Source organism: Dipodomys merriami, unplaced genomic scaffold (assembly GCF_024711535.1).
Source record: "Dipodomys merriami isolate MVZ:Mamm:240054 unplaced genomic scaffold, mDipMer1.0.p SCAF_18, whole genome shotgun sequence".
Taxonomy (NCBI): domain Eukaryota; kingdom Metazoa; phylum Chordata; class Mammalia; order Rodentia; family Heteromyidae; genus Dipodomys; species Dipodomys merriami.
The window spans coordinates 34,275,635-34,563,992 of NW_027203159.1; the positions used below are offsets into that span (position 1 = coordinate 34,275,635).

Sequence of the window (288,358 nt, forward strand, 5' to 3'; positions counted from 1 at the left end):
ATTAAAAATGAAAAAAAAAAGTACCAAGGAAGAGTTCTTTGATTTTTGGGGGGGAATGTGGGGGTGAATGGTAAGAACCTGTATCTCCCTTTTGTTCATAACCAGGCTTTTGGTGGAGTCTCTGATCTGTTGTGGTGTTTGTTTTTCCTGTGGCTTGATTGGTTTCTTAAGTCAGTTTGTTTCGGCAGGCAGAAAATGCTCTGCTTTAACCAAGATTGTGTGATCCTCCTCCTAGGCTGGTTCAGTGGGAGGCAGATCTGCTTTGTTTATCACAAAAGAGGGAGATGGCTGTTTCCTCTATTTGGAGATGCTGTGATGAGGCTAGGTTCATGGTAGAGTTGAGTCTTTTCAGCAAACAGTAGCTTTTCCCTGAGGTGCTAGCTTCTAAGACACTCACAGAACCCAGCCTGTAGTCATTCTCAGAGTTTATCTTTACTGAATTTCAATTGATTGTGTAGGCGGCTGAAGGGAGGGGCAGCCCCTAGCTCTGTTAATGCAGTGAAGAAAGCCCCTCCTCCTGGGTGGAGCTTTCTCTGCCTGGGCTGGGTGACTTTTCCCTGGGTGGAGCTGAGTCTGGCAGGTCAGGTCAGGTTCTTGTGTCCTGCTAAATGACTTTTTTGTTTTTCTCCAAGGCCTGAGTAGAAGCTTGCTGCTCAGGTTAGCCTTTGTCAGTATCAAAGATGGAGATCTCTGGGTGTGTGTGGGAGGGGTGGCCTTTCCTCCTCTGCTCCATGAGAAGGAGTGAGGATGTCAGGGTCATACTCACGCCACCGGAGTGCTGGTTCCTGAGTAGTCTCTGGTCTGTGATCTATATGAAGATATTTGCTCCTTGTCAATTCTTGTTGGTGTTGAGTAGAATCTGCTTGCCTGCTGCATCTGGTGCCTTTGTCCTGGACTCTCTGTGTTGTAGGTATGATGGCTATGGCCTCCACCACAGCTGCAGCCTCGGCTGCTGGCAAGTGCTCAGATCTGTCTCCTTGCCTAGATTTTCCCTCTCTGGCCAAACTCTCTGTACTGTGATGGCACACTTAGTGTGATTCTCTGGCCTAGGACTGTTCACTGGAACAATAAAACTGCTTTTTATGCGAAATCTTGTTTAGCCTCCAGCTTTTCCTCCGTCATCTTCCAGGAACCCCAGGTTCTTATTAGAGATTATGTGCCTGGGACTTATGGCCTAGAAAAAAACGTTCCACTTGCTGAATAAAAGCAGCCCTTGAAAAGAAAGTTACCTGTAAATAGGTACTTTGTTCTAAATATTTAGTACCAAGCAGTGTTACTTTAGTATTTTAGCTTTTCCCAGACACTGGTTATTAGATATTTAAAGTTCAAGTGTTCCGCAGTCCAATTCATACCTATTTTATCTCAGCTGATGTCACTGTTTTGTTCCTGTAGGCCTGAAGACAACTTTACATTTGCTGTATTTGTTCAAGTTTTTTCTTTTCCTACTCTCCTATGAAAAGGGAATCTTAGAAACAGTTGGGTATATAATGAACTAATGCAAAAATGATACCCATTAAAAATAAGGTTGGAATGAACTTTACAATTTGTGAGAGAAGGGAATGGGGAAGGTTATGCAAGAGAAAAAGATAGAGGGGGTAATAGTAAAAAAAGAAAGAAAAGAAATGTACTCCTTACTTTCTTATGTAACTGTCACCCCCATTAATCATCCTTACAGTATTTTTTGAAATCCAATCTCAATTTTTCTATTATTTATATTTATTATATCCATGAACAGTATAATTCCCAAATCTATGTATCCATTGTTCATTTTAGGTGTATAACTTCTCTTAAAGAAGCCACAGTATAATTCTTAGATTCTTTTTCTTCACATTCCCCACATCTTCACTAACTTTCTGTTTTGATCACATGAAGATTGTGTAGGATATTGGCCTCCAACTAAGCAGCTAAATATCTAGAAAAATTAATCTGATCTCTGTTGAGTTAGTACAACACAAGCTAATCGTTGCTCCATTTTCCTATGAACTCATACAAGTACGTTTATCTGTACACATCAGGATCACTGAAGAAACTGAATAGTTTCTAGCTAATAAAGAATGTAAGACCGGTACCAGTGGATCACAACACTAGTTATAGATACTTTTGAGGATGATAGCTGAGCATCATGTATCAAATCCAGTTTAAGCAGACACATGAGAAGAACTTAGAAAAGAGAACTAAAGAGAGAAAGAAAGAAAGAAAGAAAGAAAGAAAGAAAGAAAGAAAGAAAGAAAGAAAGAAAGAAAGGAAGGAAGGAAGGAAGGAAGGAAGGAAGGAAGGAAGGAAGGAAGAAAGAAAGAAAGAAAGAAAGAAAGAAAGAAAGAAAGAAAGAAAGAAAGAAAGAAAGAGAAGCAAAGGAAAAAGAGATTAAAAGAAAGAGAGAGAGAAAGGGAGGGAGGGAGGGAAGGAAGGCAGGCGAAAGGAAGGAAAGAAGGAAGGAAGGAAGGAAGGAAGGAAGGAAGGAAGGAAGGAAGGAAGGAAGGAAGGAAGGAAGGAAAGACAGTAAATGTGGTTAAAGTGGAAGAATGACAACTTGGAGCAACAAAAAGCTCAGCAACTATGAGGTCTTGAGTTCAAACCTCAGTATAGTCATCTAAAACAACCACAACCAAAAAGAACGTAAAAATTGAGTAAAATTAGATGAAGATATTAAATTGAACTATGATAAGTATCCATTGAAACTCAGTGTTGTACAATAATCCTCCTTCATGTTAAATCCATGTAATCAAATTTAGCTGTTGCTAGTATTTAAAAGTTTCTATGCTTGTGGGCTGCATATTTTCAAACATTCATTTATAATTTGATACAGCTATGCCACATGTTCCTCAAATGTAATTTCTGGAAAGACAGAATTATTTTTTCCAAAAACCTGCTATTTTATCAGTGTGTGAATTGTGTGCTATTTTTTTCTTTTTTCTTTGTAATATGTCAGGGCATGGACTCAGGGCCCCTGGGTCTTACAGCTGGAACTATACCTCCAATCTTACATTTTGTTAGATAATTTGAAAGGAAATCTCACAGAATTGTTTTGCCGCAACTAGCTTTGAAACAAGAACCTCCAGCTCTCTGGCTCCTGAAGACGTAGGTTTACAGGCAACTGGCTCGCTTTGTGTGTTGACTTGAATTTTCAGCTTATAATGCCTTCAGATACAAGCCAGAAATATGCAGTCAGCTTTCTTAGGTTGCCACTACTTCCTTTTACTTCTACACGTAAATTATGTCAGATCTACATTCAGAGTGTTTTTGCTATTTTCCAATTAATTTCTACAAATTTCTTCACATCTTTGCATTATTAGTTAATATATCTATAATGCTAATGATATCAGACAACATTCCTCTGCTGCCTTTTATTTATTGATTTACTGATGGTTTGATGACTTGTTCTAGTGCTTGCATTCTTGATGGGTCTTCGTCCGTCCAGCAGAAGATGGATGGGGTCCGAGGAAAGGTAAGTGCACCACTCACCCATTCCCCAGCCTCCTTTAGCTTCAGACACAGTCAGATGCAGCGGAGAGTCAAATCAAGCAGGAATTCATTTATTACCACACAGCAAGCACTTTTTAAGCAAAAAACTGTGTGGCATGGAAGGGGAAGAAAAGGAAACAACCCATCACTGTAGAGGTCACCCTATCATGTGCCTAAGCTTTCTTATTTTCCCTGCTGTCCACAAGCTGTTCATGCACTGATGTCATTTCGCCTAGTTGTGTTATCCAGCCAGATTTTAACATTAATAAGTCTGGCTCAGCCCACTCAACTCCCTCTCAGTGCCATCTTTGCTGTCCATGTGTCCTACAGATTCCCCCTTTTTGTTTTAATGGCAGACCCAACTCTTTGCTGAGGTTTGGATCAATTGGCACCTCCTCTTTCCGAGGTTCACCTAAGGTAAGGAGGGGTAATTGTTGGCACTGAGCTTATCAAAATGGACATGGAGAGCCATGAGTTGGATCTCTTGAGCTCTATCCTTTTTTATATAACCACAACCCGCATATCTTGCTCACCTCCCAGTTAGTTATCCTTTTTCCATCCTCTGTAAGGTTTAATAAATGTCAGCCCCACCACAGTTAGAAATGTCTGAAGCAGTTTCCAAGATAAAAGTCACTATCTCATAAGTTTGCCCTCTTTAAAGCATGAGAGCAATATGAGTATTTGGGTCCCACACATGAGGCATTTGAATTTCCTCTCTAATCTCGTTCATGACCCACTCCTGATTCAGCAGTGTATTGTTCAGCCTCAGAGAATAGTTTTGATTCTATTTGGAAGTGTGAAAAATGCAAAGGTTTGCAAAGAAATAACAGTTGCACTATTATTAGGTTGAGATTGAGAATGGTGTCGAATAGTTAGCTATATTTTCATAAATATATAAATGTTAGATATTTGTGTGAATATTTCAATTCTAGAAGTCAATCTTAGGAGTTTCTAAAGACTGACTCCTGTTACAAATTGTCTTATATCTGTATCTTGAGAAATCTAGTGAAGTGGGACATACCTATATGTGAAAAGGGCTGATAGAGCACCTAGTTGTTATCCAAGGGAGGGGATAGTAAGGGAATAATGTAGGAGAAAATCAGGTAAAAAAATAATTCATTTTAAATATTACTGCAAGGTTTCATATTGGGCTTATCTGTGTTTGGGTTCATCCCATTAAAATAATGGGACCATCCATGATTCCCTAATTAATCTAAGAAAATTTTTGTTTTTGCAAGTGAGGAAGTATAAGTTGAAACAAATATTTCAGACACACACATAAGAGAGACTAACACAAATAAATTGAGATGAACAAATAAAGGCTGAAATAAGCACACATTAACTGTGTTCATCACTAAGAAGGAAAACAATAAGCAGTATTTGGAAACAAAACAGGAAGTATTCATTTGACCTCTCTGTTTTCAAATGTTCTCTCAAGACAAATCTCTAGAATATTGTAATTATAATTTGAACAGCAAATCATATGAGGTTTAAAGTTTTGAGTTATCATGGAATTATTAATGACTAATTAACCAGTGTTGCCTGTTTATAACTTGGAACTATCCTAAGCAGACATGAAGAAATTTTCAATATTATCTCAGGATATAGTACATGAGTATTACTACTCAATTTATTTGAAGTCAGTTTTTAGATATGAAGAATTTTCACAATATAATTTTTTGGGGGGGTCTGGTCATGGGGCCTGAACTGTGGGCCTGGGCGTTGTCCCTCAGCTCCAGCTCAAGGCTAGTGCTCTACTACTTGAACCACAGTGCCACTTCTGGCTTTTTTCTTTTTGCTTATGTGGTGCTGAGGAATCAAACCCAGGGCCTCAGGCATGCAAGGCAAGTGCTCTACCACTGAGCCACGCATGCAAGGCAAGTGCTCTACCACTGAGCCACTTTCCCAGCCCCTGACTAACAGTGTTTATATATGTTTATATGTAATGTAATTCTAAGCAGACAAATCCACAGAAATATTCAAATGGGTTTTACAACCAACTTTTTATTAAAAGGAAGTGGAAACAAAGGAGAAGGCTACAATGCTTGATAAGAAATCTACTCATAGTCTTGCCATGTAATTGTAACCACTCTGTACAGTATTTTCACAATAAAAAATATTTCAATATATATTGTTTACTTAATATCATAGAGCTTTTGTACAATGTGCATCACAGTTACATATTCATCTGACCGATGTCATTTTTCCAAAGCATAGTATTATACTTACCTGTTTTCTATTAATAACTGCTGGAAAATACTGCTGAAGAGCTTCCTAGCAAAGTTTACAGCATAAATTTGGGAAACTTATGTAATATTAGGACAGAAATTTAGTGATTGGTTCTATCATTCCACGATAGAAACAATGCTTCAGAATGTAGTGTCCTAGAATTTCAAATAAACGTAGAAAACTCGACAGGACAAAGAACTTGTAGGAAGACAACAGCTCTGAATATGAATAATGTTTAGATCTAAGAATAAAAGGAATAACATAAACCGGTAGAGTCAGGAAGAATAAAAAGTAATGTGTGCACATTAAGGTATGTGCTAAAGATAAGTAAGTCCACCAAAACCAACATGAAGTCCTTCCATCTAAGAGACATTCCAAATTCTTCTCCGTTTGCGACCATACTTAATGTAACAATAGCATACTCATTTCACATTGAGGATCTCAAATCCTTGACCACCACACCATTTTGTCAATTGAAATGCTCCGTGCTGGCCCAAAAACCGAAGGGAAGATTCCATTTCTGATTTTTGTCATAAAATGCTCTGTAATTGAGATAGGCTTTGGTAAATGTGTGCTGCTGGTGTCTTCTTATTCCCGTTGAAATGAATTGTAATTCATTTAATCATAAGAAGTTGGATAATATCCTAGAGTCTGATTCCAATGACAGAAGCACAAATTAGCCTAACATTTTTAAAATTGTGATTCTTATGTGAGTACTATTTTTTATATCCTAAGCGTTATGAACATACACTTAATAGACCTTACAAAACATGATCATTACGTTTAAGAAGCCTTCTGATGTGAATGTTTCTATTGCAGAGAGGGTTTTGGTTAAAGATCTATTTTGCTGTGTCTGATTAACTTCATGAGATATCAAGCCATACCATCCTTTGATTTATCCATATCTCTGTCCATATTTTATTGCACTTAGGGATGTGTCTAGATTCTCCATTTAAAGACAAATCATGGCCTTCATTTCTTCTTTCCCATGTCAGTTTGTGATTATTTCATGGGGTGTATCCTATCAAATGATATATGATGTATGGTAGGCAAGTAAAATATGAAGGGATACTATGCAAATACCTTCAGTTAAAATGTTCCATGGCTCAAACAAATAAATTGCTTTTCCATTTTTATGTGTGGAAAAAAAATGCCCTTTTGAAGTGACAACCACATTGTGTAGTGGTATCAGGTATATATATTCAGCAGTCTGGAAAATTAACTAACCTTTAAGAAATATACACCTGACACCTGTCAGGGCACCATTGTCAAATACTGTGAAGAGAGTTTATACAGTGGGGAAAGAACATTCAAAAGAATCAAAAAAATCACACAGTACATTTTAGATACTTTGTAAACAATAGCAAGAAAGAAAAGAGTAGTTGTGTGTGAAGACTCAGGGTCTATGTTGAAGGGGAAGAATGATGCAGACTCCGGCCTCAGGATTATCTGAGGACTGTGTTTACGCATGAGGAAAGCTCTTAGCATGCCAGGCTACAGAGGGAAAATGTTCTCTCTCCCTATCTCAAAACACATGTCACAGACTCCTGGGAACTGAGGAAGTAGCTCTTCTGCTTCCTTAAACATAGATGAGCAGTTAATCAAGCATTTTCCTGAGATTGGAGAAGTGGTTTGAGCTTGTTCTAAAATAGTTTAGATAATAATATACTAAGACATTGTCTCATAGGTGAAGTAAAAATGTGTCTGTTGAAATTTTTGCATCAATGTTTTCTCACCAAATATTGGAAAAGATTATGCTTGCTTGTCTTTAAATACCCACTAAGAATAAAGCACAGCATGCAGTGGCAATTGCTGTTTGCACTATGAATCCCCTGTGTCCTGGTGATTTCGTGACCTTTACCTAGGGAGCCCAACGCACTAGACATTGACAGTTGTGTCCTAGTCTTGGGGTTCGTTTCACTTAACATCTTTTTATATGGTTATATGTGCATTGCTTTTGATCTTTTCTGTTTGTCCTTGACTTATATTAGTCATTGCAAATGTTTCTATGGGCCTGGCTTACTTCACTTAATATAATTTTTGCAATTCTTTCAATTTTCTAACAAATGGGGGCAATGTAATCCTTTCTGATGCAGGCATAGAATTCATATATCTATATATTATATCTACATCTATCTATCTATCTATCTATATCTCACATGAATCGATCAGGAATTTGTGGTATATATATTTACATATATACATTTATATGCAATGGAATATGTTATCTTTTTGAAATTTTATATGACCCATATTTCTTTAATTCTATTGTTAAAGGTATTGGTCAGAGAAAACACAAAATGTTTCTACAAGTGCTTCTGTATTCACATTCCATCTTGAGCATGAATTGAATGAGTACATTTTAACACTGTTGAAGATTTTAAAATGCAGGAATATGTCAATATCCCCTCTTGAAAATAGAAATTGTTCAAACAAGAACGTCAAGAATATTAGATCTACTTTTATGTTAAAAACTTCTGGTTATAAATAATGATTGTCATCCCATATATACTGTTTTTCTTCAATTTTAGAGTCCAAATTGAATCCAATATATTGCATGTAGTTAGGAAGGAAGAAGTTTATTTTGAATAGTACACTATATGATCATTGTATATGGTTTGCTTATTTTTTGTTCACATACTTCTGAAAACTTGCTCATATTTGAATGTTTAACCAGTATAATACCATTTATCCAAATCTTAGTATGCTCTTCCACCTGGCCTAAGAGGAATTACATTAGAGTTTCTTAAGAACGATTAGAAGGATAAATGTGGAGATAATGAGGAATACTGAATGTTTAAAAAAATAGTAATTTTTTACAGCCTGGAGTAAAAGTAATTGCTTACATAAGAAATTCTCTTCAAAAAGGAAATACTACTGGGAATTATGTTTCATTAGATATAAAATTGTGTGCAGAATATTTCTCTAGCCTTTTAACAAAGAGGTAAATTATAGCCCAATTTTACAGTTAAATTTGTTCTTGTAATGCATTGGTGACAAATGGAAAACACTGGCTTTAAAAATAATCTTACTTCTATAAAAGAATACATTTCAATTCAAAAAAATTTCCTACATTATCTTCAACAATTTTGTGAACATGGCTATTGGTTTTAGCTCTACATATGTCTGAAAATTTCCATTTCCCTGAATCATTGATATCTGGGTTTCCTCTTCAGGAGGAAGCAACATGAAATTTGCATGAAAGTCTCTAATGCAAATCTCTTTGGAAATGATGTGAAATTTCTTCAGTGTTGTTGCAATATTAGACAGTGCCTCCCCCACCATTTTATACTTGACTTTCATTCTTGGGCCACAACATTCCTACTTCTAAATGTAATAGCCTTTGAAGCATATTTTAAGAAGATATACCTTGCCAAAGTATTTATTAGTGGTTAGAATTCTTATTACTGAGTTGAAGTATTTGACTACAGAAGAGGAATTTTGACATGTGAGAATCTAGCTCACATTTTTGATAGGTGTGGAAATATGAGAGTTTCTGATTATGGGAATATTTGATCAACAGGATTTCTCCTGATTTGTAATTTCCAATTTGGATTGCTACAGAAATATTTGGAAAAATGATTTCAACATTAATTTGTAAATGATTGCTTGAAATCTGGAAACATAGAGTACACTGTCATTTCTATTCATGTTGGGTTATAAAGAGAAAAGAACTATTTCCACATGTCTGTATATGGACTGCAAACCTAACGACATGAGATTCTACACGTAAATTTATGAGAGTTGAGAGGAGTGTATGTATCAATACTCTTCTTTTAAAATCAATCTTATTTTCAAGGTGATGTATAGAGGGATCAGACTTTCATATGTAAGGCAGTAAGTACTTTTCTGGTCGTATGTTCACACCCACTCCTTATTTTCTCACATTTTTCTTGTGTTTCAATGCATCCTCTCCCACCAGGTATAAAGTTTTCTCCCAATAATTTTTCTGAAAGTTGCAGGAAAATGGCAGAGGAGAAGCTGGAGGCTAAACAAGCTCTAGCATAGAAAGCAGTTTTAGTGTTCCAGTGAACAGTCCTAAGCCAGAGAATCACACCAAACGTGCCATCACAGGACAGAGAGTTAGGCCAGAGAAGGAAAATCCAGGCAAGGAGACAGATCTGAGCACTTGCCAGCAGCCTTGTCTGCTGTAGCCACCATACCTGCAACACAGAGAGTCCAGGATGAAGGCGCCAGACATGCAGGTGAGTGGATTCTACTCAACACCAGCAAGAACTAACAAGGAGCAAACATCTTCATCCTGCAGTTCGCAGACTAGAGATGACCCAGGAACCAACAAGTTTTCTGTTGGATTTGTTCTCCCTTTCTCATTTGTCTCAGTTTTTGTTGTTCCTCTTTCCTTTCCTAATTTGGATTATTGTACATGTATTTCACAGGGTAATAAAATCAAATACAAATGACAACATTGGATAAAACATAGAAAATTAATGTATACAGCAAGTTAAAAAATAGTTTCATATAGTACGTTTAGAAAAATAGCAACAAATTTCAGGGGAAGATGAGGGAGGAGAAGCTGGGGGCTCAGATTTGCATTGAAACCAATTTTCTTGTTCCTGTGAAAAGTCCAAGACTAGATAAACATACCTAGGGGTGCCATCATAGTACAGAGTTTAGACAGAGAGGAAAAATTCAGGAATCTTAGTGAATGAGAAAGATTCAAGAATTTGCAGGTGTATATAGCCGCAGCTGCCATATCAACAGAGTCTGGGACAAAAATCCAAAGACCATGTGCAAGCAGATTCTATTCACCCATCAGCATGAACTGGCCACAGACTGTAGCACACTCTGGAGGGCCCAGATACCAAGAGAAGGGTGTGAGTATGACACAAGACATTCTAATTTCTCATAGAGCCGTGGTGGGAAGGTAGCCCTTTGTTAACCACTGGAGTAGATATTAACAAAGACCTGGCCAGAGTAGCTAGCACATAATTCAGGATGTGGAAAAAACCATTCAAACGTCAAAGGAACCTGTTCTGTGGGGCTCAGCTCCCTTCAGTTGCCCTTCCCAGGCAGAGGCCTCACAAAGAAGTAAGTCCCAAGAAAACCATAAGAGAAATCATCCAATACAGATCTTTTTGCTTTACCTGTTTTCCCTGCAAATCCTATTCTTGTTATCAAGAAGCAAGAAAACCGAGATTCTGAGCTAGTTTTACAGATTCAACTCAATCTGCTACCTTCAATGCTAAACAAGGAGAATGGAAGGTACAATACAAGATATGGATGACAATGGATGTAGGGATTTTTTTGTTTTTTGTTTTTTTTTTTTTTGGTGATCTACCATACTGGGCTAATCAGCACTTGATTCAAATTCAGTTTAATATATGAAGCCAGGAGTACTATTCTTATTATTTTCTTAGCAATAGTTGAATTTCTACATCAAGAAAAATTACTGACTTCTAAAGAGAAAAAAAAACACCTCAAGCTATATATGTATCTATATTTGCCATCTAAACTGGGTATATTTTGATGCATTGTTGAGAAAATTTGCAAAACAAACTGACATGAGATTTCCTGATTCTACTGATGCACTTTTTTTACATTTGGAAGTAGAACGATATTTAGATTTTCAGGTTCATTTTATTTTGTCCCCAAAGAATTTCCTTTAAAATTAATCTTCAATTTTGCATTATGTTCCAGTTGTGTCATGTTACATTTCCAAGAAGTGTGAGAGTAAATCTAATCCAGTCAAAATCATGCAGCTGTATCCCTTCAACTGAAAGGGCAAGTTTAGGGGATATATTTGATATTCCAAGAACAGTCTGGAAATACTTGGTTTTGATGGTTATGATTCAGAAATGATCCTGGTTGATTTATAAAGTTGTTTCAATGTGCATTAAATGAGAGATGAACCAATATAATTGTTATTGTATATATATCTATTTCTCATATATATATATGTATGTATATATATATATGAGAAAGAGAGAGAGGAAAAAAGGGAGGAGGGAGGGAAGGTGGGGTTACATGTACATGAGCATCTGCTATCAAGCATTGTTATCCCTCCTTGCTTATTCCCTACCATCCCTACCATCCCCCCCCTAGCAATTTCTCCCTCCTCCTCCAACCCGTAAATTTATAAAGTTCATTTTTAACCTTCCATCTTGTAAATCTCACTGTTACATTGGGTCATCCCATATCCTCATTTCAGCGTTTCTTTATTTTTCTTCCCCTCCCCAACTTAGAAAAATGTATATACAAGATGGACCACACCAGAATAAATACAGTGACAAAAGGGGTGGTACCATGGGGGAAGAACATACAAAGAAACAAAAAATATTACTAAGTACATTAAAAAAGAACTACAAGAAAGATAAAATAAAATTTCTATACCTGTCTTGGGGTTCATTTCGCTTATCTTCAGGTCAAATGATAATATGTACATAAATTTTGACCTCTTCTACTTTGCATAGACTTATACTACTTATGGCAGATAAGTAGTATAAGGTTTCATTGGGTCTGCATTACTTAATATTTTTTCCAACTCTTTCCATTTCCTAACAAATGGGGCATGTCATTCATTCTGATGGAGACATAGAATTCCATATATATGTATATATATGTATGTGTATATATACATATATGTGTATATGTATGCAATATATACAGTATATGTGCATTTACATACACATATATGCAATAAATATATGCATATATATGTATATGTGTGATATATATGTATATAAACATAAATACACAGATATATATATACAGATATATCTGTATATATATATATATATATCTGTACATATATATCACATTCTCTTGATTGATTCATCTAGATGTATGTAGACTGGTTCGATATCTTAGCTATAGTGAATAACACTGATATATTATGTGCTGGTGGCTTTAGTATGGCGTTATATGTGATCATTTGTGTTAATGAGTGAAAATGGGATTGCTGGGTCACAGGGAAGCTCTATGTGTAGTCTTTTCAGGAATCTCCGATTGCTTTCTAAAGTGGGTCAAAAATTTTACACTGCCACCAGCAAAGCTGCCACCAGCAAAGCAGTGGGGTTTCCTTTTGGCCCACCCCTCCAACACCTGTTGTTATTAGATTTCTTGATTATAGACATTCTAGCTGGAGGTGGAATCTCAGTATTCCTTTGATTTGCATTGCCTTCACAACTACAGAAGTTGAACATTTCTTGTTTTCTACTGGTAATTCTTATTTCCACTTCAGAGGAGGCCCTCTTTATGTCTTGAGCTCACTATTAATTGGGCAGTTGTTTCTTTGAGGATCTAGTATTGGGGGATTTAATTTTTTGAGTTCTAAGTACACTTTAGGTATGAGACCATTTTCTATTGTATGACTAGGAAGATCTTTTCCCAATCCAGGAGCTTTCTATTGATCTTGCTAGTTATGGCATTTGCCATGCATGAGCTCTGCCGGTTCCTGTAATTCCTTTTGTCCAAACTTCTTTTGATGTGTTGGGTTTCTGTGTTTTTGTTTTTGTTTTTTTAAGAAAATTTTGGGTCTTGCCAAGTTTTTCCTATTTCTTCCTGTAATGTTTTCAAGCTGTCTGTTTTGACTTCAAGATCTTTGATCCATTTGGAGTTGAATGTGGCATAGGGTGATATATAAGGATCTAACTTTATTTTTCTACAGGTGATTAACCAATTTTGCCAGCACCAATTACTGAAGAGGCTGACTTTCTTCCCTGCTTTTTCTTTAACTTCTCTATCAAAGACTAGGTGGCTATTGGCCTGTGGAATCCTTTCTGAGCTTCATTTCTACTCCATTGGTATTCAGGTTTGTTCTTGTGTCAGCACCATGCTGTTTTGATTCCTATGTCTTTGTAGTACAGTTTGAAGTTTGGTATTGATATTCATTCAGTACTGTTCTTTCTTTTAAGCCTTGTTCCATATGTATTTTTGGATTATGAATTTTATTTCCTTGAAGAATGAGGTTGGGAAATTTATAGGAATCACAGTGAATTTATAGGTAGCCTTTGGCAGTATTGCCATTTTCAAAAGGTTAATCTTCCCAATCCAGGAATAGAAGGCTTTGCCACTTCTTTATTTCTGCTTTAATTTCCTTTTTCAAGTTCTTAAAGTTTTCATCCTAGACATCCTTCACATTTTTAGTTAACTCCTAGGTATTTCATTTTTTTGTGGGGCTATTAGTAAAGTAGTTGTTTTCCTAATTTCACCCATGATTTCTCCTTATTGGCATATATGAAAGGAATTTGTATTTGAGGGTAATTTTGTATCTTGGTATTGTACTAAAGTTTTGAACCGATCAAATAACTTGGGAGTGGAGTCCATGCAGTTCTTTAAATACAAGCTCATGCAATCTGCAAAGAGGGAGAGTTTAATTTCATCGTTCCTTATTTGGATCCCTTTTATATTTGCATTTTGTCTTAGTGTTGCAGTCTAATACTAAACTGAAGAGAAATGGAGAGAATGAACATCTTTCTTTCATTCTTGAATTTAGATGAAATGGCTTTAGATATACATCTTATCAAGAGTCTTCCATGAATGACTTACTGCCAGTAGGTATTTATATAGCACAAAGAAACCTTTGTGAATATTGAGACTCCAAGATGGAGCATGACATCTCTCCCTTCTGAAAATAACAAGTGCCCATTAATTAGCGTACGCAGGCTGTTCTTTGAAGAAAGAAAACTGAGAAAAAGACTATTTCCTATGCTCTTTTTTATAATGAAAATACCGTACAGAGGAGTTACAATTATATGGGCATTATAATGAGTGCATTTCTTATCAAGCATTGCTGCTTCCTCCTTTGTTTCCCCTTCCTATCACTTCCCATATCTCACCCCTCCCAACCACCACCTCCCTCGGCCAAAGTTGTTTTTCGACATAATGACTCGTACATCTTATTGTTGCAATGGGTCTACCTGTAAATAATTTCCTGTGTTCTAATTGTAAGTGGACCCATCAAAATAGGTACTTTTGCCTGGGAATAATATGTTCCTTTTCATTTATTATTGCTGTAGAACATAATAAAATATGAGAAAAGTATAGTGGTATTTGATCCCTCATACAAATTTCCCATCAACTTCTGTGTTCCAAACAGAAGAATAGGTAGGAGTATTTTATGGGTTTTGTAAATCAAATAATTTTGCAACATATTTTTCAAGATAGAAGATTCTAATGTATCTCAACATTTCGCATGTGTTATCTATTCTGCAGAAGGGTTCTATGGCTTCTTTGCAATGCCTATGGCATGGCAAAACAGATTCTTTCAAGTGTACATAAAATATCAGCCAGTATTTATTAGTTTTATGGTAAATGTACACATCAGGAAGATACCATACTTTTGTATAGAGAATCTGACAGTTATGTGGCAAGAATACATGCATCATTTGAGAATTTCCCATTGTATGTTCAAAGAGGATGAAGCTGTACTTTTGACTATAATTCACGCCGCTTTTATGAAACCGTATCCAATGAATCTAAATTTATTTTTCAACTTTTATGTAATTTGCCTGACATATTTAAGACACCAACCGTCATTTTATAGCTGATTTCATATTCCTTGTCCACAACGTTCCAATTAATAAATAAAGTAGCTCTTGCACGATATTTTATGAAGGTATACCTTGCAAAAACTACATTAGAGGTTTGGATTCCTACTTAACCAATAGAGTTGAAGTATTTGACCACAGAAGAGGAAGTTTCACAAGTGAGAATCTTGCAAATATTTATGATATGTAAGCTGAGGGTTTATGATTATGGACATATTTGGGCACGAATATTTCACCTATTTTATAATTTCAATAATTGTCAGGAAATAAACAGAAATAAATGAAAAAAATGATTTCAACATTGATATAGAAATAATTATTTGGAACCTGAAGACTGAGGGAATCCTGTGTCTTTTGATTGTATAGGGATGTACAGAAAAGAGAACAATATCCCTATGTCTGTATATGTACTACAAACCCATCAACATAATTATCACTGTGTAACATAACAGTTGTGGAGTGTATTCATGAATAGTCTTCTTATTAATTGAATCTTATTGTCAAGGTGATGCATTGAGGTATTCGTTACATATGTGAGGTCGTGAGTGAGTACTTTTCTGGTCTTATGTCTTCCTAACTTCCTCACAATTTTTCTTCTGGCTCAAATATCCATCTTCTCCCACAAGGTATAAAGTTTATTGGAAGATGTTATTTTGTGAGGATTGCCATTGCATTGGTTGAATCTTTGTCCTTTGCCTCAGATTTTGTTATTCCCTTCCCTTCTCTAATTCATATTGATGTACATGTAACACACTGGATAAGAAAATCAAGTAGAGTGACAACACTGGATAGGAGAATAAGGAAAAACACAAGAAAGAGCTTCACATAGCACATTTTAAAAAGAAGCAACAAAAAACCTATTGTTTCTGTATCTTTGAGTTATTTTGCTTAGGTAATTTTCTATGATTATATGTATATTGAGTTATTATGATCCTTTCCTAGGACTAAAAGGGACATATTCCCAGTTTTACAAATAAAGGAAACCATGGAGCCTATATTTGTTTGGGTCTGGCCCACTTTATTTCACATGATTTTTTTCCAAGTCTTTTCATTTCCTTACCATTCAGATGATGCCATTTTTTCCTATGGAAACATAGAATTTCATTGTGCATTTACTCCACATTTTCTTAATCCATTAATCTACCTTCAGGCATCTGGGTGTTTCCATATTGTCCTGTGGTAAATAATGCTGCAATGAGCGTTCCTCTGCATTCTAATCAGAAACATTCCTTTGCATTCTAATGGATTGTGGAGTAATCTCAATGTTGACTTGATATGCGTTGATTTTCTTGTCAGAGATGTTAAACATTTCTTCATATGTCCTTTCGCCCTTCTCAATTCTGCATCAATAAAGTCTCTGTTTAAATATTTAATCTTCTTATTATAGGGTGGTATATCGTTTGGAATTTTTTGGAGGGTATTTAACATTTTTTAATTTTCTTTGTATTTCAGCTCTATGACACTTCTCTGTTTCATGGTTAATGAGGATCTTTCTCCATTCTGTTGGCTGTCGATTTACCTTCTTCACTATGTCCTTCATCATGCAGAAACTCTGCAGATCCACAAAACTCCATTTGTCCAACCTTTATTTGACTTGATGCATTTATATATCCGTAATAAGAAAGTATCAAACTCTTCCAAGGAACCCTAATATTCACCCTATTTTTTCCACTAATAATCTCAGCATATATTCCTTTACCCTGCGGTCTTTGTTTTATTTGGAATTGATTCAAGTACAAGTTACTATATAATTATCTAACTTTAATTTTTATTGATGTTTAACCAATTTTGCCAACACTGTTTATTGAATATTGCTTCTTCGCATTTTTTTGCATTTTTTTCTGCTTAATTTCTGATGATGTAGGTATGTCATTTAATTTTATTTCACTTAAAATGTAGGTACCATGGTTTTCCTTATTGTAATAACTGATATATATCCAGTTTCACCCTGGAAGAGGATAGCAATAACCTAGTAGCTATGGACATATGTGCATAGAAGATTAGGTTAAGCAAAATGATCTCCAAGATATGGAAAGAAAAGCAGTATCAATGGATTTTTTCCTTAAAATACTATAAAATACTATTGTTTTCTTGCTTTTTATATTTATTTTCCTATGGTATCTCCCTTTATGTCAATGTATTTGATTTTGTTAGCCTGTGGATTGTATACACACTAATCTGAATTATGACAGGGAACAGGAACAACAAAATCTTGAGACAGGGGACATAGAATAAACCAATCCCCCAAGAGTGAACCAATGACCCAACATTCCTCACAAGACAACATGTAGGAAATAAAATTGACATCCGAACAATGTTTTGAGGCAGAATTATGCATAAGAAAAATGAGGAATAATATAACGTGACAAAAAATTCAGCTCACTGAATTATCTACATAATTATTATCATTTGGTACATCACCTTGAAAATAAAATTCAGCTAAAAAGGAGAGTATTGATACTTAGACTTAGCCTATGTTTCATAAATTTACACATGGATATATATGTCGATTGATTTGTAGTCCTTATACAGACATGTGGAGATAGCTGTTTCCCTTACATCCCTACACGAATAGAAATAGGGTTTCTCAGAGTCTACAAGATCACAAACATCCTTCACAATTAATATTGATTTCAATCCTGCAGGAAATCCAAAAGTATTTAAAATTACAAACTAGCAGAAACCTGCTACTCTAATATGCCCATAATCAGAAACTCTGCTATTGTAAAACATTCTCACAGCTTTAACTTCCTCATCTGTACCCAAATAATTCAAATCTATTGATTGCATAGGAATCTTACCAACAATTTTTGATATGTTTGATTTACCTAAAATATACTTCAAACACTATTCCATTTTACATTAGGATTATTGTGGACCACAGTGCCAAATCAACTATATGTGGGGGCATTTATATGTGGGGTAAATTACACACAAGTATAATCGAATATAGAATCATCAAATATGGTTTCCTGAAAGTGTCTTGTGTTACACTAGACAGTTACAGTCCACTCTTCTCTCAGCATTATAGAATATATATAGGGAAGATATAAGAAGATGTATATCCTCTTGTTCTATAAATATCAGATTTGCAGCAGAAAAATATGCTGTCTTCACAAAGTGCATGTTTTCAAAAAAAGTTTTTGATATTTTGTGTCTCCATAAAAAACCTGGATTTTCCCTGCCAGTGGTATAGCAAAAAAGTCACTGTGTCCTTCTGCAGATGAAATTACACATGGAAATTATTGAGATGGGTGAGACTCTTGCATAGTATGAAATTTATTTCAGAATTTTTGGTTGAAAAAAGCCATCAGAATTTCATGGCCATTCTTTATGGAAAAGAACTTGATGTAAAGTTTGTATTTGGGATCAAATTTCATTGCTACACATTTTACTACACATTTATTAAGCTCTACAAGTATAAGAAGAAATGAAATGAAAGATCATATTAACAGGAAAAATAGTACAATAAAATATGAAATGTGGTTTGTTCTCTATAAGGAAACATATGTACATTTCGATTTGATGATTGAGGCTTCCATACTCCAAACTTACTATGTGTATATGGAAATGGTCATGGTGAATTCCAATAAGAATATAAAACATGAGTTTATTTCTGGATTCACAGAAAACAATGTATATCTAATAAAATTAGATAAGTCATTTGGCAGTAGAAATCAAAATGAATTCATTTGGTTGAGTGAAGGTGACAATATATTTCTTAATGTAAGATATAATTAAAATAATGACAAATGCTTTGAACTCATGTTATGTCCCTTGAATGGTTCCTTTAAAGAAATGAGAAAAAATATTATTTTAATTTTTGTGGAAAAGATCGGGACCTAAATTTCTGAATTCTGCCTATAATCAACAAGAAACTTTACTGTTTGTCCAAGAGATAAACAAAAATTAATAAGAGATATTGCAATTTATTTTGAAGAAATTTTATTCCTGCTTCGACTTCCTCCTCCATTGAACCTTGTTAATTGTGTACACGCCTTCTCACAAATTATGCAAGGACACTGTCTCACGACTTTCCAAGTTCATTGAACATTTGAAATGATAAACTAGTCACTCTATTAATTTAAGGATTATGGCCCAGTTCTTCAAACTTTTTCTTACACAATAATCATGGATGTATTATGTATCCAGGAAAATAGAGAGAGATTTTTCACGTGGTTATAAAGCAAAGAAAAATGGATTTACTACATAATGCTATTCCTATGAACTTAAAACAACATTATAATTTTTATCTCCATTTCTGTTTGTGAAAAGATATGTGACAACAAGGCACAATAATTGATTATGTCACAAAAGGTATCCTACTGAAGGATACATGCACAATGTAATGCATGCAAAAAGCATGAAGGGATAGGTAAAATTAAGAGGAATGTGCCCTGGCCTGATATGTACATAAGCTCCAACAAACAAACTGCTTATCCATTCTTATGTGTGGACAAAACTAATGTCATAATGAAGTATCTATCACATTGTGAAATGATATCTAGTCAATATGTTCAGAGATCAGGAAATACAATTAACTTTCAAGAGACATGCATGTCAATCTCAGTATAGACATTGAAATATTGGATTTTAATCTGAACATTGAAAAGATGGCCATTAACTTAGGTTAGCATTTCTTTGTTAATACTACTTTCTCAAATATATGTGTCTTTGAGAATTCTACTCAAAAGGCATGACAACATAAGGAATACATGGCTGGGATCAAGCCCAGTGTAAGGGGCTTGGATATCAATGGCACAATCATGGTTTCAATCCTCCTGACCAAGGAAGAAATCCAGAACAACCTGACATTAAAATTTATCAAAATTAAATAAAATCAAGAATTTAAGCAAGGCAAAAAATCACCTCAGTTTTAAATTGCAAAACATAATAATGTGCCCTGATGCACTTTGTGGATGTTGAAACAGAGTAGGGAAAAATTGTAACATAATTTCAGATTGTTCACACACACACAAACGAATTGCATCTACAAATGGACAGATAACAGAAATACATGATTACACATACAAATCTGTTCACATGGGTATAAAGATAAAGATAGGCTTTGCAAAATCTTAGCCTAATATAAGAGACATCATGAAATAATAGTCTGATCTCCTGAATTGTCACAAATTGTCTAATTCCCAGGTTCTCTAGTACCATCCAATTCTTAGAAGTCAGAAGAATACTATGATTCTATAAGTAAGACATATTAACATAATGGAACATGAGTAGTGGCTCATGCCTGTAATCCTAACTACTAAGGAGGCTGAGATATGAGGATCACAGTTCAAAGCCAGCCTGGGCAGGAAAGTCTGTGAGATTCTTTTCTCCAGTAAATCACTAGAAAACCAGAAGTGGCACTGTGGCTCAAGCGATAGAGTGCTCACCTTGAGCTGAAGAGCTGAGGAATAGTGCCCAAGCCCAGAGTTCTAGTCACATTTATTAATAGAGATCTTCAAGGATTTATTTCATCAAATATTTTGCTTTTGTCAGTTGTGGGGCTTAAACTCTGGGATCGGGTGCTGTCCCTGGGCTCTTTATGTCAAGGAGAACACTGTGTCCTTTGAGCCATAACACCACTTATGTTTTCTAGTGGTAATTGGAGATCAGAATCTCACAGACATTCCTGTCCAAGCTGGCTTTGAACTGTGATCCTCAGTTCTCAGATTCCTTAGTAGCTAGGATTACATGAGCCAACAGCACCCGGCTTCATAAAATATTTTTATAAAAATACTGTGAGAGAATTCAGCCAACTAGTTATATAGGCAATATTTCATTAATCACTTTGAGAATGAGGATATTGTATCCACTGCAAGTGTATGTATTGATCAATTACCAGGTGAACATCCTTCAATTCACATTTAACTATTTATGAGATGAGTGAACCTAAAATGATTAAATGGGCATAAAACCTTTTTATCCAACATAACAGTGTCATTTACTCCTTCCCAGGATTGAACTTGAGAATAAGAGAATGAGAAGAACATTCAGATAAGATAATTATGATTTGATGTACTTTGGGTGATGACATTTCTTATTGGTCTTAGTGAATCCACACCAATTACAGTGTCCCTAGGTCAGAAACTAATCCTATAGTTCCTTTGTAGTGAGGAAACTATAGGGTTATGTAGGACAGAAAGTTTATTGTTCACTGATCCTATTTGTTTACTTTCAATTTTGAAAGACAATAGTGTGTCATGGGAAAACAGCGTTTCTTTGTGTGTTGTTGCCAGATGATTTGATTGTGCCCCACACAAAACTTGGGATAGGATGGTCCAACAATTTTGACAAAGGGAGAAATACATAATATGTTGCAGTGCTAAATTAGAGTCGCACTAATTATACATGGATTTAAAAAACACAGGAAGATTGACCAATGTAAGAGCCATTCAGTGGTTTGTGTTCAGTGCTTGTGCATCGTTTTGCTGTGGGCTACCCTTCTAAGAATTTGGCCATAACATCTCTTCTGCCTTTTTCATTTGAAAATAGATAATATTCTCTATGACTCTTAAGCCTTGGCTGGTGTCAAAAACTGTTATACAGATCTCAAACCCCTGCATTGATAAATTTCTTGCATGAAGAATGAGTGGTAGGCTGTGTAAGAGTATTTTATCAAAATTTAGAAACTTACATGTATTCAAAAATTTGGCCTCCGTTTACTGAAATATTGATTTCTCATGCATAATTGATGAATGTATACAAAGGATATTTGAAAGGATATTTGAATCATACAATATGATGCATCATCCTATGTGTTTTCTTCACAAATACAGTAGCAGAGCTGTCTCTCCTACAGCACTAAAACTTACAGAGAGTTAAACCACAATTCTGTCAACCTTCAAGTATTCTGAAGTTTTCCATCAAACTAAGAGGAACAACTTTGTTATCAATACCTGTGATGGACCAACTCGGCCAGAGCACTGGGACCGACGGAACAGGGATCTCGGGATAGGTGGGCCAGGAGTCGGCAGAGTGACAGACAGACACAGACTCAAAAGAGTTGCATCTGAGTGTACCTTTATTGAGGAGAATTAACATTTTTATAGTGTGTGCTTGTGACATAGATTCTTTATTTAAGCATGTAATCAATTTTTAAGAAAAGCAAAGCATTAATTACATGAAAATTGGTGACAATCCCACCAACTGTTTAAGCTAAGTGGTGCAAAACAAGTCTAGCAAATTGTTTAATACAATTCATCATCAATTCAGCTTTTTTATGTTTAATAATTAACAAACTTAATATAAGGCTGTACTTATATTGTACTCTTTTTATTTTTTTAATGTATTTTCAAGTCTCTTTGAAATCATCCTAAAAACCACTCCCAGGTTGAGTCAGACATTCTCCGTTTCCTATGATTTTAATCCCTATATTTGTTCTCATAAAATTCTAATTGTTATTTTAAACTATCTTGTTATTTTGATAATAAACACCATAATGGTCTAGAGCTACCTAATCTTTGCATAAAATCTAATGAGTACCAAGATAATCTTTTCCCTTTTATATTCATCCATTTCCATCTTTATAAACTCCTGTATAAGCCAGTGGTTCATCGGTCAGCTGAGGAAATGTGATGTCACTAATTTTGTGTTTTGTGGGAAACCACCATCTATTCCCTATAACGTAAGCTGGACCAAACTTAGTCATAACTGTTGGGGGAATCTTTCTTTTCCATTTATTGTCAGGGGTCCCTTTTTCTATAACTCTCTGTGCTTTGGGGATAACTCCCTCTGGTTTAGTTTAATTCATTAATTCTTCCTGTTGTAACATATATGGAAATTTTACGTTTCTATATTTACTATGAGTGAGCCGCAAAACTGCTTGTGATGTTGCAGGAGCTTCTGGAGGCAGTATCACATCAGATGATGTATTCAGTGGGGCATTGTCCACATCTAATCTTTGGTCCTAGTCTTTATTATTCAGAGAAGCCATCTCTATTGGACTAGAAAGAAACAGCATGCTCTGTTTGCAGATCAAAAGAAAAATAGCCAAACGAGAATAAAGGCAATGAATGTACAGCCAAGAAGAATGTAGTAATAAAGGTAGAGGCAATCAAAGTGCAGCCAAGTGTATCAGAAGCCCTGAAGCAACACCCGCTTCCTTAGGCATGTTTCCTTGAAGCTTATGCTTTGCCTGGCGCAATCTCTTATGCAGACTCTGCAGGATGTGGAGAGGCAAATACCCTACATATAGAAAAGGAACATATTGAATCTCTTCATGTTATCAGTTTATTACCACGGCAGGAAAGTTAAGTAATTCAAACTGAATTCCAGGTGATATAATAATGCAGTCAATGTCTTAATATATTAATTTAATGTTAAAGAATACAAGTAATTTACATTTTGACATTAGGCAATAGTGAGTCAGAGGAAACCATCTCTAGTGTTTGGGAAATATGGCACACACAGTGTGACATCATTGCCCACACAAAACATCGTGCCTATGTTCTGCTTGGAATAGAGCTCTAGAAATACAACTCTAGAAATACACAAATTGGAATTCCACTGTCATAGTTTCCATTACATGCTGCTGAGATTCCAAAAGAAATACAAGAATCTGTCCAACCTGCACGATATTATCTTGTAATTTGTGTCATAGGTACACTGCAATAATCACTCAAGATCCACAGAATTCTGAAAAAGAAATATATTGGGGAATATATAAATCTTAGCTGTTCTTCCTTACCTTATGAATACCTCTTGGGAAAATGAAGACACAAAATATGACAGTATTACTGTGGAAATTACCTTCTGAAATACTCCCACTTCCCATTAAATAGTTCCTGTTTTTTAGTATTAAGAAAAGTGTTGATTCTAGTTAAATAATTTCTTTTTTGGGTCCATTGGAAGTGTTAGCTTCTGTTATCTTCTGAGATGATATATCCACTAAAGGTCCATGATTTATCTACATGCTTACATTTCAATCTAGAAAGGGTCCATAATTTACTTGCTTTCTTACATCTCAATCTAATATATCTAAATTCAGGGGCTGGGAAGGTAGCTCAGTAAAAGAGTGATTAACAAAATGTTGGAAGTGGCGCTGGGTGTTAAGTTGTACAACAGTAGCCATGAGCTGTCTAGGAGAGGAAGAGTGCCCAATCCCAGATTTCAGGACCCAAGAACAAATACCACCACCACCACAGCAACAACAAAATGTTTTCATCATGTCTAAAATTTCGGACTCCATCAGGAGAAATCCTATGTTGTTCTAAGTGGTCCTGTCAATAGAAAATAAGGTAAACTAGACCAGTTGAAATAATTTCTCAATACAAAGGTGTAAACATGTGTACATCCTTTCATTGTGACAGGCAGGTATATGCCAACATTCCTGTTTGGAGAAAAAATTTCTTAGAGAAAAAAATGATTAAATATTTCAAAATTAGACACCTTAAATGTGATTTCTTCAATGAAAGGAAAAACAACCATGCAAAACATATTAATCTCCAAATCTTTTTGTATCTAGACACAATTGAATTGAAATACATTGACTTCTCTGTCTAATTCACATGTTAGGGTAAGTTATAGAAACTTACAGAAGCATCTTTGGGTATATTGAGACTTCAGTATTGATATTGGATTTGTGTAATATTCAGTGGCAAGCTCCTTTGTTGAAATATTTAATGAAATGAAAGTAGTTGGTATCACATTAATAAGGAGAGGATATTGTGGGTTGTCAAATTTCCCTTATTGGAATTACTGAGTAGTTGAAGCATTTCAATAATTCCCTGAGTAGTACAAAAGGACATGTTTTGAGACAATTTTAACAAGACCAACATGGGAGAAAAGAATTAGAATGCCACGATTTGTTTCTACGTGGAAAAATCTGACATCTCAGTGATACAAAGAACTTGTACACTGAGATACTGATAAAAAGAGAGGATGCTATGGGAGTGTTCGATGTCTCACGAAGTTAATCAACACAATAAAGCAGAGCAGGAAACCTCTCTGAAGTAGATAGAAATAATGGACATCATAAGGCTTCTGAGAAGCAATGGTCAAGTTTTGTCACTTTCCTCTGTTGGAGTGATCATCATTTCTTTGATATGACAAATACAGCTCATGTAACAATCATGATCTTAGGACTTTCAGCCCAACTTTTGCTTATCTCAATTGAGTCAAACCGAAGGACAATATCCAACTCCAATAATTAAATGAAATACATTTCATTTCAATTGTACTAAAATTCAGTACATTTGATCGCTAGATTAGATTCTCCCTGTTACTGAACAGCATACAACCTCATCCTTTTTCTCATCCTTGCTGTTAAGCCACCAGTGTTTTCTATTTCTTGCATTTTTTTCCAGTAAGCTAAGACACACAAATTACTTTTGTTAACATTTTTCAGTGCAACTAATAGAGATAAGTATAGATACCCGGTTTGGAAAAATTAAGCACATTGTCCAGATGAAGAATACTATGACTTCTTTTATTCATAGTTGTTGCCTAATGATATTGACAACTACAAACAGTGCACATTGTATGTTTGGGGAAATTAGAACTTGATATGGCAGTATGAGTCATGAAGAAATAGGGGAAAAATCACTGAAGCTCTGTTCTAGACAGTGACCTTCAAAGATTTATGAAGATTTGCAATTTGTACTAAGAAAATTCGGGCACAATGTGCACACAGGCTTAGTGACAAGATAAATGATTTAATGAACCGTTGTTTTTAGGGAAATACTAGAGTCAGAATGACAGGAACCTAGCTGAGTCTGTGTCTCAAAATAGATTCTCACCAATAACAGTTTTCTGAAGGAAATGTCGATAAGGCAATTGGCGATAGAAAATTTATAATTTCTCAAAAATCTAGTAGTACAAATATTTCTCAGCAGTTATACTCTCTTTCTTGTCCATTAGCTTGTGCCTGGACAACAGCCTAGCACAGTCAGAAAATGTTATTCAAAATTGCTCTACTCACCACATACAAGATTCTATTTTCCAGGCATGAACACTTATGGAAAAATCTATAAATTGAAAACAAAGGGTATGTTCCTTTATTTGTGTTGGTCACTGTCTGGAAGGGCAGAAATAATCAACCTCTATATTGACACATATTTCCATTTTCATATGCCATTTTAATATGTGATAGATTTTTCCTTGCATTGATTCCTTGAGGCTTTTATAAACTCTACATAATCTAGCAGGTATAGAAAATGGTTAGGTTTACCCCTAGACTCTTCAGGTCCAGGATTTCATATAAGTATACTGATTTAATCTCAAGAATTGCACTCATGTTCAAGTGTTTCTGCAAAATTGCACCCAGTATTTTATATAATTCAACAGGAAAAATGCCACTGTCTTAATATGCACATCATCATAAACAACCTGATTTCAAAACGACCATATCTAGTGATGACCTTCTGAATTCACATGTCTAACTTATATTCTAATTATTCACATGTCTAACTTATATTCCAATTATAGTTTCCAATTTTCTTTCACAAGTATGATCTTTATACATTATACTTAAACCAGTATCAATAGCAGCCAGAATGTGTACAGTGGATTATTCCTTCAAGTGTAATATAGGATAAAAATGAATTACATTTTCAAAAAAAGATATACATAACACTAATTTCTATGAACAATGACAGATTTTATGGGAAAAACAAATATTAATTAATGATTGCCATCTTTTGTAAAATTGATTGCTTGGGGAACGAGTGGGAAGTGCTATTGGCACATCAGTAATTTCAAAATATACAAGTAATAGAGTTCTTAGTGTTTATCCTAACTGTATATTAGAAGATTTTAATTTTTCTTTGACACAGGTAGAAAGAATTATCAAAAACTTAATTCTAAAATTATCATGAAGAAGCATTTTTAAAAACCTATCACTTCACTGATCTTGAACTGATGTCAAATATTTATGGTTCCCATTTCTTTGTGAAAGAAATAGAAAGTTAGAGATGCTTCCTTCATGCTTTCTTCATATGTACTTTTGGTGACAATTTCCATTCCTTCTACATTCTATCATTAATATGGTAGTGGAAATGTCAAAGTATTGGCTATGATAACTCTCACCTGAAATTAAGCATAACAAAAAATATTTGAAAGAAAAATTTGAACTATTAATAGAGGTCTTTCAATTCAAATTCATGCCTGTTTTCCCAATGTAGAATTCATTTTCCCAAACTACTATCAATCAGTCAAACAATATTTGTGTCTGTTTAGTCAACTAGTTTTGAACCAAACATAATTGAATGAAATTTCATGTCTTCAATATTATTCAACCAAGGAAAGAAATTATAAAAAAAATAAATGAAAATAGATCAAAAATGAATGATCTTACAATCTTCAAGAAAATTGCATGACTATTGTATTTGTCAAGTAGTAATTTCTATGTGCTAACTATGCCTCAGCAGTATCTACTGAATATGTTTCTTGAAGCAAGTTTTAATCCTTCAAGTTTAGCTCATGAAGTAAGTTCCAAATCATGTTCCCGTCTCCTCTGTTAAAACTTATGCCATTGTTCCTTTCAAATAAATGATCAACACAAAACTATTGCGCACAAATATCTGATAACTCTGTATATAGTTAAATTAGCTTTATCACATATAATAATTTTTGCATTGCAAGTTGTTTGCTCCCTTAAAGTACTCAAATAAGAATATATATATACTGAAAATTTAAGCAGGATGTAAGAGTCAATATATAGACTGTCATTGGACATAGCCTGTGGTAATCCTAAATACTAAATCAAACACACTGTGTTAAAGAACTATCACCTTTTTCTTGTATGAGGCTGGAATTGCACTGATTCATGCAGAAAAGTGAAGAACAATCAAATTGAAATAAAAATTTAATGTTTCCTTCATGTTTATTGACATTTACAATGAATTAATAGTGCCAGAAAAAAATACTTGTCAAATACATTCTGGTTTGAAAAGAGAGGACAAAAATAATGAAAGTAGAGGTCTGGAGGAAGATGGTGGATGATCAACTGGGGATTAACAAGCTCTTGCATATAAGCCAATTTTAGGTTTCAAGTGAAAAGTCCAAGTCTAGAGAGTCACACCAAGTGTGCCATCATAACACACAGAGTTTGGCCAGAAATGAAATAAATATCTTAGTGCTCATATCCAGATTTGAGCACTTTCTTGTGGCAGTGGTAGCTGCTCCCACAGCCAAGATATCAACAGAGAGCCCAGGAAAAAACTGCCAGAAACACTCTAGGACTGGATTCTACTCACTGCCATCAAGAACCGATAAGGAGTAGAAATCTTAATCCTACTGACCAAAGAGAGTAGCAGATTGAGGTCAGATGTGAAACTAATGGAAAGATTTGTGTACCATCACGACATCCTAATTCCTACTCATGGAGCAGTCATAGGAGGCTAGCCCTTCACCCATCAGTGGAGAAGATACTGACAAAGATCTGGCCAGAGAAGCCAGCACATAACTCAGCCTTTGGAAGAAGACAATAGGAGCCATTCAACAGGTCAAAGTAACTTGAACTACATGGCTCAGCTTGCCTCAGGGGAAAGTTCCACTTTCCAGGTAAAAAAAGCTCAACCCATGGAGGAGTGAATTTCTTTACTGGCTAAACAAAGCCAGAGGTTTCCACTCTTCCCTGCAGCATAGGCAGCAGACCCGGTGGCAGAAGGAGTAAAAGAAAGGCAATTGAAACTAAGTAAACATAAATCCTGAGAATGGTTCCAACCTGTGCTATGTGAGTTTCTCAGGAGCTAAACCCTGAGGGAAAAGCTACTGATTGCTGAAAGCTCTCAACCCTGCCCACAATCTAGTCTCACCACAGCAACTACAAGATAGAGGTAACAGGTATCTCCCTCTTTTGGGATAATCAAAGTAGATTTCCCTCCCACTGAATTACCACGAAGGAGGGTCATAAAGTCTCTGGGAAGGCAGAGCTTCTTTGTGCCTGCTCAAGCTGATCGAAGAAACCAGTCAATCCATGGGACATTGAAACAGAACAGGAAACCAGAGACTCCACAAAGAGACTGGATACAAACACAGGGGAGACACATATATACTCTCCCCCCACTAAAAAATTCGAGGAACTCTTTTCTAATTTTTTCAAATTTCTAATTTTTTTAATATTCCTTTTATCATTTTTAATTTAGGTGTGTGTGTGTGTGTGTGTGTGTGTGCTTAATTGTGAAAATACCATACAGGGGGGTTACAATTACATGGGCAAGATAATGAGTACATTTCTTATCAAGCATTGTTGCCTCCTCCTTTGTTTCGCTTTACATTCCTTCCCATGCCCCCAAACGCCCCCACGCCAAATTGTAAAGTTCATTTTTTGACATAATGTCTTATACATCTCATTGTTGCAACAGGTCCACCTGTATCCCTATTTAAGCAAGTAGTTTTTTTTTTTTCTCTTCCCCTCCACAAATTATACCAACATCAAATACAGTGAAAATAGGGTTATACCGTGGGGGAGGTACATACAAAGCAATAAATAAATATATTATAAATAGGTTAGAAACAATAGAAAGAAGAAAAAAATTGAGTCCTTGTCTTGGGGTTCATTTTGCCTAACATCAACTTATCTGACCATTTCTGCTGTGTTTTTAAAATTATTTTTATACTTTTTTTCTTTTGGTCTTTCTGTGGTATTTTTTACATGACTTAATTGCTTTTGTACTCATCCACAGCTATATATGCAACTTCGATTATTAGCCATTATCCTTTATTGTGTTCATACTTAATTCAGATATCTATCACTCAATTCACAAAATCTCTGATTTAACTCTTTTAATTGTATTATTACTTCTTTATAATTATAAAATTTTTACCTGTTTCATTTTTAAATTTTGTAATTTTCATGTTTCCCTTTCTTTTTCTTTCCTACTTTCCTTATATACTTTCTGTTCTCAGAATCCCTCACTCCTTTTCCCTCCCATGTGAAGACTCAGGGTCTGAGTTGGAGGGGTAGAATGATGCAGGCTCAGGCCTCAGGATTATCTGAGGACTGTGTTTACGCATTAGGAAAGCTCTTGGCATGTCGGACTAGAGAGGGAACATGTTCTCTCTTCCTATCTCAAAGCACATGTCACAGACTCCTGGGAGCTGAGAAAGTAGCTCTTCTGCTTACTTAAGCATAGATGAACAGATACTCAAGCATTTTCCTGAGTAAGGGGAAGTGGATTGAGCTTGCTCTAAAATAGTTTATATAAAAATATACAAAGACATTGTCTCATAGTTTAAGTAAAATTGTATCTGTTGAAATTCTTTGTGTGAAAGTCTCCTGGCTAAATCTTGGCAAAGCTAATGCTTGCTTGTCTTTAAATACCCACTAGCAATAAAGCACAGAATGCAGTGGCAATTGCTGTTTGCACTCTTCATCCCCTGTGTCCTGGTGATTTCATGACCCTTATGAAGGGACCCCAACGCCTTGGATACTGACACTCCCACATTCATCTAATCTTATTTTCTCACCACAATTCCCCCTACACCTATTAACTTCTGGTCTGCTGACTCCTTTGACTCTCTTAGCTCCTTGATCCATTGTTGTTTGTTGGTGAACTAGATTGTATCTCTTTAACTACATTGTATCTGTACTCATTTTCACTGCATCAAAAAAAAATCTGTGCAACTACAGGGCTATGGTTGATACTTGCCTTAAATTAGTGTACTAGCACTGAATTAATTTTACTTTCATACCCACAGGTGAAGAATGAGTCAGAGGAACACAAGAAAAATATCAAGTCCAGGAATCTCAATCCCCTCATGATAATCAGCATGAATGAAAAGATTGAAAGCTTGGAAAGGGCGTGAGCATAATAAGCCTAACCAAAGATTATTAAAGGAATTATGGGAGCATGATGAGGCTACGTAAATACTAATAAGAGTATTTTGTGAGCATGAGGAAGCCTATCACAGTAAAATACAGGTATTGCATGAGAAGGATGAGAATAAGTAAAGATTAATAGAGGCATTCATGGAATCCACAAAGAGAAGCCTGGGGAAATCCATAGATGCCACAAAGGGAATGCTGAATGAAGCTCAACAGAAGGAAAGAGAGTCCAATGAAACTATAAGAACTGAACTAAGGAATTGGAGAATGAACCCTAAAAACCAAATCAAGGAATAAAGGAGTTGATACAAGATCTTAAAAAAATCTCCATCAAAGAATTTGAAGTGATCAAATCTGAACATTTAGAAGGAAATAAAAGAAAAAGAAAAAAGCCTTGACAGTAGGTTAGTTCATGCAGTAGATCAAATTTCTGGGATTGAAAACAGCATAGACATTACAAAGAACAGATAAGTATTCAAGACAATCCAAGAAAATTAATATATCCATTTAATATTGAGAAGACACCACAACAAGGCCTAATTTATGGCTAATGGGTGTAGAGGAAGGATTATAGAAAGAAGTTAAAGGTCTATGAAGTTTATTTCACAGGAGCCTAGCAGTGAACTTCCCAAATATGCAAAAAGCCCCATGACTGACCAATAAATAAATACATAAATAAGAGAAATATATTAGAATTCAAAAATTAAACCCCAACAAAAGATGCTCAAAGAAACAATTGTCAATAAATAAATGGGGTAAAGTCTGAATGAGAATTATCTCTGATGCAGAAGTAAGAATGGCCAATAGACACTGGAATAAATGCTCAACTTCTCTAATTACCAAATTAATCAAAATCAAGACAACATTCAGATTCCACCTCATCCCAGTTAGAAATTCTATAATCAAGAAATCTAATAACAACAGATTCTAGAGGGATGTGGCCAAAAGCATCCCTACTGCTTTGTTGTTGTGAGTAAGCTTGTACAACCACTTTGGAAACATTATGGAGATCCTCTATGATCCTCTATGACTCTGTAATCCCACTGTTGGGCATTTAACCAAATAAGCAAAAACAAAGATATACTAAAGCTACCAGCAACCTATGTTATTGCAGCATTATTTACCATACCTCAGATATGGAACCAACCCAGATGCCCCTTAGTAAATGTATCGATCAAAAAAGATGACATCTATATCTATAATTATATGATATCTATATCTATTATTATCTATATTATATATTATTATCTATTTACATTTTCTTGATTTATAGATATAGATATACACAATGTAATTCTGCCTCAATTAGAAAGTATGAAATCATTTCATTTGTTAGAAAATGGAAAGTCTTGGAAATAAATTATATTAAGTGAAAAAAAACAGGAACAAAGAAACATAGGTCCCATGGTATCCTTTCTTTTCAATAACTAGTAAATGTCTAGGACAAGCAGAAAATCTCAAAAGCCTAGTACATATGACCATATAGGATGATGTTAAGAAATGAACCCCAAGAGAGTGTCACAAATGCTTTTACCTTTTTGCTATTGTTTTTAATAGATTTATAATATACCCTGTCATTTTTTGTTTCTTTTTATATTCTTCCCTCCAGCCTATAAGTCCAGTTTTCAGAATGATTATGTCACAACAGTGGATAACAGTTTATTCATGTCTAAAACTTGTCTTGAAAGTGCTCAATCAGTTATCACTGTGAATCTCACACAGGAGCATATAGACCTATATGAAAATTCTGTAGGAGATCAAATTTTGCAATGAGTTATTTGTCATTAAACATTATATGTAAAATGAAACATATCACTGGTAAATTTAATCTAGTGAGGACGCTATGATGATTTTTACTGTACAGCAAAGCATACATATATTGCAGTAATTTTATTGAAGATTTGTTACCCTTACATTACAATTTCTTATTGTGAGTAAAAAAAGAAATGATTTTTCCTTTGAAGCAATTATGAAGAACCAATGTCTGGCTCCCTGCAAATGAGAAGCATGCCCTTTCAAAAAAATGTTCAGATTGAATGGGAGGGGAAAATAAAATTCTTCTGATCTTAGATATCACCTATTTATTTACTAAAACTCAGTTTTGGAAATTAGAAATGTTTCAAATGGACTAGAGGTGTTTATGTAAAGGAATATGACAAAATCCTATTTATATATTTCCTAAACAAAAGGCCTTAACATACATCCTATATTATGGAAATAACTAACAAGCATACTCAGGATTAATCTAGATATCAGAATTTTTAAGATAGCTTTGGCTAATTAGCCTAATATTCTTTGGATCTCTGTCTTGTATATCCAACAAGGAGCTAATTGCACCAGTAGTATTCAAAGAATGACTAATAGATATTATCATTGTCATGTTTCAAAGGGACTTGAATATGGGGTATGTACCACTAGTCATTTCATCTTTTATAGGATGTAGGTCTACCTTTTCTTTTTTATTGTCATGGTGAGGTAGAGAGGAGGTATAGTTAAGTAAGAAAGATAATGAGCACAATTCTTGGTGAACATGTTACCCATTTCCTCATTTATCTCTCTTTTCTAATCCATAATCCACTCCACAAGTTTTACAGGTCATATTTTCTTGTTAGTATTTCCAGTGTCATTTCTTACCATTTTCTTTCTTTTTTTCTTTTTTTTTGGGGGGGGGTGTCCGGTCGTGGGGCCTGAACTCTGTGTCTGGGCACTGTCCCTCAGCTCTTCAGCTCAAGGCTAGTGCTCTACCACTTGAGCCACAGCGCCACTTCTGGCTTTTTTTCTTTTTGCTTATGTGGTGCTGAGGAATCGAACCCAGGGCCTCAGGCATGCAAGGCAAGCTCTCTACCACTGAGCCACCTTTCCAGCCCCTCTTACCATTTTCTTGTTGTGTGAATCATTGCAAAAGTTCTATAGTTTCAGTTTACTTTTTCCAATTTAATGTTATGTTGAATGCACAGTCTCCACAAATTTTTGTAACATTTTTTGGAAAAACATCTCATTTATTAACCGAGTGTACTATGGGCAATTACAGATATTCAAAAATTACCACAGAATGTGATGCAAAAATACTATAAAATTTACTAACTTTGTTAGTAGTTTATTCATGATTTTATATGAATTCATTACCTAGTCTGTTCTCTGTTGCTGTTTTCCTAAACTGTTGCATCATACAGTGTGATGCTGTATGTCTTGTTCTATTGTGAAGACTAACATGGATTGACTCAAAAATTATAGCCACATATGCAAAATATCATAGAGAAGTAATAAATAATCTTCAATACAATTACAAAAGAAGTGTCATAGCTAAAACTTCCCCCATGTTCAAACAGAATAGTTTTGATTCCATTAGGAAGTGTGAAAAATGCAATTTTTTGGAACATAATAACAGTCACAGAATGTAGTGTTCTTAGGACAGATTCAGAATGATGTGGAATAATTAGCAATCTTTTCATAACTATATGAATGATTCATGTCTGTGTGAATAGTTCAATTCTACACAATTGTACGAGATTCTAAAGACTGACTCCTGTTAATTATTGTTTTATCATATCTATATCTTGAGAACTCTGGTTTTGGGGGACATCAATATTTGCCATTCGTGCAGACGATAGAGCACTTAGTGGTTATCCAAATTAGGTGATAGGAAGGTAATAGTGTAGGATGGAGTTCGGTAAATATAATGTATTTTAAATAGTATTGCAAGGTGACATATTGCACTCATTTGGGTTTGGGTTAATCCCGTTAAAATAATGGGACCATCAATGATTCCCTAACTAATATAAGAAAATTTTTGTTTTTGCAAGTGTGGAGGTATAAGATGAAATAAGATTGCAGCTTGTCAAAACAAATATTTCAGACACATGCACATGAGAGACAAATAAATTGGCATCAACATAGAAAGGCTTTAGCATACATATGTTAACACAATTCATCACTAAGGAACAAAACAATGATTTAAGCAGTATATGGACACAAAATGGAAAATATTGATTTGACCTCTATGTTTTTAAATGTTCTCTCAAGACACATCTCTAGAATATTGTAATTCTTCCCTCCCAGAATAATTATAATTTATATATATTTAAACATATTCAATGTGAGGTTTAAATCTTTGCATTATCATGGAGTAATTAAACGGTGCTGCCTAAGTTTATAACTTGGAAATATCCTATATTGATGTGAAGAAAATTGCAATATTATCTCAAGATATAGTACATGAGTATAACTACTAAATTTATTTGAAGTCCTATTTTAGACAAGAAGAATTCACAGAATTTCCTCAATATATATTTTGACCTTAAAAGTGAGGATTGTTTTCAGAATTAATCCAGTGGTATTAATTGTGTATATGCAGGACAAGCCGACAAATTCACAGAAATATTCAGCTGGCATATACAACCAACATTTTGTATAAAAATTTATTTCAATATATACATTTGGTTTATTAAATTTCATAGCACTTTTATACATTGTGGATCACAGTACAAATTATGCCAGAAAAAATCTTTGGAAGCTGTTGAAAATATATTTTCATCAGACTGGATAATGTCATTTTTCCAATGTATACTTTAATACGTACCTTCCTTCTATGAAAAACTGCTAGTAAATATTGCTGAAGAGCATTCTAGCAAAGACTACAGAGTAAATTTGGAGATTTGATAGAATATTCGGAGAGAAATTTAGTGATTGGTCTTATCATTCCATGATATAAAAAATGCTTCAGAGAGTAGTTTCCTGGCATTTCGATATGTCAAAGAACTTGTAGGAAGACAACAGTTGATATTCAGAAAAGCTCTGAATATGAGTGATGTTTAGAACTAAGAATAAAAGGAATAACATAAATGGGAAAAGTGAAAAGTAAGGTGTTCACATTAAGGTATCTGCAAAAGATAAGGAGATTCACCAAAACAACAGGAAGCCCTTTCATCAAATAAACATATCACTCCAATGTCTCTCTGTTTGGGACCATACCTAATGTAACAATGATGTAATCATTTCACGTTCAGGATCTCAGAACCTTCATGATTATGCCAGCTGTCTCAATTGAAATGGGCCCTTTTGGCCCAAAGACCGAAGGGAAGATTCCATTTCTGGGTGCTATGATTTTCATCATAGAATTCTCTGGAATTGTGCTAGGCTTTGATAGAAGTGTGCTGCTGTGTCTTTTTAGGATCTAACTCACTAGAACTACGATTGTACTTTTTATATCTACATACAAGGTACTTGTTTCAATGTACTTGTATCACTCTTGTTTCTAGGTCTGCCTGTTTGATCTAGGGAAGTATATATCCCTGCACTAAAAATATTCCCAGAAAAATAACTATTTTATTTCAGCCACTGAAATAGTGCTAATGGAGGGAAGTGTACTTTTCTCCTCAATGAAGATGATCCAACAAGGAATGAAGTAACTTATTGCAAATATAAATATGTTAAAGTTACCTTTACCTAGAAAATATGTTACACCGGTAATGTGTTAAAGAAATAGTGAAACCTGTGTCTTATGATATGAGGAAAAAAACCAAGACCTGTGGATGTCAAACTGTTCTGAAACAACACTAAGTCATCTGTGATTTTCTCAGAGCTACTACCAAATAAGCATATTTAAAAACAGTAAGGAAGAGTGAAGCACTCAATATAGGTTTTATAGTATAGTAAATCAAACAAAAAAAAAAGATATGAAGTGGCCATTACTTTGTATGTATTTCCAGGATTTGAATGTGCTAACCATATTTTTCCTGCTTATCTTGGTAAATTATGACAGGAAGGTAAAACTAACAAATGTATTTTAAATGGTTGGAAACACTTTGTGAAATATTGGCTAATATTTAATATCTGTTAGTAGTTAATGTCATCTCTTATTATTCCCTTTTTTGCAACTGGTATCTTCTGATGAATACCAGAAAGTCTTTGAATAGGTTATTTTGATTGAATTGAGGGCCCTTCCTATATCTCTAAGGTCTTTTTGTTTAAGGCCAGAGCTGTATTAGTTTGAACCATTGCGATGCTTCTGGTGTTCTAAAATACTGAGTTCCACTTCAGTGGATCTGAACCACTAAGTGAAAGTCTCAATCACCTAGGTTTAGAGGTGTGAGCCAACAAAAATCAGCTACGGAATTTTGCAGAAGAATACCCTAATCAAAAATGTTAAAGAAATAAAAAGAAAAATTTGGGAAAAAAAAACTCTAAAAACTGTTCTTAGAAATCTGTTTTAAATAGAAATGAAACTCCTAATACACATGTGCAGTGATTCTGAGCCACAAAAGAGAAGAAATATAAATGTTTTCAGTTGTTCAAAACTATAACACGAATATCATAACTTTTGCATTTGTACTTGGTTGATAATGTAATTTTCTAAACTGATAGGAATGAAGAAGTTTAATGCTGTTGCAGCTTTGATGAAATTTTGAGAAAATACAATGAAAACAGACATGGAAAAGTGGAGATAGAATGGTTCATTATTGCATAATCTAGAAACATCCAAGAGCCAAACCTAGAAAAAGTGCTTGGAAGGTGGAAAAAAGTGGTATATCTTAGTATATATATATATATATATATATATATATATATATATATATATATATATATATGTATGTATGTATGTATATATTAGTATATATATTAATTTTTATTTATTTTTATTGTGAAAATACTGTATAGAGGGAGGGGTTATAATTGCATGGGCAAGATAATGAGTACATTTCTTATCAAGCATTGTAGCTTCCTCCTTTGTTTCCCCTTCCCATCCCTTCCCATCCTCCTCCTGCCCCCCTATCCTCCCCTCCCCCCCCACCAAAGTTGTAAAATTCGTTTTTGACATAACAACTTGTACATCTCATTGTTGCAATGTAAATCAGAGTCAGTAAAATAAAGCAGGATCCCTCCCATACAAAGGAAGAAATCATCCCCACTAGTTGATTTTTTAACCAATTTTCACGTTTCAGAATGTATCCCTTGATATAGGTCTCTGTTAATGTGGAATGCTCAATTTCAGTTCCAGACACTAGTATTGTCATATCAACTTTTTCTTGTGTCAACTGAAACAGATAACAATGACACACACTACCCAGCAGGTTTGACATCCTTCTCCTATTCTTTTATATAATAAATTTTATGAAAAGCATTTTAGTTTTAGAAGATATGTGCCTTGGTCTAATTTTCTGTATTCTGAAAATTTCTCCAAATGGATATTATGTCTTTCTTCTTCTTCTTTTTTGCTTATGCATATTTAACACTGTTTACTCTCTTCCATTTTATGTATAGTAAAATCAGAGTAATTGTACAGTATGTTAGTTGCATTTCTCAGAGCAAGAACTACAAAATAATTTTGAACATAGTTTAGAGTTCAAAAGAATGTATGGATATAGATATTCCATAGAGAGTTCTTTTATGAGAATTGTCAAATGACAGCATTAAAACATAATAGGGCCTAAAGTTTTGTTTACTCTGGATGCTACCTGAAGTCATGAAATTCTCTAATGTGGGCTCAAATATGTTTGTTTCAGAAGAAATTGATAAAAAGGCACAAATCTTGTTTGACTGATAGTAGTATGAAATAATGAATTTGACAATGTAATAATAGGAACGAATTTGAATCTAAGCATCTATATTAATAATGCAAAATTTCCTTTCAGATATTATCTATGCTTCATATGAGGTGACAGTCATCAGTGCAAATACACTGAGATTTGTGCTGCCCTAGTAATAAAACTATAAATGACAAATGGAAGTTGCTTATTGAATATCAACAAAGCACACCAACACAAACAAATGGCATGAAATAGGAAGGAGAAAAGGAGTCAAGGAAGGCTATCAGTCTATATGTTTCAGAATGTGACCAAACATATGAATATATGATTTTATTTTGCTTCATGTAAATGCAAGGATGCATTTTCAAAAATGCTTCTTCCTGATAGTATTTTTTGTTGGTTTTGGATATTGAACTGTATCCTTGCATGCTTAGGCTGAAGGGGATCATTTCACTACTTGAGGCATAGGGCAACTTCAGTTTTCTAGTAGGTAATTGGAGTTGAGTCACATGGGTTTTCCTGCAGTGGATGGCTTTGGATTGCAATCCTCAGATCTCATCCTCTAGAATAGCTAGGATTACAGTTGTGAGACCCTGGCACCTGAATTTCATGAGAATTTTAGAACAATTGATATGATCACTTTTCTTATGAGTCAAAGATAAATTATAATGTTCTTTATAATGTTCTAATATAACATTCAGATCTATGCTAAGCAATCTATTAACTTCACCTTTTGTAAATACTCATGTGCCATAAGCACACAATACAAAAGTTCTTGCCAAATTTAGCAATCAGTTTTACACAATAGAGTAATGATCAATTATATTTGTTTTTCCCAGAAATTCTTTCGTTGTTCATATAAACCGTTATTATTTATCTCTTTCTTTCTGAAAATACAATTTATTTTCAGACAGTATTGCACATGAATAAATAATACACTAAAACATTCCTGTTGCAAATTGGGCTAGTGGTTCAGGCACATTTTATGAGGATTAACCTTTGGAAAGAAAATTGGGACAATGTAGTTAGGATGTAGGATAGATATGTGAATTCAATATATGATCACCAGATATGGAGGTTTTGAAACCAGGTTGTATCTGGTGATATTTAGACAGCAGTATTTTTTGGTATTGAATGATATAAAATATTATGTGCAATCTTTTCAGAAATATTTGAATGAAAGTACAATTCTTGGGATTGATTCAGCAATAATATTTACCTGAAATCCTGATAAAGAGAGTGTACCTGTGACACTCAGCATTTTCTATTCATATTGGATTTTGTAGACTGTAGAAGTCTCAAGGAATCAACGTAGGAATGACCAATCTATCACACGGCATATTATAGTGGAAATATCTGACAATATATAGAGATTATGTCTTCCCTTCCAAAAAGTGACAAATGAAAATAAGAAAACATATCATTGCTTTTAAGTTTCTACATTTTCAAAAGGGTTCATGGGAGGAAAATGTGAGCCTATGTTTATTATATTTTGTTACTCTGTGCTATCCTGTTGTGCAGGCACAAAACTACAAGAAACTGAATGTCAGTATAGTAACTGAGAACTATTAGCATGCCTATATTTTAAAGGGCCCATAATTACTCTAACATCAATCAATTCATGGATGTTTACCTCAGAAAGTGTGATTGGTGAGAATCTTGGAGTCAAAACAGACACTCTGAGAACATTACAGGGTGGAATAGAAAAAACCCTAGGTCTCCTTGGCACAGGCCAAAATTTTTTAATACAGACCCAGAAACACAACAAATCAAAGAAAGTATGGACAAATAGGATTGCATGAAATTGCAGAGCTTCTGCATGGAAAAGGACATAGCTAACAAGATCGATAGAAAGCCCACAGATTGGGAGAATGTCTTCACTATCTAATGAGACTCAATGATTCCTTTGCTTTGTTATGCATATCTTCTGTAAGAAGTAGTTACCTGAATAATAGTCCATACTGATTTTATATTCTGAATAGGAATCACGATATGAAAATAGCAAATCCTCCTTCAGATAAATGCATATTTCACTAGATATTGGATATTTGTTAAATGGAATTCAGAATTTGTTAATCCATACATCCATAATTTAGCAAACCTTTTCCAAATTCGCTTAAAAGTTGTTATGATGCATCATCCTCTATTTGGTAATATGAAAGTTTTTGAGTTCAAAAGTTAATTTCTATAGGTTGTTATAAGTGACCCTAATCTGTGAAGCAGACAGAGATATCAATATTTTTCAATTCATGTGTGTCTAGCAACAAATATTATTAGATTTGAATTGGTTCTACCCAGTTTTTCATATCATTGTGGAAATCACAACATTTAAGTGGTGTGGCTTTGAAGTATTTAGCCATGTTTTCTCTCAGAGAATTTTTTTATCCATAGGACTTGCTGATATTTATATGTCTGTCACAATGGAAAAAGGTAAACATGTTTATGCATTTGTTTTGGGAAATTATTTTAAATAGTCTAGTTCAAGCATTTTTTTCTTTTTTTGAATGACAGAAAGTATATTGACAGGAGCTGAGAGAATAGGATAGTAGGTAATCTCCTGATTAAATCTGAAACTTTGACATTTTGATAATTATAACTTTGACTTTAATGTGCTAGATTGAAAGATGAAAAAGTATAAATTGATTGAAATGTAAGAAAGCAATTAAATCAGGGGCACTCAATGGATGTATGCTCTCAGAAGATAAGCTAACAGTTCCATTTGACTCAAATCAATAATTGTTAACTAGAATAAATATTTTTCATAATACGAAGAAGTAATAACTCCTACTAGGAACTGAGAGTACATCAGAAATTAAATTCCAGAGTAACACTCTTTGTCATATTTTTAATCTACATTCTCCAATAGGCATTCCTGAGTTAAGGTATAGCTCATAAGAGAAATAACATTGAAGGCTTGAATGTTGCCCAATATATTGATTTTCCCAAGGTATTTTTCTCTTTCAAAGGAATCTGTGGATCCTGAGAGGTTACTGCAGTGTTCCTATGATAAAAACCACAAAATCAGATCATGCAGGCTCCCATACATCTTGTAAAATGTAGAAAGGTAATGTTTCATTGGAACAGGTTGATATTACATAATTTCTTTAGTTGATGGGTTAGTTTGAGTATTGTTTTTATAATGAATTTTGTGAAAATGTGAGAGAGACTGTGGGCAGAAATGTCTTAGTGAGATTTTTTGTATTTTGAAATCTCTGCAGCATATAATGGAAAATAAGACAATGTAAGTCCAACTTGTGTATTTCTAGAGCTATATTTTAGATCTCTAATGCAGAACAAAGGTAAGATATTTTATGTGAGCAGTTATGCAAACTGTGTGTGCCATATTTCACAAAACTTAGAGGTGGTTTCCTTTTCCTCTCCCTTGCCTAATGGACAAAATGTAAATTAATGATATTATTAAATGTTAAATTATTTTGTGTAAACACCCACTGTATTATCATATGGCCTAGAATTCAGTTTGGATACTTTAGTTTTCATGCCATGGATATAAACTGATAACATGGGAGATGCATTGTGTCTCTTTTCTGTATTTAGGGTATTGATTACAAAATTGTGCTTAGTTTCATCCAAAATTTCACAATATTTGAAGATTAACAGAACTCGGGGTAGAAAATTATTTTTTTCTTCATGTAACACTGCTACAATAAGTTCCAGAGCTGTATGAGGAAGCACAGTTTCTTCTCTTGTGTTTTGTAAAGAAGACACACCTGATGACCCTCCATTTTTGATATTTTCAAATATATTTTCAATCACCTTATCTATGCTTTTGAAAATTGTATATAAGTAACCCACATTTGAGTAAACATATGCCCAAATTCAGTATACATGTACGTATCCAAAGTTTCACATACAATTTATGGATCCTGGCACTGTTTACTCATGAAAGAAAAAAATATCAACCCGAGAGTTTAAGATCACTGTATCACACTTAAAGGCCAACCCAGGCAGGAGAGTCATAGACATTCTTTTTTTTTAATTTAATTTAATTTTATTTGTGAACATACTGTACAGAGGAGTTACAATTACATGGGCAGGATAATGCGTACATTTCTTACCAAGCATTGCAGCCTCCTCCTTTGTTTACCCTTCACATCACTTCCCAGCCTCCCCCCTCTCCCCCAATCCCAATCCTTCTCCTTCCCTCCCTTACCCCCCGCCCCCGCACCGACATTGTAAAGCTTGTTTTGGACATGACAACTTGTACTTCTCATTATTGCAACAGGTCCTTATCCTTAAACAACTGTATCCTTAAACAACTGGTTTTTCCCCATCTCCTCCAAAAGTTATACTGACATCAAATATAGTGAAAGCAGGGATTATACTGTGGGGGAGAGACATACAAAGCAACAAAGAGATAATCTTATAAATGCATTAGAAACACATGCAAGAAAGAAAAAAAAACATTAAAATACATATCTAAGAATTCATTTTCCAAAGATGACATTATCTGACCTTTTCCGCTTGACTCATACATATACTAGATATTGCAAATAAGGGAAACCATGGGACCTATGTTTCTTTGGGCCTGGGTTACTTCACTTAATAGAATTTTTTCAAAGTTTTTCCATTTCCTAACAAATGGGCAATGTCATTCTTTCTGATGGAGGCATAGAATTCCATTGTGTATATATACCACATTTTCTTGATCCATTCCTCTACTGAGGGGCATCTGGGCTGGTTCCATATCTTAGCTATGATAAATAATGTTGCATTAAACATAGTTGTGCTGGTAGGTTTAGTGTGGTCTTGTTTGTAAACATTTGGGTAAATGCCCAAAACTGGGTGTGCTGGGTCATAGGGGAGGTCTATGTGAAGTCTTTTGAGGAACCTCCATACTGCTTTACAAATGGGTTTGAACAAGTTTACATTCCCACCAACAATGAAGTAAGGTTCCCTTCTGTCCACATCTGCTCCAGCATCTGTTGTTGTTAGAGTTCTTGATGATAGCCATTCTAACTGGGATGAGGTGGTATCTCAATGTTATTTTGATTTGCATTTCTTTTATGGCTAGGGAGGTTGAGCATTTCTTCATGTGTCTATTGGCCTTCCTTCTTTCTTCTTCAGAGAAGTTTCTCTTCAAGTCTTTAGCCCACTTATTTATTGGGCAGTTGTTTCTTTGACGATTTGTTGTTGGGGGATTTAATTTTTTGAGTTCCATGTATATATTAGATATGAGACCCTTGTCTGTTGTATGGCTAATGAAGATCTTCTCCCAATCTGTGGGCTTTCTATTGATCTTGCTAGCTATGTCCTTTGTCATGCAGAAGCTCTGCAACCGTATGCAATCCCATTTGTCCAACCTTTCTTTGATTATTTGTGTTTCCAGGTCTCTATTCAAAAAACTTCGGACTCAGCCAAGGAGACCTAGGGTTTCTCTTATTCCATCCTGTAATGTTTTCAGAATGTCTGCTTTCACCTCGAGGTCTTTGATCCATTTGGAGTTGATTCTGGTGCAGGGTGATATATAAGGATCTAGCTTTAGTTTTCTACATGTAGTTAACCAATTTTGCCAGCACCATTTACTGGAGAGGCTGTCTTTCTTCCATTCTATTGTTTTAGCTCCCTTATCGAAGATGAGATGGCTATAGGTCTGTAGGTTCATTTCTGGGTTTTCAATTCTATTTTATTGGTCCTGAGGTCTGTTCTTATGCCAGTACCAAGCTATTTTGCTTACTAGGGCCTTATAGTAGAGTTTGAAATTTGGTACTGATATTCCTCCAGCAGTGTTCTTTCCGTTGAGGAGCGTTTTTGCTATTCGGGGTCTTTTATTGTTCCATATGAATTTTTGGATTGCCTCTTCTATTTCCTTGAAGAATGAGGTGGGAATTTTGATAGGTGTTGCGTTGAATTTGTAGATAGCCTTGGGAAGTATTGCCATTTTCATGATGCTAATCTTTCTAATCCAGGAGCATGGGAGGTTTTGCCATTTTCTAAATTCTGTTTTAATTTCCTTTTTCAAGATTTTAAAGTTTTCATCGAAGCGGTCCTTCACTACTTTGGTTAAGTTAATTCCTAGGTATTTTATTCTCTGTGGGGCTATTGCAAATTGATTTGCTTTCCTAAATTCAGCCACACTTTACTCTTTGTTGGCATACAGAAAAGCCATTGATTTTGGGGGGTTAATTTTATAACCTGCTACTTTGCCAAAGTTTTGAATCAGCTTGAGTAATTTGGGAGTGGAGTTTATGGGATTCTTTAAATACAAGATCATGTCATCTGCAAAGAGGGAGAGTTTTATTTCTTCTTTCCCTATTGGGATCCCCTTTATTTCTGCATCTTGTCTTATTGCTGTAGCTAGGCATTCTAATACTAGATTGAAGAGAAGTGGAGAGAGTGGATATCCTTGTCTTGTTCCTGAGTTAAGAGGAAATGGCTTTAGATTTTCACCATTAAGTATAATGCTAGCTGTATGTTTGCCATATACAGGCTTTATTGTATGGAGGAATGTTACATGGATTCTTAATTTTTCCAAAACCTTCATCATGAAGGGGTGTTGGATCTTGTTGAATGCTTTTTATGCATCTATTGAGATAACCATGTGGTTCTTATTCTTGCTCCTGTTGATGTGATGAATAACATTAATTGATTTGCATATTTTGAACCAGCTTTGCATCCCTGAAATGAACCCTGTTTGATCATGGTGTATGATTTTTTGGATGAATTGTTGAAGTCGATTGGCCAAAATTTTGTTGAGAAGTTTTACATCAATGTTCATCAAAGAAATGGGTCTCTTTCTTTGATGAGTCCCTGCCTGCTTTTGGGATGAGAGTTATGATGGCTTCATAGAATGTGTTCGGTAATGAACTTTCTCTTTCAATTTCATTGAAGAGTTGGAGGAGTATTGGTGTGAGCTCTGCTTTGAAGGACTTGTGGAATTCCGCTGTAAAAGCATCTCGTCCTTGACTTTTCTTAGCTGGAAGTCTCTTATTGCTGTTTCTATTTCAATGCTTGATATGGCCTGTTAACCTGGTTTAATTCATCTTGGTTTAGTTTTGGCATGTCAATATTTGCTAGGAAAAGGTCCATTTGTGTCAAGTTCTCAAACTTATTACCATAAAGTTTTGAGAAGTATCCCCTTATAATATTCTGAATCTTGATTGTTTCCGTGGTGATGTTTCCATTCTCATCTCTGAGTTTATTTACTTTGGGTGTTTTCTTTTCTTTTTCTGATAAAATTTTCTGTCAATTTTGTTAATTTTTTCGAATAACCAACTCTTTGTTTTGTTGATTCTTTCTATAGTATTTTTTGGATTCGAATTCATTTAATTTTAATTTTAATTTTAATTATTTTAATTTTAATTATTTCTTTCCGTCTACTGGATTGGGGTTTATCTTGCTGCTCTTTTTCAAGGGGGTTTAGATGTGACATTAAATTGTTGGTTTCAGATCTCTCCAATTTGTTGATGTAGGAGCTCAGAGCTATAAACTTACCTCTGAGTACTGCCCTTTTCTGTGTTCCAGAGGAGCTGGTAATTTGTGTGTTCATTTTTGTTGAATAACATGAACATTTGAATTTCCTTTCTAATCTCTTCCATGACCCACTCGTGATTCAGCAGTGTATTGTTCAGCCTCCATGAGATAGCAGACTTTCTTTGGTGGGTTTTGGTGTTGAGTTCTAATTTTATTTCCTTGTGCTCAGACAAAATGCAAGGTATAACTTCTATGTTTCTGAATTTAGAAAAGTTTGCTTTGTGGCCTAAAATGTGGTCTATTTTAGAAAATGTTCCATGTGAAAATCGTGTATTGTGATGCTGCTGGATGAAATGTTCGGTAGATATCTGTTAAATCTAGTTGATCTATGCAGCTGTTTAGATCTGTGGTTTCTTGTTGAGTTTTTGCCGACTTGTTCTATCTAGTGGGGAGAGTGATGTGTTAAAATCCCCAACAATTAATGTCTTTGTATCTATATGGGATTTGAGGTAAAGTAGTGTTTCTTGGATAAATTTGGGTGCTCCATTGTTTGGCGAGTATATATTTAGAATTGTAATATCCTCCTGAAGGAGAGATCCCTTAATTAGTATACATTGACCTTCTTTATCTCTTCTAACGAATTTTAATTTGAAGTCTATTTTGTCTACTATTAGGATTGCAACTCCCGTCTGTTTATGGGGGCTGTTTGCTTGGTAGATTTTGTTCCAGCCTTTAACATTGAAAATGTGTTTGTTTTTATGGGCAAGATGTGACTCCTGAAGGCAGCAGATAGAAGGGTCTTGTTTTTTAATCCAACTAGACAGTCTATGTCGCTTAATTGGAGAGTTCAGTCCGTTAACGTTAAGAGATAGGACTAAGAGATATTGCCATTTTCACCATGTTCATCCTTTCAAGAGCTTGGGAGGTGTTTCCACTTTCTAAGTTCTGTTTTGATTTCCCCTTTCAGATTTTTAAAGTTTTCATCAGAGAGTTCCTTCACTTCTTTAGTTAATTCCTATGTATTTTTTTTTGTTGGGCTATAATGAATGGAGTTGCTTTCCTGACTTCAGCTGCACTCTTCTCATTGTTGGCATACAGAAACGTTATTGATTTTTGAAGGTTAATTTTATAACCTGCTACTTTGCAAAGTTTTGAATCAGCTTGAGTAATGAGAGAGTGGATTCTGTGGGAATTTTTAAATACAAGACCATTTCCCCTGCAAAGAGGGAGAGTTTTACTTCATCTTATTGTATTTAAATCTGCTTTAGGTTTCCATCTTGCCTTATTACTGTAGCTAGGCATTTTAGCATTAAATTGAAAAGAAGTGGAGAGAGTGAACATCCTTGTCTCATTCCTGATTTTAGAGGAAATGGCTTTAATTTTTCACCATTGAGATCAATTCTGGCTGTAGCTTTGTCATAAAGACGCTTTATTGGGTTGGGGAATGTTCCATGGATTCCTAGTTCTTCCTGAGCCTTCAACATAAAGGAGTGTTAGTACTTGTCAAGTGCTATTTCTGCATCTATTGAGATAACCATGTGGTTCTTATCCTTACTCCTGTTGATGTGATGAATTATGTTAATTGATTTGTGTATATTGAACCAGCTTTGCATCCCTGAAATGAATCCTGTTTGATTTTTTGGATGAATTAGTAAAGTTGATTGGCCAAAATTTTGTTGAGAAATTTTGCATCAATGTTCATCAAAGAAATGAGTCTATAGTTCTTTTTCTTTGATGAGACCATGCCTGTTTTTGGATGAGGGTTATGATGGCTTTCAGAAAGAGTTTGATAGTGAACTTTCTCTTTCAATTTTATTGAAAAGTTGGAGTAGTATTGGTTTGAGCTTTGAGGCCTTATAGAATTCCACTGTAAATCCATTCCGTCCTTGGCTTTACTTAGTTGGGAGGTCTCTTATTGCTCTTCTATTTCCATACTTGATATAGGCCTGTTAATTTGGTTTAACTTACCTTGGTTTAGTTTGGGCATGTTAACATTTGCTAGGAAATGGTCCATTACTTCGAAATTCTCAAACTTATTAGCATGAAGTTTTAAGAAGTATTCTCTTATAATGTTCTAATTCTTGTTGTTTTTTTCCCCCTGTGGTGATATTTCCATTCTCATCTCTGAGTTTATTTGGGTGTGTTCTCTTCTTTTTCTGATAAGATTTGCTAAGGGTTTGTCAATGCTGTTAATTTTTTCGAAGAACCAACTGTTTTGTTGATTCTATGTTTTTTTAGAGATTCTAATTTGTTTAATTCTAATTTAAATTAATCATTGTTTTCTATCTATGGATTGGGATTTATCTTGCTGCTCTTTTACAAGGAGGTTCAGATTCTCATTAAATTATCGGTTTCAGGTCTCCCCAAATTGTTGATGCAGGAAATCAGAGCTATAAACTTGCCTCTAATGTATCCCTGAGGAGCTGGTAATTTGTGTCCTCATTTTTGTTGAATTTCATGATATTTGAATTTCCTTTTAAGGTCGTCACCATGACCCACTGGTGATTCAACAGTGTGTTGTTCAGCCTCCATGTGTTTTAGGACTTTGTTTAGTGGCTTTTGTGTTGAGTTCTATTTTTATACTCGTGGTGTGAGAGAATCAGAGTATAAATTTAATGTTACTGAATTTGGACGTCTGTGACCTAAAATATGGTCTATTTTGGACAATGTTCCATGTGCTGCTGAGAAAAACATGCATTCTGATGTTGCTGGGGGAAATATTCAGTAGATGTCTTTTAAATATAGTTGATCTATGCAGTTCTTTGGATTGGTGGTTTTTCTGTTGAGCTTTTGCTGAGTTGATCTATCTAGTGAGGATAGTGGTGTGTTAAATTCCTCAGCAATTAATGTCTTTAGATGTATGTGAGATTTGAGGGAAAGTAGTGTTTCTTGGATAAATTTGAGTGCACTGTTGTTTGGTGAATAGATATTTAGAATTCTATTATCCTCCTGAAGGAGAGATCCCTTAATTAGTATGTAGCAACCTTCTCTCTCTCTTCTCACTAATTTTAATTTGAAGTCTATTTTATCTGTTATTAGGATTGCAACTCCTGCCTGTTTATGGGGGCTCTTTGCCTGGTACATTTTATTCAATCCTTTCACTTTTATGGGCATGGTGTGAGTCTTGAAAGCAGCAGATATAAAATTCTTGCTTTTTAATCCAACCAGACAGTTTCTGTCACTCATTTGGAGAGTTAAGTCCCTTAATATTGAGAGTTAGGACTGAGAGATATTTGGTAGTTCCTCCTGTCCTGTTGTCCACCTTCTTGGGGCCTGTAACAACTTAGTTCTTCCTAAAGTTCTTGAATTCTCAATTTGGGTGCAGTTTCTTGGCCCTCATGTGGTCTTGTTGGTTTTTTATGAGTAGGACAATTTTAAGTATCTTTTGTAGGGCTCTTTTGGTTGAGATTTTTTTTTTCATTTTTTCTTTGCTATGGAAGGTTTTTATTTGATCTTCGGTTATGAAGGAGAGTTTAGCTGGGTTCAGTATTCTTGGTTGATAGTTGTTTGTCTTTAGGGCATGGCATACATCATTCCAGGCTTTTCTTGTTTTGATTGTCTCTGCTGAGATATCTGAGGTTATTCTGATTGGTTTCTCTTTACAGGTGATTGATATTTCTCCTCTACTGCTTTAAAGATCCTGTCCTTGGTCCGAATTGGTCCTGCCCAGATTGTAATGTGATGATGGGATTTCCTGTTTTGGTCTGGACTATTTGGGGTTCTAACAGCTTCTTGTATCTAAACAGGCCTATCTTTATGCATGTTAGGGAAGTTCCTTGCTAAATTCCTGTTAAATAAATTTCCTAGAGCAGTAACTTCTGTCTCTAGGTGTTCCTCTAAACCCATTATCCTCAGATTAGGCCTTCTGATGGTGTCTTCCAAATGTGGAATAAATCTATCATATTTCTTGGATTTGTTTTCGATAGTTGTATATATGTTCTATTTTCTAGGCTGTCTTCAATCCCTGATATTCGATCTTTTGCATGGTTTAACCTACTGTCAATACTTTCTACACTTTTATTGCCTTTCCTTCTAGTTGGTCGGCTGTGATAGCTTCAGATTCTTTTTTGCAGTTTTGTTTTAGATCTTTATTTTAATTGTGAAAATACCATACAGAGGGGTTACAATTACATGGGCAAGCTAATGAATACATTTCTTATGAAGCATTGTTGCCTCCTCCTTTGTTTCCCCTTCCCATGCCTTCCCATACTCCTCTGCTCCTGTACCCGATCCTCCCCTCCCCACAAAAGTTGTAAAGTTCGTTTTTGACATAACGACTTGCACATCTCATTGTTGCAATAGGTCCACCTGTATCCCTATTTAAACGATTTGTTTTTTCCCTTCTACTCCACAAATTATAAAAACATCAAATACAGTGAAGCAGGGATTATACCATAGGGGAGAGACATACAAAGAAACAAGGAAATCATCATATAATTATGTTAGAAACAATTGCATGAAAGAAAAAAAAAACATTTGAGTACTTACGTTGGGGCTCATTTCCCTAACATCAACTTATTTGACCTTTTCTGCTTGACTCAGATATATATTGGTTATTACAAATAAGGGAAACCATGGGACCTATGTTTATTTGACCAAGGCTTACTTCACTTAATGTGATTTTTTCCAAGTCTTTCTATTTCCTAACAAATGGGGCAATGTCATTCTTTCTGATGGAGGCATAGAATTCCATTGTGTATATATACCATATTTTCTTGTTTCCTTCATCTACTGAGTGGCATCTAGGTTGGTTCCATATCTTAGCTATGGTAAATAATGCTGCAATAAACATAGTTGTGCTGGTAGCTTTAGTGTGGTCTTGTTTATGATCATTTGGGTAAATGCCCAAAAGAGGGATTTCTCAGTCATAGGGGAGCTCTATGTGGAGTCTTTTGATGCACTTCCATACTGCTTTCCGAAGTGGTTGAACACCTTTACACTCCCAACAACAATGTATTAAGGTTCCTGTCTGTCCACATTCCCTCCAGTATCTGTTGTTATTAGAGATCTTGATTATAGCCATTATAACTGGGATGAGGTGGTATCTCAATATTGTCTTGATTTGCATTTCTTCATGTGTCTATTGGCCATCCTTCTTTCCTCATCAGAGAAGTTTCTCTTTAAGCCTTTAGCCCACTTATCTATTGGGCAGTTGTTTCTTTGACGATTTGTTGTTGGGGATTTAATTTTTTGAGTTCTAGGTATAACTTCTTTACTGCTTTAATTTGGTGTTCAGTGTTTGTTCTCAAATCACTCAGTTGATTGGTTATGGTTTCCTTGGACTCACTTGTCTTCTGAAGGATTCATTCAACATTCTGTTTGTGATCTCCCTGGATTCCTTCAGCTCTCTGTTTTTGGATTCTATGAATACCTCTATTGATCTTTGTCTATTCTCATCCCACTCATGTTATTCCTATTTTATTCTTTGATTATCTTCCTCACACTCACAAAATTACTGTTTCCCTTTGACTCTTCTCAACCTGCTCACGCAATTTCTGTATTAATATTTGAATACCCTCCTAATGCTCTTGAGATTCCTGTATTAATCTTTGGTTCACCTCTTCTTGCTTCCTATCAATCTCACGCTGAGTCCTTTGCAGGTTTTCAATCTTTTCATTCACCATGTTTACCAGTAGTGTTTGTAGAGCTTTTTTGGGAACTTTCCTCTGGATTATTCATTAACTTCTGTCACCTTATTATCATGAGTGGAAGTTGAGATACCCAGACTTGCCATTTTTCTTGTGTTTCTCTGGCTCATTCTGCCCACTTGGTTTAAAAGTAACATGAATTTTGTACTAGAATACTATTTTAAGGCAAGCATCAACCACAATCCTGTAGTTGCACAGTCAAAATGGCTGCAGATACCATCTAGTTCAACAGATACAATCTATTCAACATCAAACAAGTATGGATTAATGGGCTAAGAACATCAAAAAGGGAGTCAGCAATCCAGAAACTATTAGGTTTAGGGTGAATTGTGGGGCAAAATAGGATTAGAGGGAAATGGAGAGGTAAAAGGAGAGTGAAGTTGATCAAGTCCTAATTTCAGAGAGGGAAATGGATTGAACAGAATGATAAGAGAGGAATAAAAAACAATACAAATAGAAAAACAAAAATTTAAATTTAAAAAGGGAGACACTTTAAAATTATGTAAGTATACAGAAATTATATTATAGAAGAAAAGTATAGGATGAGAGGAGGAGAGAAATAAAAAGGAAGATGAAAAACTAAAATATAAAAATCATTAAAATTGGAATAGTTGAAAATCATATAGGTATAAAGTGATAATACTACTATTAAAAAGTTAAGCCTAAGAGGTTGTGAATTGAGTAATACATATCTGGATTAACTATGTTAATCCAGAATTAACAATGGGGGATAAGGTCTAATAATCAACGATGGTTATATATCTGAGGAAAATAAATAAAAAGAACCAAAATGTTAAAAGATTTTTTTAAAAAGCACACACATATATACATATACACTTAAAATTAAAATTATGAGTGAAAAAAATAATAGAAAATATTTTAAGGGAAATAAAAAATTAAAGAGTTCTTGATTTGGGGGGTTGGGGGGAAAGGGCAAGGGCAACTTCTTGTATGTCTGTAACCAGCCACTGTTGGTGTCTCTGGTCTGCTTGTGGTGTTTGATTTTCCTGTGGCTTGATTGGTTTCTTTAGTCATTACCCAGGATTTTTTGATACTACTCCCAGGCTAGTTCAATGGGAGGTAGATCTGCTTTGAGTATCACAATAGAGGGAGATGTCTGTTTCCTATAACTTGGAGTAGATGTGATGAGGCTATGCTCTTGAGACACAGAGTCCAGCCTGGAGCTATTCTCAGGGTTTAAGTTTACTGTGTTTCAATTGTTTGTCTTGGCTGCAGTGGGAAGTGGCAGAATGTGGCTCTATTTTCCTAGTGAAGAGGCCACTCCTCTGCCTGGGCAGGGTGACTTTCCCCTAGGTGGAGCTGAGCCTGGTAGGTCAGATAAGGTTCCTATGACCTGCTAAATGGCTCTTTTTGTTTTCTTCCAAGGCCTGAGTTGTTGCTGGATGCTTAGTAGGGCCATTGTCAGTATCAAAGATGGAGATCTCTGGGGATGGGGAGGGGTGGCCTTACCACAGCTGCTCCATGAGGAGTGAGGATGTCAGTGTTCTATTCATGCCAGACTCTTGGTTTCTGGGCCATCCCTGGTCTGTGATGCTCAGGACGAAGATTTCTGCTCCTTGTAATTTCTTGATGGTGGTGAATAGAATCCACTCGCATTTAGCATTTGGTGCCTTTGTACCAGACTCTTTCTGTTGGTATGGCGCCTATGGCCACAGCCTCCCCCACAGCCAACACAGCCACAGCAGCTGCCGCAGCTGCAACTACCAGAAGTGATCAGATATCTCTCCTTGCTGTATTTTCCCTCTCTAGCCAAACTCTCTGTACTGTGATGGCACACTTGTTATTCTCTAGCCTAGGACTGTTCACTGGAACATTAAAACTGCTTTCTATGCAAGAGCTTGTTTAGACTCCAGCTTCTCTTCTGCTATCTTCCTCAGGTCTTCCAACATACAGTGATTATACCATAGGGGAGGGACATACAAAAAACAAAAATGTGGCACCTTATGGATAAGTAAGAAACAATAGCAAGAAAGAACAAAACACTTGTGTCCTTATCTTGTGGTTCATTTCACTTAATATCATCTTATCTGACCTTTTCTGCTTGTTTCAGACATACTAGCTATTGCAAATAAGGGAACCATGGGAAACCTATGTTTCTTTGGGCCTGGCTTACTTCACTTAATATAATTTTTCCCAGTTTTTCCATTTCCTAACAATGGAGCAATGTCATTCTTTCTGACGGAAGCATTAAGCATTGTTGCCTTCTCTTTTGTTTTTCCCCTAAAATTCCTTCCCTCCCACCTCCTCAACTACACTCTCCCTTTTCCTAGCCCCTCCCCCTTAATTGTAAAGTTAATTGTAATGGTCTTATATACATCGATTTGAACATTTCTGCTTGTCCTAAAAATACACTATTTATTCCAAACAAGGGAAACAATGGATCTATGTTTCTTTGGGCTTGGCTTACTTCAATTATTATATTTTTTTCCGAATCTTTCCATTTCCTAACAATTAGAGCAATATCATTTTTTTCTGATAGAGGCATAGAATTCCATCTTATATTTACCACATTTTCTAATCCATACATCTACTGAGGGGCATCTGTGTTGGTTCCATATCTTAGCTATGGCAAATAATGGTGGTAGCTTTCATATGCTCTTCTATGCGATCATTTGGGTAAATGTACAAAAGTGGGATTGCTGTGTCATAGTGAAGCTCTATGTGGAGTCTTTTGAGGAACCTCCATACTGCTTTGGGATACAGGTTTACCCATTATAACAATGAGATATACAAGACATTATGTTGAAAATGAACTTTACAACTTTAGGTGCGTGGGGGGAGGAGAGAAGGGAGGGAGGATTTGGGAAGATGGGGATGGAAGAAATTTTAGGGGAAAAACTAAGGAGAGGGTAATAATGCTCCTTGGAAATGTACTCATTACCTTATTCATATAACTGTAACCCGTCTGTACAATATCTTTACAATAAAAAGTATGTACTAAAAATGGATATACTAGCACAATATCCATACCGTGGTGTCAAGCCCATGGTAGGCATCCTGCTCAAAGAAAACTAATAAGAGAAGATTTGAAAATATTTTTTCATATTTGAACTTTTGTTACAGAGAATCATCCTGATATTGCTGGCAAATTGGCTACTTGTCCCTTTAATGCTCGCCACCTGCTTCCATGAGATCAACTCAGTAAACATATTGCAGCTTGTACGGACAAAACTTCCATTGCAGATGATATAGGTGAGCCTGAAAACTAAAACACAATCCAAATTAATGTAGGCCATTTGCACCTGAATCCTACTCTGATGGTAGATTTTTGTTTGTTTGTAAATAACATCGCATGGATCGAGAAAAAAGACAAGAGTTCTGAAAATACATGGAACTATGTTTCCTCTGAGGAAGTCTGGGATAAAGGTAATAAGCTTGTTTTTTCTGTATTTTCCATTATTGAATTTCAATATATCTGTGCTGTTGTAATATTTCTTCCTTTAGGAGTGAAATTAAAATTTTTTGTTCAACTTGCATTGTCTTCTATGCTAATATCAATAACATATATGAAGATATGCAGTCTTAAATTATTAAAAAAAACCATGTCAAACATTTCAATGATTTGTTTTTGCACATGGCTAAGAACTCATTCTTTTCAATCTTTATTATCTGGCTAAATGTTTCTTGTAAGGCCGTCAACCCTGTTGTTTTCTTTTATCAATGTATAATGTTAGAGCCAATCTAATCTAGCACCTCCATCAAGTATGTATTTCTCCGTTTGGCAGTATCATTGGAAGATCCTAGCCCAAGTTTTATTTGGGGCACAATCAAATCTTCTGGCAACAAAGGTAAAGAATAAGCTGTTTTCTTATGATGCATTATTTTCTGCCAAAATTCAAAGGGAGGGAGGAGGATAAAGGGAATAACCAACTTTCTTTTCTATATACCTATATATTTTACTCAGTACAAATGAAGTTTTGGATTGCTCTCTGAACTGGTGAACCTGTGATTGGTGGCAAAAGTCAAATGTAGTTTTGCTAGCACCGATAAGAAATGCAATCAGCTAGGGTTGGGAAATTAACTCAGTAGTAGAGTGCTTACCTTGCATGCATGAGTCCCTGGGTTCAATTCCTCAGCACCACATAAGCAGAAAAATCTGCAAGTGTCCTATGGCTCAAGTGGTAGAGTTTTAGCCTTGAGCTGAAGAGCTCAGGCCCCACGACCAACCAAAAAAAAAAAAAAAAAAAAAGATGTAATCACCGAAAGTACTTCAAATCAGGATTTCCTTATGTGAATGTTCTTCTCATTCTCTAATAATCACATTAAGTCAGGGAAGCCATAGATAACAATATTATGTTGGACCAGTCCTTTAGTTCCTATTTTCATGGTTTCAGGATTCACTCATCACATCAATTCTGATAGTATAAATGGCAATATCTTCAACTGGTAATTGATATATGTACAAACTTATGGGGAGGTAACCATGTCTTCCTTCTGAAATTGGTTAATGAATATTATAGTAATGATTATCTGATTTAAATTTTCTCTGAAAATTAGTTTAAAATTTTTGAGGAGATTCGTTTTTTTAAAAAAATACGTGTTTTATTCTGAAAATACTCTACAGAGGGGTCACAATTACATGAGCCAGGTAATGAGGACAGTTCTTATCAAGAATTATTGCTGCCTAATTTGTTTTTCCCCTACCATCCCTTCCCTCCCATGTCCACAACTACACCCTCACCCACCTCCCACCCCAAATCACCCCCAACTAAATTGTGAAGTTCAACAAACTAGTTTCTTTTACATGGGAAAGGTAATGAGTGCATTTCTTATCAAGCATTGTTCCTCCTACTTTGTATCCCCTTACCATCCTTTACCATCTCCCATACTCAGGTCTAAAGAAACATAGGTCCCATGGTTTCCCTTATTTGCAATAACTAGTATATCTCTGAGACAAGCGGAAATAGTCAGATCAGTTGTTGTTAAGTGAAATGAACCCCAAGATAAGGGCTAAAGTGTTTTTTATATTGTTGCTATTGTTTCTAACATATTTATAAGATATCCCTTTGTTGTTTTGTATGGCCCTCACCCACGGTATAACCCCTGTTTATACTGTATTTGATGTTGGTATGATTTGTAGAGGGGAAGGGAAAAAACAAATTGTCTAAATAGGGACCCATTGCAACTATGATATATACAAGATGTTTTGTCGAAAATGAACTTTACAACTTGAGGAGATTCTTGAGATTATTTACAATTTGCACTTTGCAAAGATACATATTAATAAAATATGTTTAGAGTTATTTTTAACCAGCATTACATACATGGATTTCAAATTTCATATTCCTGTATAAAATATGAATACACATTGGATATGATATAGATTGGAAATTCAAAATTAGATGTTTAACTACAAATGTTATGCTATTTTTGGTATTTATGAAATTGTTTAAAGAATTGTAATTGTTAGAATGAACCTGTTCTTCTAGAGTCACAAAGTAGATTGTATTTTTGATTTTATAGAATGTCAAAACATCAAGTCTATCTAACATGGTAAGGTAGCAAACAAAGGAAAAAGTGAACAGTGATTGGGTTTGCTTGGAATTCTTCATATGCATTTATTCAATCAGGAATCATGTAATTTATCCTTCTTGCCAATATGAGACCTCATCCTCTTTATAAGTGAGCCAATAGATTCCAGATGCATTAATATTGTCAAGTATTTTCTTCTCTGATCAGTCCAGAAAAAAGGAAAAATAAACAAGCTTATTCAACGAAGGTGAATTTATGTGAGCCTGTCATCACGGTTGGGCTTCATATATTCTTCCTGTGAAAAGGTAGTATGCATACTAAGAATTTGTATTCAATTGTCTGCTGTGTGTCAAACATATTACAAATTATGTGAAGGATGAACTGGTAGTTATGCAGTGAAGAAAGTGCCGAGAAGGAGTAATAGGGATAGATAAATTCACCCTTGTATCTGATGACAATTTTCTAATTCATACAGATTATAGAGAGGAGTAAAACTCATCCTGTTTACAAACTGAACAGATCAATTTAGTATTTTATCAGCAGAATATGTTTATTCTTGTGGTTAGGGTGTTTCACATCCTCTGTCATGCAGGGGAATGGGAATATGTCATGAGAAATCATTTGGGGGGCACAAAACCACACTTCAGCCAGGCCAGGTGATAATGTTAATTGTAGCATCTTACGCGTTTGACACATAAGGATCTAATTACAGTTTCATAGAGTCAAGGATTTGTTTCAGATTCATTTCTGGAATTAATCCCCTCAATATCAAAAACTATAGAGCACTATCCTTAAGGAAAACCATGGTTACTCGTAGACGTGCTGTGTGCATCAATTTTGGGAATATACAAGCCAAAAAATCATCAGTGCACTCTGGATAACAGAAAAGAAGCCTGGTACAGGTCACTTAGGAACCTGTAGGAGGCAGAGATCTGAGGATCAGGTTTCAGGAAGTCCCAATAAGTACATTGACACAATTTCATCACCAATTAACCATCTCAAAACTGAAAGTGGCACTGTAGATCAAGTGGAAGAGCATTAAATGAGTTCTGAAGAGCTCTTGGACTTTGCCCAAGCCCAAAGTTCAATCCCAACGACCAACAAGAATAACCAAAGACATGAACGTAATGCATTATTCATCAACAATGCCCCATACTCACTGGTATTTCCAAAATCACTGAAATTTTTCCTTCCACATAAGAGCCAGTTAGATTTTATTTACTCCATACTCGTAGTATCATGTATTTTCTCTCTGAATTTCAGAGAAAAATGTTTGATAGGGCAGTGATATTTCCTTACTTCATTGGTTATTAGAACAATTTATGTGACTCAATGGGATTACTAATTCTGTTCCTTTATACTAATATGTCTTACTTATGGAATCATAACTTTTCTGGCATCTAAAAAGTGGATGATACTAACGAACCTGTAATCATGAGAGAATCTGTGACAGTGTAGGAGTCCAGGTTACTTGATGATTTGTCTCTTAAATATTTATCCAAACAGCTTTGTCATTTATATATATATATATATATATATATATATATTGAGCTGATTTGTGATATTTCTTTTACCTGTTCATTTGTAAATGCAAATTTTGTGTCCATGTGTGTTAAAACTGAAATGGTGTTCATTTTTTTCCTACTCTGTTTCAACACCTATAAGTTGATGCATGGCACATTACTATGATTTTTGGAACTGAAAAGTGAGGCTATTTTTTCTGCCTTCAATTCTTGATTTTACTCAATCATGATAAAAATTAGTCACAGGTTATCAAGGATTTTTTTATATGTCTTTCTTGGTAATGAGTCTTGACTCCCTCATTGGGTTTCTTTCTTGGTAATGAGTCTTGACTCCTTCATTGGGCCATTGGTATTCAAGCCTCTTACCTAACTGGGTTCGATCCCAGTGATATATTCCAAATGTTGGTATGCCTCTAGAATAGAAATCACATAACCACACATATTTGAGAAAGCAATGGTAATGTAGAAAAGTTACACTAATTAATGGAAATTTTCTATTTTTATTTCAAATCCAATATTTCAGTGTTCATACTGAGAGGTGACTTGCATGTGTTTCTTAAGGAGTGCTTTTCTGAACTGATGAATAAATATTTTTAGCTGATATCACTTCATAATGTGATTGTGACTTCACAATAGCATTTTTTTATCCACACATAAGAATGGAAAAGCCATTTATTTGTTTGAGCCATGGAATATTTCATGTAATTGTACCTGAAGGTATTTGTGTGATATCCTTTCATATTTTACTTGCCTACCATAAAGCATGTAACCTTTGGTAGGATACATCTCATGAAACAATCACTCTTTGTGGGTTTATTTTTGCATCCGTTCACAAATATTGAAATGGAGATCCAATTATCGTGTTGATTTAAGTTCATAGCAATAAAATTATATAGTAAAACCACTATGGATTTTATTTTCTATGAAACCACGTGAACTATTTCTTCCTATTTTCCTGGATTCATGATACATCCATGAATATTTTACAAGAAACCTAGTTCAGAAACTGTGCCAAGACATGGCTGAGCCTGAATGGGTTACATTGGAGTAAATTTTGTAAAACTGGACAATAATCGATCAAGTAGTAGCTTGACTAGGGTTACACTTCAAATGTTCAACAAAGTTTGAATGTGTTGAGACAAGAGTGTCCAAGTGTTATTTGTGAGGTTTATATACAATGATCAAATTTCAATGGAAATGGAAGTGGAAGCAAGCATGATTTTTTTAAAACAACTGATGTGATCTCATTAGTTTTTGAAGATCTCTCGAACTACTATTGCAATTCTTGTTCACATGCAGAATACAGAAATATATATTCGAGTATTTTCCAGAGAAAGTAAATTTTTTCTCTTATTTCTTTTCAGGAATCATTCTATGAACAAATCATGAGTTCAAACCCATTCTCATTGTTTTGCCTATATTTTTCATTTATTAATATAGTGTGATGCTCTTACAACCAAATGAATTCATTTTGATTTCTCTTACCTATTCATTACCTACTCACCCTTACCCTGAATCCAGAAGCAAACCCTGGTGTTAATGTCCTCATTGGAATTCACCATGTCACTATCCATGTAGACATGGTAAGGTTGGAATATAGAAACTTCAATAATCAAATCGAAATCTATATTTGTTTCCCAATAGAGAACAAATAATACTTCAGTTTTCACTGTCAAGTTTGCCTGTGAATATCATCTTCCACTTCAATATATTGTTATAATTGCAGACCTCGTATACAACTCTTACACCAATTATGTATTCCATACAGAATGACCATTAAAATTTCAACCAAAATTCTGAAGTATATTTCTTACTCTACAAGCTTCTCATCCATCTCAATGATTTCCATAACAAAAAAGGTTAATCTATGTTTACACAAAATAACATTCAAAACATATTCTTTTGAGGGGGTAAATTGCAATTTGTGAAGATATCATGATTTTGTGCTAAAAGTGTGGTATTTTTAGGCAAGAGGGTATGCATCTTTTGGCAATTTCTCAATATATTTCTAAAATTTTCCAAGAAGAGTGAACTCTAACTGTCTAGTGTAACATAAATACTTTTATGCAACCATATTCAATGATTATTTTCATATTCAACTTGTGTGCAATTTGCTCCACATATATCTGTCCCTCAAACATATATATATATATATATATATATATTATATATATATATATACATATATATATATAATTGATTTGGCACTGTGGTCCAAAACATTCCTGATGCACGATGGAATAGTTTTTGAAGCATATTTTAGGAAGATCCACCTTGTAAAAATTGTTGATAGGACTCCTATCCATTAAATAGAGTTGAATCTTTTGGGTATAGATAAGGAAGTTAAAGATGTGAGAATAGGACTCATATTTATTATTGGTGTTGAAATGGGAGAGTTTCTGATTATGGGCATATTTGTGCACCTAGTGTATTTCAAATGTTTCTTGGTTTTCCTTCAAAAATTGTGAGCAGGAATGAATTCAATATTAATTTGAAAAAAATAGTTTGGAACCTGTAGACTCAGGGAAACCTGTGCCTTTTCTAGGCTGGTAGGGATGTGAAGAGAACAGAAAACCTATGAAAATTAAAATAACTGTATGTACAATACTCTTCTTTTTCCTTAAACTTAATGCCAATTTGATGTACAGTGAGATTATAATTGTATATGTAAAGCAGTGAATCGCGGGGCTGGGAAGATGGCTCAGTGGAAGAGTGCTGGCCTTGCATGCATGAGGCCCTGGGTTCGATTCTTCAGCACCACATAAGCAAAAAGAGAAAAGCCGGAAGTGGCACTGTGGCCCAAGTGGTAGAGCGCTAGCCTTGAGCTGAAGAGCTCAGGGACAGCGCTCAGGCCCCACGACAGGATCCCGCCCCCCCAAAAAAAGCAGTGAATCGTTTTCTTGTCATTTGTTACCCTATCCATCATTTTTCTTACACTTTATTCTGCTTCAAATCTCCCCCCGCCCCTGTTGTAAATGCCATTTCCAACATGTTGTCTTGTGAGTAATTTTGTGGCATTTGTTCACCCATTATCCTCCATATCAAAATGTTTTGATTCCCCTTCTTTGTCCTATTCAGATTGAAGTTTATACAGTCCACAAGCTACCAAAATCAAATATAGTGACAAAGGAAAAAATAAAGAAAAAAACAAGTAAAAAGTAATAGTTTTTATAGTATGTTTTTCAAAAACACCAACAATGATAACCCTCATGTTTCTTGGAGTTCATTTTGCTTACCCTAATCTTCTTTTTAATATATACATAGCAATTACGCTCTTGCAATCCTTTTCAAGGATGAAACTGGACATATACCAATTAAGACAAAAAGAAACCCTACTTGTAAAGAAATTATTATGAACCTTCATTAGGTAAGTTTCAATAGAAGCAGGATAAATGCAGTAAAACGAAAAAGCAATATTCAATAAGTAGTGTTGACATACACATTAAATGCCTATAAAAACTTAAAGTTATTTGCAATAACTAGTACATATCTGAGACAAGCAGGAAAGGTCAGATAAGTTGATGTTAGGTGTAATGAACCCCAAGATAAGTATTCAAATGATTTTTTTCTTTCATGCAATTGTTTCTAACATATTGATGAGATGATTTCTTTGTTAATTTGTATGTCCCTCCCCCACGGTATAACCCCTGCTTATAAAAAATAAACAACATAAAATAAAATAAAAAAAACTTAAAGTTAGATTATACATCACCCCATGTCAAAACAATTTCCAAATGAATCAGACCTCGAGGTTAAAGAAAATTCTCAGAATGGAAGCACTAGAGAAATACCATGCCTCTTAGAACAGGTTTAAACTGTATTACCTATGCACAATTGCATCAAGTCAAAGAAACGTTAGATAAACTGTATTGCTTAAGCCTGCACAGCTTTTTTATAACAAAGGACATAGCTAAGTAATTAAATAGAAAGCCAATAAAATGAGAGAAGATCTTCACTGGCCAAGAAAGAGAAAAGGGTCTTAGAGCTGAAATATAATAAAAATTCAACAAGTGAAATTCCCCTCCCACACACAAAAAATCCTGAACAATAAATCCACTCTATGAAAAGAAGTATAAATATTTAAAAAGAGACTTCACTGATGGCTCATTGAGAATGGCCAGAAGACATGTATAGAAATGCTCAATATCTCTGACAATAAAACCAAGCCAAATCAAGTCAACATTGAAATTCCACAACATTCAATTAGAATGACAAAGTCATGTTCATTCCATAGGGTAAACCAGGAACCACCCCATATCCCTTAGAGTAGATTAATCAATCAGAAAATGTGGTGTATATACACAATGGAATTCTATTTTCTATTACAAAGTATGACATACTGTCATTTGTAAGGAAATGGAAAGGCTTAAAAAAATAACATGAATTAAATGGGGCCAGACACAAACATAGGCTCCATGGTTTTCTTATTTCTAAAAACTGGTATATGTCCATTTTAGTCCTAGAAGAGGATCACAATGGCTTAATCGTATTAGAAACATGATTATAGAATATTAGACTAAATAAAATAAACTCAAATACAAAATCAGATGGTTTCTCTTTCTTTTTTTTTGTCGGTCATAGGGTTTGAACTCTGGGCCTGAGTGCTTTCCCTCAGCTCTTCAGCTCAAGGCTAGTGCTCTACAATTTGAGCTACAGTGCCACTTGAATTTTGCTGGTGGTTTATTGGAGGTAAGAGGTTCACAGACTTTCCTGCCTGGGCTGGCTTTGAACCGCAATCCTCAGATCTCAGCCTCCTGACTAGTTAGGATTTCAGGCATGAGCCACCTGGTGCCCAGCTGTTTTTCTTGATTTTTTAAAAATGTACTATGTGAAACTATTTCTTTTTTACTTGCCTTTGTCCTTTATTTTCCTATGTTTGGTAAAATGGTGTCACTGTATTTGATTTTGTTACACACTGTATTACATGTAACTTAATGAGAATTAGGCACAGGAATGGCAACATCTAAATTTGATACAAAAGAAAATGGGCAAACCATTCAAGAACAACCCAACAAAACTGCATGTTGGGAATAAACATTACACTTGGGAGGAGGAGATAGAGATTTTAGGCTGAAAAACAGTAAAAATGAACAATGGGTAAGAATATATGACAAGTACTTACTCATTGCTTAAATATGTAATTATAATCCCTCTATACATCACCTTGACAAAATTCCATTAAAACATAATTCCATACACTCTTGTCAATTCTCATAAATTTACATGTAGATATTTATTGATGGGTTTGTATTATATGTACAGACACATTGAAATACTTCTGATCTCGACGTTCATGAAATCATAGAAAAGACACAGGTTTCTCTAAGTCACCAAGTTACAAGCCAACATTGACAAATTAATGTTGAAATCATTTTTGTTCAAATATTTCTGTAGGAATCCCAATACTCACTTGAAATTGCAAACCAGGAGAGATCCTGATGCTCAAATATGCCTCAAATCAAAAACCTTCATATTTTTACACCTATCATAAATATCAGATTCTCACATGTTAAACTTCCTCATCTGTAGTCAAATACTCTTTTGATTACATAGCAATCTAAACACTAATAAATATATTTTGGCAAGGGCCATCTCCCTAAAATATACTTCTTAGGCTATTCCCTTTAGTAGTAGAAATGTTGTGGATCAGGAATTCCAAATAAATTATAAAATGGTGAAGTGTGCATAAATATGAGGGACAATTTACACAAAAGTTGAAAACAAACATTCATCAGATTAATCTTCCCAGAACACTTAATAATGTAGCAGAAAATTTCTCAAATGATGAACATATTCTTGTCTGATAAATCACAGGTTCTTTGTACAAAATATGGTATCTTCAAAGAGTGTACACTGTCCCCCAAAACTAATACATGTCGCCTGATATTGTTTTTACCCCTGAAAGAATCTATTTTTTCCCTGTCACAGACAATGGGAAGAACTGACAGATTTCTTCTGCAGATTATATGACATATGAAAAATATTGAGATGATTTAGAATCTTGTGTTTTGAGAAATACGTTAAAAAATTAGGAGGTTTAAAAAATCTGTAAAATTTTCCTACCCATTCTTTTTGGAACACAGAAGCTGATGGGAAATTTGTACTAGGGAACAAATGTTATTATACATTTCATATATTTTTATTAAATTCTACATTATTAACAAGTGAAATGAACATACTATTTCCAGGCAAATGTAACTATTGTGAAGGTCAACTTACATTTAGAATTTTTGAAACAGTCCTTTCCTCAACTTTTTTCTTCATCTAACAACCTAGGCATGCAGATTAATGGCACTTGGCTAAGTCTAAGGTGTCCTTGAAAGACTCGCTTATGGCTTGTATACCCTTTAATCCCACATTTTGTTTCATTGAATGTTCTCGAATTAAGCACAATAATTCATTGTGTATAATACTCAAGATTCTTGATTCCTCCTAAGATCAGAAAAACAGCTGATTCTTTTATATCTGCCTTGACAATTCCCTGTAACGCATGTCCCTGTCATTGCTGGACAAAAACAGTCATATAACTTTTTCATTCTCAGGAGGGACATAATTCCAAATTCCATGTTGGGGTCTCAGTATTCTCAGCAATTCCTTTGTACATTGGTAAATATCATTGTCAGTAAGATGTTCATGGAAGACATTCGTCATTCATGGAAGGTTCTTGGTAGTACATAACACATTGTTAAGAATCAAGGTATATGTAGGAAAAGAGCGATTGATATCACATATTCTCCCTCCTATGGAAACCCCTTTGTAATGAGTTTGAGAATTTTTGAAGGAAAATTTTGAATTGACTGTTTCTGAACTTTATAATTTTGCAAAGCTCTCTATACAATTCCTAAAAACATGCCATCTCTTCATAAGGCAGTGAGAAAATTCTGCCAAACACTATGCTTTCTAGACCTTCAATGTTACATAGAAACATTGAAAATGCTTCTCTTATTGCATTTTTTGTCTATCTTGGAGTTTGTACTGTGGGCTTGGGTGTTGTCCCTGCACATTTTAGCTCAAGGCTTGAGCTCTGCCTTTTGAGAGAGAGTTCCACTTTCAGTTTTCTGGTGCTCGTTTGGAGAAAAAGTCTCATATACTTTCCTGCCTGTGCTGGCTTTGAAGCTCCATATTCAGATCTCAGCTTCCTCAGTACTTAGGATTACAGTCCTGAGCTACTGGCATACAGCTGTTCTTACTCTTCTCTAATAAAATACCATAGTAGTGTCTTGCAAATTATCCACAGGTATTTAAACAACATTGAAGACATTTTGCATCATTTCCAAAGAGAAAATTTGCAATGAAGGGTTTATGTCCACTTTGATGTTGTTTCTGGAAACCCAGATATCAATGAGGAATGAAAATGAAAATTATCAGAGACATGTAGATCTAAAACCAATAACCACCACGTTCAAAATATATTGAAGGTATCATCGGAATATCATCTTTCAGTTGAACAGAATTCATTCATTTAAGGGAGATTACAATAATAGTTTTTTTTCATTTTTAACCATTGTATTATAAGAAAAGATGCACCTCTAAAAGGCAGCTAACTTTGACCTGTTTGTTATAAGATTGGACACAGTTTTTACACACTATTTACTATCTACATAGTAAAATATATTTTTCATCTAATATCCCCTTTCTGAAGACAGAATTGTTTACTTTGTAAACAATTACTCTATTCAAGGCTGGACAAAACTCATTCTTTCACAACATTCACTATTCCTCACTATCCCCACATTTATCCTTCTTTTCCTCATTTTAGTTATTCAATGTCTCCATTAGAAAGAATGAAATCGCCCCTTTTGTTAGGAAATGGAAAGACTTGGAATAAATTATATTAAGTGAAATGTACCAGGCTCAAAAAAAATACATCCCATGCTTTCCCTTATTTGCAGGAAATACTATACAGTCGAGGAGAAGCAGAAAAGTTCAAAAGCTATGTACATAGGATGATACAAGAACATGTTAAATGAAATGAACCCCTAGATAGGGACACACTTTGTTTCTCATTTCTTGCTATTGTTTTTAATGATTCTAAACTGTTCTATGTGATTTATTTGTTTCTCTTGTTCTTACCACGTTATAATCCGTGTTTTCACTATATTTGATGACAGTGCCCTGTGTCTTGTATATAATTTTTTCTAATTTATAGAGAGAAGGAAAGTAACAAAATGCTACAACAGAATACTGGTTGATGCATTGTTACAATGAGATGTACAAGACATTATATTGAAAACTAACTTTATACTTTGGAGGTGTGAGGGAGTTGGGGAGGTGGGGCCAGAAGAGGTTGTAGGGGAAAACAAAGGAGGAAGTAACTGCTCGAGAGGAAATGTATTCATTACCTTACTATGTAATTATAACCCCTCTGTACACTATTTTTACAAAAACTTTTTTTAAAGGAGCTGTAGCAGTTCTTGCTGCCACATAGTCCAGGTGGAAGAACATGGTAAGTTTTGGATAAATGACATGATAGTGATAAAAAGCTTCTTATTATGAGTACATGTCTTCAGCAGGTAATCAAGAATGAGGGGTCATTATGAAGAAAGGTCTTCTACTGCCCTATATGCACACAATTTTAGGTCTAATTTAAAATATTTGAATTTCTGATTTCCTGTTTTTATGGAAACTGCCATTAAAAAGTACAAAACCTGCACTGGCAATTAGTGAACCAGTCAAACCATACAGAAGAGTAGGCAGAAGCAAATGGATATAAGCAGTATATTTTTATATGTAAATTAGAAAGTGTAGGAAAGCCACCAAGTGTTCAATTCTATTGAACAATAGCAGAGTTCTCAAAATATAAAAGGGAAAACGTAGACCATGCTGTGCGAACTTTGCTTTTAACATTTGTTCCTGCAGGGAAGCATTGACTTGCCATTAGTGGGATGATGTTCAATAAACTGAATAATCATGACAAACATATTATGATTCTATCACTGATAGAATAACAGTAGCCCCATCCTGAAGGCACACTGCAATCAAGTGACCACTGCTGTTTAGTTACCTACTTGATGTTAGTCCTTCTCTTTACAGAGGGTAAGGTTTCCTGCTCTGCTTGGTTGTTTACTTTACTTTGACACCCCTCAGAAAGGCTCAATTTATTTTCAATCTCCTAACATGTACTAGTTTATGTTTTTCATCACCCTCTCATACATAAATAACATACTTTTTCCTCAGTTTCTCTCAAGTCAGTGATTTGGTATTCCCAAGTTCAGTGTCCTATTCTATTTTCTATATTTTACTTTAACTCCAAGCAACTAACTACACAATTAAAATGTTTTCTCTCTGTGGAAGTACAGTTGCAATCTCTGGAAGTGAGTCTCAATATTCCCTCACTTTCTTTGCATTTATACATTAAATCTTTCCTAAGAACTTGTTTATATAGGGATACAGGTGGACCCATTGCAACAATGAGATATACAAGTCGATACGTCAAAAACGAATTTTACAACTTTGGTGCGGGTGGCAGAGGAACATTGGGGGGGGTACAAGGGGGAGGATGGGAAAGGATGGGAAGGGGAAACAAAGGAGGAGGCTACAATGCTTGATAAGAAATGTACTCATTATCTTGTCCATGTAATTGTACCCCCCTCTGTACAGTATTTTCACAGTAAAAAGTAAATTAAAAAAACTGACATGATCAGTGGAAACCCCTCTGTACAACTACGACTACTTAAGGATAACAAAGAAAATGGTGGAAAATTAAAAATAAAGGAAAAACTTTTAATGAATTCAAGAAAAAAAGAAACAGAAGTAAATGTTCATTACTGCATAAAAAAAAGAACTTCATAAGGTGGACTTCTTGCTGTTAAACAAGTTACAAGACTATGCTATATTTGGGTAAATGACATGATACTGGTAAAAGGACCTTTGTAGGTCTACTTGTCCACAGTGTGTGATTGAGAATTTTGTGGAGTAATTTTCAATTATTTATTGCTGTAATCCATGACATAGAAATGCTCTACAAACTTCACTCATCAAAATATAGAATGTTCAATTTGTTCTCTATATGAGAAAATTGGTTGCATAGAATCATGTTGACTTTTCTGCAAATTTGGCTGTATGTTCTCTCAATGTTCACCAATGAGTTCCATGGAATCAAGCCAATAAGCATATACTATGTTCGATGAAACAAATGTTTAAAAAGGAAAGTATATTTAAACTTCATTTCCAGCACAAGTCTTACAATCATGTAGCCCCTTTAGACCTTTCCAATGCTTGATGTACTATTTCCCTGCTCGTGTAGTCAACAATACTTGGTAGTATGGCAATGTCCTTTCTCTTAGGATGATTGAGTTTAGTATAAAGTACTCCTTTAGTTTTCCATTTTTTCATATACAAATCTCCTTTATATAATGATGACACATTTATCGATCATGTTCACCTATTGAATATTTTGCTCATTAATTTTTATCCTTACAAGTGCAAATCTTTAAATCCTACCAATCCTATTACTTGAAGTCTGGCAATTATAACCAAAGTGAACAAAACGTCTAAAAGAGGCATTTAAAATTTTTCTCCTTGAAGCTTTACAACTATGTGTATTTGCTTTTAAGTTCACTGTTTCATTGTAATTGTTTAGTTTCATCAATACACCTGTTTATATCTTGCACAAAGTAAAATATGACAGCAAAGTGCCTGGACTTAGACCTCATTTAGTACGGAAAATGAGTATCTATCTCACATAGCAATGATGGTTGGGTATACAGTAGTGCCAAAATTTGGGGCCACAATGAAATACTATCACAACAGGCAACTGAAATGCAGTTTTCTTCTGGATCTCATTTACCTGAGTGAGAAGAAAATAAACAAACTATATAAAATAACTAACAAGTGAACTGTTCTCAATAAATTTCTTCCTTCCTATCAGCACCATTTTGGATTGAACTCTGATTCTCTAATTAAAGAAAAATATTCTATGTGGGGTGATGATCACTATCACCAAATGATGGAATGAGTAGACCAAAAATCCTTATCATTCTTGGTTGATTGAACAATTTCTATTTTCAAGAGGGAACATAGAGCTCCCCTATGACCCAGCAATCCCACTTTTGAGCATTTACCCAAAGGTTCACAAACAATACCACACTAAAGCTACCAGCACGAGTATGTTTATTGCAGCATTATTTACTATAGCTAAGATATGGAACCAACCCAGATGCCCCTCAGTAGATGAATGGATCAAGAAAGTGGGGTATATACACACAATGGAATTCTATGCCTCCATCAGAATGAATGGCATTGCCCCATTTGTTAGGAAATGGAAAGGCTTGGAAAAAATTATATTAAGTGAAGTAAGCCAGGCCCAAAGAAACATAGGTCCCATGGTTTCCCTTCTTTGCAATAACTAGTATATGTCTGAGTCAAGCAGAAAAGGTCAGATAAGTTGATGTTAGGGAAATGAACCTTAAGATATGTATTCAAATGTTTTTTTTTTCTTTCATGTGATTGTTTCTAACACATTTATAAGATAATTTCTTTCTTGCTTTGTATGTCCCTCACCCACAGTATAGTCCCTGCTTTCACTTTATTTGATGTCAGTATAATTTGTGGAGAGGTAGGGGAAAAACAAGTCGTTTAGATAGGGATACAGGTGGACCCAGTGCAACAATGAGAAGCACAAGTCGTTATGTCGAAAATGAACTTTAAATTTGGTGGGGGGGGGGCAGGGAGAATTGGAGGAGACGGGGAGAGGATCAGAAGGGATGGGAAGGGGAAACAATGGAGGAGGCTACAATGCTTGATAAGAAATGTACTCATTATATTGCCCATGTAATTGTAACCCCACTGTTTAGTATTTTCACCATAAAAAGAGGGCATATCTATATATTCCTACATTTTAAACACTTTACAGTTTTCAAGTTTACTTAACACAGAATGGGAATATGCAAGTAAACAGGGAAATATATTTCTGGTTTTCTCTGATCAATCCTTTTATTCTATTAGAATCAATGCAATATTGTTCATATATTTTTTGAAAAGAATTAATCTGTATTTTATATAAATTTCTATGTTTTATTATATGAATGATAAAATTATATTGAATGACAAAATATTCACATGAACATGATCACTTCACAAAAATATACTATTTTCAATTTGGTTATGTAAAAAAAAGATTCTAAGCGGAACTATATCACAAAAACAATGGAAGGAACGCCCTAGAGACTTGTGGAGGAAGACAACATTTGAGGATTACTCTTTATTTTCTCATCTGGCAATTATCAACTTTTCATGGATCAATAAGTAGATCAGAGCACGTAATTATTTTAGTATATTTGCCAGTGTCATTTTCTAATTTCATGTACCTTTAGGTCTACACATTTATATTCTGATTATTTCAAAATACATTTGAAATACATTTCACATTATTTTATCCAAAAAATAAAAACGTAAATAGGGATTAGTCGAATTCCTTCATCGAAAGGCCTCCATTTGAAAACTTTACCCATGATTTTAACTTGTTTCTCATTGACAACTGAAATTTAAATAACTATATGCTGAATGGAATCAGGAGATTTTTTTATTTTCTCTACTAACAATCCAATTAACTATGAATATATATGATTTTAGATTTAAGTATATAGATAATTATTTTTAAGTAGTTTTTGAGGACAAAAACACATGCAGATATTTCTGACTTGGTCAAAATCATCCATTTCAACTTTGCAAGAATATTTTACTATGTTGGAAATTGTTAATGAAATCATCAAATGTATGCATGATTTGCTTTATGATAAACAACATTCCATTCATGTTATTAAGTTTTGACTGTGATGAGGATGCTTCATTTTCGACATATGTCCTATACTATTAAATACCAAATTAGGATGATACCTCATTGGAATTTCACATGGATCTATATGTTCCATACAGATAGAGGCACAGTGGCTGTGGTATGATAATTTTTAAATCAAGTGCTTTTGTACAAAATGTTCTAATGTACAAAATGATGAAAGCTAATGTTTGTCCATACTGTCCTATTAGACCATGACCTATTCTAAAACTGGGCCACAAACTTAATCCAAATTCTTTCAACGGGAAACATTTTAAAAGTTAGCATCAGTCTTCATTGGCTTGGAAGTACATAAATATTATTTTGTATCAAGTATATTCACAAATGAATTAGGTCTAAATTTTACAACATCTCAAATGGAATTAAGGTGTATCGTGTTTTGTCATTTTTCAGTGTTCATCCATGATAAGTGCTCTTTTATAGTTGAATAAGTTTAGTGTAAATTATTGAAGGCACAGGAATATGTGAGGGAATGAATGAAAAATTCTTCAAGCTGGGATTCCTTCTTAGAGCAACTTGTGTTAGTAATATTCATTCTTTCAGTGTGAATTTTTGGTGGGGCAATGTGAGTATGTGTGTCTGTGTTTGTGTATGTGCACCACTTCTGGACTGTTCTGCTTATGTGGTGCTGAACAATCGAAAACAGAACCTCGTGCATTCAAGGCAAGCACTCTATCACTAAGCCAACTTCCCAGACCAAGATATGTGCTATTTCCACAATTCAGGTGTCTATACCAAACCCTATGAATATACATACCAGTTATTTCCAGCTTACAGAATGTGTGTTAAGGTTTTTTGCCCAGAAAATATATAAACATAGTGCTGTTACCACTGAATCATATTCTCCAAAGCAGGTATTATTTTAGTACCAAGTAAGTCATTACAAAATCTGATATTCTCCAGAAATTTCATGAGGATATATATGCTCCAAACACATGAATGTACACTGACAATGGAACTAGAACTTTCAAGAAAACTTTTAGAAAAGAATTGACTACTGGCAGAGTTTTAACAGAATCATTCTATCACAGGTGATCATTGAGTAAAGTGAGTAATGTAGTATGAACTCGTTAGATTGCAGTAGTTACACCTATTGAAGAAGGAGCTACAAAATGAAATGACACATGCTGAATATTTGAAGAATCTGATTTTTCAAAAGATCCATTGAAGAAAGACTTGGAAAAAATTATATTAAGTGAAGTAAGCCAGGCCCAAAGAAAAATAGGTCCCATGGTTTCCTTATTTCCAATAACTATATATGTCTGAGACAAGCAAAAAAAGTCAGATAAGTTGATGTTAGGTGAAATGAACCCCAAGTTAAGGACTAAAATACTTTTTCTTTCATACAATTGTTTCTAACATTTATAAGATGATTTCTTTGTTGCTTTGTATGCCCCTACCCTATGGTATAACCCTTCTTTCACTTTGATGTTGGTATAATTTGTGTAGGGGAAGGGCAAAAACAAATCATTTAAGTAGGGCTATAGGTGGACCCATTGCAACAATGAGATGTACAAGTTGTTATGTTGAAAAACAAAGTTTACAACTTTGTTGGGAGGGGGGAAGTGGAAATGGGGGGAATGAGGTGGGAGATGGGAAGACATGGGAAGGGGAAACAAAGGAGGAGGCAAAAATGCTTGATAAGAAATGTACCCATACTTTGCCTATGTAAGAACTTATAACCCCTCTGCACGGTATTTTCACAATTAAAAAAACTCTATTGAATCCAGCAATATGTAAAATTATACTACATGTTCTTATGGTGAAAATCATAAATTTTAGGAAATATTCCACAGCATGTTACAACTATTGGCAAGTTACACCTCCAAACACACATGCCACCCCCAAAAAATGTTATACAAAGCCAAGTTGCTGAATTTCTTTAGCCAAGTACCACTCACTTTTAACTCTAATTCTAAGTTACTTCCTCTCATTTTCTTGTCACTTGGATGAATTACTACTTATAATAAAGTTGATTAACTATCCTGTCTCTTGGTTGAACATTACACTATAATAAAACTTTGGTGTTTTTATTGTTGTTATTTAGTTTTCTTTTTTTCTTTTTTCTTTAGGACATTTTCACTTCCAAACCACAATGTATGCTTATTTTATAATGTTTGTTCTCGTATTTCAAATTGGAATGTATTTGACAAGAATTTTTGGGGGGATTAAGTCATTCTGAATATCAATAAATAAGAGGTAAACATTTTATTTCAATTTAGTTTAATTGCTTTTCATCTTTCTCCCAAAATCAATTGAATTCCATCCCTGAGTTCAGAAGAAAGATGATCATTCTATCACACAGTTTTTTTTTTGGGGGGGGGGGGTCCGGTTGTGGGGCCTGAACTCTGGGCCTGGGTGCTGTCCCTCAGCTCTTCAGCTCAAGGCTAGCGCTCTACCACTTGAGCCACAGCGCCACTTCCGGCTTTTTTTTTTTTGGTTATGTGGTGCTGAGGAATCAAACCCAGGGCCTCATGCATGCAAGGCAAGCACTCTACCACTGGGCCATCTTCCCAGCCCCACACAGTTTTTTTGACTTAGCATTGAGGGAATAATACAGTTTAATGTCAAATGGTATATTGTCTATAACAACCTTACATCCTGCTCATATTTTAAGTACCTTTCAGGAAATGCTATTTTTCTTTGAGTACTTAAAAAATAGCAAAAATCTCACAATGCAATACTTGTCACATGTGATAAAGCTACCTCTACCACATAGAGAGTGATAGGACATTTGGATGAAATTATCATTTTGTTTAGATTTGCTGTTGGTATTTTTTATCCTTTTTTTCAAAAAATATTTTCTTGAAAAGATGTTATACAGAGGAGTTAAAATTATGTCAAGAATGACATAATCGTTGTTACCCCTCCTTTGTTTTCTCCTATTATACTTTCTCTCCTCCATCTCCACTCCTCCTGCTCCACCCCAAAGTACTAAAATTCATTTCCATAATAATTTTTTCCTTTTAGAATCATTATTCAAGTGGGTCATGCTGTGTTCTTGTTTTGAGATTTTGTTATTCTCCTTTCCCTCCCAATTTAGACAAATTTATATACAAAATGGGTACCAAAATCAAATAGAGTGTGAACAGGAATATACCATAGGATGAAGAACATAAAATACAAACAAAAAATCATTTAGTATATTAAAATCAAGAAAAACCTCTTCTGTCCATATCTTGCAGTTCATTTCATGTAACATCACTTTATATAGAAATAAAGTGACTATGTCTATTAATCTATCTGTCTATCTATCTATCTATCTATCTATCTATCTATCTATCTATCTATCTACCTATCTATCTACCTATTCATCTATATCTATCAATCTATGTCACTTTTGAGCTTTTCTGATCATCTGATAAAATTACCATAGACATATGCTAATTATTGCAAATAAATGATCAGTTTTGTTTTGATCATTTGGAAGGGATAATCCAAATAAATCTGAACAGAAGGATTTTGAAATTTATTATACCAGTCACATCACAAAGAGATAAAACGTCTCACAAAATATTCAGTAGTTATTGCTAAGGTTTAGTGAGATACAATTATTATCTGTCCAATTACAACCTCATACAATTTGGTTGTAAATTGCAAAATCATACATTTTGACATATTTTCATTAATTTTGAAATCATTTTTTCCTGTCCTTTTAGAATGATAAAATTGGAGATCTGGACTTATTTCAAAAACTAAAAAGAAAGAAACATTGTTTGACTGATGGATTACAAACTGACAGGAACTCAAGTCTATATTAAAATTCAAAGTCTCATTTCAAATACACGTTGCCTTGCTCAATTTCACATGATATTTAGCATTGCCAATACTCTGAGATTTCCAGTACCCTTGTAATAAATGCAGAACGAAGAAATGGAATTTTTTTGAATATTACCAAAATATGTCAACAAACAAAATACATGAAATATGAAGAAGAAAGGGTGTCAAGAAGGCCCTTTGTCTTTATCTCCTTCATAGAACAATGGAAAAAATAAATACCCAATAACATTTTGTTTGAAATCAATGCAATCTTGGTTTTTCAAAATATTTCTTCATGAGAATTTCAAAAAGACATGCTTTGATTATTATTTCTTGAGTCCCCTAAAAATTATAGTCTTCTAATATGCAATTAGGATAAACACTAAGAATTCCAGTATCTGCACATTTTGAAAGTACTGATGTGCCAGAAGCACATGCTACCAAAGTTCAGACAATTTTGACAATTTTACACATGGGTTGAAGTACTAATTATTACTTGTTTTCCATATAAAGTATTTCATTATTCATAGAAACTGGTTTTATTCATATCATTTTATTTCCTGAAGTTACAATTTGTTTTCAGACAGTATTGCCCATGAACAAATAATACAGTGGAAACCTTCCTATTGATAATTGGACTTGTTTTTCAAGCATAATTTATGAAGTTCTACACTGTGAAAGAAATTGGAAGAGTGTAGTTAGGGGATAGGCTACATATGTGAATTTGGAATGTGATCACCAGATGTGGTGGTTTTGAAAACAGATTGTTTCTGGTGATGTGCAAATTGGTAGTCATTTGCATAAATTTTGAACATGAATACAATTGTTAGGATTGATTCAAAAATAATACTTGAAATCCTGGAAAAGAGAGTCTATGGGTAACGCTAAGGATTTTTTATTCATATTGAATAATGTAGAGACTGTAGAAGGATCAAGGAATCAAAATAAGGAGAAATCTATCACATGGCTTATTAAAATGGAAAAATGTGAGCATATAAAGAGATTGAGTAATTCTGCCCTTCCAAACAGTGGCCAAAACAAACCAAGAAACAAATCATTTTCTATAAATGCTATTCATTTTCGTAAGTGTTCATATCAGGAAAATGGAAGCCTGTTTATAATGAGCAGAGCAATTATGAATGTTTACGTTTTCTGATTCTGTGTTAGGCTGTTTTCCAGGCATGAATCACCTAGTAAAGGAATTGTATAAATTCAATTTTAGAGGTACCATAATTTCTCTATAATCAATGAATTCATAGATGTTTACCTCAAAACACTGTAATTTGTGAGAATCAATTTGGGATAGTTTTTGAGATTGTTCCTTACCATTCCGAATACAATATTCCCATGAAGTAAAGAGTTCACTGAATCATTTTCGTTGTTACTTGTCCTGTGTGCACTTTTTGCCTGGCTGTTCTTAGAACAAATTCCAAATATTCATAAATTTTTGAATATCACTGACTAGAATACAACTTCAGTGATTTTTTGTTTCTTCATGAGTCACACTGCCCTATCAAATTATATTTTACCAATACATACAGTGGGCATTAATTATTAGCAATTATAGCTATCAGTAGGCTACTTTTATGAAGAAAACCAATTGAAACATACTCCCTCTGTACATTGTGCTTAGTTATTTCAAATGTAGTGTCTAAATTTATCTCTATTACTGTCATTGGAGACGGTGTTAACAAAATTATCATGTATGCTGTAGCTTATAATGCAGTACCCTACACAATGGAGACAGAGAAAGTGCTGGCTGAATAAAAGGAATTAGGATGAGGATCAGATTGCAGTCTGGTCAATAACAATGAGGAATCCATCTACTAATCAAATTACTGAATTTTAATATAGTTGAAATGAATTGTAGTTCATTGAAGCATAAGAAAAAGTTGGATGTTTTCTTACACTTTGATTCAATTGAGAGAAGCCCATGTTGGGCTAGAAGACTGGAGATCCTGATTCTTATATGAAATCGATTTCTTTTATTACAAGAATGATGAACACATCCACAATAGAAATAAAGCCTCCCATTTGCTCCTAAGATGCCATCTGATGGGAATCGTTTCTATCTACTTCAGAGAGGGTTCATGCTCTGCTTCATGAGATATCAAGCACTCCCATTCAATGCTTTCTTTTATCAGTTCCTAAGTGTCTATGTTTTTGTTTTTGCTTAGGGATATTGCCAGATTCTCCATTTAAAGTCAAATCATGGCTTTTAAATAATTTTCTCACTTTGTGGTTTTGTAAGAATTGTCTCATACCACGTTGTGTTTTTCTACACATAGCAATATTTAAATTCTTCAGTTCTTCAGGTTCACAAAACAGCAATTCCAAACATGGAGGTTTGAAAAATTACATTTTCCTTTCCTTATTATTTTCATACCAACTACTTATATTTCCAGTATTTTGTTCAGATACACTAGATATTTCATAAATGACCTTGACACTGAGTAATACATACTACCAATATCCTTAAGTCTTTATAGTCTCAAAATTTTCTGAATATTAACCCAAAAACTTTTGGGAGGAGATTTTAAAATAAAAGCATTTGATATTTATGAAAACTATGGCTAGGGAATCCACCTAATACTAGAAGGGTGACATATACAATGTATCACCTGCTATGTCATTACACTTATTAATTCAAGTTTTTAGATCTTTGAATAATAACTATTTTTAATAATACCTAATTTAATTTCATGTGTTCTGGATAAACTTGTAACCCGAATCTTTCAGTGAAAATTCTACAAACTAAAGTTATATTCTGGGAAATTTCCAAATAGTTTCTATCACAATATTTTTGTTTTGCATTATATACTAACTATAATATTTGTATAAATATATATGTATATGTGTCTATATATACATAAATTTACATGTGTTTGTATGAAAAAATATTCTGGGAACTTTTTTGCTGTTTTTATTTTACATTTGGAAGTAGTTGCTTTCAGAAATCTTAGCCCATTTTACTTGTACTTTACATGAATATGAATTTAAGATGTGAATTTTAAAGGTATATAGAAAGTTGAAGCACATCAAGGAGGGCAGAGGAACGTATTTGGCATAAGTTGAATGTGTTCTGAAAATGTCTTATTTGAAAACTACCTTCTAATAAACATATTGATATTTGGCATTCCTGTTTATCAAAATAAATAGACACTGTCATTCTGAGACAAACTCTATCCTGACAACAATATGGTCCACTTCGTGTCAGAATGGAAACACAGAACAAACATGAAAATTTTATATATAAAAAGCATTCAAACTTAACCTTAATCAATTTGCTTTAGTAAATTTGCACCAGTAAAATTTATTTTTATGATATGTTATTGTCATTGTTCAGCAGGCCTCTTTCATGACCATGAGAATTTTCCTAATGCTCAAATTATTTAGCCTATTTGTTTACCAAAAGTAGCATATTCAACTCTTTCATAGCACTTTAGTAGGAAAATAGAGAAATTAAGAACTGAAGAAAATAATAATACTTAAAGATTGATTCATTGTGGGTATATGGACTATAGAATGTATAATACTGTCTAGACAGAAGGAATAACAAATCGGCCTCCAATATGAGGCTTGGGCATTTAACTTGGGGATCAGTCCTTGAATTGCAGTCCTCAGACATGAACTCATAGGTAGGGACATGTATTCAAGGCCAGGAACCAGAGCTTATTGCCTGAACCTTGAACCATTGGCCTGTCCCTTGAACTCAGGCTGAGCCTTGAAAGTAGGGCCTGGGTCTTCAATTTACCTACCATAAATTGAAATCACAGCAGGGCCTTTAACTCAGGATCTAGGCATTGAACTGTGGCACTGGACATTGAACTTGGTACCTGGGACATGAACTGGAGTCCTGGGACTTGAAATCGTATTTTGGCTAGAAACTCTTGGCTGGAGCTTTAAACTCATAGCTTGTTACTTGAACACATGGCCTGGTATTTGAACTGGCCCCTGGACCTTGAATTCGTGGGCTGGAAATTCAAATTGGGGCCATGGCCTTGAACTTTGAGCCTACAACTCTAATTTTTGACCAGGAATTTTCATTATGACTTGGGACTTGAACTCTTTGCCTGGGCCTAAATTCAAGGCCTTGGCCTAGCATTCAAAACTGGACTTTAAACTGGGATCCTGGGCCTTGAACTGGAGCCTGGTACTTGAACATATACTGTGGGTGTGAAACTATAGGCTTGAGCATTGAATTCACTCACTGAAGCTTCAGCTTACAGCTTGGACCTTCATCTCAAAATGTGGTATTTGAACTGGGGACCTGGATTTTGAATTACAGGAGTAACACCAGACCTGAAACTTAAACTCACACCCTTGAACTTGTGCTTGGGCCTTGAAATCAGGGCTTGGGACTTGGATTGTAGCCAGAACTTTCAACTTGGGGCCTGGGACTTAAATTTTTGCCCTAAGCCTTGAACTCAGGGCCTAGGCCTATGAATTCAGGTCTGGGAATTGAATTCCCAGGCTGAGTTTTGAACATGGGGCCTAGGCTTTCAACTTTCTGCCTGGCTTTGAATTTAGGATAAGAATTTGAACTTTCAGTACAGGACTTGAACTCAGGGTCTGAGCCTTGTACTCTGCAACTGAAACTTAAATTCTCAGCCTTAGACTCTAACTCAGGACCAGAACCTTGAACTTTTGACCTAGTCCTTGAACTCAGGGTATGAGCCTTGAACTCTGCACCTGGGAATTAATTTGCAGCATGAGCATTGAATTTGGGGTTTGGGCCTCTAACTATCGTCCTGGAACTATTTGGGGGCCTGAGACTTAAAGTAGTGTTTCTGGAATTTAATTTGGGACCTGGGCCGTGAACTAGGGACCTGGAATTTTAACTTGGAACTTGGGAGTTGAACTCAGGCTTGGGGCTTGTATTCACAGGCTGGGCCTTGAATTCACAACCTGAGAATTGAACTGGGGGCCTGGACATTGGACTCAGTGTTGGGTCTTGAACTCACAGTGTTGAATTTGAAGATGGGGCCAGGGATGTTAACACAGCCTGGGACATTAATTCTGCCTGGAAGTTGTACTTGGAACTTGGGAGTTGAACTCTGGCTTGGGACTGGAACTCTCATGCTGTGTCTTGAACTCACAAACTGGGATTTGAACTGGTCCCTGGACCTTATATTGAGAGTCTAGGATTTTAACTCACAGTGTGTTAGATGAAAATGGGGCTGAGGATATTAACAAAGTCTGGGACTTGAAATTGGCCTGGGCTTTGAACTCAGGATCTGGGACTTGACCTCATGGTCTAGGCTTAAACTTGGAACCTGGAACTGGAACTCAAACCTGGGCTTGAACTCATGGGGTGGTACTTTAAATGGTGCCCTGGACCTTAAACTCTGAGTATGGGGCTTGAATTCACAGCCTGGGGTTTGAATTCACAACCCTGGTCCTGAACTGGGTGCCTGGGCCATGAACTTGGAGCCTGGGAATAGAAGTCATATTAGGGGCTGAAATTATGCGCCTGGGGTTTGAACTTACAACGTGGGCTTTGTATTCAAAGCCTGGGCCATGAGCTCTAGGGCTGGTTCTTGAACTGGGTCGGTACCTGGACATATAACTCAACAAGAAGCGGGTACAGAGACTTCATTTTGGGGCCCGGGTGTTGAACTCATAGTCTGGACCTTAGTCTCATGTTCTGGGCCTTGAACTGAAAGCCTGGGATTTGATCTCTGGGCCTGGGTCTTGAATTCAATGCCTTGCCATTCAATTTGTAACAGGGGACATGAACTGTGTGCCTTAGCCTTGAATTGGGACCCTGGGACTTGAACTCATAGACTGGGTAAGAACCTCTAGGTTTGGGTCTTGAATTTACAAAGTAGTCCTTGAACTCACAGCATGGGCCTTGATCTCACAATGTTGAACTACAGGAGGAAGGGAGGGGCCTGCGACTCCAACATGGGGCCTAGGACTTAAACTCAGAGCCTGGGCCTTAAACTTGCACCTGGGTTTGAAATCCATGCCTGTGAATTGTATTGCAGTCTGAGCATTGAACTCAGGGCCTGGGATTTGAACTTTCATCCTTGCACTGGAACTGGGTCATGGGCCTTGAACTCAAGGCCTGGGATTTGAATTATCAGCCTCTGTCTTGAATCCTTGGCCTGGGCTTTGAGCTATCAGACTGAGATTTAAATTTGAGGCCTGGAACTTCACCTCTCAGCATAGGACTTCAATTCAGGGCATAGGCCTTGAACTCAGTGCCTAGGAGTTGAACTGTTGGCCTAGGCCTTGAATTATCAGTCTGAGACTTTGATTCAGGGCTTAGCAATGGAACTCATGTCCTGGTCATTAAACTCAGGACCTGGGCCCTTAACTCATGACCTGGGATTTAAACAGTGGTCATGGACCTTCAACTCAAGGGCTGGTGAACTCAGGGCCTGCAACTTGAATTCTTAGCCTGGAAGTTTTACTGAACTCTTGGCCTGAGAGTTGAATTTGTGGCCTAGACTTTGAACACTTAGCATGGGATCTGAACTTCTTGGACCTTCAACTCATGGCTGGGGTATTTAACTCAATGCTTATGACTTCAACTAATATATTGAGTCTTGAACTCAGGGCCTGGGACTTGAATTCAGGGCCTGGGCCTTGAACTCACCACTCAGATCTTGAAATGCAGTCCTGGAATTTGAATTAATAGCCTGGTCCTGACACTCTGGACTTGGGCATTGAATTCCCAGACTGGGCCTAAAACACACAACTTGGGCCTTGAATTTATAGGCTGGTACTTGAACTGAGTCCCTTGGTCTTGAACTCAGCGGAAGGAGGTATTGGGAATTCAAATTGGGGCTGGGGTTCTTAAGCTGGTGAACTGGGCCTTAAACTCATGAGACCTAGAATCAGCTTCTGGGTTTGTAACTCAAGTTTGGGATTTAAACTCAGGGCCTGGTTATTGAACTTGTGTCCTGGACCTTGAAATTGGGGTTTGACCCTTGAACTCAAAGCCTGGAACTTAAACTCAGAGACTGAGCCGTGAACTCTCAACCTGGCATTTTTACTGAGACCCTGGACTTTGAATTCATGGCCTGAGACTTAACCTCAGGGCTTTGAACTCAAAACCCAGGCCTCAAACTGCTGTTTGTTTCTTGAACTGTTTGTCCTGGAGTTGAACTTATAGCTGGGCTTGAAATTCCAGGCCTGAGCCTTGAACTCATATTCTAGACCTTAAACTCATAAGCTGGGGCATGAACTCATGGGCTGGTAGTATAAGTGGGGCCTGGGACCTTGAAATCATAGTCTGGGCCTTGAACTCAGGGCCTGCAACTTAATGTATAGACCTGGCATTTTTACTATGGAGTCCTCAAGTCCTTAGCTTGGGCACGCCTGATCAGGCCTGATCAGTCCTGGGTTCTGTCAGTGCTGGCAATCCTGCTACTGCATATGGGCATTGGTATTGAGGGTTCCCAGTACTGTGCATGTGTATCTTGATATGCTTTGGTCTATTAGTACCAGTGAACCTACTGACACCCAAGATGCATCTGCATGCTTTTAATCACATGCTCTTTTGCTATGACACATGATTGTCTGTCAAAATCTAAAGAAAAAAATAGGATAAATGAATAACAAACTTTCTGTTCTCCAAACAAATAAAATTTCCTCACTACAAAGTAAGTTTTGAATTACTCTCTGACATGGTGACCCTGTGCTTGGTGATAAAATTCAAGTATGATTTCACTAGGACCAGTAAAACATGTCATCACTCAAACTACTTCAAATCTACTATTTCAAACTATTACTTTATGTGAATGCTCTTATTCTCATTTTTGGGTGCCGGTGGCTCACACCTTTGAAAATCCTACCTACTCAGGAGGCTTAGATCTGAGGATCACGGTTCAAAGCCAGCCCAGGCAAGGAAAGTTCATGAGTCTCTTTTTTTATTTTAATTTTTATTTTATTGTGAAAATACTGTACAGAGGGGTTACAATTACATGGGCAAGATAATGAGTACATTTCTTATCAAGCATTGTAGCCTCCTCCTTTGTTTCCCCTTCCCATCCTTTCTGATCCTATCCCCATCTCCCCACCCAATCCTCTCCCCCCACCAAAGTTGTAAAGTTCGATTTTGACATAATGACTTGTGCTTTTTATTGTTGCAATGGGTCCACCTGTATCCCTATTTAAACGATTTTTCCCCCTTCCCCTCCACAAATTATACTGACATCAAAGACAGTGAAAGCAGGGGTTATACTGTGAGGGAGGGAGATACAAAGCAACAAAGAAATTATCTTATAAATGTGTTAGAAACAATCGCATGAAAGAAAAAAAAAACATTTGAATACATATCTTAGTGTTCATTTCCCTTACATTTCACCTTATCTGACCTTTTCTGCTTCACTCAGACATATACTATATATTGCAAATAAGGGAAACCATGGGACCTATGTTTTTTTGGGCTTGGCTTACTTCATATAATATAATTTTTTTCCTAAAACCACTAGAAAACCAGAAGTAGCACAAGGGCTCTCTTTTAGCTGAAGAGCGCAAGGACAGCGCCCAAGACCAGAGCTCAAGCCCCAGTACCAACCATTAAAAAAAAAACAAATCATTTTTATTTATGTTTTTTTTTCTTTATTTCTCATTCTCTTGCAATCAATTTTTTATCATCCAAGGAGTAGATGACAGTGTTGTCAGGAAATCCTTTTTATTCCCATTTTTATGGTTCCAGGAGTCACTCATTTCATTGATTTTGAAAGAGTGAATGGGAATATTTTAACTGGTAATTGATCAATGTATCACATCTGGATGGGTATCATGTCTTTATTCTGAAATTAATTAATGAATATTTTACAAATAACTACCTAATTTGAATTGTCTCTCTGCACTTCTATAAAATATTTGATGAGATTCTTGAGATGATTTACAATTTGCACTTCAAGAAGATCTATATGAAATCAATGTGTTTAGAGCTAATTTTAAACCATCCATATACACATGGATTTGAAATTTCATATATGAAATATGAAATTTCATACATGAAATATGAAAACATTTAATATTGTGAAGGTAGGAAAAGCAAAATAACAGTAAAAGTTATTGAATCTCAGAGTATTTATGAGATTGTTTAAAGAATTGTAATTGCTAGATTATAATTGTCACTCTAGAATCACTAAAACGATTGTATATTTGAGTTTATGTAATATAGAAACAAATATCTCTTGCTGACATGGTAAGGTGGTGAATACAGCAACAAATGAACAGTAATTGGGCTTGCCAGGAATTCTTCATAAGCATTTATTTCATTTGGAATCATATAATTTGTATTGCTTGACAGTATTGGCCCCCATCCTTTTGTAAGTGAGATGATGGATTCCAGATCTGGGGATATTTTTACATATTTCCTTCTGGGATTAATTCTTGTGGTTAGGAAGATTCTCATCCTCCTCCATAAAAGGGAAAATGAATCAGACGTGGGAAATGATTTTTGTGATTTTAAACCACACGTGAGTCCACCCGTTGCAGCAAAGAGATGTACAAGTCGTTATGTCGAAAACGAACTTCACAACTTTGGGGGGAGGGGGAGGAAGATGGGAAGGGATGGGAAGGGGAAACAAATTAGGATGCTACAATGCTTGATAAGATATGTACTCATTATCTTGCCCATGTAATTGTAACCCCTCTGTACAGTATTTTCACAATAATAAAAAATAATAAAAAATAAAAGAAATTTTAAAAAGAAAAAGAAAAAAAAAGGAAAAAGAAAACCACAAGTGAGTCAGGCCAGGTGACAATGCTGTTAATTCTAGCATCTCAAGTGTTTTACACATGAGGCTCTTATTACAAATCAATAAATTCAACTATTTTTCTCACCTTCATTTAGGGAACGAATCCCTTCAAAATTTTCCTTGAGGAAAATCATGTTACTCGTAGACCTCCATTAGACATGAAATTTGAGGACAAACAAGCAAAATATGTCATCAATAGTATGGATAACAGAGAAAAGAAGCCTGATACAGGTCACTTAGAAACCTGTAGGAGGCTGAGATCTGAGGATCATGGTTCATGACAGCCTATCAGGAGCCTCTATGAGACTCTTATCACTAATTCATCACCTCAGAACTGGAAGTGGAACTATTGCTCAATTGGTAGAGCATTAGCTTTAATCTGAACTCTGGGATTACACCCAAGCCCAGAGTTTAAGCCCAATGACCACCATCAACAACCAGTGAAAGAAATGTAAACCAATATGCATCAATGATGCCACATTCTCAGGGTATTTCCAAAATCTCTGAATCATTTTCACCGAAAAAAGGTTATTTCATTTTTATTCACTCTCTATTTTGACCATCTTTCATTTTCTCTTTGAAAAACAGAGTAATGTTTAATGCAGCAGTGATATTTCCCTAACTTGCTCAGTTGCTAGAAAACTTAATGAGACTCCATGGTTATGTGAATCCTGTTTCCTTGTGCATATATATCTATGGAATCATAATTTTTTCTGGCTTCTAAAAAAGTGGATGATACTAGAGAACCTGAGAATTAATGAGAAAATGTGTGGCAATATAGGAGACCATGTTACTTGCTGATTTTTCTCAAAGTTTTAATCAACCCTAAATTTGTCATTAAACATATGTGAGCATATTTGTGTATGTAATCAGATACTTTTGTTACCTGTCATTTGTAGATGTAAATCTGTGTGTGTGTGTGTGTGTGTGTGTGTGTGTGTGTGTATGTATGTGTGAGTCTGTGTGTGTATGTCTGTGTGTACAAACTGGAATGTAGTCACAATTTTTCCCTACTCTTTTTCAGCACCCATAAATTGAAGCAGGGAAAATAGTTTTTGGAATTTAAAGCTGAGGAGATTTTGCATGCCTTAAATTCTTGATTTTATTTAATCATGATAAACATTAATCATAGATTGTCCAAGGATTTTTTTCCCTATACTTCTTCCTTGATAATGAAGTTTGAAACCATGATTGCACCAATGGTTTCAACCTCAAGCCCAGCCAAGCATTCCAAATGTTGTTGACCTCTGGCATAGAATTCTCTAAGTCATGCATATTGAGAAAATAATAACAAAGAAATGCTAACCTAAGTTAATGGCAATCTTTTCAATGTTCATATCAAATTTCAATATTTTCATGTTCATACTGACAGGTGGCATGCATATATTCCTTAAATATTAATTATTTTTCTGGCCTGATGAACATATTTACCTGATAATACTTCACAATGTGATTGTCACTTCACAATGGTATTTGTTTTGTCTACCTATAAGAAAAAAGTTTATTGTTTTGAGCAATGGCACATTGCTTTTAATTTTACCTGAAGGTATTTGCATGCTATCCCTTCATATTCTACTTGCCTAATATTAATCATGTATCTTTGTTAGATGCATCTCATGCAATAACCCTTTGTGCTTTGTTTTTATGTATTCCTTCACAAATATTGCAATGGAGATCAAAAAGACATTAGAGATATTGGAAGGTCCCTGAATTCAAGACAAATGACCTTTGCTAAAGCCTATCTGGTATGTATCAGAAGATGCTAGTTGCAAAAAAGAGAATTTGGGGAAAAGTTATTATGGCGCGGGCGCCGGTGGCTCACGCCTGTAATCCTAGCTACTCAAAAGGCTGAGATCTGAGAATCGTGGTTCAAATCCAGGCTGGAAAGACCGTGAGACTCCTATCTCCAATAAACCACTAGAAAGCCGTAAGTGGAGCTATAGCTCAAGTGGTAGAGCGCTCGCCTTGAGCTGAAGAGCTGAGGGACAGCGCCCAGGCCCAGAGTTCAGGCCCCATGACTGACAAAAAAAATTATTATGGCTATTACACATCAGTAAGAATTTCACAGTTTCAGACAATTTCAAATATACATGTGAATTGTTTTTTTCTGTCACCTGTTATCAAGAAAAGGTCTACAAAATATCGGTAATTCAAGGCCTGGAACATTATAAGAAATAACTGCCACTTTATATCTCTTTTTGTTTTGTGTACTATATAATACACACCCATATTGAATCTTCTCTCTGTCTTGCTTAGTAATAGTTTGAAAAAACCACAGGAGGTTTAGAGTTATATGAGAAAATGATATCATTTTCCGTTCACAATACTTGAATTTCTGTAGAGATATATCATATACCTCAATGTCATAGTCTTTTGGTTTTTTGGTCAGTCGTGGTGCTTGAACTCTGGGCTTGGACCCTGTCCCTGAGTGCTTCAGCTCAAGACGAGCATTCTACTGCTTGAGACACAGTGCCATTTCCTATTTTCTAGTGGTTTATTGGAGATAAGAGTCTCATGGACTTTCCTGCCGGGACTGGCTTTGAACTGCAATCCTCAGATCTCAGCCTCCTGTGTAGCTAGGATTACAGGCATGAGCCACCAGCGCCCAGCATCAATGTCATATTCTAAGGCACAGAATTTACATACATACATATATATATATATATATATATATATTACACAGTATACATATTTCCTAACTAAAGATACCTTTATTAAGATATGTATATATATACATATATATATATTTATATATATATATATGTATACACACACACACACACACACACACACACACATATATATATATAAACAAGTAAGTACTTCATTCCTTGCTGCATAAATTTCATTAATGGCAAAAGTATTCTGGGCTCCACTCACCATGTTTCACGGGCTAAAATGTTACAATGGCTGGGGGCTGGGAATATTTGTAGGAAAGAGAATAATTAATTTTCTAAAACAAACAAACCTTCGAAATAAGAGTGATGTAAACACTTCTACGTAGGTATAAAGACTATGATCCTAGTTCACATGTGTTAGTGGTGAAGAAAACACCAGCGGTACCCTTCTGTCGAAGTATTGAAAAATTCCAGTGAATTTTATGGTGAAAATCATAGTACAGAGGAGTGGAATATTCCCTTCTGTCTTAGGGCACATTCGTTTCAAAACTACAATGTAATCTCATTTCAAAACATTTTTTAATTTCAAATCAGAATGTATTTGACAAGAAGTTTTCAGGGGATTAAGTTAATCTGAATTTTAATAAATGTGATTAATATTATATTTGACTTCTTTTTAATTGCTTTTCACTTTTCCACCCTTGGTAATAGAAAAAAAAGATTATCATTCTATAACCCAATTTAGTCGACTTAGCATTTAGTAAGTAATACAGTTTAATGTCAAACAGTATATTGTCTATAGCAACTTTACATCCTGCTCATATTTTCAGTATCCTGAACGTAATTTCTTGGAGAACTTAAAAAGAACAAAAATCTTACAATGCAAGTATAGTCACCTGTGATAAAGCTATCTCTATCTCTTACAGATTAATAGGGCATTTAGATAATCAGTTTGTTCTTGTTTTCTGTTACAATTTTTGCCACATTAATTTTTAAATCATTTTCTTCAAAGATGCTGTACAGAGAAATTACATTTATGTCAGTAATGAGTATATTTCCTGTCGAGCACTCATCCCTCCTTTCTTTTTTCCTATTATCCTTTCTCTCCTCCATCTTCCCTTCCCTTCCTCCATCCCAAAGCTGCAAGGTTTATTTCCCACATAATGCCTAGTGAGTATCATTATTCCAATGAATAATATTAGGTTCTTATTATCAGGAATATTTTTACTTTCCTGCCCCTTCCCCCCATTACAAAAGTCGATATACAAAATGGAACCAAAATCAAATACAGTGAAAACAGGAATATACCATAGGAGGAAGAACAAAACAAAAAATCATATGCTATATTAAAATCTAGAAGTATAAGGAACCTATCTTGAGTTTCATTTCTTGTAGCTTCATATTATATAGTTTTATATTCTCTCTCCCTCTCTCTCTTTCTCTCTCTCTCTCTGTCTGTCTGTCTCTCCTTCTCTCCCTCTCTCTCTACCAAACTGTAGAGCTTTGGAGCTTTTCTACTCATCTGATAAAATTATCATTGATAAATGCAAATTAGAGCAAAAAATGATCAATTTTGTGTTGGTGGGAAGGGACAATCAGTATAAGTCTGAATACAAGGGACAAAACAGAATTTTAAAACATACTATACAAGTCACACTAAGAAGAGATAAACATTATCTTGAGAAATACATTCTGTAGATACTATTATGGGTTAGTGACATAAAATTAATACCTGCTGAATTAAAACTGTCATATAATTTGGTTGAAAATTGCAAAACCATACATTTCAAATTATTTTCATATATTTTGATATCATTTGTTTGCTGTCCTTTTAGGGTGATTAAAATAGGAGATCTGAACATTTGTTCAAAACCAGTTGACTAAACAAAATTCAGAAATGGTGAAGAATAAAGGGAGCTATGGAAGGCTCTGAATCTTTTGATTTCTTTCAGAGAACAACAGGAAAAATAAATATCTGATATAATTTTCCTTCAGATCAATGCAATGTTGGTTTTTAAAAAATGTTTCTTCATGAGAATTTTAGAAAAATTCTATTGTTCATTTTTTTCTTAAGTAAAATAATAATCTCCTTGTGTATAGTTTGGATAAATGCTAAGAACTCTATTAGCTGTGCATTTTGAAAGAACTGAAATGCAATGAGCACAAACTACCCAAGGTCATATCAGTTTTAACAATTTCACATGAGTTCAATCACTAATTTTTCCACATAAAATATTTCATTGCTCATACAAACCAGTGTTATGCCTTTCATTCTTTCTGAAAATATAATTTGTTTTCAGAGAGTATTGCACATGAATACATAATACACTGAATACAGACTTTTTGCTAATTGGGCAAAAGCATATTTTTACAGATCTACCATATGAAAGAACGTTGACAGTGTAGTTAGGGTATAGATTAGACATGTGAATCCAGAAGATGATCAGCACCCATGGTGGTTTTGAAAACAGGTTGTTTCTGAAGATGTGCATATTTATATAGCAGCATTTTACCAATTGATATTTTACCTATTTGATATTTCAAACATTGACTACAATTTTTAATACATGTTTTATTGTGAAAATACCGGACAGAGGGGTTACAATTATATGAGACGGTAATAAGTACATTTCTTATCAAGCATTGTTGCCTACTCTTTTGTTTTTCCCTACCATCCCTGCCCTCCAATTTTTAAGCAAACTTTGAACATGAATACAATTATTTGGAGTGATTCAGCACTAATATCTACATGAAATGCTGGAAAAGATACCTCTCCTTCTCCTGTTCCTCCTGCTGACCCTCCCACTCTTTTCCTGCTCCTCATCCTCTTACTCTTCTTCCTCCCCCTCCTCTCACTGTTCCTCCTCCTCTTCCCCCTCCTATTTTCCTCCTTCTTTCCTTAGTTCTTCACATTCTTCCCTTTTTCTTCTTCTCTTCCTCTCTTCCTCTTTACCTTCCCTCCCTCCCTCACTACCTTCTTTGCTCCTGCCCTGCCTTCCTCCCTCCCTCTGTTTCCCTCCCTCCCTACCTTCCTTCCTTTCTCCCTTCCTTCCTTCCCTCCATTTTTTTAAATTGTGAAAATACTGTATTGAGGGGATACAATTACATGGGCAAGATAATGAGTATATTTTTTATCAAGCATTGTAGCCTACTTCTTTGTTTCCCCTTCCCAGCCCTTCCCAAACTGCCTCCACCGCCCACACTTAATCCTCCCCCCCCCCAAAGGTTGTAAAGTTCGTTTTCGACATAATGACTTGTACATTTCATTGTTACAATGGGTCCACCTGTATCCCTATTTAAACGACTTGTTTTCTCCCTCCCTCTCCAAAAATTATACCGACATCAAATACAGTGAAAGCAGGGGGTATACCGTGCAGAAGGGACATACAAAACAACAAAGAAATAATCTTATAAATGTCTTAGAAACAATCCCAAGAAAGAAAAAAAAACATTTGAATGCATATTTTAGAGTTCATTTCCCTAACATCAACTTACCTGACCTTTTCTGCTTGACTAAGACATATACTATTTATTGCAAATAAGGGAAACCATGGGACCTATGTTTCTTTGGACCTGGCTTATATCAATTAATATATTTTTTCCAAACCTTTCCACTTCCTAACAAATGGGGCAATGTTATTCTTTCTGATGGAGGCATAGAATTCCAGTGTGTATCTATACCACATGTTCTTGATCCAATCATCTACTGAGGGGCATCTGGGTTCTATATCTTGGCTATGGTAATTAATGCTGCAATAAACATAGTTGTGCTGGTGGCTTTAGTGTGGTATTGTTTGTGGACATTTAGGTAAATGCCCAAAAGGAGGATTGCTGGGTCATAGGGGAGCTCTATGTGGAGTCTTTTGAGGAACCTCCTTCTGCTTTCCAAAGTGGTTGAACATGTTTACACTCCCACCAACAAAGAGTAAGGTTTCCTTCTGTCCACATCCCCTCCAGCATCTGTTGCTATTAGAGTTCTTGGTTATGGCCATTCTAACTGGGATGAGGTGGTATCTCAATGATGTTTTGATTTGCGTTTCTTTTATGGCTAGAGAGATTGAGTATTACTTCATGTGTCTATTGGCCATCCTTCTTTTCTCTTCAGAGAAGTTTCCCTGTAAGTCTTTAGCACACTTATTTATTGAGCAGTTGTTTCTTTGAAGATTTGTTGTAGGGGGATTTAATTTTTGTGTTAAAGGAAAATTTAAATATGAGACCCTTGCCCATTGTATGGCTAGTGAAGATCTTCTCCCAATCCATGCACTTTCTATTGATCTTGCTGTCTATGTCCTTAGCCATTCAGAAGCTCTGCAATTTCATGCAAACCCATTTATCCAACTTTTTTTGATTTTTTGTGTTTCTGGGTCTCTAGTAAGAAAATTTTGGCCTGTGCCAAGGAGAACTAGGGTTTCTCCTATTCCATCCTGTAATGATTTCAGTGTGTCTGCTTTGACTCTGATGTCTTTGATACATTTGGAGATGATTCTGGTGCAGGGTGATATATAAAGATCTAGCTACAGTTTTCTACAAGTGATTAACCAATTTTACCAGCACCATTTACTGAAGAGGCTGTGTTCTTCCATTCTATTTTTTTAGCCCCCTTATCAAAGATAAAATGGGTATGGGTCTGTAGGTTCATTTTTGGGTTTTCAATTCTATTCCATTGGTCCTGAGGTCTGTTCTTGTGCCAGTACCAAGCTGTTTTAATTACTATGGCTTTGTAGTAGAGTTTGAAATTTGGTATTGATATTCCTCCAGCACTGTTCTTTCTGTTGAGGATCGTTTTTGCTATTCGTGGTCTTTATTGTTCTATATAAATTTTTGGATTGCCTTTTCTATTTCCTTGAAGAATGAGGTTGGAATATTGATAGGTATTAAAATGAAATTGTATATAGTCCTGAGGAGTATTGCCATTTTCATGTTGATGTTTCTAATCCAGGAGCATAGAAGTTTTTGCAAATTTCTACGTTCTGTTTTGATTTCCTTTTTGAAGTTTTTGAAGTTTTCATCATGGAAGTCCTTCACTTCTTTGGTTAAGTTAATTCCTAGGTATTTTATTTGTGGGGCGCTATTATGTATAGAGTAGCTTTCCTAATTTCAGCCACACTATTCTCTTGTTGGCATACAGGAAAGCCACTGATTTTTGAGTTTTAATTTTATATCCTACTACTTTGCCAAATTTTGTTTCAGCTTGAGTAATGTGGGAATGGAGTTCATGGGATTCTTCAAATACAAAATAATTTCATCTGCAAAAAGGGAGAGTTTTACTTCATCTTTCCCTATTTGGATCCCAGGTATGTTTGCATCTTCTCTTATTGCTGTAGCTAGGCACTAATACTAGATTGAAGAGAAGTGGAGAGAGTGGACATCCTTGTCTTGTTCCTGAGTTAAGAGGGAATGGCATTAGTTTTTCACCATAATGTATTATGCTGTAGGTTTGTCATATACAGTCTTTATTATATAGAGGAATATTCCATGGATTCCTAATTTTTCAATAACCTTCATCATAAAGAGCTGTTGCATCTTATCAAATGCTTTTCCTGCATCTATTGAGATAACCATGGGTTCTTACCCGTGCTCCTGATGACACAATGAATTATATTAATTGATTTGTGTATATTGAACCAGCTTTGCATCCCTGAAATGAATCCTGTTGGATCGTGGTGTATGATTTTTTGGATGAATTGTTGAAGTCGATTGACCAAAATTTTGTTGAGAAGTTTTGCATCAATGTTCATCAAAGAAATGGGTCTATAGTTCTCTTTCTTTGATGAGCCCCTGCTTGGTTTGGGGATGAGGGTTATGATGGCTTCATAGAATGAGTTCCGTAGTGAACTTTGTCTTTCAATTTCATTGAAAAGTTGGAGGAGTATTGGTGTGAGCTCTGCTTTGAAGACCTTGTAGAATTCTGCTGTAAAACCATATGTTCCTGGGCTTTTCTTAGATGGGTGGTCTCATTACTGTTTCTATTTCAATGCTTGATATGGGCCTGTTAAGATGGTTTAACTCATCTTGGTTTAGTTTTGGCATGTCAGTATTTGCTCGGAAAGGTCCATTTCTACCAAATTCTCAAACTTATTACTATAACGTTTTGAGAATTACTACCTTATAATGTTCTGAATCTTGGTTGTTTCTGTGGTGATGTTTCCATTCTCATCTCTGAGTTTATTTATTTGGGTGTGTTCTTTTCTTTTTCTGATAAGATTTGGTAAGGGTGTGTCAATTTTGTTAATTTTTTTTGGAGAATGAACTCCTTGTTTTTTTTGGTTCTTTCGTTTTTTTATTCTAATTCATTTAATTCTGATTTAATTTTAATTATTTCTTTCCATCTACTGGATTGGGGTTTATCTTGCTATTCTTTTTCTAGGAGGCACAGATGTCTTTTTAAATTGTTGGTTTTAGATCGCTCCAATTTGTTGATGTAGGAACTCAGAGATATAATGTTGCCACTGAGTACTGCCTTTGCTGTGTCCAGTGGAGCTGGTAATTTGTGTGTTCATTTTTGTTGAATATCATGAACATTTGAATTTCCTTTCTAATCTCTTCCATGACCCACTGGTGGTTTAGCAGTGTTTTGTTCAGCTTCCATGTGGTACAGGACTTTCTTTTTTGGCTTAAGGGGTTGAATTCTAATTTTATTCCCTTTTGGTCAGTGAGAATGCAAGGTATAACTTCAATGTTTCTGAATTTGGACAAGTTTGTTTTGTGGCCTAAAATGTGGTCTATTTTGAAAAGTGTTCCATGTGCTTGTGAGAAAAAAGTGTATTCTGATGCTGCTGGTTGAAATATTCGGTAGATGTCTGTTAAATCTAGTTGATCTATGCAGATGTTTAGGTCTGTGGTTTTTCTGTTGAGGTTTTCCCAAGTTGATCTATTTAGTGGGGAAAGTGGTGCATTAAAGTTCCCAATGATTAATGTCTTTGGATGTAGGTGAGATTTGAGGGAAAGTACTGTTTCTTGGATAAATTTGGGTGCTCCATTGTTTGTTGAATAGATATTTAGTATTGTAATATCCTCCTGAAGGAGAGATCCCTTAATTAGTATGTAATGGCCTTCTTTATCTCTTCTAATTTTAATTTGAAGCTTATTTTATCTGATATTAGGATTGCAACTCCCATCTGTTTATGGGGGCCCTTTGCTTGGAAGATTATTTTCCAGCCTCTCACATTGAAAATGTGTTTGTTTTTATGGACAAGATGTGACTCCTGAACATAGCAGATAGAAGGAGCTTGCTTTTTAATCCAATTAGACAGTCTATGTCGCATAATTGGAGGGTTAAGTCCATTCATGTTGAGAGATAGGACTGAGAGTTCCTGCTATTTTATCGACCTTCTTGGGGGCCACGGCAACTGAGTTCTTCCTATGGTTCTTGGATTCTCAATTTGGGTCTGATTTCTTGGCCTTTATTGTGGTCTTGTTGGTTTTCTATATGTAGGACATCTTTAAGAATCTTTTGTAGGGCTGGTTTGGTGGAGATATATTGTTTCAATTTTTCTTGCCTATGGAAGGTTTTTATTTGACCTTTAGTTATGAAGGAGAGTTTAGCTGGGTACAGTATTCTTGGTTGATAGTTGTTGGTCTTTAGGACATGGCATACATCATTTCTGTCTCTTCTTGCTTTGATTGTCTCTGCTGAGAAATCTGAGGTGATTCAAATTGGTTTCCCTTTATAGGTGATTGATATTTTCTTCTTGACAGCTTTAAGGGTCTTTTCCTTGGTCTGAATTGATCCTATTCGGTGACCGTGTGATGTCCTGTTCTGCTCTGGTCTATTTGGAGTTCTAAAAGCTTCTTGTATCTGAATAGGTCTATCTTCTTGCATATTTGGAAGTTCTCTGGTAGGATCCTGATAAATAAATTTCCTAGACCATTAACTTCTGTCCCTATGTGCTCCTTTACACCCTTTATTCTCAGATTAGGCCTTCTGATGGTGTCTTCCAAGTGTTGAATAGATCTATCATATATCTTGGATTTGTCTTGGATTGTTGTATGTTCTTTTTCTATCATATCTGGGCTGTCTTCAATCCCCGAGATTCGATCCTCTGCATGGTCTAATCTACTATCAAGTCTTTCTACTTTGTTTTTTATTTCTTTTCCTTCTAATTGGTCGGCTTTGATAGCTTCAAATACTTTGTTGGATTTTTGTTTTAGATCTTGTATGAACTTTCTTAATTTGGTGTTCATTGTTCATTATCAAATCACTTAGTTGTTTGGTTATGGTTTCTTTGAACTCACATCCTTCCATTTTTCTTTTCTCCCTTTTATACTTCCTTCTTTCTTCCTACTGTTATTTAAACTCTATCTCCTAGCATCCATCCAAACATCATTTCCTTCTTTCTTTTCCCCTTCTTCTCACAGACCCACTCAAGCATGAAGATCTGAATTTAACCTTATGGCCTGAGACTTGAAATTGGAAAGGGGATTGGAACTAATATCCTGGGCCTTTAACTCAGAGGCCTGGACTTGTACTCTTGAGCTGGAATTTGAACTCCTATCCTGGGCCTGAAACTCTGGGCCTGAGTCTTCAACTCACAATGTGGACTTTGAACTCAGGGCATTTGAATTCATGGCCTTGGAATAGAATTCACGGTCTGTTCCTAGAACTAGAGTTTAGGAACTGATTTCTGATCCTAGGCATTTAACTCATAACCAGGCATTGAAGTCAGGTATGAGCCTTTAACTCTCAGCCTGGGACTTGAATTCATGTCCTGACATAAACTTGTGACCTGGGATTGAAATAGGGACCTGGGGCCTGAACTGGGATCCATGCCTTCAACTCATTGCCTGGACTTGAACTTACAGTCTTGTAGTGCTAGATCTCCAGCAAGAGGTAAGTATGAAGGACATGCACAAGGAACACACATCATGAGAACAGGCTTAAGCAGGTCTCATTTATTTCTGAACAAGGGTGGGATTTGATAGCCCCAGCTTTCCCAACCTCTTGAGTCCTTCCCAGCCAATTATTTAGTGGGGAGTTGATGTAAGTTGTGACGGGCACTGCTTGGTGACAGGCACTGATTGGTCCCCTGGGGGCATGTAGGGAGCATGGACAGCTCATGGCTGGCAAGCTAGGCAGACGTGCCTGTGGATCACATCTCTATGAGCAGGAAGTGAGCTTCAACTGCTACTCTAGCTGACTCAACCAGATCTGACGGGCTCTACCCACAAATTCCCTCTTTTCTTTTAAAAGGACCATCATTATGGTGACACGTCATTGGAGGCATTTTTGCCGGGAGTGTGAGCATTTAATAATTCCTGGGAGAGTAAGCCCTACAAGCACAAGGCCTCCTTAGATGACCAGAGAGGTTGGTGAAAACCCATTGCTGTAACTTTTTAAGCACATCTTCTAAAAAGAAGGCAGCTGTATGGTGGTCTGCTTTAGGCAGGTAGCATCATGCAGCAGGTGCTGGGTGAAGTTTAAGTACATAAGGGACCAAGGGACTTTTATGTAGTTACTAAGTTCAATGACATTGGGTGCGGGAGTGGAAAGCTGACATACAGAAGTAATCATAGCTTTACATAGTCCTCTTGTAATCGAAGAAACGTAATCTGTTCTTGGAGCAAGTCTATTTGTTGCTTGGAGCACAAGGAGGCCTCCCTTAAGATGATTGGCAACTTGTAAATGTTGTAATACTATGGATGACAATTGAGGGATGAGCTGGTTTATCTGATGCATGGTTGACATGCGTTGGGACAGCAATATAGCAGCGGTGGTAGCTGAAGCCACTGTAGCGATGATTGCGGACATGATTGCAATAATTAATCCTACTGCTCTTTTAGGACGTGGACGAATCAATTGAACCTGGGAAAACTGAGAGTCATTAGTAGCCAGAACAATAAATGGGGGAACACGTACCAAACATGCAAAAGGATATGCATCATTGGGCTGCCAGTGATTGCTGAGAGTGCAAGTATCAGAGGAGTTGTCTCCTAGACAAAAAAACAAAAACAAAAACGGAGCTCTAACCATTTCCATTCCTGACTCCTGGTTGCATGCAGATCGGTTACAGCGACGAGTATTGGCCAAAAGGAAAGGGGACAAATCCAGGCAGTAATGTGATGAACAAACCATTGGCATGGGGGTTTCTAGGTCTCCCAATCGTCCTCCTGAAGAGTTATAAAACTCCTTTAGATTTTGAGGTTTGGGATCTTTTTCAGATTGGTTGTATATAGCAGGGTAGAGGGACAATGCGAGGTCCCCAAATACTTTGCCTTGCCAGGAACTGGCACAAAGTCTAATTACTAATTCCTCAAGAGGAGTGGAAACATTGTCAAAGCTGTCAAACTCCCTGCGTGGGCACAACTGCATATGAAAAGGTATGTCATTAGCCTGAGTGCAATTTTTTCTGGTGGGACACATGGGGTTGGGTCCCGTTTAGTTCCTCCATCCCATCCCATGTGTTACTGTTGAGAGGGGGATGGTACAGCAATCAAATTGCTTTACTGTCTCATTTGTAAAACAAAAAGAGATGCCTCCCTTACTTTCAAAAGTAAGGTTTGTTTTTTGATGCCATAAGGCGTGTGCCGAGAAAGGAAGGCCAACAGTGCCATTGGAAGAAAGCATTTGAGGGAAGATGGTGGAATCTTCCCCTACCATCATCAAGATTTGGGGGCTGGGCACTAACCTTATCTTTCCCTGCCCTGCAGCAGATTGAGAATTGGCTGTAATAATGGCACACATTAGGAGGAATAGAGTACCATACCCCAGATCAGCGTCTGGGGCCATAACCTGGGCTTGTTCTACTAATCCCTTTAGGTCTCCCCAAGTGATAGCATGGGCTCTAGCTCGAGGTCTATGTCTCCTCCTCCTCGGGCTGTTCGAGCATGGTTGATGCATCTCGTTAATAGATGGTGACATTTGGTCAGACATCTCTAGCTGGGATCCAAACAGGTTTATCTCTTGTGTCTGGAAAGATACAAGCAAATTCTCTCCCTTGTGCCATTAAGGGAGCAGGGCCCTCCAATTTTCTTGTTATGGGGTCCCTTCATCTAACCAAAGGGACCAGAATTGGTTTTTTCATGAGTCCCCAATGCAGGGCCGTGGGGGCCCCACATGTGGTGGGAGCGAATGTTAAAAAGTTTTGTTTTACTATAAGGCAATAATTTAATTGTGTTTGGGATCTTTAAGCCCTAGGCCCTACAGTTCCCCCTTTTCTTTAAAAAGAAGGGGTTTGATTTCTTTATGACTCCGTTCAAAAATGGCTTGGCCTTGTGCATTATATGGAATATCTGTCTGGTGTGTTAATGTTCCAAAGGGTACAAAATTCATGAAAATGTTTGGAGGTATATGCAGGGCCATGATCTGTTCCATTATCTGTTCCAAGGAATGCCCATAATTGTAAAGGCACATAGAAGTGACTTAATAGCGTGCCTTGTTTCACCTGTTAAGGCTAAGGCTGTTATAAAGCCTGAGAATGTATCTATGAATACATGGACGTATTTTTGTTTACCAAATTGAGCGATATGGGTTATGTCCATTTGCCATGTGCCAATGGGTCTAAGGCCTCGTGGATTTGTTCCCATGGGTTAGAGTGGTCCTAAGGGTAAAAGAGGTGCACAGGAGGAGCAGGACCGAATCATGTGCTTGCGTTGGTGTATTAAATCAGGAAAAACCGTTTGATAGTAGCTGCCGACCATGTAACGTTCGGGCCTGGTCCATGGACGTATTGGTAATACAGTTGGTGTGAGAGCACGATCAGTGGCTTCATTACCAGCAGCTAGGGGTCTGGGGAGGTTAGTATGAGATCTAATATGTTGAATGTACCAGGGTTGGACCCGATTGTCTAATACAGTTTGTAGTTTACACATTATTTGTGTTACATTATGACCATCATTTTTTAATAAAGGTCCAGGAAAAATAGCAACAGTTTGTACAGCATATAAACTATCAGAAAAAAGATTAAGAGATTCTCTGGGAAAAGATTTAAGGGCAGCAGCGTGAACGGACAGGGAATGTTGAAGTATGTATTTTTTAGTGTTGGCATTATAAAATCCATAAACAGTTTTGTGAGCATCGGTAAAAAGTACAGCGGCTTGAGGGCTAGGTTGTCCCTTGGGACAAGTACATTTCCATGAAAGTGGGAGTTCTTGGGTAATTTTTAAAACGGGGTTTTGAGGCATATAATTATCAATGTTAAAATAGTAGTGGATGACTTGCAAGGCTAATTTCTCTTCAGTCGTTAGGAAATCAAAGATTGTTTTTGTAATGGGCCATATAAGACTGTCAGGGAATCGGCCATAAGTTTGATGGCATCATTCCACACCTTTGATGGCTAGGTTGCATAGCATAATAATGGGTGTTCTAATTTTTGGTAATTGGGAAGTGGCAAGATGTACCCATTGTAACACACCATGGGTTTGCATCAGTGCCGCCATTAGGCCATTATTATTTAATATAATCAGGGTGATTTCTTGGGTGGTATCTAAAAATACCAAGGGGTTTGACCATAATCGATCAGCGACTTGTTGCAAAACTTGTTGAGCATCAGGTGAAAGTATAGGAAGGGAAGTCGGGTCAGAGGGTCCCTGAAGCAATTGAAATAATGGTTGGAGCTGTTGGGTGGGGAGGCTCATAAAATCACATACCCAATTGATATGTCCACATAATTGTTGTAATTCAGTTAAAGTATATTGGGACTTAATGACAATGGTAGGCCAATTTGGGGTAATTGTTTGATTTAAATGGTATCCAAAATAGGCGTAAGGGGCTTTAAGTTGAATTTTTTGGTGCAATATGAAGGCCCAGCATTGTAAGTTTCTCCTTTACTTGTGTTAAATAAGTTTGCATGGTTGTAGCATTTTTATGTGCTATTAAAATGTCATCCATGTAATGGACACAAAAGCATTTTGAAAACAAAGGCCTAATAGCATGGGCAACATACATCTGACATATACTAGGGCTATTTTTCATTCCTTGAGGGAGAACTTTCCATTGATATCGATGAGTGGGTAGTTGACAATTAGGTTCCTATACTGAGAAGGCATGTAGGTGGATGGAAAAAAAAAAAAAAACAGTCCTTGATGTCAATAATGGCAATGTGCCAATCTTTGGTATTGCAGAAGGGTGAAGAAGTTTGGTTTGGAGCGCTGCTATCTTTTTTATATGAATATTTATGGAATGTAGGTCATGGAGAAGTCTCCATTTTCCTTGAGCACTTTTTTGGATAATAAAAATGGGAGAATTGTGGGGACTGATGTTAGGTTCTATGTGTCCCTTTTTTAGTTGCTCCTTCACTAGAACCTGCAGATGAGAGAGCTTTTCAGGGGAGATAGGCCACTGTTCGACCCAAATGGGTTTAGTGGTGTCTCATTGGAGTGGAACTGGCTCTGGTCGCGCAACAATGGCCATTAGAATTGGGGTACTGTGGGTGATTAATGTCTTGATCGGTTATGATGTCTTCATAAAAAGCCTTATCATCTGTTGTTATCAGAGTACCCATATTAGTGAGGACATCTCTTCCCCAAAGATTGCATGGAAGGCCAGGGGAAACAAGAGGTTTAAAAGCCCTGGTGGCCCCATCACAGTCTTCCCATCTTACAGGCCATTGGACCTGGAGGGAATCTGTCTTTCCACTGACACCTTGTATGCAGGGGCCAGGAATTAGGTTCCATCCCAACCCTTCTACTTCTTCTTTTCTAAGGACTATACAGTCAGCTCCCATATCAATGATGCCCTTAAATTCCGTTGATTTTAAGTTTCATTCTAGCTTTTCTATTTTGGATAGGAATAGTCCATAACACTTAAGGTGGTGGCTGTTGCCTTTGTCCTCTTGAGGTCGGGGCTGAGGACTGCCCCTTATTTAGTTTATAGGCTGAGTCTTAGAGCAGCATTCAGAGGCCCAGTGAAAACCCTTTTTGCATTTAGGACATACGGAAGGAGGTTGCTTTCTTTTGGGTGAGCTCCAGATTGATGGGCAATCCTTTTTGAAATGACCAGTTCACACTAGCACTGGCAGTCATAGAGGCGAAGCCTTTGCAAGGGTAGTCATAGCATGAGTTGATGTCCCCAAATCTTTGGTGACTAGGATCCAATCAGTGATCTCTCCATTTTGTTCAGGGGCAATGGCTTTTCTGCATTCCTGTGTGGCCCCTTCCCATATTAGGGTCTTGGTTAACACATCTCGGGCTCCAGCATGGGATACTTTTCGTGCCACTGCTTCTAGAACACAAGCAACGAAATCAGTGAAAGGCTCATTGGGAGGTTGTTTGAGGGTTTTTAGTTGTTTGTCCCCTTCTTTAGAAGGGACTGAGGAGACAGCCCACAACGCACAAAGGCATACTTGTTCAAAGTACTGCGGAGGCGCCACTGCTTGTGCGGTGGGAGATGCATAAGCTTCCCTCCCCTTTTAAGCAATCAGGGTCCCCCATGGCAGCATCCTGCCCTCCAGCAGTGATATTTTGTGTGCTTTGTTGTTTACGTTCATCATAAAAAGCAGCCTTCCATAAAAGGAAGTCCGCCGAAGATAATGCTGTGCGCATTAAGCTCTTCCAATCATGGGGGCAATAAAGATCAATGTTAAGGGTTTTGAGCATCTGTTGAGCCTACTGGGAGTGTAACCCATCTTCTCTGATAGCGGCCAGGTATTTGTCAAGTACTTTGGTGTCATGGGGGTACCATTGATTAGGTCATGCAGCAGTTCGGTGGACCTTTACCGGGAACATAAACTTGGGTTCATTTATAGGTTTAGTTGTAATTGCCACAGTAGTTGTAGGGCCCGCAGGAGGAACAACGGATTTTTCTTCTTGGGCAAAGTTGGATATCTCTGCCCAAGGATACAAAGTTCTCTGAGGGGAGTTCCCAGGCTGGCCTAAACGGCCAAAAGAAGTGATTGGGCAAGTTTCCTGGGATCAATATTGTGGGGAAGGTGGTTTTACCAGCCTAGCCGGCCACCCCCTTGATCACATGATAGTGGAATTTGTTTGTTATCTGTGTTCTTGCTGGAATTGGTCGCTGTGTTATAAGAAGATGGGAGTGCCTGAGCAGCTTCACCATTTTCCGTTTGTTCTGTTTCTTCTCGCAGCAAGGCATTAACCACCTTCAGAATTTCCCCTTCTTCTTTCCCTGATAGACAGGCTTGAACAGCTACTACAATGGGATAAAAGATTGGGGGTAGCTCAGTGACTTCCTGGAGTTCTTTTTTAGGAGCCGCCTGAAGGACGCAGGTCCAGCTGTCTGGATCCCAAATGGCCCCGGAGTCAATCCAGGGACACAATTCACTCACCATTTCCCATATTAAACTAGCTTCCTTTTGTGATACCAATTCCAGAGCAGGGCAACAAGCACTAGTGATTGAGGCTCTCGTGCTGCAGGGGGAAGGTTGCCCATGGAGGGACTTACCTTACACTAGACCATCTGTCTGCCATTGTGTGACACTTGTAGGGCTAGATCTCCGGCAGGAGGTAAGCGTGAATGATGTGCACAAGGAACACACATCGTGAGAACAGGCTTAAGCAGGTCTGGTTTATTTCTGCACAAAGGTGGGATTTGATAACCCCATCTTTCCCAAGCTCCTGAGTCCTTCCCAGCCAATTACTTAGTGGGGAGTTGATGTAAGGCACTTGTGACGGGCACTGCTTGGTGACAGGCACTGATTGGTCCCCTGGGGGCATGTAGGGAGCATGGACAGCTCATGGCTGGCAAGCTAGGCAGACGTGCCTGTGGATCACATCTCTATGAGCAGGAAGTGAGCTTCAACTGCTATTCTAGCTGACTCAACCAGATCTGACTGGCTCTACCCACACAGGCTAGGCTTTGAAATTGGTTTCTGGGCCCTGAACTCCAAGTTCCTTGACGTAACTGTCTATGCCTTAAATGTTGAACTCATTTCTGGGTCTTGAATTTGTGGCCTGGGCCCTGAATGTGGGGCCTGGGAATTGAACTCACAGCCTAGGCCTTGAATTAGGGGCCTGGGGCTTGAACTCAGTTCTGAGCCTTGAACTAGGGACCTAGGACCTTGAATATGGGTCTTGGGCCTTGAATTTGGAGACTGGACAATGTTGCTGAGCTTCTATACTTTCAAGGCTGGTGCTCAACCACTGGGGACTCAGCTGTTTTTCTGTGTTTGTTCCATGGCTGGAGAAGAATTTTTACTCTTAGTTTTTGAATCATGAATCTACTTTTTGCTACAAGAGAAGTCAATGCATCTGCTTCTGTATTTCTCAAATTTTGTTTGTTTGTTTCTGCTTTATATATATTTCCATTTATCTGAAAGTGGAGGAACTGTGCTGGGAGGCAGGGGTGTATAATGTGTGTGTGGGAAGGCTGTCTACACTTATATGCTTTCTACAGAAAGGCAAGAGAGGGCATTATCAGGCTTTCCAGCCTGTTGGGGGATAAGTAGGTGGACAGGGTACAGAGACAGATGTGCACAAAATATAAAATAGTGGGAAGGCCAAAATATGAACCACACACAGGCATACATTTGCACACGTGTGCACACACACAGTCCTGAAAGAAGTTTCTAGAACCAGGCCTGTCTTTGCATAAGGTGTTCTCTACTGTGTCAGCTGCTTTTTCCTCCATGTTAGGGTTGAGGGATTGAAGTTGACTCCAGACCTTGTCCACAAACACCTCACCTTCCCCATGTCTAGAGGCCAGCCTACCTTGCTGTGGGAAGATCAAACAGCTCTCAAATTATACCACAGGATTTGTATGTTGTTGTTGTTTACCTGTTTTGTTCAATATCAAGAAAGAACATGGTTTCCTGAGACAGACCCTTTGTGAAGTGGGAGAATCTCCTACTTTCTTTGCTTCTTTTTCTTCCTCCTCATCCCCTCCTCCCTCTCCTATTCTTTGTCCTGATGCTGTCTGGGTGGGAAGGCCTCAATATGATTGTTTGCTTGTTTGTTGGAACTGTTTTCCTAAGGATTTGCTTCTTGCATAGAACACCTAGGTCCCTCCTTTAATTAAGTTGAGTGAATAGTGGAATCCAATGGTGGCAGAGTAATTATATTCTTTTAGGTTACCTTCTATGGAATGGGTCACGCCTGTCATGGTTGTCTCTCACTTGTCTAGGGTAATCGACCCTTAGGGAGATAAGATGAAAAACCCAGTCAAGAAGCAGAAAGGAACTAGAGGAAGGAGGGGGAGTAGGATGGAAGCGGGGAGGGATGAAGGCAGAAAGGATGGAGGATAGGGAAAGAGGGATGATGTTGGCAAAGGGAGGGGAAGGAGGGGAGTAAGGAAGATGGGGAAAATGGAAGCTGGAAGGGAAAAGAGAAGGAAGGAAGTAGAAAAGGAAGATGGGAAGGGAAGGGGTGGGTAAAATGGAAGACGAAAGGAATGATGGAGCAGGCTAGGAAGGTGAAGGGGGCAAAGAGATATGGAAGGAGGGAAGAAACGGAGGAAGGGTTAAGACAATAGTAAAGGGCAAAGGAAGAAAGGGAGGAGAGAGATCAGAAGGAAGGAATGGAAGGAGCATGAAATGAAAGAAAAAAGAAAGAGATAAAGAAAGCAGGACAGGAAGAAAAGAAGGATACTCCCCCACAGTATAACCCCTGCTTTCACTATATTTGATGTCAGTATAACTTGTGGAGGAGATGGGGAAAAACAAGTCATTTAAGGATACAGGTGGACCTGTTGCAAAAATGAGAAGTACAAGTTGTTATGTCGAAAACGAGCTTTACAACGTTGGTATGGGGGGGGAAGGGGAGAAGATTTGGGGGGGGAGAGGGTGGGAAGGGATGTGAAGGGTAAACAAAGGAGGAGGCTGCAATGGTTGATAAGAAATGCACGCATTATCCTGCCCATGTAATTGTAACCCCTCTGTACAGTATGCTCACAAAAATAATAAAAAATTAAATTAAATTTAAAAAAAGAAAAAAAGAAGGATAAAGGGAAGGATGGAACAAGGAAGGAGGGAAGGATGTGAAGAAGAAGGAAGAATGGAAGGAAGAGAGGGAGGAAGGAGGGAATGAAGGGACATAGGGAGGAAAGTAGGCAGGAAGGGAGAGAAGAAGTAGGGAAAGGAAGACAGAAGACAGGAAGGAAGAAGTAAGAAATGAGGTAGGTGAGAAGGAAGGTAGGAATGAGGAAGGGAAAGAAAGGAGGAAAGTAGTAAGGAAGGGAAGTAATTGAAAAAGAAGGAGGGAATAAAAATGAGAGTGAGGAAGGAAAAAAGAAAGGAAGGGAGGAAGAAGGTGAAAACCAAGGGTAAGCTGGAAGTAAGGAAGAAGGGAAATAAAAGATAAGGGAGGAGTTGTGATCTTGTTACACTGTGAAGGGAGCTCTTTTGTTCACAGTCTTCACACATCCCTCTGAGCTGGGGTGTCTGAACTGACTTGGTTTACCTCCTGAGTCTCATTGGCCATGTGGGATATCCAGGGAACTGGATTGTGACCTTGGGAATTGGGGGCCTAGTGCCTGGCAAGTAATCCAGGCCCTGTATTTGTGTTAGGAAATTTAAAGGCTAATGGATCACAAATTCAACTCCGGGCTATTCTGTTTTGCCAGTTGAAGACCAGCCAATGTTTCATCCAGCTGCAGACACTCTGGGCCAGAGGGTGGCCGGAAGATAGTTAGATAAATACCAAGGAGAGGAAAGGGGAAACAGGCTGCTAGTGGTCAGCATTTGTGGGTTATTTTCTCCACAGTGTGCTAAGGGTTTCTATGAATTGTCCATGGTGCTCCAAGTAGGTTTTTTTTTTTTTTTGCGGGGGGAAGGGTGGGTGACAGGGAGCAGCTGCCCTTCTCCTCCTTGTCTTCCTCTTCTTCCCCCTCTTGCTTTACCTCTATCGACCCCAAGGAAGGCACGGACAACCATTGGATTACCATTGGGGAAAGGCATAGCTCCATGCTGCAGCCAGTTCAGCCATAGGCGGCAGGGACAGCAGGAAGTCCTGCACTAGGATCAGGAATCCCCAGCATCAGGAATCCCTGGGGAAGAGGGCTGGAGGGAGGTGAAGGGAGTAGGGAGTTTTAGAAATGCATCACAGTCACAGGAATGGAATGAGATTTAGGGCTTTGGGGGCCATCCACGGAAAAATTCTGTTTGTGATTACCTCTGTCAAAGATCTGACCTCATTCAGAAAAGATGTGTTGGTTGATTGGTCGGATAATGGGTTATTTGGTTACTTGTTGGGTTGATTGGCTGGTTGGTGGCTGGCTTGGTAGGATGGTTAGTTAGTAAGAGCAACTCTTTTTTCTCATTTGATAGCTCATATAAGAGTCTCTATTAAACTTTGTCCAGGCTCATTTCAAAAAATGATACTCGGATCTCAAACTCCTTCACTGATACGATTTCATAAATGAAAAACCAGCACAAGCCTCCATAAAATTTTTTATCATACTTTAGAAACTTACATATCATCAGAATTTTGGTCTCTGTTTATGTAACTAATGGTTACTTATATATATTTGATGAATGTTTGCACAGGGTGATAGAAAAGGATTTTTAAAAACATCCAAAATGGCGGGTCATCCCAGGAGTCTTCTTTACAAAACACAACAGCAGAAACTGTCTCTCCTACAGCTCTAGAACTTACTGTAGTAATGTTAAATTAAGAAACAATTAATTACTTTTTTTTTGCATTTTTTAATTTTTATCTATTTTTATTGTGAAAATACTGTACAGAGGGGTTACAATTACATGGGCAAGATAATGAGTACATTTCTTATCAAGCAGCCTCCTCCTTTGTTTCCCCTTCCCATACCTTCCCATTCTCCTCCGCCCCCCTCACATTCCCCCCCCCCAACACCAATGTTGTAAAGTTCATTTTCGACATGACAACTTGTACTTCTCATTGGTGCAACGGGTCCACCTGTATCCTTATTTAAACAACTTGTTTTTCCCCTTTAGATTGCATTTTTGATTTAAAAAATTGACCAAAGTATAGTCTCTCATAAAAAATCATATTATTTAATGGTTGAATGAATAACCTTACATAAAATTTGCTACTCTCACCATGTAACAACTTCCATTGTTTTTCTAGTGATTATACTTAGTACATTGTTCAAAGAAAATTAACATTTATCTCTAAAAATATTATCATGATGTATATGCTAGAGGATATGAGACATCTTTGAAGTATGAAGCTTAATCATAGTACTGACAATGGTTTGTCAAGTTGAGTGAGGATAGTATGTAGCAAATTACTCAACTCTTTAACAAGAAGCAGTACACTTATTTTAACTGGTTTTAAGAATACTTTAGTTCAATATTTAGGTTACAACTAATTATTTAAAGTATCCAGTTCAACTTGTCAAACTTGTCTTAAAATGCAGCCAATATTCCTTTGATGAGAAGGAGAAATTTCAGGCCAGAAATATCTTCATCACATATTTAAGTCAGCATTCTCAAATTGCAGGGTAAAGTTTTAAATAAAGTATTTTAACATGTCTCTGTTTAAGGAACTCCTCATAAAAACAATTATGTAATCAGTATGTCATTTTCTCAGAAGTATGGCTTATCTTTCTTTTATCTTTACTAATCTAGTAGGGAAAAGTGTTCTAGAGATTAAATTAATTATTTTTATAAATCAAAAATAATCTTTTTTTATTTTTTATTTTTTGTGAACACACCGTACAGAGGGGTTACAATTACATGGGCAGGTTAATGGGTACATTTCTTAAGAGTGTTTTTTTTTTTTTTTTTATCAAACTAAGAGCAATTCTGTAAACAATACCCTAGATTTAGAAAGAGACACAATGAATCTCTCAAAGTTATCAGTTTATAACCATGGCCTGAACTCTAAAGTATTCAAGCTGAATTCAGGTCATATGATAATAAAGCAGATTCTTAAACTATTAAAATTTAACCTTTAAGAATGTCAATAATTTACATTTTCACCATTAGGCAATGGTGAATAAAAGGAAACCACCTCCAAGTTAATGAACTCTCACAAACACTGTTTAAAGTAATTGTCCAACACAAAACATATTGCCTATGCTCTTCTCTAGAAATACACAAGTTGAACTTCCACTGATGGAATTTCCATTACATTATGCTGAGATTTCAGAATCTATACAAAAGTCTGTCCCTATTTCTTCCCACACACTCTCTCACAGAATTGCCTTACTTTTACAACATTTACCTGTAAAAAGATACCAAAATTTATCCATGTGGTACCAACATTTTCCACTGAAACATTGCCTTTCTACATTTCATTAGATGATATGAGAACCAGCAGGACCTCATGAAAATGAAAAAAATCTGTATTGGACAAAAAGCAATATACTAAGGAAAATACAAATCTTTGCTGTTGTTCCCTTTAAGACCTTTAGAATACCTTAGGAATCCCTATTAGGAGAATGAAGATTGAACTATGACAGAATATTACTGTGGAAATTGCCTTCTGATGTACTCTCACATGTTTAAAATTTCAGAGTCTCTCAAGACTAATGCTATGTCTGCTTATGTGAATATAAATTCTGTGAATCAATAAATGAAGAAAATTATGTGAACACAACCCAGTAAATGAATTCTTAAAACATGTGTACCCTTCTACCATTGTGACAGGCAAGTAAATGTCATCAATTCCTGTGGGGAGCAAAATTCTCAAAGAAAAATCATGATTACAGACTTCAAAATTAGTTATCTTAAATGTGCTTTCTTTAATGAAATGAAAAGCTCACAGGTAGAATAGATTTCTAAATCTTTTTGTAGCTAGACTCATGTGAACTGAAATACATTGATTTCTGTATTTCACATATTAGGGCATAGATAGCAAGCAACAGAAATTATAGCTTTTGTACTCAACAAATTCCATAATTTTCAGGCTTTTTTCTTCATCATAGACAACCAGTAAAGGAAAATATGTCATGACAACTTTTTAGCGAATTTAGAAAAGGTTTTCTAAATTATGGATGTCTGAATTAACAAATTCCATAAACCCTTTAAAAACATCAAACGCCAATTAAAATATACACTTATCTGAGGAAGGATTTGCCATTCTTCTACATCTATCTTGATTCCTACTAGGATTATAAGATCAGTAGGAAGAATCATTCAGATAACTGCTGTCTCCAGGGTTCAGGCCAGGAGTAGTCCTTTCTGTTTTCATTTAGGGAAGTAGGGCAGATGTTTCTCTGCTGGTTAAAAAGAAGTGAGAATTAGTGAAAAGACATGTACCACAAAGCAAAGGAATCATTGTGAATCATGAGAGTCCAAGTTTGAAAGTAGGGCTGTTGTTCAATAAATAGTAAATTTCATTAGAACAGTGTTTAGTTCACCATGAAGCAGGCCAGATGACATTTAAGCATGGGACCCACATAAAAGTGACAGAAGTAGAAGTAAATTTCAAGATCTCCAGAATAGAAATTGCTATTTTATGAAGTGTGGGGAAGTAAAGAATTTTGCTTCTATTATGCATTGTACAATAGTGCCCTCTTGGAGAAAATTTTAGTAAATACACCTAGAGATGTCATATGTAGAAAGAAAACAAGCCATTATGAAAAAATGTCCCAGTGAGGTTCAAGAGCCAAATAGATAGCATGTGTATGTAAGATGAGGAAGAAAGAAATGGTGGCAAGGAACTGTGACCTGTTTACTAAATTTAACTGGAATCACCAAAAAAAAGGTCAGTATCCCTTCTTCCCCATGATGGAACATATCCCACTTGTAGGTTTCCACAGCAATCGATACTTCTGTGTAGAGTCTTCTCTGGGTGAGGCCACGGTTACTGTGACATAGCCAATAATTCTCACTTCTTTTTAACTAGCAGAGAAACATCTGCCCTACTTCCCTAATGAAAACAGAAATGGCTACTGCCGGCCTGAACCCGGGAGAAAACATCTCACTTTCTCTTACTATGTATTGTTGGATTATAATTCTGTGGATGAGAAATGCATGAGCACTCAGTAGTCGAACACTGTGAACTGGTTTCTTACAATTTACTTATGTGTGTGTGTGAGTGTTGTACAGATACTGTACAGAGGGATTACAATTACATGAGCAAGATAATGAGTACATTTCCTTTTGAGCATTGTAGCCCTTCTTGATTTTCCCTTACCATCCCTTTCCTCCATACCTCCCCAACTCTTCCCTCCCCAACCCAATGTTGTGAGGTTCATTTTCAACATAGTACATTATACATCTCTTTGTTAAACCGGGTCATCCAGCATTGTGTTATTTCCCCTCTCTCCCCAAATTAGAAAAATGTATATACAAGATGCAGGACACTAAAATCAAATACAGTGACAACCAGGGTTATTCCATGGGAGAACATACAAAGAAACAACACAAACAACTAAAATTACATAGTACATTTTAAGTACTTTAAAAAGAAGAGCAATAAAGTTAAAAACTTATCTCTTTATTGGGTTCATTTCACTTAGAATTACCTTTTATGGTCATAGGTACACAGCTTTAGAACTCTTTTGCTTGTCCTAGACATATACTAGTTATTGTAGATAAGGGAAACCATTGACCTTTGTTTCTTTGGGTCTGACTTACTTCACATAATATAATTTTTTCTAAGTCTTTCCATTTCCTAACAAATGGGGCCATGTCCTTCTTGTGATTGAGGCATAGAATTCATACACACACACACACACACACACACACACACACACACACACACACACACACACACACATAATTTTTTTGATCTATTCATATACTGAGGGACATTTAGGTTGGTTCCATATCTTACTATGGTGAATAATGCTGCAATAAACATACTAGTGCTGGTAGCTTTAGTATGGCCTTACTTGTGAACATTTGGGTAAATGCCTAAATTGGGATTCCTGGAGGTCATAGGGGAGCTCTATGTATACTTTTTTAGTAACTTCCATACTGCTTTTCAAGATGGTTGAACAAGTTTTCACTCCCACCAACAATGCAGTAGTGTTCCCTTTTGGCACATCCCCTCCAGCATCTGTTGGTAGTACATTGCTTGTTTATAGCCATTCTAACTGGGGTAAGGTGGAATCTCAGGATTATTTTTTACATTTTTGTTTTTGTTTATTTCTATAGTTTAAATATATACTTAATATTGAAAAGAGACTGTACAGAAGGGTTATATTTACATAAGCAAGGTAAAAAGTTCATTTCATATCGATCATTTTTACCCCTCCTTTTTTTCCCTACCACTCCTTTATTACCTTCACTTCCCAACTCCTCCCTTCTGCTCCTCCGAAAACTTTAAAGTTCATTTTCAACATAAGGTTTTGTACATCTAGTTGTTACAATAGGTCATTCTATATACTTATTTCAGCATTTTGTTATTTCTCTTCCCATCCTGAAATCACACACACACAAAAATGTATATACATGTGTCAGGATATTGGAATCAAATACAGTGACATGAGGGTTTGGAATTCTTTTATGGTTAGAGAACTTGCATATTGGCCATTCTTATTTCCTCTTCAAATATGTCTTTCTTTAAGTCTTTAGCCCACTTATTAATTGGTGGTTGTTTCTTTGAGGATTTGTTGTTGGGGGATTTAATTTTCTGAGTACTACATGTATTTTAGATATGAGACCCTTGTTCTGTTTTATGGCTAGTAAAGATCTTCTCTCAATCTGTTAGCTTTCTATAGATCTTGCTTGCTATGTCCTTTGCCATGCAGAAACTCTGCAGCTTCATGCAATCCCACTTGTCCAAACTTTCATTGATTTTCATTGATTTTCATTGATTTCATTGTTTGTAAGTCATTCAATGCTTGATAAGAAATGTACTCATTACCTTGCTCACATAACTGCAACTCCTCTCTACAGTATTTTTCAGAATAAAAAAATTTACAAAAAGAAAAATAAAATTTACTATAGAAAATAAATTTTTGTCCTGTGCTAAGAGTTTCTCCTGTTCCTTCCCATAATGTTTTCTGTGTGTCTTCTTTGACTTCGAGGTCTTTGATCTATTTGGAGTTGATTCTGGTGCAGGGTGATATCTAAAGGTCTAGCAGTAGTTTTCTTGATGTTTAATCAATTTTGCCAGCACCATTTACTGAAGAGGCTGTTTTTCTTTCATTCTATTTTTTTGGCTCACTTATCAATGATTAAGTGGCTATAGGTCTGTGGGTTCTTTTCTTTGTCTTCAGTTCTATTCCATTGGTCCTCAGATTTTTTCTTGTGCCAGTACCAAGCGGTTTGATTACTATGCCTTTATAGTAGAGTTTGAAGTTTGGTATTGGTATTGTTCCAGCACTGTTCTTTCTGCTAAGGGTTCTTTTTGGCTATTTGGGTTCTTTTATTGTTCCATATGTATTTCTGGATTCCATCTTCTATTTCTTTAATGAGGTTGGGATATTGATAGGTATCACATTGAATTTGTAGATAGCTTTTGGCAGTATTGCCATTTTCACGATGTTAAATCTCCCAGTCCATTAGTATGGGAGGTTTTTTTCCACTTTCTTAGTCGGAATTTAATATCCTTTTTGAGTTTTTGGAAGTTTTCATCATTGAGGTCCCTCACTTCTTTAGTTAACTCCTAGGTATTTTACTTTTTGCCAAACATTTTCATCTAGACTTCAACTACTAGGTCATTCTAAATTGTTCTGCCTAGATATCAGCATTCTTTCTATGGTCCATGCAGCTGCAATAAATCAGTCTTTAAGTATTATTTTCTTCACTTCTTTTGTTTCTTTATTTCACAGTGATAGCTGGAAAAAAATTGAAAATGGTTTCTTTGGGAAAAAAACAGTCTGCATTATTTGGGAATTCAGAAAATCCTTGTGTTCATGAATGGTGCCTACTAAACAATGATGTAAACACATCACAAATATAAGTATTTCTAGTACAAATTTTCCACTCCAAATTGATTCAGATTACACTTGTATGTTGTTTCTACATAAAACTTTCATGCACATTCTCAGTCACCATTCTGACATGAAGTTGATAACATTCTACTAAGGATAGACTTTGTATGAGAATGAAAGTATTTTTTTAAATAAGAATGTCAAGTTTTATGTTTATGTTCATTACAGGGTAATTTCAAAACAAGGCACTTTTAGAAGTTATTCAATTTCTGACACATATGTTCCTTTGTTTGCCTTGTAGATATGCTTTATCTTTGTGTATATCTTCTTCATTCACATCTTAAATTCATATTGATTCCAAGAAAGAATAAAGCAGTTCAACCTACACCTTCCCTTATAATTCTCAATTCTGTGGTATGTACAATGAATTCTTGCCTGTAATCTCTATTCTTCTCCCCTTCACTCTTCTATTCCTCCCTCCTTGACCTCACTCTCCCCCTTGTAAGTACCATTTCCTGGTACTTATTTTGTAGTGCTTTGACTTAGTCTTTCTAAATAATTTAACTACTTGAGTTGTCCATAAGTCTATTAAATGTCTGTTAATTCATTTGCTATTTGTTAACCATCCATGTGTTAACTTATAGATTTACAGGCACATACTACTACTGCATAGGAGGGACATGAAATCTTTGTTTTCCTGAGTCTGGCTTACCTTACTTATAACAAACTAAAAAAGTGTCCACAGAATGAAAGATTGTTTTACCATCCATACATCAAAACAAAGGCCCAATATCCATAATACAGGTTGAGCTTCCAAAATAAGACCCTCAAAAATGAACATTTACAATAACAACAACCCAACTAATAAATGGGCTAATGACTTAAAGACAGACTTCTCAGAAGTAATAAGAAAAAAGTTTCTCATAAGAAATAAAAATGACCAGTGGGCCCATGAAAAACATTCAGCATCTCTGGCTGTAAAGCAAATGAAAATCAAAACTGCGAGATTACACCTCACTGTAGATAGAATGGATAATAACAAGAAAATTAACAAAAGCAAATACTGGTGAGGAGGCAGCCAAAATGGAACTCTACATTCTTGGTGGCAATGAAGCTTGTTCAACCACTCTGGAAAGTGTCATGGTGATTCCCAAAAAACTAACCCTAGAGGTACCTTATGATCCTACATTTCAATAGAGCATAAAAATGGCCACAGTCAAGCACAAGTAGAACCATGTTCATTGTAACATTATTTTCCATAGGTAACATATGGAATCAGCTCAAATGACCCTCACTGGATGAATGGATCAAAAAACAATCATATATATATATATATATATATATATATATATATATATATATATATATATATATACACAATGGAATTTGACTCATCCATTAGGAAGAAAGAAATTATACCATTCATGAGGAAATACTAAGTTATTATTTCTGAGATGTATTAAGGTCTCAGTTAATTTCTAATATTAGGACATGTTCGTTATACTTTATAGTCTTTCGTTATTTGGCTGGTATTAATTTTTGGATGGTGAAATTTATTTTAGTTCCTTTCTTGTTGTCGACAAGCATTTTTGGACACCATCCGCTGGAACATCTAAAACCATATTTTTTAGAATGAGCAGGTGTCTAACAAAATATGCACTTTCCTTTTATAAGTAAAGAATTTAATTTCTGTCCAGAGGAAAGAGTCTTCATTCATGACATCATCTTATGATAGAATTGATTAAAAAAATAGAAGTAGTCACTGCAGAGCTCTTTTTGGGAATAATGATACACATTCATTTTCGAGTCCCATCACCTTCTTTTACTCATGGCTCCTTTACCACTGATCATAGTTCACAAAGCTTTTTCATGTAACCCTGCTCCTAGCAAATGGTGAGTAGGAACCCTGGTGCCAGTGGCCCAGCCTGCATTCCTAGCTACTCAGGTGCTGAGATCTGAGGATTGCAGCTTGAAGCAAACCTGGGAAGGAAACTCCATAAGACTCTTATTTCTAATTAACAAGTCAAAAAAGCTGATTCAAGTGGTAGAGCACTTGCCTTGTGCAAAAGAAGCACAAAGACAGCACCCAGGACCAGAGTTTAAGCTCAACATCCTGAAAAAAAAGAAGAACAAAAATGAGTAGGAGTGGGTCTCTATAATTAGATTTTGGCTTTCATATTGCTTCATACATTTATACAAATCATGATTAACACACAGTAATGCATTGTTTGATTTTCGGCAGATATTGCATAAAATCGGGAATTCAACCTGGTTTCAACTCTCACTTTTCACTATTTTAATGGCCATCCTTCTTCCTTGATGTATTTTGAGTGTACTTTTGCCATACATTCTCAATTGACATTTTTAAGATATATACCCAAGAGTAACTTCTGTCATAACACTGATTTCTTCTCCTTCCAGGTCTCTGCCAGGAAATATGATTAATTTTAGTAATAAATATTATTTATTACTATTTATTATTTTTATATAGTGCATACTCCTTTCATTGTGCACAAGGACATATTCATGAGCATTAGATATATACTGTTTGTCAAAAGACATGCTGGTATATGAATCTATTCAATTAATGAGACACATAGTAGCTAGTAATTGGGGAAATTTGGAAACCGAGTTTTGGGATATAGTTGCTACTTGAATGAAAGAAAGAAAATCTGAAATAAAATATTGTTCTTCCTCTGTCTAATTTTACTTCTGATGCAATGAAGATGTAAAACGATCCATTGTCATAAGCACTTGCAAATTGTAAAGAAATGATTATGATAATAAAATAAAATGTTGGAGAGTCAAACAAAGAAGTATTGAATTTATTGCTGGTAAAATTGGCGAAATAATTCCCATGTGGAAATCTCTTCAGAAAATTCAAATTGATACATGGATATTTGCACTTTGTGTGGCAAATTTCATTTGTGAAGCAGGAGAATATTGTTATTTTGTGGGATAAACTAATATGTTATCATGCCATAATGAAAAAATCTACATACCTTATTATTATTTTAGTAAATGGCAGAATGTTGAGTTTGATGCTGCTACTTACCAAGCAATATCAAGAAAAAGAGAGCAAACAGGAAATCATTGTGATTCCCTCATGTTTCTATGATTAAAACCTCTTATGAAATTTTCTTTCATGCAAATTTTAAAAAGCATAAGCAGGTGCTGGGAAGGTGGCTCAGTGGTATAGTGCTTGCCTTGCATGCATGAGGTCCTAGGTACTATTCATCAATACCACATAAGCTGAAGAAGCCAGAAGTGGAGCTGTGGCAAGTTGTAGAGTGCAAGCCTTGAGCTGAATTGCTGCAGGACAGTGCCAAGGCCCAGAGTTCAGCCCCATGACAGGCAAAACATTAAAAAATAAAAATAGTAGAGGAGTCCAAAGGAAACTGGCTTAGGAGGAGAAGCTGGAAGCTAAACAAGCTATCACATAGAAAGAAGTTTTCGTGTTCCACTGAACAGTCCTAGGCTAGAGAATCACACCAAGTGTGCCATCACATTACAGAGCCTTTGGCCAGAGAGGGAAAATTCAGGCAGGTTGTTCAAGGAGATGGATCTGCCCATTTGCCAGTGTCTGCAATGGTGGTGGTGCAGAGACTGCTGCGGCTGCCAAGGCCACCATACCAACAGAGAGAGTCCAGTACAAAGGCACCATATATGGTGTGGGAGTAGATTCTACTTACCACCAGTAAGAACTGACATGGAGCAGAAAATTTCACCCTACTGATCACAGACCATGGATGGCCCAGAAACCAAGAGGCAGGTGTGAGTAGACCAAGGTAATCCTCACTCTGTCTAATGGAGCAGTGGTGGGAAGGTAGCGCCTCCCCCACCACCAAAGAAGATCTCCATCTTTGATACTGACAAAGGCCATGCAGGAGCAGCTAACTCCAACTCAGGCCTTGGAAGAAAACTATAGAAGCCATCCTACAGGTCACAGGATCTGACATGACCTGCCAGGCCCAGCTCAACCTAGGGGAAATTTGACCTTTCCAGGCAGAGATAGATCCACATCCTGAGGAATGACTTTCTTCAGTGGGTTAACAAAGCCAGAGGGTGCCCCTCCCCATTGTAGTTTAGGCAATCAGCATGAGCAGCAGGAGAGGTAAAAGACAAATAATTGAAACTCAGTAAACAAAAATCCTGAGAATGGCTGCAGGCTGGGCTCTGTGAGTGTCTTAGGAGCTAGCCACTCAGGGAAAAGCTACTGATTGCTGATAGGCCTCAACCCTACCCAGAACTTTAACTCAACTCTAAGCTAGAGAAAACAGCCATCTTCCTGTTTTGTGATAATCAAAGAAGATGTCCCTTCCACTGAACTAATGCTCCTGGGAGGACGATTACAAAATCCTGGGTAAGACAGAGCTTTTTTCTGCCTGCTCAAACAAACTGACTTCAGAAACCAATCAAGCCACAGGAAAATCAAACACCACATGCAGACCAGAGACTCCACCAAGAGACTGGTTATGGACACAGGGGAGATACAAGATCTCCTCCTCCAAAAAAATAAAACAACAAAAAAACAATTTTTCTCTACCTAATTTTTATTTAAATGTTTTCTATTTTTTCCATAATTTTTATTTTAGCTGTGTGTGGGGGGGGGGTGGAAGTGTCTGTGTGTATGCTTTATTTTTTTAATCTCTTTTAAACTTTTGGTTCTTTTTTGGTGTGGCCTAATTGCTTTTCTGCTCATCCCCAGATTTATGCCATCATCGAATATTACACCTTATCTTTCATTGTGTCCATACTTAAATCAGAAATTTATTACTCAATTCACAACCTCTTAGGTTTAACTTTTTCAACAGTAGTATTATTTTGTTACACCGATATAATTTTTAAGAACTCCTAAAAAAAATTTGTTTTTTGATTTTTCCTTTATATCTCTCTACTCTTCTCATCCTACCCTTTTCTTCTGTCCATATTATTTCCTTATGCTTACATAATTTTAAGTGTTTCATTTTATAAATTTAAATTTTTGTTTTTTCATTTCTTTCTGTTTCTTTATCTCTCTCATCCTGTTCCATCCATTTCTCTCCGAGATTAGGATATGGTTAAATTCACTCTTTCCTTTTACCTCTCCACATTCCTCTAATCCAATTTTTCCCCAAAATTCTCCCTAAACCTATTAATTTCGGGTCTGGTTAATCCCTCCTTGATGTTCTTAGCCCATTAATCCATTGTTGTTTGCTGTTGAATAGATTGTATCTCTTAAGCTAGATTGTATCTATTGAGCTAGATTGTATCTGCAGCCATTTTGCCTGCAAATACAGGACTCTGGTTAATGCTTGCTAGCATCCGGTTGATGCTAGCACACAAACTGGTGTTACTTTCATAACAAATGGGCAGAACAAGTTGGAGAAACACATGAAAAATATCAAGTCCAGGTATCTCAACTCCCATTCATGATAATCATGTGACAGAACAGTTAATGAATAATCCAGAGGAGAGTTCCCAAAAAGCTCTACAAACACTACTGGTAAACATGTAAACATGTCAATGAAAAGATTGAAAGTGCAAAGGACACAGTGTTGAGCATGATAGGGGGCTAGATGAGGCTAACCAAAGATTTATACAGGAACTTTGAGGGCATGATGAGGCTAACCAAAAATTAATACATGAATCTCATGAACATGAGGAAATGAATCAAAGATTAATGCAGAGATTGTGTGAGCAGGCTGATAACAGTAAAAGAGTAATACAAAAATTGTGTGAGCATGAGGAAGCTAATCAAACAGGAATGACTGGGCTGAGAATAGATCAATAGAGGCTTTCATGGAATCCATAAACAGACAGCTGAAGAAATCTAGGGAGACCACAAAGTGAATGATTATTGGAGCCCAAGAGTAGGAATGGGAGTCCAAGGAAACCAAAAAAAAAAAAAAATCAACTAAGTGATTGGAGAATAAACACTGAGCACCAAATTAAGGAAGTAAAGAAGTTCATACAAGATCTAAAATAAAGCTCCATCAAAGAATCTGAAGCATCAAAGCTGACAAATTAGAAGGAAAGGAAATTTAAAAAAAAAAAAAAAAGAAAGTCTTGACAGTAGGTTAGACCATGCAGAAGATCGAATCTCAGGGATTGAAGACAGCCTAGATATTATAGAGAAAGAACATACAAATATCTGTCAAATTCAAGAAATATGATAGATCTATTCAACATTTGGAACACACCATCAAAAGGCCTAATCTGAGGATAATGGGTGTAGAGGAGTGCCTAGAGACAGAAGTTAATGGTCTAGGAAATTTATCTAACAGGATCCTTCCAGAGAATTACCCATACATGCAAAAAGATAGGCCTATACATATACAAGAAGCTCTTAGAACCCCAAATAAACCAGACCAGAACAGGACATTATAATCACATTATAATCCACACAGGATCAATTCAGACCAACAAAAGGATCTTTAAAGCTGTAAAGGAGAAAAGATCAATTACCTATAAAGGGAAACCAATTTGTATCACCTCAGATTTCCCAGCAGAGACAATTAAAGCAAGAAGAGCCTGGAATGATGTATGTCATGCCTATAGAAAAATAACTATCAACCAAGAATACTGTAACCAGCTAAACTCTCCTTCATAATAAAAGGCCAAATAAAATCCTTCCATAGCAAATAAAAACTGAAACAATATATTGCCACCAATGCAGACTTACAAAATATACTTAAAGATGTCCTACATATAGAAGAACAACAAAAGCACAATAAAGGCCAAGAAACTGCATTGCAATATCTAGTATATGTATGAGTCAAGCAGAAAAGGTCAGTTAATGTGAGGTCAGGAAAATGAACCCTTAGATATGTATTTTAATTTTTTTTCTTTCATGCATGTGTTTCTAATGCATTTATAAGATTATCTCTTTGTTGCTTTGTATGTCCCTTCCCCACAGTATAACCCCTGTTTTCACTATATTTGATGTCAGTATAACTTGTGGAGGAGATGTGGAAAAACCAGTTGTTTAAGGATACAGGTGGACCTGTTGCAACAATGAGAAGTACAAGTTGTCATGTCCAAAACGACCTTTACGTTGGTGCAGGGGGGGGGGGAAAGGAGGGGAAGGAGAAGGATTGGGATTGGGGGGGAGGGGGAGGCTGGGAAGGGATGTGAAGGGTAAACCAAAGGAGGAGGGTGCAATGCTTGGTAAGAAATGTACCCATTATCCTGCCCATGTAATTGTAACCCCTCTGTACAGTATGTTCACAAATAAAATAAAATAAAATTTTTTAAAAAAGAATGTAAAAAAAAAAAAAACTGGGAATCCAAGAACCACAGGAGAACGCAGTTGGTACATCCCCCAAGAAGGTGGATAACAATGAAGGAACTACCAAAGTCCTTTCATTCCTGACTCTCAATATTAATGGACTTAACTCTCCAATTAAGGAATATAGACTACTTGGATTAAAAAGGAAGATCCTTCTATCTCCTTCCTTCAAGAGTCACATCTTATCCATAAAAGCAAAAATATTCTGAAAGTGAAAGGCTGGAATAAAATCTACCAAGAAAATATCCCCCATAAAGAGGTGGGATTTGCAAACCTAATATCAGATATAATAGGCTTCAAATTAAACATAATGAGAAGCAATAAAGAAGCTTGCTACATACTAACTAAGGAACTTCTCCTTCAGGGGGATGTTATAATTCTAAATATCTATTCACCAAACAATGGAGCATCTAAATTTATCCAAGAAACACTACTTTCCCTCAAATCTCACGTACATCCAAAGACATTAATTGTTGAGGACTTTAATATTACACTATCCTCACTAGATATATCAACTTCGCAAAAACTAAACAGAAAAACTGCAGATCTAACAACTGCATAGATCAACTAGATTTAACAGATATCTACCAAACATTTCAACCAGCAGCATCAGAATACACGTTTTTCTCAGCAGCACATGGAACATTTTCCAAAATAGCTACATTTTAAGTTACAAAGCAAACGTCCAAATTCAAAACATTGAAATTATGCCCTGCATTCTATCAGACCCAAAGGGAACTCAATACCAAAAGTCACCAAAGAAAGTCCTGTAACACATGGAGGCTGAACAACACACAGTTGAACCACCAATGAGTCATAGAAGATATTAGAAAGGAAATTCATATGTTCGTGATATGCAACAAAAATGAACACACAAATTACAAGCTCCACTGGGACATACCAAAGGCAGTACTCAAAGGCAAGTTTATAGCTCTGAGTTCCTACATCAACAAATTGGCTATATCTGAAACCAACAATTTAATGAGACATCTGAGCCTCTTTGAAAAAGATCAGAAAGCTAAACCCCAATCCAGTAGATGGAAAGAGATAATTAAAATTAAATGAGAATTAAATGAATTAGAATCTTTAAAAAACCATAGAAGGAATAAAAAAAGAGTGGGTTCTTTGAAAAAATTAACAAAATTGACAGACTCGTAGCAAATCTTAGAAAAAGAAGAGAACACATCCAAATATAAAACCTCAGAATTGAGAATGGAAATATCACTACAGAAACAACTAAGATTCAGAACATTATAAGGGAATACTTCTCAAACTATTTTGCTAAAAGGTTTGAGAATCTGGAAGAAATTGACGATTTCCTAGCAAATATCTACATGCTAAAACTAAACCAAGATGAGATAAACCAAATTAAGAGACCCATATAAAGCACCATATAAAGCATTGAAATAGAAACAGCAATGAGACCTCCGATTTAAGAAAAATACAGGACCAGATGAATTTTCAGCAGAATTCTACAATGTCTTTACAGCAGAACTCACACCAATACTACTCCAACTCTTCAGTGAAATTGAAAGAAAATGTTCACTATTGAACTCTTTTTATGAAGCCAATATAACCCTGATCCCTAAACCAGGCAGGGATTCATAAAAGAAAGAGAACTACAGACTCATGTTTTGATGGACATCAAGGCAAATTTTCTCAACAAAAACTTGACCAATCAAATTCAAAAACTCATCAAAACCTCAAACACCACAATCAAACAGCATTCATTTCAGTGATCCAAATCTGCTTCAATGTACACAAAACAATTAATATAATTCATCACATCAATGGGAGGATGGATAAGAACCATATGGTTATCTCAATGCATGCAGAAAACACATTTCACAAGATCCAGCACCCCTTTATAATGAAGGCTCTGGACAAACTAGGAATCCATGGAACATTCCTCAAAACAATAAAGGCTATATATGACAAACCTACAGCCAGCATTATACTTAATGGTGAAAACTTAAAGCCATTTCCTCTTAATTCAGGAATGAGGCAGGATGTCCACTCTCCATTAATCTTCAATTTAGTATTAGAATGCCTAGCTACAGAAATAAGACAAGATGCAAACATAAAGGGGATGCAAATAGGGAAAGAAAAGCAAAACTCTCCCTCTTTGCAGATGACATGATCTTATATTTAAAGAATCCCATAGACTCCACTCCCAAATAACTCAAGCAAAGTAGCAGGGTATAAAATTAACCCCCCAAAATCAATGGCTTTTCTGTATGCCAACAATGAGAAAAGTGTGACTGAAATTACGAAAGCAACTTCATTTGAAATAGCCCCGCAAAAAATAAAATACCTAGGAATTAACTTAACCAAAGAAGTGAAGGACTACCTCTATGATGAAAACTTTAAAAACTTAAAAAAACGATATCAAAACAGAACTTAGAAAGTGGCAAAAACTCCCATGATCCCAGAATGGAAAGATCAACATCGGGAATATGGCAATACATTCCAAGGCTATCTACAAATTCAATGCGATACCTATCAAAATTCCAACCTCATTCTTCAAGGAAATAAAAGAGACAATCCAAAAATTCATATGGAACAATAAAAGAGCCAGAATGGCAAAAATGGTCCTCCACAGAAAGAACGTAGCTGGAGGAATATCAATACCAAATTTCAAACTCTACTATAAAGCAATAGTGATAAAAACAGCTTGGTACTGACACAAGAACAGACCTCAGGACCAATGGAATAGAATTGAAACCCAGAAATGAACCTACAGACCTATGGCCATCTAATCTTCAATAAGGGAGTTAAAAAAATAGAATAGAAGGAAGACAGCCTCTTCAGTAAATGGTGCTGGCAAAATTGGTTAACTACTTGTAAAAAACTAAAGCTAGATCCTTATATATCACCTTGCACCAGAATCAACTCCAAATGGATTAAAGACCTCAGCGTCAAAGCAGACACTCTGAAAACATTACAGGATGGAATAGGAGAAACCCTAGGTCTCCTTGACAGAGGCCGAAATTTTCTTAATAGAGACCCAGAAAAACAACAAACCAAAGAAAGGTTGGACAAATGGGATTGCATCAAGTTGCATAGCTTCTGCATGGCAAAATACATAGCTAGCAAGATCAATAGAAAGCCCACGTATTGAGAGAAGACCTTCACTACCCATATAACGGACAATGGTCTCATATCTAAAATATACCTGGAACTCAAAAAATTAAATCCCCCAACAACAAATCCTCAAAGAAACAGCTGCCCAATAAATAAGTGCGCGAAAGACTTAAAGAGAAACTTCTCTGAAGAAGAAAGAAGGTTGACCCATAGACACATGAAGAAATGCTCAACCACCCTAGCCATAAAAGAAATGAAAATCAAAACAACCTTAAGTTACTACCTCACCCCAGTTAGAATGGCAAAAATCAAGAACTCTAACAACAGATGCTGGAGGGGATGTGGACAGCAGGGAACCTTACTGCATGTTGAGAGTGTAAACTTGTTCAACCACTTTGGAAAGTAGTATGGGGTTCCCTCAAAAGATTCCACATAGAGCTCCTCTATGACCCAGCAATCCCACTTCTGGGAATTTACCCAAATGTTTACAAAGAAGACCACACTAAAGCTACCAGCACAACTATGGGTATTGCAACATTATTTACTATAGCTAAGACATGGAACCAACCCAGATGCCCCTCAGTAGATGGATGGATCAAGAAAATGTGGCATATATACACAATGGAATTCTATGCCTCCATCAGAAAGAATGACATTGCCCCATTTCTTAGGAAATGGAAAGGCTTGGAAAAAATTATATTAAGTGAAGTAAGCCAACCCCAAAGAAACATAGGTCCCATGGTTTCCCTTATTTGCAGTATCTAGTATACATCTGAGTCAAACAGAATAGGTCAAATAAGGTGATGTTAGGGAAATGAACCCTAAGATAAGTTTTCAAATATTTTTCTTTCATGCATTTGTTTCTAATGCATTTATAAGATTATTTCTTTGTTGCTTTGTATGTCCCTCCCCCACAGTGTAACCCCTGCTTTCACTGTATTTGATGTCGGTATAATTTGTGGAGGGGAAAGGGAAAAACAAGTCGTTTAAATTAGGATACTTGTGGACCCATTGCAACAATGAGAAGTACAAGTCATGTCGAAAACGAACTTTTCAACTTGGGGGCGGTGGGGCGTAGAGGCTTGGGTGCCGGGGAGGGGGAGGATGGGAAGGGATGGGAAGGGGAAAAGGAAGAGGCTACAATGCTTGACCCATTGTAGCAATAAGATGTACAAAACAGTATGTTGAAAGTGAAATTTACAACTTCTGTGGGGGGGGATGGGTAGTTTTGGTGGTGGGAGGAAAGGGATGGTAGGAAAACAAAGGAAGAGGCAACAATGCTCAATAAGAAATGTACACATTACCTTGCTCATGTAACTGTAACCCCTCTGTACATCATTTTTACAATAAAAAAGTACAAAAGGAGGCTGGGAAGGTGGCTCAGTAGTAGAGTGCTTGCCTTGCATGCCTGAAGCCGTGGGTTCTATTCCTCAGCACCACATAAGAAAAAAACCGGGAGTGGCTCTGTGGCTCAAGTGGTAGACCCCCTAGCCTTGAGCTGAAGAGCTGAGGGACAGCGCCCAGGCCAAGAGTTCAGGCCCCACAACTGGACCCCCCCCCAAAAAAAAAGTACAATAAAAGAAAGATGGAAAGGTTCTATAAGAAGCTATGCTCACGGATCCAACATAATACAAAAATTCTTGATGTAATATCAAGTAAAACAAGAGCTTAAATATCAGGTGAGGGCATTTTATTCTTATTGATATAACAATAGTAAAGCGGGCCATCCAACTCCATGTGCTCATTATGGAGAGAGGAACCTCCAACTTGGGGCATGAGAATATCAGCAAGCTTTGCATTGAATTCCAGTTTCAAAGGCCACCATGGCACAATGCAGTAAACATTATTATTCTCCCAATATATTTAGATTGAGGTATGGGAATTAATATAGGGAAGTAGAGACGATCAAAGTACATTTCATTCAATTTTGTCATGTCTTTATGTATAATGTTATTCATGTGGGTGTGCACAGTGTAAGGAAATTAATATGATGAAATGAACAAATATTGTTCTAAGTTAACAATTGAGGCAACATTATAATAGTGATTCAAGCGAGACAGAAAGAATCCATAGAAACACAAGAAAATGTCAATTAAAGAAAGTCTCATACACAGTATAACCAAACAATAGGGCAGAATATCAAGGATACAGAAGATAGTAACATATCAGGAGTTACTAAACACTCATCAGCCCTCCCAATGTCACTGTACATTGTAACTCTACAATTAAATGACACAGGTTGAGTAATTAGATCAAGATATAAAACACATCCATCTTCTGTCTATGAGAGACAGAATATTTCCAACAGAAATATTCTCAAATAGAAATAAATAACCCACATAAAATAGGGCGGTAGCAATCATAATGTCAGTTGAAAAAGACCTCAAATTAAATTGATGAGAATAAACACAGAAGGACATTACGTAATAATAAAGGGAACTCTATCTCAGAAAGATATGTCAATTCTAAATATTTATGTACCAAATGCTATAGCACCCAATTTTATTGAAGTATATGACTTAATCTAACTGCACATAGATCTAAACACATTGATAACTGGTGACATCAACACGTCACTGTGATCTCTGGTTAGATCATCCAGGTAAAAACTGCAAAGACAACTCATATATACATGATTCTATGGACCACCTACTTTCTATAGATAACTAGTGAATATTTAAACAGGAACATCAGAATGTACATTCCTATGAATAGCTCAATGAGCAATCTCCCAAGTAGTTCATATTTTATGTCACAAAGTGAATTTGTGCAAATTTGTAAAAAATATTATTCCCTGCATCCTGACATATCAAAATGGAATAAAATTACAGCTCAATACATAAAGTTATGACAGAAAATTCTGTAAAGTGTGAACAACAACATATTACTGAATGAAAAGATTGGAAGGAAAATTCAAATATTTATTAAACTTATCATATAAGAACCCATTTATAAAAAGCTTCTCTGGCACTCAATGAAGACAGTACTTAAAAGAATATATATAGCTCTGTGCTTACAAAAACAAATTAGGGAAATCTAACCTCAATAGGTTAATGATGAAAATTAAGGTTCTTGATATTTGGAACAAGCCAATCTCAAGAATCAAAAAAAAATTAAATAGAAATAAATTAGAGAAGAAAAAACCAAAAACACAGTAACAAATATGGGTTCTTTTAGGAAAATTAACAAAACTGACATAGTCTTAGCAAATATGATCCCAAAAAGAAGAGTATACACACATATAAAGAAAATTAGAGGCAAAATTGAGAAATCAAAACAAACACAATCAAACTTCTGAACTTTAGAAGGGTATAATTTATAAACCTTTAGCATAACAAATTCGAGAATCTGCAGGAATGGTAAAATTTCCAGAGAATATTGATATACTCCAACTATCAAAATGGAACCAACTCAATAGACACATAATAAATAATGCAATTGAAATGGCACTAAAAGACCTCCCATCCATGCAATGCCCAGGACCTGATGGATGTACAGCTGAATTCTGTAATGCCTGTAAAGAGAACTCAATTATTTCTTAAAATCTTCAGTGAAACAGAAAGGGAAAGATCACTACAAAAATTATTATTTGAAACCAGCAAAACACTCATACAAATACCAGATACACTCACCAAAGAAAGAGATCGGTAGACCAATTTCTTGGATGAACATCAATGCAAAACATCTCAATAAAATTCCAGCCAACACAATGAAATCATATATTATGATTAAATGGGCTTCAACACATCAACAGAAGCAAGGACAGCAACTACAAAATCATATGAAAATGCAGAAAAAGCTTTGGACAAGATTCAACACCTCTATGACAAAAGCTCCGCAGGAGCTAAAAAAATCTATGGAGTATTCCTCAATATATTCAAGGAATATATAACAAAATTATAACCTTCGTTGTATTTTATATAAAGGTAAAAACATTTCCTCTAAAACCAAGAATAAAGCAAAAATACCTTCTCTCTCCATTCCTCTTCAATATGGTAGTGCAATTCCTAATAAGATCAAAAAAGGCAAAAAGCAGAAAGTGAATATAAATAGAGAAAGGAGAAGTAAAACTACCCTTCTTTGCAGATGGCATGACCTGGTAGTTAAAGATGGCTATAAATTTCTCCCGCAAATTATTTGAACTGATGAAGAAATTCAGAAGTGTAACAGGATCTAAATCAACCCACAAAAATGAATAGTTTTCTGTGTGAATAATGTGAAGATCAAGACTAAAATTGGGAACATGTGTTTCAACATATGTTGAAAACTGCAAAGAGATTAGAAAGAAATTACATAGCGTTACTTATCATCCTTCAATGACAAATGAAACTAAGACCTCAATGTAACACCAGATACCTGTAGAAGCGCAGAAACACCAAAGATCCTTGGCACAGGTTGAAACGTCTGACATCAAGATCCAGAATCACAAAAAATCAAAGAAAGTTTAGATACATGAGATTAACTCAAAATGAAGAATTTCTTATTTCCCTTCCTGCTACAAATTATAAATATCTATACACAATATGCAGGGCACCAGAGTCAAATACAGTGAAAACAGGTGTTATACTGTGGGAGAAGAATATACAAAAGAAACAAAAAAATCACATAGTATATTAAAAACAATAGCAAGCAAGAAAAAATACTTATTTCCCTATTTTGGGGTTAATTTCACTTAGCATCATCTTATATGGTCATATGTACATATTTTTTGACTTTTTCTGCTTGTCCTAGACATATAAGAGTTATTGAAACTAAGGGAAACCATGTGACCTATGTTTCTTGGGGTCTGGGTTACTTCACTTAATATAGTTTTTCTAAGTCTTTCCATTTCCTAACACATGGGCTATGCCATTCTTTCCAATGGAGGAATAGAATTCCACACGTTAACCCATTGTAACAATGAGTTGTACAAAACGCTATGTTGAAAATGAAATTTACAACTTCTGGGGGAGGGGAGGGGTTAAGCAGGTGAAGAAGGGATGGTATGGGTAGGGGAAAAACAAAGGAAGAAGTAACAATGCTTAATAGGAAATGCACTCATTAACTTACGCATGTAACTGTAACCTCTCTGTACAGTAATACAAATAAAAACAATAAAAAACATATATAAGAAATGAAGAGTTTCTGTAATGACATAGCTAGTAAGATATATAGGAAGCCCACAGATTGGGAAAAGATCTTAACTAATTATGCATCAGAGAAAGGCCTCATATCTAAAATATACTCATAGGTCAAAAAATTAAACATCTCCAAAAACAAATCTTCAAAGAAACAATAATCCAATTAATAAATGTGTTAAAGACTTAAGGAGACATGTCTCTGAGGAAGAAGTAGAATGTTCAATTGATACATGAAGAGATATTCAATATCTCTGCATATAAAAGAAATATAATTCAGAACAAAATTCTGAAATAAGGTTATCGGTTGACCCACTGTAACAATGAGATATCCATGAAGTTATTTTTGAAACCAACTTTACAACTTGGAAGGGAGGAGTTGTTGGGGAGTTGGGGACAGAAGGAATTGTAGGGGGAAAAAGGAGGAGGTAAGTCATTACCTTACTTATGTAACTGTAATCCCTCTGAGCAGTATTTTTACGATAAAAATATATACAAAAAAGAAATATAAAGCTAAACGTTGAGATTTCACCTCTTTTCAGTTAGTATGGCCATTATCAAGTAAACTAACAATAACAAATGCTGCCAAGGATGTAGCCAAAAGAAATGGTAGTATACTGTGTGAACCTTCCTCAGAAGATTAAACATAAAGCTTCCTTATAACTAAGCAATTCCATTCCTATGAATTCATCCAATAGAACATGAACAAGAATATGAACAAGGCCAGAGTGAAGATATCAGCCTATTCATGTTCATTGCAGCATTTTTGTCTATAACCAAGGTATGGAATCAACCCAGATGGCCCTCAATGAATGGATTAAGAATGGTATTGTATGCTTCCATCTGAAAAAAATGATATTGCTAACCTCAAAAGGAAATGGAATTTGTCATGGTTTTTTTATTTCTGATTTTATATAAGCTTATCTGTTTTGGTAAGGGTAAGAGGGAGCCCAGAAATGGCAGGACAAAGATTGGACAAATGCACCAGTGATGCTAGACAGGAGGCTGAAACTGAAATCTACAACTTTGTGGGAAGGGCTTAGGAGAGAAAATCTGAGAGAAAAGGACACAGGTTGCAACATTTAAAAAGAAAAGTACTCATTATCTGACATTTAACTGCAATCCCTCTGTGTATCACCTTTACAATAACAACAAAAATTTGAAAAAAAGTGGAATAAAGCATTACACTTAAATGAAATACAAAATTCTCTGCACAAATAGCCTTTAATGAAAGAATAAAAAAGTGACAAGTTTTTAATGTCATGATAAAGGGATTAAACTAACAAACTGAAATAGTAAATGTAAGTGTTTATTTTCACACTCTCCAAGCAATTAACTCTACTTGCTGATGTTGAGATAATTTTGTATTAATCCTTAATATAGTAATAGATGAAGATTTTATGGAGAGAGTTCCTATACAGAATCAACAGTGGACATCAGAATTAAATTTCACCTTTGATCTGGTGAGACTTACATACACCAAAAAATATATCAACCAACTTCTATTGAATAAAGCATCATTCATCAGTGAAGTGAATTTTCTCCATGAGAGATGATGGGCTAAGACCAATGACAATCAATTTTTAAAAAGTTTGAAAGCATATTGGGCACACATGCAAATATTAATGCTACAAATTAACCAGGAAATAGGTACATAACATGAAATTCAAATTATTTTCTAGCCATTATTAATTACTTGAATAATAATTACAATAAAATTATTCAGTGTAAAGATTATTCATGATAAAGTGAATTGTTTATCAGGATATATTTGAAGAAATCAACTGAACCTAGGAACAAATGAAAATGAAAACAATATCATAAATACATGGATATAGAAAACAGAGCACTAAAAGGAGCTAACAAAATCGAGAAGGGATACTGAACTAAAGAAGCTGCAGTGCAAGCACCCTTTTTTAAGGTGGTGGCAAGTTTCCTATAGAAATTTTGGTGTGTTTGCTGGCTCCATGACACTTTTAGGCAGAAAAGCTTGGGTCAGAGTTCTGTAATCATTGCTGCTTACCTAGATGGATTACAGTCGTTAGGAAAAATGTCCTATTTCGTCATGTGTTAGTTATTCCAAACAATGCTATTTGTTACAATTTTGAAAGGCTGAGAAAGGTCAGTTTGAAATACACCTTGAAGTTCTGCCTGCTGGAAAATGGATCTTGTTTTTCATAATAATCTCCAACATGGTGAACCCCGATGTTAATTAGGTGTTTCATGTACCAGCCTTTGATCACTTCAGGAAGGGTACTGATAGCTAGACAGAGCCAACCATGCTTTGCACGTGTTTCAGTTCTGCTGGGCAGAGATGTGAATATGCCTGGACTATGGTCAGTCCAAGTGGTGTCAGAAGTACATTGTGGAATATCCATTTGTGGTTGGAGAATGATGTTGCTTTTCAAAAACAACCATTTGTTGTCAGAAATTTGGGGAGAAAAATATCTTTGCAGAACATTAACTTGTGTCTCTGGGAGAGTATTTGTTGATTGCTTATACTTTGGTCTGTGAGAGAGCCAAGGGATGGATTACTTAATAACTTTTTTCTTTTCTTTCTTTCTTTTTCTTTTCTTTCTTTCTTTCTTTCTTTCTTTCTTTCTTTCTTTCTTTCTTTCTTTATTTATTTATTTATTTATTTATTTCTTCCTTTCTTCCTTTCTTCCTTCCTTCCTTTCTTTTTCTTTCTTTCTTTCTTTCTTTCTCTCTTTCTGTCTCTCTTTCTTTCTTTTTTCCTTTTTTCTTTTTTCCTTCTTTCTTTCTTTCTTGCTTGCTTGTTTGCTTGCTTTCTGTTACTCTCTTTATTGTTCCTTGGGCTTGAATGAACTCAGGGCCTGGGTGCTTTCCTTGTGCCTCTTTTTGCTTAAAGGAAGCATACTATCATTTGACCCATACTACCAATTGTGGTTATGTCTGAATACTTTATTGGTGATAACAAAGGAGGAAACAACGATGCTTGATAAGAAATGTATTCATTACCTGGCTCATGTAACTTCTGTACAGTATTCTAACAATAAAAACTTAATTAAAAAAAGAATGTTATGGACTTTTCTGCAGGGACTGGCTTTGAACCATGACCTTCAGATCTCAGCCTCCTGAGTAGCTTGGATTACGGGCATGAGACAGTGAGGCCAGAATATTTAATTTCTTATAGCTTTACCATCTCTCATAGTTTTGTCAACCGGATTCTGAGATTTTTTTTTCATGTAATCATGCAGAACAAGTACATTTGGTAGCTTATCAATGTAAATTCCTGCACATAATTTTTTTTATTCCTTTTGTCCTAGTGTTCCATTAAGCAACTGTAGTAATGGTTTTATTTAAGTGACTTTTAAAATGTATTTAGTTTTCAGTATTTTTGATGATCTCTGTCTTTATTGGTACTTCTTATACAAAACTGTCTCCTTGTCCCTGTTATTTTCTTACTATAGTGTTATTGAGCATTTTCATAATTCTCGAGATTTGTCAGAAATAGTTTCATTTCCATTAATAAATTATTTACTTTTTCATTATTCATTTTGTTTATTTTTACATTTTATTTTCATACTGTTTGTCTTCATTTTCACTAGAAAGGGAACATTTTCCTGGTGAAGTGGCATATGTTCTGACATCAGGTTCACTTTTTTCTGATATAGGAATATTTGATTGTAGAAATTTCTAAGGTAGTTAGGCATTTGTGGAATCTGTTTTATAGCAAAACTTAGGCAAAACCTCAAAGTTTCCATCTGGATTATTTACCTCCTCCCTATTGTCAGAATTAGTCAGGGAATTTTCTCTGTATGTCAATGTGATAATATGGTACAGGCATTCTTTTTTTTCTTATTTCTTAATGTAAAACTTTTTATTTAAAAGCAGTGGTGTTTATGTGTTTCAACCTTTTAGAAAACATAACATTCAAACTCCTTGTATTTTCACCTCAATTTGAACTATTTATCTAAACTTAGACCATAAACTCAAGGGTTTTTTTTCTAGTTTTACACTAGATGTGGAAGTCTTAGGTTCATTCCAATGAATCACTACATCGCAATCAATTGTTCTTGGTAAAATTGCATTACAATTTGATTGTGATTACAATATGGGAGACTAGAGAATTCAATGTATTTGAAAGACCCTGCTAAGTACGATATTTGTAAACTATTTCCTACCACAGTTTTACAAAACTTTACATGACTCTCTTCTAAGAAAACTGTTACACTTTTACTTTTAGAGTGGCTGGGAATCATTTTGGAATAAGGATAGGAAGTAAATTCCACCTCTTTCCCTTAACCTTTCCTTCCTTTCAGGTATAAATATTGAGGCAGAAGAAGTGAGTCATGCATGAAGTTTCTATCCGGTTTTAATAGATTAGGTAGAACTTGGGGACAAAGATTCAGTCTAGGAGCCCTACAGTGGCAGCCAAGATGGAGAAAACCTCTACAGCCACCATGACTTTCCTCTTGGCAATATGGTAGACAGGCAGAAAGTGAGCCAGACAATACAGAACACCAGCATGCTGACGATCAGGCACTTGGCTTCATGGAAGGTGTCAGGAAGGTTCCTGGCCAGGAAAGCTGTGGCTTTTTGAGTGAAGCTTCACTGTGTGCCAGTGAAACTGGCAATGGCTAGGGAGCCCAGGTATCCCAAGACACAGTAGAAAGCAGTGATGGAGCCCTTTTTAAACAGAATGATTACATGACCACGTTCCAAGTGTATAATTAAGGTAGTCAATTAAGGGAGGAGATGTCCCTAGTCAGATTCCACCTTCATCCGAGTGTAGATGGGAATTATGAAGCTAGGAGCCCCTGGATACCAGAAGCCACCTCATCCTTCTCCCTGGGTAAGTAACCTTGAAGGCCAGAAGCACAGTTACAGTTTTGGCTATTACAGCAGAAACTGCTGGAGTGAATGCAACTACAAATGTCATTTGCTGTAGAATGCAGGTGATTATGTTGGGATGGATAATAAACAGCAAAGAACAGAGAAAACAGAAGATGAGGTAGACGAGCAGGATGTAGCTGGGAGCCTAGTTATTAGCCTTGACAACAGGGGTGTTCTGATATTTCAGGAAGATTCCAAGAACAACTGCTTAGAAAGTACTTAGACATAGAGCCATGTAAGCCAAGGCCATCCAAAAGGGCTCTCCATAAGCCAGGGAATCTTACAGTTACATGAGTAGAACAATGAGTACATTTCTTGTCCAGCATTGTTACCCCTTCTCTTGTTATTCTCCCACTATCCCTTCCCTCTCTCACTCCTCTCCGCTCCCATCTCCCTCAGTCCTCCCTCACCCAAATTTGTAAAGTTCATTTCCAATAAACTCTTTTGATTGCATGTTACAATGGGTCATCCTGGGTGCCCGATCCAGTGTTTTGTTATTCCCCTCCACTAGTATATTTTCATTTTTACTAGTTTTCTAATTGTGTTTTGTTAATCAATTGCTAAAAATGGAGGCACTGACTATTCTCTGTGTTGGTGTACTGGTGACCAGGACACTACATACACTGCTACACATCTGGTAAGAAAGTAAAATAATATCAATTCCTTCTCACTACTTAAAAGAAAATTAGGAAATCCCAATGTATAGATAATACATCAATACTAGCAATAAAACAAATATTCCCTCAAATTCCAAGATATTTTCAGTATTGTATCTTTATCATATTCCCACATGTATTCCTAGTTTCTCTTCTTTTTTTCCATCTTAGGGCTTGCACTCAGGGACTTAAGAATATCACTCTATCACTTGAGCCACAGCACCACTTCTGTTTTTTTCTGTTTAAATGGTACTGAGTAATTAAACACATGATATTATGCATGCTAGGCAAACATTCTACCCCTGATCCACATTTGTAGAAACTTTCTCTTTTTTATACCAAAGTGTCTATCACACATATTATTCTTACCATTTCTAGTATCCCAAAAATATTTCTACAGCTCTTCATCTTCCCCTAGATATTCTCAGCTTGTGTGTACTACTCGAACCCTTCTTCCAAAAGTATGCATGATAAGGTTTGTACTTCCATGTATGTATCTGGACAATAAAAATAGGAGTGTTGTAATCCATCCTTGTCTCTCTTACTTGCCTGTAAAGCATTGGAAACATAACAGCAAATCACTGAATTTCTAAAGTCTCTTGTGCAAAACCCTTGTGCCTGAATCTTACACAATACTGAACCCACAGCACTTGCTCTGTTGCAATATTTCTGGTCACTACAAAATAAAGATACTCAAGGTCTCTGTTTTCTTTGGATTTTAAAGGTAATTTTGAAGAAAATAGAGACCTCATCTTTTAAAAGACTTTACAGCTAATATTATGAATGTTAAACTTTCATTAGTGATTACTTGAATAAACATGAATACAACAGAGGTAAAAAATCCTACATGTAATTCAGAGCCTGTGATTTTTTTCCAAGAAATATCATCTTCTATGTTCACCGTGAAGGAAGGAATACTTTGATGTTGCAATCCTAATACACAACTTTTGCATTGAATGCATTTGGAAACACTATAGAGAACATTAATTACTCACTAGGTCATGAACTTACCTGTCCCACTAGGTATCTCATTCTGAGATACAATCAAAGCAACAGGCAGCCTTTTCCTCCTGAATCCAGGACCATCTTTCACTGCAGACTAAGTGAGGAGGCTGAGGAAAATAAGAGCTTTGTCAGGAAATGTTCAGAATTTCAGTGTACTCCAAAATTCCATTATTTTAAAGAACAGGATTATTAAACATAGTATTTTATGCCCATAAATACAATCAGTTGATTGAATATTGATGTAGATTCCATCATGCCACAAAGGCACTGCCTTTGAGATTGTTTTGCTCAAGATTAGCATTCTAACACTTAAGCCAAATCTCCACATTAGCTTTTTGGTAGTTGGTTGAGATAATAGTCTCTTAAACATTTCTACCAAGTAGAGTTTTAACCCTGATTGTAATCTTAGATGTGAGGTTGTCACCCCCTGAGAAGTTAGCATATAAGCATTGTATATATTGTAACTGTATCCAGACATTGTCATTTCAAAAATGAGACCCAGCAACCATCCAAGGAGGACAATTGTTATGAGGACAGTTATTAAGAGGGCAGTTCTCCCACATTACACAGTCAGAATCAGAATCTGAGTGACTAAAAGTGATAAACCACAGTCCAGCAAGAAAGGTCATCTGGGTATTCAGAAGGGTTAACTTCCTTCACAAAATGTGTGACTCCAAGATGATGGTGTGAAAAAAATGAGAGGTACATGAAATGAACATAGAATAAAATATCTCTCCTTATATTTGAATCCGACTGAAGTCATGATAAATCTCTTTGCCTTTTACTAAAAATTGCCCAGCATACCTTATTAAATAAGGTAGAAATTCATTTTCAGCATATATGATATGATAACATTTGCTGAAAATTTATCTTATTATAAAGTGCCATGAGTTTGTAAAAATTTGACATGGCGATCTCTTGTTCTTAACCATCTCTTCCTTCAATGCAGGAAGAATCTACATACCATTCTCATCTTGTAAAGTTAACAGTCCCACACGATTCCAGCTGAAGTGAAGCAGTAACAAGACCATGACACTGGCTATTGAAGTGTCCTTTGGGGCCATCTGGTAGAGACCAGGAAACTTGTTATTGTCGTTAAGGGCATGATCAAAATGCCCAAAAGTAAGCTAAAGGAAATGAAAATAGGATGTTACATAAGTAAGATTTCCATGCATCAAAACCTCAGTCATGATGTAAATTATATGACCATGTGAGGTAGGTACAAGGTACGTTTTTCTTTCAGGTTCTGAAAAAAAAATTTAATATTCCATTTCTTTCTGTTGTGAAGTGAACTAGATCCAAAGAAACATAGATATCATGTTTTCCCGTATTTGCAATAATTAGTATATGTTTAGAATAATGTTAGCTGATGAGCAGAATACATCAATAGCTATGTACATATGACCATATAAGATGATGCTGTGTGAAATAAACTACAAGATATGGACACAAGAGATTTTTCTTTATTGTTATTGTTTTTAATGTACAATGTAATTTTTTTGTTTCTTTTGTTTTACTTCCCTTATTGTATATCCACTGTTGTCATGCATTTGGTTTTGCTACCTTGGTATTGTATATAGATTTATGTGAATCAAGGAAAGAAGGGAAACAGCAGAATAGTGAGACAAGAACAAGGGGTAACCAAAACAACACCAATATACACAACAAAATATGTTGAAAATCATCTACAACTTGGAGGTTGGAGTGGGGGGAGAGAGAGTAGGAGAAAAATGAAGGAAGGGTAACAATTTGACAAGAAATGTACTTACTACCTTACTTATGTAACTGTAACCCCTCTGTACAATAAAAAGTTTAGAAAAATTAATTATTGTACAAATTATCCATTTGTTAGCTCAATGTCTCTCGATCATTTTCAGTGTTATCATCTATTCCTGCCAAATATATCCTTTACACATATTTCCAGACCTTCCTCCATTTTCACATATGTACATTGTACATCATGTTATATTTTCCCCACTCATGTACTATTTATTCCTTTTCCATTTTCCTCATCCCCTTAATATCAAGTTCCCTCTCAGAAGATATGTTTGTTTTCTGGGGTTCATTTTCTATACTGTCTCTATTTCACAATTCTACCCCAACTGATCATATATATATATATATATATATATATATATATATATATATATATATATATGAGAGAATATGTATGTTACATAATTTTTAATATTTCATGTTCCTATTTTAGAACTAACATTACACAGGAGAGAGCTCATCTTTTCTCTTTTTGAGTCTGACTTATTTCATTCAGTGGATCTTACACCTGAGCATTCCTGTGTGTGTATGGGTGAATGTGTCTCTGATAGTACAGGTCCAGGAATTCAGGGCCTCATGAACTTCTTGGCTTTTTCCCTCAAAGGTACTACTCCACCACTTGAACCGCACATTGTTGTGTGCTATATTCTGGTCAGACTATAGCATTACAGATGTGATCCTCCAGCACCAAGCTTGACATATCTTGACATTTGATATTTTCTATTTCGTGCTTTCTGAAAGAAAAGTAATGAAAAGGGTTAAAACAAAAAAAATCCACTGCTTACTTTAAAATGTTATCACCATTTCCAAACCAATAGGACTATAATTATCTCATTATTTTGAATACTTACTCTTTGATAGGACAAAATTATAAATCCAGGTTCTTTCTATCATTCCCGTCCAACACCTGAAGTAGCATCAAATTAGACATTTTAAATATCCTCTGATCCTCCATCTCTCACCTGTGGAAACTTGTGGACGTCCAGCAGTGCTCCAATCTGGGAAGATAATGCTCCTGAAGTTTCTGAAAGTACTGCTATAGACTTGTTCTCCCTCGTGCAATTATAACTTGGAATCTCATAATTCCCAAAGAAGCAAATTAAGGGATTTTTAAATGTTGTCCTACTTCCATACTGAGCATCATAGATATCAAATCCCAGAATCATTATGTAAAAGATCTGGGTTTTTGTTGATCTCTTCAATAGCAAGAAGCAAAAGGTTAAAAGCAACTTGTAATACTTGCCAGTAAACCTGCCTTATTAGCATAGAAATTCAGAAGGACTATTTGAAACTTATGACTTTGTTGGATTGAATGCTTGCTTTTATGTCAATGAACATGTTAAAACAGTAGATGCAATTGGGATGGAATATGAATATAGTGTCTTTTGCTTGTATTTAATTAGTATATAATACTGTATATAATATAATATTTATGATGAAACGAATTGATCATTCAGAAAGTTACACTGAAAAAGCTTCCTTTATCTCCACTATCACATACATGGACCACGGCAAAAATTTTCCATTAAGCATGAAGTAAGCATTGTTGAGTCACCAAATATTCTGTTGGCTTCACGTTGGGTAACTGTCATATAAACATGAATAACAACTAACATATAATAAATATAGATAGCCACATATAAACATATAAAGTACAAAGCCTTGACAGCAGAATACATGACATAGAAGAGAGAATAGATAGAAAGAAGGGACAGTTTTCTAGAACAAAGCCAAGTAACAATAAATGATCTTGCAAGAACATCAAGATCAATTGAGGAACCAAATATAAGTCTACATATTCAGGAAGGCAAAGACCACACAATGAAAGAGATAGGAAATGTGTTTAACGAAATTCTAGTAGAAAAGTTCCTGACCCTAGAAAATTATACACATATTCAGATACAAGAAGTCATAGAAGTCCAAACAGACCAGACAAGAAAACAATGTTTTCTAAGGATCCTGATTCAAAGCCAACTGGAACAGAAAATTCCTTGTCTGTGAGACTTTATTGAACAACCAAAAACTAGATGTGGATCTGTGATTCAAGTGGTTGTATACTAGCCGTGAGCAAAGAGATCACAGACAATGTCCATGACCTGAGTTCCTAGGAGAAAAACAAAAGCAAACCAAAACAAGCAAACATGTCAGTGATATATGATAAGGTTACATATCTTCTATTTCTACCACTGCCATCTCAGCACCTATCTGTGGACAGCTATCTCAGGCCACACCTCTTACACCAGCAATTGGAAAGGTGTGCACATGATAGAGGCAATGACATTTACTCTCGACTTAGGTATCAATTCGGCTGATATAGGATCTTGGAGTTCTGTATAACCACTTTTCTTTTCTTTCTTTTTTGTACCCATTTATTAGTGAGACACTCTGTAAAAGATGAAAAGGCAAGGATATGTATGTGCATGAGTAGAATAGTTTGGGCAGATAAAATTCTCCCATAAAGGAACTTGGATAATGCTGACAGGCTTCATAACACCTGGATTGTGGGATATATGTGACATATTAACACAGTTCTATTTTGAAAGAGTAAATATTAAGGCTTGGAAGGTGGCTAACTGGTAGAGTACTTGCCTTGCATGCATGAGGCAATGGGTTTGATACCTCAGAACCATATAAGCAAAAAAAAGGCTGGAAGTGGTAATGTGACTCAAATGGTAGAGTGTTAACGTTAGCTGAAGAGCTGAAAGATAGCAACCAGGCCCAGAGTTGAGTCCCCATGACCGACCCAAAATTTAAAAAAAGAGTAAATTTTTTCTACACTAGAAGAGATAGTGACTCAGAATCAGGCAGAGAGAAATGAAAACAGTGATAGAGAGAAAAAGAGAGAGAATGTATGTGTCAATGTGTTCATGTCCTAGGGCTTCAAATCAGAACCTAGACACTTTTAGCTTTTTTTGGGGGGGGCAGAGAAATCCGGTTGTGGGGCCTGAACTCTGGGCCTATGCTCTGTCCCTCAGCTCTTCAGCTCAAGGCCAGTGCTCTACCACTTGAGCCACAGTGCCACTTCCAGCTCTTTTTCGTTTTGCTCATGTGTTGCTGAGGAATTGAACCCAGGGCCTCATGCATGCAAAGCAAGTGCTCTAATACTGAGCCCCTTCCCAGCCCCACTATTATTTTTTTGTTGTTTAAGGATAACACTCTGCTCCTTGAGCTACAGTACTCCACTTCACGCTTCAGCTGATAAAACAGAAATAAAATTCTCAGGGATTTTCATGCCTGGATGGTTTCAATCATTAGACTCCTAAGTACTTATTATTACCTCTTGAGCAAGCAGCCCACACTAAGAAATTTTACCAATGTCCTCAAAATATCAGTTTTATCCAAGAAATGTTCCAGGCCACTGGCCTGTGTGGAAATAAATGTGTCTGCAGCCTTTCAATACAGAACTTGTGACATTGACTCAGTTTCTTTGTAGTAGCATCATTTCACACTCTTCAGTGACAGCTGGGATGGAGAAGATACAAGGAGGTTGAAATAAAGTAAATTGCTTAGAGTCCTGGAAATAGAAGCTATATGCAAGGTAACTGGAAACCTTTCCTACTAAAGGGTAGAAATTTACTCAATAGTAGATGGAAGATACAATAATGAAACTGATGTGTGCAATAGGATTAGTTATTGGTGTAAAGAACACAGAGAACATTCATCTGTCCAACCACAATTTCCTCAGTCATTTTCCTCAGTCATTTTCTATCCTGAGAACAACAGAGTAAATAGAAATAAATTGATGTGTTACTTACAGGTTGTTCTCTCCATGTTCAGAACCATCACTTTTACTGTCATCTGTTCCCAAGTGTAGAGAGGGAGAAACCCAGCAATCATTACATCTTCATCCATTCTGTGCCTCATTGTAGAAAAGTATATAGTGACAGTGAATGACCTGGTAGGGGTATCTGGAGGAGTAGGAATTTAAAATTCAAAGGGCATTTCCCCGAAGAATCTGCCAATCTGAAATCTTGGCTGGAAGTAAGGCCCACAGTTTCAGGAATGTACATTCATTTATCTTTGCACAGGTGCAGTTGAGTCTTTTTATTGACAGAGAGGTATACTGTAGCCCACCTTTCTTGGAACCTTTTGTCAATCCCCAGGAAGAATTTGTAAATTCTTTCCTGGGGATTTATATATGAGACAAGGGTCTCATATATAAAATATAATTAGAATTAAAATTAAACCCTCCAAAAATAAATCCTCAAAGAAACAAATGCCACACTGATAAGTGGGGCAAAGGCTTAAAGACATCTCTAAAGAGGAAATAAGAATGGTTAATAGATATGAAGAAATGCTCAACTTCACTAGCCATAAAAGAAATGTAAATCAAAACAACACTGAGATTCTATCTTACCCCAGTTAGAATGGCTATAATCAAGAAATCTAATAACAGATGCTGAAGGGGATGTGGCCAGAAGGGAACCCAACTGCATTGTTAGTGAGAGTGTAAACTTGCTCAACCACTTTGGAAAGTTGTATGGAGGTTCCTCAAAAGACTCCAGATAGAGCTCCCCTATGACCCAGAAATCTTACTTTTGGTCATTTACCCAAAGGTACCAACATAACTACATTTATCATAGCATTGTTTACTAAAGCTAAGATATGGAAGCAACCCAGATGCCCTTCAGTGGATCAAGAAAATGTGATATATATATATATATATATATATATATATATATATATATATATATATATATATATATATATATACGTGTGTGTGTATGTATATATATATATATATATATATACGTGTGTGTGTATGTATATATATATATATATATATATATATATATATAAAGTAATTTTATGCTTCCATTATAAAGAAATAGACATGGAAAAAGTGAAGTAAGCAAAGCCCATGGTTTTCTTTATTATGACAACAAGGGAAGAAAGTATAATACTGTGCCCAGTCATTGGAGAGATGTTTTTGGAAGCCCAAGAATGAATTAACTATCACATAGCAAATAAAGTGATAATGATATTCATAACAGAAATATTCATAACAGTGCAAGCATAGTAGCCTAATAACACACTAAATCATTAAGAGAAGTCAAACAAAGGAAGAATTATATGTTAATATTTATTAAAATATGCAAATTTCAAAACTTTCAAAAAAAGTGAGTGGATTTGCAAGGAAAGGACCCTAAAATATGTGGAAATTACACTCTAGGAAGGATTCCTATGATACAAGGTGGATACTCTGCATATTGAATAGTACAAATGAAGAATTCCTAGAGATAGTTCCCTCCAGAAAAACCACATGGCCTGGGAGCTTTGGAACCTCTGTTTCCTGTAGGCTGGGTCAATGGTTGTGGACCATCAACACTGATTTCCTACTCCACCCACTCCCCACATACCCCATAGTTAGGGTGTGTTCTAATCTAGGGTTCTTTCTTCCTGTTTTTTTTTCCCTCCAATATGGTAAAAAGCAGGGTAATTGGAGAAAGATCCTCAATGTCCTTCATCATCACCCGTTGTGTCTTGGCAATTCCTGTGTTGGATTCCCTGATCTCATCTCCACCAATCCAACTGATGGCAGTGGCCATTGGTATTCTCGAGATAAATAAATACATATATACACACACAAATATTTACATACATATATGTATATGTAGAAATATACATATATCCTATGCATTCAGTTTTATACAGGTTCTCGGTGGGGTTGTGGGCTGGCTGCTTTTCTCGGGAACAATTTTGTTTGTTTTCTGGGTTTCAGAGACAGGGTTCCACTGGGAAGACCAGCTCATACTTCAGCATTGGAACTCAGAAACCCATGTGACCTCATAACCAATATGATATTACAAAAACGTTTTGACATCACATTGCCATTGTGATATCACTAACCCACTGTGACAACACAAATCTGTCTTGTCTTCATAACATTGTGACAGTTTGCTAAGGTGATGTCTTGTCTTAGGCTCTTTGTGAGCTCATAATCTGTTTTTAACATAATATTTCAGATAAGACATATGATGTCAAAAATCCATTTTGACAACCTGACCATTGTGACATCACATCGCTATCATGACAGTACTCTCATATTGTGACATCACAAACCTTTTAAGACTTCATTTATGACATCACATGGTCTTTGTGATATCCCAGTCCCTTTGTGAACTCAAATTATCATTGAGAATTAATGTCAAATGAGATCTAGCATCCCACAGTGACATCACAAAATCATTGTGATATCACAAACCTATTTTGACATCATCATCATTATGGAACCACCAACTAATTGTGACCTCAAAAATTAATTGTGACATTATATTGTGACATCACATTACCATTATTGTATCACTGTCCCATTGTGTTTTCACAAACCTATAATGACCTTATAACATTTTAGAAAATTCATGGCCTTTGGGACCTCATCACCTTCTGTGAACTCCTGTCCTCTTTGTGAACTCATAGGGATTTAGACCTGATATTTCACTGTGACAACACAAACCGATATCACATTGCCTTTGGGATGTGACAAACCTATTTTGACATGATTGAAGTACTACCAATTCATTGACATCACATTTCTATTTTGAGCCCATTTTGATTTTCTGCAGCTATTATGGATGACCCCATAACATTTTAGAAAACAGACTCCCTTTGTGAGTTCTTATTCTCAATGTGAATAAATAGCAATTGAAATTGGAAATGTTTTGATATTAGAAACTAGTTGTGACATCACAAAACCATTGTGACCTCATCAATTCTGTGACATCAAAAACCAATGTTGCATCACAAATTTATTGTTACCTCAAACCTTTATGGTATCACCAAATAATGATTACATCAAAACATTATTAAGACATGATGTTGTGACATCACTTTGCCATCATTATATCATTTTCTCATTGAGGTTGCACAAACAAATTAGAACCTTGTAACTTTTTAGAAAATACATTGTCTTTGGGACTACAAGCTCCTTTTGTAAACACACCTGATTGTGAACAAATCACCATGCTTGAGATCTCATATATCATTTTGACAATAAAACTCATTGTGATGGCATCACCCTTGTGACATCACATTGCCATCATGATATCAAAACCTATTATGACATAATAATGTAGTATTGCCAACTCATTGACATCACAAAACTACTATGATATCATATTCTGACTACACATTTCTATTATGATAACTGTTCATTTTGATTTCATGAAATTATTATGGATGACCTCATAACTCAGTGAAATCATCTCCTCATTGTGAATTAAAAGTATTTGAAATTGGATGTGTCATTATGATATTTCAAACTAATTGTGACATCAGATACCCATTGAAATGCCATCACCACATTGAAATCACAAACCCATTGTTATATCACATTGCTATTGTGACATCACTATCACATTGTGACATCACAAATGAAGTATGACATCATAGCACACATGAGAAACACATGGCCTATGTGACATCACAGTCCCTTTTGGTACCATATCCACATTGTAAGCTAATGACAATTGAGATTAGATATGCCATTTTAAGACCACAAATCCTTTGGGATATCATCACCATTGTGAAATCATATTGTCATCATGAGGCATTAAGCTCAACGTGATATGTCCAAACTCCAATGAAATGGCATTGTGGCATCACATGGTCATTGTGACATCATTGACACTGTGAATACCTAGTCTGTGATTTCATTCAATTTCAAATGTGGAATGTGCTTTGATATCAGAAATCCATTGTGACCTCATAATCACTGTAACTTCACAAACCCTTTGTGACATCACATTGCCATTGTGATATTACTAGCCCACTGTGACATCACAAACCTCTACTGTCCTCATAAATCTTGTGACATAGTGCCATGGTGTTATCTGAGGCCCTTTGTGAGCTCATAATCTGTTTTTGGCCTTATAATATTTCAAATATCACCTATGATATCAGAAATCCATTGTGATATCATGACCATTGTGACATGACATTGCCATTAATACATCACTATTACAGTGTGACATTCACATGGCCATTTGTGATATTGCTATTAAATTGTGACATGACAAACCTATGGTGATCTCATAGCACCATTGTGAACCACATAGCTTTGTGACTTCACAGTCTCTTTCTGTACCTATATCCTCATTATGAGCTAATGATAATTGAGATCAGACATGTCCTCATAACTCTTGTCACATGTTACCATGGTGATATCTTAGGCCCTTTGTGAGCTCATAATCTATTTCCAACCTCATAATATTTCAGAAAGGACATGTGATATCAGAAATACATTATGACATCATGGCCATTGTGATGTCACATTGCCACAATGACATTACTATCACATTGTAACATCACAAACCTGTTAGGACTTTATATCATTTGTGAAAACATGTCCTGTGTGGCTTCACAGTCTGTTTATGAACTCATATACTCAGTTGAATTAATCACAATTGAGATTAGTCATGCCATTGTGACATCACAAATCTATAGTGGCCCCATCACAGTTATGTGACATCAAAAGATTATTATGTCATGATATTGTGACATCACGTTGCCATTATGATATCACTATCACATTGTTTTCACTAACCCATTATAACCTCATATCATTTTAGATAATTCATGGCATTTGGGACCTCAAGTTCCTTTTGTAAAGTCATAATATTGTTATCTAATAGCAATTGAGATCTGATATGTAACTGTGAAATCTCAAACCCATTGTTATCACACCAACATTGTGACACCACATTGCCCTAGTGAAATTACAAACCTATCATGGCATTCCATTGTAGTATTGCCAACTCATTGTCATCACAAAACTACTATGACACCATATTTGATATCCTTTTTCTAATATGATAACAGGGCCCATTGTGATTTGGCAAGCCTATTATGGATGACCCATAATATTTTAAAAAACAGGCTCTCTGTGAACTCATATCCTCATGGTGAACTAGTGGCAATTGAAATTGGACATGTCATCGTGATATTACAAACTCATTGTGACATCACAAACCCACTATGACCTCACCACCACTATGATATCACAAAAACATTATGACATCACATTGTCATTGTAAAATCACTATTACATAACAGGTGTGTGATGTCACAATGTGCCACCATGGTCATGATTCCTGGAACTATCATGTCACAGTGGGTTATCACATGTGATAACTGGAATATTATGGGGTTGGAAACAAGTGCACAAAGGGTTTAAGATAGAAGCATGTCACAAAATTATGACAGGACAGGTTTGTGATGTAACAGTGGGTTAGTGATATCACAATGGCAATGTGATGTCACAAATGGATTGTGATGACACAATGGTTATGAGGTCAAAAGGGGTTTCTGATATCCATCCACCTGCCAAATTTTAAAAAGAATGAAATCAGAGCAAAAACATTCACAATGTTTCTGTGATATCAAAATGAAAATGCGATGTCATAATGCTATGATGTCATTGTCATTTTGTGAAGTCACAATAAGCTGCTGGTTTCATATTGACAATGTGATGTCACAGTGGTGACAGGATCACAAAGGGTTTTTGATGGCATGTCTGATCGCAGTTGTCATTAGTTCACAGAGGATATGGATACACAAAGGGACTGTGATGTCACAAATGCCATGTGTGTTTTCAAAGGTGGTCAGAGATCATAATAATTTTAGGATGTCACAAAGTGATTGTGATGTCATAATGGCATTGTGATGTCACAATGGGTTTGTGATGTCACAGTAGTAATGATGTCACAAGGGATTGGTTAAGTTACAATGGCATGTCTGATCTCAATTTTCATTAATTCTAAAAGAGGAGATGGTTACATAAGAGATTGATATCACAAAGGCCATGTTTTCAAAGGTACTCAGAGGTCACAATAGATTTGGGATATAATGTGATCATGATGTCTCAACACAATATAATATCACAATGGTTTTTTGCTATCATAGTGGTTATGAGGTCACAGTGGGTTAGTAATGACACAATGAGTTTGTAATGTCACAAAGACATGTCCGAATTCAATTGCTACTAGTTCACAATGAGGTTATAAGAACACAGAAGGAGATGGAAGTCACATAGGCCATGAAATTTCTAAAATATTATGAGGTCATAGAGGTTTGGGAAAACACAATGGGACAGTGATATGATGGCAATGCAATGTCACGATATTATATCAAGATATGGATTTCTGTCACAATTTCTTTGTGATGCCATACTGGTGATGAGGTCACAATAGTTTTGTGATATCACAATGGGTTGGTGATACCAAAATGACATGCTGAATCCCATTTGTCATTAATACTCAATGAGTATATGAGTTCACAAACAGACTGTGATGTCTCCAAAGGTGTGCATTGTCACAAATGTAATGAAGTCCTAACAGTTTGGCATTTCAAGTATGATACAATGATAAACCTAGAGCCATGCAGGCCAAGGACATCCCCAAGGCTCTCCATAAGCTCTATCTATGTAGGCAAACTGGTAATCTGGATACTTTACACAGTACTCCATATCTGGTTATGAAGCCAAATAACAATTATTCACATTTCAATACATAGTATCCTACTTATCTGAGACATGATGAGGACCAAAGAGGAAGAATTTTATTTGAAGCTTTAAAAGTACAGTAAAAGGTAAAGCAGACGTCTGTATTTTAGAAAATTATATAAAGCCCTAGTTAAATTACATGTTCTTCTTATTATGCAGTGGCCATACTGTGAGAATCTTCTCCCACAGTCTCCTTCACTAATTCTTCTCACCAAAGGTATCTAAATAGCATGCCAACTAACCATTGAATGTAACCAATACAGAAGTCAGAAAAATAAACCATTAATAAACATAAAGTGATTACTCTGATGTGTTGTTACAGCATAGAAACCTGATAGGAAAAAATGCAATTTATATTTTATGGCATTCTAAATAAACACTCAGAAACAAACTTAACTTTTTATTTGGGGGGTAATGGTTGGTGACCCTGGGATTTAAAATCAGCATCCTTGAACTCTTTTTTTGTTTTTGCTCAAGGTTGGCACTCTACGACTTGTGCTCCTGCCCAACTTGAGCTTTGCAGTAGTTAATGGAGATAAGAGTGTTACAAAACTTCCTATCCATTTAGGCTTTAAACTGACATGAGTCACCATGCCCACCCCCATTTTTTCACATTTTTATTGTGAAAATACTGTACAGAGGGGTTACAATTACATGGGCAAGATAATGAGTACATTTCTTATCAAGCATTGTAGCCTCCTCCTTTGTTTCCTATAACTTCCTATCCTCTCCCTCCCCCCATCCAATCCTCCTCCTCTCTCCTTCCCCACCCAATCCTCCTCTCCCTTTCCACCCCCTCCCAAAGATGTAAAGTTCGTTTTCGACATAACGACTTGTACATCTCACTGTGGCAATGGGTCCACCTGTATCTCTTTTTAAACGATTTATTTTTCCCTTCCTCTCCACAAATTATACCAATATCAAATACAGTGAAAGAAGGGGTTATACCATGAGGGAGGGACATACAAAGCAACAAAGAAATAATCTTATAAATGTGTTAGAAACAATCACCTGAAAGAAAAAAAAAACATTTCAATACATATCTTAGGGTTCATTTCCCTAACATAAACTTATCTGAACTTTTCTGCCTGACTCAGACATATACGAGTTATTGCAAATTCCTTTTCTATCTAGAGATCAGTCAATATATTTTCTTTAGTTGCCAATCCTTAAATGTGCAAAACTTGGTTGTTTGCAAGAAAATGAGGTATAAATTGTGTGTGTGTGTGTGTGTGTGTGTGTGTGTGGTGTGTATGCCAGAAAAATGGCTTTAACTGGACATTGAATTTTGATGCTTAAGAGTAACTTGATTCACAGCTCCATTCCATGCATTTGGTGGTTAACTGGCGAAAGAATCTCACATTCTTCCATGCTAAGAATGATTTAAAATCATATTAAATCTCAATACTCCATATTGCTTGTATGACAGGAGTAATTTACTGGCAACCAGCCAGCTATAAATTTTAAGGGTGAATTTTGCATCATTAGAATTAGATCCAACACACCTCTATAATTCCAATGGCCCACCTTGTCTTCAGACAAAGGCACGTCAACTCCTGGTTTCACTGTATTTTATGTCGGTGTAATTTGTGGAGGGGAAGGGAAAAAACAAATTGTTTAAATAGGGATACAGGTGGATCTATTGCAACAATGACATGTATAAGTAGTTATATCGAAAATGAACTGTACAACTTTGGTGTGGGGAGGGAAGAATGAGGGGTGGGGAGGAAGGGAAGGGATGGAAAGGGAAAACAAAGGAGGAGGCTACAATGCTTGATAAGAAATGTACTCATCTTGCCCATGTAATTGTAACCCCTCTGTACAGTATTTTCACAATAAAAAAAATACCTCATAGTGTATATGGAAAAAACTTTCCTACTTTCACCTGAAGTTGAAGACATTCTGGAAAATTCCAAATGTTCACAATGTCATACTCTGACTCTAACTTACTTTTCTCATGCAAAATCATTGACCTCCAGCAGGTTTGCAAAACTGGATGTTCTTCAGAAAAGAGTGCAGCTAAACTTGTTACACCATCTTATGTTGAAGTACATCCCAGAGTTAAAACAGAAAACTTGATTGTCTTTAATTTCAGATTCAGAATTCAAAAATGACAGAGATACCTAATGAATTGTCACAAAAGAAATTATTGGGACAATAATCAAAATATTCTTTTTAATTCTGGTCACTCAGAAAAGAAGTAAAAGATTTCAAGAAAAGCTGATTTCTTTGTTTGTATATATTTTTTGTTGTAAAGATACTGTATAGATGGGTTATAGTTAAATGAGTAAGGTAATGAGTACATCACCTATCAAGCATTATCTCTTCTATTGTTTTTCCCCTGTCATCCTTTCCCTCCCCCTCCAAACTCCTTTGCCCCTCCCCCGAAGATTTAATGTTCATGTTCAACATAGTGTCTAGTACATCTCATTGTTACACTGGGTCAACCTGTATACTTATTTCAACATTTTGTTACTTCCTTTCCCCTCCCCAAATTAGAAAAGTGTTTATACAAGATGCAGGGCACAGGAATCAAATACAGGCAATTCCACATAGCCATGAATGATACCATTCTCAGTTTCACAGCTGTATTTTTCCACAATAACTAATTTTCTTAGTGACTACAGTATGAGCTTTGTAAGTTTTAATACCAAAAATAGAACAAATTTAGATCAATATTGAAAAATATTGATAATTCCTTTTAGCAGATCATCTTTGGTTATTACTTATGAGACTCATAGATAAAGGGTGAATTTGTAGGTTTCAAAACATTAGCTGTGGGCATGTTGAGCTTATTTGTAACTAAAAGGAATTATGGAAAGTTTGAGTACATTTTGTGCTTGTAACTGTTTTGCTTTAAACATTAACCCATGTGTAGAGTATCTCACAAATTATAATTTGTTACATTTTGGAAATATACCTTAAGTTTTTAATTTTACATATTAAGAAACCTCTCTAGAAACTGACTTTCCTGTCAGTGTGTGCCACCCACAGAAGAAGGCCTTACCTTCTTTTGGGAAGCACTCTACCTTTTCTGTTTCCCATTTTTTGTACTCTGTTTGATGAAGAATCAGCTCATGGAAAGTCTGGGCCACAGCATGAACCACATTGTATATATTGTAACTGTGTCACTACATAATCATGTCAAAAATGTACCTAGGTAACCAGTCCATGAGGTATCAGGAGGATATTTCTCAGATATGAAATAGTCAAGCTTAGAACTGAATAACTAAAAGTGAAAAACCATAGAAGGAAAAAGTTTTCTGTGTATTTGGAAGAAGTAACTGCCTTAACAAAATCTATTAATCCAGAAATATCTGCAGGATGATGCAAAAAAAAGAGGTACATAAAATGCACATAGAATGAAATACTTTCTTCTAATTGTTGAATCCTAATATGACTACATAATGCAAACTTTGCCTTTTATTACAAATTGCTCAAAACACACCATTAAATCCAGCAGATATTCATTATCCCCATATATGATGAGGATATTTTCTGAAGATATATTCATCTGGTTATAACGTTACATGATTTTGGAGATATATGAAATGGCATGGTTTGGGAGTTCATTCTATCTCAAAGGGTATATAAATTTATTTCTTGGTCATTTTATTTTTGGGGGGGGGCTTCCGGTCGTGGGGCCTGAACTCTGGGCCTGGGTGCTGTCCCTCAGCTCTTCAGCTCAAGGCTAGCACTCTACCACTTGAGCCACAGTGCCACTTCTGGCTTTTTTCTTTTTGCTTATGTGGTGCTGAGGAATCGAACCCAGGGCCTCATGCTTGGAAGGCGAGCACTCTACAACCGAGCCACCTTCCCAGTCCAAGTCATTTCTTATTTCAAATTAGGAAATATCCACAAACCATATTCATCGTGTACAATTCACAGTCCCACCAACTGAACTGAAGCAATAAGAAGACTAGGGCAGTGGCTATTGGGTTTTTCTTTTCAAGCAATCTGATAGAGAACAGAAAACTTGTTATGGTTGCTCAGGGCATGATCAAAAGTTCCTAAGGTAAGCTAAAGTGAATGAACATTGGATGCTACATGAATGAGAAATTTTCCATCCATCATAATTGTATTCAAAATATATATTATATAATTATTTGAAGTAGGTGGAACATAGGTTTATCATGTAATTTTCAAAAATAATAAGACTTTTTGGGATTTTTGTTTCTTTTTTGTTTGTTTTATTTTGTTTTATGTCTGTCTTAGCACTTGAAATTAAGGTCTGAGCACTGTTCCATAACCTCTCTATGCTAAAGGTTAGCCTTAAATAAATGGAGCCACAGTACCATTTCCAGCCTTTTCTTGTTGGAGATAAGAATCTCATGAAATTATCTGCCATATCTTCCTTCAAACTATAATTCTCAGTTCTCAGTTTCCTGAGTATCTAGGATTACAAGGCCTGGAATAATTTTTTAAACAATTGTACAATGTATCATTTGGTTTGTACAATGCCTCTTGGACTTGAATCTTAACTTGCATTTTTTCCTTTACCTCTTTCCACATCTCCTTTAACACCTACCCCACTCAGAGAATATATGCTTCTTCATCTTTGCATGGTTCACATTTGATACTGTTGGTCAGAAAAGTTCCACCATGAAATTGTACCACTATACTATACTATACTATACTATACTGTACTATACTTTAGTCAGATTTATCAGGTATATATGTTAATGGATATGTATTTTACTTTTTCATACTTTATGTTCCTATTTTAGGTCTAATATTACATGTAAAAGGACACAAACCCCATTTCTCTTTCTGAAATTGACTTCATTCAATACCTTGCACATGAGCATGCGTGTGTGTGTGTGTGTGTGTGTGTGTGTGTTTGTGTGTGTGTGTTTATGTGTTAGTTCAGGTTAACAAACTCAGAGCCTCATTTACTTCTTTGCTTTTTCCCTAAAGCCTAACAATTTACCACTTGAACTATAAATGACTTCCTGCATTTTTCTGGTTAATTAGAGATACTTTTCTTTAGCAGCTAGGATTAACATATATGAACCACCCATCTCAACATATTTGCACACTGTAAACTCATTTTCAACTTCCCAGTTTTTAAAGGAAATTATTGATAAGGCTTAAAACTCTAAATAAACACTTTATCTGCTGTAACTTTTCCATTGCCTTTTCCAACCCAATTCAATTATAGATATCCTAATATCTTTGAATGCATACTCTTTGATATCACAAAATTTGATATGCTCCTAAATACACCCCTTTCCTTTCATTCTTTTCTTTTCTTTTCTATCATTTATGAGGCATTTATTATTTATTCCTGGAAGGAAAATTGATACTTGTGTTTGTGTTTTCCATTTCATAACAAGATAATGAACAGCTGGTCTAAAATGTTTATAAGTCAAACACAACTTGTTAATTCTGTCTTTGAAACATAAAGAAAACAATCTATATGCAGATGTGTTTATGAGAACAGGGAGTTTTAAGCTCATGAATTTGCTATGCTCAAAATTTTGCTCATCTCTGAGAAAATAGGAGTGTTGAGTCATGAAAACCCATCAATTATTTTTAGCATGTCTTAATTTTTCTATCCCCTGTCCTGAGTCTTGAAGAGGTAAACCATTTGAGGCAATGCCAATAAATGGGCCATTGAGGATGTGTGAGCACACATGAAAAAGGAAATCTAGCCATAACTATATAGACTGTCCATCATAACTGTTCAGCCCATGTAACCATAGATAAATCCAACCACTGCAGAAAAAAAGAATAATTCCTTGAAACATGTTTGGCTAGCTTCTGTCCCCTTGTAATCCAGGTTGTAGCACGGTGTCCAGCTCACGAGGTCTATGGAAGTGGTGGAGCCCAGGTATCATGCAGCCGTGAATGGTTTGCCCTCAGGAAAACTGGGGAACAGGAGCCAAGGCTCCATTCCCATAAATTGTTCTAAGCCATGCTTTCATGACTTAATGGGTGGCTACTTGCTCTGTATCTCTATGGTGATGGCATTTTCTCAGCCCTTATTCTTCTCTAACACCTGAAAGGGCATCAAGTTAGACATTGTAAAATATCACCTCACTTGTCCCACCTTTTACCTATAGAACCTTGAAGAGATCCAGTAGTGTCCCAATCTAGGCTGATTTTAATCCTGATGATCCGGTAAACACTGCTATTGTCTTATAGTATCTCATACAAGAATAGTTAGGGATTTTGTATTTCCTAAAGAGGCAAATGAAGGGATCTTTAAATGCTGTCCAACTTCCATATTGAAACTCATAGATATCAAATCCCAGAGTCAAGTTATGTAAAAGGTCATGCTTTTTATCTCTTCAATAGCAAATCCATGTCCAAAACAAACTGTAGTTCTTGAGGATAAACCTGCTTAATAAACATGGTCATTTAGGAGGACTTTTTTAAAAACTTAAGATTATGATGGATTGAATGCTTACTTCTCTGCCAATGAATATGTTAAAATATTACTCCCAATCAGGATGGAATGCAAATATTGTACCTATGTTTGTAAATAGGAATAGGAAAGGATATGAAGGGAATTAGTCATGAAAGCAATTCAGAAACTTAAGCCCTGAGAGAGCTTGCTTGATCCCCACTTCCACATGCACCACAGCCCAAATCTGTCCCTTAAATATGGAATAGACTTTCATGAGACATAAAGTATTCAGTTTTATTTATTGTATTATTCAGTTGTATTTCCATGTGTGTGAAAAAAAAAAAAAACTTCTGTTTTGCTGGGCACTAATGGCTCACACTTGTAAGCCTAGCTATTCAGAAGTCTGAGATCTGACTATCATAGTTTGAAGCCAACACAAGTAGGAAAGTCCCATGGGATATTAATCTCCAATTAACCACTCAAAGCCAGAACTGATATCTTGTTTCAAATGGTAGCTAGCTTCCAGTACAAAGAGGCTGAGGGACTACTCCCAGGGAATTGAAAAAAAATTAAAAACTTATGTTTGGGTCACCCAGCTTAGGTTATGTGTTTATATGGGAGGTCAGGCTATCAAATTTTCAATTTAAGAACATCTTTCAAAAGCAAAATGACATTTAAAGATGATTTTATAGCAAACTGTTCATACATCCAATCTAGTGAACAACACTTCCTGCAATATCATCTAGAACAGGAGCTCAAATATCAGGTGAGGGAATTGTATTTTCATTCATGTAACACAAACAAAGGGACACATGGAACTCTAAGGAATTTATTCTGAACAGAGGAACATCAAACCTGGGGGATGAGGAAAGAATTGTGAGCCAACTCTACACTGAAATCCAATTCCAAGGCCATTATGAAAAAACGTCGTTATCACTATTATCTTCACAATATTTTTAGTTTGCGAAAGTGAATAGGAAATACAACAGAGTAGTAAAGAGGATTAAAATCTATTTCTTTTTCTTTTGTCAGGTTTGTATATGCATTGGTATATGTGTAGGTGTGCACATAATAAGGAAATTAATATAAAGAAGTCAAAGTGAATTGTTCAAAAAAGGAAACAATAGCAGCAACATGGAAGTTTAAATGAGAATTAGAACTTTCTCTACTTATAGTGTGTATATATTTAAATTTCTCAATTTATGCCTGTCATGTTAGTGACAGGCATAAACAGAAGAAAATAGTTGCCTTGAAGTAAATCTAATTCAATATGTACATATGGAAGACTAAACTGAAAGCAAAAATGAGGACATGTGAAAGAAGTTTTGTCAAAAGTTGACAACATGCCAAGGTAGCTCAGTGGAAGAGTGCTTGTCTCACATGCATGAGGCCCTGGGTTTGATTCCTCAAAACCACAGGAGAAGAAAAAGCTGCAAGTGGTGCTGCAGCTAAGTAGAGCCAGGATATTTGGGAGCAGGCCCAGAGTTCAAGCCCCACAACCAATAGAAAAAAAAATCTGTTTTTGTACTTTGTTTCCCTCTGGTCTATTTCCTGAGTTAAGTGTAGTTGCTGGCTCACGTATTTGTAATTGACCACCTGCACAACACTAGCACTCCAATAAAGACTACCTTGTCACCTCTGACAGTTCCTCCAGGCCAAGATTATTTTAACTACAGAATGTACCCAGCAATAGAGCACCCTGAAGAACTGCAAATAGGAAAGGTACAACAAAATTTTCACTCAATAATCTCGGTCCTAACACAGTGAGGTGATGTGACTCTTAGCCATGGAAGCAAATTCTGCCCTAGCCCATCAAGCACTTGTCTATCTCCTGGCTTGTGAATACATTTCCTACTACGAACAGATATTGTTGTGTGTGGTCTGGGCTCCATAATATATCAGGAACATAATCAGTAGTTAAAGTGGAGCATGAGTGGTTGCCTGGCTGCAGTTTTATTCCAATGTTTGGCTGTTCACAATTACTGGAAGAGAAAAAGTTTGCAGCTGTCTACTTAGGTTAATCTTTCAGAACCTGTCCTAACTCGTGTACTGGTAACCCCTCTGTGCATCACCTTTTTAATATGAGTAAAAACCTTTTAAAGGAAACTTGTCCTCGACAGAACAAAAGGACACAAGAGTAAGAGGAATTTCTGACCCATCCTTCCCTGTCTTATCCTTCACCATATACATTGATATGTGCCACTAGGTAGGGAAAGCAAGACAAGTTATGATGCCTTTCCATATTCAGCCCATAAGCTTTTTCTGACAGAACTTATGTTGGTTGGTCTCAGAAAATACAGAAAATCAGAAAATAAGCTACAGCAATTAAACAGATACTGTGGATGATTAGTGTGCTATGTTAATTGTACAGTTTCAGCCTGTAGGACAACACAAGGTGCTACTGCTGGCTCTGGCTTTAGCTCTTGAACTAATGCTAGTGTTCCCACTAGAGTGGGCACCAGAAAGAGTCTAAAACTTTCCTTTTCTCTGCACAAGAAAATGAATCTCTCAGTAGCTGGATATAAGAGTTGAGTGTGTAGATATCACTGATCTTGGTTTTCCTACTGAGATTAGTGGCAGAGGCAGTGATGGAGCTAAATCCAGCTCTATCTTAGGATTGAGGATGGATACGGGGTTGGTGATAGGCCTATATGAGAGAACAAGTTGGTTACATTGTTATTTTCTGACTCTTTGAAAAGAGAATGAAAAGACTCCTGTCTTATAGTAGTCCATCTGCAAACTTTCATAGAGAAAACTCCTCAAATTCACTCTTTTAGATTTCAGGATCTTCCTTACTCCTGGATCAATGCCATTGTTGAAGCCTCTTCCTAGTTGTGACCTGCATCATCCATTCCCAAATATCCTGTTCCAGCTCCAGTATCTAAACCATCATGCTTGGCTTTTCAGGGCTCTTGGAATTCCATCTGGGCCAGAAGAAGGTAAAGACAGCATTCCAATTCTGACCCAGGCTTATGAAGTCTCAGGTGAGCCAGGAGATTTGGGAGCATGTATAGTGTGGGAGCTGTCAGACTTCTGAGTATTCAATCCAGCTATGCAGTAAGGATGAAGTCGATGACACTTAGAGATAGGAGTGTCCCTGCATGTAAAAGAAGACATGAAATTCCACTCATCCTCCCTCATCACCGGGTGTTTGCTGTGCTTTAGGATTGTTGCTGTCAATTCAAAGACCAGCACAACAAAAGCTAAGTCGCTTTTCTGGCTTGGCAGTGACATTATAGGAAATTCAAATAAGTACTGAAGATAAAATTTGAGGAGGAATTAAGGGATAAAAAGGAGTTAGTAGTTCTATCATTTTATGAGAGTTCCATGCTCTCCTTTTACTGTCATGAGAATATATTGTTAAATGGAGCTTAAAATACTATGTAACAATCTGTGTCTTCATCCTCCTGTAGAGGAAGCCCCTATACCTCAAGGCCCCAAGAGTTATGGACTCTAGTCCTTGCCTTCCTTGCCACTGTCTCTCTCTCTCTCTCTCTCTCTCTCTCTCTCTCTCTCTCTCTCTCTCTCTCTCTCTCTCTCTCTCTCTCTCTCTCTCTGTCTCTCTCTCTCTGTCTCTCTCTCTCTGTCTCTCTCTCTCTGTCTCTCTCTCTCTCTCTCTCTCTCTCTCTCTCTCTCTCTCTCTCTCTCACACACACACACACACACACACACACACACACACACACACACATATTACCAGGGTGAAGAAAAGAAAGTGCCTACTAACCTGACAAAAACACTCATTTGTGAGCTGGTCCTGAGGTATGATTCCCCTCTCATCCTCAGTCGTGATGAACCATCTGCCATGTCACACCGTTCATCACTTCCCAGATCTCCTAGCTTCACAGCCCCTGCCCTACACCCCCTATTTCATTCCCTAATTATGTTTGGCAGATACATTCCCAACTTTGAATTAGCTCCAACTATGTCTAGAATTCATGAGGGCTTCACACCTACTGAGCCTGCTTAGGATTTCTAGTGTTAATGATCAACTGTTCATTCCCTGGAAACCATCAGGGCTTTGGTTTTCCTGATCATCTCAGTACACTATGCTTAGTGCCTGGGGAAATGCTGTTAAACTGCAGGTGGTTCATATCTATACAATGTATTAGGACAACCAGCTCCTTTCCAGATAATTCTGTTTGATTAGAGTCTCTCACTCTGCTATAAGCTATCCTTGCATTGTCTATTTATAGGTTAGGAATACTCCTTTCAGATAGATTCAGGTACCCACTTCATAAATATTAATCCTTATTCTCATGCGTCAAATAATTGAAGCTGGATCTAGAACATTTTCTTCATTAAAAAAAATAGAGGCACAGAGAAGATCCCACAGCTGTAGACAGCACACTCTACAGCGCCAGCCTAAGCCAGCACCTTCATGGCTCATAAAACATGGTGCTGTCAATAACCAATGTGGACAGTTCTCTGATCTTAGGACCCAAATTTCAAGGCTCTATTTCCAGTGCTTAGCCTGCAGGTCAAGAGTCACACGTTATTAGAATTGGCACTCATGGTTTGAACAGATGGGTCCATGTCTAGTGGATGTTGGCAACCCACCAGTAGATGGTCAGGAGAGGTGGATTGAAGAATTCACTAACTCCAACAAGTCTAAGTTTAGGGCACCTTGTAAAAGACTCAACTGTACCAAGTCACAATGCCTATGCTTTACTCCATGACACCCTACGGTATCAGGGATATGTAAAATGATTCTAGGGAGATAGAGATGATGTATCTATTACTCAAATAACAGGTTAAATCTTTCCCCTATTACTCATTTGATTAGAAATGCATAGTTTCCTATGTGGACAATTTGTAGAGTGTAGCTTTTTATAATACATCGTTGGTTCTTAAAAATATCAAATGGATAGATGGTTCACTTTACAAGATTACTTGCTGAGTACTGGAAAAAACTCCTGGCTGCAGGGATGTCGGGAATTTGTTCGTCCCACGAAAGACAGACAGGGTCTGAGGAAAGTTAAGTAGTCTGCTTGACCATTCCCCAACCTCCATTAGCCTGGGAGACAATCAGATGCAGCTGGGAATCAAGTCAAGCAGGAACTCATTTATTACCACACAGCAAGCACTTTTTAAAGCAAAAGACCACGTGAGAAGGGAGGAAAAGGAACCACCCCATCATTGTAAAGGTCACAACCTATCATGCACCTAAGCTTCCAGGAGCTGTTTGTGCACTGAACATAACCAAATCAGAAACTGTCCACTCAGCTTCCTCTCAGCACCATCTTTGCTGCCTGTGTACCCTACACAGGGAGACTTCAAGTCAGTGAGACAACTAGGATCCCTCTGGAGCCAGAGGACCCACATGTGTATACACATTAGCAGCACTTATGGTGAGTAAATGTTTCCACTCACAGAGCTTCTCTCTCTATGACAATTCCAGCCATCTTCTCTTGGACACTGTGGCCAGGTCCTACAGTATGCCCTAAGTTGTGAATGGTCCTTGTTTTCTAGCCCTTAGAAATTAAAGAGCTAAAATGTAAAATAGAAAATTACACTACAGATAATATAAAAGAAGAAACATTTTGTTTTAGCAGCAAGCTCCTAATTAAAACTTCAAATATCTCAGTAAATAAGAGCAAGAATTGACAAATGGGGTTACACAGAATTAAAAAATTGGCACAATACAGTAAACAGTAACTAGGGAGAATAGATGCAGTACAGAATTAGCTTAATATCTGCCAAGTAATTAATTATGTGAACATGAAAGAAGCTCAGAAATCTAAAGCCTTAAGTAATGAACATGTCGATTAACAGAGTGGCAAGCAAAGTTAAAGATATTCCTCAAATCCAGAAGTATAAGGGGCTAATTAAAATGCAAAAATAGATGCTCAACATCCATAATCAGGAATGCAAATAAAAATGCTGGCAAAATGAAATAAAGGGAACACATATACACAATTCATAAGAATGTCATTTCATAAAATTACTATGTAAATGTATGTAGTTTCCTCAAAAACTATAAATAGATTGAGGATAAGAACCAACACCACTGCCTTCTGAGGTTGAGTTTCATTTCATGCACACATGTATATGTATATGTATACATTAACTCTGTAGAGAGCTAATGTAAGAATTACAGGATGGAATAGGATAAACCCTAGGTCTCCTTGGCACCGGCCAAAATTTTCTTAATAGAGACCCAGAAACACAATAAATCAAAGAAAGGTTGGACAAATTGGATTGCATGAAATTGCAGAGCTTCTGCATGGCAAAAGACATAGCTAGCAAGATCGATTAGAAAGCCCACGGAACTATGTTTATTGCAGCATTATTTACCATAGCTAAGATATGGAACCAACCCAGATGCCCCTCAGTAGATGAATGGATCAAGAAAATGTGGTATATATACACAATGGAATTCTATGCCTCCATCAGAAAGAATGACATTTCCCCATTTGTTAGGAAATGGAAAGGCTTGGAAAAAATTATATTAAGTGAAGTAAGCCAGGCCCAAAGAAGCATAGGTCCCATGGTTTCCCTTATTTGCAATATCTAGTATAGGTATGAGTCAAGCAGAAAAGGTCAGATAATGTGATGTTAGGAAGATGAACCCTTAAATATGTATTTTAATGTTTTCGTTTCTTTCATGCATATGTTTCTAACGCATTTATAAGATTATTTCTTTGTTGCTTTGTATGTCCCTCCCCCACAGTGTAACCCCGGCTGTCACTATATTTGAGGTCAGTATAACATGTGGAGGAGATGGGGGCAAACAAGTCGTTTAAGGATTCAGGTGGACCTGTTGCAACAATGAGAAGTACAAAATGTCATGTCAAAACCAGCTTTACAATGTCGGTGGGCGGGGGGAGGGGGGTAGAATTTGGTGGGGGAGGGGGGAGGCTGGGAAGGGAGGTGAAGGGTAAACAAAGGAGGAGGCTGCAATGCTTGGTAAGAAATGTATGCATTATCCTGCCCATGTAATTGTAGCCCCTCTGTACAGTATGTTCTCAAATAAAATAAAATAATATTAAAAAAAAGAAATTCCAGTAAAACTCACAAAGAAATTTAAAATATCGGTTGTCATAAAAGAAATGCAAACCGCTCAAACATAGACCCAAATGACCACAAACCAGCCCACACTAAAGCTTACCAGCACAACCACGTTTATTACATGTTTATCTTTATATAGATAAGATATGGACTCAACCCAGATGCCCCTCAGTGGATAAATGGATCAAGAAAACATGGTTTATATACACAATGGAACTCTATGCGTCCATCAGAATGACATACAGAAATGGAAAGTCTTGGAAAAAATTATACTAAGCAAAGTAAGCTAGACCCAAAGAAACATAGGGTCATGGTTTCCCTCGTTTGTAATAACTACTCTGTCTACAATATTTTTAGCAGAGAATCGCAATGACTCAATATCTATGTGCATATGACCATATAGAATGATGCTTATTGAAATCAACTCCATGATATAGAAACAATTTTTTGTACTGTTTGCAGTTTTTTTTTCCTTTGGTTTATTCCCTGTTGTCACTGCTTTTTATTTCTGTACAGTTGTCTTATATATAAATTCACTGGACACTATATTGAAAATGAACTTTACAACTTGGAGTGGAGGGGAGTCAAGAATGGAAAAAGTGGGAGAAAATGAGGGAGAGGTAACACTGCTCATAAAGAAATATACTAATTACCTGACTTATGTAACTATAACCCCCCTGTATATCACTTTTAAAATAAAATTTAAATTTAATAAAAATAAATAAATAAATAAATAAATAAATTAGAATAATGAAACCATTAAAAAAAAAAAAAAAAGAAAGCCCACGGACTGGGAGAAGATCTACACTAGCCATACAACGGACAAGGGTCTCATAGCTAAAATATACCTGGAACTCAAAACATTAAATCTCCCAACAACAAATCCTCAAAGAAACAACTGCCCAATAAGTAATTGGGCTAAAGACTTAAAGAGAAAATACTTTCCTCTCTGAAGAGGAAAAAAGGATGGCCAGTAGACACATGAAGTTATGCTCAACCTCCCTAGCCATGATTATCTCTTTGTTGCTTTGTATGTCCCTCCCCGACAGTATAATCCCTGCTTTCACTATATTTGATGTCAGTATAACTTGTGGAGGAGATGGGGAAAAACCAGTTGTTTAAGGATACAGGTGGACCTGTTGCAACAATGGAAGTACAAGTTGTCATGTCCAAAACGAGCTTTACAACGTCGGTGCGGGGGGGGGGGGGGGGGGGGAGGGGAGGGGTGCGGAGGGGGAAGGAGGGGAAGGAGAAGGATTGGGATTGGGATTGGGGGGGAGGGAGGAGGCTGGGAAGGGATGTGAAGAGTAAACAAAGGAGGAGGCTGCAATGCTTGGTAAGAAATGTATGCATTATCCTGCCCATGTAATTATAACTCCTCTGTACAGTATGTTCACAAATAAAATAAAATTAAATTTAAAAAAAAAGAAATGCAAATCAAAACAACATTGAGATGCCACCTCATCCTAGTTAGAATGGCTATAATCAAGTACTCTAATAACAACAGATGCTGGAGGGGATGTGGAGAGAAGGGAAACACTGCATTGTTGGTGGGAGTGTAAACTTGTTCAACCACTTTGGAAAGTAGTAGGGAGGTTCCTCAAAAGATTCTACATAGAGCACCCCTTGACCCAGCAATAACACTTTTGGGCATGTACCCAAATGAGCACAAACAAGACCATACTAAAGCTACCATCACAATTATGTTTATTGCAGCATTGTTTAGCATAGGTAAGATATGGAACCAATCCAGATGTCCCTCAGTAGATGAATGGATCAAGGAAAAGTGGTATATATACACAATGGAATTCTATGCCTCCATCAGGAAGAATGACATTTCCCCATTTGTTAGGAGATGGAAAGACAGAAAAAAATTATATTAAGTGAAGTAAGCCAGGCCCACAAAAACATAGGCCCCATGGTTTCCCTTATTGTAATAACTAGTATATGTCTGAGACAAACCGAAAAGCTCAGATAAGTTGATGTTAGATGAAATGAACCCCAAGATAAGTATTCAAATGTTTTTTATGTGATTTTTTCTAACATATTTATAAACCCGTTTTCACTGTATTTGATGTTGGTATAATTTGTGTAGAGGAAGTGAGAAAACAAATCGTTTAAACAGGGATACAGATGGACCCATTGCACCAATGAGATGTATAAATTGTTATGTTAAAAAATAAACTTTACAACTTTGGCCGGAGGGAGGGGTTGGGGGAGTATAGGGAGAGATGGGGGTGTGGGGAGAAATGGGAATGGAAAGGAAGGGGAAACAAAGGAGAAGGCAAGAATGCTTGATAAGAAATGTTCATTGCCCATGCAATTTTAACTCCTCTATACAGTATTTTCACAAGAAAAACAGAATTAAAGAGTAAGTGATTAAATCATATAATATAATGAGTATTCAAGTGTAAAATGCCAGTAGAAACCTCATTAGAAAGTTTTTCCTTCTCCAATTTCAAAGTATATTTGCTGATTCATTTATAATGTGATGCGTCTTTTCTGGTACCCAGTACATGTGCATCCAATGTTGCAACATTTTATAGAGTATGTACACTTCCCTGAAGTAGCTTTGTTCTCCTGGGTCGTTGATGTCTCTGAATGGTATTTGTGTCTAATATTTTTGACAAGTAGAAAACATACATTTGGTCCTGATATTTACATGCTAATGGTAGAGAAGAATTTCTTCTATTACCATATGTTCTCAGACCAGTGCATCCTGAAAAACAAAATATTGATCACAAAAGCAGGTTCAGTAAAATAATCTGTTTAAAGTTGAAAATTAAAAATGCAAGTGTGACAATCAATTTGGGCATTGAGCTTGAGTTACTGAGACTACCTTATTGAGGATACGTTTTTGATGTACTAATCTGTGAATTTGTTAGAATATATTAGACACAAATTCCATGCAGAACCTTCAGTAAGATGTTTGTTTCAGCAGATCTATTGCTTCCCAGGCAAAAGAAACAGGTACATTTGTGGAGGCCTGTGATACATAAATATATAAAGATATATATACATACATATGTACTTGAAACTGTACACTTCATTTCCAGCCAGGATTTCAGCTCAGCAGATGGTTTAGGGATGTGCCCTTTGACTTTCGCATTCCTTTTCCTCCAGTTTCTGCTTATTGTAGGTCCTTGGCTGGCACTAGTTGCTTGTCTACAATGAAGCACTGAGCATACATTGATGGAGACGTGGTGATTGCTGGGGTTTTCCACCTCTACACTTTAGTAACAGATCGCAGTAAAAGCAATGCTTCCAGCAATGAAGAGAACAAGCTTTAACTAACTCATTATTTTCATTTACTTTTTGTTCTCAGGATAGGCAATGGCTGAGGGGTCCTTTTGGTGCACAGATGAGTGTTCTAGCTCTTCTCTACTGTGACAACCCATCCTTATGTACCAGTAAAAGCTCAAGTTCCATCTTCTGTTGAGTAAATATCCACCTGCTAGTAGTCTGGTTTCCTTCCACATAGTTTCTCCTTCCAGAGTTGTAAGCACTTCACTTCACTCCATTATATTCTTACACCCAGCAGTCACTGAAGATAATGGAGGGATGCTATTTCAAACAACTTGAGTGAGTGTCATCCATACTCTACTAAAAGGCTGCAGATACTCTCTTCCCTCCTATAGAAATATATGTCCTTATCTTATATGCCACTAAGATGTTTTCTTTTCTTTTTTTCTTTTATGCTTGTACTGGAAATTCATACCATAGGAACTGTAGTCAGTTTTCTTGCTCAAGGCTAGTTGCTCTACCACTTCAGCCACAGCTCCACATGTGATAGTTTGGATTGTTAAATAATGATATGAGACTCATACATATCCCTGCCCAAGATAGCTTCAAAGCATGATCACCATATCTCAGCTTCCTAAGCAGATAAGACTACAGACTTGAGGTACCAGTGCCTAGCTTAGCTTATTGTAATTATAGCCCGCAATTTACATTAAACTAACTTTCCTTCACTTAATTTCCCAAAACATGTTTGCATACTTTTGTTTCTTTGCTAATATAGACACATTAAAAATTATAATCTCAGCCGATGGGCTTAAAAACTACCTATAGATGTAAAAATATTGTCCGGATTGGCAAAATGTCATGATATTAACTACAAATACCAATATTTATGCATGAAGTCTTTCCTGTAGATAAGTGGATCATGGTAATTAGACATTAGGAGATGAGTGATTTAACAATCTTTTCAATTCCTCATCAAGAGATGAGTGATTTAAAAATCTTTCTCAATTCCTGAACAATATGATACTTGTGCCAAAGAACTTGTTCATACTGGAGTTCCACCCTACAAATCATGAACTTTGATCATAGTCACACAGTCTATTTACATCCATTTTTATACCTTCTCCAACATCCTTTTTTCTCTTCCATATGTCTAATTTCTTCTGTTCCTTCTCAGCTTCCTGACATAGCTAAGATTATAGGTATGGGCTATTTGTGCTTGGTGTGCTTTGGATTTGCCTTTTCTCCCAAGGCTGATGCTCACCACTTGAATCTCACCTGTACATTTGTATTTTGTTGGTTAACTGGAGATGTCTGCCAAGGACTTTTCTGCCCTAGTTGACTGTGGTTTAGTATCTGCAATTCTCAGCTTCCTGATGACCTAGGATCACATACATGAGTGTGATTTCTGGGCATATTTCCAGTCTTTACTTTGTATATACCATCACCATCAATTGAAGGGATTTTAATTTTTGATATGTTTTTGAATGTATACAAATTATATTATGGTGTGCTTCCATTGTGGTATTTCTATACATGAATTCAACACAGTTGGAATGAATTTACTTCCTATTTTTGTTTTTTTTACTAAAGAAATTCAGCAATGATTATAAGAAGCTACCTCTGTGTTTTAGATCATATTTATGAAGAACAAGTTAGTTTGTTTTATACAGATCCAGGTACAAATGTGCAGACATGACAAATAGTAGTGTGAGTTAACCAACTATAAATATATCTGAAAGCTCATAATTGAAATGAGTAGCCCCTAGTTCCCATGTCCTTTATGAGAAAAAATGTACCAAGACAGAAATAAGCCATGAAAAATTAAACCCATTCTCTATCAATGAGACTCTTTAATGCAATAATATGCAGGTTTTTTCCTTACACTGTTTTTTTAAAACTGTATTTTGCTTTGCATGCATTTAATCAATTAACAAATTAGTTAATATATAGGAAGTAGATACTTCTGATATATTATTTCAATACTATGATTTTAACATGCATCTTGAGCTCAGAACTCATCCCTGAGTTTTTGAATGCATGGTATCATTTTAAAAAACATATTCCTTCTGCTGACACAGTCGTGTTCTAATTTAACTTAAAATTTAACTTAAAATTTCAGCTTTAGGATTTCTATTTGCTCATTGCCCACATCCAATATTCAGTTCAAATAACACTGCAAAACTTTGTGTGGCTTAATGTGTAGTTCATTTTAGCTTTGGTTTTTATGGTCATGATTGCTCAAATGGTTTAACAAGTTTCAACCATACATTTGGCTGTTTCACTGTTCTTTCAGCGTGCTGAAGCTTTTCAATTTGGTGCAAACAAAGCTGCTATTCACTTCTATTGTTGGGTGGAATTTAGGGGCTTGTAAGTAATTACGAAGAAAGATTCTCCCACTTAGTCGAGTTAACAGCTATTTTTGTAAATTATTTTATGACAGATGTGAGATCTATTAAGTTTACCATTACTTGTATGTTGAGCCTCGTTTTCACTACTACTTGCAAGATTCCAATCTCTTTTTGAGAATTGATCAACATTCAGTTGATAAAGGTATAGATTCAAGGATAGGCTTTAGTTTCAGTATATGACACATGAATAACCAATTTAACAGTACCATGCCTTATTTTGGGTGCCATCTCTAGGCCATATATTGTTTTATCAACTTCTCCCAAAATCAGATTCTCTTGTAACTTTTACAACTATTTCTCTGTCTTATTTTTCATTGATTTATGTGCCTGATTTTATTACAGTATTTTTTCTGTTATTTGGCTCAATAGAATAAGAGAGACAGGAGTAGTGAATTTTCAGTACTGTTCTTATGTCTTAACTAGTTCTTAATAGAGGATTTCCTTTTCAGTCCCTTCTGTTCTACTTCTGTGTAGAAAGGGGTTGAAATTTTGATGGAGACTGAACTGAACTTGTAGATGGTTTTCAATAATATGGCTATTTTCAACATACTAATTCAGCTCATCCGGAATCATGGAGTTTATATAAGTAAATCAGTTGATTTCCACTTAGCGATTTTTTACTTCAATCTTATCATCCTTTTGTTTTTGTACAAACTCCTTTTGATTCATTGTTTATTGCTACTATGCTTTTACTCTCAAATTCTATTTCTTTGATTTGTTATTTCATTCCTTCTATTAATCTTCTATTAATCTATTAATCTTGAGTTCCTCTTGTTTGTTGAGATGCTGTGTAGATTCTTTAGTTCAATATGACTTTTCTTGATTTAAGCAAATTTGTTAGTTCCTTTTAGTGCTCATTTTTCAACTCATTCTATGAAAACATCAAAACCCTCATCCCCAAACCAGGCAGGGACTCATCAAAGAAACAGAACTATACCAATTTCTTTGATGAACATTGATGCAAAACTTCTCAACAAAATTTTGGCCAATCGATTTCAACAATTCATAACAAAAAATCATACACCACGATCAAATAGGTTCATCTCAGGGATGCAAAGGTGGTTCAATATATGCAAATCAGTTAAAATAATTCATCCCATCATAAAGAGCAAGGATAAGAACCACATGGTTATCTCAATATCCATGTAATTCTGATAGTTTCCATTTCATTTATTCCTGGGATCAGTTTATTTCTTGCAATGTGTCCTGAAAATCAGTTCACTAAATCACTAATCTTTACACTGAATTATTTTAATGTAATTGTTTATTCAATTAATTAATAATGGCTAGAAAATAATTAATTTGATTTTCATGTTATGTGCTTATTTGCCTTGTTAATTTCTAGCATTCATACGGTGTGATCTCCATTTGTGCTCAATTCACTTTCAAAATTTTAAACCATGGTTGGTATTTGGTCCAACCCCATCATCTTTCCTGGAGAAAATTCATTTCATTGATGAGGGATGCTTTATTCATTACAGTTTCGTTGAAATATTCTTTGGTGTATGAAGGGCTTACCTGATCAAGGGTGAAATTTAATTCTGATGCCTGCATGTTTTTTTCTTTATGGGAGATCTCTCCATAAAACATTCACCTATTATTGTATTAAGAACTATCTCAAAATCAGCTACTAAAGTTAATTGCCTGGGTAATATGAATATAAATATATTTACTATTTCTCTTTGTTGATTTAATCCCTTTATCATGACATTAAAAACTTTTTGATTCTTTCATTAAAGTCTATTTGATGTGATGATGTTAAACATGCTTGTGCATACATTTTTGCATTTCATGTGCATGAAACGTTTATTCCACTTTTTTCTACTTTTTGTTTTGGTCAGTTCTGGGGCTTGAACTCTGGGCTTGGGTGCTTTCTCTGCTCTCTTCAGCTCAAGGTGAGTGCTCTACCACTTGAGCCACAGCACCACTTCTGGTTTTAGTGGTTTATTGGAGGTAAGAGTCTCATGGAGTTTCCTGCCCTGGTTGGCTTTGAATCGTGATCCTCAGATCTCAGCCTCCTGTGTAGCTAGGATTACTGGTGTGAGCCAGCAGTGCTGGCTTTTTTTTTCCAATTTTTGTTGTTATTGTAAAAGTGATATACAGAGGGATTACAATTACATGTCAGGTAATGAGTACTTTTCTTTTTGAATGATGCAACCTCCGCCCTTTTCTCTCAGATTTTCCATTTCAGTCTAGTGTCTAGTATCACTGATGCATTTATTATCCTTTTGCTCCACTATTTCTGTGCTCCCCCTTACCCTTACAGAAACAGATAAACATATAAAATCAGAAATCAAAAACATTGACAAATTATTTCCATGTCCTTATGAAATTAGCAATATCATTTTTTCAGATGGAAGCGTACAATGCCATTCGCTATGTACACCACACATTCTTAATCCATCCAATGAGGGCCATCTGGGTTGATTCCATACCTTGGCTGTGGCAAACAATGCTGCAATGAACATGACTGGGCTGATAACGTCACTGTAACCTTGTTTGTGTTCTATTGGATGAATGCATAGGTATGGAATTACTAGCTTATAGGGAAACTATGTTTACACTTTTGAGGAATGTTCACACTTGTTTCCTGAGTGGTTCAAAACTTTACATTTGCACCAACAGTGTAGAAGAAGGGTGATTATATAATTTACCTTCGAATCTTTTGCAGTTTCCAACACGTGTATACCCAATTCTGACACCTCAACTTGTTGAAGAAGTTGTCTTTCTTCTATCTTCCTATCTTTCTTCTATCCTGTTTTTGGCTCCCTTATCAAATATTAGATGGGTTAATTTCATTGTCAACTCTTCCAATGTTCCTCAGCCCTATTATTATACTACTAAAAAACTTTATTTTAATGGCTTTATGACAGAGTTTGATCAAATTTTATTTTTATGGCTTTATGACAGAGCTTGAACAAACTATTTCTCTGGCTTTAAGACAGAATTTGAAGTTGTGTATTGATATTCCTCTAGCATCAGTTTTCATGCTTAGGACTGCTTTTGCTTTTCTGGTCTTTGATTATTCCATTAGAATTTTTAGGTTGCTTTCTCTATATCATTGAAGAATGTTGTTGGAATTTTGTTTTGAATTATTTTTATTATGAAAATACCGTACAGAGGGGTTACAATTACATAAGCAAAGCAATGAGTTCATTTCTTACCAAGCATTTTTGCCTCCTCTATTTCCCCTTACCATCCCTTTCCATCTCTCCCTTCACCTGCCCCGTTTTGGGCCAAAGTTGTAAAGTTCGTTTTTCGACATCAGTTCTTGTACATCCCATTATTGCAATGGGTCCACCTGTATCCCTTTTTAAACAATTGTTTTTCCCCTTCCCTCCACAAATTATACCAACATCAACACTATGAAAACAGGGGTTATACCATGGGGAAGAGACATACAAAGCAACAAAGAAATCATCTTATAAATATGTGAGAAACAATTGCAAAAAAGACAAAAAACATTTGAGTATTTATCTTGGGGTTTATTTTGCCTAACATCAACTTATCTGAGACAAGCAAAAACGGTCAGATATGTTGTAGGGATTTTAATGAGTATTGCATTGAATTTGTAGGTAGCTTGTGGCAGTATTGACATTTTCACAATGATAACACTTCCCAATCAGGATAATGGAATGTTATTCCATTATTTATATTTGCTGTAGTTTTTACATATTTTTAAAGTTTTCTTCAAATATTTTTCACATCTTTAGTTAATTTGAGGCTGTCTTAAATTTTTTGTGGCTCTAGATATGGAGTTGCATTCCTGATTTCAGTCTTCATGTTCTCATTGTTCACACAACAGAAAACTGTTCATTTTTGTGGTTTTATTTAGATCCTGCTACTCTTCCAAAGTTTTTCATCAGTACAAATAACTTTGGGAAGAATATATAGCCATCTTTAAATACTAGGTCATACAATCTGCAAAGAAGAATAGTTCTGTGTCTCCTTTCCCTATTTGTATCCCCTTTCTGTTTTCTCATTTTTTGCTCTTTCTAGGAATTCCACGACTATATTGAAGAGGAATGTAGAGAATGAGCATTTTTGTCTTGTTCTCGATTTTAGAAGAAATGGTTTTAACTTTACATAAAATACAATGAGGGTAGCCGGGCACCAGTGGCTCACAACTGTAATCCTAGCTACTCAGCAAGCTGAGTTCTGAGGACTGCGATTCAAAGTGAGCCGAGGCCGATAAGACTGTAAGGCTATTTTCTACAATAAACTACTCAGAAAACCAGAAATGGCTCTGTGGCTGAAGTGGTAGTGTGTTCTCCTTGAGCTGAAGAGCTGAGGGACAGTGCCCAGCCCAGAGTTCAAGCCAAGAAACTAACAAAAAATAAAATAAAATGAGAGCTATAATTTCGTTGAATACAGTGTTGATTGTATTGAGGAATGTTCCATGGATTCTTAGCTTCTTCAAGCATTTGTCATAAGGAAGTGTTGAATCTTGTCAAATGCTTTTTTTGGTACTGGGAAGATGGCTCAGTGGTAGGTTGCTTGCCTTGCTTTCATGAAGACCTGGATAAGATTCCTCAGGAGCACATAAGTAGGAAAAGCTGGAAGTGGCACTGTGGCTCAAGCACTACCTTGAGCTGAAGAACTGAGGTACAATGCCCAGGCCCAGAGTTCAGGCCCACAACTGAACAAGAAAAATGCTTTTTGTGTATTTGTTTGTATTTGTAGTTGCTGTCTTTCCTTCTGTTGATGAGTTGAATCCCATTGGATCATTGTATATGATTACTTTGGGAAGTTGGTGAGTCAGGTTGGCTGGAATTTTATTGAGAAGTTTTGTGTTGATCCTCATCCAAGAAATGGGTCTACAGATCTGTTACTTAAATTAGTCTACCTGGTTTTTGAATGAGTGTTTTGCTGGTTTCAGAGAATAATTTTGGTAGTACTCTTTCCTTTTATGTTTCATTGTTTTGTTAGTTGAAGCATATAAATATTCTCTGGAAATTTTACCATTTCTTCAAATTCTCTAATTTGTTACATAAAGGTTTACAATTATTGCCTTGTAAAGTTCTGAAACTTCATCTTGATTTTCCTAGGTTTTCTTCTAGTTTTCTTCATGTAGGTGTATTCTCTTCTTTTGGGGATCAAATTTGCAAATTGTATGTCAGTTTTGTTAATTTTCTTTAAAAAACTAATTTTTATTCATGTTTTTAAGGTATTTTTATCTACTTTATTTCTTTTTTTAAATTTAATTTTAGTTTATTTGTGAACATACTGTACAGAGGGGTTACAATTGCATGGACAGGATAATGCGTACATTTCTCACCAAGCATTGCAGCTTCCTCCTTTGTTTACCCTTCACATCACTTCCCAGCCTCCCCGCTCCCCCCCATCCCAAACCTTCTCCTTCCCTCCTTCACCCCCCCCACACCGACGTTATAAAGCTCATTTTGGACATGACAATTTGTACTTCTCATTGTTGCAACAGGTCCGCCTTTATCCTTAAACAACTGGTTTTTCCCCATCTCCTCCACAAGTTATACTGAGAGCAAATCGAGTGAAAGCAGGGATTATACTGTGGGGGAGGGACATACAAAGCAACAAAGAGATAATCTTATAAATGCATTAGACACATGAATGAAAGAAAAAAACATTAAAATACATATCTAAGGGTTCATTTTCCTGACATCACATTATCTGACCTTTTCTGCTTGACTCATACATATACTACATATTTAAAATAAGGGAAACCATGGGACCTATGTTTCTTTGGGCCTGGCTTACTTCACTTAATATAATTTTTTCCAAGTTTTTCCATTTCCTAACACATGGGACAATGTCATTCTTTCTGATGGAGGCATAGAATTCCATTGTGTATATATACCAAATTTTCTTGATCCATTCATTTACTGAGGGACATCTGGGTTGGTTCCATATATTAGCTATGGTAAATAATGATGCAACAAACATAGTTGTGCTGGTAGCTTTAGTGTGGTCTTGTTTGTAAACATTTGGGTAAATGCCCAAAACTGGGATTGCTGGGTCATAGGGGAATTCTATGTGAAGTCTTTTGAGGAACCTCCATTCTGCTTTCCAAAGTGGTTGAACAAGTTTACATTCCCACCAACAATGAAGTAAGGTTCCTTTCTGTCCACATACCCTCCAGCATCTGTTGTTGTTAGAGTTCTTGAGTTTTGCCATTCTAACTGGAATGTGGTGATATGTCAATGTTGTTTTGATTTGCATTTCTTTTATGGCTAGGGATGTTGAACATTTCTCCATGTGTCTATTGGCCATCCTTCTTTCCTCTTCAGAGAAGTTTCTCTTTATTTCTTTCGCCCACTTATTTATTGGGTAGCTGTTTCTTTGCCGATTTGCTGTTGGGGGGGTTAATTTTTTGAGTTCCAAGTATATTTTAGATATGAGACCCTTGTCCATTGTATGGCTAGTAAAGATCTTCTCCTACTCCGTAGGCTTTCTATTGATCTTGCTAGCTATGTCATTTGCCCTGCAGAAGCTCTGCAACTTTATGCAATACCATTTGTCCAACCTTTCTTTGATTTGTTGTGTTTCCAGGTCTCTATTCAGAAAATTTCGGCCTGAGCCAAGGAGACCTAGGGTTTCTCCTATTCCATCCTGTAATGTTTTCAGAATGTCTGCTTTGACTTCAAGGTCTTTGATCCATTTGGAGTTGATTCTGGTGCAGGGTGATATATAAGGATCTAGCTTTAGTTTTCTACATGTAGTTATCCAATTTTGCCAGCACGATTTACTGAAGAGGCTGTCTCTCTTCCATTCTATTTTTTTAGTTCCCTTATGGAAGATTAGATGGCTATAGGTCTGTAGGTTCATTTCTGGGTTTTCAATTCTATTCCATTGGTCCTGAGGTCTGTTCTTAGGCCAATACCAAGCTGTTTTGATTCCTATGGCTTTATAGAAGAGTTTGAAATTTGGTATTGATGGCTTCAAATTCTTTGTTGAAGCTCTGTTTCAGGTCTTGTATGAATTTCTTTACTTCCTTAATTTGGTGTTCAGTGTTTGTTCTCAAATCACTTAGTTGATTGGTTATGGTTTCTTTGGACTCCCATTCCTTATGTTGAGTTCCATTCAGCACTCACTTTGTGGTCTCCCTGACTTCCTTCAGCTCTTTGTTAATGGATTCCATGAATGCCTTTAGTGATCTTTGTGTATTCTCTACCTGGTCTCTCAATCCCTGAATTACTCTTTGATTAGCTTCCTCCGGTTCGTGGGATTCCTGTAATTGTCTTTCCTCTCATTCGTGGGATTCCTGCAATTCTCTTTGAGTGTTCTCAGCCTTCTCATGCCATTCCTCCCTTTCTCTTTGATTATTCTCAAGTTGTTCACACAAATCCTGTATCAGTTTTTGAGTAGCTTCCTCACACTTATGATAATCCTGTATAAGCTTTTGGGATGCCTCCTCTCTCTTCCTATCACGCTTATACAAAGTCCTTTGCAAGTTGTCAAATTTCTCATTTATCATGGTTGCCAGCAGTGTTTGTAGAGCTATTTGGGAACTCTCCTCTGGATTATTCATTATCTGTTCTGACCCCTGATTATCAAGATTGGGAATTGAGATATCCGGATTTGCCATTTTTCTTGTGTTTTTCCGGCTTACTCTGCCCATTTGAGATGAAAATAGCACCAGTTTTGTGCTAGAACACTATCTTAAGGCAACCATCAATCAAAGTTTGCTTTTGTACAGTCAATAGTCTACAGATACAATCTAGTTCAACAGATACATCTATTCAACATCAAACAACTATATGTTAATGGGCTTTGAACCACAGAGAAGAATTTGGAAGACCAGAAATTATTAGGTTTAGGGAGAGATGTGGGTAAAAAATAGGAATAGATTGGTGTGGGGGGGCACAGGGAGAGTTAACTATGTCCTAATCCCAATGCAGGAAATAGGTTGTGTAGGATGCAAGTAGAGAGAGAGAAAAAAAAAAGAAGAAAGGGAAAGGGAAATGAAAAGAGACCAGAAAAAAATAGAAACATAAAAATTAATATTGTTATGGAGATTAAAAGACCATCTATTTAGAAAGGAATGTGAGTATATTAAGAAAAGGGAAGGCACATAGAGGAGAAGTGAACAACTTAAAAAAAATGCTTAAAATATTATATAGGTATAAAGAGGTAGTACTGCTATTTAGGAATTTAAGTCTCAGAGGTTTTGAATTGAGTAATAAATTTGTGGATTAAGTGTGTACACAATGGGGGATAGGGTCTACTAGTTAACTACGGGTTTATCTGAGGATGTGCAGGACAAGAGTTAAGTCACATAAAGAAGATCAAGAGATAGGAATAGGTGAACAGGATAATAAAGGGAGAAAAAAAGATCAGAAGTTCAGTAGAGCTAGACAAAAAACAAAAAGTAAAGAAGGAAAGAGAAAGAGAAAGAAGACAAGAAAAGGAAGGAAATTACACATTCACGTATTCCTAAAATAAAAATTATGAGGGAAAAAAGTTACTGGAAAACTATTATTTTTTCAAAAAAGGCAAAAATTAAAGATTAATAAACTTTTTAGAAAAGGAAAAAAATTTATATATATATATATATAAGGTACCAAGAAAAAAAAAAAGAAGAAGAGGAAGAAAGAAGAAAAAAAAAGTTCTTTGATTTTTTTTGATTTTTTTGGGAGGGGTGGGAAGAATCCTGTATCTCCCTTTTGTCTGTAACTAGCCTCTTGTTGGAGTCTCTGGTCAGCTTGAGGTCCTGTGGCTTGATTGGTTTCTTAAGTCAGTTTGTTCGAACAAGCAGAAAAATGCTCTGCTTTACCCAATATTTTGAGATCCCCCTCCCAGATTAGTTTCCTGGGAGGGTGATCTGCTTTGAGAATCACAAAAGAGGGGGATGCAGTTGTGAGGCTAGGTTCTGGGTAGAGTTGAGGCCTTTCAACAAACAGTAGCTTTTTCCTGGGGCTATTTTGTGAAAAAAAAAACTCACAGAGTCCAGCCTGGAGCCGTTCTCAGGGTTTCTGTTTTTCAATTGATTGTTGAGGCTACTAGAGGGAGGGGCAGCCTCTGGCTCTGGTTACCCAGTGAGGAAAGCCACTCCAATGGCTGGTGCCTGAGCTGGGTGACTTTTCCCTGGATGGAGCCGAGTCTGGCATGTCACTTTGCCGTTAAGTACTTGTGACCTGCTAAATGACTCGTTTTATTCCAAGGTCTGGGTTGGAGCTGGCAGCTCCTCCGAGCTTTGTCGGTATCCAAGATGGAGATCACCGATGCTGGGGGGGAGCAGTGGCCTTCCCTCCTCTGCTCCCTGAGAAGGAGTGAGGACATCGGGCTTCTACTCATGTCGAGTCTTGGATCCTGGGTCATCTCTGGTCTGCACACTGCAGGATGAAGATGTCCGCTCCTTGTCTGTTCTTGCTGGTGTTGAGTAGAATCCGCTCACCTGCTGTGTCTGGCTCCTTCATCCTGGACTCTCTGTGTGAGCGCTCAGGTATGGCTCCGGCTGTGTTCTCCGCCGCGACCCTGCCACTGCCGCCACTGCCGCCGCAGCTGCTGGCAAGCGCTCAGATGTGTCTTTTTGCCTTGGCTTCCCCTCTCTTGTCTAACTCTCTGTCCTGTGATGGCACACTTGGTGTGATTCTCTGGTTTAGGACTGTTCACTGGAACTCTAAAACTGCTTTCTATGTGAGAGCTTGTTCAGATTCCAGCTTGTCCTCCGGCATCTTCCCTTCATATCTCTACTTTATTTCTGATTTATTTTTTATTGTTCCAATCTAGTAGTTTGACTTTGGCTTTTTCCTGTTTTTGAAGAAGTTTAATTTCCATCATTAAACTACTGACAAGGTTTCCCCAATTTGTTTTTGTAAGCAAAGACCTATTAATATTCCTCTGAGTACTTTCTTCAATGAGTCCCAAAGGAAGTAATTTTATGTGTTCATATATATTGTTTGATATAAACATTTGAATTCCCTGCTAATTTCTTTACATTGAGGCCACCTGGGCCGTGGAGGGCTGCTGAGACCCCATCAGAGTCAAATTTGGTCCCAGATTTAAAACTCCACTTCTGTGAGTGCTTGGGCAGGTAAAAGTCCCTCTTCTCTCTTTCCCCCACTCCTCTTAAACTCTGCTTCTTGCTATTCTGAAATTAGCTTCTGGTATCTGAAGAGCCAAAGTAACTCCATCTTAAAATTTGGTGCCATTCTGTGGACATGACTAGAGAGTGACTCCATGTGTGAGTTCCCAGAAAAAAAAACAGAATTCTACCCCTGGTAAGTCAGGTGGAAAGTCCCCAAAGTCCCAACTGTTCTTAAAACAATAGGTTGGGGCTAGGCCTGGACCCATGGCCAATAAGATGGTTACATGTCTTGCTTGCTAAATGTTATAAACAGTTGTGTAACTGTGAAGCTGGAAACCCCCTACCCTTGTAACCACCATAAAAACCCTGGTAGATTGAAGATTGGGGATCTCAGCTCTGACCCAATGCATTGGTGAAGGTTGTGAGTCCAGGCTCAAGCTTGAATAAAGGACTCTTTTGCTATTACATCGACTTTGGTCTCTGGTGATCTTTGGGCGTCTCGAGAATAAGCATAACATTTGTTGCATTGGCTGGGAAACCCTCCTAAACCCACCCAGACACCGTGGTCAGAGAGTCGGGAACCAGCAATGAGTAAGTGCGAGTGTCTCTTTTTTTGTATCAGTGTCTGTGTGTCTTGCAGGACTAAGAAATAGTTTGACCAGAAGCCTTGGCAGACATGCTATAAGGCAGCAAGTCTGTAGGAGACGTCCCCAGAGCCACCGGGACTTGAGTCACCCTAAAGTATTGACAAGTAAATTTTTCCTCTCATTCTTCAATTCGACAACACAGGAAAAATTGACTCTGAGAATAAATCTCACCAGTTGTCTTTTACTTTCAGTTTGGTGGTTCACATCATGTCTCTGTGTGTTTTCACTGTTTGTTAAAATTGTTGTTGGGATGACGTCTCAAAAATTGGGAGGGGGGGTCACAATTTATATTTTGAAATTAAGAAAAGAAAACTCATTACTTTTTGTAGGTGGAAGTGGCCCACCTTTAAGGTAGGATGGCCTCCGGAAGGCACTTTTGCTAGAAACACTATACTAAAGGTCAAACAAAGTTTTTCTTCCAGGACGAAGTGTACATCCAGAACAAATTCCATATAGTTTGATTTGCCAGCACCTGATAGAGGATCCACCCTCGTGGCTGACCACCTTTTTGCCTCCACAGGCTTCAGAAACAAAAATCTTGGCGGTTAAAGAAGCCAAGGCACAGCCACAATTTCCTGCTCCTCTGTATCTGTTTTATAGGGAGGAACACGGGAGGAACTTTTCCTCACTCTACAGCCATACCAACCTTCCCCAACCCCTCTCAAGCCAGAAACACCTCCCTCACCAGACAAAGGAGCATCTGTAGGGGGAGAGAGTTTGCAGGGACCAGGGAATGGATCTAGAGAGAGGGTGCAAAGAGCCACAAGTCCTCCGCAGGTTGCTTCAACCATGGCCTTACCGCTGCTGCAGATCGAACCCCCCGCCCCCACGCTATCGGCAATCCAGCTTCAGTATTGGCCCTTTGCTACCATTGATCTGTATAATTGGAAAAACCAAAATGACAGATTTTTTTGATAACCCAAAAGATTTAATTTATCTTTTAGACAGTTTCATGTTCATCCATTAACCCCCTGGGATGATTGCCAACAATTACTCTGCATCCTTTTTACAATGGAAGAAATAAAAACTAGTCCCAAGGGACGATGGGTGTCCAAATGCCAATCTTGATATAATTAATGCTTCTTTTCCCTTAAGTTATCCACCAGAAAATCAGTGGAACTATTATACAGCAGAAGTTAGGGAGAGGCTCTGGGTCCAGATCCATCGCCAGACTCTAATGATTCTCTGGTCAGCATCCCGAAAACCCACCAATTTGGTTAAGGTTTATACAGGGAAGGAAGCTATTTGGAAAGATTAATGGAGGACTTTAAGGGCAATTTACCCCTATGAATCCAGAGTATCAAGCAGCAGTAGTTACGGGGTTTGTTAATCAATCTGCCCAAGATATAAAAAAAGAAATTACAGAAACTTGACAATCTTGAGGGAAATTGCATATAAGAGGTTTTGGATCCCTGGGTTTGCTGAACTGGTGAAGCCCTCTATAAAGCCACTACAGAAAAACAGCAGTGGCAGTGGACTACTGACATGGAAAAATCGTTTGAGCAAATCAAAACAGCCCTATTGTCAGCCCCTGTGCTCCAACTGCCTGATATGACAAATCCTTTCTACCTGTATGTGGATGAGTGCCGGGGAATAGCAAAAGGGGTGCTAGTCCAGTATCTATGTTCCTGGCAGAGGCCAGTGACATATCTTTCTAAAAAAAATGGACCCTGTTGCATCTGGGTGGCCATCCAGCTTACCGATGATAGCCACAACTGCCTTCGTGGTCAAGGACACTGATAAACTTACATTGGGGCAGGAACTACATGCAACTACTTCCCATGCAGTTGAAAGGGTCCTTAAGCAACCCCCAACAGCTTGCTCAGTAACGCCCGGCTCACACATTATCAGGGCTTGTTGTTAAACCTGCCCAGAATTACCTTCCAGGCACCTACTGCATTGAACCCAGACACCCTGCTGCCCCATCCCGATGTGGAAGCACCACTCTACGATTGCACTGAGATATGAACACATGTGTACGGAATCCAAGAAGACTTGAAGGACTAGGCTTTGCAGGATGCAGAACTTGTCTGTTTCACGGACGGCAGTAATTTCATTCAGGATGGACAGAGTATGCAGGGGCAGCCGTGGTGGGTGGAACAGAGGTCATGTGGGCAGAGCCACTAACGATAAGGACCTCCACTCAGTGTTGAAGAAAAGACAAGTTGACTGTCTATACTGACACTTGATATGCCTTTGCTACCGCTCTTGTACATGGGGCAATATATAATGAAAGAGGACTGTTGATGGCTGAAAGGAAGACTGTTAAAAACAAAGAAGAAATTCTAGCTTTGCTAACAGCCTTATGGCTTCCCAAAAAAAATTGGCCATAGTACATTGCCCCGGGCATCAAAAATCTAAAGATGCGGTGGCTCAAGTAACAATTTTGCAGACAAAACTGCACACGAAAAAGCACTTCAGGTAAACTGTGTCATGGCTGTAGTCCTCCCTGACCCTGGACCTAGGAATCTTCTTAATATCCCCAAATGTACCCATGAAGACCTAGTGTAGATATAAGGGCTACCTATGACCCAGTGCCTACGTGGGTCATGGAGAGACTCAAGGTGCAATGTAATTATACCTGAGAAACTAGAAGACTGAATTTTATCCAAAATACACTGTTCCACCCACATGGACACTAGAAGAATGCATGATCTGCTTAGACTGCAAAAATTAGGATTAGAGATGTCAATTCCAAAATGGAGCAAACTGTTACTGCTTGCAAAACTTGTCAGCTAACCAATGTCGCCCAAATCCTGCCAACCCCAGCACTCAGGTAAGGCGGGAATAAGCCAGGAGCCTATTGGGAAGTAGATTTTACTGAAATAAGACCTGGTAAATATGGATATAAATATTTATTAGTCTTTATAGAGACCTTTTCTGCTTACCCCACCAAACATGAGACAGCCCAGGTAGTGGTTAAGAAGTTGCTGGAAGGCATCTTACCCTGGTATAGCTTTCCTATTATGATAGGCTCTGATAATGGACCAGCAATTCTGTTTAAGGTAACTCAGGGTTTAATCTATACTGGGGCTGATTGGAAACTACATTGTACATATAGACCTCAAAGTTCAGGATAGGGATTGGGTGTCTGTCCTTCCCTATGCCCTCCTTAGAGTACAAAATTCTCCTTATAAACTAGATATAACACCTTTTGAAATCGTGTTTGGAGTTCCTCCGCCCATAATCCCTAATCTGTCAGAACATTTACTCATAGAGTTTGATGATCAAGAACGTTTATCTTCTCTCAGGGCCCTGCAGTAGGCCCATCAGGATTGTGGCCATGGCTAAAGGCTTTGTATTAGTCAGGACTGCCACCTACCCCTCACCAATTCCTGCCTGGATTTCCTCGTAAAGAGACACCAACAGGGTAACTTGGAGCCATGATGGAAAGCCCCATAGGTGATCATCTTGACAACACCCACTGTCCTCAATGTGGACGGCATTGCTCCTGGATCCACTATACACACACAAGTGAGACCTGCAGATAACTTCGCAACCACCAGAGCACAACAGTGCCAGAGTGGCAAGTAGAGCAGCTGCCAGTAACCCCTTTAAGCTTAAATTGCATTGCTCTTTTTTCTTGGTTTCCTAGCACTCTCGAGGGTGGCGGGGGAAACTATTAGTAACCCCCACCACCCATATAACTAGACTTGAACTGTCAGCAATCTTGAGACGGAGAAGAGACTGGTCCTAGCTTCTGAAATAGGGCCATCGTTTTGGTTTCCTGATCTAATTTTTGACATACCAATTACCAGAGGGATCTTGGGCCTTTACTAGCTGGACTAGTCAAGAATCCTACCTGGAGTGCAGATGGAGAAGCTGGTACATATATATGTCTGGGGAGAAAGCAGATGAAAAATGCGGGGGACCCACTAACTATTACTGTAAGAAATGGGGGTGTACCTATTAGGCAGGGAAAGGAAGAGATCTTGTTATCTTTACAAACAGCACTCAGGACTCCAAGATCAGGGTCCGATTTACATTAAAAGGAAAGAGTACTGGTGGATGGGACCTAGTAAAATCTTGGAGACTTAGTCTATACAGATCTGGTGGTAACTACAAAGGAATCCTCCTGACTCTATTGGTTTTTTAATTACCAAGTCATCCCCCAACAATGGTGGGCCCTAAATAGTGTTGGGACCTGCCTCAGATAGAAAGCCTGGAAGCACAGCCTCACCTACCCAAGACCCTAGAGTTACAAAAATTCCAACATTCAAGCCCAAGCAGGCCTGGAGACATGGGCCAGAAAATGAAAAGGAGCAAGAACAACCTTTGGGAGTCCCCTTGGGGAAGTTACTAGTCAATACCTATGCGGTCCTGAATCAGACTCGCCCAGACACCACAGAATCCCATTGGATGTGCTATGACATGCAGTTTCCCTTTTATGAAGGCATAGCAGTTACAGGCAACTTCTCCACAACTTCAGATGTTAACAAATGTCAATGGCAACAAAAGAGTAATGTAAGGTTAATACAGCAGTCGGTTACCAGGAAAGGACGGTGCCCACCTAGTATTCTCACTTGTGTAATACCAGCTACATGCTGGGTGAGAGGCAGAGGGAATACATAGTCCCTCCAGAAAATGATTGATGGGCCTATCCAACAAGCCAGTTTCTGTGTACTCGTGCAGTTGGTCCCATGGCTGATCTATCACTCAGAGGATGAAGTCCTACTGTGAATAGCTGGGATCCCGGCCACCCCATAGGACAAAATCAGAACCCAATAGAGTCCTATTCAGACATTGAGTTGCAAGTACGGGACCCATGATTGGCCCCTGAGTGACATAAGAGAAGGGGAAATGAACAGACAAACAGACTCCATCTTAAAAATTAGGCACCATTCTGTGGGCATGACTGGGGAGGGACCCCATGTGTGGTTTCCAGAAAAACCACAGAAGGTTCTACCCCAGGTAAGTCAGGTGGAAAGTCCCCAAAGTCCCAACTGTTCCTAAAACAATAGGTTGGGGCTAGGCCCAGACCCATAGTCAATATGATTGTTACAAGTCTTGTTTGCTAAATGTTATAACCAATTGTGTAGCTGTGAAACCTCCTACCCTTGTTGTAACCACCATAAAAACTCTGGTAGATTGAAGGTTGGGGCTCTCAACTCTGCTGCTTCAGAGAAGGTTGTGAGTCCAGGCTTAAGCTTGGAATAAACGACTCTTTTGCTATCACATCGACTTTGGTCTCTGGTGGTCTTTGGGGTTTAAATCTTCTTTCCAGAATTGAGCTTGTCGTAGATGTGCCATCTTGGCATTGTGGTAATTCAGTTGCTGTTTCATGCCAACTCAACTTGATTCTGTGACCTTACCCCTCTGACCTGTGGCACCATTATGCTAGGCCATGTGTCTGTTCATTTCATCTGCTCTTCACTAAGTTTCTTGTTGTTGGCAAAGTTTTATATTTAAACTAACTACATGGTTCCATCATAATTAGAAAAAGTAATACCATTAAAATTCCAAAACTTTAAAACAGCCAATTTTAAAATCAAAGTGGACTCTATAATCTGTGCACAAACATGTCTGTGTCTATTTGACTATATGTAAGTGGATATGATTTCAAGGCTAGCAATACTCTGCTTACTAAAAAATCTTTGTTAATGGAAGCTGTGATTTAGTCTAAATTACTTTAAAACTTTGTGACCTGAGTAAGCTAAAGAAAATACAGGTAGTTTTTAAAGACTTTGGAAAAGGCATTTGAAAAGATGGTTTCCTTTGCAAAGTAAATGAAATTGGTAATTAAGTTGGCTGTGATTTATGTCATTCCTATGTCCATCTATGCTGAGTTAAATATTGTACCTCTAGTAAACTAGGGCTATGGGTTTAATTCTGTTTTCTCCCCTGTGAATATGCCCAGGCACAGATGCCTAAACCATTAGCACCAGCCTGCAAAAGCCAGTGTAAACCAGAAATTTTGCAGGAAACAAATGGGAGGTACGACAGTCCCATAAACACTGGAAATCCTACAGCCTTATTCAGACTCTGAAGTTGCTTCATCACACATGATCAAAAGCCTGCTAATCTGGGGTAAAACACAAGCCACTTTAGATATTTGGTTTTGTAAATGTTAATTCCCATAAGTTAGATAAGGTGTGTATGAACAAAGGCTATAAGTTGACTTATATACTATTTTACAATTGGATATAAATTTCTAAAGGTAACTCAGACTGCAGAAAATGGCCACTCTTTATATTCATTGCTCCTACTGCAGGGCAGCCTATAGTTAAAGAGTGTAGCTCAGTGTTTCTATGAGGCATTTAAATTGAAATTAAAGTAACTTTACCAAAAGGGATTAAAATGACTGCCCACTTTGTAAATATTTGGAAGTTGTGGGGAGTAGCTAGCCTTGCAGATAAAAATTTAAAAAATAATAGTCTTAAACGGTTGACTTCAAAGTGAATAAAAATGATAAATTAGGATTATTCCAGTTTGCCTGTAAAGTTTTTTGTAACAGTTTCCAGTAGGCCCACAGTAAAAGAGGTCAAGTTTGTCAAAAATAACTTAGTAAGTTCCACGTAAAACCATGCTTATAAAACTACTTCCAATGTCCATTTTTGTTGCTTTTAATTGGAGTGTAAGTGGCTGTTTGTAAAAACTTATTTATCTGGGAACTGCAGTTTGAAGCCAGGGTAGCAGACTAAAGTCCCTGTGAGATTGTCATCTCTGATCTGCCAACAGAGTGCTAAAAAGCTGAATTGCTTGGAAGCTCAAGCTCCAGCCCTGAGCTGGAGAGCAGAGGGACAGCACTCAAACCCTGAATTCAGATCCAGCAACTGACCAAGGAAATGCCAAAGGTACATTTATCCCAACATAAAATTACACCCTGGGGATCCTGACAATGTTATAATATCTAGAGGCAATTACAAGCAACTGCTTTTGTGATAAAAATGGTATCAGATCCTGATTTACTTGAGCTTGGCACTCCAAAAAATTGATCAAGCCAGGAAGTCATGGAAAGATAGTTTGTAAACATTCCTATAGCCCATGTTGTTATAACTGGGCAAAACTTGCCAGTCTGTGATAGCAGTAAAAGCTAAGGTTGTAAAATGTAAAAAGTAATTTAAATTCCAACCCCCCTGTATCTGCTCAAAGTCCTAATGGACTTTTGAACTGGTTAAATTCATGTGTTAAAAAGCATGTAGAGCTGAGATTATGTCCCTACTGAGAGCTGTCTAAAGGCCTACATCAGGTAGGCATTGTTGGGGCCACTAGAAATCAGGTTCCTCTGCCAGCCAGAAAATGCTTTCATAAACCAGGCTATTAAATAGGCTATGCTGCTGTAGCCCAAGAAAAGGTCTGTACATTCATTAAAGGTTAAATTTTTTATATAGGCCACTTTAAACTGGCTTCCCAGAGGCAGTCAGCGGTACTTAGAGTATCAATCAGTCCCCATTTAAAAACAGCTACTGGGTTTTTCTTAAAAAGACTGACCAGTAATCGTTAGTCAATTGTTAACAAGTTATACATAACCTCTATGTCATTGAACTCCTTGTTGCTTTAATTGGAAATAAAAGGGCTTTTGTAAAAAAGACTCCTTTTGCCACAGTTCAAAGCCATCCCTAGCACAAAGAATCCCTCTAAACTGCCATCTCCCAGCTAATCAGCTCAAGGCATGGCTCAAGATTCACCTCTAAGTATCCAGTGGGAAGGCTCAAAGTGGTATTGTGACTCTAAGTGGTAGAGCACTAACCTCCAGCAGAAGTGCCCAGGGACAATGTCCAGGCCTTGAGCCCAAACTATAAATGTCAACTAGGATAAGCTATCCCAGCAATGGATGCTGAGACACTGCCAGGAAAAATTCAGTCCTGACAATGGTTTTCTAAGAGGAGATGACATCCTAAATGGACTCATTTTATGCTTGGGCTTTCAAAATTAATCAGAGCCAGGAGATCAAAAGAAATATTTGCTTGCCCTCCTAATGTCCATACCTGTCTACCTTCTGACTGGACAAAAGTTAGCAGTCTTGCCTTTGTTGCCTGCTAGTTGTATTTATAGTAGCTTCTGATTGGTACTCCCAACCAGTCCATTATGCTCTCCCATACCCAGTTACCTAAAAGACCCTAGACATCCCCTTTCTGCCTTCTTTCCCAAGTCCACTTATTTCACCTTCCCTGTAATGGTATACAACATGGCTTTATACTCCAAATGAAACATTTCTGGCCCCTGGCCAATGTGTGTTCTCTTATGGCATTCATGTTAACTGACCTTGTCACCTTGTTAGCTTTTTGCTTGATCTTTTGTCAGCTTTGTGTTTCCCTGTCCTTTCACAAAGTCTGTTTCAACAAGATAACATCTCCTGCTCAGGATACCAGTTGGAAACAAGTCAAGGCCATCCTGTTCCTACAGGCAGCCAGAGACATGATTTATACTTGTCCTGCCTTCCCCAGCATACACCCGGACCCTAAGGATCCCAGCTCCAAGGATTCTTTGATGTGCCCAGTCCAGCAGGAAGTAGCCAAAAGAGCCCATGACACCTGTTGACTCTGGTACCATTAAATATATCTTCTACCCCTCCTCAGGTTATTGTGATCCTATAGAAGAAAAATCTTAGTCTCCCTCCTCTTGGATGCCAGGAGTCACATACCATTCTATGTCTCCAATCGGAGACAAAAAAGGCAACTTCAGGTCTTTGACAGCTCTTTTTGGAAATCAATCTCTCCATGGCATATTCCTCTCTTGTGCTGCTAACAGCAATTTTGCCTTTTATTACTTGTCTCTTACATTTTAGATAACTATTGCCATAGAAAAAGGAGGTCCTTACCAACCAACCTGTCAAACAGATGCTTCCAGAGACCCCTGACTACTTTGTCCCTTGACAGCAGGAAGTAGATCCAGAAGAAACTACTGTCCATAACTGCTATTCTTATTAAACAACAGACCAGGGAATATTACTGTTATGCTCACACTTGGTCCTCAGCACTGGCCAGACCGGATCCCCCTCCCATTCCTGTAGTTTCCTCCATACACCTGGCCCCTCCTTCTTTCTGCCCCAAACCCACATGAACTCCCATCTACCTCACTTCCTCTCCTCCAGATCCGCCTACCTGGATGGGGACAAAGGCCATGTGCTCCCTCTTGGGGGAGACATGGATCCTCTAATAAACCTTATAATTATCTTTCTCCTGTGTCTGTCTGACTGCATGGTCCCCTGTGATGGGTGTGTCTGATCCTCTTTCACTGAGGCCCAGAGCAGTGGCGGGTCTTCTGAGGAGGACTCTGTCCAAACTCCGGGAGAAGCAGGGTCTCCATGGCACTGGGAAGCTTGGGCTCCTGGCAGCCACTGCAACAATGGCAGAAGTGGCCTCCTTGGGGTTCAGGGAGGCCCCCAGGGCAGCAGCACTCCATGCTGAGAGGCTGGGAGCGAGGTCCAGCGACCAACCTTCATGGCAGGTGTCACGGCCCTCGACTCCTCCTAGGGAATTAAGGATAGGCAGTCAGAGGAGGCAGCTATCCTGCAACAGAGGCCTCAAGACTCTTCAGGTGGATGCCAAGTTGCCTCTGTTCCAGCATTTGCCAAGCAACACCTCGATCAGCAGCATGCTGGCAACCAGACAAGCCTCTCCCACATGAAGGTGGGATGGATGGATGCAGCCAGGCTACTGCGGCCACCATCCTGCCTCTTTACTCCAAGGACCCCATTTGCTCCTCGAGGCGCCTTTTCCGGAATCCTGAGGGGTCGTCAACAGTAAGGTGCATCAGTAGAGATCCTCAGAAGGACCCCCCCCACTTCCTCAACCCACCTGCTGTGACCGTGAAGAAGCTGCAGAAGTGGATGTACAATGGGCAACTGCTGTCTCTAGGAAAGAAGAGTCATACCCATAGGGCAGTCCCCAAAGTCCCAGAGCACAGGCAATCTCTCCAAATGTCATGGAACTCTTGTTCTTCCCACCTTATTCAGAGTGACAAAGACACACCATTTTATTGCCAAACTTGAACTTAGAGGTTTTATTTATGTAAAAGTGACTCTTATGGAACAGTGGGGAGAATTCTCTCCATGGATAGTTAAGAATGAAGAACCAGTGATATTTGGTGTTGACATTCAATATGTAGAGAAAGAAAATGTAGGCTTGATACAGAAAGGTATTATGGAAATTGAAAGAGAGGCTGTCAGGTAGTAGGCCTATATCAATTATGTGGTTCAGCCATAGTCAAAAAAGAACTTGGAGAAGCTTTTGGAAATGATAGTAAGACTGTTTGTCTGTGTGAAAACCGGTACCCAAATGTAAATGTAATAACAAGGGTTCTTACGGACATTTTAAGAGAACTTCCTTCTCTGATATCCAACGAACTATGTAAGGCTGTGTTAGATACAATGATAAAAAGTCCTTTGAAAATGTCAGCAAATGGTTGTGAGAATGACTCAAGTGATTCTAAGTACACTGTTGGCCTGTTGAATTATGTGCCAGATGTGAAGAAGACAACTCTAAAGATGTTGTTGGATCATCTAAAATTGATGACTTCTTACCAGGAGGTGAACAAGATGACCTGCCAGATTTTAGCAGTGTGATTCAGACCAGTATTATTAAGTCAGAGGCAAGAGATTTCTACCCATACCAACAGAGACTTCACTGATTCTGAAGAAGTTGTAAATGCTTTGGATTTAAAAACAAAACAAACACAGACACACACACACACACACAAACATCTTGAAGTTCTTCATTACTTGCTCCAGCTTTGGCCAGTACAATGTTTAACTGTCAATGAATCAAAAGACAATTTTTTCCCAGAGCACTTGTCCTCTTTGACTTATGTGAGGTGGAAGAAAGAACAACCTTACATTTAAAACTACTGATTCATCAGGAATACTTAGACCAAAGCAGACCAAAGCAGATAGAACATTTTACAATTCATATGCTGGAGATTGGAGCAGCTGTGGAGAAAACTACTTTGTAACTACAAAAGAAATTTTAAATGATGATGTACCTTCAGAAGATAGAGGATGGAGAAGATTATAACAAAATTAATGCAGCAGAAATGATCATTGAAAAGCCAGTTCCCATGTCTAATGAGTAAACATTTCAGATATATTTGACAATGCAGACCATTGAATCTACAGTCAATTAAAAAGTTAATCTCAAAGATCTACAAGAAAGCATTGATACTTTGATTGGTAACCTGAAGCAGGAGCTCAACAAAAACAAGCTTAATATGAGTTCTGTTTCAGACTGACTTTTCTTTGGTTTTTAATAATGTCAAAGTTTCTAATTAGTCTTCATTTTCTTTCTCATACCTCTCAAAAGTTTTTTTTTTCTCTAGAGGCCTTCATTTACTGTCTAATAAGTTCATATGATTCAATTTGAAACATTGTCCATTCATATAATTTTGACCAATTTTGTTACCAAATGTCTAGAAGTAAAGCTAACTTGGACATTTGGGGATATTTTAAGGAACCTTGCCAGCTTTATGGTGGTAACTATCACATGCACTTAGAAGGTTAAGGTAGGTCACTGGCTACTTCAGGTTTTATTTTCTATGAGTACTCCTGTGTTGTTGGGGAAAGATGTTTCTTTCAGAGGAACATTGAGCTGCTCAGACTGATTTGAAGTAGAAATCTTGTACATTGCTACATTATTTGGTCATATTTTATTTGCAATGCAAATGCTTCTATAAAAAACATCTTTATAAATAGAACCTTATTAACAAAAAGTAAAATACAAATCTTAATGTATTCTGTATTAACATTTAAACTTAAAATTAAATATTTTATAATCCTAAAAATCTATATATTTATAAGTTCACATATGTATAATGTATTAGAGTTGAGAGAAGGGGGATTGAATACAGAATCACACACATTTTCTAAGGTATATATGTCACCAAGCCAAAATTATTAACTTGCAGATATCTTTCAGGGAAAGAGCATGTAGGTTAAAGGAGAAATTACCCAAAACCCTTGAATAGAAGCACTGTAGAAACATCTCTGTAGAAATAATAGATTTTTCTTTTTGATTAATAGTCATGATAGCCCTTATGAAAATTTGCAATTTAAATTGAAATCTTCTAACTCCATAAGGGATCAAGTGCCTTTTTCTGCACTAATGACTTGGATGTTTAAAATTTGGTCTGTGCATTTTCTTGTGTTTTGTGATGTATTTATTTGTAGTAGCAAGCTTAGTACATTGACTTTATAATGACTCCAACTTATTTGAAAGACAATATCTTGTGAGCATAATATATTATTGATTTTTAAAAATTAACTTATTTTGGCTAAGTATATCTATAAGCTAGCTATTATAGAAATTATAGCAATGTTTGAAATTGTAAATTTAGAAAGTATTTTAAAAATTAAGTTGAATGTATTTTTAAAAATGTTATACCTGCAGAATGTATAATTTAAAAGTTAATAAAAATTGACTTACCAACTTGTAGTTATGGCAGCTATTAAAAACTAGCTTACTACTTTCCTAATAATGTATTTTATGTAACTACTTCTATGCAATTATACATTGGTAAACAGAACATTTAGTTATTTAGTTTGAGATCACTATTACAAAGATAAAAGTGTTTTTATATGGACCTTTTTAAGGTTTTTGAATCAATTTAGAATATCAAAAGAATGTGACAGTTGTCTGTCATGAGAAAATAATGAGAAAAAAGTACTTTTAGGTGTTTGATGAGGAGACTGTCTATTGTCTTCCCTTGTCTGTGTATGCCTTGTATACTGTATATATTGAATGAACTGTTTCAGAAATATAAATATTGTATTAAAAATTGTAACTTTTAGTGTCATGCTATTATAATGATTTTAATTAGTAATCACTTATTTTAATATTATACTTGATGTGTTTTCCTTAAAGAAATGTATTTATGCAAAATTGAATTTTCTAGCATCTGAATTACTTTAAAGAGAGTGCTTATTTTATTTTTGATGGGAATTGTATTAAAGTTCATCTCTGTTACCTTAAGCAGAATATTCTAGAATCTTATGTTGTTTAAAGTGCTGAAAGCACTCACAAATAAGCCCAGGAGCCTTGCTGCCTCTGCTTATCCATGTTATCTCTTTAAACAAAATATTCTAAGCAACAAAGAATGGGTTCTTTGTTTCTCAAAGCTCTAATTCTCCAAATCATATGATGTACAGTTTGCTTTGAAATTGGGTCGTATGTTTTGCAGATTTTATTTTTATTTTTTCTGTAAAAAATAGTTATGTTAATATTTGACAGATGATAATTTCTTACTATGACTATTAAAATCATACTTTTGAAATGTCACATTTGTTTAGGGTACTTTTAGTTCTCGTCCAAGGATTCTTAAAATATATTCTTTGATTTTCTGTGACAGAATGACCAAAAGTTTTGTATTAAGGTACTTCAAAAGATGTATGTCAGATTGTAGTATTTACTTTCAGGTTATAAGTACTCTGAGTAACTTAATTTTACTTGATTAATTTTTACTTTATTTCAGTCCTAATAAGGTAGTTGTGATGGATTAATGTATTATTACATGGCTGTATTGTATTGTTTCATTGTCCACAGCCATTCTACTATGCTTTTACCATCTTTACTTTTGAGTAATACAGCTAAAAGGTTGCCTTCACTCCATGTTTATTATTATTATTATTATTGTGAAAATACCGTACAAAGGGGTCATAATTACAATGGCAAGGTAATGAGTACATTTCTTATCAAGCATTGTTGCCTCCTCCTTTGTTTCCCCTTCCCATCCCTTCCCATCTCCTCCTCCCTCCCCCACGCCCCGGCCAAAGTTGTAAAGTTCGTTTTTCGATATAAGGACTTGTACTTCTCATTGTTGCAATGGGTCCACCTGTATCCCTATTTAAACGGTGTTTTTGCCCTTCCCCTCCACAAACTATACCAACATCAAATACAATGAAAGCAGGGGTTATACCATAGGGGAGAAACATAGAAAGCAAAAAAGAAATCATCTTATAAATACAATAGTAACAATAGCAAGAAAGAAAAAAAACATATGAATACCTATCTTGGGGTTTATTTCACCTAACATCAACTTATCTGACCATTTCTGCTTGTCTCAGACATATACTAGTTATTGCAAATAAGGGAAACCATGGGACCTATGTTTCTTTGGGCCTGGCTTACTTCACTTAATATAATTTTTTTCTGAGTCTCTCCATTTCCTAACGAATGGGGCAATGTCATTCTTTCTGATGGAGGCATAGAATTCCATTGTGTATATATAGGACGTTGTCTTTATCCATTCATCTTCTGATGGACATTTGGGTTGGTTCCATATCTTAGCTATGGTAAATAATGCTGCAATAAACATACTTGTGCTGTTAGCTTTGGTATGATCTTGTTTGTGATCATTTGGGTAAATGCCCAAAGTGGGATTGCTGGGTTACAGAGGAGCTCTATATGGAGTCTTTTAAGGAACCTCCATACTACTTTCCAAAGTGGATGAACAAGTTTACATTTTTTTTCTTGTGGACTAGAGAGCTAATAGACAATGTGTCCTTTCATTTCCAACAACCACCCTCTAGGAAATATACTATATGTGGAATATTCATCATTTGAGCAGCAGATTTTAAAGAGAAGTGAAAATTCTCTCAAAACTGTTTGCCAGGCTGGGAATGTGGCTTAGTGTTAGAGTGCTTGCCTAGTATCGATAAAACCCTGGTTTCAATTCTTCAGTACCTCATAAACAGAAAAAGCAAGAACTGGCACTGTGGTTCAAGTGGTAGAGCACTTGCACTGAGCACAGAGGCTCAGGGAGAGTGCTTTAGACTTGAGTTCAAGTCCCAGAACCAGCAAAAAATGAAAACAAAAACAAAAAAACTGTGTGTCTTGCTTAAATTGTCTAAAGATCTTTTTAAGTGTGTTATAGCTGGTCCTGGTCTAATAGGAAATATTATGAGTAATTGGTCTTCTTTTAAGAACTAGACAAGTAGAAGCTAATGTGATGACATATATTTACTTAGAGAACTGCGGTTATGTAGTGGTCCTTTGCAAGATTTTCTTTGACAACAGATTATTAACAAACAGGTAACATAATTATCTAAAAATAACCATATCAGGAGTTCTGCAGCCCATAACCGGGGTATATTCCAGCATTCACTAAGCTGTGTGTGGGTCTTGTAGTTTTTTAGAGTCTTTAAAAAGTACCCCCAAGCATCCTGGACTGTTTTTCATTTTGTTTTCTTTCTGCCTTCAGCAGACCTCCAAAGCACATTTGATTTTCTATTTTCTATTTAGAGATTTCATATAAAATAACTTAGTGCTTAGTGCTTTTATGAGGTTTTTTTGCCCGTAGGAGGTTATGGAGCTTGAGCTTGAGTTCTGGACATAGATACTGTCCCTGATCTCTTTATGGTCAAGGCTGGCACTCTAACAAATTGGTTTTCTGGTGATTAACTCGAGATTTGTGTTTCATGGATTTCCTGTCAGGGATGGCTGAAACTCCCAACTTCTGAATTCAGCATCCTGTATAGCTTGGATTAAACTAAGCTACCATTTCTGACTGAGTCTTGTTTCTATCACCAGTAAAAATGGATTGTCTTTTATCTTAATTCTTTACATCTTTGAGTTATCTTTATTTTTAGTGCTTGTGTGTGTGTGTGTGTGTGTGTGTGTGTGTGTGTGTGAGAGAGAGAGAGAGAGAGAGAGAGAGAGAGAGAGAGAGAGAGAGAGAGAGAGAGAATGATAATATGGCCTTCTGTATCTTTCCAGTAGGAACTATAAAGCCAAAGTGTGTGATATCATTTTCCCATGATGGCAACAGAGTTTCACTTTTTTTTGCCTTAAATGAAGATAAGGTGATCAAAAGCCTAGGAACATCATCCTAAGGAGGTGTGAGGGGCTGAGACCATCAACACTTCTGCCCCAATAAGTGAATACTCACTATACATACATAAAATATTATATGTGTATATTTAATATGTACTATTCTCAGATATTTGCTACCAGTTTGAGAGCTCTGATCATCTCCTCATGTCTCCTAATATAAATTGTGTATTTCATCCTTTGAATATCATCTATCACCAAGGTCAGCACCACAATCTCACTCAGCAATTGACTACAAAGTTTGCACAACATTGAAAGGAAGTCTTAACAATCAGCCCTTATCTCTTTTTTCTTTCAAACTTGATAATTTATTCTCCTTCCTCTTAGCTGAAGTGCACTCTCTCTTCTGCATAATCAATTGTGGGGGACTTCTTAGGTTGTGACAAGTGTTAACTGAATGGGTAATCAGTGTTTTAATCACAAATAAAGTTCCAACTATATTGAAGAAATTTCTTAAATCACAAAGACAGATAAAATGTGAACATTAAAAGGAACAAAGATATTTTTCTCATGTCAATAAAAAAATTAATAATTTAGGATTATTTGGTAAGTAGCATTCCTTTTGCAAGGAAAATAAACACAATGTGGGTTGCTTTCTTTGGCCAATTATTCCAAATTAAAACTAAAGTAATGGAAGTTCATTTTTACTATATAATCATGCTTGTAGTACATCAAATGTCATTATAAATATAAATTGATATATTGAAGTGAAAACTTTTATAGAAGAACTTGATAGTAGAAAAATTTTCACATAAAGGAATACAAATATCAGAAAAAATAAAGGTGCAATAAACAAAATTAGAGAGCAGAAATGCATATACATATGTTACCATATGTCTTTAAAAATAGTATAGAACCTAAGAGTTCACTCTTTAATAATGAATAAAACATTTCTTATAAAGTTATTAGAATTGTAACATTTACTTCTTATCAACAGATATAACATAAAAAGAAAAAGTATATGGAGACAGATAAAACATATTAATTTTGCAGGGATAATATTTTTAAACTGACTAAAATAATAGATTAGCTTGTAAAGCCATGTCTTAGAATCTCTACTTTTCTCAGCTATTACTTCATAAGACCAATATATTATGATATAAAATCAAATACAATATAGAAAAAGCAGAGATGGAGAAGGAAGAAGAAAAGAATTGAAAGAATAGGGAGAGGGAATGAAATCAGACATGATGGGGACTGATAAAAAAAACTGATTGAGGAATATGGAAAAATCAGATATGTTAATGGAATATACAACTATGAAGCAAAATAAACTCAATTGAACAGATATAAACCACGTTTTTAAAAAGGAAAAAATGAATAACTTGTGATTAAGAATAGTGATGTACAAATACAAAGATAATATACTTTAACATTTAGAAAAATATCTATAAACTCAGCTACACACGAAGCTGAGAAATGGTGATCCTGATTTAAAGCTAACCTGAGTTTTAAGCTAACCTGCGTAAGAATGTCAAGAGAATATTATTTCTAGTTAACAACTACAAAGTCAAAAATGGAGCTGTAGCTCAAGTGTAAAACACCAGCTTTGAGCAAAAATAAATTAAAATAAATAAATAAATAAACCCAAGGATTTACCCAGGCTTTAAAATCAAGAACCATGTCTGGCAACAAAAAAAAATATTTTTATGCAAATGATTACGACAACCAATTTGAAAATTAGTAACAAAGAAATTATACAATTGGAGGGAATAACCAAATGCAAACACAGGCTGAGGACATAGGCTGATCCATTGCAACAATGATATCCACAAGACAGTATATATTTATTGGAAATTAATTTTACAACTTTAGGAGGGGGAAAGAGTGAGAAAGTGGGGGTAAGTGGGAAGTTATAAGAGAGAATTAAAAAGGAGGAGGTAAAATGTTGGACAAGAAATGTACTCATTGCCTTATTCATGTAACTGTAACCCCACTGTACAACATCTTTACAATAAAATAAAAAATATTACAATATATAAAATGTGATAAAAAGAAAATATACTAATGGCTAAAATTGGATAAACCAGAGTAAATAGAAAGAACCAAAATATATAAAATGAAATACAAATTTACCTGGCTTTCGCTACAACTTTTGACTATACCATCTCTAGAGAAATGAGAAAGACTTACTAAGCCATTAAATTGATTCCACTAATATAAACTAATATCTAATAAAAATGTAGAATTTACTCTCAAACTTCTATGCATTTGATCCAACATGTATGTTTCCTCATGAGGGCTCACTTTTCCTGGTGTGTGTTTTGTCCCAGAAGCCATGCAGAAAATTTCTATATGGCCTTAAGAAGATTATGTAGAGATTGGGGACAAAAATGCTGCCCAGGAGCCCTGCACTGGAAGCCACGATGGAGAAAACTGCTACAGCCACCTTGATTTTCCCCTTGGCATTGTGGTAGATGCTCAGGAATGTGAGTCAGACTCTAGAGAACACCAGTATGCTGAAAGTCAGGCACTTGGCTTCATTGAAGAAGTCAGGAAGGTTCCTGCCAAGGAAAGCCACAGTGAAGCTGGCAATGGTCAGGGAGCCCAGGTAACCCAAGACACAGTAGAAAGCAGTGATGGATCCCTTGTTAAACAGAATGATAATATGGCTGTTCCGAGTGTATATCTGTGTCAAGGAAGGGAGGAATGTACCTAGTCAGAATCTACAGGGAGTAACCTGGATCAGAGTACAGATGGGAATGATGAAGTTACAAGATCTTGATAGAAAAAGCCACTTCATCTTTATCCCTAGAGAAGTGATCTTGTAGGCCAGAACCACAGTTAGAGCAGAAACTGCTGGAGTGAATGCAACTACAAATGTCATTTGCTGTAGAATGCAGGTGATTGTGTTGGGAGGAACAATAAACAGCAAACGGCAGAGAAAACAGAAGATGAGGGAAATGAGCAGGAGGTAGCTGAAAGCCTGGTTATTAGCCTTGACAATGGGGTGTTCTGATTTTTCACAAAGACTCCAAGGACAACTGCTGTGAAAGTACATAAACATGGAGCCATGTAAGTCAAGGCCATCCCCAAGGGCTCTCCATAAGCCAGGAAACTTTCAGCTCTTCGGAGGCTATGGCTATTCTGATGATCAGGACACTTCATGCACTGCTCCACATCTGGTGAAGAGTCAAATAACCATCAGTTCCCTTTTCACTACTTAAAAGAAAATTAGAAATCTCTATGTAGAGTAATACTAACATGTCAATACTAGCAATAAAAGCAAATATTACCCCAAATTCCCAGACATATTCAGTATTATTTAAGTCTTTATCATATTCACACACATTCCTACTTTCTCTTCTTTTTTTGCCAGTCTTGGGGCTTTCCCTCAGGGACGGGGCAATCCCAAATCTTCCTTTGCTCAAGAATAGCATTCTATCACTTGAGCCACAGCACCACTTCCGGATTTTTCTGTTTATGTGTTACTGATGTATTGATCCCAGGACAGTATAAATGCTTGGCAAGCACTCTACCCCGAATCCATATTTGTAGCAACTTTCTCCTTTTTTATACCAAAGTGTCTATAGAATGTTGTATTTCTTGCCATTTCTAATATCCCAAAAATTTGTACACCTTTTCATCTTGCCATAGCTATTTTCAAACCCACCTTCCAAAAATATGCATTATAAGGTTTGTACTTCCCTTTGTGTGTCTGGACAATATAAATAGGAGTGCTATAGCCATTCCTTGCAGTTGTTATATTTCTCTCTCTTATTTGCCAAGCATTGGGCAACATAAAATCAAATCACTCTTTGAAGCTCTAAAGTCATCTGTGCACAACCCTTCTGCCTGCTTCTTACACAATACTCAACCCACAGCACTTGCTCTTTTATAAGAATATTTCTGGGACTAGGAATAAAAATGTGCAAGCTCTGTTTCTTTGTATTTTAAATTTAATTTTGAAGAACATGGAAACCTCATCTTTTAAAACTCTTTGCATTTAATATAATGGATGTAAAACTTTGATTAGTGATTACTTGAATAAACATGCATACAACAGAGGTTTAAAAATTAATCCTGGACTGGGAAGGTGGCTCAGTGATAGACCACTTGCCTTGCATGCATGAGGCCCTGGGTTCGATTCCTCAACACCACATAAGGAGAAAAAAAAGCCGGAAGTGGCACTGTGGTTCAACTGGTAGAGCGCCAGCCTTGAGGTGAAGAGCTAAGGCACAGAGGCCACGCTGAGAGTTCAGGCCCACAAACGGACCCCCCCCCAAAAATTAATCCTACATGTAATTCAGAGCCCGTGGTTGGTTTTTTTTTTCAAGAAATGGCATCTTCTATGCTCACAATTAAATTATTAAGTGAAGGAAGACAGACTTTGATTGTGCAATCCTAATACACAACTTTTGCCTTCCATGGATTTGGGGACACTAAATAGAGAACATGAATTTCTCTCTAAGTCATAAGCTTACTGTCCCATTAGCTCTCTCATTCTCTAAGCAAGGGAAACAAAGCAACAGGTAGCTTTTTCCTCCTGAGGGCACTTCCTAAATCCAGGACCACAACTATTGCTGCTGAGTGAGGAGGCTGAGGAAAAATCAGATTTTTGTCAGTAAATGTTCATACTTTCACCTGACACTCCAAAATTCCATTATTTTAAAGAATAGGATCATTAATCATAGTATTTTATGCACCTAAACTTGGTCAGTTAATTATTGATATGGATTCCACATGCCACAAAAGGCTTATATTCAATAACCTTGATCTCTATCTATTGTGTGAAACTATTGAGAAGTGTTATACATTTAAAAGTTGGAGAATACTGGTGAGAAAGTAACTCCTAATGGCCAACCCTATGAAATTTCCTTTAATTTTCTGTCATTATTTGATATCTCCAACTCATTTGTGAATGATGAGGATTAAGGAGAAAAATTATTTTTGAAGCCTTAAAACTATACTGCGTGATAATACACAAGTCTCCCTTCATTAGCGTTATTGAACCTCAGGCTCATTATATCTTCTCATTTATCCAGTGGCCATGCATTGAGAATCTTTATTTTGCTCATTCTCCTTCACTGATTCTTCTCACCAAAGATGCCAAAATTGATTGGGACTTCCACAATGGAGCAAAATCACATGAAGTGTATGCTCTGATATTTGTCACAGAAAAATGCAATTTAGATTTTGTGATAACATTCTCAATGATCATTTACAAATACACTGTGCCTGGTTTTTGTTTTTTGTTGTTGTTTTTTTTTGCCCGGGGTGGTGGTGGGGGTTGGTTGTTTTCTGAGCTTGTCCTGGAGCATGAATCAGAGTCTGGGAACTGCCTTTGAGATTGTTTTGCTCAAGATTAGCATTCTACCACTTGAGCCCAATCTCCACTTGAGCAGTTTATTAGTTAATTAAGATAATAGTCTCACGGACATTTCTACCCAATAGAGATTTAACACTGATTGTAATCTTAGATTTGAGGCTGGCATCCCCTGAGAAGATAGGACAAAAGCATGACCCACTAGAGCCCAGCTCTGTTAAATTATTCTTCCTTTGCTATCCAATTGTCAATCATGACAATTCCTTAATATTTAATATTTAAATGTACAATATTGGTTGTCAATAAGCACATAAATTTGTGGGTGGGGGTGGGTTGGTGCCAGAACTAAGTCTTGAACTGAGAGCCTGAGCTACGTATCTGAGATTTGTTGGATAAGGATAGCACCCTAATGCTTGATGAATACCATTTCCCACTAGGATTGATTTGAAAAGATGATATTCAGATCTCAACCAGCTAATTTGCTAGTATTAAAGGTATAAGTTTCTGGCACCCAATGAGGTTCAAACTTTAAGAGGGAATTTTGCTTCTTTATATGTCCTGACTATTATTAGAAAGCGACACTACACACCTCTGTAGTTTCTATGGCCTATTCTACCATATCTTTAGAAAACGATAGTTGATCGGGCTGTAAATTATATGGAGAAAATTTTCCCACTTTCGCTTCAAGTTCAAGACCTTCTGGAAAATTCCAAATGTTCAAAATGTTGTATTATGACTCAATTTTGCTTTCCTCATACACAATAGCTTCATCTCCAGCAGCATTGTGAAACTGGATGTCCTTCAGAAAAGGATGCAGCTAAAAGAGATACATCAAATTATGCTGAAGTATATGCCAGAGTACCTGGGATTGAAAACCTAAGTCTGACATAAGTAAAGCCCCTGATTCCCTTAATTTCTGATTGAGAACTCAAGAATCTCAGAGACATGTAATGAAGTGTCCCAGAAAAAAAATCTATGGAATAATAAAAATCTTTCTGAATCCTGGTCATTCAGCAAGGAAATAGCAGGCCTCATTTCAACAGAAACTCATTCCATGTAAATATTTATGAGTGAGACAATTTTCAGTCACTTAGCTACAGCTCTCTACAACCACTAACCTTGTGAACATCTATTGTTTGAGCTTGGTAAATTTATAGCACGTTAAGTTGAACAAAATTTTATCACTTATGAGAAATAGAGGAGGATGTCATCGTTTGCAATTACTTAAGAAATGCCTAGAGAAATGGTAATCGTAAAATTTTCAAAACATTAGCAACTAACACGTGTTGTTACTTGTAACAAAAAAATTTTAGAAACATGGAATATGTCTTGTGTTTGTTCCTACTCTTTTTCCTAAAGAGCATATGAACACATGTTTAGAGAATCTCACAGATATTTAAAGAAGTATAGTACTTTGGGTTTTGGAAAAATATTTAACATATTTAATTTCATACCATAAGATACTTCTCTACGAAGTTACATATTTCTTGGTTTATGCCATTCAACACAGAAGGCCTTACCTGTGCAGGGTAACGAACCACTGCTTTTCTATTTTCCATTGTCTATACTTCAGTTTGATGAAGAAGCATTTCATGGAGAGCCAGGGCCAAAGCATACAAAGTATTATATATATTGTAACAGTATCCAGACATAGTCATGTCAAAAATGTGCCCCAGCAACCAAACCAAGCAGGCATTATGAGGACAGTTCTCCCACGTTACACAGTCAGAATCAGAATCTGAGAAATTAAAAGAGAGAAAAAATAGCCTTATAAGAAAAAAGTCATGTGGGCATATGGAAGGGTTAACTGAATTCACAAAATTTGTGATTCCTGGAACATCTCGGTGATGGTGTGAAAAAAAATGAAAGGTACATGGAATGAACCTAGAATAAAATGGCTCTTTGAATTTAAATCCCACTGTGAGATCATGATTTAAAAAACGTTGCCTTTTAATAAAAATTGCTCAACACACCTTATTAAATAATGTAGGAATTTATTATAAGAATATATGATAATGACATTTGCTGAAGATTTATTTATCTCATTATGATGTGCCATGAGTTTGTAAATATTTGACACGGCCAAGTTTGGAAATGCTAACTCAATGGCTACAGAAACATTTTTGTTGGCCATCTCTTCTTTCAAATCAGGAAGAATCCACAAACCATTCTCATCTTGTAAAGTTAATAGTCCCACCAAATTCAAGCTGAAGTGAAGCAATAATAAAACCATGGCACTGGCTATTGATGTGTCCTTTGGGGCCATTTGATAGAGACCAGGAAGCTTGTTATTGTCACTAAGGGCATGATCAAAAGGCCCAAAGGTAAGCAAAAGAGAATTAAAATAGGATGTTACATAATTGAGAAGATTTCCGTGTATCAAAATATCAGTCATAATGTAAATAACCATGTGAAGTAGATTGAAGGCAAGCTGTTCTTTCAGTTTTTGAAAAAAAAATAAAATAACTTCCATGTCTTTCTGTTAAATGAAGTAAAATAGACCCAAAGAAACACAGATCCCATCTTTTCCCTTATTTGCAATAATTAGTATACATTTAGGATAATCTTAGCAGATGAATAGCTAAATAGCTATGTGCCTATGACCAAATAAGATAATGCTAAATGAAATAAACTCCATGACATGGGCACAAGAGATTTTTCTTTGTTGTGGCTTTTAATGTACTATTTGATTTTTTGTTTCTTATGTATATTCTTCCTCTATTGTATATCCCCTGTTTTCACTGCATTTGGTTTTAATCAACCCTGGTATTGCATATACATTTATTTGAATCAGGAAAAAAATGGGAACATCAAAATGGTGAGACAAAGGACAGAGAGGAACCAAAACAACATTGTACACAACAAAATATGTTGAACATCATGTGTACAAATTGGGGATTGGGGTTGGGGGAAGGAGAGTGGGAGAAAAATGAAGGAAGGGTAACTAGTTTGACAAAAATGTACTTACTACCTCACATATGTAACTGTAACCCCTCTGTACATCACTTGACAATAAAAAGGTAGAAAAACTTAATTATTGTACAAATTATCAATTTGTTAGCTCAATGTCTCTTGATCTTTTTCAGTTTCCATCAATTCCTGCCATCTGTATCCTTCACACATATTTACAGACTTGCCTAATTCCATTTTTAAATATGAACATTGTACATTACATTTTTCTACCCATCTACTATTTATTCCTCTTCCCCAAGCTCCCTCACAGAAGATATGCTTCAGTTTGGGGTGTTCATTTTTCATACTGTCTGTTTTTCAGAGAGCTTATACCATTAAATCCTACCCAGTATATACCTTTAATTAATCAGATTGATAATATGTGTCTGTGTGTTGATATGTTTGTTACATACTTTTAAAAATATATTTCATGTTCCTATTTTAGAACTAAGATTACACATGAGAGATCTCAAACATTTTTTTCTCATTCTGGGCCTGACTTACTTCATTCAGTGGATCTTACACAAGAGCGTGTGTGTGTGTGTGTGTGTGTGTGTGTGTGTGTGTGTGTGTGTGTGTGTGTGTGTGTGTGTGTACGTGCGTGTATGTGTGCATGCATGCGTGTTTAGTACAATCCCAGGAACTCAGGATCTCATGCACTTCTTGGCTTTTTCCTTCAAAGGTTCTACTCAACCACTTGAACCACACATTATTGTCAGCTACATTCTGGTTAATTAGAAATGTTTCCAGATTCTCTAGCATTACAAGTATGATCAAATAGCACCCAGGCTGACACATCTTGACATTTGAAAATTTTTTCAAATTCATGATTTCTGAAATAAAATAAATGATAAGGCTTAATCCTAAAATAAAACCTTTGCCTACTATAAATTTTCCATTCCCTTTTCCAAACTAGTGTGACTATAGATAGCACATTCTCTTTGAATACTTACTCTTTCATAGGACAAAATTTGATAGGTTTATAAACACAGTCTCTTTCTATCATTCTCTTCCAACACTTGAACTAGCACCAAATTAGACACTTTTAATATCCCCTGCACCTCCGACTCCCAACTGTGGAAAACTGTAGACGACCAGCAGTGTTCCAATTTAGGAAGATAATGCTCCTGAAATTCCTGAAAGCACTGCAATATTTTTCCTCTCTTTTACACAGTTTTGGTTCAGAATCTCGTATTTCCAAAGAGGAAAAGAAGGGATTTTTAAATGTTGTCCTACTTCCATATTGAACATCATAGATATCAAATCCCACAGTCAAGTTATGTAAAAGATCTGGATTTTTGTTGATCTCTTCAGTAGCAAAAAGCAAAAGATCAAGGTAAGCCTACATAGTGAGTATAGAAATTCAGGAATACTATTTGAAATTTATGACTCTGTGAAATTGAATGCTATGTCTATGTCAATGAGCACATTAAAACATTAACTGCAATTAGTATGGAATTTGAATTTAGTGTCTTTTGCTTATACATAATATTATTTAAGGACAAAAGGAATTTGTCATTAATGATACTCTGAAACATAGGTATGCTGAGAGAGAGAGCTTCCTTTATCTCCACTATTACATACACTTTCCATTGAACATGGAATAGGCTTTGTTGAGTCACCAAATATTCTGTTGTCTTCACCTAGGGTAGCAATCATATAAACATGAACAAAAACTATGATATAAACATATATGGAAAACCATCATAGGAATATAAACATTAATTAAAAATCCTTGACATAGGAATACATGACATAGCAGAGTATAAAGAAAGGATAGTTTTCTAAAACAAATCCAAGAAACAATAATTGATCTTGCAAGAACTTCAAGGATCAAAGAGCCTAATTTAAGATTACATATTCAGGAAAGTGAAGACCACACAAGGGAAGAGATAGTAAATGTATTTAAGCTAATTCTATCAGAGAAGTTCTTGACCATGGAAAATTACAGGCACATTCAGATACAAGAAGTAATAGAACTCCAAACAGACCAGAAAAGAAAAGAATATCCTATTACTATGTTTTAATTTCCACAGGATCAGTTGAGACCAAAGAAAGAATCCTTGAAACTCTCAGAGAAAAACAATTGATTACTGATGAAGGAAAAGCTGTCAGAATAAATACAAATTTCTCATCTGAGGATATGAAATCATGAAGAGCCTGTAAGTGCATATGCCATATCTTATATGCAAACAACTACTGAACACGTATAATGTACCCAGCAAAGCTGGGTAACTAAGGAATAAATCTAAAACTGCAATAATTTAAAAAGTGAAGAAAATTATATTAACTGAAGTAAACCAGGCCCAAAGACACAGCTGCCATGGTTTCTCTTATTTGCATTAACAAGAATATGTCTAGGACTAGCAGAAAAGCTCAAATAAGATGGTGTTAAGAGAAATGATTTCCAAGATAGCGACACAAATGGTTTTATCTTCCTTGCTATGGTTTCTAACATAGTTATAAGGTACAATGTGATTTTTGTTGCTTTCTATGTTTCTATCCTATGTTATAACACCCATTTTCACTGTATTTGTGGTCAGTATAATAATATAAGGGGAAGGGAAAAAGACAAAATGTTTAAATAGGGATACAGATTGACCCATTGTAACAATGAGATGTACAAGACACTATGTGGACAAATGAACTTTACAATTTAGGGTGGGAGTGGGGGTGGGGCAGTAGTTGAGGAGGTGGGAGGGATGAGATAGTAGGGAAAAAACAGAGGATAAGACAACAATGCTGGATAAGAAATATACTTGGGTCAGTGGAAGATGTTGGAGGAGAAACTGGAGGCTAAACAAGCTCTCGCATAGAAAGCGGTTTTAGTGTTCAAGTGAAGAGTCCTAAGCTAGAGAATCACACCAAGTGTGTCATCACAGTAGAGAGAGTTATGCCAGAGAGGGAAAATTCAGGCAAGGAGACAGATATGAGCACTTGCTGGCAGCCATGGCTGTGGTGGCGGCTGCGGCAGTGGCCATAGCCACCAAACCTATAGAGACAGTCCAAGACAAAGGCATCAACACCAGCAAGAACTGACAAGGAGCAGATATCTTCATCCTGCATATCACAGACCAGAGATGAACCATGAATCAAGAATCAAGACTCTGAAGTGAGTAGAACCCTGACATCTTCACTCCTTGTCAGGGAGCAGAGGAGGAAAGGCTGCCCCTCCCCCACCACAGGAGATCTCCATCTTTCATACTGACAAAGGCCCAGTTGACCAGCTAGCTCCAACTCAGGCCTTGTAAGAACACAAAAGAGTCATTTACCAGGTCACAGTAACCTAACCTGACCTTCCAGGCTCAGATCCACCCAGGGGAAAGTCACCCAGGCCAGGCAGAAGAAGCTTTGCCACTGTAGGAGTGATTTTCTTCTCCCTACAGCAGCCTAGACAAATAATTGAAACTCAGTAAACATAATACCTGAGAATGACTTCAGTCTGGGCTCTGTGAGTGTCCTCAGGAAAAAGCTCCTGTTGCTGAAAGGCCTTAACCCTACCCGGAAACTAGCCACATCAGAGAATCTCCAAACTAGAGGAAACAGCCATCTCCTTCTTTTGTGATATACAAGTCAGATCTCCCTCCCATTGAAATATCGTGGGAGGAGGATCACAAAATGCTGGGTAATACAGAGCATTTTTCTGCCTGCTCAAACAAACTGACTTAAGAATCCAATGAAGCTACAAGAAAACCAAACACCCAAGCAGACAAGAGACTCTACCAAGAGACTGGTTACAGACACAGGGATCTTCCCATTCCCCCCCTCCAAAAAATATCAAAGAACTCTTTTTTGTACCTTTTCTTAAAATGTTTTTTAAAATTGTTTTCTAATAATTTTTTCCTCATAATTTTTATTTTAGGTGTACATGTGTGTGTTTAAAAATCTTTTTTAATCTCTTGACCGTTTGGCCGTTTTTAAAATTCTTTTCAATTTTTTTCTTTCTTTTATGCATGTTATTATTGCTGTTCTGCTCATCCCCAGATATATACCCCTCATCGATTATTAGACCTTATCTCACACTATGTACATACTTAATCCAGAAATTTATTACTCAATTCACAACCTGTTAGGCTTAACTTCTTTAATAGCAGTGTTAGCTCCACATACTTATATAATTTTCAAGAAATTAATTTTAAGATTTATTATTTTTTAGTTTTTCATGTCCCCTTTCTATTCTTCCCCACCTCATCCTATCATTTTCTTCTCAATATTATTTCTTTATCCTTACATAATTTTAAGTGTTTCACTTTTTAAATTTAAATTTTTGTTTTTCCATTTTTTTCTTATTTTTTTAATCTCTCTCCTATCATTCTGTCCAATCCCTTTCCCTTTCTCCGATTAAGACTCTTCTTTTACCTCTCCACATCCTATTTTTCCTACATTTCTCCCTAAATTAATAATTTCTGGTTTGCCAACTTCTCCTTTGCTATTCTTAGCCCATTAATCCATAGTTGTTTCATGTTGGATATTGTTTCAGTTGAACTAGTTGGTATCTGAAGGCATTTTGGCTGACCAACTACAGGACTCTGTTTTATGCTTGCCTTAAAGTAGTGTTCTAGCACAAAATTGGTGTTACTTTCATACCAATGGGAGGAACAAGCCAAAAAAAAAAAAAAACAAAAAACAAAAAAAAACACAAGAAAAACGGCAAGTCCAGGTATCTCAACTGCCACTCATGATAATCAAGTGACAGAACAGATAATGAATAATCCAGAGGAGTGTTCTCAAAAAGCTCAACAAACACTACTGATAAACATGTTGAATGAGCAGACTGGAAAACTGCAAAGGACCCAGTATAAATGTGACTGGAAGTAAAAGGAAGAAACAAAATATTAATACAAGAATCTGGTGGGCGTTAGCAAGCTACCAAAAGATTAATACAGGAATTGTATGAGCAGATTGAGAACAGTCAAAGAGATACACAGGAATTGTGAGAGTGGCATATGAATAGAAAAAGATCAATAGAGGCATTCATAGAATCCATAAGCAGACAGCTGAAAGAATTCAGGGAAACCACATAGGGAATTCTGAATGGAGACAGACAGAAGGAATGGGAGTCCAAGGAAACCATAACCAATCAACTAAGTGACGAGAAAAAACACTGAACACAAATTAAGGAAGTAAAGAAGTTCACACATGATCTAAAACAAAACTCCAACAAAGAATCCAAAGTCATCAAAGCCAACCAACTAAAAGGAAAGGAAATAAAAAACAAAGTAGAACGTCTTGACAGCAGGTTAGACCATACAGAAGACGAATCTGGGGGATTGAAGACAGCCTAGATATTATGGAGAAAGAATATACAACTCTCCCAGACAAATCCAAGAAATATGATAGATCTTTTCAATATTTGAAAGACACAATCAGAAAGCCTAATCTGAGGATAATACATTCACAGGAACATTTTTGACACAAGTTAATAGTCTAAGAAATTTATTTAACATTATCCTAGCAAAGAACTTCCCAAACATGAAAAAGGTAGGCCTATTCAGGAACAAGAAGCTTTTAGAACCCCAAATAGACCAGGCCAGAACAGGAGATCAATTCAGACCAAGGAAAAGATCCTTAAAGCTCTAAAGGAGAAAATATCAATCACCTATAAAGGGAAAACAATTAGAATAACCTCAGATTTCTCAGCAGAGACAATTAAAGCAAGAAGAGGCTGGAATGATATATGCCATGCCCTAGAAATAAACAACTATCAGCCAAGAATACTGTAGCCAGCTATACCCTCCTTCATAACCAAAGGTCAAATAAAAACCTTCCATAGCAAAGAAAAACTGAAACAATATATCTCCACCAAACCAGGCCAACAAAACATACTTAAAGATGTCTTATGCATAGAAAATCAACAAGACAACAATAAAGGCCAAGAAACCACACCCAAAATGAGAATCCAAGAAAGATAGGAAGAACTCAATTGTCACAGCACCCAAGAAGGTGGATAACATAGCAGGAACTCCCAAATATCTCTCAGTGCTAACACTCAACATTAAAAGTCTAAACTCTCCAATTAAAAGATATAGACTGTCTAGTTGGATTTAAAAGCAAGAACCTTTTATCTGTTGCATTCAGGAGTCACCTTGCCCATAAAAACAAACACATTTTCAAAGTGTAAGGCTGGAAAAAATCTCTCAAGCAAAAGGTCCCTATAAACAGGCAGGAGGTGCAACCATAATAACTGATAAAATAGATATAAATAAAATTACTGAGAAGAGATAAAGAATGTCACTACATACTAATTAAGAGATCTCTCCTTAAGGATAATATTGCAATTCTAAATATCTATTCAACAAAAAAGGAGCATCCAAATTTATTCAAAAAATACTACTTTCTCTCAAATCTCACATAGATCCGAAGACATTAATTTTTGGAGACTTTAACCTACCACTATCCCCAATACAGAGATCAACTCAGCAAAAAAGTCAACAAAGACACCAGAGATCTAAACAACTACATACAGAATATTTCACCCAGTAGCATCAGAATACACATTTTTCTCATCAGCACATGGAACATTTTCCAAAATAGACCACATTTTAGGCCACAAAGCAAACTTGTCCAAACTCAGTACCCATGAAGTTATACCCTGCATTATCTCAGACCACAAGGGAATAAAATTAGAACTCAAGAGAAAAAGCCACCAAAGAAAGTCTTGTAATGCATGGTGGCTGAACAACACACGGCTGAATCACCAGTCGGTCATGGAAGAGATTAAAAAAGAAATTCAAATGTTCATGATAGTCAACAAAAATGAACACACAACTTATAAGCTCCTCTGGGACATAGCACAGACAGTAATCAGAGGCAAGTTTATGCTCTGAGTTGCAACATCAACAAATTGACAGATCTCAAACCAAAAATTTAATCTGACATCTAAACCTCCTGGAAAAAGAGCAGCAAGATAAACCCCAATCCAGTAGATGAAAAGAAATGATTAAAATTAAATCACAATTAAATGAATTAGAATAAAAAAAAACTGTAGTAAGAATCAACAGAACAATGAGTTGGTTTTTCGAAAAAATTAACAAAATTGACAGACCCTTAGCAAATCTTATCAGAAAAAGAAGAGAACATACCCAAATAAATAAACTCAGAGATGAGAATGGAAACATCACCAGGGAAACAACCAAGATTCAGAATATTATAAGGGAATACTACCCAAAACGTTATGCTAATAAGTTTGAGAACTTGACAGAAATGGACCTTTTACTAGGAAATATTGACAGGCCAAAATTACACCAAGATGAGTTAAACCAGCTTAACAGGCCCAATCCAGCATTGAAATAGAAACAGCAATAGAGACTTTCCAGCTAAGAAAAGTCCAGGACCAGATGTTTTTACAGCGGAAATTTACAAGGACTTCAAAGCAGAGCTCACACCAATACAAGAGAAAGTTCACCACCGAACACATTCTATAAAACCATCATAACCCTCATCCCAAAACCAGGCAGAGATTCATCAAAGAAAGAGAACTATAGACCCATTTCTTTGATGAACATTGGTGCAAAACTTCTCAACAAAATTTTGACTAATCGACTTCAACAATTCATACAAAAAATCATACACCATGATCAAACAGGATTCATTTCAGGGATGCAAAGATGGTTCAATATACACAAATCAATATTATTCATCACATCAACAGGAGCAAGGATAAGAACCACATGGTTATCTCAATGGATGCAGAAAAAGCATTCGACAAGATCCAACACCCCTTTATGATGAAGGTTTTGGAAAAATTAGGAATCCATGGAACATTCCTCAATACAATAAAGGCTGTATATGATAAAGCGACAGCCAGCATTATACTTAATGGTGAAAAAATGAAGCCATTTCCTCTTAACTCAGGAACAAGACAAGGATGCACACTGTCTCCACTTCTCTTCAATCCAGTATTAGAATGCCTAGCTATAGCAATAAGACAAGATGCAAACATAAAGGGGATTCTAATAGGGAAAGAAGAAATAAAACTCTCCCTCTTTGCAGATGACATGATCTTATATATAAAGAATCCCATAGACTCCACTCCCAAATTACTCAAGCTGATTCAACACTTTGGCAAAGTAGCAGGGTGTAAAATTAACCCCCCAAAATCAATGGTTTTCTGTTTGTCAACAATAAAAAAATTGTGGCTGAAATTAGGAAAGCAACTCCATTTGTAATAGGCCCACAAAAAATAAAATACCTAGAAATTAACTTAACCAAAGAAGTGAAGGACCTACCTCTATGATGAAAACTTTTAAAAATTGAAAAAGGAAATCAAAATAGAACTTAGAAAATAGAAAAAACTCCCTCCTCTTGGATTGGAAAGATTAACATCGTGAAAATGGCAATACTTCCCAAGGCTATCTACAAATTCAGTGCCTTACCTATCAAAATTCCCAACCATATTCTTCAAGGAAATAGAAGAGGCAATCCAAAAATTCATATGGAACAATAAAAGACCCCGAATAGAAAAACGGTCCTCAATGGAAAGTACACTGCTGGAGGAATATCAATATCAAATTTCCAAATTTCAAACTCTAATATAAAGCCATAGGAATCAAACCAGCTTGGTACTGGCACAAGAACAAACCTGAGGACTAATGGAATAGAATTGAAAACCCAGAAATGAACCTACCCACCTATAGCCATCTAATCTTCGATAAGGGAACTAAAAAAATAGAATGGAAGAGAGACAGCCTCTTCAGTAAATCGTGCTGGCAAAATTGGTTAACTACTTGTGCTGGCAAAATTGGTTAACTACTTGTAGAAAACTAAAGCTAGATCCTTATATACCACCCTGCACTAGAATCAACTCCAAATGGATCAAAGACCTCGGAGTCAAAGCAGACACTCTGAAAACATTATAGGATATCACCCTGCAACAGAATCAACTCCAAATGGATCAAAGACCTGCGAGTCAAAGGAGACACTCTGAAAACATTATTGGATGGAATAGGAGAAACCCTAGGTCTTCTTGACTCAGGCCAAAATTTTCTGAATAGAGACCCGGAAACACAACAAATCAAAGAAAGGTTGGACAAATGGGATTGCATGAAGTTGCAGAGCTTCTGCATGGCAAAGGACATAGCTAGCAAGATCAATAGAAAGCCCAAGGATTGGGAGAAGATCTTCACGATCCATATAATGGACAAGGGTCTCATATCTAAAATATACTTAGAATGCAAAAACTTAAGTCCCCCAACAACAAATCCTCAAAGAAACCACTGCCCAATAAATAAGTGGGCTAAAGACTTAAAGAGATACTTATTTGAAGAAGAAAGGATGGCCAATAGACACATGAAGAAATGCTCAACCTCCCTAGCCATAAAAAAAAATGCAAATGAAAACAACATTGAGGTACCACATCACTTAAAATGGCAAAAATCAAGAAGTCTAACAACAGATGCTGGAGGGGATGTGGACAGAAGGGTACCTTACTTCATTTTTGGTGGGAGTATAAACTTGTTCAACCACTTTGAAAGTAGTATGGAGGTTCTTCAAAAGACTCCACATAGAACTCCCCTTTGACCCAGCAATCCCACATTTGGGCATTTACCCAAACGTTTACAAACAAGACCACACTATAGCTACCAGCACAACTTTGTTTATTGCAGCATTATTTACCATAGCTAAGATATGGAACCAACCCAGATGCCCCACAGTAGATGAATGGATCAAGAAAATGTGGTATATATACACAATGGCATTCTATGCCTCCATCAGAAAGAATAACATTTCCCCATTTGTTAGGAAATGGAATGGCTTGGAAAAAATTATATTAAGTGAAGTAAGCCAAGCCCAAAGAAACATAGGTCCCAAGTTTTCCCTTATTTGCAATATCAAGTATATGTATGAGTCAAGCAGAAAAGGTCAGATAAAGTGATGTTAGGAAAATGAACCTTTAGATAAGTATTTAAATGTTATTTTTACTTTCATGAATTTATTTCTAATGCATTTATAAGATTATTTCTTTGTTGCTTTGTATGTCTCTCCCCCACAGTATAATCCCTGCTTTCACTATATTTGATGCTGGTATAATTTGTGGAGAAGTGTAAAAACAAGTCCTTTAAGGATACAGGTGGACCCGTCGCAACAATGAGAAGTACAAGTTGTCATGTCGAAAATGAACTTTACAACTTTGGTGGGGGGGAGGGAGATTTGGTAGAGAGGCAGGGGGGAGGCTGGGAAGGGATGTGAAGGGTAAACAAAGAAGGAGGCAGCAATGTTTGATAAGAAATGTACTCATTATCTTGCCCATGTAATTGTAACCCCTCTGTACAGTATGTTCACAAAAAATAAAAGAAAAGAAAAGAAAAGAAAAGAAAAAGAAAAAAGAATAAAGTAAGGCACTCCATGCAAATGAAGGCTGAAAAAAGCAGTAGTATCTATACCATATCATGTCGAATAGACGTTAATGAAAGACTCAAAAAGTGACAAATTTTTAAATCCATGACTAAGGGATCAAATCCACAAGATGAAACAGTAATTCTAAATGTTTGTGTTCACACTATGCAAGCACTGAACTATATTAACAGACTTTGAGATAGTCCTCAGTACAATAATAGCTAAGGATTTCATAGACAGTCAAGACCAAAACAATAGAGACATCAGAATTGAATTTCTCCCTTGATTAGATGAGCCTCATATTCAATAAAAGACTAATTCAGCCATCTTTAATTGAAGAAAACCACCCATCAACATACAAAGCCTCCTCTACGAGAGATGATGGGCTAAGACAAAACACGTGCCAAGTTTTAAAACTTTTTGAAAATATATTGGGAATACATGCAGATTACACTGTAGGAATGCTAGAAATCAAAACAGAAAATAGGAACATAACATGAAAATCCAATGATTTTCCAACCATTATTAAATACTTACAAAATAGTTAAATTAAAGTTATTTAATTGAAGATTAATGCATGAACTGTTTTTGATGGCAAGTTACAAGAAATAAACTGATCCTTGGAACAAATGAAAATGACAATAGAATATGATCAATTTGTGGGTATAGATAGTGGAGGAACCTAACAATTTTGTTTAATTCAAGAGAGAAGACACTGAAGAAGAACTTACCCAGCCCCCCAAAGAACTAAAAATACCACCCCAAGATCAGTAGAAGGAATGAAATCAAGCATAAAAAAGAAATATGGAGGAGAGTTCTGGGAAGATGGTGGAGGAGAAGCTGGAATCTGAACAAGCACTCACATAGAAAGCAGTTTTAGAGTTCCAGTGAACAGTCCTAAGCCAGAGAATCACACCAAGTGTGCCATCACAGGACAGAGAGTTAGACAAGAGAGGGGAAGCCAAGGAAACACATCAGCTGCCGCTGCGGCGGCAGGGTCATGGCGGTGACCACCGCCGCGGGGTCATACCTGAGACACAGAGAGTCCGGGACGAAGGAGCCAGATGCAGCTGTACGAGCGGATTATACTCAACACCAACAAGAACCGACAAGGAATGGACAACTTCATCCTGCTGTTTGCAGACCAGAGATGACCCAGGAATCAAGACTCCGCGTGAGTACAAGCCCGACATCCTCACTCCTTCTCAGCGAGCAGAGGAGGGAAGGCCACCCCTCCCCCTCCAGCACCGGTGATCTCCATCTTGGATACCGACAAAGCTCGGAGGAGCTGCTAGCTCCAGCTCAGGCCTTGGAATAAAACGAGTCATTTAGCAGGTCACAAGAACTTAACGGCGAAGTGACCTGCCAGACTCAGCTCCATCCAGGGAAAAGTCACCCAGCTCAGGCGCCAGCCATTGGAGTGCCTTGCCTCACTGGGTAACCAGAGCCAGAGACTGCCCCTCCCTCTAGCAGCCACCACAATCAATTGAAAAACAGAAACCCTGAGAATGGCTCCAGGCTGGGTGCTGTGAGCTTTATCACAAAATAGCCCCAGGGAAAAGCTACTGTTTGTTGAAAGGCCTCAACTCTACCCAGAACCTAGCCTCATCACCACATCCCCCTCTTTTGTGATTCTCAAAGCAGATCACCCTCCCAGAAAACTAACCTGGGAGGGGATCTCAAAATCTTGGGTAAAGCAGAGCATTTTTCTTCCTCTTCTAACCAACAGACTTAAGAAACCAATCAAGCCACAGGACCTCAAGCTGACCAGAGACACCAACAAGAGTCTGGTTACAGACAAAAGGAAGATACAGGATTCTTCCCACTCCTCCCTCCCCCCAAAAAAAAATCAAAAGAATTTTTTTTCTTTTTTTTTTCTGCTTCTTCTTTTCTTTTTTTTTTTTTGCTTGTTTTCTGTTTTTTGTTACCATATATATATATATATATATATATATATATATATATATATATATAAAATTTTTCCCTTCTAAAACTTTAATTAATCTTTAATTTTTGCCTCTTCTGAAAAAATAATTGTTTTCCAGTAACTTTTTTTTTTCTCATCTTATAATTTTTATTTTAGGAATATGTGAATGAGTGTTTTCCTTTCTTTTCTTGTCTTCTTTCTCTTTTTCTTTCTTTCTTAATTATCTTTTTGTTTTTTGTCTAGCTCTACTGAACTTCTGATCTTTTCTTCTCCCTTTCCCATCCTTAAAGTTTTTCACATCTCCTCTATGTCCGTCCCCTTCTCTGAACATATTCACATTCCTCTCTAAATAGACGGTCTTTTAACCTCTATAATAACATTATTCTTTTTCTATTGTTCTTCTGGTCTCTCTTCATTCCCCTTTCCGTCTCTTCTTTTTCTCTCTCTCTCTACTTGCATCCTACCCAACCCATTTCCTGCATTGTGATTAGGACATAGTTAACACTCCCTGTGCCTCCCCACACCAATCTATTCCTATTTTTTACCCACATCTCTCCCTAATCCTAATAACTTCTGGTTTTCCAAATTCTTTTCTGCGGTTCGAAGTCCTTTAACATATAGTCGTTTGATGTTGAATAGATGTATCTGTTGAACTAGATTGTATCTGTAGACTATTGACTGTACAAACGCAAACTTTGGTTGATGGTTGCCTTAAGATAGTGTTCTAGCACAAAACTGGTACAATCTTCATCTATAATGGGCCAAGTAAGCTGGAAAAACACATGAAAAATGGCAAATTCGGGTATCTCAATTCCCAACCTTGATAATCAGGGATTAGAACAGATAAAGAATAATCCAGAGGAGAGTTCCCAAATAGTTCTACAAACACTAATAGCAAACATGATAAATGAGAAGTTTGACAATGTACAAAGGATTCTGTATGAGCGTGATAGGGAGAGAGAGGAGGCATCCCAGAAGTTTATACAGGAATATCACAAGCATGAGGAAGCTACTCAAAAACTGATACAGGATTTGCGTGAACAACTTGAGAATACACAAAGAGAAAGGGAGGAAAGGCGTGAGCAGGCAGAGAACACTCAAAGAGAACTGCAGGAATCCCACGAACGGGGAGAAAGGGAACTGCAGGAATCCCACAGATGGGAGGAAGCTAATCAAAGAGTAATTCAGGAATTGAGAGACCAGGTAGAGAATACACAAAGATCAATAAAGGCATTCATGGAATCCATTAACAAAGAGCTGAAGGAAGTCAGAGAGACCACAAAGGGAATGCTGAATGGAACCCAACAGAAGGAATGGGAGTCCAAAGAAAACAAAACCAATCAACTAAGTGATTTGAGAACAAACACTGAACACCAAATTAAGGAAGTAAAGAAATTCATACAAGACCTAAAACAGAGCTTCAACAAAGAACTTGAAGCCATCAAAGCTGACCAATTAGAAGGAAAAGAGGTAAAAAACAAAGTAGAGAGACTTGACAGCAGGTTAGACCATGCAGAAGATCAAATCTCAGGGATTGAAGACAGCCTAGATATTATAGAGAAAGAACATACAACCATCCAAGACAAGTCCAAGAAATATGATAGGTCTATCCAACACCTGGAAGACACCATCAGAAGGCCCAATCTAAGGATAATGGGTGTATAGGAGCACCTACAAACAGAAGTTAATGGTCTAGGAAATTTGTTTAACAGGATCCTAGCAGAGAACTTCCCAAACATACCAAAATAGGCCTATTCAGATACAAGAAGCTTTTAGCACCCCAAATAGACCAGACCAGAATAGGACATACCACCATCACATTATAATCCACACAGGATCAACCCAGACCAAGGAAAAGATCCTTAAAGCTGTCAAGGAGAAAAGGGTAATCACCTATAAAGGGAAACAAATTAGAATCCCCTCAGATTTCTCAGCAGAGACAATCAAAGCAAGAAGAGCCTGGAATGACATATGCCATGCCCTAAAAACAAACAACTATCAACCAAGAATACTGTACCCAGCTAAACTCTCCTTCATAACTGAAGGCCAAATAAAAACCTTCCATAGCAAAGAAAAATTGAAACAATACATCTCCACCAAACTAGCCCTACAAAAGATTCCTAAAGATGTCCTACACATAGAAAACCAACAAGCCCGCAACAAAGGCCAAGAAACTGCACCCAAACTGTGAAGCCAAGAACCTTAGGATGAACCCAGTTTTCGCAGTCCCCAAGAAGGTGGATAACATGGCAGGAACTCCCAAATACCTCTCAGTCCTATCTCTTAATGTTAATGGACTGAACTCTCCAATTAAGCGACATAGACTGTCTAGTTGGATTAAAAAACAAGACCCTTCTATCTGCTGCCTGTAGGAGTCACATCTTGCCCATAAAAACAAACACATTTTCAATGTTAAAGGCTGGAACAAAATCTACCAAGCAAACGGCCCTCATATACAGGCGGGAGTTGCAATCATAATATCAGATAAAATAGACTTCAAATTAAAATTCGTGAGAAGAGAGAAAGAAGGTATTACATAGAAATTAAAGGATCTCTCCTTCAGGAGGATATTACAATTCTAAGTATCTATTCGCCAAACAATGTAGCACCCAAATTTATCAAAGAAACACTACTTTCCCTCAAATCCCATATAGATCCAAAGACATTAATTGTTGGGGATTTTAACACACCACTCTCCCCACTAGATAGATCAACTCGGCAAAAACTCAACAGAGAAACCGCAGATCTAAACAGCTGCATAGATCAACTAGACTTAACATTTACCGAACATTTCACCCAGCAGCATCAGAATACACGTTCTTCTCAGCAGCACATGGAACGTTTTCTAAAATAGACCACATTTTAGGCCACAAAGCAAACTTGTCTAAATTCAGAAACATTGAAATTATATGTTGCATTCTTTCTGACCACAAGGGAATAAAATTAGAACTCAAAACCAAAAGCCACCAAAGAAAGTCTGTTATCACATGGAGGCTGAACAACACATTGCTGAATCATGAGTGGGTCATGGAAGAGATTAGAAAGGAAATTCAAATGTTCATGCTATTCATCAAAAATGAACACACAAATTACCAGCTCCTCTGGGACACAGCAAAGGCAGTACTCAGAGGCAAGTTTATAGCTCTGAGCTCCTACATCAACAAATTGGAGAGATCTGAAACTAACAATTTAATGACACATCTAAACCTCCTTGAAAAAGAGCAGCAAGATAAACCCCAATCCAGTAGACGGAAAGAAATAATAAAAATTAAATCAGAATTAAATGAATTAGAATCCAAAAAAACTATAGAAAGAGTCAACAAAACAAAAAGATGGTTCTTCGAAAAACTTAACAAAATTGACAGACCCTTAGCAAACCTTATCAGAAAAAGGAGAGAACACACCCAAATTAATAAACTCAGGGATGAGAATGGAAACATCACCACGGAAACAACCAAGATTCAAAACATTATAAGGGAATACTTCTCAAAACTTTATGCTAATAATTTTGAGAACGTGACAGAAATGGACCTTTTCCTAGCAAATATTGACATGCCAAAACTAAACCAATATGAGTTAAACCAGCTTAACAGGCCCATACCAAGCATTGAAATAGAAACAGCAATAAGAGACCTCCCAGCTAAGAAAAGTCCAGGACCAGATGGTTTTACAGCGGAATTTTACAAGGCCTTCAAAGCAGAGCTCACACCAATACTCCTCCAACTCTTCAATGAAATTGAAAGAAAAAGTTCATTACCCAACACATTTTATGAAGCCATCATAACTCTCATCCAAAAACCAGGCAGGGACTCCTCAAAGAAAGAGAACTATAGACCCATATCTTTGATGAACATTGATGCAAAACTTCTCAAAAAATTTTGGCCAATCGACTTCAACAATTCATCCAAAAAAATATACACCACGATAAAACAGGATTCATTTCAGGGATGCAAACCTGGTTCAATATACGCAAATCAATTAATATTATTCATCACATCAACAGGAGCAAGAATAAGAACCACATGGTTATCTCAATAGATGCAGAAAAAGCATTCGACAAGATCCAACACCCCTTTATGATGAAGGTCCTGGAAAAATTAGGAATCCATGGAACATTCCTCAATACAATAAAGGCTGTATATGACAAACCTACACCCAGCATTATACTCAATGTTGAAAAACTAAAGCCATTTACTCTTAACTCAGGAACGAGACAAGGATGCCCACTCTCTCCACTTCTCTTCAATCTAGTATTAGAATGCCTAGCTACAGCAATAAGACAAGATGCAGACATAAAGGGATTCTAATAGGGAAAGAAGAAATAAAACTCTCCCTCTTTGCAGATGACATGATCTTTTATTTAAAGAATCCCATAGACTCCACTCCCAAATTACTCAAGCTGATTCAAAACTATGGCAAAGTAGCAGGTTATAAAATTAACCCTCAAAAATCAATGGCTTTTCTATATGCCAACAATGAGAAAAGTGTGGCTGAAATTAGGAAAGCAACTCCATTTGTAATAGCCCCACAAAAAATAAAATACCTAGGAATTAACTTAACCAAAGAAGTGAAGGACCTCTATGATGAAAACTTTAAAATTTTGAAAAAGGAAATCAACACAGAACTTAAAAATGGCAAAACCTCCCATGCTCCTGGATTGGCAAGTTTAATATCGTGAAAATGGCAATCCTTTCCAAGGCTATCTACAAATTCAACGCAATACTTATCAAAATTCCACCCTCATTCTTCAAGGAAATAGAAGAGGCAATCCAAAAATTCATATGGAACAATAAAAGACCCCGAATAGCAAAAACGCTCCTCAACGGAAAGAACACTGCTGGAGGAATATCAATACCAAATTTCAAACTCTACTATAAAGCCATAGTAATCAAAACAGCTTGGCATTGGCCTAAGAACAGACCTCAGGACCAAGGGAATAGAATTGAAAACCCAGAAATGAACCTACAGACCTATAGCCATCTAAGCTTCGATAAGGAACCTAAAACAATAGAATGGAATAAAGACAGCCTCTTCAGTAAATGGTGCTGGCAAAATTGGTTAACTACATGTAGAAAACTAAAGCTAGATCCTTATATATCACCCTGCACCAGAATCAACTCCAAATGGATCAAAGACCTTGAACTCAAAGCAGACACTCTGAAAATATTACAGGATAGAATAGGAGAAACCTTAGGTCTCCTTGGCTCAGGCCAAAATTTTCTGAATAGAGACCCTGAAGCACAACAATTCAAAGAAAGTTTTGACAAATTGGATTGCATACGGTTGCAGAGCTTCTGCAGGGCAAATGACATAGCTAGCAAGATCAATAGAAAGCCCACCGATTGGGAGATCTTTACTAGCCATAAAACAGACAAGGGTCTCATATCTAAAATATACTTGGAACTCAAAAAATTAAACCACCCAACAACAAATCCTCAAAGAAACAACTGCCCAATAAGTAAGTGGGCCAAAGACTTAAAGAGAAGCTTCTCTGAAGAAGAAAGAAGGATGGCCAATAGACACATGAAGAAATGTTCAACATCCCTAGCCATAAAAGAAATGCAAATCAAAACAACATTGAGATATCACCTCACTCCAGTTAGAACAGCAAAAATCAAGAACTGTAACAACAACAGATGCTGGAGGGGATGTGGACAGAAAGGAACCTTACTTCATTGTTGGTGGGAATGTAAACTTGTTCAACCACTTTGGAAAGCAGTATGGAGGTTCCTCAAAAGACTTCACATAGATCTCCCCTATGATCCAGCAATCACACTTTTGTGCATTTACCCAAATGTTTACAAACAAGACCACACTAAAGCTACCAGCACAACTATGTTTATTGCAGCATTATTTACAATAGCTAAGATATGGAACCAACCCAGATGCCCCTCAGTAGATGAATGGATCAAGAAAATGTGGTATATATACACAATGGAATTCTATGCCTCCATCAGAAAGAATGACATTTCTCCATTTGTTAGGAAATGGAAAGGTTTGGAAAAAATTATATTAAGTGAAGTAAGCCAGGCCCAAAGTGGCATAGGTCCCATGGTTTCCCTTGTTTGCAGTATCTATTATAGGTATGAGTCAAGCAGAAAAGGTCAGATAATGTGATGTTAGGAAAATTAACCCTTAAATATGTATTTTAATGTTTTCGTTTCTTTCATGCATGTGTTTCTAACGCATTTATAAGATTATTTCTTTGTTGCTTTGTATGTCCCTCCCCCACAGTGTAACCCCCGCTTTCACTTTATTTGATGTCAGTATAACATGTGGAGGAGATGGGGACAAACAAGTCATTTAAGGATTCAGGTGGACCTGTTGCAACAATGAGAAGTACAAAATGTCATGTCAAAACCAGCTTTATAATGTCGGTTTGGGGGGGGGAGGGGTGTATAATTGGGTGGGGGGAGGGGGGGTTGGGAAGGGAGGTGAAGGGTAAACAAAGGAGGAGGCTGCAATGCTTGGTAAGAAATGTTTGCATTATCCTGCCCATGTAATTGTTGCCCCTCTGTACAGTATGTTCTCAAATAAAATAAAATAATATTAAAAATAAGAAAAAAAAGATATATGGAATAAAATATAGTAGCATTATACAATGAATGAACAGGAGGTTGAACTAAAAGCAAAAATTGATAAAGCTGAGTTAAAAATCATGGAACAATCACAGCAGAAATCAATACAATTACACATATTAGCACACACCTCCCAGGATTCTGGATGAACAAAAGAATGATATCGACCCCTTTGTCAGGAACTGCAAAGACTTGAAAAAATAATATTAAGTGAAGTAAGCCAGGCCCAAAGAAACAAAGCTCTTTTGCTTTCCATTATGTGCAATAACTAGTATATGTCTGAGACAAACAGAAAAGCTCAGATAAGATGATGTTAAGTGAAATGAACCCTAAGATAAGGACTCAAGTGTCTTTTTTCTTTCTTGCTATGGTTTCTAACATATTTATAAGGTACCATGTAATTTTTTGGTGCTTTGTAAGTCCCTCCCCGATGGTGTAACACCTGTTTTCACTGTAATTGTTGTTGGTATAATTTGGGGAGCAGAAGGGATAAAACAAATTGATTAAATAGTGATACAGGTTGACCCATTGAACCAATGGGATGTACAAGATGCTATGTCAATAAACGAACTTTACAATTTTGGCAGGGAGGGAGGAAATTTATTGTGGAGTTGGGAGGGAAGGAATAGTAGGGGAAAAACAAAGGATGAAGCAACAATGCTTGATATATGTATTCATTACTTGTTCATGTGATTGTAACCCCTCTGTACAGTATTTTTACAATAAAAACATTTAAAAATAATGTAAAACAAAAACAAAAAGGAATGCATATATCACATTTTCTTGATCCACTCATCTATTAAGGGGCATCTTGGTTTGTTCCATATGTTAACTATGGTAAATAATGTTGCAATAAATATAGTTGTGCTGTAGCTTTAGTATATACTCTCATTTGTGCTCATTTGAGTAATTGCCCAAAAGTGGGATTGCTGGATCATAGGGGAGCTCTATGTGGAGTCTTTTGAGGGGCCTCCATACTGCTTTCCAAAGTGGCTGAACAAGTTTGCACTCCCACCAACAATGCAGTAAGGTTCCCTTCTGTCCACATCCCCTCCAGCATCTATTGTTGTTAGAGTTTTTTATTATAGCCATTCTAACTGAGGTGAGGTGGTATCTCAATGTTGTTTTGATTTGCATTTCTTTTATGGCTAGAGAGGTTGAGCATCCTTCTTTCCTCTTCAGAGAAGTTTCTCTTTAAGTCTTTAGACCACTTATTTATCGGGCTGTTGTTTCTTGGAGGTTTTTGTTGAGGGATTTAGTTTTTTTGTGTTCTAAGTATACTTTAGATATGAGAACTTTGTCTCTTTTATGGGTAGTGAAGATTTTCTCCCAGTCCATGGGATTTCTATTGATCTTGCTAGCTATGTCCTTTGCTTTGTAGAAGCTCTGCTGGTACACATATTCCCATTTGTACAACGTTTCTTTGATTTGTTGTGTTTCAGGGTCTTTATTAAGAAAATTTTGGCCTGTGCCAAGGAGCTCTAGAAATTCTCCTATTTCTTCCTGTAATGTTTTCAGTGTGTCTGCTTTTATTTCGAGATCTTTGATTCATTTAGAGTTGGTTCTGGTGCAGGGTGATATACATGGATCTAGTTTTAGTTTTCTACAGGTATTAAATCAATTTTGCCAGCACCACTTACTGAAGAGTTTTTATTTCATTCATTCTATTTTTTAGCTCCTTCATCGAAAATTCCCTGGCTATAGATCTGTGGATTCATTTCTGGGTCTTCAGTTCTATTCCATTGGTCCTTAGATCTGCTCTTGTGCTAGTACCAAGCTGTTTTTGGACTTATCTTAAGACACAAGAACAATACTGAATTAACACTATGATTATCTTTCCCTTATATTATGGTGCCAAGAAGCAGAAATTACTGTGATACAAAAAGTCTCAAAGATCAATGAAATTTATGACTAAGTTTTAAACAACTACATATGTATGTTTCTTGGAGAAGTTGACAGAAACTCTATGGCCTAGAGATGGAACCAAAAGTAAAGCATGACTCTGTAAACAACTATGTATCGATTTGTCAGACACTGAAACTGGACCCTGTCCTTCATTCTGTGTGTTTTTCCAACTCAATATTGATCAGTTCTTAATAAGAGATTGGAATTTTGCAAGTATTAGAGCAAATGAGATCCAATATACATACACAGCTAACTTCAATAAAACTCAAACCTATCAAGAACTAGCTCTGAATTTGGAAATGCTTTCTCTTTCACAAGGCCTTAAATTCCACCCAACCCTGGAAAAATAAAATAGCTTTGTTTATAAAACAATGAAAAGTTTCAGCACAATGAATGAAACAATGGGATAGCCAAATGAATCCTTGAAACTGTTGCTACCTATTCATCTCACAGAGGATTAGTAATTTAGTGTAAAGAAATTCTGAAATTTAAATACCAGTAGGATAAAATCCAATTAAGAAACAAAAAGTTTACAAATTAAAAATTACAAATATAAAACAAATACAGAAAAAATTGTTAAACAATTTGTTCAATCAGAATAATAAAAATCAAAGCTAGGATGAGTTGCTCATTAAGCCAGAAGTAGAAAAGTGTTTATGTGAACAATGAAAGAATAGAAAATATAACAGTGCAAATTTTGGTCCAGAGAAGTTTAAATTGAATTGGGAAATGGCAGTGTGGGCAGAAAGAATATACATTGTTCAATGATGGTATCAAGCACATAAAAGCAGTGGTTGAGGTCTGAACTGGAGATGTCTGCTAGAAACATGGTATTTAAATGCTGTTCCCCTATAGTAGAAGTTAAGAAGCAGGTATTTTGTATATACTAATTTGTTAGTTAATTAACCGCCTTCAAGATACATTGAAAAAAATGAACCCTTTGTAGGGAAAGAGCCTGAACATTAGTGCCTTAAAGGGTCTTTCAATTGAGATAGAATGAGTTTGCATTTTCATTCTTTATTTCTATCTGGGTACAGATTTTTTTAATGCCATGGGAACTAAAGGCTTCTCAGTGATAACTTATTTCAGTGATAACTTATCAGATATATTCATAGGTGTACAATTCATATTCGTCATTTATGCACATTTCTTCCTGACCTATTTCTTTAAAAAAATCTATATGTGGATGATCTGTAACACAGAGTTAACTCTTGAAAATTATTGCTGAATTTCTTCAGTAGAAAATCCAAGTAGCAAGTAAATTTATTTCAAATACACTGTTTGTGTATAGAAATATCACAATGGAACACCATCATAATATAGGTTGTATACATTAAAAATACTTTTTAAATCCCCTAAAATTGCAGTGTGGGTAACGTTATATAAACTTGAAGATTGGATATATGTTAAAAAAAACAACTAAGATTACCTGTTCTGGTGGCTCATTCCTAAATTGCAGATGATCGGGATACTGATGCCTAAGGATCCTAATTCAAAGCCAACTGGTGGAGAAAAGTCCATGTCTGTGAGATTCTTATCTCTACTGAACAACCAAAAAGTACCAGATGTGGAGCTGTCGTTCAAGTGGTAGATCACTAGCCTTGAGCAAAGAGATCACAGGCCATGCCCATGACCTGAGTTCCTAGGAGAAGCACAAAAGCAGAAAACAAAAAAGCAACCATGCCAGTGATAAATGATAAGGTTATATAACTTCTATAGCAGGGAGGAGAGTAATTTCTACTCCTGCCATCTCAGCTCCTATCTGTGGACAGCTATCTCAGACTATACCTCTCATGCCAGCACTTGAAAAGGAGTGCACATGATAGAGGCAATGACATTTACTCTGGATTTAGGAATCAAATTGCCTGCTATAGGATCTTGGAGCTCTGCATAGCCACTTTTCTTCCTTTTTTCCTTTTTTATAGCAATTTATTAGTGAGACACTTGGTATCAGATGAAAAGGCAAGGATATGCATGTGCACAAGTAAAACAGTTAGGGCAGATAAGGCTGACCTGCTTCATAACATCTGGATTGTGGAGCATGTGTGACATGAAATAATGACACAGTTCTTACATTGAAAGAACAAATATTGGAGCTGGGAATGTGGCTCAGGCCTAGAGTGTTTGCACAGGGTTCGATTCCTCAACACCACGTAAGGAGAAAAAAAGCTGGATGTGGCTCTATGGCTCAAGAGGTAGAGCACAAGCCTTTAGCTGAAGAGCTAAGGGACAGTACCCAGGCCTAGAGTTCAGGCCACACTACAGTAAATATGTTTCTACAGTAGAAAACAGAGACAGTGATACAAAATCAGAGAGGCAGAGAGAAAGATAGAGTGAAAGAGCAAAAGAGAGAATGTGTGTGTCAATGTGTTCATGTCCTAGGGCTTGAAATCAGAACCTGGACACTGTCTTTTAGCTTTTTAAATCAAGAATAACACTCTTCTCCTTGAGCTACAGTACTCCACTTCGAGCTTTAGCTGATAAAATGGAAATAAAATTCTCAGTGATTTTTATGCCTGGGATGGCTTCAGTCTTGAGCCAGTAGCCCCTCATAAGAAATTTTATCAATGTCCTCAAAATATAAGTTTTACAAAGGAAAAGTTCTCAGACCACTGGCCAATGGGGAAAGAAATGTCTGTAGCCTTTTAATACAGTACTTGTGACACTGATTCAACTTCTTTGTGGTAACATCACTTCATACTCAGCAGTGACAGCAGGAATGGAGAAGATACAAGGATGTTGGAGTAAAGTGAAGTGCTTAGAGCCCTGGGAAGAGGGCTATAAGGAAAGTAACAGTAGTCCTTTTCTACTAACAGGTAGAAATTTACTCAACAGTAAACAGGTGAAAGATATAATAATGAAACTGAGCTTTTTCTGATGCAATAGGGATGGGTTATCAGTGTAGAGAACACAGAGAACATTTACCAGTCCATCCACAGATCTTTCATCCATTGCCTAGCCTGAGAAAAAAACAGAGTAAATGGAAATAAATTGATGAGTTACTTACAGTTTGTCCTCTCCATGTTCAGAAGCCTCAGCTTATTGTCATTTATTCCCAAATGGTAGAGAGGGAAAAACCCAGCTTTCATCACATCTCCATCCATCAGTGCTCTGTGCTTCGTTGTAGAAAAAGCAGCTAGTGTCAGCAAATGATCTGTCAAGGAGAAGAAGCTGGAGGAGAAGAAATGTGAAAGTCAAAGGGCATATACCTGAAGCATCTGCCAAGGTGAAATTCTGGGGCGAAGTGAGGCCCACAGTTTCAGGAATATATATTCATGTGTCTTTGCATGGGTGAACATATGTCTTTTAATTGACAGAGATGTGTAATGTAGCCCACTTTTCTTGGAACCTTTTGTGAATCCCCAGGAAGAATGTGTAAATTCTTCCTTGGAGCTCTGCATCTGAGACTTTGTATCCAGGAGGAAAACATAAGTTGGAAAACATGTTTAAAAATTGTCCTTCTTACAGTTTTTATTATTTTCTCCAAGACCACAGATAGTGAGGCCGTAGGGACAAATTTTACCTTTGATATATCTGATTCAACATCAGTGTCAAGAAACTAATTGCATGAAAACCATTGGGAATGAAGCAACTGGATTTCATCGGAGGATGCCAAGTCAGTGGCTTGGTGAAATGTATCTCAGTGGAATATCAACCTAAGTTATTAAGGCATCAAAACTTGTTGGTCAGTTCAGAAAGTGAATATTAACAACAGCCACAGTACATTTCCAGTTGATCCATAGATACTTCCCTTAAAATCCCATGTGCACAGGCCTCCACTAATGCACCTGCTTACTTTTCGCTGGGAAGCAATGATGTTGTTGAAAGCTGCAGCATCTTATTGAAGTCTCTTCATGTAATTTGTGTCTAATATATTCTCACAAATTCACAGATCAATATATCATACAAATATTATCAATTACGTAATTTCAATAAGTCAAGGTCAATGAATTTGTCATATACAGGCTAAACTTGTACCTTCACACAGGAATTTTTTACCAAACATGCTAAAAGAGATCAAGATATTTTTTAATGATGTCCTGGTCTGCAAACAAGTGGCAATAGAGGAAATTTGTCTATGTCTCAAACGTTCAACAATATCAAAACAAACTGTGTTTGCTACTTGTCATCATAGGTTAGACCCAAATTCCATGCTGAGACCTCAATGTCTATGCAACACAGCTACTTCAGGACAGTGAACATACTCTACCCCAGAGTGCAATTGTGGGAACACAAACACAATGAAGTAAAAACAAAGAGCATTAGTTTTCTACAAGTAATTAACCAAATTTTCCAGCACCATTGACTGAAGATGATGTCTTTCTTCCATTCTATTTTTTTAGCTCCCTTATCGAAGATTAGATGGCTATAGGTTCATGGATTCATTTCTGAGTTTTCAATTCTATTCCATTTGTCCTGACGTCTGTACTTGTGCCAGTACCAAGATGTTTTATTACTCTGGCATTGTAGTAGAGTTTGAAATTTGATATTGATATTCCTCCATCATTGTTCTTTCTGTTAAGTATCGTTTTGCTCTTGGGGGTCTTTTTTGGTTCCTCCCACGGAGGGTTAATTTTATACCCTGCTACTTAGCCAAAGTTTTTTTTTTTAATTTAAATTTTATTTTATTTTATTTGAGAACATACTGTACAGAGGGGTTACAATTACATTGGCAGGATAATGCATACATTTCTTACCAAGCATTGCAGCCTCCTCCTTTGTTTACCCTTCACCTCCCTTACCACACTCCCCCCTCCCCCCCACCCAATCATACCCCCTCCCCCCCCACACACCGACATTGTAAAGCTTGCTTTGACATGACATTTTGTAATTCTCCTTGTTGCAACAGGTCCACCTGAATCCTTAAACGACTTGTTTGTCCCCATCTCCTCCACATGTTATACTGACATCAAATAAAGTGAAAGCGGGGGTTACACTGTGGGGGAGGGACATACAAAGCAACAAAGAAATAATCTTATAAATGCGTTAGAAACACATTTAGCCCAAGTTTTGAATCAGCTTGAGTAATTTGAGAATGGAACCAGTGGGATTCTTTTTAAAAAAAATTTTATCGTAAAAATACCTTACAAAGGGGTTACAATAACATGGGCAAGGTAATGAGTACATTTCTTATCAAATATTGTTGCCTCCTCCTTTGTTTCCCCTTCCCAGCCCTTCCCACACATCCCTCACCTCCGGCCAAAGTTTTAAAGTTTGTTTTTTGACATAACGACTTCTACATATCATTGTTGCAAATGGTCCACCTGTATCCCTATTTAAACAGTTTGTTTTTGCCCTTCCCCTCCAAAAATTATACAAACATCAAATACAATGAAAGCAGGCATTATTACGTGGGGGAGGGACATAGATAATAACAAATAAATCCTCTGATAAATATGTTAGGAACAATCGCAAGAAAGAAAAAAAAACATTTGAATACTTAACTTGGAGTTGATTTCACCTAACACCAACTTATCTGACCTTTACTGGTTGTCTCAGACATATGCTAGTTATTGCAAATAAGGGAAACCATGGGACCTATGTATCTTTGAGCCTGGCTTACATCACTTAATATAATTTTTTCAAGTCTTTTCAGTTCCTAACAAATGAGGCAATGCCATTATTACTGATGGAGGCATAGAATTCCATTGTGTATATATGCCACATTTTCTTGATCCATTCATCTGCTGAGAGGCATCTGGGTTGGTTCCATATCTTATCTGTGGTAAACAATGCTGCAATAAAGATAGTTGTGCTGGTACCTTTAGTATGGTCTTGTTTGTGATCATTTGGGTAAATGGCCAAAAGTGGGATTGTTGGGTCATAGGGGAGCTCTTTGTGGAGTCTTTGAATAACATCCATACTGGCCAAAAGTGGGATTGTTGGGTCAGAGGGGAGCTCTTTGTGGAGTCTTTGAATAACATCCATACTACTTTCCAAAGTAGTTGAACAACTTTACATTCCTATCAACAGTACAGTAGGGTTCAATTCTGTCCACATCCACTCCAACATCTGCTGTTATTAAAATTATTGATTACAACCATTCTAACAGGGGTGAGGTGATATCTCAATGTTGATTTGATTTTATGGCTAAGGAGCTTGAGCATTTCTTCATGTGTCTATTGGCCATCCTTCTTTCCATTTCAAAGAAGTTTTTAAGTCTTTAGCAAACTTATTCATTGGGCAGGTGTTTCTTTGAGGATTTGTTTTTGGGGAATTTAACTTTTTGATATTTTAGATATGAGACCCTTGTCCGTTTACTGAAGATCTTCTCCCAATCCGTGGGCTTTCTGTTCATCTTGCTAACAATGTCCTTTGCTATGCAGAAGCTTACAATTTTATGCAAACCCATTTGTCCAACCTTTCTTTGATTTGTTGTGTTTCTGAGTCTCTTTTAAAAAAATTTTGGCCTGTGCCAAGGAGACCTAGATTTCTCCTATTCCATCCTGCAATGTTTTCATTGTGTCTGCTTTGACTCTAAGATCTTTGATCCATTTGGAGGTGCACGGTGCAGGGTGATATATAAGGATCTAGTTTAGTTTTCTACAAGGAGTTAAACAATTTTTCCAGCACCATTTACTGAAGAGGCTGTCTTTTTTCCATTCTATTTTTTTAGCTCCCTTATCGAAGATTAGATGGCTATAGGTCTATAGGTTCATTTCTGGGTTTTTAATTCTATTCCATTGGTCCTGAGGTCTGATCTTGTGCTAGTACCAAGCTGTTTAGATTACTATGGCTTTGAAGTAGAGTTTGAAATTTGGTATTGATATTCCTCCAGCACTGTTCTTTTTTAAGGATCATTTTTGCTATTCGGGGTCTTTTATTGTTCCATATAAATTTTTGGATTGCCTTGTAGAATTATGTTGTAAAACCATCGGTTCCTGAGCTTTTCTTAGATGGAAGGTCTCATCGCTGTTTCTATTTCAAAGCTTTATATTGGCCTGTAAAGATCATTTACCTCATCTTGGTTTAGTTTTGGCAAGTCAATATTTGCTAGGAAAAGGTCCATTTCTGCCAAGTTCTCAAACTTATTAGCATAAATTTTTATGAAGTGTTCCCTTATAATGTTCTGAATCTTGGGTGTTAATGTGCTGATGTTTCCATTCTCATCTCTGAGTTTATTTGGTTGTACTCTCTTTCTGTTTCTGATATGATTTTCTAAGGTTCTGTCAATTTTGTTAATTTTTTCGAAGAACCAACTCTGGTTTTTTTTTATCCTTTCTATAGTTTTTTGGGATTCTAATTCATTTCATTCTGATTTAATTTTAATTATTTCTTTGCTTCTACTGGATTGGGGTTTACCTTGCTGCTCTTTTTCAAGGTGGTTCAGATGTCTCATTAAATTGTTCATTTTAGGTCTCTCCAATTTGTTGATGTAGGAACTCAGAGCTATAAACTTGCCACTGAATACTGCCTTTGCTGTGTCACAGAGGAGCTGGTAATTTGTGTGTTAATTTTATTGAATATCATGAACATTTGAATTTCCTTTCTAATCTCTTCCATGACCCACTCGTGATTCAGCAGTGTGTTGTTCAGCCTCCAGGTGTTACAGGACTTTCTTTGGTGGCTTAAAATTCTAATTTTATTCCCTTTGGTCAGAGAGAATGCAAGGTTTCTGAATTTGGACAAGTTTGCTTTGTGGCATAAAATGTGGTCTATTTTGGAAAATGTTCCATGTGCTGCTGTTCTGATGCTGCTGGCTGAAATATTCGGTAGATGTCTATTAAAGCTAGTTGATCTATGCAGTTGTTTAGATCTACGGTTTCTTTGTTGAGTTTTTGCCGAGTTGATCTATCTAGTGGGGAAAGTGATATGTTAAAGTCTCCAACAATTGATGGCTTTGGATCTATGTGGGATTTGAGGGAAAGTAGTGTTTCTAGGATAAATTTGGGTGCTTTTTTGTTTGGCGAATAAATATTTAAAATTGTAATATCCTCCTGAAAGAGAGATCCCTTAATTACTATATCGAAACCTTCTTTATCTCTTCTCACTAATTTTAATTTGAAGCCTATTTTATCTGATATTAGGATTGCAAATCCTGCCTGTTTATGGGGGAGATTGGGCAAATTGTGAGACCTGAACGTAGCAGATAAAAGGATCGTTCTTTTTAATCCAAGTAGATACTCTATGTCACTTAATTGGAGAGTTAAGTCAGTTAATGTTTAGAGATAGGACTGAGCGATATTTGGAAGTTCTTGCCATTTTGTCCATCTTTTGAAGGATGTGGCAACTGGATTCCTCCTTTGGTTCTTGGGTTCTCAGTATGGATGTAGTTTCTTGGCACCTATTGTGGTCTTGTTGTTTTTTTATGTGTAAGACATCTTTAAATACCTTTTGTAGGGCTGGTTTGGTGGAGATACATTGTTTCAGTTTTTCTTTGCTAGGAAGGTTTTTATTTGATCTTCTGTTATGAAGGAGAGTTTAGCTTGGTACAGTATTCTTGTTTGATAGTTGTTTGTCTTAGGGCATGGCATACATCATTCCAGGATCTTCTTGCTTTGATTGTCTCTGCTGAGAAATCTGAGGTGATTCTAATTGGTTTCTCTTGATAGGTGATTTATCTTTTCTCCTTGACAGCTTTAAGGATCTGTTCCTTGGTCTGAATCGATCCTGTGCAGATTTTAACGTGATGGTGGGATGTCCTGTCCTTGTCTGGTCTATTTGAAGTTCTAAAAGCTTCTTGTATCTGAATAGGCCTATCTTTTTGCATGTTTGGGAAGTTCTCTGCTAGGATCCTCTTAAACAAATTCCTAGACCATAACTTCTGTCTCTAGGTTCTCCTCTACATCTATTATCCTCAGATTAGGAATTCTGATGGTGTCTTCCAAATGTTTAATAGATCTATCATATATTTTGGATTTGTCTTGGATAGTTGTATGCTCTTTCTCTATAATATCTAGGCTGTCTTCAATTCCTGAGATTCAACCTTCTACATGCTCTAACCAACTGTCAAGACTTTCTACTTTATTTTTTATTTCTTTTCCTTTTAGTTGGTTGGCTTTGATGGTTGCAAATTCTTTGTTGGATATTTGTTTTAGATCTTGTATGAACTTCTCTACTTCCTTAATTTGGGGTTCAGTGTTTATTCTCAAATCACTTAGTTGATTGGCTATTGTTTCCTTGGCCTCCCATTCCTTCTGTTGGGTGCCATTCAGCATTCCCTTTGTGTTCTCCGTGAATTCTTTCAGCTGTCCATTTATGGAGTCCATGAATGCCTCTATTGATCTTTGTCTATTTTCATCCTGTTCTCATAATTCCTGTATTTCTCTTTGATTAGCTTCCTCACATTCATACAATTCCTATACTTCTCCTTGACTGTTCTCATCCTGCTCATGTGATTTGTGTACTTCTCTTTGAGTGTTCTCAACTTGTTCACACAATTCCTGTATTAATCTTTGAGTAACTTCCTCACGCTCATGAGATTCCTGAATTGATCTTTGGTTTGCCTCGTCTCTCTCTAGCACCCTCATACTGAGTTCTTTGCAGGTTTTCAATTTTTTCATTCACCATTTTTACTTATAGTGTTTGTAGATCTTTTTGGGTACTCTCCTCTGGATTATTCATTATATGTTCTGTCCCTTGATTATCATGAGTGGGACTTGAGATACCCGGACTTGCCATTTTTCTTGTTTTTCTGGCTTGTTCTGCCCATTTGGGATGAAAGTAACACCAATTTTGTGCTAGAACACTATTTTAAGGCAAGCATCCACCAAAGTCCTGTAGTTTCATAGTCAAAAGGCTACAGATACCATCTAGTTCAACATATACAATATTCAACATCAAACAACTATGGATCAATGGGCAAAGAAGAATTTGGCAAGCCATCAACTATTAGGCTTAGGGAAAAATGTGGGGGAAAATAGGATTAGAGGGATGTGGAGAAGTAAAAGGAGAGTGAATTTACCCAAGTCCTAATCTCAGAGATAGAAATGAATTGGAACGAATGTTAGGAGACAGATTTAAAAAAAAAAAACGAGAAAAAATGGAAAAACAAAAATTTAAATTTAAAAAGTGATACTCTTAAAAATTATGCAAGTGTAAAGAAGTGATATTGAGAGAAAAATGATAGGATGAGAGTAAGGGAGGGATAGAGACATGAAAAACTAAAAATAAAATTCCTTAAAAAATTATATAGGTAGAAAGAGATAACACTGTTTTTAAAGAATTTAAGCTTAATAGGTTTTGAGTTGTCTAATAAATTTCTGGGATATGTATGTACACTATGGGGGATAAGATCTAATAAATGATGACAGGTGTATATCTGAGGATCAGCAGAACAGCAATTAAGTCACATAAAACAAAAGAACAAAAGAGAAGAAAAAATGAAAAGAATAAAAAAAGAAGAGAAAAAGAAAAAAGAAAAAGGAACCAAAAAGTCAGTAGAGATGAAAACACACACACATACACCTAAAATAAAAATAAGCAAGGAAAAACAGATTAATAGAAAACATTTTTAATTTAAAAATTAAAAATTAAAAGAAGGTAAAAAAAGAGTTATTTGATCCTTTTTCTTTTGGCGGGGGTGGTTGATGGGAAGATCCTGTATCTTCCTTATGTCCTAACCAGTCTGTTGGTGGAGTCTCTGGTCTGCTTGTGGTGCTTGTTTTTCCTGTGGCTTGATTGGTTTCTTAATTCAGTTTGTTTGAGCAGGCAGAAAAATGTGATCCTCCTCCCAGGATACTTCAGTAGGAGGGAGATCAGCTTTGAGTATCACCAAAAAGGGAGATGGCTGTTTCCTATAGTTTGGAGATGCTGTGATGTGGCTAGGCTCTGGCTGGTGTTGAGACCTTTCAGCAAACAGTTTTCCCTGAGGGGCTAGCTTCTGAGAGATTCACAGAACCCAGCCTGGAACCATTCTCAGGGTTTATGTATACTGAATTTCAATTGATTTTCTAGGCTGCTGTAGGGAGTGGCAGCCTCTGGCTCTGTTTACCCAGTGAAGAAAGACACTCCTCTGGGGGCAAATCTATCTCTGCCTGGGCTGGGTGACTTTTTGCTGGGTGTAGCTGAGCCTGACAGGTCAGGTCACGTTTCTGTGACCTGCTAAATGACTCTTGTTTTCTTTCAAGGCCTGAGTTGGAGCTAGCTGCTGAGCCAGGCCTTTGTCAATATCAAAGATGGAGATATCCAGTGTAGGGGGAGGAGTGGGAGTCCCTCCTCTGCTCCCTGAGAAGGAGTGAGGATGTCTGGGATCTACTCATGCCAGATTATTGGTTCCTGGGTCATCTCTGGTCTGTGATCTGCAGGATGAAGATATCTGCTCCTTGTCAGATCTTGCTGGTTTTGAGTAAAATCCGTTTGCCCATTGCATCTGGCGCCTTTGTCCCAGACTCTCTGTGTTGTAGGTATGGGGGCTATGGCCACTGCTGCTGCTGCTGTAGCCCCAACCGTGGCTGCTGGCAAGTGCTCAGATCTGTCCCCTTGCCTGTATTTTTTTGCTCTGGCCAAACTCTCTGTACTGTAATGGAACATATGGTGTGATTCTCTATGCTAGGACTGTTCACTAAACACTAAAACTGTTTTCTATATGAGAGCTTGTTTAGCCTCCAGCTTCTCCTCCACCATTTCCCCAGAACCCCGTGGGATTCTTTAAATACAAGATCATGTCATCTGCTAAGAGGGAGAGTTTTACTTCATCTTTCCCTATTTCAATCCCTTTTATGTTTGAAAGATTTGGAAAAAAATATACCAAGTGAAGTAAGACAAGCCCAAAGAAACATATGTCCCAAGGTTTCCCTTATTTGCAATGACTAGTATATGTCTGATACTAGCAGAAACTGTCAGATAAGATGTCAGGCAAAATGAGTCCTGATAAGGACTCAAATGATTTTTCTTTCTTGCTATTGTTTCTAACATATTTATCAGATGACTTTGTTGTTTTGTATGTCCCTCCCCCAAGATATACCCCTGTTTTCTCTGGATTTGATGTTGGTATAATTTGTGGAGGGTAAGGGAAAAAACAAGTTGTTTTTTGTTTTGTTTTGTTTTTTTTTGGGGGGTCCAGTTGTGAGGCCTGAACTCTGGGCCTGGGCACTGTCCCTCAGCTCTTCAGCTCAAGGCTAGTGCTCTCCCACTTGAGACACAGCGCCACTTCTGGCTTTTTTCTTTTTGCTTATGTGGTGCTGAGGAATCGAACCCAGGGCCTCATGCATGCAAGGCAAGTGCTTTATCACTGAGCCACCTTCCCAGTCCAACAAATTGTTTCAATAAGGATACAGGTGGGTCCATCTGCAGCAATGAGATACACAAGATATTATGTCGCAAAAACAAACTTTACAACTTTGGCATGGAGGAGGAGGATAGTGTAGGGGATAGAAGAGTGGTGGAAAGGCTGTAATGGAAACCAAAGGATAGCTACAATGCTTGATAAGAAATGTACTCATTACTTTCTCATGTAATTGTAACCCCTCTATATGGTATTTTCACAATTATAAAACAATAACAAAAACAAAGAGCATATGTACTTTAAAAGAGTATTAGGAAAAACTTGCTAATAAGGTTTCCATTGGCATTTTATATTGTATACTTGTTACCTTGTATAGGATTTTCTCATTTACTTATTAAATTCTTGGTAGCATATTTTAGTCTCAAAGGTTTTGTTTCCACGTGTATGTTTATGGATAGGATGAACCTCAGTATCACAAGCTAGTGTCAATAGTTCATATCATAAAACTGTTTATAGTTTCTTGAGGAAACCTTATACATTTCCATTAGTGACATTCCTATAAATTTTGTGTAAGTATTCCCTCCTGCTAATTCTTGCAAGAATTTGTTATTTGTGATCTTGATGATAGACATTGTTACTAGAGTATGATAAAATCCAACATCATTTGGATTTGCTTCTCCTTTATGCCAACGATGTTGAAAATCTCTTTGTGTATTTTTAATATCCACATAATTTCAGGATTTGAGAAATATATATTGGGCAATGTGTTGATTCCATAAAAGTTTAATTTTCTGAATTTCCTGTATATTCTGGTTATTAATTAGCTAATTATGTAGACCACCTATTTACTCTAATGACTGTTTACTTTGTTGCACTGAAGGTTTTAATTCAGAGTAATCCATTTGTCAATTCTTGCTCTCACTTACTAAACTCTTTGAAGTTTTAATCAGGAGGTTGCTACCTAAACAAAATGTTTCATACTTTTTTATCAGTAATATAGTAATTTATCTTAAGATTTAGCTCTTAAATTTCTGGGGTCTAAAAAAAACAAGGATCATTCACAAGTTAGGGTATGTGGGAATATGAACTAATGAGAGGATAGCTGGAATTGTGGTCATAGAGAGACAATCTCTGTGAGTAAAATCATTTAATTAACATGTGATGTCCTTGTATGTGCACATGGTGAGTCTTTGCAACCAATGTTCCTACCTGGTTCATAGACGAGAAATCACCCTATAACCAGAAGTTGCTCCCAGGAGACAGAAAGAAAGCTTGTAAAGCATTTCTGCATTCAGTGCTTTCAAGAATTTATAATGTAAGAAAAAAGCCAGAAGTAGCACTGTGGCTCAAGTGGTAGAGCGAAAGAAGCTCAGCAACAGTGTCCAGGCCCTGAGTTCAAGCCCAGAACTTGCAAAAAAAAAAGAAAAGAAAAAGAATTTACACTGTATTAGTTTCCAAAGTGTCCACATACACTAATGAAAACCTACCTCAATGATTAATACATGAAAGATTTTTATTGGTTATTTGAGTAACAGATGCAGCATCTCTGTGCTTAGAATAATTGTATGTATACATTATCATCCCTGATGCCATTTCTATGTCATGGTACAAAGTATTGCCATTGTGACTTGGGATACTGATGAGCTTTTTACATGGTTTTCCATAACTAGACTTCACTTGTTGGAGTTGGCCAATTCTTCAAAATGTTTAATCTACCCTACCTATCCATCTATCAGTTGTTTGCAAACACTACCATGCACTGAAACAACTGTTCAAATTCTAATAACAGGAGATTCTTCACATGCAAGTGAAGCCTCAGAAACAGTCTGGAAAGTGGGATGTTCTGAGAAGCACCACATTGGCTTTTGCCAGAAATATATGACAGAGACCAGAGAAGTGCTGAGTTAAGCTGGCCCTGTGGAGTGCACAGGCATGGCTATGGCATATTTTCTGTGTCTCTATTTCCTCACGCAGTTAACATTTTGTGGATCCAGCTTCAATTACTTGATGCATGAGAAAATGAATAATTAATGAAAGGGGCACCAGATTTTGTCTGAAAGGTGTATCCCTATCTTACATATAGACAATCAAGGTTGACATAGAACGGAGACATTCTAATCCCTTGGATTATCTGGAAAGGAGTTGGCTGTCCTGCATTTGATCGATATGAACCACCTATAGAGTAACAGCCTTACTCCAGCAACTGAGCATAGTTTACTGAGATGATGAAGCCACAAGCTCTGCTGGTCATTAACACTAGAATTCCTAAACAGGTTCAGTAGGAATGAAACCCTCATGGATTCTAGGCATGATGTAATTCTTCCCACCTCCAGTTTGAACAGGAACAATTCATAAAGTAAGTGTTTTACAATGTAGAGAGAGAATTTTTCTTCATCATGGTGATATCTGTGATGGGCCCCAGTGTGCTATGAGGGGCTTTCTCCATAACAGTAAGAAAATATAGGATGGTAGACATTGTTTTGAGATCCAGTTGAGATTTATGCTCAGAGCTGAGTTCTATGACACCATTATATTAAGAGCAAAAGGAGGCTATGGAACATTCAATAAAAGGGCAGAGCAACTAAGAACACTTGGTCTCTGGCTTTCCCCCTGGAGGCTGTTTGGTCTTTCGATAATGTCACTGCCTAGGCAGCCAGCTTTGATGTGCTGGCCTTTGAACTGACACCAATAAGCAACGACCACTCGCAACCACAGGATGATAATAGAAGAAAATTATAGGGTTTTTATTGGATTCAGGTTCCCTCCTATCTACCTCAAATGCCATCACCTATATCCTGGCTACCTGGCAGGATGATTATTGAGAAATCTGGGAATGCCTCCGCTGACACTCTGGGTCAGACCTGGAATGCCATGCTCTCCTTCCTTTGGCAGAGATGGAGGTCCAAGACCCTAGTAAAGCCAAGCCTGATAGTTCAGAACCTGGAGAAAAAAAAAGAAGAAAGAATATTCTGGCATCTACCATTTAAGGCAGCACTGGCTTTAGACTTAAACACTGTCCTTGGGCCAGGAGTAAATGAACCCTAAAGAACAAAAGAGGGAAGTTGAAGAACTTTCTCTATTGTTGGCTACAGATGGGTTATTATAAGGATCAAGCATTTATTTGTCTTTGCAAAGATTTCAAACTGTTATGTATAGATAGCACTTTCTTGACTCTTGCAGCTTTATCATCAGCCCAGGACTCATTCTGAATCAAAGGCCAGAGAGAGAGATTTTGCTACATCACGGATTCTGGCCTTTAGTACCATAGAACCATTATTAGTCTCATCTTAACACTCAATTCTGATATTCATTCAACTGAGAGATTCATTTTTTGGTACAGACAAAGAGAAATTGCAAAAGTATTTATCCTTCAAGTGTAAAAGCTTGCATTATTGCAGAGTTACAGCTCTAGCATTTGGTTTTTTCCTACAGGCTGATAATGTCCAAGAAAACCCAGTACAAAAAAAAATTATTAGGGGAGGCGAAGGTGAAAAAAAATGCTTAAATAAGGATACAAGTTGAGCCATTGTAACGATGAGATGTAGAAGACACTCTGTTGAAAAACTAACTTTACAATTTAGGTGAGTGGGGGATGGGAGGAGGAGGAGTATAGTTGTGAGGTGGGAGGAGAGGGTATGGAAAAAACAAAGGAGGAGGTAACAATGCTTGATAGAAAATGTACACATGACCTTGCTCATGTAACTCTGAACCATCTGTTGAGTATTTTTACAACAAAAAATGTATTTTAAAAAATTCATACTACGTATTGAAGAGCTGTAGGAGCTTCCTATGTTTCACATTCTCTGAACCGAATCTAACATCTCCAGTGAAAGTTTTAGTAGTCCCTTCGAAGTAAAAGCAGACATGCTGAAAACATTACAGGAAGAAATAGGAGAAATTCTAGGGCTCTTTGGCACAGGCCAAAATTTTCTTAATAAAGACCCAGAAACACAACAAATCAAAGAAATGTTGCACAAATGAGATTGCATGAAACTACAGAGCTTCCGCATGGTAAATGACATAGCTAGTAAGATCAGTAGAAATCCTAAGGACTGGGAGAAGAACTTCACTAGCTATACAACAGACAAGGGTCTCATATTTAAGAATTTAGAACTCAAAAAATTAAATCCTAGAAAAAGAAATCCTCAAAGAAACAAACACTCCATTGATAAGTGGGCTAAAGACGTAAAGACTTCTCTGAGAGGAAATAATAATGGCCAATAGACACATGAAGTAATGCCAATTTCTCTAGCCATAAAAGAAATGCAAATCAAAACAACACTGAGATTCCCCACACCCCAGTAAGAATGCCTATCGTCAAGTAATCTAACAACAGATTCCTGTAGGGATGTGCCCAAAAGGGAACCCTTCTGTAATGCTGCTGGAAGTGTAAACTTGTTCAACCACTTTGGAAAGCAGTATGGAGGTTCGTCAAAGGACGACACATAGGGCTAAGAGTTTGGCTCAGTGGTAGAGTACATGCCTTGTATGCATGAGTTCCTGAGTTCCATTACTCAGCTCCACATAAGCAGAAAAAAGATGGAAGTAGCATTGTGGCTCAAATGGTAGGGTGCCACCTTGAGCTGAAGAGCTGAGGGACAGAACCTAGGATCAAAATTCTGGCTCCACAACTGCCAAAAAATAAAAGACTCCATATAGAGCTCCCCTATGACCCAGCAATCCCACTTTTGGACATTTACCCAAATGATATCAAACAATACCAAACTGACGCTACCAGCACAACTATGTTTATTTTAGCATTATTTACCATAGCTAAGATATTGAACCAACCCAGATGTCCCTCAGTAGATGAATGGATCAAGAAATGTGATATATATATATATATATATATATATATGAGCATATATATATATATGTATATATATATATACACACAATATATATATACTATATATATTTATATAAACATGCATACACACACACACACACACACACACACACACACACACACAGAATGTAATTCTATGCTCTCATCAAAAAGAATGACACTGCCCCATTTGCTAACAAATCCACAGACATGGAAAAATTCAGATTAAGTGAAGTAAGCCAGTCCCAAAGAAATTTAGGTTCCATGGTTTCCCTTATTTGCAATAATTAGTATACATATAGGATAATCTTTTCAGATAAGCTGAATAGCTCAAAAGCTTTCTAAATATGTCCATATATTATGATGCTAAGTGAATGAACCTCAAGATATGGACATCAGAGTTCTGTCTTTATTGTGATTGTTTAAAAAGTATTCTGTGATTTTTTTTTTTCCTTTGTATATCCTTCCCTCTATGGCATATCCCTGTTGTCACTGTACTTGATTTCGGTACCCTGCATTTCTATATACTTTTATCTAATAGGGGGAGCAGAAGGGGAATAACAAAATGCTGAAACAGGACACAGGATGACCCACTGTCAAAATGATACCCATAGGACAGTATAGTGGAATTGAACTTTACAACTTCAGGTTGTGGATGATGTGGGTGGGGAGGAGTGTGGGAGGTGGGGGAGGAAGGGATAGTGGGAGAACAAGAAGGAAAGGAGTAACAATGATAGACAAGTAAGGTACTCATTGCTTTATTCATGTAACTGTGCAGCATCTTTCCAATAATTTTTTTAAGTAAGTGTTAGAGGCCTCATCTATTAGCACCTCGCCTCCTCACACCATTCTTTCCAAGTTTCTCGCTTCTCCTTCACCCAATCCTGCCATCCACGCACAGTTTATTTTGGTCTTGGCCAGTGTTTTCCACTTTCAAAGCTGCTGAGCTGGAATTCCAACTACAGCTAAAGGGAAAGCTTATAGATACATTTGAATCCAATGTCCTGCCACCAAACCTAACATTTGCCTCATGAACAGAATTATGTAGGTTTATCTGTTGTTTCTCTGCTGAGATAAAGTCTTTGTATGAGGATATATTGAATTTTCTTCATCGTTGGGAGTTCTTAGCATGAAATATCGTCCCTGGTCTTTGTGTCATGATGTATACTCCTGGGATTTTCATTAATTCAAACTACTTTGCCTCCAGCCCTCATTTTCTTAACACCTATGTTGTGAGTTTTATGTAAGACTAGTTTGTTTACTGGAGTATTCCCAAAAGGAATGCCAAATGGTAATGTCACCCCCATCAAAATCCAGTCACGTCTCTTCTGCTTTGTGTATTATTTTCTAAAGGCCTGGAGCTTGAAATCAGGACCTTGGTACCATTCCTCTGCTTTGTTTGCTCAAGGTGAGTGATCTACCATTTTGACTCACAGTGACATATCTGGATTTGGGGTACTTCCTTGTAGATAAAAGTCTCATTGCCATTCCTTCCTGGGCTTTCTTTGAACTGCCATCCACAGATCTCAGGCTTCTGAGTAGCATGGATTATAGCCATGACACCAATGCCCAGCTGACTCCACATTTTTGTAATAAATTTTCACTTCCTGACTCTGAGAACAAATGGACTTTAATCCATTTTTACATTCCAAAAGTAGCTATTATTACAGGCATGTACCAGTATTGACATTAACATGCACAGACCTGGACTGGAACTATGATTTCCTCAATCTTCACCTCCTACAGAGTTAGAATGAGACATCTGATATGCTGCCAGGTAAGAAATCCCATAAACTTTTTCCCCCATCCTGGATACATACAACAATGTTCTTATTCTCAACTAGTATTATAATTGTTTACCATTGGTTGATGGTTTATAATTAATTTTTCTATTCTTCAAAAAACAATGCAATAGAATTTTCAGTGATATAGCATTGAATCTATAGAGTACATTTAGGAATACAACCACTTTCATCGTTTTAGTTTTGCCAATTTGTGAATACAGGAAATCCTTCCATTTTCTGGTTCTTATTAAGTTTCTGGTCTTTTATGCATCCTGTAGGTTTAGAGTTCTATGTCCTTTTTGTTAGGAAAGCTGACATGTAAATTAAATGAACTGTGGGCTAATCTTTAGATTTTTAAATCATAATAGATTGAAAAAACTTGCCTTTGGGCCAAACAGACAAAAAAGAACTCTAAATATATTACATATTAAATTTTACTTTATATATGATATGAATGTATTTTATTCTGGTTGTTTGATAACTGCATAGAGTCTCTTGATCAAACGCACCTATATCTTTTTTACTTTTTTACTTACTCTAAAAAGTTTTAAATATGTAAATGTCCTCTATTGTCTCATTTTTGTTCATACATATGAAATTTCTGTTTTGGTAGGATGTATCTAGACCTTTTGGAAGCAACAGAAAATCAGATAAACCACTCATATCACAATATTTTGCTTGTTCCCTTTTTCTTGCCTCTGTCCCTCTATCTGTACTTACCTATTAAATTTTAAGTGATTCTAACATCCCCCTGCCTTCCATTCATACACCCTTCCTTCAATACATCAGTCCATCCATTTGTAGATTCTGCTCATTCCTTTAGCAAAGAGTAAAAGATGTTGTGTTAGTTAGAAAACCAATTTAAAAGAAATTAGAAAGGAGCACAAAACATTAAAATCAAATATTCTCCCAACAACTTCATGGATATATCATAAATAAAGATTCAGTATTTTACTTAGAATTATAAATTCAATCTTTTAATGACATTGCTAAAATAAAGAGGGAAGATAGATAACTGCATTCAATATAAAAAGTGAGAAATATTTTTATCATGTCTAGATAAATATACTTCATGTTTGGAAATGCAATTACATATTTTTCTTTGTTAAAAGGCATGCCCTAAATAAAACAAGCATACAATCTTCTTATGCAAATATATTCTTGTATTTTAAACTAAAAATATATTTAGTAAATCTGTATTCATTTGCATCCTCCTTTATCTATTAGCAATGTAGATGTGAGATTATACTAAGCTCTGAGGATCAAAGTTTGAATCTATCATTGGTGGGAAATTCCATGAGACTTCCATGAGACTTTTATTTCCATTTACCAGAAAACCATAAGTAGAGCTGTGGCTCTAGTGACAGAGCACCCTTGAGTGAAATAACTAAGAGATAGATGAGTCTATGAGTTCAAACCCCGGTACCAGCATGCACAAATAAAATTAACTAAATAAAAGAAGAAACATGAAGTAAATTTAAAAGAAAGAAGAAATGACTGCAATTGTGTTCATATGTCTGAAATATTTACATGATTTTGTAAAGATATTATATAATCCAACAATTTAATTTATTGGAAACACCAAATAATGCTTTCCTTAAGAAATTTAGTTTTGGAATGTGACTACAAACGTTCTTGTATTTTAACAGGTGGCAAAAGTGATAATATTACAACAAAAAATCTAAAATATATTTAATATAACAATTTCAATGCATCATTTTAATAGTGATTAAACTATAGTAAATTGATTGTAAACATTTGGGTAAATGCCCAAAAGTGGGATTGGTGGGCCCTATGTGGAGTCTTTTGAGCAACCTCCATACTACTTTCCAAAGTGGTTGAACAAGCTTACACTCCCACAAACAATGAAGTAAGGTTCCCTTCTGTCCACATCCACTCCAGCATCTGTCGTTGTTAGAGATCTTGATTTTTGCCATTCTAACTGGGGTGAGGTGGTATGTAAATGTTGTTTTGAATTGCATTTCTCTTATGGCTAGGGAGGTTGAGCATTTCTTCATGTGTCTATTGGTCAACCTTCTTTCTTCTGCAGAGAAGTTTCTCTTTAAGTCTTGAGCCCAATTATTTATTGGGCAGTGGCTTCTTTGAGGATTTGTTGTTAGGGGATTTAATTTTTTGAGTTCCAAGTATATTTAGATATGAGACCCTTGTCTGTTGTATCGGTAGTGAAGATCTTCTCCCAATCCTTGGGCTTTCTATTGATCTTGCTAGCTATGTCCTTTGCCATGCAGAAGCTCTGCAACTTCATGCAATCCCATTTGTCCAACTTTTTTGATTTGTTGTGTTTCTGGGTCTCTATTAAGAAAATTTCAGCCTGCGCCAGGGAGACCTAGGGTTTCTCCTATTCCATCCTGTAATGTTTTCAGAGTGTCTGCTTTGACTCCGAGGTTTTTTTTATCTATTTAGAGTTGATTCTGGTGCAGGGTGATATATAAGGATCTAGCTTTAGTTTTCTACAAGTAGTTAACCAATTTTGCCAGCACCATTTACTGAAGAGGCTGTCTTTCTTCCATTCTATTGTTTTAGCTCCCTTATCGAAGATTAGATGGCTATAGGTCTCTAGGTTCATTTCTGGGTTTGCAATTCTATTCCATTGGTCCTGAGGTCTGTTCTTGTGCCAGTACCAAGCTGTTTTGATTACTATGGCTTTATAGTAGAGTTTGAAATTTGGTATTGATATTCCTCCAGCAGTGTTCTTTCCATTGAGGAGCGTTTTTCTATTCGGGGTCTTTTATTGTTCCATATGAATTTTGGATTGTCTCTTCTATTTCCTTGAAGAATGAGGTTCAATTTTGATAGGTATTGAGTTGAATTTGTAGATAGCTCTGGGAAGTATTGCCATTTTCACGATGTAAACCATTCCAATCCAGGAGCATGGGAGTTTTTGCCAATTTCTAAGTTCTATTTTGATTTCCTTTTTCAAGTTCTTAAAGTTTTCATCATAGAGGTCCTTTACTTCTTTGGTTAAGTTAATTCCTAGGTATTTTATATTTTGTAGGTCTATTACAAATGGAGTTTCATTCCTAATTTCAGCCACACTTTTCTTCTCATTGTTAGCATACAGAAAAGCCATTGATTTTCGGGGGTTAATTTTATACCCTGCTACTTTGCCAAAGTTTTGATTCAGTTTGAGTAATTTGGGAGTGGAGGCTATGGGATTTTTTAAATACAAAATCATGTCATCTGCAAAGAGGGAGAGTTTCGCTTCTTCTTCCCATTTTGGATCACCTTTATGTTTGCATCTAGTCTTACTGCTGTAGCTAGGCATTCTAATACAAGATTGAAGAGAAGTGGAGACAGTGGACAGACTTGTCTTGTTCCTGAGTTAAGAGGAAATGGCTTTTTTTTTCACCATTAAGTATAATTCTGGCTGTAGGTTTGTCATATACAGCCTTTATTGTATTGAGGAATGTTCCATGGATTCCTAATTTTTCCAAAACCTTCATCATAAAGGGGTGTTGGATCTTGTCGAATGCTTTTTCTGCATCTATTGAGATAACCATGTGGTTCTTATCCTTGCTCCTGTTGTTGTGATGAATTATATTAATTGATTTGTGTATATTGAACCAGGTTTGCATCCCTGAAATGAATCTTCTTTGATTGTGGTGTATGATTTTGTGGATGAATTGTTGAAGTCGATTGGCCAAAATTTTGTTGAGAAGTTTTGCATCAATGTTCATCAAAGAAATGGGTCTATAGTTCTTTTTCTTTGATGAGTCCCTGCCTGGTTTCGGGATGTGGGTTATGATGGCTTTATAGAATTTGTTCGGTAGTGAACTTTGTCTTTCAATTTCATTGAAGAGTTCGAGGAATATTGGTGTGAGCGCTGCTTTGAAGGCCTTGTAGAATTCCACTCTCTGGTCCTTGACTTTTCTTAGCTGGTAAATTGAAAGGTATTCTATTGAAGAAGGTAACTATTATGCATTATCAATTTTTCTATGAATAGAAGTAAAAATTTTTATACAATTTAATCTTAAATTAAACTTTATTTTTGTAACTTGTAAAAGCCACTACAGAGAAATAAAAAGATAGGTAATAGGAGTGAGAGAATGGATGGAGAAGGAAAAAATAGAAATAGAGACAGATATAGACATAGAGAATGGTCCCATAAAAGATACTCAATATTATTGCAAAAAGTACAGTGGTAAGTGGAATCATACAAGTATTGAACAAGACCTAAGAATCTCACTAACAGTTGAAATTAGTGAATAGGAAAAGATCAATGAAATTTATTAGAGTACTCTGGAATATGATGGTGTGCAAGCAGGAAGTTAAGATACTAAAAAATGTTAAAAATGCCAGGCACAGGTTGCTCATGTATGCAGTGATAGCTACTCAAGAATCTGAGATTTGAGGATGGTGCTTCTAAGGCTGCTCAGGCAGAAAAGTCCCCATGGAGGCTCTTATCTCCAACTAAACAGTCAAAAACTGTTAAGTGGTACTTTATACTTTTTAATATATCTCTATGAAACATTAATTTAACCTTTGTGATATATCCTTGAATTTATCTCATTATATTTCTCTCTCCTCATCTGTACAATAATGGGAATACTGGTAACACGCTAACTTTGTAGAGTCATGCTATATACAACACTCTTCCTCAGTTTTTAAACCAAATACAAGTGTCAGAAGCCTTGCTTTGTGTCATGAAGAATTCTGGGCACTGAAACATAAAGATCTGCAAGATGGATGCTTTCTGTATGGACAAAATGGAACTTTTAAGAGGAATATTCTCCTAGTTAAGATCCATGCTAAATTTGTTAGAATTGAAATTTATCTTAATGGATAGTGGTAAGAGGTAATTTCCTGGTTTCACATCAAGTTGAAGACCTTCTGGAGAATTCCAAAGGTTAACAATTTCATACTCTATTCCTTACTTCCTTTTATCATGCAAAATCACATTATCTCCAGCAGGATTATGAAATTGGCTGTTCTACATAAAATGATGTATCTAAAAATAATACATCATCTTAGAGTGTAGTAAATGGTAGTGTTAATATAGAAAACTTAAACTAAGAAAAGCTTCTGATTCCTTTAATTTCTGATGCAAAAGTCAAGAACAGCAGAAAATCCTAATGAAGTATTCTAGAAGAGAATTTATGGAGGATTAAAAATAATCCTTCTGAAATCTGGTCACTCAGGAAGGAGTATAAGAACTCTTTTCATGAGAAACCAATTTCACATCAATGAGATGTCATGAATGAGACAATCCTCAGTTGCCTAGCTAGAGTTTTCCACTCCCATAAATTTTATAAATGTCTATAGTTTGAGTACACTAAATTTTTAATAACATAGAATGAAACAAGATCACCTATGAAAATTATGGATAATTCAGTACAGCAGGTAATCATTTGCTATTACTTTAAAAAATCTCATAGTGAAAAGGATAATTTGCAGTTTAGCTATAAGCATGTTTAGGTTAATTGTAGCTAAAAGGATTTATAGAACCTTCAAATAGATTTCTTCCTTATTGCTGGCCTGTTTTGAAAAATGAGCATAAGATGTCTAATATATGTCTAAATTAAGTCACAGACTTTTAGACAAGTATAGTTTGATAGGTTTTGAAAAAATATCTGAAATATTAAATTTCAAATGGTCAGAAAACCCTGTAAGGAATACTTTTCTAAACTTTTGATACCAAATTTGAGTATATAAAAGAAATGTAAGAATTTCTACTAAATATTGATAGGTCCAAACTGAACCAAGATTAAAATCAACTACATAGACCCATATCAAGTATTGAAATAGAAATGGTAGTAAAAGACCTTCCATCCAAAAAAAGCCCAGAACCAGATAGATTCACAGCTGAACTATAAGAAGCTTTTAATGGAGAACTCACTCCAATATTCCTCAAACTCTTCAATGAACTTTAAAGCCAGGGAACATAACCAAATCCGCACAATGAAGCCAGCATACCCCCATTCCCAAACCAGGTTGGGACCTATAAAAGAGAGAGAACCATCAACCAAATTCTTTGATGAACATTCATGAAAACTTCTCAATAAAATTCTGGCCCACAGACTACAATATCTAATAAACAGTTTCAAATACTATCACCAAACAGGATTCATTCCAGGAATGCAAATCTGGTTCAACATATGCAAGTTAATTAATGTCATTCAATTTATCAAATGGAGCAAAGATAAGAACAGCATGATCATCACATTAGATACAAAAAAAAAGCATTTGACAAGATCCAACACCCCTTTATGATGAACACTCTAGAAAAACTAGGAATCCATGGAACATTTCTCATTGTAATAAAAGCTGTATATAACAAACCTGCAAATACCAATGTACTTAACGATGAAAAATTAAAGCCATTACCCCTAAAATGTCTTCCTCCCTCCACTCCACTTCAATATAGTTTTGGAATTCCTAGCCAGAGTAATAAGGCAGAGATAAAAAAGGAATCCAAATATGGAAAGAAGTAAAACTCACCCTATTCAAGGTTGACATCATGCTGTATTTAAAGAACATACTACTCATTGTCTTGTACATCTCATTGTTACAAGTCAACCTGTATCCCTATTTAAGCAAAAAGAACTTTTCAATTTAGTTGGGGATGAGGAGGAAGGGCATTTGGGGGGGAAGGTAGTTGTGGAAGTGGGTGGGAAGGGATGGTAGGGGAAAAACAAAGGAGGAGGTAACAATGCTTGATAGGAAATGCACTCATTACTTTGCTCATGTAACTGTAACCCCTCTGTACAGTATTTTTACAATAAAAACATATTTATTTAAAAAGTAACTTACTGGACCTCCCATATAGACTAGTCCTTATATATCTTATTACACCTCCACATCAACTATCAAATATAAAAATCTATTGTTCATTAGACAGAACCTCGAGATATATTTCAGACTGACTTTATCAGCCATTCTAAATTGCAAAAAAAATGCACTGTCTAGAACAACTACTTCAAGACAAAACAGAAAAGGTGAAATAACTTTCTCAACTACTGTAATCCATCTGAGTAAGCAGCAATGACTACAGAATTCTGATTCCAGCCTTTCTGCATTAAAGTGTTGGAGCTACCAAACATGCCAAAAAAGTTACAGGAACCCCCCCACCCCACTTTATCCCTATTCTTTGAAATTTTCCAGTTTTCTTATGTGAACTGAAGGTTGAAATAATCAGTTGAACAACTTTAAAGTCAGCACTCCCCCATGGGAAAGGGAATGGATACCAGGAGAACAACAAAGGAGGGGGTAAAAATGCTGGACATGAAATATCTTACCTTGCTCATGTAACTGTAACCCTTCTGCACAACATCTTTACAATAAAAAAGAGAAAAACAAAGTTAGCGCTAATAAAGCTCAAAGGTTAATTTTTGAAAACTTATCCTTGAATTTTTTAAATAACTGGTATCTACCTCAACCAAAAGCCAAAAACATCAAACCTATCCTTTAGTCTCACCCTATCACAGGATGATCACAGGGAAAAAACGATTTTCTAGACTGAACAAAAGCTGATTTTGCCCCATTCCATCATCTGACATCAGTTAACAGTTTGGTTTTGAAAGAGTATGTCTAGAAAGAATCTGTAGGCCTAACAAGTCAGAGAAGTGACTGCCTCTCTTTCCAGTCTGACCTTACTCAAGTGTGCTGGATCCCCTTTTGTGAAGGAATCAGTAATGTGGGGAAACATGATTTTCTGGATCTTGATCAGCAAGTCCTGATGGATACACTGAAATACTTAGGGAAAAAAAATGTCCCAAGAAAGAGTGTTGGATCAACATCACTGCAAGTTTTTCTCCATTCCATGTGCATAGGCAGGCCTGAAAATCTCTGATAAGATATTCTTAGTGGCTGCTGAGCTGCCAGGTGGCATCAGAGACCTGCAGAAAGCAAGACAGGCAACAGACATGGCAAAGGACTCTCAACTGCTTTCCCAGGCCTACCCTGCATTGCAGGGGAACCAGGGCCCCAAGGACTGACGCCTAATCTACAGAGGAGACCAAAGGGAGCTATATATCTGGTTCCCACAGCACAAACTCCATGACCCCAGTTTCCTTCCCGCATGTACCATTGCCTTCTTTTCACCAATTCTATGTTTCCCCGGAGGGTTCCCAATGTCTTAATGGTAACAGAGTCTCCATGTTCTTCCATCTCAGGCCACACTGAGCACCAGAAATGAGCAAACATGACCACCAAGAACAAGAAGCAACTGCACTTTGCTTACTTTCCAATGGCACTCCTAACTGAACAGTTCTGGAGCTAAGAAAGCCCTTAATGACTGGCTATGTGAAATGATCCAATCCTCATACCTGACAAACGTGGCCAGCTGCACACTCCAATAACCAAGTCTAGCAATATTGCTTTTATTTCTTGGCTTAGATCTAACCCTGTCTATACATAGATTAAATTTACCTGGCTTTTCATATACATACATGCTTCTTTCTGTACTCAATAGGCCCTCTTTGTTTATTCCTCAGGTAAATTGCAACCATTCTGATAGAATTCCATTCCCTGTGTTCATGAAGAAACATATTTCAATAAAGGAGGAAGACAGGGCCAGGCTAATACATGGGAATCAGATACTGTTTGCACCCAAGGTACAAATTCAGGAACTTGGAATGAGGAAAATGTCCAAGGTTTGCCAACATCTTATTTCTGCATCTATCATTTTTCAGCCAAATTATAAAAAGAAGCCTACAAAAAATAAAATGATACAATGTATACAAAAAGAATTTAAAATGCCCCCAATATTGTATAAAGAATGCAAATTTTTTTTTTAGAAAATCAACATTGAACTAGCTCACCATATGAGGCTTTTTTCCCAAGGTCTCAGAATAACCTACAATTCCAAGTCTGAAACTGCCCCCAAGTGAATGTCCTGAAGGAGATCAGTCTCTAGGGAAAAGCCACTACTACCAAATCCAAAGGATTTATCTCTAGAAGCTCACTATGCACTGATGTCAACTTATATTACAATATTAGCCTTTCAACGCCTTTACAGCTAAGGGGTGTGTTGAAATGAAATACCAAAGGAAAGGGGATATGACTCAAGTGGTAAAGCATTGCATAGCAAGTGCTAGGCTCTATGTTCAGCTTCTAGTGCTGAAAAAAAGTTATTTATATTATAGTCATATGGGGGTCATTTACTTGATAGATTTTGTTCCAGCCTTTCTCTTTCAAAATGTGTTTCCTTTTTTGGGTAAGGTGTGACCCAGAAGGCAGCAGAAGGATCACAGAGGTGGTTTGTTTCTCTTCAGAGTTAAATACTGAAGGGAGTTATTAGGTTGAATCTTGATTAGAGATTATGGGGTGGTTAAAATAAGACAGATGAAAGGCAGAAAAGCAGTGACCTGCAGTTCAAATCCTGGATTTTGGTCCAGACTCAAAAAAGTGAGGCTAGAAATTTGAGGCATTTAAATTCTCCTCTTTGCTTCAGTTTCGCATGTGAAAATAATGAAAGGGACTGTAATCCTTTTTTTTATTTCTTTTTTTTAAAAATTGTGAAAATACCAGACAGAGGGGTTACAAATACATGGGCAAGGTAATGAGTATATTTCTTATCAAGCATTGTTGCCTCCTCCTTTGTTTCCCTTTCCCACCCTTCCCCTCCCTTCTCCCCATCCCCCACATATCCCCCCACCTGCCAAAGTTGTAAAGTTCGTTTTTCGACATAACTTCTTGTACATCTCGTTGTTGCAATGGGTCCACTTGTATCCCTATTTTTTCCCTTCCCCTCCACAAAGTATACCAACATCAAATACAGTGGTATGTCCCTCCTCCATTGTATAATCCATGTTTAAATGTAATCCTTTTCTAATGAAAATTACACTAACCTTAAAATATGTTTTGTGGGTTTCATTTGCATGTAGCTTCTTTTGTAGTTGTTTGTTTTCTGTCAGTCATGGAGCCTGAACTCTGGGTGCTGGCATTGTCCCTCAGCTTTTAAGCTTAAGGCTACCAGCCTACTATTTGAACCACGACACCACTTCCAGCTTTTTGTGCTTAGGTGGTGCTGAATTATCAAACCCAGGGCCTCATGAATGTGAGGCAAGTACTCCACCACTAAGCCTACATGCAGCCCCTGTATGTAGCATGTTTTATACACTAGGATTATTGCCCACAACATGGAAAAGGAATTGGAAGCATGTTTTATGAGGAGTGAAAAAACAGTGATTTGAATTGGGAGAGGATGAATAAAATTAAAAGTTAAAAAGAAAACTTAGCACAGTGTCTTATACATTTCATTGTTACAATGAGTCAACCTGGTCTGAGCCTACTCTTGGAAATTCTAATAGGCTAATTTGGGCAAAATTTGAAGCATATTTATGCATGAACCCAACCTGTCTTTACACTTGCTTTATAACCCAGGATACCTTTCAAATTATATATTGCTGGGATTAAAATAGTGTATCATGTGCAATTTATTTTGAAAATGTTTAAGAGGTGATTGTTTGTATAGCAAAGTAATATTTCCTACCATCTTGAAAAAAACTAGTAACAGCAATATAATTCATTTGTTATTATCTTTATCTGCCAGTTACTGCTTATTTCTCTACAAATTCTACAAAGATTTGTCTATATATCATTTTTTCCTCCATAACTATGAGTGGCACTTATATCCATTCCAATCTGAACCTGTATTGTTTGCAGTAGAAGCAAAGGGTTGCTTTTACTATATGTTTAATAAAGTAGATTCTTGACCTTTACCATATCTTACAGAACAAACTCTGGGATAGGGGCTTGAAACTTGCATTGTATAACACATACTGCAGGTTCAAAATCCATAGCCCTAAATAATCACATTGTTATAAATGTTAGTTATACATTCAATTCTTAAATTCTTGTTAACATATAATCAATATTTATTTGCATTGAGCATATATTTATTAGGTATTAAAAATTATGTTGAAATGAATTTAAGTATATTGGAGAATGTGTGTAGGTTACATGCAAATAAGTTTTTTGTTTTTTGTTTGTTTTTTGTTATTGGCTATGGGGCCTGAACTCTGGGTCTGGGTGCTATCCCTCAGTGCTTCAGCTAATGGCTAGCGCTCTCCCACCTGAGCCACAGCGCTCACATCCGGCTTTTTCTGCTGATGTGTTGATGAGGAATTGAACCCAGGGCCTCATGCATGCAAGGCAAGCACTCTACCACTGAGCCACCTTCCCAGCCCCGCAAATAAGATTTAAGATGCATATTTTTCGGTATCTGAAGGGGCTTATGTATTCCAATGGATGACTTTGTGTGTCTGTGTGTGCATGTGTGTTATTGATTCAGTCTCTTGATCACCCTGATAAATACAGATTTGTTTTTCAATGCTCTTTATACTTCTAATGAAGTTGGTTTCTTTAAAGTAGTAATTTTTGGATTCATTATTTTGTCTTATCGTGTTTTTTGTCTCATTTGATACTGTGGATCAAAGCCAATAAAGTTGCACTTGCAAGATGATCATAAAGCCACTGTGCTGCAACCCAGACCTCTTTCTGCAATTTTTTTTTATGTTTTTTATTGAGAAAATACTGTTCAAAGGGGTTGCAGTTACATGAGCAAGGTAATGAGTACTTTTCTGATCAAGCATTGTCTCCTCCTTTGTTTTCCCCTACCATCCCTTCCCTCCCACCTCCCCAACTACACTACACTCACCCATCCACCTAAATTGTAAAGTTCATTGTTCAACAGTGTCTTGTATATCTCACTGTTATGAGTCAACCTTTATCCCTATTTAAACATTTTGTTTTTTGCCTTCTCCTCCCCAAATTATACCAACATCAAATACAGTGAAAACAGGGGTTATACATGGAAGAGGAACCTACAAATAATACTGTGTCTAAACTCTACATCTCTTTCACTTGTTTTTTCAACCTGAATATAAGAAACCTCTAAGGCCAAATAAGCTTTGATGCACAATTGCTTATATTTTTCTGTTCCTTTTCTTTTTGCCAGTGCTGGGGCTAGCCCTCACATCAGAGTGCTGTCTCTGAGCCTCTTTGTACTCAAGGCTAGCATTCTGCTACTTGAGCTATCCTGTCACTTCCATATTTTGTGAGTACTTTATTGGAGATTGGAGACTTCTGGACTTTACTACCTAGGCTACCTTCAAACTGCTATCCTCAGATCTCATCTTACTGAGCACTTAGGATCCCACACATTAGCTATGAGCACGCAGCTTCTAATTTTAAGTTGATGAAAAATTTAAAACAAATGATGGCTGATATTAATGGAAAAGAATAATTTGAGGAATGCTATAATCATACCATGTGTTCATATGTACCAAATATAATCATAAAGCCACGTCACATTTATTTATTCTAATCTAATCAGCTGATTAGATAAGGCCACTGCACATTAAGGAGGCAATCTGCTTCTTCTCCTGTAAGATTAAAAGGTTACTGTTTTCTTACTTTCCTAGGCTGAGCCTTATCTGTTAAAACACGTTTACTGATTAATGAGGCAGTTAATTCATTTTCAAATGAATGGTGTTAAATGCCTTAGCTATTAATAATTGTTTGAGCCTCTAAAAAAACAGTTTACTTGATAATTTAATCACACCACTATTTTTTCTCAAATAATGGAGGGCAACTAAACTTTAAATGGTCAAACTTTTAAACATCAACTGAATTACCAATAGCCATGAGTATTTCAAAGTTCTACAAAATAAATGATCCATAAATAAGCATTTATCTTTTTTCTTACACAAAAGAGTTTAATCATTTCACTAATGAGCAGTGTTACAGCATGTTGGTATCTTTTTTTTTTTTTTGGTCATTCATGCAGCTTGAATTCTAGACCTGGGCACTGCCCTCAGCTCTTAATCTCAAGGTTAGCAGTCTACACTTGAACCACAGTGACACTTCCAGTTTTCTGGTGGTTTATTGGAGAAAAGAGTCTCACAGACTTTCATGCCCTGGCTGGCTTTGAACCATGACCCTTAGATCTCATCCTCCTGAATAGATAGGCATGAATAACTACAGGTATGAGCCACCAACATTCAACCCATATTGGTATCTTTAAAAACCAGTGGCTGCTGTTGAGCCATATTCTTGTAAGTGGAACAAGACAGGTTGATCAGAGGACCTGGGAGACTTTTCTAACGTTACATTCATATTACATAAATTCTTTAACTTTTTAAAAACAAAAGCAAAAACAAAACATTTATATTTGCTTTCTTTCATAAAAATAGCATGATTAGTCTTTACTTATAAATATCAAAACTAAAAATCTCACCACAAGGTGAGACCTATATTTGAATTCAGGTTGTAAGTAATTAGAAAACTTGAGTTGGATAAACACTGCATTATTGACTTAGGACATAACAGGCTTTCCATTTGGAAGCAGTAGGCACAATCTGGCAAACGAAGGAAAAACCAATAACATGGTGATTTTGCAGAAAGGAACAGATGGAAGGTTGGGAAAATAAGTGGTTACAATTGTAAGAAAAGAGATGCACAAAGAAGCTATGCAAACAACTAGTTCACTACTTAATTTTTAATTGAATAGAAAGTGGCACATACACAGATTAAACCCTTATGAAGTCAAAGAAGACCAGTAATCAAGTGATATTAACTGAACACCTACCCACACTCATATTTTAACTCTGATCAAACAGGTATAGAAAATTCTTGTGGAACATCAGAGACTAGAGACCTCCAAAGGACTCTAGAACAATGAAAGCAAGGCTATACTGCCACAACGCCCACTATCCTAATTAAAAGCATACTTCTGATACTGCTTCCCTAATAAAGCTTAAACACAAGCTTTGATGGGCTAAAACTCAATTTCAAGTATTTAACCTATTTGCAAAACTATTCACAATACAGACAACAGTAGCTTCCTCATGTAACTTAAGTTAATAAGGCGCCTAAAATCAGGAGAATGTTGGTTTGAAAAAATATAAGGAAGAGAAGTCCCTGAGACTTCACATCCAAAATAACCAGACACATCCTAGCTGGAGTTATGGTTCAAGGGGTAAAGCAACTGAATTCCAAAATTATTACCAGAAAAACACAAACAAACAAGAAAAACAGAAAAAAATCAATCACAAGGTATTTCTAAAAATATATATTTATTTTCATTTAGAAAATGTACAATTTGGTTTCAATTACAAGAGTCAGGTAATAAATTATCAGGTCATCAATAGTCACCTCTTTCATCATTCTCTCTCATCTTTCCCATCCCATTTCCAGTCTCAAGTTATATAATTTAAGTTTCATATAATGTTCATTGAACAGGATGATTATATTTGCTCATCTTTCCTATATCCAGTCATATATTTCTTTCTGTCTGTCTCTCTGTCTATTTTGGTTAAATGATTCATTAGGTAGTCAAAGAAATTACACCATGAGATTTCTCCACTATGAAAATAAATTTTAGGCCTTCTCAGTATCTAGTATTCAATAATTAAATTCCGTTCAATGTAACATTCTGCAATATAATGAAGGCTGTGTATGACAAACGTTCAGCCAGTATTATACTGAATGGCAAAAAGCTAAAGCCATTTCCCCTAAATTCAGGAATGAGGCAAGGATGTTTACTCTCTCTACTTCTCTTTAATTTGCATTAGAAATCCTAGCTAGAGCAATAAGACCAGATGCAAGGATAAATTGGATCCAAATATGGAAAGGTGAAGTAAAATTCTCCCTCTTTGCAGATGACATCATCTTGTATTTAAAGAACCCCATGGACTCTACTCCTAAGTTACCTGAGCTGATCAAAAATTTTGGCAAAGGAGCAGGGTATAAAACTAACCTTCAAAAATCAATGGTTTTACTTTTTGCCAATAATGAAAAGAGCCAGACTAAAATCAGGAAAGTAACTCCTTTTGTACTATCCCCACAAAAAAGTAAATACTAGGAGTCAACTTAACTAATGAAGTAAACAAATTCTATGAAGAAAACTTTAAAAACCTAAAAAAGGAAATTAAAATGGGACTAAGACAGTGGAAAAACCTTCTATGCTACTGGATTGGAAAGATTTACATTGTGAAAATAGCAATACTTCCAAAGGGATCTACCAATTCAATGTGGTACCCATCAATATCCCAACCTCATTCTTCAATGAAATAGAAGCAATCCAAAAATTCATATGGAACAATAAAAGAACCGAAAGAGCAAAAACAATTCTTTGCAGAAAGAACCGTGCTAGAGAAATATAAATACCAAATTTTAAACTCTTCTACAAATCAATACTAATCAAAAGAATACGGTTCTGGCACAAGAACAGATCTGAGGATGAATGGAATCAAATGAAGTCCCAGAAATGAATCCACAGACCTATAGCCCCCTAGTCTTCAATAAGGGAGCTAAAAATATAGAACCGAAGAAAGCCTCTTCTAAATGGTGCTGGCAGAATTGGTTAAACACTTGTAGAAAACTAAAGTTAGAACGTTAGATATCACCCAGCACCAGAATAAATTCCAAATGGATCAAAGGACTTAAAGTGAAAGACACTCTAAAAACATTACAGAAAGGAATAGGAGAAACTCTAGGGTTCCTTGGCACAGGCTAAAACTTTCTTAATGAAAAAACAAAAATACAACAACTCAAAATAAGGTTTGACAAATGAGATTACATGAAACGGTAGAGCTTCTGCATGGCAAAGTATATAGCTAGTAATATCAGGAGAATGCCTAACTATCGGGAGATCTTCACTAGTCACACAACAAACAAGGGACACATACCTAAAACATATTTAAAACTCAAAAAATTAAATCCCCCAAAAACAAAACTTCCAAGAAATAACCACTAATTAAAAAGTGGGTTAAAGACTTAGAGACTTCTCTGAAGAGTAAATAAGAATGGCCAATAGACACATAAAAACATGCTCAACTTTAACCATAAAAAATGCAAATCAAACCAACATTGAGCATTGTTGATGGAAGTGTAATTTTGTTCAACCACATTGGAAAGCAGTATGGAGGGTCCTCAAAAGATTCCACATAGAGCTCCCCTATGACCCAGAAATCCCACTTTTGAGCATTAATCCAAATGAAAACAAACAAACTACCCACACAACTATGCTTATCGCAGTATTATTCTCCATAGCTAAGATAAGGAACCAAATCAGATGCACCTCAGTAGATGAATCGATCAAGAAAATGTGACATGAGAGTTCCGGGAAGATGGCGGAAGAGAAGCTGGAGGCTAAACAAGCTCTTGCATAGAAAGCAGTTTTAGTGTCCCAGTGAACAGTTCTAGGCCAGAAAATTACACCAAGTGTGCCATCACAGTACAGAGAGTTAGGCCAGAGAGGGAAAATCCAGTCAAGGAGACAGATCTGAGCACTTGACAGCAGCCACGGTTGTGGCCACGGTAGCGGCCATACCCGTCATACCTGTAACACAGAGAGACCAGGACCAAGGCAAAAGATGAGGCATGAGAGTGAATTCTACTCAACACCAGCAAGAAGTGACAAGGAGCAGACATCTTCATCCTACAGATCGAGGACCAGAGACAACCCAGAAATCAAGACTCCAGCGTGAGTGGAAGTCTGATGTCCTCACTCTTTCTCAGGGGGCAGAGGAGGGAAGGCCACCTCTTCTCCGACCACTACCAGAGATATCCATCTTTGCTACTGAAAAGGCCTGGCTGAGCAGCTAGCTCCAACTCAGGCCTTGAAAGAAAACAAGAGTCATTTAGCAGGTCACAGAAACCTGACCTGACCTGTCAGGCTCAGCTCCACCCAGGGAAAAGTCACCCAGCCCAGGCAAAGAGAGGTCCACCCCCAGAGAAGTGGACAGAGAACAGGCTACCCCTCCCTACAGAAGCCTAGACAATCAATTGAAATTCAGTAAACATAAACCCTGAGAATGGATTCAGTCTGGGCTCTGTGAGTGTCTCAGAAGCTAGCTCATCAGAAGCTACTGTTTGCTGAAAGGCCTCAACTCTACCCAGAACTTAGCTTCATCACAGCATCTCCAAACTAGAGGAAACAGCCATCTCCCTCTTTTGTGATACCCAAAGCAGATCTAACTCCCATTGAACTAGCCTGGGAGAGGAATCACAAAACCCTGCGTAAAGCAGAGCATTTTTTTCTGCCTGATCAAACAAACTGACTTAAGAAACCAATCTAGTCACAGGAAAAGCAAACACCAAAAGCAGATCAGAAACTCCACTAAGGCACTGGTTACTGACACAAAGGAGATACAGGATCTTCTAATTCTCTCCCAAAAAATCAGAAAACTTTCTTTTGTATCTTTTTTTAATTTTTAATTAAAAAATCTTTTCTATTAACCTTTTTTTCTTCCTCTTACAAATTTATTTAAGGTGTACATGTGTGTGTGCATTTTTTAAAAAAATCTCTACTGACCTTTTGGTCCATTTTTCTTTCTTTCTTTCTCATTCTTTTTACTTTTTCTTCTCTTTCTTTTTTGTGTGACTAAATTGTTGTTGTGCTCATCCTCAGATATACCCATCATCGATTATTAGACATCATCCCCCATTGTGTATACACAATGCAGAAATTTATTACTGAATTCAAAACCTCTTAGGCTTAAATTCCTTAATAGCAGTTTCACTCTACACCTATACAGTATTTTAAGCATTTTTATATTTTAGTTTTTCATGTGTCCTTTCTATCTGACCCCTCCTCTCATTCTATCCCAGTTCTCTCTATATTAGTTCTTTAAACTTGCATAACTTTTAAGTGTTTCACTTTTTAAATTTAAATTTTTGTTTTTCCATTTTCCTTATACACTAAATTAAGGAAGCAAAGAAGGTCATACAAGATCTAAAACAAAGCCCCAACAAAGAATATGAAGCCATCAATGCTGACCAAGTAGAAGGAAAAGATATAAAAAATAAAGTAGAAAGTCTTGATAGTAGGTTAGACCATGCAGAAGATAGAATTTCGGGGATTGAAGACAGTCTCGAGATTATAGAGAAGAACATACAAATATCTAAGACAAATCCAAGAAATATGATAGATCTATTCAATATTTGGAAGACACCATCAGAAGGCCTAATCTGAGGATAATGGGTGTAGAGGAGCACCTAGAGACAGAAGTTAAGGTCTAGGAAATTTATTTAACAGGATCCTAGCAGAAAACTTCCCAAACATGCAAGAAGATAGGCCTATTCAGATACAAGAAGCTTTTAGAACCTCAAATAGACCAGACCAGGACAGGACATCCCACCATCACGTTAAAATCTGCACAGGATCGATTCAGACTAAGGAACAGATCCTTAAAGCTGTCAAGGAGAAAAGATAAATCACCTATAAAGAGAAACCCATTAGAATCACCTCAGATTTCTCAGCAGAGACAATCAAAGCAAGAAGATCCTGGAATGATGTATGCCATGCCCTAAAGACAAACAACTTTCAACCAAGAATACTGTACCCAGTATACTCCCCTTGATAACTGAAGGTCAAATAAAAATCTTTCATAGCAAAGAAAAATTGAAACAATATATCTACACCAAACCAAGCCCTACAAAAGATTCTTAAAGATGTCCTACATATAGAAAACCAAAAGACCACAATGAAGGCCAAAAAACCGCACCCAAACTGAGAATCCAAGAACCACAGGAAGAACTCAGTTGCCACAGCCCCCAAGAATGTGGATAAAATGGCAAGAACTCCCATATACCTCTAAGTCCTATCTCTCAACATTAACAATCTTAACTCTCCAATTAAGCGACATAGACTGTCTAGTTGGATTGAAAAGCAAGATCCCTCTATCTGCTGCCTTCTGGAGTCATATCTTGCCTATAAAACAAACACATTTTCAATGTGAAAGGCTGGAAAAAAATCTACCATGTAAATGGCTCCCACAAACAGGCAGGAGTTGCAATCCTAATATCAGATAAAATAGACTTCAAATTAAAATTAGAAGAGATAAAGAAAGTTGCTACATATTAATTAAGGGATCTCTCCTTCAGGATGATATTACAATTCTAAATATCTATTCGCCAAACAACGGAACACCAAATTTATCCAAGAAACACTACTTTCCCTTAAATCTCACATAGATCAAAAGACATTAATTGTTGGGGCCTTTAAAACACCACTTTCCTGACTAGATAGATCACCTTGGCAAAAACTCAACAGAGAAACCACCGATCTAAACAACTGCATAGATCAACTAGATCTAAGACAGCTGCTGAATATTTCACCCAGCAGCATCAGAATATACATTTTTCTCAGCAGCACATGGAACATTTTCCAAAATAGACCACATTTTAGGCCACAAAGCAAATTTGTTCAAATTCAGAAAAATTGAAGTTATACTTTGCATTATCTCAAACCAAAAGGGAATAAAATTAGAACTCAACAGCAAAAGCCACCAAAGAAAGAACTGTAACAATTTAAAAATAAATAAAAATTTAAAAAACAGGAAACCCTGTAACACATAGAGGGTAAAAACCACAATGCTGAATCAGGGATTAGATTAGAAAGGAAATTCAAATGTTTATGATATTCAACAAATATGATCACACAAATTACCAGCTCCTCTGGGACACAGCTAAGGCAGTACTCAGGGGCAAGTTTATACTTCTGAGCTCCTACATCAACAAATTGGAGAGATCTGAAACCAACAAATTTATGAGACAACTAAGCCTCCTTGAAAAATAGCAGCAAGATAATCCCCAATCCAGTAGACAGAAAGAAATACTTAAAATTAAATTAATTAGAATCCAAAAAAAAACCTAGAAAGAATCAACAAAGCAGTTTGTTCTTCGAAAAAATTAACAAAATTAACAGACTCTTAGCGAATCTTATCAGAAAAAGAAGAGAACACATCCATATAAATAAACTCAGAGATGAGAATGGAAACATCACCACAGAAACAACCAAGATTCAGAACATTATAAGGTAGTATTTAACATTAATGCTAAGAAGTTTGAGGACTTGGCAGAAATGGACCTTTTCCTAGCAAATATTGGCATGCCAAAACTAAACCAAGATGAGTTAAACCATCTTAACAGGCCCATATCAAGCATTGAAAAAGAAAGAGGAATAAGGGACCTCCCCTCTAAGAAAAGCCCAGGAACAGATGGTTTTACAGCAGAATTCTACTAGGCCTTCAAAGCAGAGCTTACACCAATACTACTCCAAATCTTCAATGAAATTGAAAGAGAAAGTTCACTACCAAACTCTTTCTTTGAAACCATCTTAACCCTCATCCCAAAACCAGGAAGGGACTCATCAAAGAAAGAAAACTGTAAACTGATTTCATTGGTGAGCATCGATGCAAAATTTCTCAACAAAATTTTGGCCAATCGATTTCAATAATTCATCCAAAATATCATACACCACAAACAAACAGGATTCATTTCAGGGATGCAAAGCAGGTTCAATATATGCAAATAAATTAATATAATTTACCACATCAACAAAAGCTAAGATAAGAAACACATGGTTATCTCAATAAATGCAGAAAAGGCATTTGACAAAATCCAACACCCCATTATGATGAAGGTTCTGAAAAATTAAGGAATCCAGGGAACATTCCTCAATACAATAAAGACTGTATATGACAAATCTACAGTCAGCATTATACTTTATGGTGAAAAAATAAGCTATTTCCTCTTAACTCAGGAATGAAACATGGATATCCACTCTCTCCATCTTCTCGTCAATCTAGTATTAGAATACATCGATACAGCAATAAGACAAGATGCAAAAATAAAGGAGACCCAATTAGGGAAAGATGAAGTAAAACTCTCTTCTTTGCAGATGACATGATCTTGTATTTAAAGAATTCTATGGGTTCCACTCCCATATTACTCAAGCTGATTCAAAACTTTGGCAATGTAGCAGTTTATAAAATTAACCCTCAAAAATCAATGTCAAGTTTGTATGCCAACAATGAGAAAAGTGTGGCTGAAATTAGGAAAGCAACTCCATTCGTAATAGACCCACAAATAAGAAAATACCTAGGAATTAACTTAACCAAAGAAGTGAAGGTATTGTATGATGAAAACTTTAAAAACCTCAAAGTGGGAAGATGGCGGAGGAGAAGCTGGAGACTAAACAAGCTTGTGCATGGAAAGCAGTTTTAGAGTTCCAGTGAACAGTCCTAAGCCAGAGAATCACACCAAATGTGCCATCACAGGACAGAGAGTTAGGCCAGAGAGGGCAGATCTAGGCAAGAAGACAGATCTGAGCTCTTGCCAGCAGCTACCTGAAACAGGGTCCAGGAGGAAGGAGCCAGACTGGGTGGGCAAGCAGATTCTACTCAACACCAGCAAGAACCCACAAGGAGCAGACATCTTCATCCTACAGTTCGCAGTCCAGATACATCCCAGGAACCAAGACTGGGCGTGAGTAGAAGCCTGATGTCCTCACTCCTTCTCAGGGAGCAGAGGAGGGAAGGCCACCCCTGCCCTCCAGTACTGGAGATCTCCATCTTGGATACTGACAAAGCTCGGTGGAGCTGCTAACTACAACTAAGGCCTTGAAATAAAAGGAGTCATTTAGCAGGTCACAAGAACTTAATGGCGTGACCTGCCAAACTCAGCTCCACCCAGGGAAAAGTCACCCATTTTGGGCGCCAGCCCTAGGACTGGCTTTCTTCACTGGGTAATCAGACCCAGAGTCTGCCCCTCCTTTTAGCAGCCTCAACATCAGTAAACAGAAACCCTGCCAGTGGCTCCAGGCTGGGCTCTGTGAGTTTCTCACAAACTAGCCCACGGGAAAAGCTACAGTTTGCTGAAAGGCCTCAACTCTACCCAGAACCTAGCCTCATCACAGCATCTCCAAACTTGAGGAAAAAGCCAACTCCCTCTTTTGTGATACTCAAAGCAGACCCCCCTCCCATTGAACTAACTTGGGAGGAGGATCGCAAAATCCTGGGTAAAGCAGAGCATTTTTCTGCCTGTCCAAAAAACTGACTTAAGAAACCAAGCAAGCCACAGGACCACAAGCAGACCAGGGACTCCAACCAGAGGCTGAATACAGACACAAGGGAGATACAGGATTTTTCCCAAACCTCCCAAAAAAAATCAAAGAACTTTTTTTCTTGTTCTTCTTCTTTTTATACCTTTTACAAAAAAAAAAAAATTTCTGTTCGAAAACTTTTTAATTTTAAATTTTTACCTTTTTTGAAAAAATTGTTTTCTAGTAACTTTTTCCCCCTTATAATCTTTATTTTAGGGATACATGCATGTGTGCATTTTTCTTTCTTTCTTTTTTTCTTTAAAAATTTTTTTTCTTTTGTTTTTTGCTTAGCTCAACTGAACTTCTGATCTTTTTTTTTTCTTTCTTCCTTATCCTTCTCACCTCATCCTCTCCTTTGCTCTTCTTTATGGGACTTAATTATTGTTCTGCACATCCTCAGATAAACCCGTAGTTGACTATTAGACCCTATCCCCCATTGTGTACACACTTAATCCACAAATTTATTAATCAATTCAAAACCTCTGAGACTTAAATTCCTTAAAAACAGTACTACCTCTTTATACCTATATAATATTTTAAGTAGTTTTATTTTTTTTAAGTTTTTCACATCTCCTTTATATCCCTCCCCTTCTCTCATTATAGTCACGTCCTTTGAATAGTTTGTTCTCAAATCTACATATTATTAATATTTATTTTTCTATTTTTTCTGGTCTCTTTTTTTCTCCTTTCTCTTTCTTCTTGTTTTTTCTCTCTCTACTTTCATTCTATCCAAACTATTTCCTGGTATGAGACTAGGACTTAGTTAAGTTAACTCTCCCTGTACCTTCCCACATCACTATATTCCTATTTTTTACCCACATCTCTCCCTAACCCTAATAATTTCTGCTTTACCAAATTCCTCTTTGTGGTTCTTAGCCCATTAATATATAGTTGTTTGATGTTGAATAGAGGTATCTGTTGAACTAGATTGTATCTGCAGACTATTGACTGTGCAAATTAAAACTTTGGTGGATGCTTGCCTTAAGTTAGTGTTCTAGCACAAAACTGGTGTTATTTTCATCCCAAATGGGCAGAGTAAGCCGGAAAAACACAAGAAAAATGGCAAGTCCAAGTATCTCCACTCCTACTCATGAAAATCAGGGGACAGAACGGATAATGAATAATCCAGAGGAGAGTTCCCAAATAGCTCTACAAACACTGCTGGCAAACATGATAAGTGAAAAGATTGAAAACATACAAAGAACTCTGTATGAGCGTAATAGGGACAGAGAGGAAGCAAACAAAAGGTCAATGCAGGAAAAGATAGAAAACCTACACAGGACTTTGTATGAGCATGAGAGGGAGAGAGAGGAGGCAATCCAAAGGTTTATACAGGAATATCATGAGCATGAGGAAGCTACTCAAAAACTGATACAGGATTTGCGTGAGCAGCTTGAGAATACTCAAAGAGAAAGGCAGGAATGGCATGAACAGGTTGAGAACACTCAAAGAGAACTACAGGAATGGCATGAACAAGAGGAAGCTGAGCAAAGACTAATAGAGGAATGGAGAGAGCAGGATAAGAATAGACAAAGATCAATAAAGGCATTCATGGGATCCATTAACAAAGAGCTGAAGGATGTCAGGGAGACCACAAAGGGAATGCTGAAAGGAACAAAACAGAAGGAAAGGAAGTCCAAGGAAACAGTAACCAATCAAATAAGTGATTTCAGAATAAACACTGAACACCAAATTAAGAAAGTAAAGAAGTTCATACAAGATCTAAAACAAAGCTTCAAAAAAGAATTTGAAGCTATCAACACTGACCAATTAGAAGGAAAAGAAATTTAAAAAAAAGTAAGAAGTCTTGACAGCAGGGTAGACCATTCAGAAGATCGAATCTTGGGGATTGAAGACAGCCTAGATGTTATAGAGAAAGAACATACAACCATCAAAGAGAAGTCCAAGAAATATGATAGATCTATCCAACACTTGGAAGACACCATCAGAAGGCCTAATCTAAGGATAATGGGTGTAGAGGAACACCTAGAAAGAGAAGGTAATGGTCTAGGAAATTTTTTTAACAAGATCCTAGCAGAGAACTTCCCAAACATGCAAAAAGATAGGCCTATTCAGATACAAGAAGCTTTTAGAACTCCAAATAGACCAGACCAGAATAGGACATCCCACCGTCACATTATAATCCACACAGCATCACCTCAGACCAAGGAAAAGATTCTTAAAGCTGTCAAGCAGAAAAGATTAATCACCTATAAAGGAAAACCAATTAGAATCACCTCAGATTTCTCAGCAGAGACAATCAAAGCAAGAAAAGCTTGGAATGATGTATGCCAAGCCCTGAAAACAAACAACTATGAACCAAGAATACTGTACCCAGCTAAACTCTCCTTCATAACTGAAGGCCAAATAAAAACCTTCCATAGCAAAGAAAAATTGAAACCATACATCTCCACCAAACCAGCCCTACAAAAGATTCTTAAATATGTCCTACACATAGAAAACAAACAAGACCACAATAAAGGCCAAGAAACTGCACCCAAACTGAGAAGCCAAGAACCATAGGAAGTACTAAGTTTTCAAAACCCCCAAGAAGCAGGATAACATGGCAGGAACTCCCAAATACCTCTCAGTCCTATCTCTTAATATTAACGGACTTCAGGAATCACATCTAGCCCGAAAAAACAAACAGATTTTCAATGTTAAAGGCTGGAACAAAATCTACCAAGCAAACAGCCCCCATAAACAGGCGGGAGTTGCAATCCTAATATCAGATAAAATAGACTTCAAATTAAAATTAGTGAGAAGAGATAAAGAAGGTTGCTACATACTAATTAAGGGATCTCTCCTTCAGGAGGATGTTACGATTCTAAAAATCTATTCGCCAAACAATTGAACACCCAAATTTATACAGGAAACACTACTTTCCCTCAAATCCCATATAGATCCAAAGACATTAATTGTTGGGGATTTTAACACACCACTCTCCCCACTAAATAGATCAACTCAGCAAAAACTCAACCGAGAAACTGCAGATCTAAACAGCTGCATAGATCAACTAGATTTAACAGACATCTACAGAATATTTCACCCAACACCATCAGAACACACGTTTGTCTCAGCAGCATATGGAACATTTTCTAAAATAGACCACATTTTAGGCCACAAAGCAAACTTGTCCAAATTCAGAAACATTGAATTTACACCTGGCATTCTGTCTGACCACAAAGGAATAAAATTAGAACTCAACCACAAAAGCCACCAAAGAAAGCCCGGTAACACACGGAGGTTGAACAACACACTGCTGAATCATGAGTGGGTATGAAAGAGATTAAAAAGGAAATTCAAATGTTCATGCTATTCAACAAAAATGAGCACACAAATTACCAACTCCTCTAGGACACAAAAAAGGCAGTATTGAGGCAAGTTTATAGCTCTGAGGTCCTACATCAACAAATTTGAGAGATCTGAACCAACAATTTATTGACACATTTAAACCTCCTTGAAAAAGAGCAGCAAGATAAACCCCAATCCAGTAGACAGAAAGAAATAATTAAAATTATATCAGAATGAAATGAATTAGAAGCCCAAAAAACTATGGAAAGGATAAAAAAAAAAAACCAAAGAGATGGTTCTTCGATAAAATTAACAAAATTGACAGACCCTTAGCAAATCTTATGAGAAAAAGAAGAGAACACACCCAAATAAATAAACTCAGAGATGAGAATGGAAACATCACCATGGAAACAACCAAGATTCAGAATATTATAAAGGAATACTTTTCAAAACTTTATGTTAATAAGTTCGAGAACTTGACAGAAATGGAACTTTTCCTAGCAAATATTGATATGCCAAAACTAAACCAAGATGAGTTAAACCAGCTTAACAGGCCCATATCAAGCATTGAAATAGAAACAGCAATAAGAGACCTCCCAGCTAAGGAAAGTCCCGGACCAGATGGTTTTACAGCGGAATTCTACAAGGCCTTCAAAGCAGAGCTCACACCAATATTCCTCCAACTCTTCAATGAAATTGAAAGAAAAAGTTCATTACCCAACACATTTTATGAAGCCATCATAACTCTCATCCCAAAACCAGGCAGGGACTCCTCAAAGAAAGAGAACTATAGACCCATATCTTTGATGAACATTGATGCAAAACTTCTCAAAAAATTTTGGCCAATCGACTTCAACAATTCATCCAAAAAAATATACACCACGATAAAACAGGATTCATTTCAGGGATGCAAAGCTGGTTCAATATACGCAAATCAATTAATATTATTCATCACATCAACAGGAACAAGGATAAGAACCACATGGTTATCTCAATAGATGCAGAAAAAGCATTTGAAAAAATCCAACACCCCTTTATGATGAAGGTTTTGGAAAAATTAGGAATCCATGGAACATTCCTCAATACAATAAAGGTTGTATACGGCAAATATATAGTCAGAATTATACTTAATGTTGAAAAACTAAAGCCATTTCCTCTTAACTCAGGAATAAGAGAAGGATGTCCACTGTCTCCACTTCTCTTCAATCTAGTACTAGAATGCCTAGCTACAGCAATAAGACAAGATGCAAACATAAAGGGGATCCAAATAGGGAAAGAAGAAATAAAACTCTCCCTTTTTGCAGATGACATGATCTTGTATTTAAAGAATCCCATAGACTCCACTCCCAAATTACTCAAGCTGATTCAAAACTTTGGCAAAGTAGCAGGGTATTAAATTAACGCCCAAAAATCAATGGCTTTTTGTATGCCAACAATGAGAAAAGTGTGGCTGAAATTAGGAAAGCAACTCCATTTGTAATAGCCCTTCAAAAAATAAAATACCTAGGAATTAACTTAACAAGAGAAGTGAAGGAACTCTATGATGAAAACTTTAAAATCTTGAAATAAATAAAAACAGAACTTAGAAAATGACAAAACCTCCCATGCTCCTGGATTAGAAAGATTAACATCGGAAAATGGCAATACTTCCCAAAGCTATCTACAAATTCAATGGGATACTTATCAAAATTCCAAACTCATTCATCAAAGAAATATAAGAGGAATCCAAAAATTCATATGGAACAATAAAAGACACTGAATAGCAAAAACGCTCCTCAACGGAAAGAACACTGCTGGAGGAATATCAATACCAAATATCAAACTCTATTATAAAGCCATAGTAATCAAAACAGCTTGGTACTGGCATAAGAACAGACCTCAGGACCAATGGAATAGAATTGAAAACCCAGAAATGAACCTACAGACCTATAGCCAAGTAATCTTCAATAACTGAGCTAAAAAAAAAATAGAATGTAAGAAAGACAGCCTCCTCAGTAAATGGTGCTGGCAAAATTGGTTAACTACTTGTAGAAAATTAAAGCTAGATCCTTATATATCACCCTGCACCAGAATCAACTCCAAATGGATCAAAGACCTCGAAGTCAAAGCAGACACTCTCAAAACATTACAGGATGGAATAGGAGAAACCCTAGTCTCCTTGGCTCAGGCAAAATTTTCTGAACGGAGACCTGGAAACACAACAAATCAAAGAAAGGTTGGACAAATGGTATTGCATGAAGTTGCAGAGCTTCTGCATGGCAAAGGACATAGCTAGCAAGATCAATAGAAAGACCACGGATTGGGAGAAGATCTTCACTACCCATACAACAGACAAGAGTCTCATATCTAAAATATACTTGGAACTCAAAAAATTAAATCCCCCAACAACAAATCCTCAAAGGAACCACTGCCCAATAAATAAGTGGGCTAAAGACTTAAAGAGAAACTTCTCTGAAGAAGAAAGAAGGAAGGCCAATAGACACATGAAGAAATGCTCAACCTCCCTAGGCATAAAAGAAATGCAAATCAAAATAACATTGAGATACCACCTCATCCCAGTTAGAATGGATATAATTAATTAAAAACTCTAACAACAACAGATGCTGGAGGGTATGTGGACAGAAAGGAACCTTACTTCATTGTTGGTGGGAGTGTTAACTTGTTTAACCACTTTGGAAAACAGTATGGAGGTTCCTGAAAAGACTTCACATAGAGCTCCCCTATGACCCAGCAATCCCACATTTGGCCATTTACCCAAATGTTTACAAAAAAGACCACACTAAAGCTACCAGCACAACTATGTTTATTGCAGCATTATTTACCATAGCTAAGATATGGAATCAACCCAGATGCCCCACAGTATATGAATGGATCAAGAAAATGTGGTATATATACACAATGGAATTCTATGCCTCCATCAGAAAGAATGGAATTGCCCCATTTGTTAGGAAATGGAAAGGCTTGGAAAAATTATATTAAGTGAAGTAAGCCAGGCCCAAAGAATCTTAGGTCCCATGGTTTCCCTTATTTGCAATATCTAGTAAATGTATGAGTCAAGCAGAGAAGGTCAGATAAAGTGATGTTAGGAAAGTGAACCATTAGGTTGGTTTTTAATTTTTTTCTTTCATGTATTTGTTTCTAACTCATTTGTAAAATTATTTCTTTGTTGCTTTGTATGTCCCTCCCCCAGAGTATAACCCCTGCTTTCACTATATTTGATGTTGGTATAATTTGTGGAGGAGGTGGGGAAAAACAAGTCATTTAAGGATACAGGTGGACCCGTTGCAACTACGAGAAGCACAAGTTGTCATGTCGAAAACGAACTTTACAACTTTGGTGGGCAGATGGGGGGTTGGGGTGGGAAATGGTTGGAGGGTAGGGGGAGGTTAGGAAGGGATGTGAAGGGTAAACAATGGAGGAGGCTGCAATCCTTGATAAGAAATGTACTAATTATCTTGCCCATGTAATTGTAACCCCTCTGTACAGGATGTTCACAAAAAATTAAAATTAAAATTAAAAAAAAGAAAATTTCAGATAATTCACAGACATGCAGTTAGAATCCAATGGAACCTTCTTCACTTGGAATATATATATATATATATATATATATATATATATATATATATATATATTTGTTGTTGTTGTTGTTGTTGTTGTTTTTTGGTTGGCCGTGGGCCTTGAACTTTGGTCGTGGGTTCTGTTCCTGCACTCTTTAGCTCAGTGCATGTACTCTTCTGCTTGAGCCACATTGCTACTTCTGGTTTTCTAGTGGTTTATTGGAAATAAGAGCCTCACGGACTTTCCTGCCAGGGCTGGCTTTGAACCGAGATTCTCAGATCTCAGCCTCCTGAATAACTAGGATTACATGTGTTAGCCACCTTTACCTAGCTTGGAGTATATTTTATCCCTATCTTTGTGAGAACTTCAGCTTCCTTATTTGGAAACTGAGCTGTCCAGCTAACAGTGAGTAGATGAATCTCACTATTTAAAATTTCATTTAACTTAACTAAAATTGGAAGAATTAATTTCTGACACTATTCACATTTGATACTCACATTTGATATTGTAGCCAGTGGCTAGTCTGTTAGAAAATACATGTATAGAATATTGCCATTATCACATATTTTCTGTTAGAAATGTTTTAGAGCATGCTTCTGCTTGTTAAGGGATGGCCCATGTTTATAAACTACATATGCTCAATAGCGGTACTCAGACTGAAGATCAGACCAGAAAGGCAAGACAACGGTAAAGTTAAAATATAGTTATAAATTGTTCTACATAGGCACATTCATTTCTGAGGAGGAAGAGGATCAAACCAACAATGTGAACAGAATCAACCCTCTCAATTTTAGGACTGAATAGGAGAACATTTCAGCAATTCTTTGCAGCTTTGCTTCTGTGATTGAAATTGGCTGTGGTATTCTCAATGGTGATTTTTTTGGAAAGTATAAATCTGTAAGTATCACATTCGCTCATAGAATAATTATGGTTTGTGATTTGTAAATGTCATTTGGTATTTACATGTGACATTTCAATTTCTCCTGGTATCAATACACCACAAATATCTTTATATTGTTTCTAATTTATTTCTTTCATTAATTTTGATTCTTCTTACAGGAGGCATTTAAAAAATTAGTGGAAAAGTTAAGACTTTCTTGTGTTTTAGAATCCCATTAGTACTCAGTAAGCTTAATAAAGAATGAGAATCCAAAATAAATAAATAAATAAATAAATAAATAAATAAAAACCTGAAAAAGGAAATCAAAACAGAACTTAGAAAGTGGCAAAACCTCCCATGCTCCTGGATTGGAAAGATCAACATAATGAAAATGGCAATACTTCCCAAGACTATCTACAAATTTAATGTGATACCTATCAATATTCCTACCTCATATTCTTCAAGGAAATAGAAGAGGCAATCCAAAAATTCATAGGGAACAATAAAAAACCCCGAATAACAAAAACTATCCTCAACAGAAAGAACACTGCTGGAGGAATATCAATACCATGTGCAAACTCTACTACAAAGCCACAGTAATCACTGGCACAAGAAGAGACCTCAGAACCAATGAAATAGAATTGAAAAACCAGAAACAAACCTACAGATCTATAGCCATGTAATTTTCGATAAGGGAGCTTAGCAAAATAGAATGGAAGGAAGACAGCCTCTTCAGTAAATGGTACTGGCAAAATTGGTTAACTACTGTAGAAATCTAATGATGGATCCTTGTATATCACCCTACACCAGAATCAACTCCAACTGGATCAAAGACCTCGGAGTCAAAGCAGACACGATGAAAACTTACAGCATAGAAAAGAGAAACCCTAGATCATCTTGACACAGGCTGAAATTTTCTTACTAGAGACCCAGAAACACAACAAATCAAAGAAATGTTGGACAAATGGGATTTCATGAAATTGCAGAACTTCTGCATAGCAAAGTAAATAGATAGCAAGATCAATAGAAAGCTCATGGATTGGGAGAAGATCTTCACTAGCCATTCAATGGACAAGAATCTCAAAGCTAAAATATACCTGGAACTCAAAAAATTAAATCCCCCAACAACAAATCCTCAAAGAAACAACTGCCCAATAAATAAGTGTGCTAAAGACTTAAAGAGAAACCTCTCTGAAGAGGAAAGAAGGATGGCAAATAGACATATGAAGAAATGCTCAACCTCTCTAGCCATAAAAGAAATGCAAATCAAAACAAGGAGATACCACCTCACCCCAGTTAAAATGGCTATAATCAAGAACTCTAATAACAACAGATGCTGGAGGGGATTTGGGCAGAAGGGAACCTTACTGCATTTTTGGTGGGAATGTAAACTTTTTCAACACTTTCGAAAGTAGTATGGTGGTAACTCAAAAGACTCCACATAGAGCTTCCCTATGACACAGCAATCCCACTTTTGGGCATTTACCCAAATGATCACAAATGAGACCATTCTAAAGCTACCAGCAGAACTATGTTTATTGCAGTATTATTTACCATAGCTAAGATATGGAACCAACCCATATGTCCCTCAGTAGATGAATGGATCAAGAAAATGTGGTATATATACACAATGGAAATCTATGCCTCCATCAGAAAGAATGGCATTGCCCCATTTGTTAGAATATGGAAAGACTCAGAAAAAATTATATTAAGTGAAGTTAGCAAGGCCCAAAGAAACATAGGCCCTATGCTTTCCCTTATTTGCAAGAACTAGTATATGTTTGAGTCAAGCAGTAAAGGTCAGATATGTTGATGTTAGGTAAAATGAACCCCAAGATAAGTATTCAAATGTTGTTTTTTCTTTCATGCCATTGTTTCTAACATATTTATAAGATGATTTCTTTGTTGCTTTGTATGTCTCTCCCCCATGATATAACCACTGCTTTCACTGTGTTTGCTGTTGGTATAATTTGTGCAGGGGTACAGCAAAGGCAAACCGTTTAAATAGGGCTACAGGTGGAACCATTGCAACAATGACATGTATAAGCCGTGACGAACTTTACAACTTTGGCGGCGGGGGGATTGGGGGCAAGTGTTGGGTGGGTTATGGGTGGTCCTGGAGGTATATGGATAGGGATAGGAAGGGGAAACAAAGAAGGAAGCAACAATAATTAATAAGAAATGCATCTTGCCTATGTAATTGTAACTCCTCTGTATGGTATTTTCGTAAGAATAAAAAATAATTAATGATAAAAAAGAAAATGAAATATATATCTTTTATGCTTCTATCAGAAAGAATGACACTCCCAATTTGTTAGGAAATGGAAAGATTTAGAAATAAATATATTAAGTGAAATAAGCCAGGCCCAAATAAACATAGGTCCCATATTTTCCCTTATCTGCAATAACTAGTATATGTCTAGGACAAACAAAAATTCAAAAGCTATGTACATATGATCATTTAAGATGATGTTAAGTGAAATGAACCTCAAGATAGGGACACAAGTGGTTGGTTATCTTTCTTGCTGTTGTTTTTAATATACTTACAATGTACTGTGATTTTTTTTGTTTCTTTTATATGTTCTCCCCACATTCTATAACCCCGGTTTTCACTGTATTTAATTCCAGTGCCCTGCATCTTGTATATAATTTTTTCTAATTTGTGGAGTTGAAGGGAAATAACAAAATGCTGAAATAAGGATATAGGTTGACTCATTGTAGCAATGAGATGTACATGACAGTATGTGAAATCAAACTTTACAACTTCACAGGGGAGGGAAAGAAGAGTTGGGGAGGAAGGAAGAGAAAGGACGGTAGGGGAAAAATAAAGGAGGTAGTAACAATGCTCCCTAGGGAATGTACTCATTATCTACTTATGTAACCTTAATCCCTTTGTACTGAAACTTTACAAAAAAAATATATATTCAGAAATTAAGTTCCTTAAGAAAGTGGATAACATATCAAAATCAAAAGGAAAAACAGTCAAGAGAGGCCACATACAGAAATGGCAGAAAGAAAATTAAGTGAAAACCTTGAAAGATAGTAAATCTAAAATGCTTAAGAATTTCAATGAAAACACGGTTTCACAAAGGAACACAAGATGTAGTTTAAATAAATAAATACATAGGACACAGCTTGAAAAATGCAGTAACAGGTGGAAGAATTAAGTGAATGGGCCTAAACTGAAGAATAGATACTGCCAAAGAAAAGTGAAATAAGGAAATCACAATAAAAATGTCTAAATAAATGACGAGCTGAAGCTTCTCTGAACTGAAGGACCATATTATGTTCTTTAAAACAAATAGAAATACAAATAGAGTTTCTATTCAATAGGGAATTTATGGAGGAGAAAATACATGAAAGAATAAAAATCCAAATCCGAATGATGTTCACTTACCAAAATAATTGAAAAATTTCCAAGTAGGACATGCACATGTTTTGATGTGGCAAGCTCTTGTGGTCTGTATTTGGTGTTTTGGAGTGTGGATTGGCTTCTTTCTCTCTGGCTTGGGGCATGCACCCAGTAGCCAACCTGTATACATTGAACTGCCCCATGAAGAACATGCTATGTTAAGAAACTGAGATAAACTTCAACAGTAACTGAAGTCCTCAGTTCAATTATCTATAAGGAAATGTAGATAGATAATATCCATACAAGAAGAAATATTTCAGGAAAAAAGGTTCTGCTGATTACATATGTATATACATATATTAGTCAAAACACCAAGCTGTGAACTATTGTAATGTAAAATTTAATTGCTTTATAATTCATGATAACACTGAATTTTCAAATGTATATTTTCAGTGTTTATTTCAAAGGTATACAATAAAAAAATACTGAGTTTAATATAAATTACATTTTCCTTTTTGATCGTTATTCTTTAATAGCAATCTATTGTTGTTTATTGTGTATATTTCCCTTACATCCATTAGTACATGGTTCCTGTTTTTATAGAGAAATTATCGCTTTCTTTGTGCTGGTTTTTCCTTTGTTACATATGTTGAAATTTCTCCCATGAATTAGCTTTACATTAATTAAATAATGGGTTTTATCATGACATTTTCATAAGTATACACAGTGTACTCTGCTGATTCCCCCACCTTCTCTCCCTGTCCATCCTGAGTTACTGCTTCCAATTCCCAAGGTGTTTGTTATCTATTGTAATGCATTTTCTATTTTTTCCAGTCCTTCGGCTGACACTCAGGGAATAGACACAGTCCCTGAGTTTTTATTGTTCAAAACTAATACTCCACCTATTAAGCAACATCTCCACTTCCAGCTTTTGGATGGCTAATTGGAATTGACAATCTCATAGACTCTCCTGCCAATCTGTCTCTGAAACACAAACCTCATCTCTCAGTCTCTTGGGTAGTTAGGATTATAGGCATGATTCACTGACACCTAGATTTATATATTCCTTCCATGAAACAAATCTAAATATCCCCAGTGAGACAAATCATGTTTTTCTGGCTCTGAGTGTGAATTATTTTACTGAACATAATGATTACCAGTTCCAGCTATTACTCTGAAAATGATGTAAATTCATTCTTTATAAATGTTAATAATCATAAAGATAAACATAGAGTAAACATTGTTCACTGTAAAATGCTATAACTTTTTAAAAACACCTACACTTTACAGAAAAACACAGAAGAAAAAATGAACTATTACCTCATAAAAGCCTCCAATATAAATATCAGCATTCTTTCACTTACTCAAGAATGATGAGTACCTACATGAAACAATAACTGGACTACATTGAATAATACACGATTCAAATTGGAAACAGATGTGTCATTATATGCTAAATGTGGTCAACGCAGGTATACAACCATAGATGAATAGAGGAGTCATCTATTAGGCTTGGCATTTATTGTTTTTATAATGAATGTGAACATTTAAATTTAAAAAAAAATCATGAGGATCACATTTAATTCAAGGTAATTTCTGATTTTCTTTTCTTAAACTTAGACAAACTGATTGAGAATAGTTTCAAATGAATATTTTACTTTTCTCAATGATATCACCTTGCATCCTGAGGTTGAACTAAAATCCAGGGTGATGAATAAAACATTAATACTAAAAACAAAGTGTAAAAAGAATTCTCAATTAAGTAGGGCAGTAAAGTAAGAAAGGATAATACTGTTTGCAGATTGTAGAGAAGATGCTTCTGGAAGCCTAGGAATTCATTAATTATCACAGATCAAATAAAGTTCTAATGATATTAATATCAGAAATATTTGCATAGTGCAAACATGAGAGCCCAATAACACAGTAAATCATTAAGAGAAGCCAGACAAAGGAAAAATCATTATGTGTGAAAATTTATTTCAATATATACAAACTAAAAATCTTACAAAAGATTGAGTGAAGTTGGGAAGGAAAGGGCCTTAAAATTGTATGGAAATTACACTCCAGGAAAAATTCCTCTGAAGAGTATATTTGTCTGTCTCTCCTTGATCCAAGGTGGATATTCTACATCTTGAATAGTTTAAGTGAATTATTGCTAGAGATAGTTCCCACGTTGGCCTTGGGCTTTGGAAACTGGTGTTTGTGCTTCCCATGAACACTGATTTCCTCCCTCTCCCATTCCCCCCACAGTACATGGTTAGGGTGTGTTCTGATCTGGAGTTGTTTCTTATCTTTTTCCTTCCAATATGGTAGAAAGCAGGCTGAGTATATTGGAGAGAGTCCCTCAATATCCTTCATCATCTCCTGATGTGTGTTGGCAATTCCTGTGTTATATAATTGTATGGTAAATCCCTGATCAACTCTGCACCAATCCAACTGAAGGCAGAGGCCATTTGTATTCTCAAGATAAATAAGTAAATAAATAAATATGCATATATACACACATAGATACATATATGTGTATATATGCAAATATACATATATCCTATGCATGCATTTTTATACAGGCAAGTGTCATTTCCCAGCTTTTACTTCCTCTTTATTGGGTCTTGGTGAGGTTGTGGGCTGGCTGGTTTTCTTGAGAACCATTTTGTTTGTTTATGGGTTTCAGAGACAGGGTCCCAAGGGAATTCCAGGTTGAACTTAGCATTGGAACCCTGTGTGCCTCTGTTAGTCTTGGCCCACAGGTGTTACCAACACCAATTTTCTAACTTCCTACCCTCCCTCCACCTCATGCATAACCCACAGTTAGGGTGTGTTCTGATCCAGGATTGTTGCTTTGGGCATAGTGGAAAGCAGGCCGAGCAGACTGGAGGAATTTCCTTTTGCATGTGGTTTGAACAACCTCCCTGGCTTGTATCCTGGGTTATGTTGTATACTCTGGAGCATTATTTAGGGGCAGCTGGGAATGAGTCCAATCACCCAATCTCAAACACTCTAGGGAACATGAAACTAGAGGTGAGGTTTGGAGGTACAATGCTGCTATCTGCAGAGTTTATGGTTTGATGGGCTGAGTGAGCTTGAAGATTGATTCAAAGAACTACCCACTGCTATGATAGAGCCTCTCCCTCCATGTAAATACTGTGGTGATGACAGGTGTGATCGCTTCCAGTTTGTCCAGCACCTGGAAATAGTGCCAGTTTTAGCACAGGTGGTGCTTCTCTGCTTCTTCCTCCTGTTCCTTCTGACCTTCCTTCCAATGCTTCCTTGAACATGAAGTATTGGCTTCTCAAGTGGCCTAGAAATAAACCCTTTGGCTTCAGTGTGCTTCTCTAGCTGTCTCACTAGTTGCAGCCCAGGTTGAGGGCAAAAACACTTGACCATTTGCTTTTCTGGGAATCATCTTTCCCATAGACATTCTTAAAATATTTTTTACATTTGTTAATTTCTACAATTTTTTTAAAAAATTGTCACTATGTAAATATAATATTTTTCTTTTTTTCTCTGGGGACTGAGTGACTTTGTTGCTGTTTCCTTCCTCAAAGATAGTGATCTACCACTTGAGCCAGAGTTTCACTTGTGGCAATCATTTTTTGAGAGGGCATGGATTTCAGGAAGAGTAGTTCATTGGAGATAACTGGCTCCTGCACTATCCTGCTCTGTCTTGTTAGAACCATGTTCTGCAGATCCCAATTCCCTGAGTAGCAAGAATGGCAATCTTGAGACAGAGGTATTCTACCTTTTCCTGTGTTTTGAACACATCACTTTCCCCTATCCAGAGGCCAACTAAGGGGTCTATTCTTCACTTGAGTCTGAGGGCGAGAGGGAGAGAGAGGGACAGAGAGTTTGAAATCCCCCAAGAATATATTTCTTCATTTATATATTGGCATAAAATTCATTTTACAAATTTTGACTACATTTGACTGCTTTCTCCTATGCACAGCCCATCTGCACAATTTGTGCACTAATAGGTTCTGTGAGTGTGCAGATTGTGAAACTATACAACTGTTCCCTGAACTTTGAAGAAAAATCCTACTCTGCCCAGTGCAAGTAGGATATGTATTTCTTAGGCCACCTTGCTTCAAGTTGTACAAGGGTAGGAGTTCAGGAGTGTGGAGTAGCCACAAGGTATTAGGATCCCAAAGGCAAATTAAGAGTGTTGAGAGCTGGTGGACCCAGAGGAGGCCCAGGAAAGCCAGAAATGTCTTTTGGACATCCCACTGGTGCTCTAGGCCTTTTGCGGTCATGTCCAGTGAACCTGCCTTTATAATGGCTGTAATCTCCAATGGTCTTTGACATGAGAGGGCAGTATTCTTAGCAGCAGCCTTTCTGTTGGTAACATGGACATGAGGGAAGCCGTTGTGGTGTTGGAAAGGGCACAGGCTGTTGTGTGGCTTGGTGGATGAAACTTTCTGCCTCTGCTGCCAACACCACCACCAGCAGCACAACCAGCACCTAACCACCACCAACCATTCCTCCTCTTATACTTCCTGCTCCTTGCTGAGGAGTGTTTTCTGCAGCACCCACTAGTCAAGTGGAGATGTGGGCATTCCCTGTGCCTCCCAGGTCCAGCTGTAGCTCATCTCCTTGGGAAATAGGTTCCCCAGTGCCCCGGGCCCGGATCTTGAACCTCAGCAAGGAGGCTTTTCCTGTGGTTGCCAAATGAGCATCTGTGCCTTTTGGCCTTGGCTCCTCTTGACTCGTGCAGCCTGGATGCTGGCACTCACTATTTGCAGATGCTGCTCTGGGTCTTGCCAAAGCTGCAGAAAAAACTCCCACGAGGACTCGCCTTTTTTCTTTCTGGAATTCTTTGTGACAGCAGACTTACCACAGCTTGTTTGTGTTGCTGTGTGCCATGGTCCTCTGGTGATCATTCCCTCAATGGTGGTGCAGAGCAGGGGTAGAACTCTTGGAAACGGGTGTGAGGAGAATGCAAAGCAGCATGGGACTGGCTGGAGCACTCTGTTGAGGGAGCTCACGGAAGTGTTGCAGATACAATGGATCCAGAGACCCCTGATTAGGTCTGGAGTACAACAGCACCTTCAGGTCCACTCTGAAGAAAGGGCAAGCTGCCCCTTCCCCTTGTCCCTCTTCCAGGGGTGCAGAGTTTCCTGGCACAGGTGGTAGGGAAAAGGTCATCTGTTCATGGTTCAACAGCCTACCTGAGTGGGTCTGAAACCTTGTGAAATTTGAAGCTTCAATGTTGGACAGCACTTTGTTACCCCAGCTTCTTGAGTGGACTCAGTGAAAATGGCTGGATTGGTGACACAGCTGGCACTAGTTTTTGCACCAGATCTGCCTCGACTTCGTTCACTCTCAGAAGTGAGCTATGCACTCAATCCGAGGGTCTACCGGGAACACTGTGGCCCCTGCCTTCCAGCCTCCTTGAGTCTGTGCAGGGGAACAAGTTGTGACCCTAGTCCTCTTTTTATTGCACAGAGACTGGCTCTGGTTGAGAGCAGCCTCCAAAGACATGTTGATTTTGGCTCATACATTGTGTCATGTTCTTAATGGGTGTCACATAGCAGTGCCTCACTGGAACACTGTATGTGAGGAATGGTGGATTTACAGGAACTTGCTATCCTTTTCTGTTCATATTCTCTCCTCTCTCTCTCTCTCTCTCTCTCTCTCTCTCTCTCTCTCTCTCTCTCTCTCTCTCTCGCTCTCTCTCTCTCTCTCTCTCTCTCTCCCTCTCTCCCTCTCACTGTGTATATGTGCCAGTACTATTTCTCAAATTTAGGTCCTGGGTTTTGTCTCTTAGCTGTTTCATTCCAGGCTAGTACTGTACAACTTGAAACACCACTCTGCCTTCAGGTTTCTGGGAGCTAATTCAAGATATGGGTCATGGTCATATGCACTTTCCTGACTATGGTGGGTTTGCACTATATTCCTCAGATCAGTATCACATGAGTAGCAAGTATTTCAGACATGAGGAGACATTGCCCAACTTCTGTTTAAATTCTATTTAAAGATGATATAGCTCTAATAGTTCTTGTTAGAAAACCACAACTTCTAATCAAGAAGGAAACCTTACACAACAAAAGAGCATACAAGTTTATGAATTTATTTGAAAATTTCAATGTAACTACAGATATGCCAGAACAAAAGGCAGAAAATTAGCAATGATAGTGTTTAACAATATCTACAAGAGTGATTTATTTATGCCAGAAAACTCTTCAGACAATACCTTGAAAATAAACATCCTTTCTAGATACTATGGAATACTCCCATAGATACCTATATTTTCTGCTTTAACTGTAATTAGTCCCCAGGGTCTCATCTCCTTATTAGAGACAGCAATTTTCACACACTATCCCACCTGGGATGATTGTCAGGAGGTTTTTTTTGGTTGGTCATGGGGCTTCGACTCTGAGGTTGGGTGCTATCTCTCTACTCTTCAGCTCAAGGCAAGCACTCTACCACTTGAGCCACAATGCAACATCTGGTATTATAGTGGTTTTTATTTGAGATAAGAGTCTCATGGACCTACCTGCCCAGGCTCGCTTTGAATCATGATCCTCAGAACTCAGCCTTCTGAATAGCTAGGATAACAGGCATGAGCCACCAGTGCATGGCTTGTCAGCAACCTTTACAGGTGCTTTTCCCCTATGTGGAAAGGGAGCAAATCCCATGCAGGGCCTTGAAGGCAATCTTTGGACCAGATGGTTCCAGTACTGATAACCCAATCCATTTGGAAAAGTCTTTCTCTAATCTCACCCAAATTGGGATTACAACAGAGATAGATATAAGGAGGAGCTTACCAATTATTGCCAGACTGTTGGAAGGGATGCGGGCAGTGGCTAGAAAGCCAACTCACTGAACTAAGGTGAGTGAGAATTTAGAGCTCCTCAGTGAGTTCCCTAATGCTTTTCTGGAATGGCTCCTAGAGGCTTATCAGACCTATATGCCTATAGAACCTGAGATCCCTGAGAATCAAAAAGCCCTAAAAATGGTCTTTGTTACCCAGTTGGACCCAGATATTAGAAGAGAGCTTCAAAAGTTAGAAGGTTGTGAGAGAAAGGTGTTATCTGAGTTGGTAGGGGTTGCACAGCTGGTATTTGATAACAGAAATACCCTGGAAGCAAAGCAGACTAAGAAGGGAGTTGGAGTTTTATATTAGCACCAGGACAGGGATTGGGAAACTCTGGGGAAAGAGAGTATATAATTCACTTGCAAATGGCATTAGAGAGCCTCTAGGACTTGATCAGTGTGCTTATTGAAGCAAAGTGGACATTGGTAAAAATAATGTCCAAGTTAGTGAAGGATAAAAAAAATGACAGGTTAAGTAAGCCATTATCCACCTGGGAATGTGTTTACCCACCTGTGTTTATATCTCCTGAGAAACATGGAAAGGAGCTTGGGGCTCTGAAATCCAATTGTGTTCAAATTTAAAATCATCCCTCTGAACTTAACAAGAAATGGGGTGAGGAAAAACTTCTCACACTTCTGTCTGAAAACACAAGCTTAAAAATTACTCTGAATCTCCTGTCAAAACCCACCAAGAGGTTAAAAACACATTCAACAGCATACTGGAGAAAGCAAAGAGAAAATTGTCAAGCATTTGAAGATTGTAAAAGATTTGAAGACATAAATCAGGAACTTATGAGACTCAAAAATGAGAACAAGATCATCAAATTAAATCTGGAAAACATTCAGAATCTAATGAAATCCAAGTACAGCAGGCTGACTGAGCATGAGGCAAAGCTGTGGCCCACAGGTCATAGACTGAAGAGGCACAGGATGCCAAGACTGCCATCTTTGCTGACTACAAGCAAAGCCAGGAGGAGATCTTGACATTACACTGGAAAAACAAGGCTTAGATAAAGGAGCTGGACATGCTACAAGAATGTATTAGGCTGAAGTTACAATAACTTATTATAAAAGCTTTGAAGAATGTGAGCTGTAATTCAAAGCAACAGAGAAAGAACTGAAAGAGCAGTTAGTGGAGCAGACACAGAAGTGCAGTGTCATAGAAGAGGAGGCCAAAAAAGTGAACAGGAAAATATCAGACTCAAGGAAGAGTTGATTACTCTTCAGAAAGTGTTAAAGGACACACATGCTCTTATAGGAAATGCCCAGAAAAAGGAAACAGCATTAGGCAGAAAAACAGAAGAGAATAACAATTGAAAGATCTGTCACAAAAATCCACTGAAGTGAAAAACAAGAAAGACAAGCTACTTGATGAAAATGCCAAACAGATTGCTGTAATCTCCAACATAAATGTATTGCAGAAGCAACATGTCCCACTTGAACAACAGGAAGTATGGAAAATCCCTCTCAATAGAACCATTGAGAAAGTAAAGGAGGAGATGAAGAGCAAGCAAAGGTGCTGTGAGAAGGACTAGCAGTTGGACACTCAAAAGAACTCTCCTGGGTTGGGAAGGTGGCTCAGTGGTACAGCGCTTTCCTTGCATGCTCAAGGCCCTGGGTTCAATTCCTCAGCACTACATAAGCAAAAAGAATAAAGCCAGAAGTGGTGCTGTGGCGCAAGTGGTAGAGTGCTAGCCTTGAGCTGAAGAGCTGAGAGACAGTGCCCAGGCCCAGAGTTCAGGCCCCACGACCGGACCCCCCCCCAAAAAAAAACTCTCCTGTGACCCTGGCAGAACACTTGAAGGTTAAGGAGGACTCTGAGAAGGAGACTGGGATCATGAGAACATGCTTTCATGAGAGAAAAGGAGGAGGAGAAAATGGAAGATGTTTCCAAGCTCCAGACTGAGGTTCAGAGTTCTAAACCGGAGTTACAGAAAATAGAGACCCCTGAGTTTCAGGGAACAAACCAAGCTGATCGGATAGACGGGGAGACCAAGCTAAATCAGTGAGACCTCTAGAGTTGCTATTGGATAACATTAAAGGAAGAAGCAAATCAGTGGCAACAAGTGTATAAATGTAGGGATTGAACTTGTGAAAAATGCTGACAGTCCAAGCCTTCTGTCTGTTTTTATCTGGTTATTCGTCACCCTGGTAACTTGCCCTGGGCCACTGCCTAAAACGGTCTCAAAAAGTGTTTGGAAAAATAACTGGTGGGGCCTCAGCCTGTCAAGAACATGTAACCTGTGTTTAAAGTTGCCAACAGGTAAATGCTGGAAAGCTGTAACATGTGGAGAGGGCATATGTGAGGAACTTCAGCTGAGGTTTGAGGCAGTGTACTTCACAGAGGTACAGCCTGAAAAGTATGGGTGTTGGTATGTGTTAGTACTGGTGAACATTTTTTCACGCTGTTTTGAGGAATTCCATACATTTCCTGATTACAGACTGTGAGCATGATTTATGAATTTGTGTTTATTAGAATACAGAATAACAAATAGGAATAGCAATAAAGGAAGATAAAAATAAATGGACAGTTCTGATTGTCAGAAAACTTTATATGAAAAATTTTTTAGAAAATGATTTGTTCTTTAACATGCTCTGTTATAGTTCTGGACAGTTCTAGGGCAGGAAAATGTATAGTAATGACAATCCGAAATAAGGTTAACTCCTTTTGTTTTGTTTTGTTTTGTTTTGGGCTAGTCCAAAGTGGAACTGAGGCTCAAGTGGGTAGAGAACTAGCCTCTAGCTGAAGAGTTTAGGGGCAGTCCCCAAGCCCAGAGTTCAAGTCCCATGACCAACAGAATAAAAAGAGAGGGGCAATATTTAAGTTTTGTCTTTTTTGACAAGTTTTAGAATGATATATTTCTCTATTATTCTTCAAAAGGAAAAAAAGTTCTTACCATATCTTCTTATGATAACTAATCTTATGCATCATTTTAAGTGGGCTGAGGATTTCCAGATAAGTGGCAAAGCTATTTTTGGGTGAATGTGTTGATGTTCCCAGAAGAAATTAGTAATTTGATATGTAGATTAAAGATCACTCTCATCAAAGTTTTGGTGGCATCATTAGTTTGCTGAGAGAGTGAATAACACAAAAGGTAGTAAGAGGGTTAATTTTACTCTTTAGGCTGGGATATTCATCTTCTCTTGACTTTACATTTAGCATTTCTGGTTCTTGGACATTCAGACTGGAAATTACGTAATAGAAGGGGATCACCTTGTTCTCAAGATTTTCAGTTTGGACTTGGATTACACCACTGGCTTTCCTGGACCTCTAGATTTTAAATGTCAGGTTGTGACTTTTTTTTATTATTTTTTGTATTTATTTGAAACAGGATCTTGTTATAGATTCCCAAGTGATCCTCATGACTCAGCTTCTCATGTGTCACAACCTTGTACCATTATGGCTGGCTAGATTGTAAGACTTCTCCATGTTTAGCTGAACTTTTATAGTAATTTTTAATTTCTATCTATCTATCTATCTATCTATCTATCTATCTATCTATCTATCTATCTATCATCTATCATTAGTTTCTGCAGGGACCCTTGAATATCACAGGATCTCATGAGATTTAAATAAATTTGATGTATCTTAATCCATTTGTATTTATCGATGTGCTTATGTTCTAGTCAGCACACTTCAAGACCTTCACTTGCTCTTGAATCACCTTGACACAATGTTAGTTTTTGCTTGTTTTTTTTTGTTTGTGTGCTGGTCCTAGGGCATGAACTCACGGCCTGAGCACTCTCTCTGAGCATTTTTGCTCAAGGCTAGCAATTTACCACTTGAGCCATACTACCACTTCTTGTTTTCTGGTGATGTTAATTGGAGGTAACTGTGTCATGGATTGTGTGTGTGTGTGTGTGTGTGTGTGTGTGTGTGTGTGTGTGTGTGTGTGTGTGTGTGTGTGTGTGATGGATTTTTCTGTCCAGGCTAGCTTATAACCATCATCCTTTGATCTCAACTTGATGAGTAGGTTGCAGACATGAGCCACTTCACCCAGACTTTATGTCAGTACTCTTTGATAACTTTTTGCTATTTGGCAAGTAAATATCTTCCAAGTTTATTTTTTACCTTTCTGTTAGTTACCAGATTTAAGGGAAAAATAAAAATACTTATTGATATTTTTAGGTTAGAATGTGATTTGAGATTCTTCATGATTATTAACTACAGGACAAATCTTCAAAAAGCTCTTGTTCTGGGTGGCCTTCTGTACTACACAGAAACATCTCTACCTTGGACCACATCTGCCTTCACTAACAATACTTCAGGAACTGGTTTAGCCACTTCGACCAACCTTAGTTGTTATAATTTTATTGTAATACATTTTAGTGCAACTCTACTCATTACTTTCTGTATATGTTTATTTTATTTTTTATTTTTAGTGTAGTTTTAGTATGTTAAAGTAGTTGTATTAAGGAATTGCTATTCCACAAATCAATATATGAATACAATGCATTTTGATTAATATCATCCCTTTCATCATTTTCCCCATCCTACCCAATTTCACCCATTCTCTCAGTTTTGTAGGATAAGCACCAAACTTTATGACTGCATTCTTTCCTTCTTCTTCATTTGTCTAGCTCCATCTCTTTGATCCTTTTCTTTTTTGAGCACTCATTTCCTGTTTATTTTGTTGAACTGTGAGTCTGCCTTTCTTAGGAATTACACTGTTTTTCCTGACTTCACCAGATTTTTGCTGATACATGTTTGTACATTTGCATACCACTGAAAGTGTTTACATACATTTATGAATGAATTCTAGCTTTCATACATGAGAGAAAACACATCTCTGACTCTCTTAGTCTGACTTCATTTAGCATGATTTTTTCTAGGTTCTTCCATTTCTTTGCAAATGATACAATATCATTCTTTCTAAAGGATGAGTAAAACTCAGTTATATAAATTTCTTTACCCATTCATCTATTGAAGGGCACCTGGGCTGATTTCATACCTTGGCTATGGTGAACACTGCTGTAATAAACATTTTTGTGCAGGTGGCTTTTCTGTATCCTAATTGGTAATCTTTAAGAGTAGAATGCTGGATTTTAGTGTAGTTCTTCGTTTAGATTTTTGAGGAACTTCCATACTGCTTTCTGGGGTGGCTGAACAAGTTTACATACTTACCAACATTGTACTAGAGTTCCTTTTCACTCACATCCATGATAGAATCTGTTATTATTGATATTATTGATTATTTACATTCTAAAATTCTGGAGTACAGGGCTTCATCTTCCTGTTCTACCTCCAAAGTTGGGATTTCAGGTGTATGCTATTATGCCCAAATTGTTTCTTATTTTATAACTGTCAGGTTTCTATGAACATGTATTTCCCCATAATCAGTGATAGGTATTTTTTGTTCAAACTTTGATGCAGCATATCAAGAAAGTACTAGAAAATTCTAGAAACATGTAGAGGAGGAAGGACCTGGAGTGATAGAAAAATAGTCAATATAAAGCTATTTTTTAAAAGCCATTCTCCTTTGAATTCACATGCTTTTTGAGTTTTAAGTTTAGCCATGTAAATTAGTTCTAGCCATGTAATATTGTCAGCTTCATGATATATGCTATTTGCAGGCCTATTCTATAAAACTCTTCTAATCATTATCATTTCTCTTCTTGCATTAGTGATACTGGAAGCCAAGTATCAAAGGTAAACAGTATCCATGGAAGAATCTGTATTCCTGCATCAAGAAAAGAGCTACTTGACTATCTTGAATACCTAATTTGGACTGTAGGAGTAAAGAAATTTCTGTCAAGCCACTGATTCTTTTTTGTTCTGCAAATCTCATGTGTTATTATTATTATTATGCTTTTAATTAATTTGGTTTATTAGTCAAAGCAACATAGTATTCTAAAACAAAATTGAGTACATCATGTTAACTTATAAGAAGATGAAAAGGAAAATCCTCCCCACCCCCACTTCCACTTCCCCACCTCATCCAAGCTGATGTCATAATTGATAGTAGAATGGTGGTTACCAGAGTTTGGGGAGAATAAGGAGAATGTGACCATAGAGAAAGGCTCAAAAGTAAGTACGAACTTATAGTTAAACAAGAAATTCTGGTGTTACATTACAGAGATGGGTGATTTAGATGAGGAGAATTTATTGGTTATTCCAAGAAATTAGAAGAAAATAGCTTGAAATTTTTCAGCAGAATGAAATGGTTATGCTTTTCTGTCATAGAAGCCTATGTTTAACTAATAGAACACAGGAGACTGGAAAGTAGGACAAGAAAGACATCAAGGAAGTAGACTATAACATACCTGGTTGAAGTGTAATATTGAGCAAAAGGCTCAGAAAGTTACATAGTCACAGTTTATAGAGCCTGAAGTAAACCTACTGAGGTGTGTAGGTATGGACAGTGATACTATGTCTTAGGATAATGAAAATTTGGTATTGTTTCTGTGTTAGTGGAGGTGTCAATGGATCGGGTGGGAAAATTGTGTTTGAGGTCAGATCAGAGTGGAGGCAGAGATTTCTTTCTAGCAGAGGGTAATTGATGGTCGGTGTGATAAAGGCATAGGCTGAAAAACATGAGCCACATGAATATATATTGGCAGTGGGAACACTGAGGAAAGAGAATAGGAACATGGCTTTAGAGAAGTGAGTGATCCTTTGCCACATTAATTTGAGGCATAAAGAAAAATAAAGATATCATCACAGTAAATATGTTCTACCAAGATAAATATCAGAACAGTTAACATCAAACTGTAGCAGCATTTGTCATGTTCACCAATTCATGCTGTCTTCCTAGGTACACAAACTATATTTCTAAGGCATTCTTGAAGCAAGGCACAAAGGCACATAGGTGTAAATGGTATATGCTATTTCTAGCTCTGTCCATAAAATCCTGTATTTTATACTTTTGTGGCAACCACAAAAATTGCATATTCCAAATGGCAAACTGCAGTATAGAAGAATCCTGTCTCTGTAAGTCTCCATTAAGATGAATGAGAACTTTCTGGAACTATGACTTAGAGTACAAATTAATCTTTATTGTTTAACCCTACTGAATATAGTGTGTATTTACTATAACAGAACACCCAGTGACACAAATACTTTGTTATTCAACAATTTTATGTTTAATGTATCATCTGTTTAATGGATGGGCTAGCCCTAAAATCAAACTTTATTCATATGCTAGTGGAATAAGCTGTGATAACACGGGTTATAGTTCCAATAGATTTTTAGAATCTTCTCCTGTTTATTCTCCTATTTTGGAATTTTAGTTGGTAAATTCTGGTTGATAGATTTTAAAATAGAAAACTTGATGGTGTATTTTAAAAATAATATTTTTAGGCATGTATAATGGAGTTTTAGAAGAGGCAAAAATGTTTCCTAAAATACACACACACACACATACACACACAGTACATATATGGACATTTTACTTATTTATGCAAATCCAACCCAGTAAGTTTAAACAGGTGTTTACTTTTTTTTAATGCTGGATTACAGAATTTGAATTTAAAGATATTTGAACAGGCTGAAATGACTAACTTTTGTAGTGGTAACAGGTTACGTTACGTATACATAAGATGTATGACAGTAGAACTATTAACTCTCTCACTCATTGTGGAGCAGAATAATTTTACTTAGCACCGAGTATCAAAAATATCCTGGGCTTACCCATACAAGGATACAGGTAAGAAGTACAAGTTATCATGTCCAAAATGAGCTTTACAACGTCGGTGCGGGGGGGGGGGGGGAAGGAGAAGGATTGGGATTGGGATTGGGGGGGAGGGGGGAGGCTGGGAAGGGAGGTGAAGGTAAACAAACGAGGAGGCTGCAATGCTTGGTAAGAAATGTACGCATTATCCTGCCCATGTATTGTAACTCCTCTGTACAGTATGTTCACAAATAAAATTAAATAAAATTAAAAAAAGTAAATGTGCAATCAAGTTACAAAAATGAGTCTAATAGGTGAAAGGGATGGCAATGAGTTTCAACCTATTCAATAGCCTTTAGTGAAAAAATATAAAAATAGTCTCAGAATATTCAGAGGAATAAAATCAAGATAGGAAGGAATTTCCAGTTGTGCTACA

The 288,358-nt window shown here is 36.6% G+C and overlaps 1 pseudogene; it reads left to right on the plus strand.

Moving 5' to 3' along the window:
• The first annotated feature begins 186,640 nt into the window (after nucleotides 1–186,640).
• LOC138830006 (rho GTPase-activating protein SYDE2 pseudogene) lies at nucleotides 186,641–188,232 on the plus strand (annotated as a pseudogene).
• The last annotated feature ends 100,126 nt before the right edge of the window (nucleotides 188,233–288,358 follow it).